The sequence below is a fragment of the Cavia porcellus genome, unplaced genomic scaffold (assembly GCF_034190915.1).
Source record: "Cavia porcellus strain 051 isolate PalLab524CR breed Dunkin Hartley unplaced genomic scaffold, mCavPor4.1 scaffold_20, whole genome shotgun sequence".
Classification (NCBI taxonomy): Eukaryota; Metazoa; Chordata; class Mammalia; order Rodentia; family Caviidae; genus Cavia; species Cavia porcellus.
In genome coordinates this window covers 46,370,400-46,609,520 of record NW_026947503.1, presented here as the reverse complement: position 1 = coordinate 46,609,520, position 239,121 = coordinate 46,370,400, and the positions used below count along the sequence as shown (strand labels likewise).

Genomic DNA, 239,121 nt, shown 5'->3' with positions numbered 1-239,121 from the left:
ACCTATCAGAATGACAGCAGACTTCTCAGCACAAACAATAAAGTCAAGAAGAGCATGGAGTGAAGTATTTCAGATCCTAAAAGAACATGATTTCCAACCTAGACAGATGTACCCTGTAAATCTGTCCTTCAAAACTGATGGAGAAGTAAGACACTTCCATGACAAAGAACAGCTGAAGAACTTCATGATCACCAAGCCAAGCCTGAAAAGAATATTGAAAGACAGTTTAGATACACTTAGGAAAAAACCACTAAGCAATTAAACAGAACAGAAAGATAAAGATGCAACAGCAGAAAGATGACATGTCGACAATAAACCAACATATAACAGTTATAATCATTAATGTAAATGGTCTCAATGCACCAATTAAAATAAACAGACTGGCAGAATGGATCAAGAAATGAAATCCAACTATAGGTTGTCTACAAGAAACCCATCTAACCCAAAAGGATACTCAGAGATTGAAAGTCAAAGGATCGGGCTGGGGATTTAGCTCAGAGGCATAAGCATCTGCCTTGCAAGCAGGCAGTCGTGAGATCAATCCCTGGTACCGATAAAAGTTAAAAAAAAGAAAAAAAAGTTAAAAAAAAAAAGAAAGTCAAAGGATGGAAAACAATATTTCATGCTACAGGAACCCCCCAAAAAAGCTATTCTGTTTGCAGGCAATGTGAACTTCAAACCAATAATGATCAGAAGAGATAAAGAAGGTCACTACATAACTGGCTAGGGGAAAACTTCAAGAGGAAGAGATAACAATCTTAAATATATATGCACCAAATTCCAGAGCACCTAGTTATATAAAGCAAGTATTAACAGAAATGAAAAACCAAATTAGCAGTAACACAATTATAACAGGAGACCTTAACACACCATTGACACCGAGGGACAGATCAACCAAACAGAAAATCAGCAAAGAAATAACAGAACTGAATCACACCTGTGAACAAATGGACTTGATAGACATATACAGAGTGTTCCATCCGACAACATCAGAATACACATTCTTCTCAGCAGTACATGGGTCATTCTCTAAAATAGACCATATATTACCTCACAGAACATATTTAAATAAATACAAAAGAGTTGAAATTATCCCATGCATGTTATCGGATCATAGTGCCATGAAATTAGAAATTAATGATAAAAGGTACTGCAAAAATCCCACAAACACATGGGAACTGAATAACACATTCTTGAGAAATCAGTGGGTCACAGGGGAAATTAAAGGAGAAATTAAACAATACCTACAAGCAAACGAAAATACAAATACAACTTACCAGAATCTATGGGATGCAATGAAAGCTGTCCTCAGAGGAAAATTTATTGCACTAAGTTCCCATATCCGGAAAACAGAATGAATACAAATAAACAACCTCAGGTCACACCTCAAACATCTAGAAAAAGAAGAGCAGGTCAAGCCAAAAGCCAAAAGAAGGGAGGAAATTATAAAAATCAAAGCAGAAATTAATGCAGTAGAAACTAAGAAAACAATCCAAAGAATCAATGAATCACAGAGTTGGTTCTTTGAAAGAATAAATAAAATTGATAAGCCCCTAGCCAACCTTATTTTTAAAAAGGGAAGAAAAAGCTCAAATTCATGCAATAAGGAATGAAAAAGGTGAAATTACTACAGACTCTGTAGAAATACAGAAGTTCGGCAACACCTATTTCGAAAACCTTTACTCTCATAGGTTTGATAACACAGAAGAAATAGACAGATTCCTAGAAACATATGAGATACCAAAGCTAGGTCAAGAAGATGTAAAACTGATGAATAACCCAATCTCTATTAATGAAATTGAAAACGTAATTAAGTCCTTACCTACAAAGAAGAGCCCAGGCCCAGTCAGATTCACTGCAGAATTCTACAAGAAGTACAAAGAAGACTTAATGCCGACCCTCCTCAAACTCTTCAATGAAATTGAAAGAGAAGCTATCCTTCCTAAGTCATTCCTGGAAGCAAATATTACTCTAGTAGCAAAACCAGAGACAGACCCAACTAAAAAAGAGAACTACAAACCCATCTCCCTAATAAACACAGATGCAAAAATCCTCAATAAAATATTGGCAAATAGGCAGCAAATCATCAAGAAGATTATACACCATGACCAAGTGCAATTCATCCCAGGCATGCAGGGATGGTTCAACATATGTAAATCAATAAATGTAATCCACCATATCAATAAAACCAAGAGTAAGAATCACACGATCATTTTTATAGATGTAGAAAAAGCTTTTAATAAGGTCCAACATTCATTTATGATAAGAACCTTACAGAAAATTGGAATAGATGGTCTTTACCTCAATATAATAAAGGCCATCTATGACAAACCAACAGCCAATATCATACTAAATGGCCAAAAATTGAAGGCCTTTACTTTAAAACCAGGCTCAAGCAAGGATGTCCCTTATAACTGCTCCTATTTAATATAGTACTGGAAATACTAGCCAGAGCAATTAGACAAGAGAGAGAAATAAAATGGGTAAATATAGGAAAAGAAGTTAAATTATCATTATTTGCAGATGACATGATACTCTACATAGAAAACCTCCACAACTCCATTGAAAGACTCTTAGATATAATAAATAAATTCAGCAATGTAGCTGGATACAAAATCAATACTCAAAAATCAATAGCATTCCTATACATTAACAACAAAATCACTGACAGAGAAATAAGAGAACTACGCCCTTCACACTAGCAACCAAAAAAATGAAATATTTAAGGATTACTATCACAGGGGCTGGCGATTTAGCTCAGCGGCATAAGCGCCTGCCTTGCAAGCAGGCAGTCATGAGTTCGATCCCCGGTACCGATAAAAAGGAAAAAGACAAAAAAAAAAAAAAAAAAAAAAGGAAGAATTGCTATCACAAAAGAAGACCTATACAGGGAAAATTATAATACGCTGAAAAAAGAAATCAAAGAGGACCTCAGAAAATGGAAAGACATTCCTTGCTCATGCATAGGAAGAATAAATATTGTGAAAATGCCCATTCTCCCAAAACTGTTATACAAATTCAATGCAATCCCAATAAAATACCATCAACATACCTCATAGATCTAGAGAAATCACTCCTAAAATTCATCTGGAGCAAGAAGAGACCTAGAATAGCAAATACAATTCTAAGCAGCAAAGGCAAGGCAGGAGGTATCACAATCCCTGAATTGAAGTTATACTATAAAGCAACTGTAGTAAAATCAACATGGTACTAGAATCAAAACAGACCTGAAGATCAATGTAATAGATTAGAAGATACAACCACAACTGCAAACACACTCAACCACCTTATCTTTGATAAAGGGGCCAAATATGTTCACTGGAAGAAGGACACTCTCTTTAATAAATGGCGCTGGGAAAACTGGCACTCCATATGCCGAAAACTAAAACTAGACTCATGCCTATCACCATGGACCAAATTAAAATCTAAATGGATCAAAGATCTGAATACTCAAACAAGAACATAAAATCTATTGGAAGACAAATGGGTAAAAACCTTGAAGACATTGGAGTAGGTAGAGAATTCATGACCAGGACTCAAATTGCACGGGAAATACTTCCCAGAATCAATAACTGGGATCACATCTTATTAAAAAGTTTCCTCATGTCAAAAAAAATCTCCAGCATAGTGAAAAGAAAACCCACAAACTGGGAAAATATCTTAGTGAACTGTCCCTCAGACAGAGGACTTCTGTCTAAAACATATAAAGAATTTTAAAAAATCAGACCCCCCAAATTCAAGATCCAATCCAAAAATGGGCATCTGAGATGAACACACAGTTCTCAGATGAAGACATACAAATGGCAAATAAATACATGAAAACATGTTCATCATCATTTTTCATTAGAGAAATGCAAATTAAAACCACATTGAGATTTCATCTCGCTCCAGAAAGAATGGCCAGGATCACGAAAACCAACAACAACAAATGCTGGGGAGGCTGTGGGGAAAAGGAACTCTCCTGCACTGTTGGTGGGCATGTAGACTGGTGCAACCATTGTGGAAGTCAGTTTGGAGATTACTCAAAAAGCTGGGCTTGGAAGTCCCATTTGTTCCAGCTATTCCACTTGTAGGCATATTCCCAGAAGAACCGAAAGCATCATACCACAGTGATAAATGTGCACCCATATTTATTGCAGCACAATTTGTAATAGCCAGATCTTAGAAGCAAGCTAAGTGTCCATCAACTGAGGAATGGATAAAAAAAGTTGTGGTATTTTTATAAAATGGAGTCCTACTCAGCTATAAAGAATGATCACATTAGATATTATAAATAAATGGGCCCAGCTTGAAACCATACTCATAAGTGAAATAAATCATACTTCCATGTATAAATACCGAATAGTTCCTCTAGTGTAAGAAATGATAGCAGCACATAAGAGTATGTGGTAATCATGATTTCCCATTATATTGCTTTGAAGCCTTATAATGTTTTCATTCATTAATTGGAATGGTTTTATTCTGGGTTTTTTGATTTTATTGTCTGTGGTGATATGAACAGCTATTTTGAAGAAAACAAGACATCATAATAGCTAGTGCTGATTTAATATCATCTTGTTTTGAAGTCCCATCAAACTTTTGTTCTTCTTTCTCCATTTGTCTTATCATGTTGTATCTTATTGGATTTTATTATATGTGATAGTACAAACAAAAACTTTTATAGACAAGGAGATAATACAGAAACCATTGTTCATTTTCTGTTAGTTGGTTCTAAATACCCAGTAATAGTTTCATTCTCTTGAATCGTTTTACATTGTCTTGATATGTTTGATGCTATAGTATATGAAGTTATACTCAAATATTTCAAGGAAAGAGACATTAAGGTAACTACTGTTATGTCAAGTTATCTTGTGGTAAAACACTATGTTGCTTAAATTTTTCTGTTCTGACCTGTGCTGTTGTGTTATTATGTCCTCTTTTATCTCAATCTCCTTTTTTATTTATTTATTTAATTGTTTTAATTAAGGGAAAAATAAATAAATAACTGTCAAGATATATTATAGTAACCATTTTGATTTCCTATTAACTTGATTTGAAGCCCTGTATTGCTCTCATCAATTTTGTTTTGACTGATTTTACTCTATTCTGTTATGCTTGATAGTACCAAGTTCGAGAGTAGAGGCAACAACTGTGAAGACAATAAGATTCACTATGATCCCATTCTGGTTTGACTATTATCTTTTTTTGAAGTCCTGTAATGTCTCCAATGTTTCGATTTTATTGGTTTTGTTTTGTACTGTTTTGTTCAATTTTACTATAACTGATGATATAGGCAATTCTTTTTAAGATAACAAGAGGCATTATGGTAATCATTGTTGATCACCTTGTATTCTATTTTTCATCATGTACTGTGTTCATCCTTTTGATTTGACTGACTCTATTTTGTTTTGTCATATTTGGTTTTATTCTCTTCCAAAAAGTAATGAGAACTGTGGGAGTAATAAAACCCAAAATGTGTAATTGTTATTGTAAAAAAGAGAGGAAAAGAAAGTGCTCTAAAGAATATAACTGCATGTATATTTAAGTGTATAAGATAGATAACCATATTACTGAGTGTTTGTTGGATCACTGAACAGAACTGTGTGAAGTCTCTATGTTTGAATGTCTACTTCGTATGCTTTAATTTTGTAACTTAAACAACTATTTCTAAGATGACAATGTATAATCTATTAACTAGTGATGTCTTACTGTATATTTTTTTGAAATTCTGTATTACTTGTACCTTTTTTTCTGTTTTTTTTCTTTTTCTCTTTAAATAAAATTTTAAAAAAATACACACCAGGCATGTTAGCATATGCCTGTAATCCCAGCACTGAGGAGGCTGAGGCAAAAGAATCACTGTGTGCTCAAGACCAACCTGGGTTACAAAGTGAGTTCAAGGCCATCTAAACTGTATAGTGAAATCTTGTCTCAAAAAAGACCAAAAAAAAAAAAAAAAAGAGTTACCATATCAACAATCTAAAGTTTCAGCTTAAAAAAGTAGAGAAAACAAAATCGACACAAACCAAAAACCAGAAGGAAGGAAATAATAAGGACAATAAGAGCTTTAGCCCGTTTTAAAGTTTGGGTTATTTGAAGTCTCTTGCTATTGAACTGTTTGAGTTCCTTATATATTTTGATTATTACTTCTTGTTGCTAAATATTTTTCCCATTCTTTAAACCACCTTTTTTTTTATTCTGTTGATTGTTTCCTTTGTTGTTGTGGGGCTTTTGATATTCATTTTTATTTTTCCTGAATGTATACAGAAGGTTTTTGAATCAGAAATAGAATTTTTTTGAGACAAGGTCTCACCTTGTAGTTTAGGCTGGTCTGGATTCACTATGGAAGCTCAGGATTGCCTTGAATCCACGGTGATCCTCCTGCCTCAGCCTCCAAAGACCTGGGATTACAGGTGTACTCCATCATACCCAATTTGGATTCCTCTTTAATCTCTCAGAAAAGCCAACAGCAAGAGAAATATTGGCAACATTGGTTCTCCACTCCCAGGATCTCCACCAAGTGCCACTGGGAACCAGATTTTAAAAACATCACTGTGTGCAAGTGGGGAATCACTGTGAGTTGCAGAGAAATACAAATTTCTTTTGTTCACAAAAAAGCGCCTCCTATCATTGGAGATCAGATGCAAGGATTCTTACCTTTCCTTTTGATATGAAAATAAATCTCTGGGGCTGGGGATTTAGCTCAGCGGCATATGCGCCTGCCTTCAAGCAGGCAGTCGTGAGTTCAATCCCTGGTACCAATAAAAATGAAAAAGACCAAAAAAAATTAAAAAAAAAAAAAGAAAAGAAAATAAATCTCTGAGGGAAAAGGAAAAGCCAGTGTATTCAGTTTTACAGCTCAGAAATGAGTGCAAGGCTTTGAGTGCCTTATTGCCCGAGTTGGGTCTCTTTGGAATGATCTCACTATCTGATTAGCTGTAAGTTATTTCTGTGCTTGCTGTAAGGTCAGGAAACAAACCATAAAATTTATTCAAACAGCTCTAAATAATTGTGCAAGAACACATTTGACTCTATAATCTCATAAGAACTTTACAATGATACCACGAACAGACTGATCAATCTTATACCACACATACACACATACACCCGCAAACCACAGATAACCAGACAATGTATGCTTCAATGTGATATAACAGGAAACTCATAGAGCCACATTTGAAATATTCTCATCAAGAATCAGCCTAGATCTGGGTCAAGCCTTTATATCTATCAATTTATTTAAAAAAACAAACACCCCCAAAAAAGAAAATAGAAGAATATGTTGCATAATGACACAAAGATGCACTTAGATAAATCCTGGAAGACTCTATAGGGTAAATGATATGGTCCCTACAACAAATAAATAGCAAAGAAAAAAGAGGGAGAGGAAATTTTTAAAAGAGCATCAAAAGATATTAACCAAAGGAGTATGCAGACTTAGTTTGGATTCTGATCAAACCTATGAACTAGAAAAAAAGAAAAAACCAGTTGAGGATGTGGCTCAGTGGTGGAATGCTTAGCTAGCATGTTCAGGACCCTAGGTTTGAATCTCAGCACCATACACATGCAAAGCTATTTATATACAATAGGGAAATTTGAACACTGACTAGATGGTGGAGGAATTACTGCTGAATTACTGCTAAGTTTTGAGATATGATAACAATAGTATGGCATCGCTTTTAAGATAGAGTTTTAATCTCTTAGCTATATACTTGTAAGTATTTACAGATGGAACTTATACGATAGTTGAGATTCGTTTTAAAATAACAGGAGGCAATCCAGAGAAAATGGGGGAAACAGTAGAAAAAAGGTTTTTCATGGGTTGATAATTATTCTCCCAACTTTTATATATGTTTGAAAATGCCTATAAAGATTTTGGTTTTAAAAAAGCAAAGTCCAAGAAGATAGGGATCTTATGCTTTTTTGCTGCCTGTGTTAGTTTTGCTAGAGCTGCCCTCGCAAAGTACCATAGACCAGTGGATTTAAACCATGGAAATCTATTTCCTCACAGTTCTGGAAATTAGAGTCTGAGATCATGGTGCCAGCAGGGCTGGTTCCCTTTAAAAGCTGTGAGTAAGAATCTGTTCCTGCTGTCTTCTTGGCTTGCAGATGGCTGTCATCTCCCTGTGTGTTCACATCATCTTTTTCCATCCAAATTTTCATTTTCTTGTAAGTCACCAGGCATAGTGGATTAAGGCCCACCCTGAAGACCTCATTTAATTTAATTACTCTGCAAACACCTCCAAACACAGTCACACCCTGCAGTCCTAGGAATTAGGACTCCAACACATGAATTATAGGGGGCACGGTTCAGTCCTTGACACCATCTCCAGCACACAGTACAGGGCTGGGTAACAGAGGGCCACAGTGACTGTTTATCAATTAAATGAACAGCAGTAAGAAAGCTGCAGTGGAGCAGCCAGACTGTACTGCCCAGGCCTTTCTCCGTCCTTTGTGGCTTTTCCTAGACACAGTGTAAAGCAGGGGCTCTGTAGGCCTGTGCGTAGCAGTGGGGAGTGGCTATCAGGACAGCAAAGCAGAGCCCGCCAGCAGAGGATAAGGCATTATGGGTACCACAATGTGACTGGTTCTTTCCTATGCCTTATGGCAATACGGTCTTAGTAAGAAGTAAGATGATCAGGCAAGACCAAGTGTACTGTCCCAGGCAGTCAAATGGGGCACCGAGGGTCCTGTGCTCTTGAGACTCGACTTTCTCCAACTGCTATGGCAACTTAGAGTACTTAGACCAGCCTGCCCGCAAAGGAGGGGACAGACAGGAGTCACGTCCTGTTCAACAGGCTGGAGTTCTGTTAAAACGCTTGAAAGCCAATAAAGTCTCTGTAAAATAGCTTTAAACATTAATAAATGAAATAAGAGCATATCTGTAATAAAGAATGCAAAATAAAATCCTTTTAGTCTCTAGTACTTTAACCACTTAATGTAGACTCATTTGATTTTCGCCGAGGACGTAAAAGAGTAAGAGAAAAAAAAACAGCTGAAAGTTAGTGAATGCTTGTGACCTATTTTAAAATTATATGTAATACATGAAAATTAGGCAATTATAATAGTATTAAAGCATTTTTAATAAATGCTATTTTATCAAGCTCTTTCTTTTCTTTTTATTTCTGGCTCCCAAATCTCATAAAAGCACTTTAACTTTTTCAAATAATTTTTACTAATTATAAAGATAATACCGAGTTACTGAAGGAAATTTTGAATAGAAAAAGTTCACAGAGAGATCCTCAGAGAGACCAACTGTGAACCTCCATGAATTTCCTTCCTACCATTCATTAAAGTATTCAAGGTGAGATTGTGGTAGTTTTTAACCACTGCATGATTTCATTTTTTCAAAAGTTTATTCTCAAATACATAACACACTCCAAAACAACACTTCATTTTAGCTAGAGATAGCAAAGTATGCTTTTTTTCTAGAAGCATAAATGAAGGAATTGCCTGAATGGCAGCAAAACTCAACACTTTCTCACCAACTCAGATCTGGCTGTTCTCTTTCATCAACTACTCCAGACAAAGCCTCCCCACTGGTGTCTGATGGTTACTCTCACCCCAGGGAAAGGAGTGCGGGGTTCCCTCTCGCCTTGCAGGTGTTTCACTCTCCTCAGATGAGGGGTCATGCAGAGATTGTGCAAATTTAGCTCTCCATCAGACTACCGAAAAGTTGTGAATTTGAAGTTAGTATGCCTCTATTTTTGTTTTTAAGGCTGTGAGACCTAGTCTCTGTGAATCTACGTTCCCAGACACTTCAAAGAGACTCTTGTCAGTAAACATGAACGAAGCATTGTGGTGGTGAGCCCAACCCCCAAAATATATGCAAAGAATATATATATATATATATATATATATATATATATATATATAATATATGCAAAGAAATTATATATATATATATTATATGCAAAGAATATATATATGCAAAGAATATGGGAAATGTACAATAAAGGGATTATTGAAATCAAGGAATATGGTAAAGTAAATGCTTGTGACATGAGTAAAAGTTGTGAATTTCTTCAATTTAAATGAGGAAATACAAGCTGAAAAAAGTCACGATAAAAATTGGGGCAATGGAGAGGTATTAAATGTATGGTTGTGCTATAGAAACATGGCAGGGTAACAAAGCAGTGTCTCCAAGTTCAGAGGCTGTTATTCACTTACCTTGCCCTGTTGCTGAGGCCTGCACATCACCTGCAGCACCACTGTATCCCTATCTTTGAGCCTATGTAGTTAAACACATAAATGGTGGTGCTCAGTGCAAACTGATAATGTGGGAGATTTTGCTCAAAAGATATTTGAAGTTTCAAAATAACCATAGCGGAGCACTAGCCTATATGTCTCACACAGAGAAAGCAGGCTCTTCCTATGCAGCTCTGCAAAAGAATAACGTACCTGTGTCATGTTTGAGTGCAATGATGACTTGATGTACGATGCATATATACAAACTAGTGGTCTTTCTAACTTGGGTGCCCCCAACTTCTAGTCTGAGGTTTTCAAGGTCATCAACAAGAGGCCCTTTGAAGTTCTCTCTTCTTGTTTACTGGAGAACCTGTCTGATGTCTTTCTCAGATTTCTTAAATCAGTTTTCTTCATATGTTTTCTAACTAACTGTTTAAAAAATGTTCTCATCTACTGTCACATTTATGTTCTTTGTCCACATAGGCAAAGCTATTCCTTGTTTCTTTACTATAGTTTAGTGGAGTTTTTAGGAGAAGATACACGATATGGTTTATGTTCGGATGCCAACCCCCACCACAAGCCTCATGCAATCATGGACATGGCCAAATCTAGTGTTTGTGGTTGGCTTGTTGTTTAGTGCTTGGATTGGTGGAATAAATGTCACACTCTCCCAGGAGTGGAGCCAGCATACAGTGTAAGGTGAGAAGAAGATGTGTCTTCTCTGTTTTGCCTGGTTTGTGCGTTGCTGCAGGGGCAACCATGAACCATTGCTCCTCAGCCATGTCATTATGCCTTGGAGCCAACTGAGTATGGACTAAAACCTCCAAACTGTAAGAAATAAACCATCCTTTCCCTAACTTTAGACATCAGATATTTTGTCTCAACAATGAGAGAAAAGATTAATGAAGACAATACAGATATGGAATTGACCTCTCATTTATGATCTTGAAGAAGTACCAATGAAGAGGCATCAAAAAAAGAAACAAGGACTGTGAGAGACCCAAGATAAGGTGAAGCCCATAGCAGGCCTTGGTTGAGCTCACTGAATATAGATCTGAATATAGGTCTTCCTACGGTGCAATTTTGGAACCAGAGTTCCAGGTTGCTGTATCACTCTACCTCTTATCAGCTGCAGGGCACAGAAGTGTTACTTATATACTTTATGCCTTCATTTTCTTACCTACATGACAAGGATACAGCAGTAGTACTTACCTACTTACCTCATAACATTTTTAAGCAATAAAATGAGTCAGTATCTGAGAACTCAAAAAATAAAGACAAGAAAAGAAAAAAAGGTTTATTCTTGCTATAGAGGCAAGAATGGTGATACTGATGGTTGGAGCAAATGTTGAAGTTTCTCTTGAAATGGGAATAGCTAATGGGCTTTGAAAACAAGGGAAGCTTGTGAATTGTGCTTCTTATTTTTCTTTTTGTAGATGCTGATGATCTGATTCCCAGGGTGATTGTCACAGTTTGGAGAAACCAGGCACTGCTTCCACCTTTGAACTATCTGTTGAGCTGCCTTTTCTCTCCTCCCTTCCACTTGGGCACCCAAGTCCATGCTGGCAGGTCTAAAGAGTCAGGTTTCACCCCCCTTCCTAGATGTTCAGTGCCTGAAAAAGGCTCTCAGTAATGGGCCGCCAATGGTGGTGGTGGTGACGGTACTGTGAAGGGTTACCTGTGAGTTTTTGACTACTCAGATAATATGCCGTTAAGCAAGAACATTTTGTCCATAGTAAATAGTCCATTCAGAGCAGGTTATAGCAAGCCTCAAGGATAACAGTTAACAAGTTCTTTGTCTACTCTTATCTCAGCACATACCTGTATATGGCTTTGATTTTCCAATGCTTGTGCAAACATAGGAAGCCACTAGAAATTCAGAGCCAGATTTAAACTCCCAGATATTCCACAGTTGTCTACTTTATTATGTTTATCTATTGTTCACAAGTCTAAATGTATGTGCCAGGAAGTTAGTGCTCGTTTGAAAAGGCAGCTGAGAGAATTATCTCCTTGGACTTTGAGCAACTATAATAAGCAAAATGTGAATAAAATCCAGGAGTGAAAACCAGAGCATAACAGAATGCCGTCTGCTCAGACCTTTGTTCTTAGTTCCACACAAGCCAGCTCTGAAATGAGCCCCGTTACTCAAGAGCCCTGGAAATAATCTCAAGCAGAGGCAGTCTACTCTTCTGCACCCAATGAACAAAGTCTCATAAGATGGTGCCCTCTGTGCCCCTTTATCAAAAGCCTATTCTTGTCTTAAAGGGGATACTCATGCTTCCAAATTCATATTTTCTTGTCAAAAGAGCAATTTTATCTTGTTGTGATACCATTTGAAAGGAAAGAAAATTCCTAGATCTCTTAGAAGAAATAATGTACTCCTCAGAAAGAAGAGAAACTAGGAAATGTAAGATTCTGAGGAAATGAGCAGGACCAAAACCTGAACCAAAATGTAGTAATAAAGAAAGAGAAAGAATCACTTTCCAATATAGTACTGGAAAATCACAACTGGATTAGAATCTATGAAACATTCTGGGAAAGAAACACAGGATAGATAGATGGATGATAGATAGATAGATAGATAGATAGATAGATAGATAGATAGATATGGATTGATAGATACAGGATTGATAGATAGGTAAAGGACCTGTGCCACCTTCTTAGATGTGATAGAGATGGATGAATCTTACATCAGACCACTTACAGATATTTACACATGCTGATTTACAAGAAGACAAGTGGCACTGCTTAAAAGAGATCAGAAAGAAATTTTAATATTTGTAAATTATTAGGCAGGGTACAGAATGCCTAAGAATATAAGAGATGGTTTTGTCAGTTGTCTATGAAGGGTTTAGTCCCACACTAACAATAAGTTCTTTCAACTTTCCAAACCCAAACCAAGTACCTCAATTCTATTCAATTCAATTCAGTTCAACACCTACCTAGAGTTAACATTAATGTCACATGTTATGGGCTTAGTCTCACAAGAATGCCCTTCATGTCAGTCATCAGTCCAAGGTTGTCACCTGTAGTTCTGACCAACTGTCTATAAATTAGGGTTTTTCATATCCCTTGTTCATGTTTGTTAATTTGTTCTCACAGCTCACAGAATTCAGGGAAACATGTTCTTACATTTTCTTATTCACATATCCTTATTAAAAAGGGTACTACAACAGATAAGAGGACACAGGACACGGTCAGACAGAGTGCTGAGCACAGGAGAATCTGTTCCTATTGATTTAAGTATATACCATTTTTCTTACACAAGGATCCATTCACCAGCCCAGAAGTTTCAAGATATTATTATTTAGGTCTTTTATAGAAGTCCTATTACAGGGGCACAATTGATTAAATAACTAGCCTTTGTTTGAACTCAGTTTCTAGCCCCTTTTTCATCCAAGAAGGTAAATAGGTAGAATTGAAATTTCCAACCCTTGAATCACACGATTGATTCCTCTAACAACTAGCACCTTTCCTGAAGCTTTCTAAGGCCTTCCAATCACCAGTCATCTTATTAATACACAAAAAGGCAGGAAATTCAGAGTAACATCATATTACACCAAAGGTGCTCCTGCCACTCAGAAATTTATAAACTTTAAATTTAGAAGCTCTTGGGCTGGTGATATATCTCAGTGGGAGAACACTTCCCTGAATTCTGTGAGCAAGGGCCAAGTTTAGTCTGCTCAATGCAAAATTAATGAATTTGGAAACTCTGTCTTAGGGATGATGAGTGGAGACCAAATACATATTTCTTATTATGCTGCAGAGTATTTTGGAGATAAATACAGGAGGAGGGTTTTTTTTTTTGTTACCAGAGGATAAGAAGATACATTAAACATGAGTGAATCATGAGCATAGACCCTTGAATGTGAAGTTCTAACTAGTAAAGTGTATCCCACAAAGATAGGGAAGACCAGACTGGTTCAGAGACTAGTTAAGTTACTCTTATTCTAAAAGATTCTTAAAAGTATACTAATTTTTTAATTAAGTAAATAGAGTATAAAGATGAAAATAAAATGGTTCAAATGTCCACCAGATAAACAACCTTAATATTAACTAACAAATAATTTATGAGAACAATTGAAACAGTACCTGAGAGGTTTTTATACAAAATGTGGAAGGGGAATGGTGTCCTAACGAAGAATAAGAGGGCAGAAGATTCTCAGTGAATCTTGTAAGGAGAGATGAGGAACAAAAGGCTCATGGCCTCAGTTTTCTTAATATCACAGGCATGGCCAATGAGATAAGTTCAGTTTTAATTAAGACTGGTAAGATAGGATTCCAAAACAGAATGAGGGGACTGGAGGTGTAGCTCATTTGAATTCTTTTCAAAGCATGTACAAAGGTTGTGTGTGATCCCCATTAGTGAAAAACAGCACCACTAATGTAGAATATGGCGCAGTTTCCTTAAGTCAAGGGAAACTTGTATCAGGTAGCTTAGTGAGAAAACATGCAGCGATCTTTATGAAGAGTGTGAATATTTATCAGGTACGCAGAGTGTGCCAGGAACTGTTTCAGGTGATAGAATTTGACATTTGCTCTCAAGTAATTCATCGGCTGATACTGGTGATTTAGGTCTGTATGATCACTGTTCACACCCCACCCCCAAACACAGAAGGCTTGCCAAAGCTAGCTCTGAGGAGACAGGGAGCCTCATGGTCCCTCAAATTGTCATCTCATTGTATTTAAATGTGTTAGGGTTTTTATAGTGAGCAGGAGGGGGAAAGGAATGCAATGACACAATACACAAAATTCTCATGCTGTTTCATTCCAAGGCCACCCTTGACTTCTTTCCAGCTCCTTCCCTAGAAATCAACCTTACCTGAGTTGAAAAGAGTGGTTATATTCTCAGTTTAAGGAAGTTTAGAGAGATTAACTTGTGCCTAAAAGAAAAAAATCACTTTTAAAGACCCATTTTGCCTGTCAGGTAAAAGTCTACAGTCTTAAATTGCTTTCAGAATTCAATCAGGTAAAATGGAAACACACCATTAAATATAATACATTTTCTAGTTAAAAAAAAAAAAGGCATAACTGAAAAAAAGCCTGTCATTCTCTGAAGGCTCTGCCATGCAGTCAGCTTTTTAAACACATGGAAGATGGAAAAGAGGGAGCAGAACAAAGGAAGACTTTGCAAGTTTAGACAGATGTATAAGACAGACATCAAGAAGAGCAATGTACAAATGCAGATGGGGCTTTTTTCCTCTAGTAACTATATTTACGGAACTATAGCACACATAGCTAAAAGCACATCAATCACAACTGTACTGCTCCTGTTCACAAAATGAACACACCCATGGAACCAGCATCCATCAAAACACAAAACACTGCCAGCAGCCTGAGAAACACCTTTATGATTCTTTCAATCATTAGGTGCCAAACCACTGCAACCCCATCTAGGCTAACCACTAACATGATTTTTAACACCATAGTTTAATTTTGCTAAAAGTAGTTTTGCTTACTTTTTTTTTCAGATTACTTTGTTAAGGTACAAATTCATAAATCAAGATAATAAATAGTCCCTTCACCCCTAAAAATCTCCTATGTTCCTCTGTAATCTATCCTTCCTTCTACCCCTTTCATGGATGTTTTATAATCTTCCAGTAATACATACTATATTAGTTTGCATTTTCTAGGACTTTATACAAATAGATCATATATTAAATACTGATTTTTAAAGTCTAGCTTGTTTCACTCTGTGTAATGATTCTGAAATTCATTTATGTTCTTTCAAGCATGAGTGGTTTGGTCCTTCTGTTGCTGAACAACACTGTAATGCATGGATATATCACAGTTTGTTTATCTATTTGCCTCTTGACACACTTAGGTTGTTTACAGATTTATGCTATCCCAATAAAGCTGCTATAGAAAGACCATGTGACCATGCCTTTGTATAAACATGAGCTTCATTTTTCTTGGGCAAGTTCCACTACGAGTGGAATGGTTGAATCATATGTATGTTTACCCTTATAACACACTGCCAAACTGTATTCCAAAGTGGAGTGCAATTTTATAAACTCAGCAGCAGTTTACAAGAATGTCACTTACTCCATACAATCACCAATATTTGATATTTGATTTGATTTAAAAATTTTAATCATTCTAATAGATGTGTACTGGTATCTTATTGCAGGTTTAATTAGCATTTACCTGGTTACTAGTGATGCTAGCCATTTGTTTATGCTTTTATTTGTCATTTTGGATATTCTTTTGTTAATTATCTGAGTTTTTTTAAAACGCCAGGATCATCAAGAGGGACTTATAAACAAATGTTCAGAGTCAAGAGAAGTGAGAATGGAAAACAGAGGCAATGTTGACAGATAATAAGGACGACAATGCACCTTGTGCTCTAACACCTATTCCACTTGTATCTTTGTTTTCCAGGAGAAATACAGTAAGGCTAAAATGAGACAGAGAAGTCCCACAGGAAGAAATAGCATCTGTAGGAGACAAATTGGAGAGTAAAAAACAGAGTTAGTGGTCTATGAATATCACTTCTTTCTTTAGAACCTATAAATTTTAGGCATAGTGCATAGGGCAACTATCCCTCTTTGCTGAGGAGTAAGAGAGTTCCCAGGTTGCAGGACCTTCAGTGCTACAGCCAGAAAAGACCTGCAGAAACCAGGATGACTTGGTTACTCAAGGTTGGTCCTTGACTGTACAAGGTGAAGAGATGATTATTCCCAGCCTCGATTTTAGCTAGATGTAGTCATGTGATTAAGTTTCAGCCAATGAAGTAAAAGTAAAAATTATGTATGAAATTTTAGGCTGTTCACGTTAAAGCATGTCTCCTCTTCATTCCTGTCTTCTCAGTGGTTCAAAAAGATAAGAAGAGCAGGTATGCCATTTTAGTTGGTGAGATGGAAGCTGCCTGATTTAAATAACACGGCAGCAAGCAAGAAGGATTTAGAGTCTGATATGGCTTGTGTCTAGATGTCCTCCCACAGCTTCATGCAGACTAAAACCTCTGCCAACTGTGAGCTAAATAAGCCTTTCTTCCTTGAATTTTCGGTGTTGGGTGTCTTGTCTCAGGTACCAGAAAGTATCTAACACAAGGTCCTCATGATTGATTATGCAGCTACCTACCCAGCTTGTATGTGTAAGAGAAATAAATTGTTCTGCATAAATCCCTGTATTTTAGGTTTCCTTTTACAGCTGCCTACTTAATATATAATAACACAACCAGTTAGGCTAAATGACTTCAACAGGTTTAAGTGGAAAGTTGTCTTTGTGGTTTAAATGGGAAAGAAGAAAGAAAACTTGTATTGGTTTGAGCATGGCAAGTGCTGAGCACTGTACTGCTAGGTTCTTTATGCAGGATATTTCACTTGTTCTTTTCAAAAAAATCATACCAGTAAAGTTTGTTGAAAAATAATAGGAAACAGGAATAATAGATAAAGAGTAAGTTTTTGATTTTCAAAAGAAAGAAGGCACAGTCCTTATATTCCTAACTTATGACTTTGGTGGAAATCTTAAATCACTTTTTAGAGTGAATTAATAAAGGCTGGTTGATGAGTAGTTAAAAAGGAAAGAGAGGGGCCATGGGTTTAGCTCAGCAGCATAGTACCTGCCTGGCAAGCACAAGGTTGTGAGTTTGATCCCTGGTACCAAAAAAAAATAAGGGGGGCAGGGAGGAGAGAAGCCAACTAGCCAGCCTTTCTGATAAGCCATGCAAGCCGTAGGGGGCCCAGGAAATGACAAGTCAGATAGCGCCTCCTGTGAGTCTACCAGCATGCCCTCCAACCCCACCTCAGTGTGAGCAACTGGCTAGTTCTGAGAACAGGCTGAGTTGATAGCAGCTAAGGTTCATAAAGCAATTGAATTCTTGTATTGTTTGGTTGATTTTGCAGGCCTGGGGCCTGTGATCTGAGCATCTATTGAGAGGATAACAGAATCTAATATAGCAAATATGGGGGATTTCTTTCTATCTTGTTTTTGAAATCCACTATTGCTCTCACTGTTTTGTTTTATTCTAATTAGTTTTTATTATGCTTCTTTTTTTTTGGTACCGGGGGTCGAACTCACAACCTCGCACTTGCCAAGTGAACACTTTTGCCGCTGAGTTAAATCCTCAGCTATGTTCCAATTGTTTAATGTTCTGTTTTGATTGGTTTTATTTTGCTTTGTTTTGTTTTGATTGTGCTATATCTGATGGAGTGGACAATTATTGTGAAGATAACAAGATATATTATGATGGCCATCATTTTCCTAGTATCCTGCTTCAAAGTTCTTGACCAATTTCACTGCTTTGTTTTGATTGTATTTATTCTGTTTTGTTTTGTTGGACTTTATTATCTTTAAAACACACACAAAAAAACTTTTTAAAAAAGGAGTAGAGATCGTTAAACTCTAAACGAATGCGTCAAAAACCAACCTTGTCAAACTTGTCTTTGTTTCACTCTGTTTGAGATGGTTGCTGTACTGGTAGGTCAGGAACAATGTAATTGCAGCAAAGATATTAACAAGAGATACAGACAACCGTGCAGACTTGTTCTAGATACAACTAGGTGGATTAATAATTAATTAAGCAGTCATACCCAAACGGTTCTGAGGAAATGCATTGATGTCTTTTTAGAGAACTGAGTATAGTGGCACACACCTGTAAACCCAGCACTCAGAAGGCTGAGATAGGAGGATCACTGATTTGAGGACAGCGTGGGCTACATAGTGAACTTAAGGCTAGTCTGAAGTACACAGGGAGACCCTGACTCAAAAGCCAACAAACAAACAAAACAAGAAATAATCGTCTTAAAAGAAAATTTCAAGAAATATGCCATGATCTTGCTAAATTTATTAGTGATTTAGATGAACAGATAGTGAAGTATTCATGAAGTCGACCAATGACATGGAACAAAGATAGTACACATTAACGAAGACAGACTCAGAACCAAAAAGGCTTGCAGATTTGAATGATAGACTAAATCTAGAGCATGTATTTATGCACTTAAAATTTAAAACAAAACAAAAACCCATCCAATTAGCATAGGAGAGGGGGAATTGGGTTGTAGCATGTGCAGGGCCTTGGGTTCAATCCCCGGTACTGAAAAACAAAAGAAAAAGAAAGAAAAGAAAAAAGTAGGATGGGGAAATGGAATTGTATTAGGAGAAGAACTGGGATGTTCTAAGTAAGAGTTTATGATGAGTCAACAGGACCAAGCTTGTGTAGTCTAGTTGAAGTGACAGGGTCTCTGTACGGGGGTACAGCTCTGCTAGCAACTCTAAACTGACATTTCTATTGCAGCAAGAACAGGATAGATTGAACCTGCTACCTTAAGTGGAGCAAATATTGAGGGTCTATCCTGTGACATCCTAACTCTATCTCTATGGCCATGGTCTCTCTCTGGCTTTCATACTTCCCTCCTCTTTCATCTGACTATCCATCTGCCTCAGGACTTCAGCTTAACACCCTGTTACTGTTTTTTGTGCTGACAGATTGGGTCTTCCTGCTTCCTTCTGCTTTGAGAACTCTTTTCTTCACTTGAACCAGTGGCATCCTAGATGCTGGATGAATACAAGAATGGAGATGCTTAATGCAGACAGTAGGAATGGTTATGCCCCAGTACCTCCTTATGCTATAGGCAGCTGAGTTAGTTAGAAAAGTTATAGGCAGTGAGACAGGGCTAGGTCCTTGAAGGAGCCAGTGCAAAAGCCCTGGTAACTTGCAACTGTGGGACAGACAGACAGCTCCTGAGGTGGGCCAGGCCTTAAGACAAAAGACCAAAACAATGCACCTATATTCTAAATAGTTCTTTGTCACCCTGAGGAATAGTTTTCTATCACCCTGAAGAAGTCAGGAGTCACCATCCCAACCCCCCTATTGGAAGAATTACTACTTTGTAAGAATGCCCACTTTCTATATGACTCACTTCCCCATTTGTCTCCGATTTAATCAATTTTACCTGAACACTTAATCTTATTGGTTAACCATAGCTCTGTCCCACTTTATCCCCACTCTGTGAGTTCCCTTTTTCCCCACCTTGAACCCATCTAAACCCATGATTTAACTCTATAAAAGTCCCTAGAAAAGACTTGGGTGCCTGATAACCCGCTCATGACCCCTCTACCCCTCAGACAGAAGCTTTCTTTCTCTCAGTCAATATAATATATTCTGCTTTTAACCTCCATTGTTCCTAAAATTCATTCTTCTATTTTAGAGAACACAAATTCATACCGGACATATAGTAGATGGGGAGTTTCATTCCCCTGTATCACTTATGAAGCAGTATCTTTTCTGATTATGAGGTACATAAAGATGCAAGTCCAAAATGACAACTTATTTTTAAGTTCTTTTCTCTTTATTGTATAAGTTGCTGTGTTTCTGAGGAATAACATATAATATAGCACTGTATGCTCTATGCATACGTCACATATCCTACATTCTTCATACTACTGCTATTCTACTAATTAGTCACTATCCAGAAAAAAAGATATTTAAAAATAATGAAACTTTTTTTTTTTGAGGCAATGTCTTGCTAATTGCCCACACTGGCCTTGAAATTATAATCCTCTTGCTAGTCTCCCAAGTAAACAGGCCTATAGGAATACACTGCCATGCTCAGCTTTTAAAAGCATACTTTTAAAAGCCAAAGTGTACTCCTACAAATTAAAAAATACAATAATATTTCAAAAACTAGTAGAAGATCAATTTTTTTACAAGAAGATCAACTTTTAGAAAAATTAAACAGTTTATTTAAACAGTTAATTTAAACAGATAATTTAACAGTAGATAATTTAACAGTAATTTAAACAGATTATTTAAACAGTTGGGTAAACCAACTAGACTTAATAGACATGTATAGAATATACTTAAATAATTCTCCCCCAGAAGACAACTAAAACTGTTAAATAAGAATTTGAAATATATGCATTTATAAGTGCATCACCGAGCTTACAAGGAAGAAGGACAACTGCCAGGGAGCAAATTAAAATCTGGACAAGAAAGACAGCCCTGAAGTTGGCTCTCACCTAGAGACCGATCATTTGCTCAACCCTGGTGACTCTGAGCTGTCAATGGATGCCCCTTCAGAGTATGACAAAGAGGCATTAAAATCTAAAGCCTGTCCAAAGTGCAGTATCTAAAAGGAGATGCCTACATAAAGTTGGGAATCCCAAGGAGAATAATGTCAATGTAATGGTAGGCTACAAATAAACTCAACTTTGAGAAAAAGATAGCAAAGAAACTTACCTGTCTTAAACTTTGGCATTGATTAGAGGGGGGAAAATGCCCTCATAAAGTGAAATCTTCAACATGATTACATACAGGTTTAGGTCTGAATCCAAACTACCAATGAAGTTTTAAAAACTCCAGTTTGAAAGCTTAAAGTGGCCTCAGGCAGTCACAAAAGCTAGCCTAAGCTTTTATGAAAGAATATGCCTTGAAGTCAGGGCACAAAGAATTTCCACAAAGTCCCGAAGAATAGAAGCTCTCTGTCAAGGGTCACTGAATACACATGAAAACAAGGTAACAGGAGTGAAACTTAGCAGGCAGTGGGCTCAGTCTACACAGACCTTAGTCACTGGAATTATCAATACTAAATATAAAGTAAGGTTGTTTAGTCTGTAAACAGAAATTAAAAAATAAGAAGCAAAATATAATTAGAGAAAAAAGTGCTAATTAAAAATAATCACATATAATTTTCAAGGATCAAAAGGAAGTTCTAAAAATGAAAAATATAATATTTCAAGAACCAAGTAAAAGATCACTTAAAAATGAATAACTTAATACTATAAACCAACTAGACCTGATAGGAATACATAGAGAATTTCACCCAGAAACAGCAAAATATATATTCTTTCATTCTTCTTAAGTATACACTGTATGTTCTTGTGTTAGACCATACGCTAAGACAGAAAACAAGTTAAAAATCAACTTTGAAATCATACAAAATACATTTTCGAATCATAATGAAATGAACTTAGAAATCAATATCAAAAGGAATTCACAATACTCACAAATACATGGAATTAAACAATATACTTCTAAATAACCAAAGGGTCAAAGAAAAATCATAAAGGAAATTAGAAAATACTGTGCTTTGAAATGAACAAAAATGGAATTGCAACATTCCAAAACTTACAGGATCCACAAGCAGTGTTAAGAGCTGAATATGGTGGTACACACTTACAGTCTTAGCTATGGGGAAGGCTGAGGTGGGAGAATCACAAGTTCAAGGACAGTTTGGCAATTTAATGGGACCTTGTCTCAAAATAAAACAAAATAAAGCAGGGGCGTGGCTGAGTTGTAGAGTGCTTGCCTGGCATAAGCAAGCCAGTGAGTTCAATCTCTACTAATCCCCTCAAGGCAATGCTACTTACCTACAAATGCTTGTAATTTAAACAAAAGAAAAAAATACCACATATTAGATGTGGTTTAAAATGTTAGGGCTGGGAGTTAATTCAGAACACTTGCCTGCATGCACAAGGCCCTGGGTTTGATCCCAGCATTATGTGGGGAAAAGGAGAGAGAGAGAAGAGAAAAAGAAAGAAAACTAAAATCTAGAATGACAAAAGGACATTATTACTAATCATTGAGGAAGAAAGATGAGGAGGAGGAAGAGGGGAAGAAGGAAGAAAAGGTAGAGGAGGATGGGGAGGAAGAAGAGAATAACCAAAAGACTGGGAGAAATTATAAAACATATAACTGGTTAAGGTTTTTGTATCCAGATGATATAAAACTCTCATCTTGTAATTGGGCAGTAAACAGGCTAATTTAAAAATGGGCAAAGGATTTCACTAAACATTACTCCAAGGAAATATATAAGTGGTACATCAGCACATAATAGTTAATATCATTAGTCATCAGAAAATTGCTACTCAAAACCACAATGAGATACTACCATCTCGCACCCACTGGGATGACTGTAATACAAATGATGGAAATAGTAAGTATTGGCAAGAACATAGGAAAATTGGAAACCTTACAAACTGTTAGTGGGAATGTCGAATCATCTAGCCACTTTGGAAAATAATTTGGCAGTCCCTCAAATGGTTAAATATAGAATTACCATATTACCCAACAACTCTCTCATGTATATAACCAAGAGAATTGAAAACATATGTTCACAAAAACTGGTACACAAATGTTCATAGCAGTGTAATTCATAACATCCAAAAAGTAGAAGCAACTCAAATGTCTACCAACTGATGAACTGTTAACAAAAGGTGATATGGGATGTGTACAGTAGAATATTATGAGCAATAGCATGGAATGAAATGTCAGTCCAACATGGATTAATCTTGAAAACATAATGCTGAATGGAAAAAAATAGATACAAAGGCTATATATTATAGGATTCCATCTACATGGAATGTCCAGTGTAAACAAATTTCTACAGACAGATTGGTAAATTTTCAGAGGTTAAGAAGAAAGAATACTGGGGAGTAACCAAGGATTCTGGACATTATTAGTGGTAATGGATGCACTTCTCTGAACATAGCAATAAAAGAGTACATTTGTTCACTTTTAAAGCGTTAACTTTTTGGTAGGTGAATAATATAATAAATTTGCTATAAAAGCAAAAATATATTAAAAATTCAATGGATAAATTAAAATACTGGAAATTATAAGTGAACTTAAATTAGCCAGCTTTTTTTTCCGAGGGGCAAAATATCTGATAGACACAACCTATAAGAGAAAAGGTTTATTTGGCTCACAATTCAGATACTTAAGCTTAGAGTCGGCTTGCTCCAAGGCACAAACGGTATAGTAGAAAGGCATCACTGAGGAAACCTGCTCAACCTATGGTGGCCAGGCAGCAGAAAATAATGGAAGATCAGAAAGGAAGGGATGAGGGGTCAGAGGTCAGGGGTCACCACTGTCATGCTCCCATGACTCACTCAGACATCTCAGAATGTGTTTTACTAATCTCCTAAAGCATCATTTGAGCTAATAAATTAATGATCAAGATCAATGTCATAGAACCAGAACAAAAATATGAAGGTTTGATGCATAGCACAACATAAAAACACAGAGAAAGGAAATATGTAAGTTCAAAGTCACTGAGGTTAGAGCAAGAACATGTAATGTATGTCAACCTAATCAGAGTTCCAGAAGGAAACAAAGGAGAAGTGGGATAGAGGCAATACCAGAACAGATAATGGTTAATTTGTGGAACTGATTAATGACATTAATTCTTAAATTCAGGAAGCAGAATGAAGATTTTAAAATGGAAAATTAAGCATTTGCCTAGACAAATCATAGCTAATCTACAGAATACCAAACACAAATCAAAGTTCTTAAAAGTAGTCATTTGAAATACTAGTCAATAATAAAAAAGAACAAACTATCAAATCCCCAACAAGTTCAATAGATCTCCAGAATATTTTGCTGAGTTGGAAAAAAAGTTAGTCTCAAAAGGTCATATACAATATTTTAGATCATACAGGCAGCTATCAACTAAATACCATAGACTGAGTAACTTAAATAATAGAAATATGTTTTTCCACGGTTCTGGATGCTTTAAATCCCAGATGAACATTAGACAATGGTGATTTCTAGTGAAAACACTTTTCAGGTTGCAGAAAGTTATCCCTTTTTCATTGCGTCCCTCCATGGCAGAGTGGTGGTGGTGGTGGTGGTGATGGTGCAGGCTGGAACAGATCATGCAAGACAACACATGGAGTGATAAGATAATTTGCCAAAGCAAGAATAAGAAAAAGAAAAGAGTTTACTCAGGTCAGAGTACACTGTCAAAAAGGACAGCAATCATTTCTGAAAAAAGATCACACATTAGGGTGAGAGATCTGGGTTACTAGAAGGATGTGAGGATGTGGACATAGGGCTCTGGGCAGCCAATGTAATTATCTCAAGAATGTTCTTTCCCAGATCTTCTGGCTCTTTGTAGATCTTCTTGAGAGTGTCTGCACTATGACTGAACTTACATGTTTCAGTTTTACAAAACTATGTCTCTGCAGAGGCCTAAGCTTTAGATAAGGATATTTATATGCATCAACATCCAGGGATGAGTCAAGGCTCACGGGGAGAAATGAATGGGTCTTACATTAAAGATTTGTCACTTTGTGGAGGTTCACTATACTCTCTTACAACTGCAATTCTAAGAATTTTAAACTTTTTGTTGCCAATGAGAAGGCAGAAGCCAAGGAGGGAGAAGACAGAGAAGAGGAAGCCAGAGAGAGACAGAGAGAGATAGGGACAGAGAGCAACAAAGAGAGATGGAAAGAGAGAGAGAGAGACAAAGACAGAGATAGAGACAGAGAGACAAAGAGAGAGAGAGAGGCTTCTTGATGGCTCTTCATTTATCTTTAATTATTACTTTAAGGTTTTAGTTCCAAATGCAGTCAAATTTGGGGTTAGGGCTTCAACCTACGAATCTTGGGGGATATAATTCAGTTCATAACATACAGTATGATTCTACTTATTTAATCTTCAAAATATAATATTACAGAGATGGAAAGAAATTAGTAGTTGCTAGGGGTTAGGGATGGTTGGGGTTTGAATGTGACTGTCAGGGGCATCATGAAAATCTTGGTGGTAATGGTATCTTTGATGTGATGGAATAGTTTTGAAACTAGAAGTGCTTACTGCAACCTATACATGTGATAAGTGGCATAGAACTATCTGTACATAATGTACCAACATTATTTTATTATTATTATTATTATTATTATTATTATTATTATTTGTTTTGACGAATAAACCCAGGGCCTTTGCTTCATTCTTAACCCTGTTTTTTTTCCTGTTTTGAGACAGGGTTTTCCTAAATTGTCCAGGCTGGGTTTGACTGTCTATGTGTGATACTATGCCTGTTATAGTTATGTAAGATATAATGAGAAAATCTGAGAGGAAGGGTCCAAAGGACCTTTTTGTACCATTTTTATAGTTTCCTGTGAACCTATAATTATTTCAAAATGAAAAGTTTTTCTAAAAGTATCCAGAAACAAAAATAACTAATAAATAAAGATGTGTTTGAAAGCTAATTTCTCAACAATGACAATAGAAGCCCAAAAAATTGGAATGGATTCTTCAATATGCTGAGACAGTTGTCAATCTAAGATTGTATTTTCACTGAGACTTTCAACAATCAAAGTCAAGGAGACAGGTGTGGTGGCTCCCACCTACACTTGGGAGGTTGAGGCAGGAAGTACACAGTGAGTTTAAGGCCAGCCTGAAGTGTATGATGAGACTCTGTCTCAGAAACAAAACAAAACAAAGCAAAACCCAGAGTCAAAGTGAAATAAACACACATCCTCAAAAATAGAAATAATTTAATACCAATAAATTCTCTCTAATGCTAATATTAAGGATTGTGTTTCCGGTAATGAGCTCAGTTGGACTGAGATACAAGAAGAGATGTTAACAAATAAATCAATAAAATTATCAGTAAATCTAAATAGTGTTAAACTTTCCAGAAGAAATATAAACAGTGATGGAGAAAAAAAAGAATGCGTATTTTAAAGATAAAAAATAAAAGAGGTCAAAACAGAAAAACCAGACAAATGGAAAACAGTAGTAGTAGAAATGAAACTATAAGTAGTAGAAATAAATTCAAATGCAGTTATCATAGGATAAATTCTGTTTCGAACAAAACTTTGTTGCAGTGTTTTTGTGTGTTTTGTTTTTTAATCTGGTTATATGCCACTTGCAGTTGACATATCTGAATATAAGGCACAGGGAGTTGAAGCTGAGAGAATATGGGGAAAATATTCCAAAATAGAAAAACACCTGCGTTGCAGTCATACAAAACAAACATTAAGGTAGAACTGAAGGATATGGACTTCCTGCCAATATAAGCAAGAAATCTCAAGGGAACAATAACAAACGCAGAACCAGTGACCTCACAGGATATTCCATCCTGGAGAAGTTCAAATGTGGGGATGTCAGGCAGGGCATTAAAACACCAGAGAAAGAGTAGGATTTAATGACCACACTGTTTCCCCCTGTGCTGAAAATTCTAATATTTCATCTCATTTTTCCATTGTCTTTCAAATTATTTCATTCGTTCATGGCTAGAAGCTTTTCTGACCAGGCAGGTACCAAACAAACAAACAAACTTGGAGTCAGTGTTGCAGGCAGCTGAGTTAGAAACATTATAGGCAGTCAGACAGGGCTAGGTCCTCCATGGAGCTAGTACAGATAACTTGCAACTTTGAGGGAGACAGACACCTCCTGCTGTGGGCCAGTCCTCAAGACAGAGGATCAAACAAATGCATCCACATGTAAAGACTGATATTCTAATTAGTTCCCTATCACTGGAGGAAGCCTAGAGTCACAGCTATAAGAATCCCCATTTGACCCCAATGTAATCAATTTTACCTGAACTACTAATCTTATTGGCTAAGTATAGTTATGTCCCACCTGATACCCATCTGCCTTGTGAGTTCCCAGTCTTCCCCTACCTTGAAACCCGTCCTGCCCCATGATTTTGCTCTATAAAAGTCTCTGAAAAAGACAGAGTCCTTAGCAACCCGCTCAGGACCCCTCTGTCTCTCTCAGACAGAAGCTATCTTTCTCTCAATAAATATATTCTACTCTTAACCTCCGTTGTTCCTAAAATTCATTCTTTGATTTTAAAGAACAGGAACTCGCAGGCATAGTAGATCAGGAGTTTTATCCCCCCACCCCCCGTGCTGGAAATTCTAATATTTTATCTCATTTTCCATTGTCTTTCAAATTATTTCGTTTGTTCATAGCTAGAAGCTTTTCTGACCAGCTAGGTATCAAACAAACAAAATCTGGAGTCAGGAAGGTGGAAGTGGCTGACAGTGGCTGGGAAAAGAGGCTGACTGAGATCCCAAGACACATGGGCCAAACACTCCCAAAAACTCCGGCAGATTTTTGATAGCACAGCCTAACCCTGAAGGCAATGTGAGGAGTGGGTGATACAAAAAGGTCAATCCACGCTGAGTTTTTGCCACTCTGTTCTTTCTTGATGACTTTCTTTTCCTACTTTCATTTAGCCCATACTCAATCTACGGAGACTGTTTCTTTTACTACCTTTAATAAAATTTTGCTACTGGCTGTGCCTGTCTTGATCCAATTGTGCTGTTTTGCTCAGAACAGAGAACCTAGAAACCACCTCCAGAAGGAGACTCCAGCACCCCCAAATCTGATTATGAACCCTTATCAAAAAGTCTAATGAGGGGCTAGGGATTTAGCTCAGCGGCATAAGCACCTGTCTTGCAAGCAGGCAGTCTTGAGTTTGATCCCTGGTACCAATAAAAACGAAAAAGACAAACAAACAAAAAAAAAGTCTAGTGTACCTGTGTGTATATTTAACAGTGTAATAATGCTCATGCTATTGTATGTCATGTGCATATGTGTACACATAAACACATTCATTGTTAGGGACTGATTTTTCTCTACTTTAACATTGTTCTTCCATGCATGGTTTCTCTTATACAAGAAATTCAAAATATAAATAATTTAAAGAACAAAATAAAAAATAAATGATAGGAAACAGGGAGGTAGACCTTTTGCAGATGGGTGAGCAATCTAGGGATGGAGGGGGGGATTGAAGAGCAGGGGAATATAAAGAACTAAAATACAATGTTACAATATATGCTTTAACTCTCCACTATGAATGTTAATTTTGTACCACAAACCTGTACTTATTTTAAATATCTAAAAAAAAAAAAAACTTCCACTCATTTTTCTGGGTGTAGAAGGCTCTCAAAGGGAGAAACTTACAAGATAATGTGTTTTATCTTGTCTAATTTAGTGAACAATAGTTAGTCATCTAAGTTACTAACAAATACTCAATGAAATATAAACAGTGCAAGGCCTTCAAGGTGGGGTGGATAGCAACCATTGCCACCACATTCACCACATTCTTTTCCAAAACAGAGCCTTAAAATTTTCACTGCTAGATTTTTCTCTGCTTTAACATTGTAGATCTAGATCTATCAAAAAAAAAAAAAAAATCTCAAAGACTTTCTTAGTCTCTGGAACTGAGAAGGGACAGTCAATTCCAAGATACTCTAAGGATGATCTCCTAAGGATGAGGTCCAAAGAGCTGTGTGTTTAACAAGCCTCTTCAGAGAATTCTGAATCTCATTGAGGATCGAGAAATGATGTTAATGGATCTTATACCTTTAGCACAAAAGAAGTACACTATTTTTCCATGCCTTAAAATATCAATTTCTCTAGAATATTCTTTGTTTTCTTTCTTTGACAAACAGAGATTATAAAGAGATGGTACTGTATTTGGAGGTAGGATTCTCAATTTATTCTTTTTTGGGGAAGGAAACCCTCTTGAATCTGTATTTCCCATCATACCTCATTTATTCTTATCAACTCTGAAAGACCGTATCCTTTTTCACTGTGAAGGTAGTAATCTGGTAATAATCTGACCACATCTGGAAGTGAGGCCACAAGGAAAAGACAAAAATGGTCATGGTGAGATGTAATTTCTGTGATCCTAAAGGAGACTACAGCAATAGTCTCGAGATGACAAACTAAGCCAGCAATAAGCTTACTGCAGATGGGATTGAGTCATAGGATAAATAAAAAGAAAGGAAATGAAAATAATTATTTTTAACTCCTATAGTTATTTACTAAGTGAATAGCCTGTAGTAATATAATTTGAGATATTTGTTTTAAAATTATTTTTAAATGACAGCAACAAAGAAACAACAGAGCAAAGAAATGGCTGACCTTGTTACCTCTTCACACACATTTTACTAGAGGGGTACAAACAGAGCCTCACCCTATACAATCTCATCAGATAAAATAAATTTCTGAACTCAATTTAGCCTATTACGAATTATTACATAAGAACTATTTAACAATTCTCTAGACTATAAATATTCTCCTGTTCAAACTGTTTGAAAAATAACTGTGTTCCTTTAGCATATTCCCCATATATCTTCAAAACTGCTGGCTGTGTAATAGGATATTGAAAGTGCTTGTCGGTTAAATAACTGCTTTTTTAAAAGGACTCATTGTGAACTCACATATCCTTATGAAATTTCGGTACACACTGTTAAAAAGATTTAACAGCCTCTGAGAGCAAAAACAACTCATTTGCACAGGGATCAGAATCATTGGCTTTTGGATTTTCCAGTTTAGGCCAGAACACAATGGAACAATGCCTTGAAAGTGCTAACAGAAAGTGGCTTGGGACACAGAGTTCTATGCCCAGTCAATTTATTAGTTACAAGTCAGGCTGAAAAGGCTCAACATTTAATCCCCTTTCTAGAAAAAAATCAATTGAGCTATGGTCTAGGAAAATGAAAATGGAAATAAAAGATGCAGATATAGAATCCAAGCCATAATAGTCACAACTCAAAATAGCAATAAAAAGATCCCCTAGGCTATTGGCTGGGCACAGGTATGAAGGCAATTGGTTTAAATTAAACAAGTTGTCGGACAGCTTGGAGATGAATGTATTCGATAAGAAACTGAATTCACTACAGCAAATGAGTATAATTTAAGAAGTTGTCCTGACTTTAGTGACAGGATAAAAGTGGTTGTTTTTTCTGCCAACAAGTAAAAAGCAGCTCTAAAAATAACCAAAAAGCTGTAAAGCAAATATCACTGCTTATATAAAACAAATTAGATTCCAACTAAAATATAAAGTATAGTGAATGGTAAACCATTTGATCTCAGTTTATTTTTGTTTCTGTCTTTTTGAGACAGGGTCTCGCTATGCAGTTCAGGCTGACCTTGAGCTTCCTTTGTAGCCCAGGCTGGTCTTGAACTCATCATAATCCTCCTTCCTCAGCCTTCTAGTACTGCGGTTACAGATGTGTGCCACCATGCTCTACATCATTTTAGTTTTGAGATACTTATTTTGTAGTTAAACATATTTTGGAAAAGGGTTCCATTACCTTCTCTACAAATCTAACTACATTTCTTTTCTATTCTTTTATTTGTTTGTTTTTGTTTTTTGGTGATAGTGGGGGTTGAACTCAGGGCCTCGGATCTGCAGGGCAAGCATTTTTCTACTATCATATGCACCCCCAGCCTTTTTTAAAAATTGTACTTTAAGATTAAAAAGACATAGAATAGAAAAACAAAAAGCAATACAGACAAACAAACAACAAGAAACCAAATACAACAACAGTATAGGTTTACAGAACAAGATGATAGGAATTTGACCGTGGTTGTATAAAATTGTACTTGAGAAACAGGATCTTGTGAAGTTGCCCAGGTTGGCCTCTAGATCACAACCTTCCTGCCTGAGCCTCAGCCTGCTGAGTAGCTGGGGTTATAAGCACACACTATCTTATCTACACTACATTTCCAGTGTCTGCAAAATATAATATGTACTATAATTATAGTGTTATAAGTTTTCTTTATTGGCCTTTAATTTTTTAAATTAATTTCTATAGGAGGGATAAATGATAAAAATTTAGTGCTAAAACACAAAGGGGATATTATAAACCTTCATGATGTAAGTATTGTAAGAGAGAAAGGGAAGAAGGTTTTTTTTTTTTTTTTTTTTGTCTTTTTGAGACAGGGTCTCTCTATGCAGTTCAGGCTAGCCTTGAGCTCACTTTGTAGCCCAGGCTGGTCTCGAACTTGCAATGATCCTCCTGACTCAGCCTCCCAAATTCTGGGATTACAGGCATGAGCCACCATGCCCAGCTCCTCATTCTTATTTTAAAAATTTATTTAATATTTAGTTTGGCTTTTTTGAGACAGGGCTTTGCTGTGCAGGTTAGGTTGTCCTGATCTCATTTTGTAGCCCAGGCAGGCCTTGAACTCACAGCAATCCTCCTGCCTCAGTCTCTGGAGTGCTGAGATTATAGGTGTATGCCACCATGCTCGGCTGTATCTTTATTTTTATTGGTAAAAACTTGAATGTACAGTTGAATATCAAGACAGAATTTATATTATTTAGAGTTATAATGTGAATGGAAGAACTATGATATCATGAGAAGAAGGGAAACAAGGGCAGTGTTAATCATCTCAATTCCTTATCTTTGATAAATTGGATTCAAAAGACACTTGTGCATGGTAGAGTGGCATCTTGGTTACTTTTATCTCATTGTTGGGACAAAATACCCAACATCCAAAATGAAGGAGGGAAGGGTTTATTTAGCTTCAGTTTCTGGAGGTTTCAGTCTATAATCAGTGGGCTCTGAGGGTGGCATGCCACTAGGGCAAGACTTCAAGGTAGCAGCCAGAGCAAAAGGACAAAGAGCAAGCCACGTTTCCTCCCTTATATTGTACATAGTGTACAGGGTGTAGCACTCAGAAAGTGTCTGTGCCCTTCTCTTGCACAGGATGAGGACAGTTAAAGGATCCTGGATTTCTGCTGTCTCTCAGTTAAACTTCTAAATTTTGCAAGTTGACACAATGTATCAACCATAACAAGTGGATTGTCTTTTTAAATAATTCTCAATTCTCTGCTCCTTTTCTCCAATATATTCTACACCTACATTCTTCATCATGTGATTTTTTTCCCCATGCTTCCCAATAAAAGTATCTATAGCCATTTTACTCTAGATTTGGTCACCTGAATTATTTTGAACAATGGAATGTATGTAGGGCGTAAATGTCAGTAGTGAACAGAGGCAGTAGTGTATGTATCTCTTAAGCTGTGGTCCTCTGGCATGGGAACAATGTACTTCAAATTACTGCCATTCCCTTAGCCCAAAATAAGACACACAGAACCATGCCTAGTTAAGTCCAGTATAGCTGCAGTTACTGACTCACAAGCTTGAAATAAATGTGAACCACGATTTGGCGATTGTTTGTACGACAACAAAAACTGGAAATTTAACTAAAGTTGATAAACCTGAAATTAGAACTATCTTATTTAGAACTGGGGGAAGGAGAGGTAGGAGCAGCAAACACAAATTGTTAAAGGTAATTACTTTGGGGGCAGTGTTGCGGGAGATGAGTTTCATTTCATATCTTCCTATCCTGTGTGTGTTTTTGTCTTATGTATGTAACATGTTTATGTTTAAAATATACAAAGTACACTGTATGCCACTCCAGAGGTAATGTGAGCCTTTGAAACACAAAACATTACTGCAAAACTCTGTGCAGACAGAGTGCAGTTTCATGAACTAGGTGTTTTAGGAAGACCAAGAGACAGGCTGTACGAGGTGGGTCGTACATTGAAAACAAGGTGGTCAGAGCAGTTTAGATAAAGGATGTGGCATGTGACTGTGCATTGGTACTGTCACGTAGCTTTTGCTACTATGTCCCTTGGGCCTAAATTTATAAGAAAAAAAGCCATTTTCTCATTCTTTTGTTAGCAATATTTGATCAGTATTACAGATTATTTACTTTCCTTGTAGAACTGTAAAGTTGTAACTTGGGAAATGAAGAGGCCAAGAAAATACATCTCATAAGCCCCTGAAGGCCACTCTTAATTGGAAAAGACATGTAGAAATCAATCTACCCTCATCCTGTATGTGAAATTTGACTTTTGTTTTGCACTTAGTCTTCCTAAATGTCATCTAATAATATCATGAATTCAAATTTAAAATTTTGGTCATTCTATCTTGAAGATCCTGCACCCCGTCCTCCCCCTACTTCTTCCTCTTCTCTGTCTCTTTGTGTCTGTCTCTGTCTCTGTCACTCTCTCTTTCTCTCTCTCTTTCTGTCTGCCTCTTTCTGCAGTGCTAACAATTAAACCCAGGTGTGTGCATGCTAAGCACGTGCTCTACCACTGAGTACAATAATACCTCTTCTTTGTTTTCTTTTGTGATGGGATCATGCTATCTTGCTCAGGCTTGAACTTCCAGGCTCAAGTGATCCTCTTGCCTCAGTCTCCTAAGTAGCTGGAATTTCAGGCAACTCCACTACACCTGGTTATAGTACCAACTCTGAATGCAGTATCTATCAACTCTTCCATTTCTCTTCATTTGAGCTTCATGCCATTTCGCTTCCTTTTCCCCGCAGAATTTTAATATTTAACTTTCTACATGTCAACATTCTTATTAATGGTTTGATCTGAGTTTGATCTAAGAGTTTGACTAAAACGTGTTGAACCCCATTGGAATCAATGAAGTAAGAGAAAGCAAATTTCAATTTACTTTAAATAGATTCCATCAAAAATAGTCATTTAATGTGGTCTTAAGTATTTATGTCAAAAGGTTTTTCTTTCAAAACAAAGTTTTAAGATGAATTCAAGATTCTTTTGAATGAGGAAAAAAAACAAAAACAGCAGAATATCATCTAAAGTAGTGAATTTACAAATAATGCAGCAAACTGCCAGGCATACTAAATGCAACATGAAAGTATGTTCCCTGAAAAAATGTGAAAACCATAAGCCTCCATGAAAAATTATAACAAGGATTTTACTCCATTTACTTTTAGCTATTTCATAAATACCACAAAAGACATCAGACAGTTTGCAATGAAAATCTCAGAAAATTTCTTTTTCCGTAAAGTAAATGTGTAAGTCTTTCCCGTTGGCTCCTTCTGCTGCTCCCCCTCCACTCCGCTGAAAAGAGAGCCGTTCCAGAGTTTTGGTTAAGTGGTCAGTTTCTAAACTGACTGGACTTGAAGCAGATGGCTCCTGCCTCGGGTTTTCCCGTCACTGGGTCCATGACTTTTCCAACTCTGAAAACGAACCCATACTTTCTCTGTGGAACCAGTAAAGCTTTGGGAAGCACAATAAACCCAAATGTACACAGTTGAAGGGCATTGTGAGGCAGGCGGTTTTCTTGGTTATTAAAGTGTGTGAAAAACCAGGAATCCAGAGCAAGCCCGGTCCCTCTCCCTTCAGCAATGTTTTTGCATTGTTATCCCAACCATCTTTCCCACATTCCATTTGGCATGAGTGTATGAACAGTGACTGACTTGGCTTTGGTAACCTCTGTCTAGCCTGTGGAACTCCTCTATTTGATTTCCTTTTACCAGTATCAAACTGGGAAGTGCTCAATGGTAGAGTGTGCTTAGTATGCACAGCCCTGACTTTAATTCCTAACACACCCACCTCTCCCCACCCCACCCAGCATACAAATTTACTGCCTCACAAGCCTTGTTTCCTTGTCCTTGATGCTTTTTTTGTACCCTTTAGGTTTTCCTTCTAAAGAAACCCTTGCTTTCCTTTAGGTTTCCTTAAACCTTCCTTCCTTGTTTTCCTTAAAAATTTTACAAAACAATTTATACTGACTTTTGAAAATTTCAGTTTATGTTCATTTTTGCTTATAGTTTTTTTCACCTTTGCTCACCATTGTATCCAGACCTTCCGTCCTGACCTTTTCCTTACAAACCCTGATCCATCTGCTACACCTCAGGCTTCTCTTCACTGAGGATTTCAACTTTCCCATTCCTCTCTGACTTCACATTTCAACCGAACCTCTGACCTGTAATTCCTAGCATTTTTCCCACTACAATAAACATTTTATAACACATGGAGGTCCAAGATATAATAGATCAGCAGTAACTCATCCCCTTTCTCTCTGACTCAAGAAAGCCAAATGAAATGCAAGAAGCTGGGAGTGACATTTTTATAGGGATAAAAATGCACTCTGCATTAATTTAGGTTTTAAAAATTTATTCTCAGCTTCTGTTGTTGTAGAATAGTAAATGGAGCATAGGAACATCTCATAGAACATCTCAAAGCCCTGAGCACAGTATATTACACAGAAGATCCAGAGAGTAGAGAAAGCATCACAATTGACTAAGGATTTTAGGATTGGAGGAATGACAGAGCAGTGAGCTCCCTGGGTTTTCTTTTTGCCTTGAATCTACCAGACTGAGCGCTAGAGAACAGGTAACCTAGGAACACCACAGGGTCAGACTTCTTAAAAATACTAAGAAAGCAAGGGGCTTGATAGAAGACTTTCAGACAGTATCTCCTCTATTCCAGCCAAACATCACAGGAAAGATGTGACCTTACTCTTTATGTCAGTTAACAAAGGCTAAATAAAATCCTGGATCCCCACCTTCCTCCCTACCATCTTCATGAGGCTTCCTTCATGATCCTTCTCTCCTGCTGCAATAGCGTCAGGAAGACCAGGTGGAGAGCTAGGACTTTCATCCCTGCCAGCTGACAGAATGGATGGCATAAAACAAACAAACAAACAACATGACCTATCATGCTGAGTAAAAAAAAAGCCAGTCTTAAAAGGTCATAGATCATATCACATGACTCTATTTATGTAACATTCCTGAAATGACAAAATTAATGTGATTACTGGCTGCCAAAGGTTAAGGAGATAAGTACCAGCTGGGAAAGGATGAGTGGGACTACACAGAGGTAGCATGCAGGAGATATTTGTGATGATGCGTCAAATTTTATATCTTGATTTTGGTAGTAGTAGTTACAGGAATTCGCACATGTGATAAAATGGCACAGAGCTATACACACACTGTTACGGATTAAGAACTGGTGGTCAATTTAATGCCAGCTGGATTACATCAGCATGGCACTGAGTGAAGATGCTCCACCTGAGGAAAGTTACCAAGATAAATAGGTGGAAAAGAAGGGAGGTGTTGAGAGCTGAGGCGTTAAGGAGGCATTGTGAGTTCTCCTATGAGTTGCTGTTTGAGCTGTTGGTTCTCCTGGAGAAGCTTTGGTCCTCATATCAAGCGTTGCTTCCTGGCTCTTGAGGGGAACACATGTGCTGCTTGGTCTCCAGGATGAACTCGTCACGCTGCTTCCTGACACGAACCTGACTATGCTTGTCGTCGGAGGAGCTCAGGGCTTCTGTGTTGCTGAGGACAGCTGTGGTGCCTTTCAGGCTAGCCCTGCTCTTTGTTGTGAGTGTGACTTCTCGGCTCCAGTGTAGAACCCTCATCCCACTAGCACAGCTCCTTTATCCTGCTGGCATAGACTTTCTGGCTTCCACCGCTGACCCTTGGGTCTTCCCGGCACGAATCTGTAAGAGACTGGCGTGAGTCCTTCTTGTGGGCTCTGGGCCTCCAGTTGGACTCATGGAAGGCATTGTACTGAGCTCTGGGTTTTCATCTGGATTCATGTGGGACATGTGCTGTGGGGTTTAAGCCCTTGACTAAATAATCTGTGTCTTTGGTGTTGTGGATAGATTTCCTGCATTTTCCTGTGTTAACTCCCAGTGATCATTATAAAAATATTATAAACTCCATGTCCTGAACCTAATTGTTCTCTGCATCCCCTGACTACAACACACACTGCACCAATATCTGCTTACTGGTTCTAACATTGCATTATAGTTATATAAGACATAGTCATTGGAGGAAACTGAGGAGAAAATACAAAGAACCTCTCTTTGCACTTTTTAAAACTTCCTATGAATGTATAATTATCTCAAAGCAAAAAGTTTAAAAAAATTGCCACTAATATTGATACCACTGATAGTCATTAGTGTTGTAATTCAAGTATTTCTGTGTTTTCTGGGCTACATACTGGGACTGACTTCTCCTGCCTCCTTACAAGTTAGATATGGCTCCATAATTTGATTTGGCATTAAAATGCAAGCATGGAGACACAGTGGTACCTCGGTTCATTAACTTAATTCTTTCCATGATTCTGGTCACAGAACTCATTCCAAGATTCTGGTTGCAACCAAATTTTGAGGAAGCCTAGCTGCCCTGTACAAGCTACTTCACTCTCTCCTCCTGTCTCTGTCATTAAGGAATGACATGAGGGTTACCTGTCCTGCCTCCCACAAATGCATGAAATGTTCTGCTTTGATCACCAGATCCAAGGCTGCCAGGCTCTTGACTGATTATCATCCTGCCTTTTTCTGCCCAGGACGGCACCTTCCTCACTGCTGACCTCCCCACGATCACCACCCAAAGGATGAGCAGGCTCCTGTCTTCACTCGGTTTCACCCTCTTGTTCCTGCATCTCAGAGCTGTGCAGCATCATTCAGAGTGATGGTGTGCTATGGGCAGGGGAGGTATGACAGGATAAGGTACACCCGTATTCCTCAAGTTGCAGCCACCAGGTAGACACGTCAGATCTTTCTTTGGCAAAGGCAAAAAAGTAAAAAAAAATCACTGAATGTTATACTTCATGCCATGTGACTCCTGCATGGGTTTGTCTTTGGTTGTTCCTTTTTCATCCATCACCCTCTTCCTTCTTCCCATCCTATGGGTGCTTCACCCACAGCTCTTGCAACCAGCTTTTATTTTTTTCTTCTCCTTTGTCCTCCTACCACAAGGATCAATTGCTCTTGGGCCTCTTACTCTATCTCAGGGAATCATCACATCTCCCCATGACGAAGACTCTTTCCTCACCGCCACTTCCTTGATTTCGTGCTGGTTAGGTACCATACACTAGGCCTTATTTACAAGTTGAAGACTCAGACAACAACCAATTTCAAGAGGGCCTTATAGAAGAAATGTACTGAGTTACTGATTCAAAGGGAGGAGCAGCTGCCTCTGGTATGCTTCACAGGGTGAGGGGAAGTGACAATGCAGGGCAGATGGATTAATTCACTGGGATACTTCAACTTCAGTGTGTTTTTTACCAAGAAATTTCTTCAATGGCAAGATAATAGAAATCATGAGAAATTCTTTAAAAATGCATTAAATCATGAAAGTTATCTGAATTATACTACTATCAAGCTCAAAGGTAGTGCTCCCTCTGATACACATATCTGCGTAACTTAAGAAAACCAGTGTGTTCTTGGTCATACAACAAAAGGGACATGAGAAAAACAGTGGGAAAGACTATGTCAGTGTCTTTACTTTGGATTCCTGGTCTGTGCCCTTTGTTGGCAAATCTCAACTCTGTTCATCCAGTTCCTTCCTCCTCTCAAACATGCTTACCTTTTTCTACCCCATTTCCTGTTCTTTTAGTGGGTAGAGGAAGGAAACGTTACTTGAATGGAGTGTGTAGATTGGTGCTGAAAGGTAAATGTACTAGGTTATACACCAGGTGTGAAAAGTGATTTTATTACATTGTACAATACAAGCAGCATAGAATTTTTCTTTTTGTTTTGAAGGTTTTGCCCTTTATTATTTTTTTAATGGCAATGGACTGAACAACAAGATTTTTAGAAAAGTACTCTTATCTTGTGCTACTTAACATTACACTGACATATTTTTTAAAAATTGTTTTATTAAAGGTAATTTTACATACCATAAAACTTGTTTCAAGCACTAATTCAGTTATTTTTTGCAAATCTGCAGGTATGCAACCATTACTACAACCTAATTTTAGAGTATTTTTATAATGCAAAAATACTTCTTGTGTCCTTTGCAGCCATGCTCCTTTCCTACCCCTAGCCAGGGGCAACCACCTTACACTATATGCATAGATTTGCCATCTCTAGACACTTTGTATCTTCGCATCTGGCTTCTTCCACTCAGCTTATTACTGTTTTTGAAGTTTCTTTTTCTTTGTTTCTTTCTTTTTTTTTTTTTTTTTTTTTTTGATATTAGGGATCGAACTTGCAACCTCCTGCTTGCCAGGCAGGAACTTAGGTCGCTGAGCCAGATCTGTTGCCCCCCCCCGCTTTTTTTTGGTACCAGGGATCGAAGTCACCCGACTGCTTTGCAAGCACGCACTTATGCCACTGAGCTAAATCCCCAGCCCTTTTTCGGAACCGGGAATTGAACTCATGACCTCGTGGTTGCCAGGCAGGCACTTATGCCACTGAGCTAAATCCCCAGCCCTCCAGCCCTGTTTTTGAAGTTTTTTTATGTTCTGTGTTCTCTAAGTACTTTGTTTTACTGTATGCACACATCATATTGTTTATTTACTCAGCATTTCTTGGTCATTTGGATTGACTATTTTTTGGTCATTTTTGACTATTACAAATAATGCTGTTATGAACATGTATAAATCGTATGAACTAAACATGTTTAGTTCTCTTGGCTACATACCTAGGAGTAAACATGTTAGGTCAAATGGAACTTTCATGAATAACGTTTTAAGAACCTGACAAACCGTTTTCCAAAGTAGCTGCACTATTTCATTTCCATAAGCCATGTATGAGGGTACTAATTTCTCCACCTCCTCACCAACACGACTTTTTTTAATTGCAGCTATTGTAGTGGGTGTGAAGAACTTTCCCACGGGGGCTTTAATTTGCATTTCCTTAAGTGACTAATGATGCTGAACATTAATTGTTGATTATTTACATATCTTCTTGCGTAAACCGTCTTTTTTGTTCTCTTTTTAATTGGATTATTAGGTCTTTTTATTGAGTTGTAAGAATACTTTATATACTCTGGATAGGGATCACTTTGTTACGTGATTTTGTAAATCTCTCTAGTTAGAGTTGAATCTTTTTTTCTCTAGGGTTTTTGTTTCTTTTTTTGGTATACAGTATTTTTAAGACATCTTTATTCCAAAACGAACTTTCCTTGTAAACATTAAGAGGCTAACAATCTTATTATATAAATACTGTACTTTTAAAACAAAGCCTTTTATTTTCAAATACACTGTTTGGAAGGTGTACAGGATCAATAAACAGGACAGTATAATTCCAGAGATAATCGTCAGTAAAATTTTTCACTTGCAACTTTTGGTTACGGGAACACCAACTATACAATTTTATCTCCCATTTATTTATCTGTGGTGCTGGGGATGGAACCCAGGGCCTTGTGCACGGTGGGAAAACGCTGCATCACTGAGCTACACTCTTGGCCTATACGCACAGTGTACATTTAGAGATTTACACAGGACCACTGAAATACAAATAGAACGGCCTCTTACCATCCTAACTCTTGGTTGGCAAGCAACCTCCGGGCGACTTAGTTTAGTAAAGACACGGCTGGTTAGCCTAGGGGGGAAGACACTGACCGAGGCCCGATTTCCACCCTTCGAGGCGCGGGGCGCGGGCACTGGACGCGCGCTGCCCGGCAGGGTGGCGACGCCGCCGCGGGCTCCTGACACTCGTTTCACTTCTCCGGTCCCTGAGGTGCGGCTGCGCTTTCCGGCCCAGCCCGGCTCCCGCAACCCGCAGGGCCCGAGGAGGAAGCGCTGCCGGCGCCGTCCGGGTCCACAGGTGGCTCTGCCCGAGCGAGGGGCGGCCTGGAGCGCGGGCCCGGCAGACCCGGGGCCTCCGCGGCGCGGTGAGGGCAGCTCCATTTTCTCTCGCCCCGCGCCGGGCTCGACGTGAAGCGGCCCGAGTGCTGCTTCGCCCCCTGGCAGCCTCTTTGTCCGTACACGGTCTGGGGAAGGGACTCGCTCGGCCCAGGCCGCACGGAGCCGCAGGCGGCCGGGAAGGCGCCGGAACCGCCCGCCCGAGGCCCGCAGGCGGCGCTCGGTGGGCTCGCCGCAGGGGAGGGGCCGAGGCAGGGCGAGCGCGCCCCCGCCCCCGCCCCCGCGCAGCCGCACGCGCCCCGCGCCGCCGAGCACGCCGCGCCGTGAGGACCCGCCGAGCGACGGCCTGCGGGCGGCCCGGCCCGGCCCGGCCCCGGCCCCGGCCCCGGCCCCGGCCCGCCGCGCTGAGGCCCCGAGCGCGTGGCAGCGGCGCGGCATGCGGGACGGCCCGGACTAGCGCGCCCAGCCGGGAGGCCCGGCGCAGAGGCGGGGGCGGGCGCGACGGAGGCGGGGCCCGCGCCGGGCCCGCCCGCCCGCCGGGGGAGCCGCCGGCAGTGGCCGAGGAGGCGGCGCGGCGGACGGCGGCCCGAGAGTAGCGCCCGCGCTGCGGCCCGCGGGACCGCGCCGCGACCGCCCGGGCCGGCCCGGAGGAGCGCCCGCCGCCGCCGCCGCCGCCGCGCGCGCAGCGAGGTGAGTGTCCGCCCGCGCCGCTGTCCGGGGCCGCGGCCGCTGGCGCTGGCGCGGGGCCGGCGCGGGAGGCGAGGCCCGGCTGCGGCCGCGTCCCGCGTCCCTTTGTGGCCGCGCTGCCGCGGGCCGGGGCGCGGGTCTGGGTCAGGGACTCCGGGGCCGAGGGACGCGCGGCATCTCCTGTTGGCAGCTGCGGCAAGCAGCGAGTTTCCGTCCTAGTTTGACATTGAGTTAGAACCGTTTTTCTTTCAGAAGACGGAAGTTTGTTTTATGGACAAAAATATAGCTAAATATGGCTTCTGGGTCCGGCCGTCCGGTACTTGGAGCTGCGGTACCAGGCTGACCCTCGCGGGCGGGCGGGCGCGACGGGGGAGGGGTGGACGCGCAGGCTGCTGGGGGCGGGGGCTCCTCGGCCCGCCGCCCGCAGCGAGGACCCGGCCCTGAATCCGCAGAGGTCTGTGCAAGGAAAGTAGCGGGCTCTGGGTAATGGGGCAGCCCTTCCTGTAAGAATGAATGAATGAGATGTCATTCACTCGCTCATAATCGATACAGTGCCCATTTAAAGATTTCCTGAGAATTGGAATGGTTTGCATTGTCATTGCCACTTTTACCTGGTCAACTTGGCTTGCCGACCCTCTCCTTCCCACCCCCAAAGTTGTGACCTTGACCTCGTTCTCAAAGCCACTGAGCTAACCAACTATTAGTCCAGTGGTTTTTACGCCATAGACCTAGACTGTGTCTACGTCCAGTGATAGCTACTGACCACATGTGGTTATTTAAATTAAAGTTAAATTTAAAACTATTAAATCACTAGCTACATTTCAAGTGTTCAGTAGCCAAGTGTGCCAGGTGGCTACAGTAGCGCAGCACTGGTCCATATCTTGTATCCCTTTGTTTATTTGTCACGCATTAATCAGATGCTGTCTGTCTAGGTTTTAAGTTTTGGGAGTGCTTTGGTAATTAAGAGAGTACAGTGACCTTGCCTTTGTGGCGCTTGTATTTTACGGTGATAGTTTGGGGTGTTTCTTTGTACTTCAGAGCTTTACTTTTTCTGGTATGGTTCTTGGACAAGCTTCACTCCTTGTCACCTGGGAGTCTGGAAGAGATGCAGAATCTCGGGCTGCAACGTACAAGACTGAATTAGGAGCTTCTTTCACTGGATTCTAGGTTGAGTGTACTTTGAAATCTGAGAAGCCTTTGTTCACAGTGCCAGTGATAACTGGTTTTAATGGGTGTTCTGATAGTTCGTTTGGTACTGTTTTTTTTTTTAAAGAGCAGACTGTAAAATGTAGAGCTCTCCTTATTTTTGCAAATACTTGTTAGGTGTCCAGCTTCCTCAACAGAGAGTTTACGCTTTATGAGAATTGGCATTGTGGCTTTCTGTTCTAGCTCATGTGTCCCTAGTGCCTGGTAAGCAGTAGGCACTCAATAAATGCTGAGAATATGAATGAGTGACTGGGATAATTAAAACTGGGTTCTTAATCCCAGTTACATGGCATCAGGTGAGATGATGGGCCGAGTGTCACGGTGAAGATGATCTGTTTGGAGCTTTTCGGCTGGAAACCCTAGCCACCGGATAGGCATTTTGCTCCCGGAATCCCCCCCCCCCCCCATCGCTCTCTTGCTGTCTCTGTCTCTTTACCTACTTAAAAGAAGAATAAGAAATGTGAATCTTAATCATATGTTAGTGCTTCATACAAGTTTTTTTAAAACTAAAATTCCAGACTTTATTTAGATTTCTCCAGTTTTTCTTTTTCTTTTCTTTTTTTTTTTTTTTTTTTTTGTCTTTTTCCTTTTTATCAGTACCGGGGATTGAACTCACGACTGTCTGCTTGCAAGGCCGGCGCTTATGCTGCTGAGCTAAATCCCCAGCCCTTCTCCAGTTTTTCTATTAATAGTCTTTTATTCCAGGATCCATTCGAAGGTACCACAAGGTATTTAGGCATCGTGTGTCTTTAGGCTTTGGTCTGTGACATTTTTTTCAGTCTTGTTTTTCATAATTTTGTTGGTCTGGAGTACTGTCCTGGTTTTTTTTTTTTTTTTTTTTTTTTTTTTCTTCTTCTTCTTTTATTGAGAGGGTTGCACTGCATAGCCTGCGCTGGTCTCTACTCCCGGCCCCAAGTGATCATTCTGCCAAAAGACTCTGTCCTCTCCCCCAAGTGCTGGGACGGACTTCAGGATTGTACTGTGAAGCCTAGCCATGTTCAGCAAGTTCAGGGAAAAGGCTCTCTCATACTCAGGAAAGTAAGGCCACAAAGGAGTAACTGCATTTCTGCTTTTGTTTATGTGACCCATACATCAGTTATTCTTGGGTAACAACATATAACATTAGCACTTTGTTTTTAGTAACAGATTTCTTGGATACTGTTTCTAATTGGTTGAGATTCAGAAGTGTTACAACATTGCAGTTGTGTACCACTGTTTTAAAATAAACTGGAGTTTTATTTTTGTAATGAGTTAAGATATGGGCTGATGTAGGAAAGAGGAGAGACCAGATGAAAGAGACAGTAGGTCAAAAAGGGACCAAGACAAAGGATGTGAAAGAGAATAGAGGAAGGAGTGAGCATAGAATAGAACTAGATGTGGATCTTACTGTTTGTTAAGTCAGTTCATACTTAATGAGTGATTATGCCAATGTATGGTTTTGAGATGATTCAGAGAGCAACCTAGATGCCTAATGTGTGTAATTCACACAAAGATTTGTTCCACTACTAGACTCTAATGTTTGCTGACTTGACAGGAAGCAGAATTCAAGTGGTAATGGTAGAGATGTGGAGAGGGCTGTAAATATAGATGAAACTTCCCTCACTAGCCTTTTGTTGTGGGGCCCTGGTTCCTAACAGGCCACATATGGGGCTTTGGGGACTCCCCCCACCCTTTACAAAAAAATGATGTTGGAGAGACTGGATAGTGGAAAGTAGTGGTGGGGATGTGGAATAGGTTTGGAAAAGAGCTGCTTTTTAAAAATGTTTTGTGAACTTGAGTTACATGTATAATCTGGTATAACTTAAGATACGAATCAACAAAGTGAGTTCAAGGCCAGCCTGAACTGTGTAGCAAGACCCAGTCTCAAAAAGACAGGAAAAAAAAAAAAAAATAAAGCATTTACATCATGCCCCTGTCCCCAATTCTGTTGCTTCCTTTTGGCAGGTAGCCAAACCTCACAAGTTTCAATCATAACCCCTGGTCTGCTTTTTGTCTAGAATTTTACATAGTTACATGATGTTTTTTAAAAGCTCAGCTGAATGTTTCTGAGATTTAGTCTTTTAGTAGCCCATTCGTTTTACTGGCTAAGTAGTATTCCTCTTTAACTTGTCCATCAGTTTTTTTAGTGAGCTGGTGCTTTTGATTGGCTGGATTGGTGAGGAAGCTTTTAAGGCATTTGAACTTATGTACTCTGGGTTTAGGGACTTCTTTAGTCACCCTGTATTTCTGTTATTGCACAACATATGCACAGACTCACACACTCACACATTCTTCTTTTCCAGAGGCACTGTGCTTATTTCTAGTGCAATGCCTTTATTTCTTCTCTTCCTAGGATCACCCTCCTTCCCACTTATGAAAGATCTACACAGTTGATGCTAGGACTGTTTACTACTATTTAGCTCCCTATTTCCTGGTCTTTGCGAGTTTTTTTTTTTTTTTTTTTTTTTTTTAATATTGATACCAGGGATCGAACTCACGACCACCTGCTTGCAAGGCAGGTGCTTATGCTGCTGAGCTAAATCTCCACCCCGGTCTTTGAGAGTTTTGATGAGTGGATGCTGAATTGTGTCTGCTGTTTTTGTGGATCAAACTGGTATGTTGTGGCTCCTCCTCTCCTCTTTTCTTCTTTCCTTTTTTCTTTTTGGTACTGAGGATCAAATTCACATCCTTGTACTCCTTTATACCTACATGCTAATCTCACTCTCTACCCCTGAGTACACCCCAAGCCCCACAGTTTTTCTTCTTGACATGGTAAAATATATTGATTTTTGAATAGTAAGTGATTTTTTGTATATATTCCTGAATTCTGTTTACTACTATTTTATTAAAAAGTTTTGCGTTTATATTCATGAGGGCATTTAACACTATAAATTTCCCTCTCAGCACTGCTTTAGCTATATCCCAAAAATGTAATATTTTGTATTTTTATTTTCATTCAATTTAGTGTATATTTTATTTCCCTTGAGACTTCCTATTTTACTTAAGGATTATTTTGAAATGTATTGTGTTAGAAGTATTTGGATATTTTCCTTTCATCTTTCAGTTTCTGGTTTCTAGTTTGATTCTATTATGGTTGGAGGACATACTCTGAATGATCTCAGCTATTTTAAATTTGTTGAAGCTGGGCATGGTGATGCACACTTGTCTTCCCAGCACTTAGCAGGCTGAGGCAGGAGGATTATTGCAAGTTCGAGACCAACTTGGGCTACAAAGTGAACTGAAGGCCCGTCTGAACTGCACAGCAATACCCTATCTTAAAATGACAATAAAAACAAACATAAATTTAAATGAATGTAAGTAAATTTGTTGAGATTTGGTTTTTGGCACAGAATACAATCGGTTTTGGTATGTGTGCTTTGGGCATTTAATGTTGGTAATTAAACACTTCTTGGAGGAGAAAAGGAGTAAAACTGCAGGTTGGCATCCTGGAAGTTACCTCCAAGGAAAGAGCTGGTGCAGTCAGTTTGTGAGTGTTAAGTCAAGAGGAAGAGTTTATAGAGAAAGGAATTAAGAACTATAGAAAGGGATATAATTAAATTTGTAAGTAGATGATATTATCCTTGAAAAGAACGAAGGGCTCTGAAAGAGAAGTAGAAAAGGAATGTGAAGTAACATCGAGGTGGAAGGAACTTGATCCCTGGGGTAGGGTTTCTCTGTTGGTTGAGAATGCCATTGAATTTTTTCATTCCCCCGCCCCTCAGTGTTGGGATTGAATTCAGGGCAGTTGTACGCCATCATGCTTGACCTTACTTCCTTTTAGATTCCTTTACTTTCCTTTTGTGATTGTTATTTCTGTTACATTAATTAGAATCGTATCAGGCTGTGTTACGATTTTAACTTCCACAGTGAAACATAAATTAGAAAACTCAAAAGGAGAAGAAAGCCTACTGTATTTACTCTAAGCCTATTATATTTACTCATAGTTGTACTTACTGTGGTGTTTTATTTGTACTGGGAATCAACCTCGGGACCTTGCACTTGCCAGGCAGGTGCTTGTGCTGCTGAGTTATGTCACTGACCCACTGTGTTCTTTCTTGATTTTTCAAGATTTCTTCCTTTATAATTTCCTGTTTTGACAACTTTCTTTAGCCATTATTTTAAGGTAGGTGTCCTGTGCAGTATTCTTTTAGTTTCCTTTGTACGAGAATGTCTTGATTTCCCCTTCAGTTTTCTTTGAGTCTAGGGTTCTATGCTGATAGTTCTTTGTCTCTCAGCCCTTGAAAATTATTGTACAACTTTTTTCTGCCCTCCATGCATTTAGATGCAATCTCTGTTATACAAATTATTTTTTCTCTATAGTTAAGATATCATTTTTCTGAGAGTTTTTATTCTCTTTTATCTTTTTAAAAATTTGTTTTCTGAAGTTTATTTTACCTCAGTATCAACTGCTTGGGGTTTATCCTGTTTGGGATTAATTTAGCTTCCTGAATTTGAGGGTTTATGACTTAGAGAATTTGGCAAGTTTTCACCATTATTTCCTTCTGTTTTTCAGCTGTCTGTTTTTCTTGTCTCTTTTCATGACTTTTGATGACTCGAACATTAGATCATTTATAGTTTCTCAGGTTCTGAAGTTTTGTCCAGTTCTTTTTAGTTTTTCTGTTGTTCAGATTAAGTACCCTATACTGTTCTATGTTCTGTTGCATGTTCTCTGACCCTTCCAGTATGCTGTTGTGTCTACCCACTAAACTTTACTGTATTTTGGTATATACAGTTGCATTTGGTTCTTCTTTGTATCTTCTACTTACTTGCCTAGGTTTTAAATTTATTTTTGAATATGCTTGTAAGTGTTGATTTTCTATCATGGAGCTTTAGAATTGTCAGATAATTCTAAAATTGCTGCCATCTGAGAGTTAACATCTACTAATGTCTTTTTAATTCAGTCTGAGCTCATCCTGGCTCTTGTTATGATAAATAATTTTTAAAAATCAAAACTTAGACATTTTGATATTATGCTGTGAGATTCTGAATGTTACTTAAGCCTCTTGTTTTGCAGCCCCCTTCCTTCCCCAACTCCAGCAGAACAGGGAGGTGGGACAGAACAGTGGGTGCTGCCTTATCGCTAGGAGGAATCAGAAGCACAGATTCCCCATTTGGGCTCCATTGACCCAGGAGATAGAGACCCAGGATATCCAGGGAGAGGTGTGGAAGCATACCTTGTTACTAGCTGATGGATAATAGCTTGGGCACCCTGCTTGGCCTACTGGAGCACTACTTTGGTGTGGAGAGGCTTGGCATCATGTTACAGATGGTGAGTATGTGATGCCTAGGCTGCCCACTTGACCTTTGTTGGTGGAAATTGGGATAGGACTGTAGTTTTTTCCTGTGGTGGTGTTTGGAGATAGAGTGGTTTCTTCTTTAAAAATGTTATTTTGCTAGCATGTTTCTTTGCCGGTCCTTTGACTAAAGAAAACAAGATCTTAAGGACCTTTTTGTTTGTGCCCAGTAGAGTTTACAGGTTGTTGGCTTCTCCAGATCTGGAATATGTGAGGCAAAAATAAATCCTGCGGAGTTCACCATTATGCTATTCTTTGGGTGGCCCTAGTGCTTGTGACCAGTCTTTATTCTTACAGTTTTCCCCTCAGTCTTACTTTTGTTTTATATGTAATGTCCAGGTTTTTTGTTGTATTTATTGGAAGTAATGAGAAAAAAATACATCCACTTCATTGTCTCAGAAATAAATACTCTTGGAGGGATAATTCTAACATTTCCATCTTTCATAGACTGATTTTTCCTAATATAGATAAAATATTTAAAAGCTATAACATCCATTTTTTTTTTGTCTTTTTCCTTTTTATCGGTACTGGGGATCGAACTCACGACTGCCTGCTTGCAAGGCAGGTGCTTATGCCGCTGAGCTAAATCCCCAGCCCCAACATCCATTTTTAAAAATTATTAGATTCAGTAGATATAAAATTTCTCTGTCAGATTGCTATTAAAGTTTCTAAATGTTTACTCCAAATTTCTCTATTTCACTTATCATGGAGTAGGAACTAGTTTTTTGTCTAGGACTACACTTTGACTAACACAGCCTAAAGGGAGGTTCTTTTTTGAAATTATAAATCCACAATTAGCCATCTAATTTAACATTTCTGCTGCTTTTCTTGTATCTTTATAGGGATATCTTCTGTGTGAAACCATTATTCTTTAAAAAAAAAGGAAGCTGTTTTGGTTTGTTCTTAATGCAGATGTAGGCACAATAATGAATATTCACTACGTTTTTGATTTTACGTGATCTGTTTCTTCTTTAATTTTTAGAATTCTTGTAAGTTCTTATAAAATAATTCTTGCAAGAACCTCACTACTTAGGGAGATTAAGGCAGGAGTAGTGCAAGGTCAAATCTTGCCTGGGCAGCTTAGTGAGACACCACCCCTTAGATTCCTTACCTGGTACCACCACCACCACCACACACAAAAAAAGGCCTTTCAAGGTATTGTGATTCATCTAATAGTAGAGAACACACGATTATTTTGGTTCTGTAGTGATATCTAGGCATAGCCTTCTGAGATGTTTTCTTTTGCTTGACAGTATTGGCTACAGTATAAACAAAACATTTGTAGTAAGTCATTAAGTGACTTGAAGACTGTTCATTAGATTTATTTACTTATTTTTGTTTGTCTGTTAAATTTTGAGACAGGATCTCACTATTAGCCCAGGCCATTCTCGAACTCGCAAGATCCTACTGTCTCAGCCTCCTGAGTGCTGGGATTATAGGAGTGCACTACTATGCCCTTGCTCATTAGATTTAGTTGTTTTACTTCTTGCTATATTTTTGTGACTTCAGAAATCATAACTATTTTTCCGTTTGAATAGTGAAGTAGTTTGCACGGATTTTAGAGTCCCATACTAAATTGTTAGATTATTCTTTGGAAATTACAGATTATGTTTGTAATTTATTGTTTGCTTCAGATTGACCCCTGTGGGAAAATTTCTGGTAATGGTGAAGTTCTCATTTTTCTGTTCTTAGGAATTAGTCATCAATAAAGTGTTTACTAATACCTGCTCCTCTGCATGGAAAGGGTAGTAAAATGCCAGGAGGACAGTATTCTCATAAGTAGTAAAGCCCAAGGTGGAAGTCCATATTCTGTTAATATTTGGAGTGCAGGATTAATTTTAATTAAGTGCCTTCATCCAAATGGAACACAGAGAGAAGTAATAGGACTGTTGTAGGGAGCACAACCCTGAGAGTTTTAAAGTTTTATCTAGACTAGCAACATAAGAGAATAGAAACAGCTTGCCACAGGGGATAGAAAATGGTAAGATGATGTGTGATCTGCAGCTTGGGAGGGGAATGAGAACATGGAAGAAGAAGATGGATAATTGTACACTGGAGATCTTTGAACAGGGCTGGAAATTCTTTGATGAGCAACCTTTGGGGCATTTCAGTGTATGAGATGTGTAGACATTCCTAGAGAGAAAGGTCCTTTTGTGGCAGAAGCTTTTGACTGGAAATACTTTTAACTTAGGAGAGGGCATACAGCTCTGACAGTTTATCAGCTGGTCCTTACCTGGTGGTGGACTTTTGCCTCAGAACAGAGGGTTAAAAGAGCATCAGGTCAGTAGCGATTTGATTCAGAAAGATTGGAATGTAGGCTTTTGATGACTGGCGATAGGGCTGTAAGACATAAGTAAAACAACATGATAGCATTTGCCACATGCCACACTTTATTTTAGATGCCCTTTAATTTAATATAAATTAAAATTAAAATAACTTCTGTAATTTGTTTTTAATAACAAGATTAAATGGCATGCATGGAACAATTAAGTGGTGAAACTAGGATCTGCACCTGTCCTCGTGTCTGCATTTAGAATGGCAGTCTAACTGTATAGCTCATGGTTTTGTTGGTTTGTTTGTTTGAGACAGGGTCTTGCTGTGTAGTTCAGATTGGCCATGGACTCACTGTGTAGCCCAGACTGGCCTCGAACTCACAGTGATCTGCCTGCCTTAACCTACTGAGTGCTGGGATTACAGGTGTGTGCCACCATGCCCAGCTGAGCTTATGCTTTTAACCACCAAACTAGACTGCCTTGCTAGGGTAGTTGGGCAAGATTCAGAGAGGCTTTGAATACCAAGCAGAATATAGATGTTTGAAAACCTTAGGGAGCTGTTGAAGGGTTTTGATGAGAGTATTTTATTGTTTGATGTTGTTATCAGAATTAAGCTTGGATGTACTTGGTTAGTACATTTTTATTTCAGAGGATTAGAGCTAAAAAAAATGATGCTAAGCCACTAATCCAGGTGACTGTAGGCAGGAACATACAGGTACATTTTTAGGGTGGAGTCAGGTGTTTTTGTTGTAGGCAAGGGAAAATAAAAGAATTCAATCACTTTCTGTCTGAGTGGATGTCAAACTAAAAACAATGGAAAATAACCAAATGAATTTGATAATAATGGGTGTGTCTTGTCTGGAGATTTTTTTTTTTTTTTTGGGACAAGGTCTCCCTGTGTAATTCAGGCTGGCCCTGAATTTACCATGTAGCCCACGTTGACCTTGAACTCACAGCAGTCCTTCTGCCCCAGCTTCCCAAGAGATTATAGGCATATGCCACCATGCCTGACTGGAGATTTGGGTACGTGTCATCAACATTGAGATAGCAAAAATACAGAGTGACAGAGAAGGCTATAGAAGGAATAAGTGGTGGAGGTTCTTAACGGTTTGGGACTTAGAAGACGGAAATGTTTAAATCCTCACTGAGCAAGTGTTTATTGGATATGTACTGTGTGCCAGGTACTGTGAATATAGAATGAAAGAAACAGTCACATTTTCTATCTCGTTGGACATAAACAATGTAATGAAGCAGGAACAGTTAGAGCAAGTAAGTAAGGGTCTTGGTTTCTTTTCTCTCATTGCTGAGACAAAATGTTGGACACTCAGAGTTAAAGGGTCAATAAGCCACTGGCTCCAAAGCAGGGTGGTACATGGCAGAGGGACAACAGTTCATGGTATGGAAGACAGCAAAAGCAAGCATTGTTCTGACCCTTTTATGTCAAGGCTACTGGGACTGGTGGACTGATTTAATAATCACACAGCCATAATCCCAGCATTGAGCCATGAATCAGTCACTCTTTTAGATTTAGCCACCTCTCAATAAGCACCCCCTGTGACCACATGAAGCTTTGGGTAGATCTAGACACAAGCCTTAACACTAAGTAATAGAGAAATGACATTTCAGCAGAGTTGCAGAAATCAAAAAGATTTTAGTAAGTGAGGGTGAGAAGATTCCCAGCAAAAAGAATGGTATGTGCGGAGGCCATGTAGCAGAACAAGGTTCATTCTGTCTCAAGAACTGAAAGGTCAGTGTGGTTGAAGAGCCTTTGGTATAAGGGGAAGAGGAGATGAGAAGAAAATGGAAAAGCCGTCTTGGCTGATGGCCTGGTTTTTAGTGCTGCTGGAAGGCTTGGTAGGAGAGAACATTGTTTGAGTATGTTCACTTGTGGTAGAGGATTTTGTTTTACCAGAGAAGGAAAAGCCTTGATTTTTCAGGTGAAATATCCTGATTTTTTAAATGTTGGTAATTCAGTTAATTCTGAAATTTCTGAAATTAATATTTCACAAACTTGTTTTGGGAGCTAGAAGGGGCAAAACACTTATTTCTGCAGTTTGGCATCCTGAAAGATAACTCTAAAGAAAGAGCTGGTGGAGTCAGTTCGTGAGTCTGAAGAAGAAAACAGGAATAATTTATAGAACAAGGAATCCAAAATTATAGAAAGGAATGTAATTAAATATACAAGTAAAGGATGTTATCCTTGGAAAGGAGGACTCAGAGAGAGAGGAAGCAAGGGGAAATGTAAAATGAAGTGAAAGGAACTTGTATTTTGTGATGTAGAATTGCTCTGTGGTTACAGCTGGGATTATATACTGTTGGAGAACCTGAGAGGTGTATGTGAGGGAAGGTTAGAAAGGGAATGCAGGGGAGGAGTTTTAGAGAATTGTAAGGGTTTCATCTAGTTAGTTGCCGTACGTTTATAGTGGACTCAGCCTCAGCCAGTGAGTGTGGTGTTAACCTTTTACTGGTGTGTTAACATCTTGGAAGTTAAGGCAGACAAAGTGAGTAACGGGACTTGCTCGGGGTTAGAGATTGTAGGCTGAAAAGAAGTGACTTGAGTGATATGTGAGAGGGTGTGTTTGTGTGTGTGTGAGTGAAAAAGTACATAATTATGATGGTTTATATGACTTCTAAGTTGTATGCAAGTACTTGAAACTAAAAGCTTGATCAGGTCATAGAACAGATAATCTGGGGGCAGTTTGGCAGGAGTGAGAGAATCTAAGTACCAAATAGTCAGGAGACTGGGGAGATATTTTATGTCCGGGCTCAGTTTTGGCCGAAGTGCTTTTTTATGTTGTTTTTTGACAGTCTTACTTTGTTGAACACATTGTGTAATCTTAGGCTGGCCTCAAAATTCAGTCTTTCCGCTTTAGCCTCCCAAGAGTTTAGATTACAGGTGTGCACCACTACTTCCAGCACTAAAGTCTATGTTTAAGGTATATATAGGGAGGTGGAGCCCTGAGACAAGATAGATGACCAGCATTGAGGCTGTAGAGGACTAGCCTTTAAAGGGAAGCTTGTAATAGGATTGAAAGTGGAGAAGACTGTGGCAGATCCATTGCTGAAATCAGCTCATTGGGGAAGGTTGGGGTAGCATTTAAATGATCACTCTCAATATAACGAAAACATTTTGGGGTGGGGCCTAAAGTAGCGATTTTGGCTAATCTTCAGTTCAAATTTAATTATTACAACATGTTGTTGCAATCAGATGGAAATATCCTATGTCATATTCATACATGACAAAATATCCTGTGTCATCCACTCATACATGATAAAAAAAATCATAACATAATACCTAAAAGGATTTGAACTGATCCATTCTGCTCAGGGTGTAGAGAATTGGGTTTCCTCTGGCATTCTTAAACCCACAGAGATGCTGACCTGTTTTGTTTCCTCATAAGACTCTGAGACTGGTGGGATATGGCAGTGACTAATTCAGCCATGTCTTCATCTGGGAGCCTGGAAATGCTTGAGTTGCTTCTCTTGGAGAGGCCATGGCTTCGAAAGACCTTCAGAATTTTCTTCTCAACAGAAGTAATGTGACCATAAATCTGTGCCAATAAGATGCCATCTATTTTCCATCCAAAATTAAACAACTAAAACAGTTGTGAGTTTAGGAAAGCTCCATTCTCCTCATCTGATGTCAATATATTTCTATATAAAAATACTGGTGGAAGAGTAGGACAGTAAGATATATTTTGCATTATTAAATAATGTGAGTTTTTAAAGAAAATAGAAATAGTAATATGCTTATATGGTAAAATATCCTGTCAGTGCCGAAAAGTATACAGCGAAAAGTAGTTGTTTCATTCTAGTCATTTATTCTCCACATTGTTTCTTCACAGTGGAGATCACAGATCTTTCTCTGTCTGATGAGAAGTGCCTGAAATATTTGTTGCATTAGAATTCTATGAAAAGATTTGATAATTTAATTAGAGGGGAAAGAAATCGAACTAATTAGGTATGACTTGCTGGAAGACACTTTTTTAAAGTTAAATTTGGAATGCATTTTGAAAATGAAGAAGCTGGGGTATGTATGTTTTGGGAAGGGAGAGTACTGACGAGAGAGCTTTGGGAGAACTCAGGACATTAGGTGTTAAGTATAGAGGTTAAAGTAGATTATGTCAGAAAAGAGACAAACATGAAGAAGCTTTTACACTCGGCTAGTAGGGGTTTATCTAAGCCCTAAACGGGAAAAAACTTTTCTTCAGAAACTTGAATGGGAGGACAAGGCAGTGAGTCTATTCAGACAAGAGAGTGGAAACAGGCAGATAAGCCCACACAGACTAGATCTGATGATGTACTGTAGAATAGTAAAAATAAAATTACTCCTGGAAAAAAATGTGCAAGACTTTAAATGTGAATCAAGTCAGCCAGGTTACTTTTATGCTCTTCCCTCATTTCTGAACATTCTCTGCCCTTGAATATTAATGAGTTTTAGAGTTTCATTATAAAATTGAACTATCTATTTGTTGAAGTGTGTTAGGGAAGAAGGATTTCTAAGGGGTGAGAAAAGTGGGGAGATTGGGGAGATGGTCACCTAGACTTGGTACTTTATAAAAAGTTTTCTACTTTGTATCCATGTGTAGAGATATACAGTATGATCACACACAATCATTTCAAAATATAAACTCATTTTCCTATAAAGTGTCTTCATGAGGTATGATTAAAAAATTCAGTGATATTGCTGCTGAGTGTCGTCTAACAGAAAGGTAGACTCGTAAAAACATTGCAGTGTGTTTTCATCTTCTTTTTTTACTGTATCTGGCTCTTCCCCACAGTCAAAATGAACATGAAAGGTAAATGTTTTTGAGTCTGGACATCAAGGCAGCCTTGAAAACACAAAGATTCTCATATAAGAGGATTTTCAGAACTGCTTCACGAAGTGGTAAGTGTATTTAAAGTTGAAGCAGGAGTACGTTAAGGGAAAGGCTAATGGCAGTGTATCTTTTACTATAATATATTCTTTTTTTTTTTTATTGCTACCGGGGATCAAACTCATGACCGCCTAATTGCAAGGCAGGTGCTTATGCCGCTGAGCTAAATCCCCAGCCCTATAATATATTCTTTAAACATTTTGAATATTCACCTTTTTAAAATCACATCTCAAAGCTCCATTGAACTTGATGTTGAGTGTTTTTTCGGTCACACAACTCTTTGAAAGAGACCTCATGAAAATACTTGGCCTTGAATCTTGCTAGGCAGTAGCTTTCAGAGTACTTGTACTCTCTCTCCCATGCAGCTCTTACCTTCTGACACTGCAGTTCTCCATCCCTCTGGGAAAGCCTTTCACACTTAGGTCTTAGAATAAACTTCCCATTCCTCATCACCTGTCAGCCTCAAGGAGCTCACAGTTTTGTGAAGAAGGCAGATGTGTAGATTAAGTAACCCTTCCTTATTCAAAATTCTTGGAACTAAAAGTATTATATATAGGTGATGTTTAATTTCACTAAATAAATAATATAGTGTGATTGGTACAATAATAAGGATCCTCGCTAAAGGAGTAAAGTTTGCTTATGAGAATGACAAAGGAGGAAAGCTGACTACATCTTTTACTTCTTTTCCTTCTTCAAGACACAGGAAATGTAGGTCCGTGCTGTGGCTGTAGATAATACTATCCTTTGAAGGGGCATTGTCAGTCCAAATACACACACTCTTTTTCATAAGATCTTTGCAGTAAACAGAATAAAGCCTTCCTAAAGCAAATTAGTAAACCTACCACAATAAAGAGAAGTGAGTATATGTACAATGCTTTATGACATACAAAAAAAGGTACAGGACATAGCTCACCACAGAGGCCCTGGGTTTTATCTATAGTACTCCCACAGAACAAAATAAAACACAAAACAACTCCCTAAAAGGCCAAAACAATAATAAATAAAAACCTATTAAAGGTTCAAGTTAGTGATAATGTATCAGTAATCCAAATGCAGGACCTAGCCCTATATGATTGCACATTTTGTAGGCCATGAAGCCTGCCCTTCAATGAAATCTTAAAGAGTTTACTTATGACAGGCCTTCATTGTTTAGAAGAGAATGTACACCATTTATATACAACTAGATGTTGATAAATTGTTACTGTACAGTGAGACTAAAACATTAACAGACATTTCCAAAGGTTTTAATTTTTTTTTACCAACTTTAAATTGTAAGGATTTTGAGATAACGTAATTTAAAATTGTTCTTTTTAGTGGTCATAAAAATAAACATGAGTAGTTGAAATAAATCCAGTTTTTATCCCAGTTTATTTCTGAATTATTTGTGTTTTAAAAGTTTTTGTTACAGAGGTGGACGTGTTAGTGCATTTGGCCCTCAGTTTAATCCCAGTATCAAAATAAATAAATGTTGTCCTGCTACACAATTTATTTGGTTTATTTAAATTTCCTTATTTTCCTTTAAATTGCAAGCTCTCATAGATCTCGAAAGACTCTTAGGGAGGAGGATGAAGAGAAGCAAAGAACCTTTATAACACGCAATGTATATAATGAGCTTTTCCAGTAAAAGTGTGGCGTTTCCAAATGAAGCATATAGCCTGTTGTCTGTAGGATGAATGAATGTTTGATACTGAAAACTTTCCTGTCACTACAATTAAAAAAAAAAAAACGCTAATTTGAATAATGATCATATAGTTTACGCAAAATTTAAGCTTAGGTAAAATTAATGACCATTGCTGATAAAAATAAATGGAAACAGCTTCTTAAACATGATTCATAGTTAAATCATTAAATTGTGAATGTTGACCTTTTTTAACAGTTACTGTGCTTAGGCAACTTTGTCTCATTAGCCTATTTGATTAGTGCTATTTTATAGGTTATTTAGTGCAAAATAGACTTATCAAATTAGGCCTCAATCTCAGATCAGTATACTGGACATTTAACTGAAAAGAGCTACTAGAAAATTACGTATATAAATAAGCAATTCATAGTATGTGAAAGTCAGCATGATATCATTAAGGGAATTTGTATTGTTTACAGCTATGGTATAATAGAACTTTTTCTAACATAACAAGAAATCTGTTCAGTTGATTAGAAACCATAAGAACTAGCATGTTTCTAAGTTGAGTTTGGCAATCATCTTTTACTGTTTTACCTATCTGGAATGCTAAATCCAGCTTTAGTTACTGGTTAATTTGTTGATTACTTTTCTCGTTGCTGGGATAAAATAACCAACACCCAAAATAAAGGAAGGGAAAGTTTATTAAGTCCGCAGTTAACGAGGTTTCAGTCTACAATCATCTGGCTCCAAGGCAGAGTGCCATGGCATAGGGGCAGACATTCATGGTGGCTGCAAACAACAAGAGCAGAAAAGGCAAAGGGAAAAGCATGCCTCTTTCCCTCCCTTATATTGTATGCTGGCTGCCCACCCCGGGTAGGTACAGCACTCATACCACCAGTCTCCGAGCTGGCCAACAAACTAATCACAAACACTAGACTTAGCTGCCTTAGAAAGTCCCACTCCTATAACTGCTTGAGACTTTGGAGGGGACATCCAAACACAAACCATAATAGTTGACTTTAATGTTCAGTTAGAAGACCAGTCCCTTAACCAGGTGCCTGGCCTTCCAGTAAATACTGGCCTGGGGGAACTAAAATCCTTGATGTGATTAAGGAATAATCTCTTCATGGTTAAGGTGGAAACAGAACAGAGGATATTCCTGTTGGTGTTATCATTTACAAAGTGACTTTGAAAATTAAAGTGTCCTACAGATTAAGTTTAGTTCAATAACCTGGTATACATGTGTAGAATATATGTATTGTAGAAGCCCAGTGTTAGATTCAGTGTGTGATAGATGAATGAGACATAATTCCTAACTGTAAAATGTTAAATACAGGAATAGTTACAATAGAATTTCTGCTTCTTGTGTCTTAAGGGAGAAAAAGAATAGCTACAATAGAATGAAAAATATGATTCAGTTGGCTTAGTCATTTGTCTGATAGTTACTAAGCACCTATTACTATAAATCATACATTGTGGTCAGCACTGCAAATTCAAGAATGCTTTCCAAGAACTTGATCAGATGGGTGTCCTTGGCATATAAAAATGCAACTGCATTAATAAGAGTACCACAAAGGGGGAGGTATTGAAGTGAGTCCTTAATACTGTGTCAACAGATACTGCTCTGGATCCTGGAGATACTGAACCTCTGCCTTCACAGAACTTTGATCAGAGTCTTAAAGTTTGGTAGATGAATAAGCAGAGGCCATTTCATAAGGCGAAATAACAGGTGTGGAGATAGAGTATAAGAGAAAGCATGGCATATTTGAGAAGCTAGTAGTGGTTGAGTGTGACTAGAGAGCAGGGCACTTGAAGGAGGTAGAGAGTAGAAGCTGGAATGTAGTTGAAGGCTATACTGAGTAGAGTCCCAAAGACTTTAGCCGAGAAGGCTTCTGCAGGACCTTGTGTCTAGCTCCTTGCTTTTCCCATCTTCTTAACCCGCAGTCTCAGAGAAGCCTTTCCTGACACCCAGTGTAAAATAACTACCCACTCCTTTGCTATGCCAGCATTTTTATTTATCCATGGAGTACTCCTTATTAGCTATTATTTATTATCTCTTTCCCACCAGTGACTACAGTTGCATGACAGTGGAGCTTTGTCCTATTTTGTTGCTGTATCCTCAGCACCTAGAACCTAGCCTAAAGGTGGCATTTGGTAAATGTGAAGTAAAACATGGATTTTTTTTTTTTTGTTTACTGTGGATTTTGAATTTTGTTCTATTGTTTGGTGGTTCTTAATCTTACTGTCTTCTGCTACACTTTAGACTTTAAAAATTATTGAAGTTCTAAAACAATGTTTTATGGGTGATATGTATTGATACTTACCATATGAAAGATAAAAACTGAAAAATAATCCTTTTTAAAAAGCACTATATTTTTTTTTTATGAAAAGCATTGTTTTCTCAAATAAAAACCAGTGAGAAATGTGTCTGTCTCATTTTTTCTACCAAGAATCAAACTCACAACCTTGCACTTAGCAGGCACGTGCTATGCCACTGAGCTATATCCCTGGCCCACAGTGTTTTGTATTTGTGTAAATCTCATTTGTGTTTGCTTTTTGTAGTTATAGTAGTTTGTGTGCAATATATTGATATTGTCATGTAACTTCTAGAACTCATCTCTTATAGGGGAATGACAGTAAAATGGCACTTGGAATAGTATAAAAGCAGTTTTGACTCTATAGGAAGAGTCTTAATAATCCCCATGATGGAGGGGGCAATCCCTAATTACATTTTAAGAGTTGCTGGTATAGGTGATAGTTTTCAAACTTTTTAGTAGCAAGGGTGTATGTTTAAATAATATCTTCTACTGGGCTCCAGTGCTTGCAGACAAGGTGGAGCTGTTCGGGTTAAAGAACATCTGTGTTGGAGCATAGAGAAGGAGGGAGAGGTTCTTTTTCCATTTTTGTCGGTACCAGGGATCGAACTCACAACTGCCTGCTTTCAAGGCAGGCGCTTATGCCACTGAGCTAAACCCCCAACCCCAAGGGAGAGGTTCTTAAATTTAGAGTCAGGCCTCTCTCTTGTTCTTCGGTGCTTATAAATTGGCCAAGGGATTAATACTTTGAGGGTGGGACTGCTATATGAGATGGAGAGGCAGTTGAACATCCTGTGGGGATTTTACGCCCTTGTACTGTACTTTAACGCACAGTATTTAATGTTTTATTATATCCTTACTACTAACATTTTAAGACTGAAATACAGGTTTTTCATCAAAGCTCTTTTTCCTTTAAGTACATGACCATTGATTTGCTTTCACTGCCAAAAAAAAGGTCTTATTGTAACCAAACTGGTTGTTTCTGGGTTTTACTTTTTCAATTTTTGTACAGGTCAGTAAGAAAATTTACAGTAATTCACAAATTTATGGAGATATTTAGTTAGTATTTTACTTAGATTTTTAAGAGACAGTTTGCTAGCCAGGCATGTAGTAATCCCAGCATTCGGGAGGCTGAGGTAGGATCCCTGTGAGTTCAAAACCAGCTTGTGCTACATAGTAAGCTCAGGGGCAGCCGGAGCAACATGGCAAGATCCACCCTCTCTTTAAAAAAGAGAGACAGGGAGAGAGACAGATAGATAGATATACTTTGCTGCTTGTGCACCTGAGATTATAAATTAAGGAAATGGAGGAAGTTAAACTTTGGGAATTGGGAACTCTGATTTCACTTGCCAGATGCAAGAATTGTTTTTATGGTCTGAAGAGTGGAAGATGATGGCATCGTAAAAGGGCAACACAAGAGCTTAAAGTTCTGTGTCATTACCAGCAGCTAACTTAGCACAATATGTTGCTATTTTAAAATGCCATATTTTTGTCTTTGACAAAATTCTTAACTTGGTTTATTTCTACACGTAACTGTTTCTAATATTTTTGTCTTGAAAAGAGGATCACAACAAGTTTGTTTTAGTTTTGTAGGCCCTGTCCTTGAGGAATTTTGTCTTGACAAACAACTTAAAGTGGTCTAATTATTAACAGTGTTTATTACGTGTATCATTAAAAAGATAATTTATCGAATATAATTATGTGTTTATAAAAAATGTGAGCTCTAGTTTTATTGTCTTCCTTTTAAGATAAATAAAAACAAAAATAATAATTACAAGATTGTTAAAGGAATCTTGTAAGTTTGAAGCTCAGCTTTTTAAGATCTGATGTAATATCTTCATACCAGAATCTTAAAGAGAGGAAAAACTATATTAGAGTTCATAGGACATATCTTCATAAAATAATGTCATAATGTAAATTCATTAGTGTTTTAAAAAAATTGTTCAGGATGTCTTTTGTTTTTATGGAATTTAAGTTAATTTTAATCTTATTTGGATACAAAGATCAAGAATAATCAAGATATTCCTTTAATAGTTACTTGTCCTACAAATTCTTAAGATTTAGTGTAGGGCCAGGAGTATAACTCAGTAGTAAAGCTCTTGCCCAGCATGTGCTTTGAGTCAGCAACACAGACATTCATATGCACATGTGTGTGCATGCACACACAGTCGTCATTATGAAACTCTTCACACTTCCTTAGGATGTACCACCAGTTAATTTTTATTAAGCTCTGGGTTTGATCCCTAACAATACACACATACAGTAAAACCATTTGCACTTTTCATCCAACCCCTGCACTATGGAATAGGTTTTCTGTTCTTTTTTCCTCATTTACCTACTGCACCTAATAGGGCAAGGATAGACAAACAGATAATGAAATGAAAATAAGCACAACACCCTACTAGATATACGTAGCAACTTTAAATATGAAGTTGATGTTAGAAATCAGATAGAGTGCTGTAGTCCTGTTTTGGTTTTGTTGTGTGTGTAGAGGGTTGGTTGATTGGTTGGTTGTTGAGATGAGTTCTCACTCTGTTGCTTAAGCTTAAACTCCTGAGTTCAAGTGACTGAACTGCTTCAGCCTCACGATTGCTGGATTATAGATTCATGTCATAATGCCCAGCTGGAATACTCTTTAAATGGTGTGAATTATTATTTAACAACATAAAAAAAATTGGTCTCATTCCTCACAACACATTAGACAAAGAGTGGAAAACTTGGAATGGACTGAAGGGCGAAAAGAAAAAAAAAAGTGGAAAACAATTCCAGATGGAATAAAGATTTAATTATGAATGGCAAAACTTAAACTTTCAGAATAAAATACTAGACTGTTTTCAACCCTAGTTTTTCTTAAATGACAAAAGCATAATTGTGAAAGGGAAAGGTTAATAAATTAGTCTGTACTAAATATTAAAATTAAAATACTTTTTTGTTTATACTTAAAAGTAAAATCTATGTAATCTCAAATATATGGAATGTATTTCTAACATATAAAAGATAAAGGATTTTAAAATTTCAATAATGTATACATATATACATGTCAGTATAAATACATAAACATGAAGATGATAGCCCTAAACATTTATTATCAAGGAAATTAAATTAAAAGCCACCTTGACAAAACTGTTAAACTTGGATAACAACAGAGATACCACCTTTTTTGCCATTGTGGCAGTTGTCAGCAAACTTTCTGTAAAGGGTCCCTACATTTTGTGCTTTGTAGGCCGTAACACAATTCCTTTCTTGTTACCTAGCAAAGGCAGTAATGAACCATACATAAACGAATGGGCATGGCTGTGTTCCCACAAACATTTATTTACAAAAATGGTAGTTTGCCAACTCTTGCTCAGTGATACCAAAATTAAAATGAAATATTAATAGCATTGTGGGTGAATCTTGAAAACATGTTGGATTTAAAGGTAGTAGGTGACAAATTGTATGATTTCATTTCTCTAAATTCCAGAGGTGGAAGATTTCAGTTTTTTTCTTCTCTAGTACAAATATAAACCAGTACTTTGAAATAGTCGTATGTAAAATATTTGTGATAAAAGTAACTAAACACAGTAATGAGAAAAAAAATAGAGATTTTCTCATTAAACTGAACTTATTCATTCTTACAGCTAATTCCTGTCCAAAATTTTCATAGACTCGAGTGTAGATGATATTGTAATCTAGCAGGGTGATGTAGCCTACCAGCAATTTTCCATTTTTCTAATTGTGCTTTCCTTGCCATCCCACTTCTGATGTTGAAGCAGTACACCATCTGTAAAGTTGTAGACAGTGTGTTTTTCTTGTCAGCTGTAGTTTCTTCAGACTCCTCTCAAATTACAAGAAAACTGTTGTTTTCAAAGCACACTCAGTGCTTTTTATGGTGAGATGTTTCCCGTCACAAGTGACAGCACAGTTTAATTTGTCTAGCCATTGTACTTGTTTCTGGCAGGTTAAGTCCCTGATTCCTTCATGTGTTCATCAAAGCTGACCATCAGGTGCAATTTCCATCCTGCTGTTAAGTGATGGCCATGTTCTGTGTGGGCAGCACATGCAGCAGAGTGAGTGTGGTATGGGGAGTGTGTGTGCCAGAGTCATTTTTCTTTTCTGTAAGGTGGTGAGCAGAATAGAACCACTTCACTGGGTAAAGTGGTGCCAATAAGCAGTTAATAAGCACTCAGGGTTTTTGTTGTTGTTGTTTTGAAACAGGGTCTCACTATGTAATGCAGGCACTGTGTAACCTAGGCTGGCCTCGAACTCACTCATGACGATTCTCCTGCCTCAGCTTCCCAAGAACTAGTTTTATAGGTGTGCACTTAGTATTATTGTTATGCTTTCTTTCTCTTCTTTTGACTTACATCCCTGTTTTTAAAAAAGACAAGCTTTGGAGTAGGGATGTAGCTTAGTGGTAGAGCCCTTGCCTGATGTGTGCAAGGGGCTAGGTTTGATCTCCAGGATTGCAGCCAGCCAGTCATTCAATAAAATTACAGCTTTTATTGCTTTGGAAACTGCACACATTGCATGTGCCTATGTTGCACATGACTCATATGTGGCTAGTACCAAGCCTGAAATATCCTCACCTTGGAGTCTTTGAGTTCAGTGTTATCTAACTTATTTTACTTAACACAGTTTGTAAGCTCCTCTGATCTTTCTGTGTTGCATTTAAATCACCAAACCCACTGTTGATTTTTGCAGTTGGGAGAAACAACCTCTAGTGTCACATAACTTTTTCTCTTTATCCTAAGCATTGACCTTTACACCTTTCTCAGAACTCTGCCCTTATTTGTGTTAGACACTTTTCAGAGCCTGTTCAGACTTTTCAGACCTTCTGGGTCTCTTTAATGTTTATATTCTGCCCACCTTAAAACTTGATTGTTCAGCTTCCTTACCTGCAAAATGAAGATAAAGCCAACCTGAAAAGGTTGTTTTTAGGATAAAATTCTCTAATGCAAAATTGGAATGTGCTCCTCTCCCCATACCCATATATGCTAATTAATTTATGCTGCGGTGAGACAGTGTCTTGGTATAAAAACAAAACTTTCTGAGTAGTTCCTTTCCCCATCCAGGAGCAGGCAATAAAATACATTAACGTAACACACATGGCACATTACAACCATTCAGACAGTTCTCATTCCTCATCTTTTATCTTACTGTTGTTCTGTACCCTTTTATTGTACTACCAAGAATACACGTTGACTAGCTCCTCTCTAGAGATAGTGACGTTGTCTAATTCATCTTTATTTTCCCATGATCTTGTAAAATGCTTGAGATATAATAAATAGTTAATAAATTTAAGTGAATGAATGTGTACATGCTCGGATTTTTGTTCCTAAAATTCCAATGTTTGCAATATTTGGCCTGTCAAAGTAGGATGTTAAATTCATTGGTAATTCTAATTAAGCTTTTAGCTGAGACACATTTAAAAAACATTTCTAGGCTGGGGATTTAGCTCAGTGGCATAAGTGCCTGCCTTGCAACCATGCAGTCGTGAGTTCGATCCCCGGTACTGATTAAAAAAAAAAAAAATTTAACTTTATATTTTAAAAAGTCTTAACATATGTAAAAGCAGAAATAGTAAAGTGAACTCCTTTAAACCTGTATACATCTGCTAGATTCAACAAAGATCGTGATTTTGCCGTGTATGTTTCACCTCTTATCCTCCCCTATGCCATGCCCACATATTTTAAATAGAAGAAATTGTGTCATTCTACCTGTAACATTTCTTAGAATAAATTTTTTTTTTAATGAGAGCTTTTTTTTTTTTTTTTCTCTTTCTTCTGATAGTGTTGGGGATTGAATCCAGGGGCTTAATGAGTACTAGAAAAGGTCTCTACCATTGAGCAGCATCCCCAAGTTCAGAATGAGGACATTTTTAGTAGGATAGTAATGCACTTATTATTCTTAATATAATATAATGGTAACTATTAGCATCATTAAATTTTCCTAGTAGTGTCTCATTTGTCTTATTAAGTTGATTTGCAGACTCAAAAGTCACATAAGGCTCACACATTTGATGTTAATGAAAAAATTCTTAGAAAAAAGTAAGTTTTTATTATCACCTTTTCCCTCTTCATTTTTGTAACTTTCCCTTAAGACTAGGATGCTTTATGAGTAAACCACAAACTTTGCTGTATCAGATGAAGGGTCTGTCTTTTTCAAGACTGCTATGCTGTTTTCTTTCTTTTTTTGAAAATCAAGCACTTAGTGTGTGCAGAGCAATGTTATAGGTAATAACATACCTGTATGTTAGCAAAATGCAAAACTGAAAGTTGCAATTCAGTGTAACTGTTCTCTTATCTTATGTAGTGAGATAGCATTGTATCCAATCCTCTGAAGAGTTTTAAAGCTGTAAAGTTATTTTATTCTCATTAAAAAGTATTGACTATGTTTAAATGTTTCTTTTTAAAAGTTTATATGTATTCTTCTTGACTTCGTGATTATAACAAAGAAGATTGAGTTTAGGCTGTACCATGGTACTGTATTTGTGTTTGGAAAACTGGTCATGAATGATTTAACTTAATTCTTAAATTCTCTAAAACTCAAGTGGAAGATTGTCACCTACAAAATATTTATCTGTTGGTCAATATTTTTATCCATAATAAAGACAAACATGCAAGTGCTTAGTGTTTTTAATAGAGAAGTGACAATGTAAGTATTTAGAGTTTAATAGAATACAGTTATGAGACTTAGATGGCATTTAAAAAATAATGTAGAAAATGTTTTGAGTTATTGATGTGAATGAAAGGATTATTTTTTTGGACATTTTCAACAGTTCAGTTTCTATGACATTATTAAATAAATAGCAGCTGAATTTCTGGCTTTTTGTTTTGATTTTTTGGTTCTAAGATGAGGAAGCACGTCTTATAATCTGTCTGCCAAAGAACAGAGAAAAAAAAAAATCTCAAGAAAAGGTACTTGAAATCCCTAGCATGAACATTAATGTGGAAGTGACTGAGACTACACGGAAGACCCATATGAGGGAATGTGGCAGAGAATAGCCGTTCACAGAAAAATCAGCAGGAGGCAACACAGACAACAGCTACAGTTATAGACTAAGAAAATTAAATGGCATTAGAGTGAAACCAAATTAAGAAAAGAACAATAACACAAAAATTGAAATACCAAATTGCTGACTAGTCAAGGAAAGACAATGAAAGGTGTGTGTATTTTGCAGCATATAGTACTTGTGATAAATTTAGGAAGTTGAATTGTTGACTAAATAGAATACATGTCAATAAACAAACCGTGCTTTTTGTTTTTTTCAATAGTAAATAAATATTGCAGACTGTTATCATGAGTCAAAATCTAAAATGTATGACTACCCCAACTTTTTGTTTTTATTTAAGCAAAATTGAAAACTTTGGAATTTTTTTTTATGTTAAAGATAGTAAAATCCAACAAAACAAAATAGAACAAAGCCAATCAAAACAAAGCAGCAAAATTGGTATAGAATGTCAAAGCAGGATACTAGGAAAAAAGCAATAGCTAACATAGTATTTACATCTTGTTATCTTCACAATAATTGTCCATTCCATCAGGTAAAGCAAAATCAAACCGAAAAAAAGCAGAATGAAACCAATCAAAACTGAATGTTAAATAAAGCAAAACAATGAGAACAATATTGGATTTCAAAGACAGGATAGAAGGAAGTCCCCCATATTTTCCGTATTGCATACTGTCATCTTCCCAAGAGATGCTCATACTGCTGACCCCAGGCCTGCATAATCAACCAAATGGTACTAGCATTTAGTTGCTTTATGAACCTTAGTTGCTATCAACTCAACCTGTCCTCTGAGCCCACTGGTTTCTTGAGGAGGTGGGGTGTGGCAAGGGTGTGTTTGATTCTCAGTCTGAGCACTGGTAGCTGGGGTGGGCGGTTAGAGGGTGGGGGGGTGGGGGGAAACTGTCTGACTTTTCTCTTCCTGGAACCTGCACAGCTTGCACAGATTATCAGAAAGGCTGGCTGGTTGGCATCTTGTTGGGTCCTCCCAGTCCCAGCATCAACTGTGTAGATCTTAAAAAGTCAATTTTAAGTTAATCCCAAGAAATTTTTAAATCCAAATATATTAAGAAGAGTTCAGAAAAACTTTATGTTTGTAATTAAAGACAACCAGATTTCATCTGAGAGTACTACTGTCTTTGATACTTTTTTCCCTCTCCTTGATGATCCACTTGCAGAGGAAGAAAAGTGTAGTACTGAACTCTGGGGAATGTGCAGAGAAGGAAAAAGAACGAAAGAGAATGACAGAAATTTTCACATTGCTTTTTTGGTCTTTGTCATCTGTAGCCCTAGTGCCAAAAGACTATGGGATTTTAGTTTTGTTATCCAAACAGGCAGTGGCAGTACTGGTTGGCGTAATATAATAATGGCTCTCAAAGAGTGTTTGGCAAGTTTTTCATGAATACTTTAGCCATTGTGGTCAGAGTATATGTGTGTTGCCTTTGCAGTTTAGCTTGACCTGTAGGCCAACAGTTTGTGGGTAACATTTAAGAATTTTCATTTACAATCTTTTTTTTTTTTTTTCTGTCTTTTTGAGACAGGGTCTCAATATGCAGTTCAGGGTGGCCTTGAGCTAACTTTGTAGCCCAGGCTGGTCTCCAATTTGCAAGGATCCTCCTGCCTCAGCCTCCCAAATGTTGGGATTACAGGCGTGCACCACCATGCCTGGTTTTTCTGCTTAAAATCTAAGTGAAAGTTTTTAAAATAAAGATTTAAAACTTCTGTAAAAAAACACAACAGAAAGTGCAAGCCATGAATCCACCTTTCCCAACCGTCTTAATCTTTTGCCCTTTTCATTCTGAGTTTTCTTTGTTATGTAGTATTAGATGTGGCTGCCTCTAAAAGATCCTTGTATTCCTCCTTCCTCACAGGAAGATGCTTTACCCAAGGTGAAATTTGTGTATGCTCTCCAGATATGGCATCCAGGTGGTAGACACGGACCTAGCTCCTTCCATCTTCCCTTAACCTGTGGCTTGCCTTCTTAAGGTTATCTCATGATTGTAAAGAAGGTTGGTGCAACTGCATTCATTGTGTTCACATTGCTCAGGGCTCAAGGAAGGGACAAAGGCAGAAGGACCTGTCTTCCAGTGAAGTCAGTCTCTTCCAGGGATTTCTGCTTTTTATCTCCTTGCCACCCTGCTCTGTCATCAGGAGATATCAGTCGCTAGCTTTAGCAAAATAGCAGTTTGATTCTAAGAAAGGATCAAAAATAGATGAGTGAACATGCAACAATCTGCCAAAATTTAGATCTTTTATATAAAAAATTGTAATCTATTTTAAACACTTCTCTCTATCCTTAAAATAAGCAATAATATGCATTTGGTATACAGCATTATTCTGTCTTTACAATATGTGCTTTTAGGGGCCGGGGTTTAAGCTCAGTGGCACCTGCCTGGCAAGCATAAGGTCATGAGTTTGATTCCCGGTGGGCCCCCCCCCCCAAAAAAAAAGTTTTTGCTCAAAAATAACATCTTAACAGGTTTTAAAAACTATGATATAAAAGGAACAGACCATACCTATCTTATAAATCACCTTTTTCCTCATTGAGCATTGTTTACTTATTGATATATACAGTTCTGCTTATTAATTTTAACTGCTTTGTAATTTCCTGTTACACAATTTATGTGTTTTCCTTTTTATATACATTAGGTTATATACATTGGGGGATGAGAGGAGACCATTATAAACAATGCTGCCATTGTGTCTTGTCTGCTAATATAAGAATTTCTTCAGAGCATAAACCTAGCAGTTAAGATTCCTGAGTGACAGGGTAATGCTTTCTTTATCTGTATTGTATATTGCCAGATCACTCCAAAGTAACTGTACCAAATTGCAATGGAACAACAGTTATGAGTGTTCTCTTTATTTTCTACTAATTCAGTACTGCGTTTTTACCAGTCTGATTGTATTTTCCTGAATATCACTGAGATTGAGCGTATTTTTTACGTTGATTGGTTGGTTCTAGTTCCTTGTCTGTAACTAAACCTGTCATATACCTGTTGGCTGTTTCCAGGTGTTTGAGTTCTTGTTTGTTTGTTTTGTTTTGTAGATATTTTAAAACACATTCTGATACTGTGGCTGGAAAACTCAGTCCTGATGCAGCAAGAAATCACCTCCTTATTTCCTTAGTCATCAGGTTTTTGTGCCCATGATGAATTAGTGCAATCCAGACACATAGGTGGCTGTGTGTTAAAATTCATTATAGAATTGATGTATTCAGGTGAGAAGGGAGACAGTACCACAAAGGCATCTGCCCTGCGTGCAAAATGCACACAGAATTTATTACTGGGGCGTAGAGAACTAGGATAATTATGAGGCTTATTGATAGTTTTTCTTAGCAGTTACTTGGGAATTGTATAATGTCTTCACGTCACTTCTAGATGGTCAGTGTTTTCTCAGAGGCTTCAATCATGTAAAGAACTTATGAAAGAAAACAAAAGGAAAATCATTTAATTTAAACCAGGGTTCAGTTCAAGGCAGGAACCTTTCCTGATACTGGCCTATAGGATATGGCATCCAGGAAGTGCTGTATGCCTTGTTATGGAGTTAGGGAGGTGGCCAGGTAATGTGCAGAGGTAATGTGCACAATGTGTACATTAAATATTGTGCTCTGTGCAATTGCTTTGGGCCTGAGACCTAACCTAACAAATGATTATAAATGTATTATACATTGAATTTTTTTTATTTACCTGGAAATGTGTGCTATTTTGTAATGTCTGTCTTTTTTTTTTTTTTTTATCAGTACCAGGGATCGAATTCATGACTGCCTGCTTGCAAGGCAGGTGCTTATGCCACTGAGCTAAATCCCCAGCCCAGTGTGTGCTATTTTGGATCTCTCCTTTGTTCCTCAGGCCCACTAATGTCTGATTACCGGCATCACAATACTAAACTTTTGCACATTGTTTGTTTTGTGGATGTTTTCTCCTAGTCTTTGGCCAGTCTTTTTAACTGTCCATGATACCTTTGATTGTATTGAAAATTAATTTTATGTAGTAGCTTGTATTGAACCTTTATTTTAAGCTATTTTTGTATTAGATTCTTCCATACCTAGTAAAATGAAGTTATGCTTATTTTTTATTTAAAGTTTTAGAGATTTATATCTTTAAAATTTTAATCCACCTGGAGCTGATTTCTTCCTGCCTAAGGTATGAGGTTGGAATTTTATTTTATTTTTACTTACGGATGAACATTTTTTGAATAGCCCATTTTTTTCTCATTGATTTGTAATAACCATCTCTGTCATATATTGTTTGCATATTAATATGAAGAAAATGTGCCTCCTACGGTAGTAAATATTTCACATATGCATGTGGTATCTCCTGATTATTTTTAGATCTTTCTAGGCAGTGTTTCAGTTATTGGTGAAAAAAATTCAATTGAATTTTGTATGTTGATCTTATATCCAGACCTTGCTAAAAAGTTCTTATGAGTTCTGAGTTTTCTTAGATTTTCTATCATTCTTTGCTTATGGTTTTCTTGTTTTGTTTTGAGACAGGTGTTGTGCTGTGCAGTTCACGCTGGCCTTGAACTCATTATTTAGCACAGGCTTGCCTAGAATTTGTGGTGATCTTCCGCCCTCAGGCTACTGAATGCTGGGATTACAGGCATGTCCCACCACACATGGCTTTTTTTTTTTTTTTTTTTTTTAGACAAGATCTCACTGTATAGCCTGAGCTGGCCTTGAACTCAAGCAGTCTTTTGTCTTTCTGCCTGTGACTCTTTAACTGCTGGCATATACCACCATGCCTGTCAGTTGTTGTTAATTTCTTGTTTAAATTCTTTTTTTTTTTTTTTTTTTTGGTCTTTTTTGAGACAGGATCTCACTATGCAGTTCAGGTTGGTACTGAGCTCACTTTGTAACCCAGGCTGGTCTTGAACCTGCAAGGATCCTCCTGCCTCTGCCTTCTGAGTGCCAGGATTACAGGCAAGCGCCACCATGCTCAGCTTCTTTTAAATTCTAAAAATGTTTATTTCGTTTTCTTGTTTTACTGTGTTGGATAGGACCTCTGGGTACTGCTGACAGGTGAAGGCATCTTTGTCTTTTTCCTGACTTACAGATAATACAGGACTTTGAGCACTTCACCAGTAAGCTTTTTTTTTTTTTTTCTCTTTACTATTAAGATTTGGAGCAAATAATCTTTTGTCAGATTGACAAAAGTTTCTTCCTATTTCTCGTTTGCTAGAAGTTTTTTGTTTTAAATATCATAGATGGATTGTGGGTTTTACTTTTCTATATAATATGTCTCTTGCAGGTCTACAGTTCCATTTCTTTCATCTCCATTCTTTGCTCTAATCTTACATATTTATATTAATAGGTTGTATAATACAAAGATACAACTTGTTTTAATCAGTCATATGCATATTAGGAAATTCAGAAGGAGATAGACTTATTTTTATTCATGTAGTAGCCATGTGTTACATTAATTCTTTCTTTTTTTAATTTAAGGTGAAAAAGAAAAACAGAAAAAGGGTACAAGTTATACAGAATTTCAGAAAAAATAAACAATAGGAAATCACTAGTTAATAGATTACATATTGTTATCTTAGAAATAGTTGTTCAAGTTACAAAATTAAAGCATATAAAGTGGACTTTCAAACAGTGAGACTGGAAACAGTTTTGTTTAATGATCCAACAAAACTCAATAATATGGTTATCTTATACACTTAAATATATATACAGTTATATTCTTTAGAGCACTTCCTTTTCCTTTTTTTGTACAATGACAATTACACATGACATTACTCCCACAGTTCTTATTATTTTTTTTTGAAGAGAGTAAAACCAAATGTGACATAACAGAACAGAGTCAGTCAAATCAAAAGGATGGACATAATAAATAATGTAAAAACAAAATACAAGGTGATCAACAATGGTTACCATACTGCGTCTTGCTATCTTAAAAAGAATTGCCTATATCATCAGTTATAATAAAATTGAACAAAACAGTAAAGAATAAAACCAAAACACTGGAGACATTACAGGACTTTAAAAGAAGATAATAGTCAACCGGAATGGGCGTCATAATGAATCTTACTGTCTTTACAGTTGTTGCCTATACTTTCAAACTTGGTAGTATCGAGCAAAGCAGAATAGAGGAAAATCAGTCAAAGCAAGATGGTGAGGGCTATACAGGGTTTCAAATCAAGTTAATAGGAAAGCAAAGTGGGTTACTATAATGTATCCTGCTTTTTAAAAATTTTTCCCTTAATTAAAAAGATAAAAAAATAAATAATTTTTAAAAAGGAGACTGAGATAAAAGAGGGCATAAAAACAAAACAGTGCAGGTCAAAGCATAACCGTTTAAGCAAAATAGTATTTCACCACAAGATATCCTGACATAAAAGTAGTTAGCGTAGTGTCTCTTTCCTTGAAATCTTTGAGTATAACTTGGTATACTGTAGCACCAAACATATCAAGACAATGTAAAACCATTCAAGGGAATGACAGTATTACAGGATATTTAGAACCAACTATCAGAAAATGAACAATGGTTTCTGTATAATCTCCTTGTCTATAAAAGTTTTGGCTTATATTATTGCATATAATAAAATACAATAAGATACAACCTGTTAAGACTGATGGAGACAGAAGAATAAAAGCTTGATGGGACTTCAAAGCAAGATGACACTAAATCAGCACTAGCTATTATGATGTCCTTTCTCCAAAAAAGCTTTTCCTACCATCCAATCTTCTCTGCCTCATTTCTGTTGAGCTCTTTTTCTGTCGTTTGTTGTCAGTTTGTCTTCTTCATTTCGCTTTCTGCTCCATTCATTGTGGCCTCTCTGCCACTGTTTCTGAAGTCTTGGTATTTTCCTTTTTTAGAGTATCTTGAAGTATTCTCTGTAGAGTTGAATTGGTGGTTGCAAATTCCCCTAGTTATTCTTTATCCTGGAAGCACCTTGTTTTTCCATCAATTTCTAGGGACAGTTGTGCAGGATATATCAATCTTGGCTGGAGCTTGTTATCTTTCAAAGCTTGAATTATTTCTCCCCACGCTCTTCATGATTTGATGGTTTGTGCCGAGAAGTCTGCTGTAATTCTGATGGGTGTTCCCTTGTAAGTGGTCTGTTTCTTGTCTCTGACGGCTTTTAGTATTCTGTTCTTATATTGGATTTCTAGAATTTTGATTATTATATGCCTGGGTGTAGCTTTGTTTGGATTGTAGGTGGCTGGGGTCCTGTATGCCTCATACATCTGAGTATCTTTACCTTTTGCGAAATTAGGGAAATTCTCCTGGATTATTTCTGTGAATAGCTTTTGTAGTCTGTTTGTTTGTGTCCCTACTTCTTCTTTTATGTTCTTAATTCTTAAGTTATAGATCCTCTTATCATCTTCTAGCCTTTGTATTATTGCTGTTTGTTTTCTTGTTATTTTTAAGAAGTTTTTCATTTCATGCTCCCATATTACAAATCTGCCCTCCAATTCAGATAATCTATCCTTAGTTTCTTTCAAGCTGTTATGCCAGCTTTCAATAGAGTTTTTAGTTTCCTGGTAATCTTTTTGAACCTGCTTCATGTATTCTATGTTTTCTCTATTTTCTCCATCAAACAATTCTCCCCTTTTTTTCTGTTCTTCATTCCACCATCTGTTTTTTCTTGGGCAGTGCTTAGCATTTCTTTAACTATTCTACTTATATCTTGCTTTATTTCTTAAATACTTCATTTTTAAACTTGTCTATGAGGCTCTGGAGATATCGCTTTATGTCTATTGGTGCTGTGTCTGATATTTCATGTTTTCTGTCTTCCTTTGCGTTTCCATTTCCTGGATCAGTGTTCTCAGGATTGGGGACTGAGGACCCTTTCTTGTTGCTTCCTCTTCCCATACTTTTTGTTCCTTCCATACAAGCGAATGTAGGAGGCCCAATTTTTTTCTCTTTTGTCAGTTACAGTTTGTTCAAATTGCGCTGGCTAGGTGTTCCCACCCACCACAGTGTACTAGGGAGACACAGACCTGGGCAGCCTATGCTGGGCCCGACCCTCCAGGTCATCCTACCGAAGGCTTCACTGCTAGGGTGCACCTCCAGGCGCTGGGACCTGGTTTGGGCTAGCCTACTGGGTCTTAGTCAGTGACGTCACGCAGGCCAGGCACTCCCCACCAATCCCACTTGAGAGGGGAATATTCGACTAATGTCACTGCAGGGCCCTGTTCTGGCAAGTCTGCCAGGTCTCAGTATGTCCTTTGCTGGAGCCTCCTACTCTATGAAAGGGTCCCCATCTGCTCACTCACCGCAAATCGTTGTAGGGCTCCCTGCTGGTCCCGCTCTCAACTCCATTCGCAGATTCCCGCTCTCAGAGCTTTCACGCGTCTCTCTCCCTGCCCTGCAGATTTGGACACAGCAGCAGCAACAGCAGCAGGAAGTTCTAATCGCGGCTCCCAGTGGCATGGGTTTTAGCTTCCATGCTGAGATTTTATCTGTTCCTGTTATAGCACCAGGATTGGATTTCCAGTTGGTTTCTCCTAGCTTAGTTCATTCCTGGGTCGGCAGGGTGTATTTCCCCTTGCTTAGGACTCCTCGTACTGCACCATTCCTGGATTTTAAGCGCGGTATTTCAGAGAGCCTCCATAGCTGCTGCTATCTATCTGCCATGTTCTTCTGGAAGTCTCACATTAATTCTTTCTTACCGATCTGAGTTTCCTCCAGGGTCATTTCTCTTTAACTTGAGGAACCATTAGCATTTTTTTTATAGTGCAAAGACTGTGAAAGATAGTTGTTTTGGTGTTTTTTTTTACCTGAACATAACTGTTCCACATAGAAAAGTCAGGGTTTATTATTATTTTTGTCCAGTGCATATTATGTCTTTTTTCCCCCTCTGTCACTTTTGAAGAGGTTTTTTTTTTTCTGTATCTTTGATTTTCAGGAGTGTGGATATGATGCTAGTAGTTGTGGTTGACATTGTACTGGTACATACCATAACCTTGGTGTGTGGCAGGCTATGCTAACAGATTTGTGTAAGTTATACCCTGTGACACTCACACAATGAAATTGTCTAATGATACATTTCTTAGGACATACCCTTCTCATTAAGTGATGTTGTATGACTGTAATGCCATGTCTGCTTTTTTATGTCATGCACCATGTTTGATTTTTTAGCTATTAAATTTATAGTGAAATTCTATTTCTATGCAATCTCCTATAAAATAGACTCCTTAATTTAGATCCTCTACTGTTTGCATCTTCATTTTTTCTTCACAGGATACATATCTATCTACATCAATGCAGAATGATGTATTAGAAAGTTTTTAACTATATGTAGTAGCAGAATACCTAGTGGATAACTGAGGGCTTTGTTGTCTCACATAACAAATTCATGCATAGTTTTTAGGGTTAATCTGATCTTGTGATATCATCTGGGCCTCATGTGCTTTCCATAGTTTCAACTTTGGTCATCCTCAGCATGTTGATGGCTTCTTTCATGACCTGAAGATGACTGCTATACTTTTCAGTACACTGTAGAAACACTTTGTATAAGCGAAAAGTATAATTCTCTGTTGGCACCTCTGTGAAAGAACATAATTTGCCACAAGTGCTTTCCAGTAGACTTCCTCTCAAGACCTGTTCGTGAGATTTGGCTTGCAGTAGCAAGAAGAATGGAATGACTGTGCTTGGTGTGGACCAATCAGGAATGGGTGGCTCAGTAGAGAATTATCAATAGAATTTAAGTTGGGATTTTAACACAGTGAAAAATGATGGGATGGGGAAAAAAGTATCTACCACAGGTGCTGTTTTTGGCTTTCACACCTGGAAAGTTAATGTCAGGAGAAGGAAAGATAATTTTATAGCATATCTCCTGATTTTGGTGTTGGTTATTAGTAGTATTTTATTTATTGACCTACTCATTCATATATTAGACATTAAACATTGTGTGCTACGTACTGTGCTCTGCATGGGGATAGTAGCTAAATAAGAAATGGTCTTTCACTCAGGTGATAGTGACCTACAGTAGAATAAAGTGAATGAGTTAAGAAGCTAAGATATAGTTACTCTGCGATAAATTGATTTTAGTAAATTGATTTTTCAACAGGAGAATGTGGGTCATGTGGATTGAGAACATGAATTCATTTGAAAAACCAGTTTGGGGTAAGTTGATAGTTGGGAGTGAATGATGTCAGGGTTTCATTTCTCTTTTCAAAATTTACGTTGGTTTGGCTTCATGCCTCATACACATAGAAGAAGGCCTTGTACTAAAAATTAAAATCTTTAATAATTTGAGAGGCATAACTATATAGTCTTAGTACTAATTAATACATTATTTCTCATGAAAGAGGTCAATTTGAAGACTAAATAAAGATGGGTTTAGAAATCCAAAGGTGATACTTATATAGTTTAACTTGGTTGAACTTGTCAGTGATGGTGTCATGTGTTCTGGAAATTATTCACAGTGCCAGTGGTGATGATATAGGGTCATAGTTTATCTTTGAGTCACTCTTGTAGTCCTTCAGATGGCTGTTTGAGTTTGCATTGTATCAGACTGTATCCCAAAGATTACTGATTGTTTCATCTAAGAAAGTACCTGTAGAAATACCATTTAATATTTACCATTTATATGAATGTTAATGAGTATGAATGTTAATGCATTCCTTTATTTAATTTATTGCAATTGAACTATGATGTAGGTATGTTTTTCTCACTTAAAGAAATAAAGAAACTCAGATTTTTGCAAATAGTTTTTCTAGATTCATACAACAGTTTTTGGAATTCAAATTTGAATTTCAGCATTTGACCTAATAAACACTTAAATTTTAATATACTGTGTTAGAGGTTCCTAAGACTATTCTCAGATTCAGTGATTAACTAGGAACGACCTACAGGCTTCAGCACATAGTAGTACTAACAGCGAAGATTTATTTCTGCAAAAGGATACAAAGAAGTATTAGTAAAGGGCAAAATGCATGGGCTGAAATCTGAAGGAAACTAAGCATCAGTTTCTAAGAGTCCTCTCCCTGTAGAGAAACACAGGATGTGCTTAATTCCTTCAGCAATTAATTGTGACAGCATGTGTGAAATGTTTTTTTACCAAGGAAACTCATTAGAGACTCAGTGCTCGGGATTTTTATTGGGGTTGGTTGTGTAGCTACTTCTATCTAGTACATACCAAAATTCCAATTCCCAGATGGAAAGCAGATGTTAGCGTATGCTGTATTGTTTATACAGTTTAAATGTAGTGAGCCATACTTGTAGTTAACAGACTTTATTTCTCTGAGGAAAAGTTTGTAGAGTCTTTAGGGATTTATATAATAATGACTTTTAGATTTTTTGTTTTGTCCACAATTGTTTGTATAATATACACACATATATTATGTTAAAGAACAGCACAGAGAAAAGAAAGTTTAAATCACTTAAGATAGGATATTACAAAATTTACATTTATTTCATAAAGACCTGTCTTACGATTGACATTTATGTATGTATGTATGTATGTATATTTTGTCTTTTTGAGACAGGATTTTACTACGCTATTCAGGCTAGTCTTGAACTTACTATATAGCTCAAGCTGGCCTTGAACTCACAGCAATCATCCTGCCTCAACCTCTGAGTGCTAGGATTACAGGTAGCCACTATATCTGGCTGTGATTGGCTTTTAAACACATGAGATTTTTTTTATTTCGAGACAGGGACTCTAAGCCCCAGTTAGGCAGTTGTCCTGCCTTAGCCTCACAGAGTGCTGGAATTACAGACTGAACCATCCACCTGGCTCTTTATTGCTGTTTGAAGTCTGCTTTATTTTATACAAATAAGACAAAGTGGATGGGGAAAATTTTCTATTTGAAAGTGGAAAGTTCTAAGTTTAAAAAGTTAACTACTTAACAGTTTACCTCAGCATCACTTGGGCAGCATGTTTGTTTGCATACTGACTATCCCAGGTGTTGCTTGTACAGTTGTTATTTCAAGAAGTCATTTCTGGTATTGAATAAATTTGATTAAATTGTCGTTTTTATGTTTCTTGGTATCTTATAAAAGTTAATAAAAATGTGCAATTTTTGGTCATCTTGTGTTTAAATATTGGAGACAAGTAAGTGAGTAAATAGGTTTCCCTACCTGTAGAACTTGACAGATCCCTTAGCACAACATTACTACAAACTGTGAGTCTCCTACAGTGAATGGAGCATACATAAAACATTTCCCTAACTTATTGAATCATGGAATTTCTTTGGTGAGAATTCTTTCAAGTATGGATCCTGCTTTAACATTCATTGTTCTTCAAGATAAAAAGATCAGTGAAAAAACTCTTGACTGAATGACAGTGGAAAGCCATTAAAAGTGGTAGGTAAAGGAAAGATAGAAGCAAAACAGCTTTGGAAAAAATTAAAACAAAATCTTGTATATCTTATGCTGTCTTACTGATAAAACCTATTTGGAAACTTCCCTGTCTGGATGTCCCTTTTCCTGCACATCTCTTAGAACAATGTGATTAGGTGATGAGGTGAATGGTCTTTTCCTTCATGCTGTGGCCATCTACATAGTACCTGATGAAGTATTAAAAACATCTTTAGTGAAGACTCAGTGTACAATATATGCAGAGAATTTGAAATGAGTTGTGATTCAAAAATATTGTACTGTTTTTAAAAGAAGCAATATAATAGACATAAAAATTATGCCTTTATTGTAATGATGTCCTTTCAAAAGTATTTTTGGAATTTTTAAAACTTCTCTTAAGTGTTACTCGTTTTCCCAGCATCAATTTCTTTTTTATAATATTTATGATTTTTTATTTTCTTAGAGTTGTTCCATCACAACCATTTGTTATGGCCTGTATTTAGATGTTCCCCTCAAAGCCTCATATGGTCATAGGTAGAATTTTTAGAGGTGACTGGATCAAGGGTATGGGATTAAGGGTGCCCCACCTGGGTGTAACCTGGGTGGATAACCTGAGTGGAATATAAGGGACAGAAAGAGGACTGCTGCTGTCACTTACTACTTTGCTGTTTTGGTGCCTTCTGCTTTGGCCTGCTTTGTCATGGACTGTTTCTCCTCTATGATATCCCTCTGCCATGCCACCTTGCCTTGGAATCAATTGACTGTGAATTAAAACCTCTACCAACAGTGAACTGAAATAAACCTTTTCTCCTTTAACAGTGGGTGTTGGGTATTTTGTCTCAGCAATAAGAGAAAGAACTAAGACACTCTTTAAAATTTTTTAACTACTAGACTCCTTTTGTGGTAGATGGGATATAATTTTAAGTAATAAAGTGGTCAGTCATAGTACCTGCATTCATTCTTTGCCTTATAATAACAAAATATGCCTTTCAATATCAAAATTGAAGGTCAAGCATGGTGGTGCACACTTGTAATCCCAGCACTCAGGAGGCTAACATAGGAGGGTTCCTATAAGTTCAAGGCTTGCCTGGGCTACAAAGAGAGTTCAAGTCCAGCCTGAACCGCATAGCAAAACCCTTTCTCAAAAAGACTCCTCCTGCACCCCCTAAAAAAGTACCAGGAGAAAAGCATGGGTGCCTATTATCTCCTCTGTTCAGTATTGTACTAGAAGACCCAGAAAGTTGACTGAATTTAAAATCAATAAAAAGCAAATGCATTTCTGTAAATTAACAACAGAATAGTATCATTTCAGGTGGAGAAAAGATTCTAAAATACATGTTTTATGACAAATATTTGTGTTACGTCTTTAAGAGAAAATAGTGATTAACTGAAACATTGAGTTCCAAATAAATGGAGAAATAGAACTTATGGATTTGAATATTCACTATTGTAAAAACAATTTTTTTCAATTATTTATAGGTTTGTTTCAATCTATTTAAATCACACCGCTTTTCTTTTTTGGTAGAGCTTGAAAAGTTGATTGTAATATTTTTTAAGAAAGACTGATGTGGTAAAAGTAGCCAAGGTACTCCTAAAAACATAGTGAAAGAAGAGAAGACTTCCTTTATTGTCTTTCAAGAATTAGTATAAAATAATCATTAGGATGATGGCAGTATTAAAGAGAGATAGGCATATCAAGGAAATTGAATGCCAGAAACCCAGAAACTTGGTTTATGACGGTATTGGTTTTGAGCACCTTTAGGGAGAAGTTGAATTTCTTTAAATAGTTCTAAAACAGTTGGTTACCCACATGGGTGATAGTGACATTGTCCTACTCAAACAGGAAAGGGAGAACTTTAAAAAAACTTTAAATAAAGCATTTTTAATGAGTTCTAGGCAAAGAAGAACTTAGACAACTGAAATCCTAAAACTTTTTTTTTAAAAAGGTAAGCTATAAACTGAGCTTATAGTTGCAGGACATAATGACACAAAAATGTGTAAAAGTTTTCACAACTAGTGGGAAAAAGACAATCCTACCCAATAGAATAGTGCACCAGACTAAAGCTGGCACATTAGAGAAGAGGAAATGGAGTGACCAGTAATGTTAGGGATGATGGGGAAGTACAAATCGCAACTACATTAGGATACCAACTGCATACTTACTGATTGCACTAAGTTGTTAAGGTTAAAAAACATCCCTCAAAGCTCTTGGGAGTTTGCTTCAGCCACTTGGGACAACCTGTTGAAAATACGCATACCCTTTGAATTAACCCCCCAAGTATGTATTCTAGATTAGAAATTGGTGTGTTAATTCATGAGTGAAGAATAGGGTTTTGAAAAATCCATTTTTAAATGGTTGAAAAAATAAAAATATCTTAATTGTTTGTAATGTGAAAATTCTGTAAAATTCAAATTTTAGTGACCATAAATTCTCAGAATATTGTTAGTCATGTATAGCTTTTTTCACAGTACTACATGAGGCTCAAATGGTTTTGCATGATGGTACGGCCCACAAGCCAAAAGTCTTTACTATCTTCCCTTTTCCAAAAGTATTTGCCAGTCACCGTGCCCTAAATAAATATTCTTACACATGTGCATCATGAAGCATGTTTAGGCATGGTTACAGTTTGTAATAGCAGAAATCTTGAGACAACCTAAATGTCTATTACAAGAAGAGATGCCATAATACAAGTGACAGAATACTGTTAAGTAGTGAAAATTAATTGACTACACGTAACATATGAGTAAACTTCAGAAATGCAGTATTGGGGGGAGCAAGTCTTAGAATTTCCCATGTATAGACAGTTCAGAAACAGATGTAACTAAAACATTCAGAACAAAAGAAGGTAGTAATTTCAGAGTAGGGGTTACCTTTGAAGAGCTGGGAAAGAGATTGGGGAGGGAACTTCAAAGATTATGTTCTTACCTGTGTGTTGTGTTGTGATTATTTATTTCTATGACAAGTTTTATATATACTGTATAGATTTTTATGTTGAGTAGAGAGAAGAGGAAATTCATCAGTGCACCAGAACCATGATGAGTAGAGGGTAAAGGAAATTTATCAGTGCACCAGAGCCTTCTTGATTTTGCTTATAGAATCCTAACCTCCATGCCCCTCCCTTAATCTCCTGAGCATTTTGGTTGTATCAGGAGGCCAGTTCAGACTCTTAAGTAAGCAAAGAGTATTGATTCTTTTTCTTTTTCTTTTTTTTTTTTTTTTTTGGTTCCGAGGATTGAGCTCATGACATCACGCTTGCCAGGCAGGTGCTCATGTCACTGAGCTAAACTGCCACCCCTTGATAGGATTCTTAAGTGATCACAAAGCTGTGAGTCAAGGACTTGATCATCATTATGGCCTTCTGCCTCTCATTTTGCATGCTTCTGCTTAGTCTCTATTCTTTGACTATAGGTGGGCCTTTGTGATTTAAGAGGCCAAGGAGTCAGGTCCTGTGGTTGGCCTAGGTAGGTCATTTGACTAACCTATGGCTGTGGGACTGGATTTGTTACAGAAGAAACCATAGAAGGAGGGAAAGGGAAGGGGACAAAGTCCTGTCATGAGCCAGGAAACTTCCTTGATTCATACATTTTTATGTCTTTTAAAAAAATATATGTGGCCCTTTTAAATACCTCCTTTGCAAATATTGAGTATATATGTAACCTTTTTAAATACCTCCTTTGTAGATATTAAGTGAGCAGTAAAATGTTATGTTGCCTAAGATGTGCTGCTCTATGTTTGTGGTGGGAAGAGGATTTAAAATGTCTGCCAAACATATTATTAAAAAAAAATTTTCAGTCAGGTGTGATAGTGCATGCCTGTAATACCATCACTTGGGAGGCTAAGTCAGGAGGATTGCTGTGAGTTCAAGGCCAGCCTGGGCCACATAGTTAGTTCAAGGCCAATCTGTATTACATAGCAGACCTTGTCTCAAGAAACAAAAACAAAAACAAAACACACACACACACACACACACACACACACACAAACCAGCATGACCATGGAGGTCTTGCATGCTGCCACTTAATAGTCATACCAACCCCCCCCCCCCCCGCATAATAAGGTTATTTAAGACATTATAGCATTTCAGTCAAAATAGATAATTACAGACTTGCTTTAAAACATGATAAATCTATTCTTGAAGACTGAAAGGAATAATAGAGTTTAACTGGGATGTGAGTTTATCCTTTTCTGTATTTGTCAGGTTCATTGTATTTGAGCATATCTTTGGAAAAATCATAAACTTTCAAGATATTGCAAGAAGTTAGTTCGATTTATTACCTCAGGAATTGGTATACTAATCAAGGTATCAGAGTTTGTCCTGAGTGAAAATATTTGAACCAATAAACTTCATAGCAAGCCATACCATCAGCACCCCGTATAATAAACTTGTTCCCCTAACCTTTAAACTTGGGGTAATACTTGAGGAAATACTAATAGCAATCATTTATTGATGCATTTCTGAATATTTATACAAACTATACTGTTTTTATATGAACTTTTTAGACAAACTGTACAAGTTGAGCAATTAATGTGAAATCAAAAATGCTCTGAAATGTGACACGAGTGCCAGTGTGACACCCAGAGAGTTTCAGATCTTGAAGCATTTCATACTTCAGATTAGGGATGCTACACCTGTAAAGCCCATGGAAATTATTGTACAATGTGAAAAATTCAGATCTGTTCTACAGTTCTGATCCACACATTTCAGATAAGAGATGCTGAACCTCTCCCATAATTTGCTTATTCATTCACCAAGTGAGGGATATTTGGATTGTTTCCAGATTTTGATGATTATGATTAAACTGCAATAAAGATTTGTGTACGGATCTTTGTGCTGACATGCCTTTCCTTTCTCCTGAGGGAGAGGAAAAGGCAGATTTGTCAGGCATATTTAGGTCTATTACACATTAACTAAAAAATTGTATTTTAGAAACTACGACATTTGAAGTCCATTGCATCAGTACTCAGATTCCTTGGCAGTAACCAGAAGAGGTAGCTTTTTATGTGAAGTAGCTCAACATATAAAATTATTAGTTTCTATGATGAGAACTATTGTTTCCAAATGAATTTCCAGATTTGGTGATGTCTGTCAGTCATTGTCTTATGATATAAAAGAATAAGGGGAGATAGGCGAGTTGAAGATAGAAACTAAAATGAACAAAGTGAAAAACAAGATTAGGTCTCAGGTCTTATGATATTGTCTCCCATGTCTCCTGGGTGATAATCACTGTAGAGTTTTTAGGATGGGTTTCAATGACAAATTGAGGCAAGAATTAGTCTCATAAACTGCTGCAGTACAGGTTACCAGGAGAACCTTTGGGTCTGGGATCTCTGGAGGTTGAACTAGGCTGGGATCATTGGTTGTTTAAACTCTTATGACAACTAGTAGTTTGGTTTTTGCCTTAAAATTTAATAAAGTATTTGAATAGAGAGTTAAGGCTAATGTATTTGATGGGTGTAAAACAAAAGTTCACTGTTAATGTGTCTAGTTACGGGGAATTGAGCACATTTCCATACATTTGTTGGCTATGTATGTATCCTTTCTGCAAAGTGCCTGTTTATATATATTTTTTTGATGATCCTGTATGTTTTTCTTTTTAAAAAAAATTTTTTTTATTGTTTTGAAGGTAGTAAAATACAAAACAAAGCCAGTTGAGACAGTGTAGTGAAATCGATACTGAACTTCACAGCAGGTTACCGGGATAACAGCAATAGGTATCACAGTATATCTCGTTATCATCACATTAGTTCTTTGAATCATGGGTAGCAAAATAAAATGAAGTACAGAACACTGTAGAACTTATCAAAACAGAATATTGAACAGAACAGTACCATTAATCAGACTAAAGCAAACCAGTAGTAAAAATATTTGCCTTCAGGAAGATGTTAAAAGGAAATCCCCCTTATTTGCTATATTGCATATGGTCAACCTCCCAAAAGATGGTCAGATCTCTGGTTCCCATTTGCTAAAGGGGGGCAAGGGAAGTGGGATGTTTGACTCTAAGCCTGTGCATGGGTAGGCTCACTATTGCTTAACAGGGAGGCAGGCTGATTACTTGGTTTCCCATGGTGTGGATCTCAGGAGACACTGGTGGTTCTCCCCCTGGAAGGGCCATAGCCCACCACACCACAGCCGCTTACCAGGGAAGTGAGCTGCTTGCTTGGTTTCCCAGCCTCCTAAATTCCAACATGGCACGGATCTCAGGAGACGCTGGTGGTTCTCCCCCTGGGGTTGCTGCAGCCTGCCACACCACAGCCACTTACCAGGGAGGTAAGCTGCTTGTTTGGTTTCCCAGTGTCCTAAGTTTCAACATGGCACGGATCTGAGGAGACAATGGTTCTCCCCCTGGAGCTGCTGCAGCCTGCCACAGCATAGCCACTTACCAGGGAGGCAGGCTGGTTGTGTTGCCTGTTTATATTCTTTGCCCATTTCCTTGGATATTGTTTTGTAAGAGTTATATGTATAATCATGAAATGTTATACTAATCAAATTAAGTCATATTTCTCAATGTTCATAATATTAAATTAACCATATAATTCATTTTCTAGGTTTTGATTTTTAAGTCATTTCTTCTCTTTTCTCTTTATAGGGTATGAACGTGATTTCTGATGAAGCTGGATTGGGATAATTTTCATGATTTTTATATATTTATATATATATATGTATTTTAAAATTTTTCATTTGACTTAAAGTGCCATGAGAAAATTTGCATATTGCAAGGTGGTCCTAGCCACCTCCTTGATTTGGGTACTCTTGGATATGTTCCTGCTGCTTTACTTCAGTGAATGCAACAAATGTGATGAGAAAAAGGAGAGAGGACTTCCTGCCGGGGATGGTGAGTGACATAATATAATTGTTTTGATAATTATATCACTAGTTTTATATTTGAATAATAAAAAATTTTAACTTTTAGATTAATTATAATCTAAATAAAGATTATGTGTATAGTGACTGCACTCTGTGTGTGTGTGTGTGTGTGTGTGTGTGTGTGTGTGTGTATGATCATATTTCCAACAATTCTGTAGTGGTTTTTTCTAACAGCTAGAATTATTAAAGTATCATTATCGAACATCTAAATTCAGTTTTTGTATTCAGTATTAAATGTAGTTAATTTTCTACAGCTCATATTGCCAAATGATATAGGGAATCTCATACATAGGTGTAACTATCAAAATTGTAAGATGCCATAATGCTGAGTGGAACATAAAATTTATGTTATCAGATATCAAAAAGATTTTTTCCTGCCATCTCATTCCAAAGAGGAAGAAGCTTTTATAGATAAATGTGATATGAAAAGTTCCTTTGGTTGATACTATAGATGGCCATTTAGTACTTCTAGGAAGAGCTTAAGGTCAGGCTGTAGAATAAGGCTGCAGTGAGATCACTGCAAAGCTGTGGAAAACAGAACACGAAGGACCTAGGTAGACAGTAGTGGTATATTGGGTGGAGGAGACTTGGAAAACTCAGTTTTAAACTCTGTGAATTGAAACCTACAAATAAATTCAGGCATTTATTAAATTTGATGAAGGAGATGAAGAACTATTAAACTAAAGAAAGAAGTCTCCAAGATAAGCAAGGAAGAGCTGATGAATTAGAGCATGGGTTACAGCATTTGAGGTGGCAAACACCACATCATGAATGCTACAGAATCCTTATGGCATTGTGAAGATTTTGGACTTAATCCTGTAGCCAGTGGCATTCCATTGAAGGATTTTAAACAAGGGAGTTAAGTCATGTGATCTGATCTGGATTTTCAGAAAAATGTATTAGTAGTCATCTGACTGTTGAACTGCAAGAAAATGAGACAGACAGCAAAGTCATGTGAACTAAGGTATTGGTGAAGGCTTGGAAGAGTGTGTATGGCCTACACTAAAATGATACTTTAATAATGCAATTTACATAATTTGGAGAGCACTGAATATTTGGGAATAAAAGAGAAAAAGATTTTGTAATGTGAACCTTTTAGAGATTTCAGTGGTATAAACAGCCTGCTGTGGCATATGTGGCATATGGTTCTTAAACCAGTGGTTTAAGGTGACCTTCAAGGGTTTCTGATTGATAAGAGGTGGGGCTCTTCGAAAAGGAGCAGTTTTCATGAGATTTTAGGTCAGGGAAGCTCAGAAGTGGTATTTATATAGATTTTGCTTAAGACAAAGATTAGAGTTTTCTGATAGATTTTGTAAAGGTTTTTCTTTCTTTCTTTCTTTCTTTCTTTTTTTTGGTACCAGGGATTGAGCTCACGACCTTGCACTTGCCAGACTGGCGCTTATGCTGAGCTAAATCCCTGGCAAGGTAAAGGGTTTTCTAGTGACCCTGGCAAGTGTCACTAGAGTGAGTGTGAATGTGGCAGGCAAGGAATTTGATATACCTGTGAAGTACTGCACATGTGTAACTTAGTTTTGGGAAGCTTTAGCATGAAGCAGAGATAATATACAAGATTTTAAAAAAAGGAATGGAACCAAAATTGCTGTTCTTTGTGTGTATATATAGGAGATGATTTAAAGAGGAAAAAAAGATACTTGAAAGACGAAATTTTCAGCAGATGAGACAGTATGATTTCAAAACACAAGTAAAGAATTTTCTTCAGGAAGATCTTAAGGTTAATATGGGTGTGAAAACCACTAGTGTCATAATCTTCAAAGAAAAGGAGTACATATTGCATAAAGTACAGAAGTACAGAGTAAAGGAGAAATAGCTTGAAAATAGCCATGTGGAGCTAGGAATAACATCATTGTCACTGGAGAAAAGGTGAATGAACAGTTCGCCCAGAAAAGTTTGCAAGGTTAATAGGCTTTGGGAGAGCTGAATTTGAGTGAAATCTGGAGTAGAAAAAGGTAATGAAGAGGTTTTTGACCTTAGAGTGTATGGTGTTCTGTGGGACTTACAGAGATGGAAGTCACCCATGGAAGAGTGAAGTAAGAGGAATGGGCCACAGCCAGAAGCTAAGTAGCTAAGAGGACATGGTCTTGAGGGGCAGTGTTTTTGATGGGTCTTTGGAGTAGCTAGTTTAAAGACTGTGTCTGTAGTATTACAAAGATGAAGGGAAAAGATGAGAATAAGTCAGGGAAAGAAGTTGGTTGATGTTAATAAGAAGAGTTTGAAAAACTTGCCTTAATTTGAAGTTTCAGTGCATTGGTTGTTGACAGATCCCAAGTGCAGTCAGAACCCTGATGTTTCTTATTAAGGTTCTGTTGATGACAAATGGCAGTGGTGTCTCTGAAGACATCTTTTACTGAAGGGTACAGGGAAGGGTGCTCAGTAGCATGTAGTGAAATTGGCATATACATCACATGTTCTAGAAGTCTCTAATAGAGCCTCCAGGACTTTCATTTTCCATGTTATATGAAAGCCAGAAAGCAAAAAAGTGGAGCAAATGAGACTCAGAGTAATTGTTTCAATACTGTAAGAATCTTATTTCTGAACATTCAACTCAGTGCTAATTTGGTAAAATCTACCAAAATCTCTTCTTAACATTATAATAAAGATCTCCTAGATTTAAGCAGAATTACTTAGTGTTATTTATGATTTTGCTGAAAGCCTCTTAGAAGATTTTTGGTATATTTAACAGTTTTTGGGGATTCTTAACTTTGTTACCTACTTACTTAAAGAAATAGAGGGTCAGTCCTTGATTTATTCCAGAGGGGCTTGTTTTGTTTTGCTGAATCATTCTCTTGTAGTTTTATACTTGCATTTTGAATTTCAGACTATCTAAAATAGTAGAGTTCTGTTGATGGAGAATTAGATTAGCAAGCCTATAGTCCAGCACTCTTGGAGGCTGAAACAGATTAGAAATTGCAGCCCTGCAGACCAGTGCAGCACTCAGGACAGGAAGTTGTAACTTTGTTATATCTTCTTCCATGAGACAAATATCAATTAGAAATTTTAATGGTTTATTAAAATATATTCAAAGGTATGTCATGTAGTTTGTATTTTACTTTCAGACTTCTATGAATTTATTTTTTCTTGTATGCAGCATACTGTTGGATCTTGTTTCTTGATCCATTTGGCCAGTCTTATTTTTTGATTGGTGATTTGAGACCATTTACATTGATGGTTGTAACTGATATGTATTAACTTACTCTTGTCATATTGTTTTCCTATCATTGGTTACCTCTTTTTCCCTTTTGTTTAATTGTTTTCTTTGCCTGGACTGTTCTTTCTATTGGGATTCTTGGAATTGTCTTTGTTTTCTTTTCTTTTCTTTCTTTTTTTTTTTTTTTTTTCTTAAGAATATCTTTCAGAGGGCCAGGGTTTAGCTCAGCGGTAAAAGTGCCTGCTTGGCAAACTTGAGGTCGTGAGTTCAATCCCCAGCACAAAAAAAAAAAAAAAAAAAAAAAATCCTTTGGAACATTTAGGAGTGCTAGTTTGGTGGTTATAAATTTCTTCAGTTGTTCTTGATATTTTCCATCAATTTTGAAAGCTAAAATTTTGGTGTGCATCAATCCAAGTGGGAGGTTGTTTTCTTTGAAGGCTTGAAATACTTCACTACAAGCTCTCCTTGATTTTAAGAGTTTATGTCAAGAAGTCTGTTGTGATTTTGATGGTCTTTCTTTTATAGGTGATTTGTTTCTTTTCTGTAACAGCATGTAACATTCAAATGGTTAAAAACTGAAACTTTTCACTCTAAAATCAGGAAGAAGACAAGTATGTCCACTACCACTAGTCCTGTTCAATATAGTTCTGGAAACATTAGCCAGAGCAATTATATAAGAGAAAGAAATAAAACAAACATGGATAGGAGAGGAAGAAGTTTTAGCATTTTTTTGTTGATTATACTCTATATTGCAGACCCTAGAATTAATAACTAAATTTGGCACATAGCAGGACATAAAATCAACACTCAAAAATCAGTAGCATTCCTGGACATGAATAACAAACTCACTGTGAGAGAAATTAGAGAAACAATACCTTTCACAATAGCATCAAGAAAAACAAAATACCTAGGAATAAATCAAATGACATGAAAGACCTATACATTGAAAACTACAAAAAAAGAAAAAAAAAGGAAAAGAAAAGAAAACTGTAGTACTTTGAGAAAAGGGAGATAGAAGAGGTTATCAGGAAATAGAAAGATAGCCCTCATTCTTGCATAGGCAGAACCAATATGGTTAAAATGGCCATACTTCCAAAACTGTTTTACAGAGTTAATGCAATTCCAGTCAAAATGCCAGGAGCATACCTCACAAAATTAGAGAAAACAATTCTAACATTCATATGGAATCAGAAGAGACATAAAATAGCAGAAGTAATTCTAGGCGATAAAGCCAAAGCAGGGGACATCACAATCCCTGACTTGAAATTATACTACAAAGCTACTGTGATAAAAATTGCATGGTTGGGGTGGGGGTGGGGGGAGAAACGCAAAGAGCAGTAGAACAAAACAGATGATGCACAGACAATTCCAAACACCTTCACTGAAGAGAAAATCTCATTAATAAATGGTTCTAGGAAAATTGGCTTTGCACATGGTGCACATTAAACCTAGACCTGTGTCTCTCATCGTGCACCGAACTACAATCAAATCAGTAGAATTCAACCTGCAATACTCAGGTGTCTCTTGCTGGCTTGACCATGGCTTCCTGACCTTAGACCTGTCCTGCCATTGTCTCTTACCCAGTCACTGTGGAGTTTCAACACTGAGAGCCCTGAGATGAAGCCAACCCATGGCTACTGCAAGCCCCAGGTTTAGTTGGCCCTTCCCTAAAATAACATCCAACTGAGCTCCCTCTCCAGAGACACAGAAGTTGCTTAGACTGAAGTCACTCACCAGCTGCCATCGTTCACTTCTCCAGCTGCCACTTCTCCATTCCACTGTAGTGTTTCTACCTGGAGGCCTCTGGAGTCTCCTGTTTTTACTGTCACTGGAGATTTGAGCCTTCTTTCTCATATCACAAACCCAGGAGCCACAAGAAAGTGCAGATTGCCTCCTCCTTTTTCTGCACAAGGTCTGACTGTCTCTTCACTTTGTCTGTGAATTCTCATTTTCCCTTCAGATCCTTTCTGGGTCCTGGGAATCCACTTCCCTCCTCCTCTTCTTCCCCAGGTTGCTATTTTTCCATTGTCTGGATTCTGAGGAGTAGATTTGTTGTTGCTTACCACTCTGTCATCTTCTTGGAAGTCACTGATTTGATTCTTAGAAATTATTTTACATGTGAAGTTTTATTAGGAATTTTTTTTCTGCTTATGAAATGACATCCAAGAGCTATTTCATTTGGTTTCAAATAAAAACCTAAACTCACTTGTTTTGTTGATTTTGATGCTGGATGTGGAAACAAAGGCCAAATGCTAGCTCAGCACATATTCTACTGTTGAGCCACATCACCACTCCCTAACCTCACTTTTAAAAATGTACATAAAAGACTGCAGATAAGGTATGTAGAAATAAAATAATACCTGCCTTTTGTTGATGGTTGCTTTCTAATACTATAAGTACATTAGTAGTTAAAGTATCATTACTCATAGGCATTTCATCCTGCCCTCTTTGCTAAGGGAAGTTATTTAGTAATCCATGTAGGGACATTATCATTTCTTTATTAGAATATCATAGTGGATCCTGTAAGTCATCTAGTAGTCATATAATTTTGATTAATGTTAACTTAAATGTGGCTCTGAAATCTCATGTCATACTAATACATTATATAAGTAGGCCCTATACTAAAGTTTAGATTATTGAACCAGATGATCAGATTTATATAACATTACAGCAGTAGGATTATATGTGTTGCATATTATAGCCTGATTCTTTAAGATGTCAAGGCCAACAGTGATGATACAAAATTTAAAGTTTTTGGTCATACAGTTTCTTATGCTGTAAATAATCAAATTTATACTTTGCAGCACTTACAGTAATACTTTCTTAAAACTTCTTTTATGTCTCCACATGGGAGTTTAAAATAAAGAAAAAGGGAATAGAAAATTACACTTCCATAATCTGGCTTTAAGAATTGTCCTTTGTGACATGTATCTCTTTCTCTTTGTCCCCAAACCCTCATTATTGTTTTTGTTATTGAAAAAGAAATTGGATTAGTTTTCTTTTCCAGTTACCCTAGATTTGTATTCCTTTTCATCTTGTTTTATCATGTCCCTGTGTCTCCTGTGAGTTGGTATTTGTATCCAAAGCCTTGTTTTTTTTTTTATCATCAGCAAAAACATGTTATAGGTGGTATGCATGTAACCTAGTACTCTTAAATTAAAAACTGAGCAGCATGTTTCCATTTTAACTTTCCTTTAAAGCATCATCTTATATTAAAACAGGGCTAAGATAACAGAAAGATATTTGTAATCATGGCCACTGGATATCTTCTACCTAATCTTTATGTCATTTGAATCATCCATAAAAGATCATTGTCACCTTTGCTCTTTTTTATTTATTCCTGAATGTTTCAATCCCAAAATCTGTTGATGTTCTTTAGTTTCAGTGACAAGTAAATAGAACCAATTCTTGTTTTATGATTTATTATTTTAAAGCTCTAAAAGCTTATCTGGAACATACTTCTATATTTGTATTATAGGTTTTATTACACTTGTTGAACAACTCATATTTAAAGAGCTTATTTCTTGGCAGACACAGAATTTTTTTTCAAACTGTGTTAGTTGAGTTTCATATAATCTCAAAAATTACTTCTTAATTTCTGAATGTCCCTCTTAAGAACAGGGGAAAATTATTATGCATCACTGATTTGGTTTGGTCTTTGATATAGGGTTATACTGTGTACTCCAAACTAGTCTTGAATTCACTGTATAGCTAAGGCTGGCCTCAAATTCATGGCAGTCTTCCTGCCTCACTTTCCTGAGTGCTGAGATTATGGGTGTGCATCACTAGTTCAGGGTGTTTTTTCCTAATGGTCTGTGACACAGATTTTTATATTCTGGAAAGAGCTCTTAAGAACACATTGAATAGTTGCACATCCTGCATTCCTGGTATTGGTAAGCTGTTTTTTACCACACCATCTCAAAAACCATCCTCCTGAACGGTCTTTCCAACTGGTGCTCTTCTTGGGCAGATGAAGGCTGACTGAAGAGGTGCTTTTTTTACTTCCTTGATGTCATTATTCTTAGAGAAATTTTGAAAATGCCTAAAAAACACTGACAGAGAATATAACTTTCAGGTTTAAACAAGTAATGTACAAAACACATTTTCATTACATTCTTGGCATCACCAAATTCTCTATCCATCTCTTAGATAACTTAGTATTTTCCAAGTGTAAATAAAGCTAAGAACTTATTTTTCTTGGATTACTTACTAAGACCTCTGCCCCGCATATCTCACACTTACTAACATCTTGAAAGTGTATAACAAGGAACAAGTTTGGGAAGTACTGATGTGGAACATTAGTCTGTTTTTATATGTGAAATATAACATCACAGAATAACATTACTTTTATTTAGAATTATCATTTGTAATGGTCTTCCTTCATAAACCTTGCTAAAGCATCTGCTATTATCAAGTCTAGGATTTGACTTCTTTTGAATGGCAGTTGATTTTTTTGACATATTAATCCAAAATATAGTTACAAACCTCCTGTAAAACATTATGTTAAACTCCATAGCAGCATGACTGAATCAAATTCCAACCAAAAAAGACACTGTAGGAAGAGTCTAATGTAGAAAGGTGTGTAACAAGTGTAGCAGTTATTATTCTAAACACAGGAATTGATTTGAGACATAAGAATCCTAGATGAAATGATGGGGTAGCTGAGAATAGCAGATGATTCCTGTGGAACGATTCAGGAAGACTGCAGGCAATACAAGCCATTTTAGTTGGGCTTAAAGACCAATTGGGGTTTCATATGGCCAAGATAGGAATGGAAAGGGCATGTTAAGGGAGACGATATTTGTGAACAAAGGCACAGAAGCAAAAGAATGTGAGGCATATTTGAAGAAAAGTGGTGAATGGCCATTGGGCTGAAGGATGAGGGGTTGAAGAGGAGTACCTAGCAGGTGATTGATTTGGCAAGTTAAGTTAAATTCTGTGTTACAGAGGTTGAACTTCATGAGACCATGAGAGTAACAGTAAAGGTTATACTTTAGGAAGATCAGTGTGGTAATATTTGAGATGGGAGTTCAAAACTGTACAGTAATTCAGATACACAGGACAAAGTGAGGAGGTTCTGAGTTGGAGTATCAGCATGGAAGTGGGGGACAGTGCAGCCACATGAGGTATTAACAGACTGGGAGAGGGGGCGGCCCAGAAGTGGCTCTTGTTGTTAAGGGCAACAGTGTGAATCAATTGCTTTGAAATTGTTAGGTAAGTTTTCTTCTTATTCTTAGTTTTAGAGCCAGTACAAAAGCCTCATGAAGGCCCTGGAGAAATGGGGAAACCAGTCGTCATTCCTAAAGAGGATCAAGAGAAAATGAAAGAAATGTTTAAAATCAACCAGTTCAATTTAATGGCAAGTGAGATGATTGCACTCAACAGAAGTTTACCAGATGTCAGGTTGGAAGGGTAAGTACCTTGTATGCTCCTGGTAGGACTTGAATGAAAAGTGTTTTCAGTGAATTCCCAGCGAACTGTAATTTAGTGTTGGGTGCGCCTTAAAGTGTATGATACATCACCAAATTACTGCTTACTGCATTTAAAACATAGTTAAATGCTGTTAAATAATATCTCAAGTTGGGCATAGTGGCACATGCATGTAACCCAGCACTGCGGAGGCTGAGGTAGGAAGACTATTGTGAGTTTGAGGCCAGTCTGCATAGTGAAAACCTGTCTCAGAAAACCCAATACAAAACAAATAAATAATGTCTTAAGATATTGCTGATTAAATAACTTGTTATTTCAGTCATTGGAATATAGTTGTTTATGTTAATGGATTAGTGAGACATTTTAAACTTCATTATTACCAAAATATTCATGTATTCAATATTTCAGAAAAAGATGTAAGTTATATGTAACTTTAAACAGTGAAATACACAGTTGTAAAGATACAGCTTTCTTTATGTGCACCCCTGTGTAACCATCATCCAAACCAAGAAAGAACATTTCTATCACTCCTGAAAATTGCCTTACTTAATACCTTTCCAGTCATTGCTCCCACTCTCAGAGACCACCATTGTTTTGACTTCTCTAAACTGTATCTTTTATTTAACTTGTTATAAATTGATCCATATAGAAAAAATACTTTTTAAAATGTCTTTGACATTTATAGTTTTGCATATGTCAGACTTTGAATTTTTTCCACTGCAATGTAGTAGACTTTTGTATGGATATACAGTAGCTTATTTATACATTGTTAGACATTTGGGTGGTTTTTACTTTTTAACTATCGTAAATAAAGCTGTTGTGGCATTCTTGTGTAAGTGTATTGGAGGATTTAAACCTCTCCTTTTTATTTGGTGTATGTTGGAAGAAGAGGGATTATATTACACATTTATATAGCTTTGGCCTGTGCTAACAAACAGTTTTTTCTGGTAGGGGGTAATTCACCTTGTGCTTGCCACTGTGCTGCTGTGCTGCTAAGCTATATCCCTGGTCCTACCAAACATTTTTCTAAAATGTTTTTATCTGTTTACAACCCTGTCACCAGTGTAAGAAGAAAATAGTATAAGGTGTCTGAATTAGAGAACACTAGGCCCAGTTAAAACAAGGAACCGTGCAGAAATCAAACAGATTAAGTGACTGTGTACATGCTATCTGCAGAGACTCCCAAGCCACCTATTTTGTAGGACTTTCATTAACCCTAGCAGATAGGCTTTCCTTCTCCAGATAAGAAATTAAAGAATTTTTCTGAGTAGTCTGACTAGTCCTAGAGAAAAACATCTCTACAGTGATACTGGTTCTCCAACTAATCACTCAGTGAAAATTCAAGCTGATGACTCGCAATTATATTCAGCTTTTGGTCTTCCGTTATTGTTATTAAAAAACAAGCAGATGACTAAGGAATACTATATATCATAGGGAGCCCTCAAATGTGAAAAGCAGAGTTCAAAAGAAAAACAAATTTTTCAACAAAGTAAAGAGTTTGTAAAAGTCTTAGATTATAATAAAGCATCTGTTGACTGCTTAAACAAATTTGCTAGATGAAAAGATATTATCCCTAAGTTTTTTACCTACTTCATATTCAGTGATTACTTAATATGAAACTTAAACATTATTGAAGAAAGTTATAGAGTCTTCAGGAATCTGCAGTTAAAATGATGTTACTACTAAAAATAATAAACCTTAAGCCAGGCATGGTGGCACAAGCCCTGTAATCCCAGTGCTCTAAGAAGATATGATTGGAAGTTCACAAGGTCAAGCCTAACCTAGGCAACTTAGTGACCTACTGTCGCAAAATACACAATAGAAAGGAGAAGGCTGTGTAGGCCCTGGCTTCTATCCTCAGCATCTCAGTCAATCAATCAGTCCGTCAATCAATAAACAAATCAACCAATCATCATTATACTTCTAGAAATCTTAGTACTTCAACTAATTATTTTTACTGGTAGAGTGTGGTTTTGTAATTTTAGCAATTCCCTTAAGGTATATTATTACTGTCAACATATTTTATTAAGCATTTTTCTTTTTATCTTTTCTATAGTTCTTAAAGATACTTTTATTAACTAGTAGCTTCTTTATGCATTATAAGTCACTTTTTGATAGTGAACAAATTTGTAATATTTAGACCACTTTAAATGTTGCAAGATATTGTTTTGTTTTGTTTTTCCCTCTAATACAGAAACGATAGATGTACGTGTATAGGCTTATACATGCCTAGAACTTCTCCTAAAGAGTTTACCAAGAATTGATTTTATTGATGATGATAGTATGACGGTAATAACAGCTACTTTGAAGAAGATGAGACATTATGTAGCCATTGCTAATTTCCTTTCATCTTGTTGTGAAGTCCAGTAATGCTTTTGTTCTTTGTTTAGAGTGATTTTAGTCTGTTTTGTATTATTTGATTTCCATATATGTTAAGGTATGGACAACTATTTTGAAGATAATAAGAGACATTATGGTAGTCTATGTTGATTTTCCTATTGTTTGGTTTTGAAGTCCTGTAATGCTTTCATGCTTTTGTTTTGAATGGTTTTATACTATTACTTTTGTATTGTTTGAATTCATTGTGTGTGAAGATAAGGACAACTATTTTGAAGAAAACAAGAGACATTATGGTGTACCCACTGTAGGTTTCCTATTGTCTTGCTTTGAAAGCCTGTGTTGATTTCATGTTTTTGTTCTGATCTACTTTGGTCTGTTTTGTTTTGTTTTATTCTCTTTAAAAAATAGTGCACATACATGTGAACAGTGAAAAAATGGTGCAAGACACATGCTTGCATATCACATTTCAGACTGATGACTTAGATCTGAGAAAGTACAGCTTTATGCAGGCCACAGATACACAGTCCTTCTGACCAGCCATTGGTTTCAGTGGGACTCTGCTAATACAGAATAGCCTTTTTATGTTTTCTTGCTTCATTTGAATATGGATATCCTTTTAAATTCTTTTTATTATAGAAAACTACAAATATGTATGAAGAGAAATGCAGGTAATAATATCTCATGTATTTACCTCATAACTTCATCCTGACAGTTTTTTTCACCTACATGCTCTTTGTCTCCTGCCAACCTCTGCCTCTGGGTATTCGTGCTTTTGTGTGTTGTCTTTTCACATTGTACTACAGTTGACCTGTTTGAACTGTAGAACATAATGTAAGTAGTGTATCACTTTGAAAATTAGTGCATCTGTTTTGGTCTTTCATGCCCACTTAACTCATTTGCACTGGGATGAGCCAGCCAGCATGGCAGGAACAGCCCAGCAGAAGAACCAGTTTGTTTTCTGACCTTCTGTGCACAATTAGATGTATAAGATTAGAAGCAAATTTGTTCAGCCATACCATTTACAAATATTTTAGTATATACTTTCAGAAGATGAAAACTCATAGAAAAGGGAAAGAAAAACAATGAAATTTGTTTTCATACCTATAAAAATTAACATGGATTTATTAATGTAATGAAATACCCAATTAGTATTCAGTATTCCTACTTCCATTGTATATTTTTCTTTCTTTCTTTTTTCAATATCAGGATAGAAATAAGGTCTAGATAAGACAGTTGGTATATTTGTCTATAAATTTCTTTTAAACTGTAAAATTGTTCTCTATCATTTTTCCTTCATAGTTATTTAAACAATGCAGGTTAAAGTGTCTACTGTTTTTCCTCAGGCTGCATTTTGCTGACTGGATTTCTTTGGTGACATTGAATGTGTTCCTGTTTCCTTTCTTTCCTGTAGACTTAGTTATGTCTAAGGCATGGACTAGTACCCTTTGAAGTCAAATAAATTCTGTGCTTATGGTAATAAGGTGAGAAGTCTGGCCCACAGTGTTGCATCTTCATTGGAGGAGTCTGTCACATGTCCTTTTTGTCTGTTTTCTCCTTATGTAACTCTTAATAGCCAGGCCTTAAGTACATTGAAGAAGAAACTAATTTCTCTTAATTAGTAATGCAAATACTGCATATCAAAATTTATGGGTTGCAGTTGGATCCATACTTAGTTGAAATTATATGGCTCAAAATGCATACAGTTTTTCAAAAATAGAAAACTAGTGAACCAGCAAAACATGGTGTCACATGCCTGTGTTCTCACCATTCTAGAAGGATGAGACCGAAAGATCGCAAGCGTAAGCAAACCTGCACAGTTTATCAACTTTATCAGACCCTGTCTCAAAATAAAATTAAGTCTGAGTATATGACTCAGTACAACAAGACCAGGGTTCAGTCCCCTGATGGGGGTGGGAGTGGCAGGGAGGAGATTCATTTTAAGAAATTAGAAAAAAAATTGAACTGAAAACAATAGAAGAAAAAGTAGACACTTAAAGACTGATAGCCAGGTGTGATGGCACATGCCTACAATCTCAGTACTCAGGAAGCTAAAGCAGGAAGATTGCCAGTTCCACACCAGCCTGAACTACGTAGCAAGTTTAAGGCTGCCCTAGACTGCCCTCAAAAAAGAAAGACATATATACATACCAACAATAACCAAAAAAAGATTTTGAAAACTTCATTAATAGAAAAGCAAGAAAGAAAAAAATTGATTGAAAAAATAATAAAACTGATTGAGACAAGCAGAGTAGTTGTCTATATAAGGAATGGAAAAGGTGATCAGTGTACCTCCAGATCTTAAGGGATCACATATTACAGAGAACAGAAAATAATAAAATAGAACCTAGAGTATAAACGTTCACAGAGCTAAAGTTCTGTCAATGAAAAAAGCTAAGCAAGAGCATATTCCTGAGAAATGTTTTCCTAAAGAGCAAATATCAGCCAGGCATGATGGCACGTGCCTCTTGTGCCAGCATTTGGGAGGCTGAGGCAGGAGGATTGCCACAAATTGCAGGCCAGGCTGGGCCACATAGTAAGATAATGATTAGCCTAAGCTGCACAGCGAGACCCTGTCTCTAAAAAAAGGGAGGGGGGAATCAGGAATGATAGCATATCACTGCATATCCTGTAGACATTTAAAGATTATAAATGGGTTATGTGAGGTACCTAAACTAATTGGTTTCATAGAAGCAGAGAAAACAGTATTGGTTTCTAGGGCTGGGGGCAGGGGAAAATGCAAAGTTGCTCATCAGCAAGCATGTAAATTCAGTTGTACAAGGTAATAAGTTCTCGTGATCTGCTGTACAACATTGTGCATAACGATGTACTTAAAAGTCTATTGAAAAGGCAGAGCTTGTGGGTTTTTTTTATCACGTTAAAGTAAAAATAAGAATTTAAGTGATATTGAAAGCAAAATTATCCCATTTTAAAATTTAGATAAAATTACCAGTTCCTAAAAAAATACAGCTGACATCAAAGGACAACATAAATTGAACCTTTCCTTGTAATGTGTGTGTGTGTGTGTGTGTGTGTGTGTGTGTGTGTGTGTGTGTGTATCAAGGTATTTCCTGTGTATTATAGATACAAACCTGAAGGCAAAGCAGTAGAACTGTAGAAGATCACAGAGGAGATTGTTTTTAAATTTGTGTAATTTATTTTTGTTTTTCCTTTTTTTTCTTTTCTTTGGGTGGGGGCATGGCATGGGGAGTGCTGTATCATTGAGCCCAGGGCCTTGTGCATGCTAGAAAAGTACTCCGCAACCAACTACACCTCAAGCCCCTGAAAGATTTCTTTCTTTTCTTCTTTTCAAGATTTTTGTGACAGGGTCTTGCTGTGCAGTTCAGACTGGCTTTGAACTTACTATGTCACCCAGTCTGGCATGGGTACTGGAATTCCAGGCATATGCTACCATGCCCAGAAAGATTTCTTAAAACAGAATGCAAAAAGCAATAATAATAATAATAATAGTAGAAAATGTTTGCTAAACCAGACTCCCTCTCCCTCATGTGTGTGATATATAATTTTTTTAACTGACCTAGGGGTTGAACACACTAGGCAAGCACTCTACCACTGAGCTAGACCCCAGCCCCCATTAAAATTTTTCTGTTCACTAAAAAAGAGACGTGTGAAAGGAAAGTACACTAAGTCAAATTACTTGACATTCATAACCAGCAAAGTACTCAGATCCCAAAGTACATGAACTCCTACATATCAGTATGAAAATCCAAAAATAAGTGAAAAATTATTGTGTCACAGAAGAGATTGATTATCCAAATGACCCAAAATATGACAAAGTACTCAAAATCATTAGTAATTAGAAAACCACAGGGCATATCACTTCATATGCTAATAAACCATTTGGTATAAATTGGCACAGCCATGTACAAAACATACAAATATCTACTAAAATGAGCATTTATATTCTTCATGGCCTGATATTTACACTTCTAGGTATAGCAAAAACTCACATTTTATGCAGCAAGAGACAAGGACAAAAATGTTTACAGCAGAACTGTTTGTATTGACTCCACATTGAACAGCATTTAAATGCCTGTCAACAGCAGAATGTGGTGTATTCCTATGATAGAATGTTTTATAGCAGAAAAAATGAACAAAAACTAAAGGCACACCATGGAGGAATTGCACCAGTGTTATAATCAAAACAATTGGAAGTTGATTAGGAACAGCAGTTAGTACTGCTGGAGCGTACTGAAAACCTATTTATGGTTCGTGGTTGTAAACTTAAAATGGGACCTTCAACATGATCATATGTTCTCCTTAGCCACATAACAGCAGCTCCAGGATACAAAACCAGCGCAAAGTTGGATTGGGCTAGAGTATAAAGTTTGACCTAATATTCTAAATTTATTTATTGCCTTTTAAAATTTTTCCCTGCTATACTAATTGATAGCTTCTGCTGATAAAGCTGTACATTCTAATTTTATTTCTTTTGCAGTGGCCCTAAGCATGCTGTACCTGTCTGTAAGTGTATGGATTTCTTTATCAGCATACTGAATGCACATAACAGACTTTTAATCTGAGCATGCATATTATTATTATTTAGTGCCGAGACATTCCTCAAACACTGCTGTTTCACCATTCTCTGCAATCTGTTCTTCTGGACCTATTTGTATGTATATATTGAACCTTTTTTTCCCTCTTTGTTCGTTTTTGCGTTGTCTCTAGATTAATTTTTTGTTAATATCTTAGTAGTACCGAAGTTCAGATCTGCCTGTGCCATTTACTGCCTTTGTATTAATTGACTTTGCCATACTTCAGAATCCTTACCTGTGACGTAAGGACAATAACAAGGGTAATTAAGAAGGACTTGTACTTTGAATACTTCCTGGATTTAGAGAGATATTTGAATACTAGGCTTTAGAGAGACCTCTGTTGAGAGAGAGAGGTGTAGCTCCCAGAGTGATTCACAGAAGAAACAAACTCCTAATGGGCTTTTCCTTCTTACTTTTTGTATTACTTACAACCAACCTTCCAAAGTACATGAGAAATAAAGATTAACATTAGATTATCTTCACACAAATTTAGGCAAACCTGATCAGCATATGCTTTGCAGACCATTTCTCCAAGGTGAAAGGACAGTGTGCAACAGCCCCTAGTGTGACTTTTTCACCACTTTTTTTTTGAATCCCCCAAAAGTCTTGTTTGTTTTAGGGCATGTACTCGGTTGGTGGAATAGCCAGCTTGTGTCCAGATCATCTTGTCCACCAGGAATGTTTACTACCTTGTAGGGTATTCAAGGGCATGTTTCCTGAAGAAAATTGGAGGAAAGAATGGCACTGTCTCACTGGTAACAATAATTAAGTAGAAGTAATAATCACTGAATACCTTTGTAATGTGTTATCTTAGAGCATGATGCTTAAGACAAATTTCAAATCATTGAAGGTGGCACATCCATACCATATAACTAGTTGTAGATATTTAAAAAGTGATGATACCATTTTAAGTGCTAATTATTTATCTGGTAATTTATCATATTTAAATAGTTGAGCAAAGTAATAGTAGTGTGCCCAGCTTATTGATAAGGAAACTCACTCGCAGATTAAATGAATTGTTTGAAGTTGTAAGTGACCCAAATGGAATTTGATCTTAGTTTCTATGAGAAAACATGTGCTCTTGATCACTATGCTTTGCCATCAATTTCATGATTAATCTTAGTTGATCTTAATCTGAATGAGATGAGAAATTTTGTAATATTACCTAATGCTACCTGGCAGTTAGCCAGATATCTTACAAAATACAAAACTGTTTTTGGTAAAAGCTAGCAAAGAACTAAATTTATTGGGTGACAAGAAATATGTAGAAATCATAACCGAGAGGAGACATGGAGAGAAGAGGATTGGATTACATGTGCATTTCACTTTGGAAACTTCTTAAATCTTTTCTGGGCTTTTTCATACTGTAATCTTTGACATAAATGGATGATTGATGAATAACACAAGTTTTGTCATAATTTGTGAAATCAGCTTGTAGTTTTCCCACTTAATTGCCATCTTGGACAAAGTACTTTATATATCTAATCCTCTGGATTCTTCATCTCTAAAACTGGGAGAGTAACACCTCTGACTTAGGGTGATTGTAAGTGAATAATGTATCTGAAACTCTGAATTCAGTTTCAGGAACCTAATTAAAAAATCAACTGAGAATATAGATCAGTGCCATCAGCACCTGCCTAGCAAGCACAAGGTCCTGAGTTCAATTTCCAGTACCAAAAAAAAAGTCAGCAGGATGTTTTCATGGACTGATGCCATGAGAGTTAGGATAAGTAGAGTTGGATTTTAACAATACTGTATCAGGAGGCTTCTGTCCTTCATTCTTGAGTTCTTAGGTGCTTGCCTTGGTAGATTCTGTGGTCTAGCCCTTCTTGCTGAGATGATTATCATCCTAAGTAAACGTTATTGAGTTACTGAATGTCTTGGTTACTTTTCTCTTGTTGCTGAGACAAAATATGCCCAAAATGAAGGAAGGAAAAGTTTATTTAGCTTATAGTTTTTGGAGGCTTCAGTTAGTACTCAGCTGTTTTCAAGGCAGGGTTGGCATGGCTAAGGGGCAACCGTTCACAGCAGCCACAAGCAATAAGTGTAAAAAGGTAAAAAGGGAAAAACACACTTCTTTTCCTCCCTTATATTGTATGCCTGCTACCTCCCCTGGGCAGGTGCAGTGCTCACACTGCCAATCACAGTGTTAGGCAGTGAACCAATCACAAATGCCAGACTCAGTTGCCTGTGAGAGGCCCCGCCACCCATGACCATGTCAGGCTTTGGGGGGACATTTAAACACAAACCATAGCACTGGGGTAGGCAATCAAGCTAACTCTGAGACCCTGTAGTGCATTTCCTGCATCAAGTTTATTCACAAATCACTTGTATAGAATACTTACTATGTAAACCATCTTTTACTTGATGTTTTACATTGGAACATAAATGAAACAAATTGTTTTCACTTACTGTTTAGAAACCAGGGGTTTTCTCCTGCTCCACTCCAGTGTATAACTTCACTACTGTTACCAGAATCAGCTCTGTGTGGTAGTGATGGTGAACACTGAACAAACTGCCCTTCTTCATGCATCCTTTGTGAGGATGTGCTCTGTAAGTTTGAAATTAGTGGCAAACACATAGAAAACCAGTCAAAAAGAAAACAACTGCCACTACTACCCAGGATCAAATAGGGAATGTTGTGCAGAAAAGTATTCATAAGATACAACCCAGCTATGAATAGCATTTTACATAGTCCTAATATATACATTAAATAATGATATAACCAAGGTTCTAACTACACCAATGACTGAGGGAATAGGAAGTATGTGTTGGGATAGGAGTAGATATGAACTAAATCATTGTCTTTTGTAATGGAAAGCCAACGAATGACATCCCAGACTAGAAATTTAAAATGTGGGAAGTGGAAGTACAGAGGTCTCAGAACTTCAGAGGTAATTGGCAAGAGAAACGTGAAAAATTAAAGCTGCTTTTATGGAAAGGGAGAAGTAAGGGAACAGATTTTTTTTTAAAGTGTCTGAGAGGTGTTCAATTCTTTAAGTATATACATATAGATACAACTTTGATTAAACTAAAAAATACTCAAAAGTTGCTTAGGTAATTCTGACCTTTACTCGCATCCTAACTGGTCATAGATTCATTGATCCCCTCTAGTGCCTCTTAAACTTGGTAAGGGAAAAAGGGAGAAAAGAGTTTTTCCCTACTTTCTTTGACTTTTAAGACACCATGTCCTCATTCCTTCTACCAAAAGAGCCCTCTTACGGGCTCTTTCTTTGCATACCCAAGGCACACTTCAGGTTTGGGGCTGTATTGGAGTGTTGGATGATTGGTGCCAGATGGGACAGAGTGGAAACTCACCACTGAGTCATGGAACTTTGAATTCTGGTCTCCTTCTTCTATGGACTTGTTACATTTACCTTTCAGAGTCCCCCCAGTTTGCTACTCCCTGAATATAATCCAGATTTAGAGTTCTACTCACCAGGAAGGGCAGAATGAAAAACTGGGTATCTTCCCTGGAACCAAAAAATTTGCCTACTTAAGGTGCACTATTCAACGATTTATAGTCAAGAGGGTTATTCAACTATCACCAATTTTGGAAATTTTTTATCATTCCAAAATCTGTTCTGTATATTGGTAGTCATTCTGCCCCGGCCCCTGCTTAGATCATAACTAATGTAATCTGTTTATATTTCCCTTTTTAAAACATTACATATAAATAAGTCATGTACCGTGTAGCCTTTTGGGTCTAGATTCTTTCCCTTGGTATAATATTTCTGAGATTTATGCATATTTTAAGATGCATCCTTTGTTCTTTTTCATTGCCTAGTGTTAATTCATTGTATGGTTATGCCACATTATGTTTCTCTAGTCACCAGTTGATATTTGGGTTGTTTCTACTTTCTGACACTTATATGACTAATATTGCTAAAAATTTATGTAGGTATAAGTTTTAGGTTTTCTTAAGGTAGATTCCTAGGAATGGAATTGGTATGTCTGATGATAACTGTATATTTGATTATTTAAGAAATAAGCAAACTTTTCAAAAGTAGCTGTACCATTTATGTTTATTCCCATCAGCAATATTATGAGAGTCTAGTTTCTCCACATCCTTGCAGTTCTTTTATCTTTTGTACTGTAGCCATTTTAATGATGTGAAGTGCTATTTCTTTGTGATTTTTAATTTGCATTTCTCTAACTACTACTGATGTAGAGGATCTTTTCATGTATTTAGTTGGCCTTTATCTATGAAGGAATGTCTCCAAATTGTTTGCTTATTTTTTATTAGATTTTCCTCCTAATAAATAATAAAAGTTTTTTTTTTATGTATTCCTGGTACAGATTCTTTACCAAATAAATTATTTACTCGTTTCTCCCACTTTAACTTTTTTTTTTAAATTGCATTTATAGTACCTTTGGAAACACAGAAAAGTATGATTTTAGGTCAAGTTAGTCAACTTTCTCATATGAGTTGTGGTTTTAGTGTCATATTATACTTGATAGTGAAAGACTGAAAGCTTTTTCTCCCAGGATCAGAAGCAGAGAATCTCTGATCTCACTACTTTTATTCAACATTGTACCAAAGGCAGCCTGACCTTCAGAAGTGCACATTTGGTGGAGAAAGAAAAAAAAAAAAAAAACTCCCAGAGACGTTCCCTCTTTCTGGTTCAAAAAATAACAAAAGATGGAAGGGAGGGGGCTATTCTTGTCCTGGCTCTTTGCCTTCTTTAATTTCATAGTTTTCAGGCTGCACAGCAAGGGGAGCAGTACCCAGCCAAGCAGCTAAAATTATGGGGTAGAGATGGGGGTTAATTTGTCTTTCTGATCAGAGGAACTTTGGTCCCTAGAGCATGGGTAGAATTACTATTGCTTTCTTTTTTCTGTTTGTTGCTACTTGGCTTAGAATACAAGACAGACTGTGACGTGTGCAGCAAAGCAAGGAAACTAAAGCCTTAGCTCTCCAGCTGTGGTAAGAGACTTTCCAGTTCTCCCCTAATTGATGTTTACATTAGTGCACTCTTCATTTAAATACCAACAGGGATTCAGAAATTCAGAAAGGGAAAGATGCTGACTAGCTAAAATTTTGAAAATAAAGAATAAAAGTAGAGAAAATACAGCACCCAATTTAAAGATTTACTGTAAAGAAAGCTACGTATTCAGAACAATGTGGTATTGACAAAGAGATATATAAATTAGTTCAACAGAATAGTTTATAAATAAATTCATAAGATGTTGCTGTTCGCTATTTTAATGCAGGTGCAAAACATTCGATAGACAAAGACTGTTTTTTTTAACAGATGGTGTTGGAATTATTAGCTACATGAAAAATGTGAATATTAACCTAAATTTTATGTTACATAAAAATTAAATTAAATCTAAATCTTAACTAAAAATTTGTAACTTTTAGGAGAAAATATTCTGGGCCTAGAGTTAAAAAAATATTTATATATGATACCAAGATTATGATTTCATAAAAGAAAAAGTGGGTAAAGTTGAACTTCATAGGATTTTTAAGCTCACTCTGCTAAAGACACTACAAAGAGAATGAAAAAAACAAGCTTCAGACTTAAAGAAAATATTTGCAAACCATGTATCAAACAAAATTTATATCTGGGGTATTAAAGAACTTTTAAACTTTAAACACAATCCAATAAAAAAATACAGTAAAAGTAAGGCAAATGATTTGATATTCTATCTAAAATTCTGTTTGGTCTGTAACAGGCATCGTAAAAATACCAATTAAAACTATAATGAGATACCGCTCCATACCTATTTAAAGGATAAAAAAAAAAAAATTAGTGAGAAGTGCTGACAAAGATGTAGAATAATTGGAGCTCTCGTATTTCTGGTGGGAAAGCAAAATGTTAATCTCTGGCAAAGTGGCAGGTTTTCTTAGTAAGATTATGTTTATCATGTAATCTAGTGGGCCCATTGTTGGGTATTTAAAGAAATGTAAAACATGTTCACACAAAAATCTCCACATGAATGGTTATAGCAATTTTGTTCATAATAGCCAAAATCTGGAAACACCAAGTAGGTGGATCGACAAAACAATAAAGTCATATTCAGCAATAAAAGTAATAAACAGACAGGTTCTTTTTTTTTTTGTCTTTTTCGTTTTTATCGGTACCAGGAATCGAACTCACGACTGCCTGCTTACAAGGCAGGCGCTTATGCTGCTGAGCTAAATCCCCACCCCCAACAGACAGGTTCTTGATACATACAGGTTCTTGAGTATTTCTCAGAGATGTTATACTGAGTGAAAGAACCCAATTTCAAAGCTTATATACCATATGCCTCCTTTCATGGGGCATTTTTTTTTTTTTTTTTTTTTTTTTTTTTTTTGTCTTTTTGAGATAGGGTCTCGCTGTGCAGTTCAGGCTGGCCTTGAGCTCACTTTGTAGCCCACGCTGATCTTGAACTCGAAACGATCTTCCTGCCTCAGCCTCCCGAGTGCTGGGATTACAGGCATGAGCCACCACGCCCGGCTTCATGTGGCATTTGAAAAAGACAAAACTGTAATAATGGAGAACAGATGTTTGCCACAGGACTATAAAATGATAGCAACAAGAGAATTCTCCAAGGAGATAGAGCTGTTTTATTTCCTGATGATAGTGGTGCCTCTGTGAACCTGTGTATGTGGTAAAACTCATAGAAATTACCTCCCCTCACCAAGTCATTTAATGAAAAATGACATAAAACCAAATGTTGATTTGGAGTCTAACGCACTACCAGAAAGAGTGTGAATTGTTACAACTTCTCTAAGGAATAATTTCATAGTATCTTCTAATGATGAGCTTATTCATCCCTATTTCTCAACGATGTAGAAGTGAATAGTCATCAAAAGACATGCACATGAGTGATGGTGACAGCATTATGCAGAATACCCCAGACTGGAAAATAATAACATCCCAGAAAGAAAGTCCCCTTCTGCAGGCTGGGATTCAGACATCGGGGTTCACTGGGTAGCAGAAAAGTTTCATGATTTCCCTAGACTTGACCTTGTATATAGTTCCTTCTAGAATGAGTACTGTTGGGCAGATCTAATCATCAGAAGTATACTTAGGTGTGCATTGGGGAAAGAAATCAGCTAGAACTGGCAAATAGGAACTATTATCCAGAGTCAGGCATCCAAGACTAGGAAGCCCACTGCTGTGTTGCCTGGGAGACTCTTTGAGAATCTGTCTGTTGTTAAACTGCTAAAACTCAGTAGGACTCTTTGGAGAAGGTCTGGTTACATACAACTCACTGGATGGTAGAGAAGTTTATCAAATGCTTCTGGGTTACCATACTCCACTGGCACGCACATCAGAAGAAGAAAAAACAAGCTGAAGCACAAGGAAGCCAGGAAGGAAAATTTCTTCCCTTTGCAGTGTCCCTCCAGTTCTCTTTATTGACAGAGTTTCAGTATGCAACGTACCAACTGCAAAAGAAAGCAGCTTGTAGGGCCTGGGTCCATTATCACAGAACAAGTAAGGAAAGATCTGTTTGAGAAGCAGTAAATAGACAGTGGGTCCACTGCAGAACAGTGATGAATATTTTTTTTTTTGTTTTTTGTTTGTTTTTTGAGACAAGGTCTTGCTATGTAGTTGAGGCTGGCCTTCAACTCATGTTAGTCCTCCTGTCTCAGCCTCCCAAATACTGGGATCACAGGCATGGGCCACCACATCTGACTAAACCATCTTTATAGCTAATACATTTTGTGTTTATGGATTTTTGTGGTTTTGAAATCTGTGTCTTAATTCATCCCATTGTAAATATCACTAAATATAACCCAAAGTGAACAAAAGTTTGGGGGCTCTTGGTTTCTAAATTTGTAAATAGGATTACAGGTCTAAAAGAACTGCTATTTTTAAACAGAATGAATTCACCTATAATGCTAAAAGTTTAGTAGAAGAAGGGAGACAAAGGAAACTACGCGAATGCTATTTCATGCATTTGTTTGGTGGAAATTCATTCAGCTATAAAATAAGATTTGTCGTGTTTTGTTATATGCATTTTATTTTAGTAAAAAACTAATCCTATACCCTGTTTTAATCTTATACATGTACATAACTTTTAAAAATTAGTGTAAATTTGCACCAACTAGTTTTCAGTTGCACTGACAGAGTGTGAAGAACTGAGTCGGGACAGGGTTGGAGACAGCTGCTTCCTGCTGTGGCCTTTCCTGAAGATGAGTAGAAAACTCATCTTCAGCACTGTGTCCTGTGAATTCCCTGCAACATGCTCACACAGACACACACACATGCACCCACATGCACATTCTGATAATCCATTTTTTCATTACATAAAAACCCAAGAGTTAGTACTTTAAAAAGAAAAGAGGTTGTTTTTTTTTTTTTTTTTTTTTTTTTTTTTTTTTTTTTTTTTTTTTTAAGCTCACAATTTTGGAGGCTAAAAGTCCACAAACAGCATGGTGAGGGCCACCATGACAGATGGCATCATAGCAGGAGCATGTGTGAGAGGGGTGATCTTATGGCGAGACAGGAAGCCAGAAAGATTTGGAGTCAGGCTTGCTGTTTCATGACAACTTTCTCAAGAGAACTAACCAGGGTCCTGCTAGGACCGTATCAGTTCCTTCTGAGAGCAGAACCCCAAGTAACAACGTACTAGGTCTCACCTCTTTTAAAAGCTTTGCTCCCTTCTGCCACCACTGAAGACTAAGCTTCTGAATACCAATGCCAGTCTGCAGTTTGGGCATTCAGGATGCATTCTCTCATAGAAACACTAAATATCTTGGCTTGGTTACTGAGATATCTGAAGTATGTTATTAATTTAATATATATATTTAATGCTAATAATTACAGAGTTTTTTGGTTTGTTTTGGGGTTTTTTGGATGGTACTAGGGATTAAACCTAAGGACCACTGAGCTCCATCTCTGGCTTTTTTATGTTTTGATTTTGAGACAGGATTTCAGTAAATTGCCTGGACTTCAACCTTGTGATCCTTCTGAATCAAACTCCCAGGTAGCTAGGATAACAGGCATGCATCACCTTCCAGTTGTAGCAGAGTTTTAATTAGAAACTATTTCAAAAATATTATTAGCAGGCAAAAGTGGTGGCACACACCTGTAATCCCAGCACTTAGGAGGCTGAGACAGGAAGGTTGCCACACATTTGAGGCCAGCCTAGACTACGTCGTGTGTTCAAAGCCAGCTACATAGCAAGACCATTTCAAAGTAAACAAACAGAAATATATGATTTGGAATTTTAAGCACACATTTTCTTTCTTACATCCTAGGGAGCTGCTTCTTTGGGCCTCCTCCCCTTTTAGCCCATTTTTGGAAGGAGGAACTATAGAGAGGGTGGAAGGCTGTGTGGGCTTTCTAGTGGATCTAGTGGATAGTGGAGAGTGAAGTAGCCATGAGGCTGCAGGTCTCCTGCGTCTGGTGGCTAGGTGGTGGGGATATGGGCAACAGGAGATGGAGACCATTCTGTGACGGGGAGGGGTGTCTTGGGAATGGTGAAGAGGATGGAAGGGTTCATCATCACGAACAGTGGTAGCTACTAGTTTCTTTTTCTCGGGGGAGGGAAGGAAATGGTGTATAGGGGACCTGTCGTGACCTTTCCTGTGTTTCTCCTTTAGGCCCCTTTACCATGTCATCTTTTTTCCCTTGCTGTTTTCCTTTTGTTCTGATTGCCAGTGAATAGCTCTGCAGTGAAGTGTTCGTAAGTAGGATTGTTATAGAAACTTCAGAGCAGGGTTTTGGTTGGTGTTTTGCTCATTTCCTCCCCCTTCTTCCCTTTGTCCATTTTGGGGAACACAAGGTTTGAGAGCGTGAAAGAACAGGGAAAAAAAAGAAAAAAGGCTCCTGCAGCTATTACAATTGTAGATACACCTAAAAGAGTTATAGGCACACTCTTTAGGGGACTTATTTTCTAAAATGTGCCTTTTGCTACCTGATGGCTTGCTGTTACTGTTTTCTAAGAGTTTGTAGTCTAATGTGTATTCTAGCCAGTAGTTTTGAAAGAAGAGACCATGTTACCTAACAAAGCACTGAAAGCGTACAATGTAGTGTATTTATTTTGTGTGAGTGTATTTCAGGTGTGTTTGGTCTTTCTGGTGATAGCGTTTAAGTATTGTTAGTAGTAAATGAGATGTATATTGATATTTAATTATACAGAGTTTGGTCAGCAGAGCCTAAACTTTTGAGTCTTCTTTAGTCAGGCTCTCCTGCTTCCACACTGTCACTGTCCTTAGCTTATCATCTGTGGCATGTGGCTCCAAGAATCTGCATTATAGAATGTTTAGGAAGATTAAGAGTGGTGTATAGGAACTACTCAGTAAATATGATTTCTCTTCATTCCTGAAAGTTGTTTGTTTTTGTTTAGATTAGTAACCTGTGTATACTCTTAATGGCTCAGATTTTTTTTTCTGGGATAATTGGATTCTTGATAGACATTCAGTTTGGAACTAATAGAGCCTTAGTTTATTCTCTTAAATCAACCAAAAACATCAGGAAGAGCTGCCTATTTTTAAGAATACATGAAAATGACATCTTTAAAATAATTTAAATTTAAATACACTACTTTTGGTACTATTTATTGAACATACCAAAATTTAAATAAATGACAAGGAAGTAAGACTCACCCCTAGAGCAAATAGTTCTTACTGTTCTGTCACCCCTGTTAGTCCATATTTCAGTGTGTGTCTTAATAGTCACTTCTTATAAAGGCATTTGCTTTGTCTCTAGGTGTAAAACAAAGGTGTATCCAGATAATCTTCCAACAACAAGTGTGGTGATTGTTTTCCACAATGAGGCTTGGAGCACACTTCTTCGAACTGTTCATAGTGTCATTAATCGCTCACCAAGACACATGATAGAAGAAATTGTTCTAGTAGATGATGCCAGTGAAAGAGGTAAATTTTAAATATTAACTCCAATAACATACTACACCTTTTGTCACTAACAGTTTAAAATATAGTTGTTGTAATTTTTAACCTAATATAATATTTTACATATTTTAGTTTATCCTAAAAATATTTGTGGCATTTGGACTCATTCACATGTGGAAAAGTATACCATTATGAAACTTAAGGTACTACTTCAATTAATATTTAATTTGTGTCTGATCTTAAACTTATTTTGGAAGGAAATAATGCTTTATAATATAAATGTTTATGTAGAACAGTTAAAACAAAAACCCATATAATTTTGCTAGGATTTCTTCTGTAGGAAACTGTACCCTTGAGTTAGTGGAAAAAGACTAGATGCTACTTTAGGCATGGTATATAACAGAAAGTACAGTTTTTGACAGAAAAATGAACTCTAAAATGAAAGAACCTTAGTATTCCATGTCTTCTAAACCTTCCCTGTTACCTCTCTTTGTGAGTTTCAAAAATGTTTCATAGGTGGGTACGTGAAAAGGACAGCTGTTATGTAGTGTGACTGTAACGTCACCATCTCTGCAATGACTTTTTCTCAAATATATTTACAAAAATCAGAATTTTCCACAAACTTTCATTCTCATAACCTGTTTTATGAAACATTCTTTTGGGAAAAGATATTAATCAAAGGTGCTTTGGGCTGGCTGTATTTATTCTGAATTATTCTTAGAGATTGCACACTATAGAGTACTAGTAAAAAGATTTAGTCCATCAGTAAAGATGCTTGTTAAACTCAGAAACCTAGCATTTCCCAGCTTTTTTTCTGTAGCACAACTATTTAGGAATCATTAGCATCATGTGTTCCTCTCCTATTCTTCTGTTCACTTCAGAAAAATTTGGAAAGAATTACAAAGAAACATCTTTTCTTCCTTCCTTGACCATCACTAAACTTTAGGATCCATCATTTCAACCTTTTATTAGCATTTTCAGCTTTTTTGTCTACCCTCTCATTTTATCTTCTACAATAGCCTAAGTATTATACCTCTTCTTCCTGCTACCACACTAAATATGTGCATTTAATAGTAAGATTAATCACATTGTGCATTATTTGGAGCAATTTATGTGTTGATAACAATATAAGTTTGTTATTTCACCATATTGTACAGATACAAATGAAGCAAAAGAGAGTTCTACTTTTTCAAGTGTATAACATAATTAAAGAAATAATTTATATAATTACATAAGACATAAAAATTATATGATACGTAGTATGTCTCCAGATACATCCATCTTCCTGCAGATGACAAAATTCTCTTCTTCACTATCAGATAATATGTGTTTCATCCATTTGTCTATGCAGAATACCCAGACTAGTTCAGTATCTTGGCTGTTGTGAATTATGCTGCAGTAAACATGGGTATGCAAGTATCCCTGTGGTATGCCCACTTTAGGTATATCCTTGGGATCTGTATCAAGGAGTAGTACAGCTGGATCAAATGGTAGTTGCATTTTTAGTTTTTTTTTTAGGAGCCTCCATTGATTTCCATTGTGGCTGTATCAACTTATATTCCCTCCAGCAGTACAAGAGTTCTCATTTCCCCATATGTCTGCTAGCATTTATTGTTTGTATTCTTGATGATAGCCATTCTGATTGAGGTCAGATGAAATCTCAGTGTAGTTTTGATTTTTCATTTCCCTAGTGGACACTTGTACTTCTTTTGAGAAGTGTCTATTCAATTCATTTGCTCAGTTTTAGGTATTAAATTGATTTTTTGGTGTTAAATTTTTGAGCCCTTTATGTATTCTAGACATTAACCCTCTATCAGTAGAATTGCTGGTCCAGGTATAGTGGCGCATGCCTGTAATCCCGGCCCATGAGAAGCTGAGGTAAAAGGATTGAGGCCAGCCTGGACTGCTTAGCGATTCCGTCTCAAAAACACCGCCCCTCCCAAAAAAACGAAAGAAGAAATGTGGCTGGCAAAGATTTTCTCTCATTCTGTGGGCTGTCTCTTCATGCTTTTGTTTCTCTTGCTCTGGAGAAACTTCATTTTGATATGTCCCATTTGTTGATTCTTGTATTATTTCCTGTGTGGTTGGGAGTCCTTCTCAGGATGTCTGTGCCCAAGCGTGTGGCTTCAGGTTGTCCTCTAATGTTTTCTTCTGTCACTTTCAAAGATACAAGTTTTATACATAGATGTTTGACTCATTTTGAATTGATTTTTGTGCAGGATGAAAGGTGTAAAATCTTATGGACTACTATCATACAGGGATATCCATAGGTAGAAACATTGACAAGAGATTTTTTTACTTGGTTTGCCTATGTGTTCATATTTACTAAATTTAATATTCCTTATGGGAAGATGGTTTTTTTGTTTGTTTTTGCTGTGTAAATAGTAACTTTTTATAGGATATGGCCTCACTAGACATGTACATATAGTTAGGAGTGACAAAGAAAGTTACACAAAATAGCTGCCCTCCTTTTCCTGAGCAGACTTACTTAATCTCCACCTTATGTAAATCTGTGAAAGAAAAGTGGTGGGAGCAGATACCTACTGTGTTGTTCTACCCAAGGTGCTTAGTCGCTGGATAGACTCCCCTGAGTGCTACCCCAGAGTGCATGACCAGGGGACCGAATCAATTTCTGTCTCTCTGTCTCTGTCTCTCTCTCTGTCTCTCTCCCTCGCTGTCTCCCTCCCCCCCCCCCTTTCTTGCTTAGAGATCCTCAAGAACCCAGGTCCCCATTTCTTAGATCTGGGAATCACTCTGTTGTTTAAAATTGTAGTTTAAACTGCAGACTTGCTACCCAGATTAAGAATTATTTAACATAAGTTTCCTTGGCACCATTATTTAAATGGGAATTGTTGGGCTGAGGAACCAGAGCAAGTGATTTACATTTATGTAGCTCTGTAAGTCTGCCTTTTTATATTCATGAGATACATACAGGTCACCATCATTTCTCACCTGGACTGCTAAAATAAACCAACCAGTCTCTCTCCCTACTCATAGTTTCACATCTTCCCATCTGTCCAGCACAGTACATAGAGAGTTACTTGCAAACATGATGATGTAACCTCTCTGATTAAAGCTTGCATGATTTGATTCCATCTAGCATCTCTAGTCACATCTCAATCCATTCCCTACCACCCCATTCCCACATTTCTGTCTTTTGTCCATTGTTTACTTTGAATTTAATGAAAATGTCCTCTTTTCTACCTCAGGACCATCCCCTGTGTACATGGTGTTCTTGTTCCTAGAACACTGTCCTCTAGGAAATCTTTCTCTACCATCTGCAGTGTAGTTAACATCTCATCAGGCTCAGAGTTCATCTCAAATGTTACTGACTTAGGGAGGGATTCCTTCACCTCCATAGATCCTGCCCTCTTCACACATCGTGGTATACTCTGCTTTGCCACAGTGTTCATTGGGTTTCAGTTATTGACCTGTTTTTTTTTTTTTTTTCTTGTACTGGGGATCAAACTTACAACCTAGTGCTTGCCAGGCAGGCGCTTATGCCACTGAGCTAAATCTCCAGCCCTATTGACCTGTTTAATGTCTTGTCTTCAATTACTAGACTAAACCCCTCCATCAGGACAATTAGCTATTATCTCTCTCTTCAATGCTCACAGTGCCTGTTACATAGTAAACCGTGTGGAATTTATTGAATGCATGCATAAATGAATGATCTAACACCATTTAATCTTGACATTTACTAATTCTCTATGTATGTTTCCTAGTTAGAGTGCACAGTGTGAATAATCTCATGGTCTCAGGATACTTGATTTTATAATTAACATGAGTAACTATTAAAGATGTATGAAGTAGATTTTGCAAGTTTCTGTTTTATTGATGAACAAAATGAGTGTTACCATGAACTATAAACCCAGGGCTTGATTTCTTAACCAGTATGTATCTTACTTCTGATGGCCTCTGTTGAAACTTTATTATTATAAAGTCTGTATCAAAGTCAGGGGCTGAATTAGTCAATAGTTCAGTCTGAAGTTATATGACTGTAGCCTCAGAAGGGTATCTTAAGATATAGCACTTGTATACTAATTCTAATCTGACATGACTGTGTTTTTCTTGTTTTACACAGAAGGAAGGTAAATTAGAACCAGGTTTACTAGATCCTACATTTCATGCACTTCCTACTACATGTTAGCGCTCTAGCTAATATTTTTTTAGATGTTTGAACAGTGAGATTTTTCCTGACATTCTCACCGTCTGACAACTTCATGCTTCCTGATGGATCCTTAGGGGTCCATATGTAGGACAGTAATTGTAAAGATATTCTTACAAATAAGATTCACGTTTGTTTTTAAGTGAAATAATACTTTCTCACTATAATCTCTTCTCTTGGCTTTGTTTTTGTAGAATGAGGTTGGGTAGTTCATGTGTTCTAATTGTGTTTAAGGATTAAACCCAACCATCAGCCTACCTACCCAACCATCAGCCCCTTAATCTGTATCAACTGAAAGGAAGACACATTTCTTAGCCTTACTCATGAAATCCACAAAGGTGCAAGGAAGTTTGTAAAGTAACAAATTTTTGGAATTATCATATCACAGAATCCTGCATTTTAATATATTAAAAAAATTTATTGGGAGAAACATTGCTTAGTATATATCAACTTTGATATAAAGTACTAGAATATATCCCTACCACTGAGATTTAGTCAGTTTCCAGAAATAAATAAATAAATAAATACACACACATATCACATCAGATATTTCTATAGTCCTGAATTGTTGTCTCTAGAGTTCTCTTTAAGGATTTTCTTGCTGTGAATAAAAAGGTGGGGTTTGAAGTCATGTAGACCTAAGACTGAATTTTGAGTTACCTTGAGCAAATTCATGTAACATTCTTGCCTTAAATTTTCATTTCTAAAGTATGCATAATATCACTTAACTTTACAAGGTGGTTGTGAGAAGTAAATAAATCTGTAACTAGCATTGTGCTAAAAAAAATCGTGACAGAATGTTAGCTACTGCAAAATGGTGCTTTTCTCTAACATTGGCACTGCTCACACCTTTTTTTCTTTTTCTTTTTTCCTGTGGGTGCACCCACCTTTTTACTCAAAATCGGCTTAGGTCTTTCTGACCTTAAGGCTTAGTTCATAAGATGATGATGTTTGTTTTGTTTGTTGTTTAATCTATTCTCTATAGCCCAAATACTTAGAAATGTATTAGTAGAAGAAGAAATTATTAGTAGTCTAGTGTGATGGTACATACAGACCTTACTATCTTTACAGGTTTCACATTCCTGATTATTTCATTATTGACCCATTCTGATCTTACCAAACAGGCAAGAATTATTTCACTCTTGTTTGACCTCCCACCCCAGCATACAGGAAGTACGTTGGATGCCTACTTTTAGTATTTTAGGAGTCCTTTAATACACACAGCCTGACTTCTGTGAATCAGTGAAGACCTATTGGACAGTTAGTCATAGGAATTTCAGTAGTTCCATCTCAGGTATTTTTTTCCTTAGGGAGATTATTCTTGTGCCTATTGTGTGGGGAATAACTAGAACGATATTTGGGCATATCACCATCAGTAGCTTCTCTGCCATAAATTCTACAGAATAACCTGATCCAAAAGATCTTTTCTCTCTACTTTTGAGTAAATTGCACATTTTCTACTGCTTTTTTAAAGTCAGTTGTGAACTTTGACACCGGGACATCCTTGCCGTATGGGCGTAACCTTACCTGATCTCTTCAGGATAGTTCTCCTTTTCCCTTCTTCCTACCCCCATTTTTAACTACCTTCCCTTCTTCAAACGTTTTTTTTCACTGAATCTGTGTCTGTTGCAGATCTCTCTTCTAGCTTCTCTGCTTAACTTGACCTCATTTCTTCCTGATTCCTGATGAAAGAACTGGGTAGTCAAAGACTGATGATCAGCAGATACTTTGTTTTTGCGTCTGAAGAAATCTTAAAATTTTCAAAACTATAACACCTGTGGTGTATTTTGTTCCTTCTCTCTGTGGAGGTCTGGATTTAATGTTCTTGAACTACTTTTTACTGTTGCTAATCCTTAAACACAATTAGAAAAAGAAGCATCAGACCTGCCAGAGAGTTTTGAGAAGTATGATGACATCCTGTTCTGGGGATGGCTGAGCCAAAGATGCTCTCCTAGTTCCACATGTAATAAAATAGAGGCAGCTCTAGTCCATGCTGTCAAAAAAACAAAAAGACGTCACTGACAAAATGCATTTGTGTGGCACTGGAAATATTTGATAAATATGTAGTAAAGAAATGATTACGTATCTGCTAAGTGTGGTGGCACATGGCTATAATCTCAGCCCTTGGGAGGCTGAGGCAGGAGGATTGCTGTGAGTTTGAGGCCAGTTAGCAAGTTCATGGCCTCTCTGCAATACAAGTGAGACCTTGTCTCAAAAAAAAAAAAAAAATGCACATCAAAATTGCTTACATTTGGGTAATACCTATTCATTCTTGTTTTCATGTTGTTTTGTTTTGTTAATTTTTCAGATTTTTTGAAAAGACCTCTAGAGAGTTATGTGAAAAAACTAAAAGTGCCAGTTCATGTAATTCGAATGGAACAGCGTTCTGGATTGATCAGAGCGAGATTGAAAGGAGCTGCTGTTTCCAAAGGCCAAGTGATCACCTTCTTAGATGCCCATTGCGAGTGTACAGTGGGATGGCTAGAGCCTCTCTTAGCCAGGATCAAACATGACAGGTAATTTTTTGGAGTTTGTAAGTTTATTCTCAATAGACTTGTCCTAATTTTATGGTGACTTGTAAAATTTGGTGTTTTAAAAGGAAAGTACAAACAATAATTTCCTTTTAAGTTGCCTATAAAACGCCCTCAAAAGTAAAAGAAGACCCCATGCGAAGGTCTTGCAGGACAGTTTGCAAATGGTCTTGTTAATAAAGATGGGCTGGGAAGCATACTGTTAGGATATATACTATACACACTCTTCGCCAAACAGGAACAGAACAGATGGGCAATGAACTCAAGGCAGGATAAAACCTTTACTTGTCGTTGATCTCTAATGCTAACACTGAGGCAGGCAGATTATCTCTTCATCATCTTCATTGGAGCTGTAGGCTTCAACTTAGAGCAAACCAAGAATTAGAAGGGACAGATGATAAGTATGCCCTCAAATAGTTAACTGTGTATAGTGAAGTACTATGATCTTAGGTAATACAGGAAGAGCATTGATACAGTGCATGCCTGCATACTCTTTCATGTTACACATTTTCCAAAGAACCATCTGTTGCCTGGCTCTTAGTTCTTATGTTTCAGGGGAGACACTTAGGTCACCTATATGTTGAATTTCTGCTTATCATTGCAGTTTAAGTTATCAGCTGTTTGTGTCAATATTAAGTTTAAATTTTAGTTTATCCTGGATTGATTGTAGGACAAACTTTTACTACCCAAGTGATAAATGGAGAGAATTAAGGCCACTGTGTGTGTTCTACTTGTTAGCAAATGCTGAACAGCATCTCTTCCCCTTTTGAAAATGAATAAGCAAAACCAGCATTGAACTAGAGGGAGGATCTGGCAGCTTTAGGAAAGAGAACTTTGCTCAGAAGAAACTTTTCTGTAAATAATAGATGACTTATTTTAGGAAATAGTTGTTTGCACAAAGATAATACATTAGAATCCTTTAGAAACAGGAGCCTGAATCAGTAGTGATTGATGTGAGAGGATGACAGCATAAATGGGAATTGACTAAAATAACAGAGTGACTTCCACTGTGGGCTTTGTGGTATATTAGACATCCCAAATAACTTGTTTCAACTGAGAAAGCTAAAATGCTTCATTGAGTTGTAACAAAAGTTAGAAATTTGCCGGCCTCAAAATGAGAGCAAATGAGCAGTACAGATGCTGAAGTCAACTTTCATCTACAGGAATTATACTGAACTCTGGGAACACTAAGCTTTTGCCTTGACAGGTGAACAAGATGAGAGGATAGAGGATAAAGTCAAGGTCCTGCCTAATACAGGAATATTTGTCGATGTCGCTCCCGGCCGGCAGGAAGGACACACGACAAAGTCTGGCAGTGCACAACCTTTTCTTTTATTTTTCTTCTCCGTACAGCCTGCCCTGGGATCGCTCCCAGCCGAAGCCTCCTTTGGTCTGCTCCCCGCGGCTCCTTCTGGGCTTCTACTTCCGGGCTTCTCCTTCCCCCCCAGGGGTGGCACCAGTATATATACAGATACAGTGTCCAATCATGTTAAAGTGAGCAAGGCAAGCTGATTGGCTAACATCATCAGTTGCCAGGCAGACTATATTGTTGAGCGGGTTGCTTACGCGGTAAGCAGGAAACTAACGTGCTCGATGGGAGGGGTAATCTACCTCAGGCTTTACTCTTTACTACAGGCCTCACGTCCGCCAAGTGAGGCGACCGGGCTCGGGGCTGCGGCTCCCAACATCTCCCCCTTTTTTATTTTTATTTTTTTATAAATGTGCGCATCGTAGCCCTTCCTGGACTGGGTGCAGAGGCTTATGCCCTATGCGTAGGCCCACCGTAGGTCCTTGGCTTAGACCCTGGTCGGCCGTCCCATGGTCTGCCAAGGCCCTGAGGCCCTCGTCCTTTTTCTAGGGCCAGGCACAAACTGGACGGAACCTGGATGCACACAAGCTTGCACTCATTTCCTCTCCGTAAAGAAATCCCCTCGGAGAGAAATTTAGACCTGGGCAGCATCTAACAGTCCAGCGGCTTACGTGCAGGATGGGGTAGGGCCTGGCTTAGGTTGAGTCGCACCGGGGGAGTACGCTCTTACCCGTCATTGACTCTCCTACCCAGCTATGTCATAATTTTTTAGAGGAGGAGTGTGGGAAGCTCACCACCCCTAGACTCGGTCGTAGGCTAGGCGAGCGAGCCATGCATATGCCTGAGGATCTTCTTGTCCATTTCGGGCTACCGCTATTTTTATTCATCTTGTTGGTTGGTCTGTGATGGATCTCCGGTAGGGCAGGTCTGATCTTCAGTCGAGGGCTTTGTCGCCCGTGTCAGTCTCTCCGGTACCCACAGTGGTTCTCGTCCCGATTCCTGTGGGAAAACACAAACCGCGCCTCGGTTCCAGCTGACCACTGGATCCGGGCCCATCCATTGTCCTGTCAGGACATCTTTCCACTTCACCCACCCTTTATGGTTGGGGGAAGGGTTGCAGTGCTCCACGGCTGGGGAGCAATTATCATTATTTAAATTTAAAAAATTGTGTGTGAATAGTGCCATGGATAATCGTGCCTTTGGGGCCAGGCCTTGGCCTACTCCCCCTTTTTGTTTTTGTAAAATTTCTTTGAGGCTTCTATGAGCCCTCTCAATGATTCCTTGACCTTGGGGATTGTATGGGATACCATGTTTTAATTGAACCTCCATCATTTTGCAGAACTCATTGAAGGCTTTGCCTATATAGGCTGGTCCATTATCAGTTTTTAATATTTTTGGTTTGCCCCATGTGGCCCAAGCCGCCAGGCAATGATTGATCACATTAGACACTTTTTCACCTGTTTCTGCTGTTGCAAATATGACGTGAGAACAGGTGTCTGTGGAAACATGAACATATTTAAGAGTCCCAAACTCCTGTATATGTGTGATGTCCATCTGCCAAACATCACCAGGGATCAAACCTCGAGGGTTTACTCCCATCGGTATGGCAGGTTTGTATGTGGCACAGGAGTCACATAGTCGCACGATATCTCGTGCATCTGCTCTGGAAACATGGAAATAGTTTGCTAGTGTCCTGGCATTGACATGAAACTTATCATGGAAGGCACGGGCTCGCTCGATTGGTGTTAGTAAGGTAAAAATCCATAACGGGCGAGTGGCAGTATCAGCAGCCGCATTCCCCTGTGCCATAGGCCCTGGCAGGGATGTATGTGCTCTTATGTGGGTGGTGAAGACCTTATGGTGTCTGTTCTGAAGCAATGTCTGGATAGACAGGAACAGCCCAGCCACTGTGGAAGTGGATCTAATTAAACCGGCAGTCTCAAGCACTTGCATAGCATTGACCACATACCTAGAATCGGAGACAATATTAATGGCTTCTGAGAACCGTTCAAGAATCATTTTAACAATCTGCAGTTCCACCACCTGAGGCTGATCAGGTTCAAATTGTATGGTAACCGGGGGCTTGCCTAGGATCACATAGGCGCCTATCCCCGTCTTGGAGCCATCTGTGTATATTGTAGTTGCTGGGACTAATGGCTCAGAGGCAGTAACCTTTGGAAAAATTATAGGGTGCTGAGTGAGGGGGGCCAGTAGGGAATCAAGGTAAATCTGACACATAGTGGGACTGTTGGCCATACCTTGGGGCAGCGTTATCCACTCGTATCTGAGATCAGGGCTTTCTTGGTTAATGGTGGGTAAAGTAAAGGCGAACCTATGAGTGTCCTCTGGATGCAGGGGGATTGAGAAGAAACAGTCTCTAAGATCTATAACATAAACTGGCCAGGACTGAGGGATGGCTGAGAGAGCTGGCAGCCCCCTCTGGACCGCCCCCAGGGACTGCATCTGCGCGTTGACCGCCCTTAGATCATGGAGCAGCCTCCACTTGCCAGACTTTTTCTTAATTATAAAAATGGGGGTGTTCCATGGGGAGGTTGACGGCTTAATGTGTCCTAATCTAAGTTGTGTACTGACTATTTCTGACAAGGCTAATAGCTTCTCCTCAGGCAGGGGCCACTGAGGTACCCAAACCGGATCATTTGACCTCCAGGTGATTTTGATCGAAGTGGGTAGGAGAGCTTCTTCAGCGGCCCCTAAGAAAAACCCAGCCCTTGCCTACCTTTTTTGTTCTCTACTGGTATTGGGGATGTCCGACCCTGTAGGGCATTGCCCAAGCCTTTGCCGGGGGTATATCCCTGGTTCCTGAGTATATCCTTAGCCTGGGGGGAGCAGTTTGACGTAAGCGTGACATCCATCTGAGTGAGGATGTCCCTTCCCCATAGAGACACTGGCAACTGCAACACAAATGGTTGGAAATGGCCCTGATGACCCTCCTCATCGCACCAGAACAGGGTTGAAGCACTAACCTGAGGAGCTGACACCATCCCCAGGCCCTGCAGCGTGTTATCTGCAGTGTTGGTGGGCCAGTTGGAGGGCCAATCCTTTTTAGAGATAATGGAACGGTCAGCTCCTGTGTCTAGGAGCCCTGTTATACTCTTGCCGTTGACCTTAAGTGAGAGCATGGGCCTTTTATCAAGTATTATATGGAGTCCCTCGAAGACTTCCCCTGAGGAACCGAAACCTTGACTTTCTCTAATTTTTTGCTTTGAGGGAAATCTCCTGTGGAGACTGGGGAGCAGCAAGAGCTGCGCTATCTTGTCTCCTTTATTGATTACCATAGTACCCACAAGAGATTGAACCATAATTTTAATGTGTCCTGTGTAGTCTGAGTCTATGACCCCCGGGACTACTATGAGACCCCGAAGGGCCGTGGAGGATCTCCCGATCACCAGACCCACGGAATTTTCGGGTAACGGTCCCTTAAAGGTGGTTTCAACCACTTGAACACCCATATCAGGCACTAATATAAGTCTGGAGGCGACACTGAGGTCCACACCTGCTGACCCAGGGGTGGCCCTTGTTGAAGGCTGCCATCCTGAGCTGTCCTGTCTCTGGGGCGGGGGCCCGCCTGTGAAGGGGGCCCCCTCTGGCCGTTTTTTGGCCCTCTAACATCTCGTCCACAAATACGGTTGCCCTGAGCATCAAAGACCGACCTACACTCCTCAGCTTTGTGTGATCCCCTTTTGCATCGCCCACAAACATATGGTTCTTCATTCCTAGGGCGAGGCCTAGCATCTGCATTGTTTGGGCAATGACGTTTAATGTGTCCTGGCTCCCCGCAGGCAAAACACCCTTTAGCCTTACATTCCCCTTCTAACCCGCGAGGTCCCCTCTGCTGTACAGCCGCGGCCAGGAGAGCAGCCACTCCCGAGTTGGAGAGCGGCCCCCCTATCTCTCTGCATATCCTAATCCAGGCGTTGAGGTCCTTGTTCTTATGAGGAGCCATCGCTGCCTTGCACTCCTTTGTACATTGCTCAAAAATCAGCTGCCTTACCAGCGGTCGAGCCACTCCCGGATCAGAAAATATCTTATCGGCAGCATCTTGCATTCGGGCCACAAAGTCAACAAATGGCTCTGTGGTACCCTGAATTATTTTTGAAAGACACAAGGAGGCTGTTCCGGCACCACTTACCTGCTTCCAGGCGCGGAGCCCTATGGCGTTGATTTGTTCATAGACAGCGCCGGGGAACTGAGTCTGATCATCAGCGTGCCGACCTTCTCCCATAAGCATTTCCTTGTTCCACCCCCGGTTTCCCCGATTGGCGTTTCTCTCAGCCTGCTCTGCAGAGAACTCTGCGTACCAGGCTCGCCAATCCAGGTAACTACCCGAGGGCAGACACGCCTTTGCCAGCTGAATCCAGTCCGCGGGGGTGAGGGGCCCAGAAGACAGGTTCTCCAGCATGGCAATGGTGTAAGGCGCAGTCGGCCCAAAGGTTGTAACTGCATTTTTAAGTTCTCTAATCTGCTTTATCTCAAAAGGCTCCCATGCATTACGTCCCTGGCCCATAGCTACTTGTACAGGAAATATCCCGTAGGGGCCACTATCTATCCCAGGTGGTGGATGTACCTCATGAGACAAACGTCCCCCCTGCCAAAGCCGCCTGTAAAAATACCGACCCGCCGGCGGCGGAGCATAAGACGGCGGCCGTGATTGGGCGGAAAATGGGGGCCCGTGCATCACTTCCTGTTCTGGCGAAGAGGAAGGGAGCTCCCGGGCGGCTGCCTCGTGGCGAGGGATCGCTTCCGGGAACAGCCCCCAAGGTGGGGCGGAAGGCTTCGCCTCCCTCTCGCGCCGGGGAGCGCTCAGGAGCTCCCTACTCCTCCGCAGACCAAGTTGAGCGGAGCGCAATTCACGGCGCAACGCTGGGAAAGAACCCTGCGACTCCTTATCGAGCGACTTAGGCTCCTGACAGCTGGTCTCTTTGGCCTCCTTGCCATTCAACTTTCCCTCGTCCTCGGAGTCAGACGACTCCGAGGCTAGAGCCCCGTCCTTCTCCTTAGCATCTTTGTTCCCCTTGACGGGCCCCTCTCGGGAGCTCCCTGACTGGGCCTGCTCAAATACCCTGCGTACTTTTGTAAGCTCTTGAGAGCTTTCTCCACAACCACCCTCGCTCTTAGTGTTGCTACCTAGCATGTTTCCCATCTTTTAATATGTTACTCACCGCGTGAGGCCCAAGGAATCCGCCACTTACGCGTGAGCCTGAGGGGAGTCTAAAAGCCCTGTAGGTGCGCGCCACCCAGAGCCCAGGCTTATCCCCAACTCACCTGTCTCGCAGCTCTGTACTGGAGCGTTGTCCGCTGTCACGTCTCGGGGGTGATCAGTCCCCGTGCGGGCCACCAAATGTCGATGTCGCTCCCGGCCGGCAGGAAGGACACACGACAAAGTCTGGCAGTGGACAACCTTTTCTTTTATTTTTCTTCTCCGTACAGCCTGCCCTGGGATCGCTCCCAGCCGAAGCCTCCTTTGGTCCGCTCCCCGCGGCTCCTTCTGGGCTTCTACTTCCGGGCTTCTCCTTCCCCCCCAGGGGTGGCACCAGTATATATACAGATACAGTGTCCAATCATGTTAAAGTGAGCAAGGCAAGCTGATTGGCTAACATCATCAGTTGCCAGGCAGACTATATTGTTGAGCGGGTTGCTTACGCGGTAAGCAGGAAACTAACGTGCTCGATGGGAGGGGTAATCTACCTCAGGCTTTACTCTTTACTACAGGCCTCACGTCCGCCAAGTGAGGCGACCGGGCTCGGGGCTGCGGCTCCCAACAAATATTGATAATACCTGTAAAGTCTATGTCTTAGTATAAGCGTGAAAAGTAGATCTGACCATATCAAAGAAAACTTGTCTGCCTCAACTTTGGGGTGGGATAGAAGGAGGAAAATAACTCCCATAAGGACTTGTAAGCAGAATATAGAAAAAAATGGGAAACAACCAAACTTTGAATCAATCATAAAAAATCAGAAAACAACTCTATAACCAAAACCCATTAACGAATGCTAGTACAAAAATCTTACAGCATCAGCAAACTGAATTCAGCAGTGTGTGCGTGACATGTATATAAAATATATGTATAAATGTGTAAAACTTGTCGTGGTTAATAAGTTTAATCTAACATTACAAAACCCATTCAGGAACCAGGCACACCTATAATCCCAACTACTCGGCAGACTGAAGCAAGAGTATTGCAAGTTGGTGAGGCCAGCTTAGTTAACAACCCTGTCTCAGTTTTTAAAAAAAAAATTTTTTGAAGGGGACTGGGAATATAGCTTAGTAATAGAGTGCTTGCCTAGCATGTGTCAAGGCCCTGGATTCCATCCTTAAACACAAAATAGCAGCAAAAATAAATGAATAAATATTAATTTATGTAGTACACCCTATTAGCATACTTTTAAAACTGTGATTATAAGTACATGGTTACTTCTATAGATACAGAAAAATACGTTCACTAAAATTTAATATCCATTTATTATTAGAAAATACTTGGTAAATGTTGTAGAATGGAAATTTACTGATCAGAGGGAGAAGAGCTTGAGGATAAGAACACCTCAGCAAGCAAACACTGTATAAGTGGGAAAGTGTTGAGCATCCTTAAAAAGATACTGAACGAGATACTCCTCAGAAACAAAGTTCAGAATCAATACTGTTAGTATCATTAGAAATCTTTGCTGTGTAGTGATACAGTGAGGGAATGGAAGAATATTATTGTAAAAAAAAAATGTCAGTTGCAGAAGATAATGCTTGCCTTTGAAAAAAAGTAATTATACACAAAATAATAAAAATTTAGCAGTGTTGCCAAATATGAGATCACTATAGAAAAACTGTCTTGTCCATACCAACAAAGGATAGTTTCAGTGTATAGTGTAAAAGGATACTGTTTATAACAGCAATAGAAAACATAGACTGTAGGTACTTAGGAATATATTTATCAAGAGATGGACAAAATATAAAACTACATAGATTTTTTTTTTCTTGAGACAGTTTGTTTGCCTATGTAATCTAGGTTAGCCTTGAACTTTCTGTGTATTCGAGGGTAGCCTCAGCTTTACAAGCTCCTGCCTTAGCTCTGGAATGCTGGGATTGCATGCATGTGCCACCAAACCCAGCTTTTGAAATACAAAACTATTGAAATGCATTGAATGTTAATCCAGATGGAAAGGAGACTGATGCCTTGGTATAAGATGTAACAGGAAATTTTTTCACCATTGTTTTTAACATGATAAAATATATTTTTTCTTTTAAGAATACAGCATTTAACTTAAATAAATGTTTACAGTAAGCAAGGGCATTTTAAAAAGATTTTAAATTTTGCATTTATGACGTTAGGAGAACAGTGGTATGTCCCATCATTGATGTGATCAGCGATGATACTTTTGAGTATATGGCAGGCTCTGATATGACATATGGTGGATTCAATTGGAAACTCAATTTTCGCTGGTATCCTGTTCCCCAAAGAGAAATGGACAGAAGAAAAGGTGATCGAACTCTTCCTGTCAGGTAATTAGTTTACACTATCCATAATGTACTATTGGCAAAGCATTATGACACTTTGGAAACCATGAGTGTATTTTGAGAAACATGAAACAGTTGTGTACCTTTTATGTAATTAAGAACCATATTGCAAATATATCAGTATTTTATTTTATTTTAAAGTGGAAAAAATACAAGGGAAAAAAAACCCAAAAAGACATACAAACAGCAACTACAAGAACAACAAAAACCCTAAAACAGTAACAATGTATGCTTTCAAAACAAAGTGAAAGGAATTTAACAATGTTATAATATTGCATATTGTTATCTTCAAAAGACTTGCTTAGATGACCAGATATAGACATGCAAATTGATCTAATCATGTAAGTATATATCAGTATTTTAAAGAGGAATTTTTCTTCTAGCCATTTAATAAAATCAGAATTTTTCATTCTACAAATGTGTACATAAGAAATGACAGCACACATACATTCTTCTGTCACTACCCAAAAATTTTCCTAATGTGTAAGTCCAATCTGTGTTTCAGTAAAGATAATATGTAGCTTAAATGTGAAGCAAACTGTGGCTTAAACCATTTATGCCAAAGATTGCATGCAGTTTTTTGAATTTTTTGCATGAAATTCATATATGTTACCTAGAAATATTCAAGGAACAAGAATTTCAAGAGGAAAGTTTTCATCATGTTCTATTGTTATGTCCCATTCCAAAAATGGAACAGTAGGCATAAAAGCATTGTGTCAGTATGTGAAAGTATTACTGAAAACTGGGTCTCTGAGCTAAACTGTGACATTTGTATTCAAATGGTATGGTTAGAAAAACTTTTCAAATGTATAAATAACTAGAAATAGCATAAAATTAAAAAAATTTTCTTATTTTGTAGATTTTTCTTTTGTTCCACACTTCATCATATAACAGGAGATCATATGTAATAAGGAGATAATGGTCTTTTTCTTTTTATCGGTACCGGGGATCGAACTCACGACCATGCACTTGCAAGGCAGGCACTTATGCCACTGAGCTAAATCCCCAGCCCCTGAGATACTGGTCTTCATGTTGTCAGGACATGAAATTGAAACCTTCTATACTGTCCTAGGATTTTTATCCCAATTGCATTCACCTGCTTCTTCTATAGATATTAACAATTCCTCCATTCCTTCAGAACTAGGCTGTCTCTTTCTCCTATCTGAGCTGCTCATGTCTATTTTTCCATAAATCCAAGCCTACTTCTGACAAAGTTGCAAAGATTTTTCACTGTTCTTTTCCCAAGCCAGCTTGAGTGCTTAACGGTGCAGTGAACTTACCCTCTTTGTAGCCGTTCAATCTAAATCAAAGGATTTTAAATATTTTGAAGGTGATAGACTTCTGAAAATCTGATAAAAGCTATGGGTCTTCTCTAATGGGGTAGAATCCTCTTACAGAAGGATGTAGAAGGTCAAGAATGCCCTGTACTAAACAGTAATTCTGGATGTTAGCTTGCTTCCTTTGACTCCTCCAATATTAACCCTTTTTCGTTCTTTCTTTTTCTCTTCTAAAATCAAAGTAAGTCCAAACCTTTTTTCAGGAAACTATTTACAATAGAAAGGTCAGAACTGCTGTTGTAAGCAGGGCATTGACATTCCAGCATTACAGAAGTGACTAGTTTTTTTTTTTTAAGGCAAGATCTCACTCTGTAGTGCAGGCTGGTCCTAAACTCACTTAGATAACCCAAAATGAACTTGAACCCATAGCGATCCTGCCTCAGCCTCCCAAGTACTGGGATACAGGAGTGCAGCACTACACTTGGCCAGTTCATTTTAAAATAACAATCTTTATAATATCCTCCAAACCAAGAGACATAACCATCATGCCTGACTTTAACATCAAACTAAAACTTAGTTTTTCCTAGGTAAAGTGTTTGTTTTTTGCATACTCTTTATCTGTCATAGAACTCAAATGATTAACTGATAGTCATTTATTTAAATCCTCATGTATGCCAGTCATGGTGACACACACTTGTAATCCTAGTACTCTGAGAGGCAAATAGGATCATTGTGAGTTCAAGGCCAGCCTGGGCTACATAGTGAACTCAAAGCCAAGGTAAAATACATAGCAAGACCCTGTCTCAAAAACAACAAAACAAAAAAACCATAAATAAATAAGTCTTCATTATAATTTATCTGCCTGATCTCCTTTGTCCTTTCCCAACTCACCCCTTTGCGTATCTGTGCCATGTTTGAATGAATTGGGCTCCTTTCAGGATAGTGATCTTTATGGGAGTATTTTGATTTTATTCTGTACTTAGTCTCCTCCTTTCCTTGAAAAAAGTATAAGAAAAGGACCTCATTGTTTTTATTCTGTTCACTGTCATATGTTTGCAGTATTTTCCAGCCTTTGGAACCTGGCAGGTTAACACTAACCTGAATCTAGTTGGTTATCTAGTTAGTTCATATAATTAACTGCCTTTGTAAGTAGAAACTATGGAGTGGATACACAGCCAGATGGAGAAGATTATAAAGAATAACTTCAATTGTAGAAATTTGAAGTGGAAGATCAGTCAGGACTTGAGGACTGAGGACTAAGGAAGATGCTAAAGACAAGAAATAATATCTTTAGGACTTTGACAGAGGGAGATGACCCGGCAAAATCTGTGGCAGGGACAATGAATCTACCAATCAGCATGCCCAGGGTGCAGGTCAGATCTGGCCTAGAAAGCTCTGGGGCCTGAAGAGTATAAGAATAAACATCATTCTGTATTTAAAATGGTAATAAAACGATAGTACTTTTAAAAACAAAAATGGGTTGTAAATTTTAAATCATTAAAATTAATAGTATTGTATTATTATTATTGTATTTCAGAACACCTACAATGGCAGGAGGCCTTTTTTCAATAGACAGAGATTACTTTCAGGAAATTGGAACATATGATGCTGGAATGGATATTTGGGGAGGAGAAAATCTAGAAATTTCTTTTAGGGTAAGTCTTAATCTCAAACATAAATATGCTTTAATTATTCATGTTGTCTCTAAATAAAAAAATGAAAATTTAATTTAATGTGAGTTTAATACTACTACAGAGCCCTTGGCCCATAAGAAGTTTGGCAGTGCTGTTAAAGATCCATTATAAACTCTTTAAGCAAACAATTCAGTTATCTTAATAGTTTAGTTAAAAAAATGTATACAAGATTCCCTACTTAGTTTTTAATTTCTGTTATTTTCAGTGAAGTAATTCAAGCTCTCAAAAATAAAATCTAATATGTAGTTTGTATATGTTATTCTGGAAATTAACTGCCAAAAGCATAATTTCACATCCCCTAATACATTTTTGTTTGATTTGAAAATTGTTTAATATAAAATCATGTCATTTTTTCAGCTTTATAATTGTTCATTTTTAAAAAGTCAAAGCAATTCTGAAACGGCTTTAAATTAATTCAGCTCACTTGACCTTACACAAACACCTTTTCATTTCATGTTCACTAAAACCAACTTTTTTTTCCCCCTTTTTGTGGCACTGGAGATTGAACACAGGGCCTTCACACAGAACTATACCACCATCCCTTTTTGACTCAAAGTCTTGCTAAAATAGCCTAGTGTGGGCTCAAACTTGTGATCCTCCTGCTTCAGCCTTCCAGAGTGATATGATCACAAGCAGGCATCACCACTATGCCTTGCTTTAAAAATCAACATATTTAGATGGCACTGTAGATTCTTTGCTAGTCAACTTCTGATGCATAGCTTTTATGGTATAAACCACACTGAAATGTATCATCATCTGAGTTAGTAAACTCATTCCCAGTGAATCCTCAAGCTATGAGATTTTTAGTTTTAAGGGGAAGAATATATTTTGAAAGGAGGAGAAGGATTATATTAGATTAAGGATGCAAAGCCATCCTTAGTACATCTTTCTTATGCTCCTTTTCAGTATTCTAATAAATACGACAAAGCTGTCTTACTGAAAAAATCATGATGGATCTGGTTTAGACTTCTAGATTCTGTTTACTGTACAAGCTGTGACACAGGTTAGAAGACGGGATAGAAAAGTATCTGATTGAATATTCCTTGGTTATATTTTTTTAAAGCCGTGAACCACGTTATGAAATACTTCATACATACACACACACTGAAATTGAACATTTCATGAGATAGATGTTCTCATTAAGAACTGGTCACAATTCAACAATTTGAATTTATGATCCTCTTGTGAGTTATAGCTTACATTTAGAAAAATGCCGCTCTGTATTTTATTTGTTCTATATTTAGCCTTCAGCCTATCTTTTCTGTATTTTAATCTACTTTGGTTTTTTATCAAAAGCAAAAATTAGAGCAAAATTTGTTACTGAGGAAATATTCACTCTGTAATCAAATAGTGGGAGCCCCACTGTATGCCTTGGATTCTATGAAATTCTCACTATGAAACTTAGTAGAAATCAACATTTAAACTGTCAATAGCTAATGTAATCTTCTTTGTTGTTGTTTTGCGATTTGGTATTGTGAAGGTACTTTGGAAGTTTTTGTGAATACAGATTTTTTTCATTCAAGTTTAAATAAAAGCCTGTTCTATTCAATTGAAAAGAAAATGCCATAAGAAGATGTACTTTTCCTGGATATCAAACGATGTCGTGTGTAGCCTTCTCTGCTGTTGTTTTCAGATCTGGCAGTGTGGAGGAACTTTGGAAATAGTTACATGCTCACATGTTGGACATGTGTTTCGGAAAGCAACACCTTACACGTTTCCTGGAGGCACAGGGCAGATCATCAATAAAAATAACAGACGACTTGCAGAAGTGTGGATGGATGAATTCAAGAATTTCTTCTATATAATTTCACCAGGTTAGTTTATTTTGCCTTAGAAATACAAGGCTGTACTTTGTTGACCTTGAATCTAATGTATTCTGAGAAGAGGCAAGAAGGTTAGAAGCAAAGCTTGATCAGAAGTGAACACTTGTCTCAGAAGGTCATTGTAAGAAAGCATAGTATAGAAAGTGCCTGGCAGAATGCCCACTGTGTCCTGAGCAGTACTACTAAATAATCCAGTTCCGTGTTACTAGCCCAAGTGTTACCCATGTTTTTTGTTCTTTAAACCTAACCTCAGTATTTGGCATTTCTGTAAGATTTCATGTTAATTTTCAGATGTTTTCCTGGCTTTTGTGACTTTCTGGATTCTTGACTTTTTCATCCAACATAGAATAACCACTGTTTAGCAGTGGATCATGAGCATTCTCCATAAGCAGGCTATAGATGCCATCATCAAGGCTTTCATCGTGTCATAAGGCCAACACAGAGGCTGCCTCAAGGGACTTTTCTGTGTTCTTCAGAATTTGTAGGAACTGTTGTGTCATCAGTTATATATCTGCTTGACATTGTGACTGTCTTGTCCTCATATTTCAGTTACTACAAAACTACCTAGTGGCAGCGTACTCAATTGAGTTGTGTGAGAGAAACATGATTGGAAATAATTGTTCTGTTTAATATTTAAACAAAATAATCTTGATTTGTGTGTGTGTATATTGCCTTAACATATATTTGCATGTAATAGTATTAATATATATTTTATTCTCACATAAATTTTACTTCGAAATACTGAATGACATTTTAATGTCTTTTCTTTGTTTTATGCCATGGAGGTGGATTCATAGTATACCACCAAAATGTGGTACAGTATATACAATGTATAGTGATGTATATAAATGAACATATAAATCAATGTGTATTACCTAATAGAATACAAATAATTGAGGGTTAATTATTTCTTTCAACAGGTGTTACAAAGGTAGATTATGGAGATATATCATCAAGAATTGGTCTGAGACACAAGCTACAATGCAAACCTTTCTCTTGGTACCTAGAGAATATTTACCCTGATTCTCAAATTCCACGTCATTATTTCTCATTGGGAGAGGTAAAAACATACATATTTTGTTTTTATTATGCTTTTACTGCCTCATTAAAAAGAGGGTAAAATTTCCAGTCTCCACTGTAGTTGCCTAAAAGTACCTTCATATTAAAATTACATAATCTTACCAACTTTGGGGAAGTTGTGGTTAGTTTACACAGTCTGCTTCATAATTTGAAATCTTCTGAAATTTTTTTATCATTCTATAGTTAATTAAAATAACAGTGCTGTATCTCTGACTTTTTAGACTCTTATTTGAGAAGTAGGACTCTTGTTACCATATAGTGGTGCCTTCAGCAAGCTTGTTAGTTTAACAAACTAACTCGTTTACTTGAGATCTTATACTTGTAAAGATATTATCTTAGTGTTAGTCCAAATGAAAGCTTGAAAAATGTCAAAGTCATGATAAATTGTAAAGAACTGGCAAGGAAATTTGAAAGATCATTCATAATAAATTGTATTGGGCTCAGGTTTAATTTTCTTTGGGAGTTTTAAATCTCTGGGCAAGAAAGTTGGAAAGAATTGTGATGCCTTTAATTTTTTCTCTTAGAATTCAGCACTTTCTTTGGAAACCTGAAGTAATCTGTTTATTAATGCTTATAATTAGTCACTACAAATTTGTTGTGTTACTAGTCTTTTTATCCTGATGGGCCTGTTGGTACTGTAGGATCTGGTATTAGAGGGACTTACATTCTTACTTTTTGGTGTAACTACCAGGATGGTCACTAGGAGCTATTTTGTGTGTGTGTGTGTGCTATCTTCCTAGAATATTAATAACCATCTATTTTGTTTCTTAGACTGACCTCTATTCTATGTACAGGAATCCAAAAAGATTCTTCTCATGACTCAGAGTCTGATTTTCTTTTTTTTTTTTTTAATCTGAAACGTTTATTTGCTAGGTCAACTTTTCCCCAAAGCCTGAGTTTATCCTTATCTTGAAAGAAGACACAGCTGTCTTCAGTGCATGCCCTTATTAAATCTCTGTTGCTCCCTCCATTACCAAGAAACAAGAGCCATTTTCCTTTAATTCACATTTATTCTTTTCTGTTGACTTCTTAGTTGTCATTCTCAAATTTTTGTTTTATGTTTGGCCTAGAAATTTCACTGTGTGTCCTTAAGTTATTATAGGTAAGTACAATTAAGTTTTTAGTCCTTTAAGTTAGTGCTTTCACTGTTTTGTAATTTAACTGATTTTTTTATCTACCTCAAGTTTTAGAGCAAAATTGTTAGATGCTATATACATTATGAAGCTGTACTTTTCCTTCTCCTCTTCATTATAGTAGAATACTTCATGCTATTGGATGATAAAGCTTTGAAGTATCATCTTCTAACTCCCTCAAATCCTTCTTTATATTAGTTCCAGGCAGTGATTTTCAGTGTGACCCTATAGTGGATTTTGCATCAGTTTTGCTGCTTAGAACCACTGTTTTTAATAGTCTAGATAGTCTGTCCAAACATATTGCTTACAATAAAATAATTCTGTCTTTACTATGTCGTACTGTAAAATGTATTTCTTACTGTCTGTTTTGATTCTTAAAAAAAGTTGGAAAGTCAGTGTCTTTTAAAGGATAGATGGCAAGTCTCATCTGAATCTCTAAATAGCTTTATCTTTTATGTTTGTAGAATTTATAAGCTGTTTTTTCTTTGTTAACCGCTTTTTTCATTGTCCACTTTTCCAGTAGATACACAGCTTCTTCTGTGTTTCATGCTTTCTTTCTCAAAATAAGATTTCTGATTTGTCATAATACCATCATTAATTTCTCTCCACCCCTTTACAGACTCTTTTGTTTGCTATTTGACTTATTTTTTCTGAGTCAATCTTAGCAGTTAGAAGACTTGTACATAAGCCCTTTTGTAAAAAAAAAAAATATATATATATATATATATCCATTCTTGTTTTGATTACATAACCACTTGACTTACAGAATGGCTCTAGAGTGGAAAAGGGAAGACTTCTTTAGAACTACAAGCATCTGATCATTGCTATCAGAGATTACCACATGACACCATGCAGGCTGAGTCCAACTTGCTGCCCATTTTTGTAAACAAACTTTTATTGAAACATGGCCATACCCATATTTACTTACTGCCTTTACTAGTTTTGAACATATGGCCCTCAAGCCTAAAATATTTATTATATGACCTTTAAGGTATTCCCCCTGCCAAATTTGCTAACTCTTGGGATATACAAACAGGAACAATCACTGGACCTACCTTATCCTCACCTGTTGTTTCTGTTTCTCTTTGATCACTTGGAGCCTTTATGAGACATTTTCTTCAGTTAATAGAATTAAACTTCTTTCTTACCCCTTAAATATAAGTAATACTGTTTTCTTCCACAAAGTTCAGTTTGTATTGCTATCCCTAGAGATATGTGTATATTGTATAATTTTGCCATTTTCCTGCTATTCTTTTACTATAGCAATGTGTTTCCTTACCAGGCTGAACCATCTGCAATTCATTGCAAGTCTTTATGAGCTTTTGATTATAAATTTGGCTTTAAAGAAAAAAATAATGAAGCTAAGTGGATGGAGGTTCTTTCTTGTGATAGGACGTAATTTCCTTTTGTAAGTCAAGCCCCTAGTGGTGATCTGTGTGGACAGAGCTAGCATCCAGTCTTCCTGTCCCTTCCCACTCTGGACAGTCATCACTTGTTTAGCTCTTTCATTCATTCCTAAAATATTTGAATGCTTAGCTATATGATAGGTGTTGTTTCAGTGCTAAGAATACAACAATGAGTAAAGTGACAACCCTGCTCTTTTAAATCTAGGGTCTGTGGGGGAACAAATTACGGAAAATGTCATGGGTGGAAAGAGCAGAAGGGATAGAGGATGACTAAGTGAGCATGGGTTACAGTGCTGTTTTATATATGGTAATTAGCCTCTCATAAGGTAAATTTTGAGCAGAGATCCAAAGGAAGTGAAAAAGTGATATAAATTTCTGAGGAAGGAGTATTCTGGTACAGGGAGAAGCAGGGAGAAACAGATTCCTAAAATTTATAAAAGTGTACTTGGCATGTACCAGAAACAGGAGGGAAGTTAGTTGCCCTGAATAGAGTGAACAACTAGGAGGAGAAAACATCAGTGATACGACAGTCAAATCATGTGTGGCTTGTAGGCCATAATGAGGTCTTTGGATTTTATTCTGAGAAAGATAGAAAACCATAGAGAGAGGTGGACAAACGTATTTGAAAAGAATGAGATTGTTTGCTGTATGGGCGCAAGAGCAAAACTGCTCTTTTGATGAAAAGAATATAATAATCAAGGATTATCTCAAGATTTTAGATTTTAGCCTAAGATGTTAGTACTGTGGAGTTGCCATTACTGAAATGGAAACGCCTATAGGAAGAGCAGATTCTGAAGGGATTTAGCCGAACAGTTTGGGACATCTTAAATTTGTGATCCAAGGGAAGATGGTGAGTAGATAGTGACATTTAAAAATCTATAGTTTGGGGAAGGTGTTGCCAGTTGAGATTTTAATTTAAAGATTGTTAGCATATAGATGGTTTTTAAAGCCACAAAGCTGCGTGAGGTTACTGTGGAAGGAACACATACAGGACCAAGCCCTAGGGAATTCTGCCATTTAAAAATCATGGGAATGAGAAGAAGTCCATCAAAAAGTGGAAAAGAAGGAGACAATGAAATAGAAGAATAACCAAGAAAATATCCCAAAGACTGAATAAAGGATTTGTTTGAAGAAAGAAGTACTAATAAACAAGACAAGTAACATAAATATGGGAACTGGTCATTGTGTTTAGCTGTGGGTATGTTTTAAACAGCCTCTGCTTCACAGAGTCTCAAGATGAGTTTCTGTAGAGATTGTTGAGCACCCTGATGGCTTTGAGGGAGAGTGGGAGAAATACGGATCATGAATGTGTGTCAGTCTTGCAAGGAATTTTGTTTAGGAAAACCAAGAGCTGGATGGTGACTGAAGGAGAACATGAGATAATGAAGGTTTTTAAAATTTGCTTATTTTTTATTAAGATTAAAAATGCTGATGTGAGTAATCTAAAGAAAGTCTATAGATACAAAGAAGAGCCCAGCTTCACACCCATTAGCATGGCTTCTATCAAGAAAAGAATAGCAAGTTTTGACAAGGATGTGGAAAAATTGGAACACTTGTGCACTACTGGTGGAAGTGTAAAATGGAATAACTGCTCTGAAAGACAGTATGCAAATACCTCTAAAAGTTAAAAATACAGGGGTAGAGATAGCTCAGTGGTAGAACTCTTGCCTAGCATGCACAAAGCCCTGAATTTGATGCCCAGCACAGAAAACAGAAAGAAATGCATAAAAACAAATTTAAAACACAACTACCATATGATGAAATAAACCCATCTCTAGGTATACTATACCCCTAAAGCAGTTGAAGGCAATGTCTGAACAAAATATTTGCAAATTTATGTTCATAGCAACACTATTCACAGTAACAGAGATGGAACCAACCCGCGTGTCCATAAATGGCTAAATGGAATGTGATACATACATAAAATGAAATATTATTCACCCTTTAAGTAAGAAGGAAATCCTCACATGTACTACAACATGAATGGATCGTGAAGATACTATGCTTAAGTGAAGTAAGCTGGTGTTTTTTATGTAAAAAGTATAATTCCACTTATGTATGGTACCTAGAATACCCAAATTCGTAGAAACAAAATAGAACGCAAACCACTACAGGCTGAGGGAAGATAGCAGAGAAATTTTGCTTAATGGTTACAAATGTTTCACATTTGCCACATGCAAAAGTTGTGGGGTCTGTTTCACAACCATGTGATACTGAGCTGCTTATTTGAATATGGTAATATGGTAAGTTTGTGTTTTGTTTTGTTGCGTTTCGTTTTGGTTTTTGACCAGAGAAAGAAAAGGCCACACTAGGAGTCATGTATTTAAGTTGGAGATGAAATCCAGTGCACAAATAGAGACTACTGATTGGGGATATGGGAAGAGAACAGTTCATCCCTTGGAGTAGGTTGAAGAACTGATAGAAAGGATGTAGATTTGGAAGTGAAACCTAGAGTTTGTGATCAAAATGTGAGGAAGTTCTCTTCTAATAACTTGGCTTCTTCAGTCACAATGCAGGGTTATCTGCTGTAAGAGAGGAGAGTTTTGGTGGTGCGGTTTTAGGGAAAGAAGAAAAAAAACATGTCAAAATGTAACATAGGATATGAGAAAGCAAACAGAAGGGAGCTGGATGATGGTGCATTAGTGAAACCACTTGGCCGGTTTGTTTTCTCCAGTGCATGGACAGCTGTAGTTTCGTTATATTTGTCCTTAGGAGTTACTGAAGCTACTGCACTGTTGACTTGTGCTCCCTGCCTCTGATCTTTCTTGTGACTTAAGGAATTCATCCTCAGATAAGTGAGGAGTTTGTTGTTTCTTGAGCTGCTGCTGATTCTCACTAATGTCATTAATGAGTGTTTCCTCTGCTGCACTCCCATTCGTCCATAAAGGCCCACGGTGACTTATTTGCCATGGAAAGATTGATAGCAGCCACCCCTACAACTCACTTCTAGAGGAAGAAGTGAGAGATTGTTTCTTTCCTTTGAACTGACTCAGTTTTGAATGCTATCCATTGTTAGCTGCATCATACTATAGGCATATTACAGAGTTGTTTGTCTGACAAATTGATAGTTAAGTCCATATTTGGCTTAACTTCCTCTTGCCAGTTAGCTTCCTAGGTCAGTCACAGATTTTACCAGCTGTGACCGGCTTGTCATTGCCTCAATAACAGCCTTGTGGACCCATCATTTAGGTTATTCAAGATCAACTTCTGGGCCAGGGTTATCAAGCACCCATTACTGTTGCTGGAGATGTTATGCTTATGATTATAGCATCATCTCTGTGAGCTTTTCTTTGGCAGTGACTGGAATTTGACCTCTCAGAGATCTTTTGTCACACTGCTAGGGCCCAGGCAATCCTGAAATCATTGAATTTTAGAACAGAAAGGCAATTTAGAAAATATATGATGAGAATAATAGTGATTAGAGTATCTGACTTCAACTAAATCTGATGTACATAGCTCCTATAGGACTTGAAACCAAATAAATGTGTCTCTGTGATATCTAATAGTTGTTAATCCAGTAGTTGACTATTCTAAACAAACCACAAAAAAGCAGTCAACCCAGACTTTTACCAGTTTAGCCAGTCATATGGGCTGACCAGTTGATTCTCCAGGAAGACCTAATAATCCTAACATTTACTAAGCATATATTGTACTTTATGTTATAAAGCACCAATCTGAATGTTTTACCAGTACTAATTCATTTTATCCTCACCTCAACACTATGTGTAGGTGCTGTTGTCCTCCTTTCACAGGAAAATATGAGGCACAAACAAAAGATGTAAGTAACATGGATAAGACCACAACAACAAAATGGAAGAGATAGGAATTGGCACAGGCAGTGTGACTTGAGACTACATTGTTAATCACTAACACTGTATTCATTTTCATACTTGATTGGTGTTCCCCTTATGGCTCAGAATGACTAATTGAGTCCAGATTCTAAACATGTTTTAACAACTCTTATGTTGTCCACCCTACTAGAAGTACCAGAAATCTGGAGGAAAATGTACCAGAAACTGAGAAACCAAAACACTAATGTCTTGCCTGATTTCCCAAGAATGAGTACATTCATAGTTCTTTTCAGCTCTTAAAATAAAAAATAACAGTATACCTAACTTGGTACGTCAGAAGTGGGATTGCAGAGTTGCTGGCTCTGTGGATGAAGAAAGGACCAGTAGTTATATTTCCCACTATGCATCAGTCCCTGGTAGGAGCTATGTATTATTTCACTTAGAGATCCTCCTCTGTGTGTCAGCATCTAGATCCGTGCCTATGTATCCGTGCCTATGTATCTTACTTGTTTTGTTAAATTCAATTAAAATTTAATAAAATTTAAAACAGGTCCTCAGTTACACTAGCCACATTGAAAGTGCTCAGTGGACACATATGACTAGTGGTTACCATATCAAACAGCACAAATACAGACATTTCCATCCTTATAGAAGGTTCTGTGGGATGATACTAGAGACATAAATACAGATAAGCACCAGCAGATGTCATGTCAGTTTTTATCATGCACTGCAGCTGTCCTGTCATTTCTGCAAATTTCTTCCTGCCCAGGTCCTAAGTTGAGAAGTCCATATTTGGCTTATTGAAATTGGTATTTCCAAAAATCATAACTAGTATGTGTCCTCTGTAGTTTTCCTTACTCCTAAATAATTTATTCTCCTAAAACAATTATTATAAGATGTACTATATCAAATTTCCAAGGCATTCTGCTAGTAGTTAACTCTGTGCTAGGTAAAGGAGAGCACTCAGACTATAATGATACTTAGGAATATCTAATATCTGCTTCAACCAAGAAAAGCTCTCTTTTTTTTCACATATCAAAGCAGCCTTTTAGTTTTAGATTCTAATAATTTAGAACCTCAGTTGCCATTAGATATTCCAGTGACTATTAAATATGTTACCAAACATGTTGACATCTTCTTTCAAGTCATCAAGATGTGAATAGACAGAAGAACAAACTCTTAAGGGGTTCAACATGTTATGACTATGGAGAGGTTAACTATATACTGTATGTACACCAAAAAATAGGGTAAAACCTCCGAAGACCAGGAAAATTCAGAAAGAAGCTAACTCATCTGTTCCTACATGAAACTTCAAAATACCCCATAACACTTTTTTTTAGAAGTCCAAAACAGAAGACTTTGCCTAAAACATCCTCACATTAGCTAGCCTTACATGTTTCATATATTTTCACTTCCTTCTTTGTGATATTACGTCTGTGTTTTATAACATTCTGTATTTTCCAAACAATGTTTTGTTATTTTAAAGGGAATAAAACAGAACAATAAACAAAACATTGATAGGACAATAGGAAACACACTGTCATCACCAGTTTGCACATTGTCATCCTTCAGATAATTGCTCAGACTACCAGCCCAGGTTGCAGAGTTGATCAAACAACCCATATGAGGTTGCTTCTCTACTTCAGTTACTCTCATCTCAGCCTGTGTCATGTCTGGTTGCTTAAGGCGGGGGGGGGGGGGGGACTTGCTAGTTCTCCCTGGCTGGCAGAGCTGCCTTGACACATGGCAGGTTGCATGGCTTCCTTACTAGCTTCCACTGGCTGGCAGGGCCACCACCACTACATGGGAGCTGTATGGCTTCCTAGCTGGTTCTCCCTAGACAATGGCCACCATTGATGCATGGAAGGGGGCTGCACGACTTCCTTACTGGTTCTCTCTGGCCAGCAGGGTCACCACTGGCATATTTAGAGTGGCTGCATGACTCCCCAGCTAATAAGGCTGCCGCCGGCATATGGGGGCGGGGGGTCACTCAACTTCTTTGCTGCTTCTCCCCAGCTGGCAGAGCCTTCACCAGCACACTGGGAGTGGGGGCCACATGGCTTTCTTGGTGCTTCTTTCCAGCCGGCAGGGTGTCGGCTGGCACATGGGGTAGGGGCTGCATGGCTTCCTTGCTGCTGTCACCTGGCCAACAGAGCTACCGCCCCTGTTTTTCTTAGGTTTTGCTATATTCCTGAAGGATCTCTCTGCATGGGTTTCAAGTCTCAGTTCAGATCCTTCCTGGGTCCTTGGGGGACCTATCTCCCTTCTCCTTACCATGCTCATGTTGCTTTTTTCCAGGATCTGGACATAAGTCTTTCTCTTTTTTCTCCACTCCACCATCTTCCCTACTTTCATTCCACCCATTATTCTAGTCTCAATGTCTTGATTGAGTTTTCCTATCATTCCTGAAGTTGAAGTAGTTTCAAAGTCTGCCTCTTTTCTTCTACTTTTATTTGTTGTCTGTTCTGCTACAAAATAAAGTTACCCCTCGGCACCCACCACCTCATGGTAGGCGGGCAGGGGAGGGTCAAAGCTGTCCCCAAAGCTACTGCCACACAAGCCAAACAATGTTGTTTTAAAATAATGCTTTAAAATGTCAGGTGTTAAATAATCGACCATGGTACCTATTTCCATCTTAATGCAGATACTGAAATAAGTGTGTGTTGCCATCATTACTTCTTGCCACACCTCACTGGAAAGGTGGTAATTATTTACATAGTCTTAGAGCTATATGGAATTACAATTTTGAACATCTAATTCATAGGCCTAGAAAATTTGTTTGCTCCTAATTTTTCCCTTTTCCAAAGGCTCTTCAAATTTAACTCTCATCAGAACTATTAGGTGATCTTCTTTCTCCCAGAATCCCAAAAAACAAAATTATTGGTAAAATTTAAGTACTGGCTTCCAGACCTCCACCCTCATGGGTCATATGCATACTTCTGGGAAACACCTCTCCCAATCAGCTCTGAGCTATAACACTGTAGTGTCCCTACCTGGCTAGAGCTGAGTCTGACAATATGAGGGAGCAGATTTACAAACTGGCCAAGAAGGACTTGATTCTCTCACAAATTGTTGTGATTCTGAGAGGTGCTCATGGCATTGAACAAGTATATTTTGTGACGGGTTATAAAATCTTAATCCTTAAGTCTAAAAGAGTTGTTCCTGATCTCCCTGAGGATCTCTACCACTTAAATAAGAAAGCATTTACTTTTCAAAAGCATCTTGAGAGGAACAGAAAGGATAAGGATGCCAAGTTACATCTGGTCCTCATCCAGAGCTGAATTCACAGACTGGCTTAATATTACAAGACCAAGCAGGTCGTGCCCCACTCCTCAATTGAAAATTTGAGTATGTTAGTTACTTTTGTTGCTGAGACAAAATATCCAATGCCCAAATTAAAGAGGGAAAGGTTTATTTAGCTCGCAGTTTGTGGAAGTTTCAGTCTATAGTCAGCTGGCTCCAAGATAGGGTAGTGTGGCACAGGGGTGGTATTTCAAGGCAATAGAAGACAGAAAAAGCAACAAGAGCAAAAAGGGGGACAATGAGCCTCTTTTCCTCCCTTAAATTGTACGTAGGCTACCCACCCTAGGGCATGTGCAGCACTTACACCATCTCAGTGACCTCCTCTTGCTTGGGCTCAGGATGTTTACAAAATGAAGACCCTGGTCCCCTGCTGAGTCATTTAAACTTCTAAACTGCTCAAGTTGATGTGATGAATCAACCATTACAACATCCTAGAGCATAAATAACCATCAGAGAGCGGGTCCTCTGTACCTTGTTATGTAGAACTGCTAATTACTTAGTTAAGCTTCTAAACTTCTCAAGTTGACAAAATGATTCAACCATAACAATGAGTCATCCACAGCCTCTGCCTGGTAGCGTAAATTTGTCTGTGTACTTAAGCAGTAAAATCAATATTTAATTAAAAACAGACAAAAAAAATTTAAGTCCTAGTTTTCTTGATTTTTAATATCACTTGTAGGAACACATGTGGACTGCGTCACAATGGAGTGAAGGAAAATGATATTTCCCCGAAGTTACATCTTCTAGCCAACCAATTTGCCAGGGAACCTACCAGGAGAGCAGCCATCTTCTTTGGCTGTAAAGATCCTATGTATTTTCTGAGGAAATAAGCTTATCTGCCCTCTAGTATAAATGGCACTCCAAGACAAAAACATTATAGCTGTCCTCTTCTGCAAGTTTAATCTGCAGAGCATTTCTCTGTTTTTCTTGCACTTTGGAAATGTGCCACTGACCCCATTAGACATTAAAGCTGGGTCTTTAACACAAACACACACACACACACACACACACACACACACCACTGCCACATTTTGCTGTAAAGGGTTAATTCACTCTTAACAGCAGATAAGAAGCAGTAAATGTCTAGTCTTTGGAAAGATATCACTTTCAACATCTAATGGTCAGGAGGGTGACCCCAGTGATTAGAGTCCAGCTCTCATGTCAACTCAGAATTAGGAATGTTGTAAGGATAACATAGGCTATGTATATGAATTCCATATAGAACAGAAGTGTCTTTATTTGCTGTGATTTATTAGCTACATCACTTATGGAAACAAAATAGCCAAAGTTATTTAGTTATAAGATACTTCCAAAGTGATATAAAGCCCTATTATATTTTAGAAGAATTCTGTGAGATTTTTATGCTTTTTTGGTTTGGTTTGGTTATTTGTTTACAGTTTGATTTGGTGTCTTTTGTGGTACTGAGGATCAACCCCGAGACTTTGGCACTGAGTTGTACCTGAACCCTTTTACTGATTTTTGAGATCACATCAGTCACTCATTCTCCTGGGATAGGCTATAGTTTGTAATCCTCCTATCTTAGCCTCCCAGAGTGCTGGCTTTACAGGTTTTGGCTGAGAATTGCATTTTTTAAAATTCATTTTGAGTTTGGTAAAAGGCAGTTATATAACCAAAAAGCCATTTCATTCAGCAAAATGCGAAGCTGGGGCTAACACCACTTCTGGTTTTGTCATTCTTACAGCATGTATCCCCTTTTTTCAGCAACCTTTATACCTATGCTATATTAAGAAAAACTTAAGGAAAACAAAGAATTGGTGTGTTTGCCATTTTTATCAAATCTATGAACTATGTGTGTGAATATGTGAGACAAAGACATGTCTCATCATAACTTGAAGTCAGTTCTTTTTCAAGTTCATTGTCACAAGTATTAATTGACCACCCACTGAGGCATAGTTCACTGTATGCAGATTCACTGTATGCAGATTTGTAGTTAGCTGTAAAATCTTTTATTTAAACTAGTTATAAGACAGCTCCTGAATTAAAGTAATAGATTAAAAAGATGATGTGAATTATGTGATAAAAAATTCTGGACAGTAATATATATTGGATCTAGAAGAGAAAAAGACTGAAATTTCCGACTTGAGTAATTGGACATGTGCAATTAGGAATCAGTTGATGTATCAGTGGAACGGGAAGTTTTTTGAGGAATAGGATAGTAGTAAGCCCTATTTTTTGTTGGGGCACTCTAAAGTGTTAGGATGGGGGAGTATCAATATTAAAATGTTGACAGCCTGGTTCTGAATGAAATGAGTCTGAGGTCTCCGTAAAAGAGCAGAGGGAGTGACTAGGGAAAAGATGGCAGTGACTGCGGAGTGCTGCTGTTTCTGAACCCCCGTCTGCTGCACTCTGAAGCAGGGACCTAGACATACTGTCTCATGTGGCCTCCACGTAGTGCTTCTATCTTAGCCCTCCACTCCATTACTGATCTAAAAGGCAGTGAGCCACTTGGATTTAACTGGGCCTCTTATTCAAGAACCTTAGTTTCTTCTTCCAGGCTGCTTGGGAACAAGACAGCAGGTTTTTACACTCACTCCCTTGGATCTTTGTAAGAAACGTGTATCTGGACTTATTAAAATATTGGAATAGCATGTAGATAAAACAAATGGCTCATTGGTAGTTTTAATTTCACCTGTTTTTCACGCATGTCACACATGATATGACTACAGTAGTCTGTCTACAGTATCTCCCTCTGGCTTATTTGCTAATGATGTCATCCCAGGGAGTAGGTTTAGGGCTTCCAGATGTCTGTTTTTAAACTACAGTAGTTGAGAAAAGACAATATCAAAAGGAATTGCTTAAAATACCCCTTTTTAACTCTAAAGAATGATTTAAGCTCCTTTTATGTAATTGACACATACTGAATAAGAGAGTTAAGTTTGTACCACACCAAATCTGGGTTTTCACATAAGCTGAGTTCCAAACTCTTTGGCTAGAAAATGCCCACCTTAAGTCTCATGAGAAGTCATGAGTAGCTGTCATAAGTAACACCCTTAACTTTGTCAATAGTATCGTTGAGGAGTTAAACTAAATGTAAATTCTCAGAGAAGTGGAAGAATGAAAGAGAAACTTCCCTGTTTAAACACAGAAATTACAGAGATAGTTTATAAGACATTTCTAGGCCAAAGAGTTTACATAGCTAGACAATGATCTTTACCCCTAATCCATAGCCTTTACCTAAAGAATTTGAGATGATTTCAAAGTAGTACAAAGAAAGCTTAGATTGATTTTTAGTGTTGTGTGTATCTATGTGTCTATATAGTTAACTTCTCTACTGTTATTTTCATTGTCTCACAGATACGAAATGTGGAAACAAATCAGTGTCTAGATAACATGGCTAGAAAAGAGAATGAAAAAGTTGGAATTTTTAATTGTCACGGTATGGGAGGTAATCAGGTGAGTATCTTAGATTTTTAAAGGATATTTTTTAAATGTCTTCTTTGCTTTTTTTTTGTCTGATGACACCATTTAGAAATATTTTTCAGTTTAAAGAGAAAATAATAAAGACGATTAGATGAAGGAAGTCTTAAATATAATTTTGTTTTGTTTTGTTCCTGACAAGGTCTCACTTTGAATTCAGGCTGGTCTTGGACTCACTGTGTAACCCAGGCTGGCATTGAACTCACGAGATTCTCCTGTCTCAGCTCCCAAATGTTGGAATTACAGGCATGCGTGACCATAGCCAGCTAATCTAATGATATTTTTAAATAAAACATTTGTGAAAGGCCCGTTGTGAGAATTGTATTGACAGTACTGAACACAAGATGCATTTTGCCCTTTTTTAGTCAAATAGATGACAACCTTTGACAACAGTATACAAGTATATATACAGAAAATAAGGCCATTTTTACCTTTCTCTGTGTAAACTTGATGGTAAACTTACTTTAACTACTTACCAGTCCAGTTACTTAAGTAAACGATGACCAAAACTTGAATTTTTCATTAATTTTTATAATATAAAAATGACAATTCTATCTAATTTATTCAGTACAAGAATCAACTGGTTGAAATGACACCTGCCTGAGTGATGCTCAGCATAAGTGGTTAATAAAGTACAAGTCATGTGTCTTGAAATACTTTGGGTTATTTTTTTTTCCTTGCCAAGTTATTAGGCGTCTTTAGATTTTTACTTGTAATTTTTACTTACAAGTAACTTAATTGTGTACATTTTTGTTTTCTAGGTTTTCTCTTATACTGCCAACAAAGAAATTAGAACAGATGATCTTTGCTTGGATGTTTCCAAACTTAATGGCCCAGTTACCATGCTCAAATGCCACCACCTAAAAGGCAACCAACTCTGGGAGTATGACCCAGTGGTAAGTTACTCAGCTGCCTAGAGAAATTAAAAAAAAAAAAAAAATCAGGGTGTGTCACTGGGTATTTTTATATTTTTTGTGACTAGTATGATTAATATGAGTTAAAAAGAATATACTTGATGTGGCTTTTAGAAATGGCTCGACTGTTCTGTTGCAGCATGTAATTGCTGTTGTGGGTGTGACTGCCCCATGCATTGAAGGATGTACAGTGTCTCTGACTGTGACAGCAAGTGCCAGTGGCATAGCCATTATGACAGCCAAAAAACTTAAAATATGAGAAAACCTGCCATTTTTAAGTTCATTAAAAAATAACATATTAAGCAGGCAACAAAGAAAAACCTCTTTATAATATAGCATCTTAATAGAGAGTTATTTCTCTTATGTAAGTCCTCAAGGTAAATAGTTTCTGGCGTGGATTGCACAGCGTAGTGATACAAAGGAGAAGGTACTGATAATCTGATTTTCCATGTGACCACAAAATGCCTGCTATAGCTTTCACTGTCACATAGTAACTCAAGATAAAGAAAAGGGAAGGGACTGTTTTCCCACCACATAGGTTGCTGTTTTTCAGGAAAGCCAAAGCTTCTGGAATCCTCCTAGTAAGCTGTGCTTAGTTTCCACAGGCCAGAAATATGTCTCATAGTGATCCCCAGTAGGATTGAAGACTGAGAAAATGAACTTTTGATTTTCTAGTCGTTATAGTGTGAGGTGGGGTGGCCAAGAAACAAAGACTGGGAATGAGGGAATGACTGTTGACTAGCCAGCCTACAACAGACTACCTCAATAGATATTCCCAAAGTAAGTGTTTGATTAGCAGTGTAAGAAGTTGCAGGTGATTTGGGGTATGTAGAAAGAACCAGTTATGAACACAGTTTTAAAACTTATAGACCACTGTGCAAAGTTTTCTCCCCAGAGAAATTTTAAATTTTATTATTTTAAATTTTATTATCACACAAGGTTGTTTTCTCCCAGAATCAGACTCAAAGATGAGGAATTCAGATTTACTGAAAAAAATTTTTTAAGTAATTCCTGTGAGAAAATTGGGCAGAAGGACATCAAGCTGCAATACTGGTCCTGCAGTTTGAGCCAACTGCATGGGAAGCTCTTAAGGGCAGTGGCCCATCAGAATGGCCCTCCCATCCTCCATTGAAAGATAACAGATATTCATGTCAGTAATCTATAATGTAAACTGAAAGTCATGAAATCATAACTTCCAAAGGAACCCTGGAAATGAAATCTAGAATGTTTTTTAAATTAGTAGAAATACACATCTAGTTTGAGACCCAGTTATATCTAAGTCCTGGGGGCAGGAGGTAGACAAATTGTGTTTTCTAGGGTTGCAGGTAGAGTGTATACAGTAATTAATTACAATTTTTATCTTCTCCTTCAAAGATGATTTTTAGATATTTGTCCCTTGTTCTGTCCACTTGCTTTTATTCAAGCTTTGTGTAGACTAGTCCATGTTAGCTGGATCCTCTGCTGAGTCCAGTGGTGACAATCCACAGTGTCATGAACCAGAGAACTGTGCTCTGCTGTCCACTGCCAGAACTTTGTCTGAAACAAGATTCTTCTCTAGGGTTCATTTCTCCTGAATTACAGGAATTCTTCTGTCTTGATATTGAACAGTTAATTACTCAGCACAAAGCAATAACCTAGTTTGTTACAAGTTTATTTTAATGACTCTAAGTAAGTGCAATACATATTTTTAGAAACTGAAATGAGGAAGATGCTGTCCAGTCAGATTCTTTTTGTTGTGCTTGGTTTTTTTTTTTTTTTTTTCTGTGTATGGTAATATTAACCATAACCTGAGAGAAAGCTTGGCAGGGAGTTCTAGAATGTTTGGGAGATACTTGTTCTTCATGGTTTCTGTCTCTGAGACTGGAGGCTTTGACCAGCAGTGTGCATACAGAGCTTTGGCTCTTATGCTGCTAGATTGTGTTTGTGGCTGCCTAGGAGATTGCTAAAATGTTGTGTCTTCCAATAAATAAATAGCATTTCTTCAGCACCTAGTTTGAGCTACACAGCACTTTATATATATCCGCTTCCTAACAAAAGCCCAAATGAAGTATTGTTATCCCTTTTTTAGAGATCAAGAAACTGAGTCTCAGAGAAGTTAAGTCTTTGCTCAGAGGCATCGTTGATATGTGACTGATCTGAAATTCATTCCAGGGCTGTCTAATTGCAAAGTCCATCCTTTCATTACACATCATGTACATGAAAAAAATGTGAAAATACAACCATACTGACTCTTCCAGGTTCTGCTGTTTGGCATTTGTAAAGATCAAAATAGATAATACTGATTCTAGTCAATCTGGACAGAGACTTTGCAAATGAATACTGTGCACATTTCGATCACAACAAAAGACTGATAAATGACTAGAAGCCTGAACAGTTGTGTACAGTCACTAGGGATTTTTTTGTTGTTGTTGTGTTTTTGTTTTTTGTTTGTTAGTTTTTTTGGGATAGGATCTTGCTACATAATTAAAGCTGGCCTCAAACTCATAGCAGTTCTCCTGCCTTAGCCTCCCAAGTGCTTTTATAATAGGTAATGTGCCAACATGCCCAGCTGGTTTTATTATAACCACCTAAGTACAAAAGAGGCCTTAATGAATAGAGATGTTCCAAGTAAAAGAATTACATTAAAACAGAGTTATGAGTAAAAGAACCAGATAAGGGACTGGGGATCATAGTTCAGTGAGTTTAATCCCCAGCACTGTAATCAGCCAATCATAAACATAAATTTTAAAAGATAATCAGATAAGCCAGATTCAGAACAGCCTGAAGTACATGGTGGGACTCTGTCTCACATAAAGAATCAGATAAATGTGTCTTTAACAGTCCGTGTTTTCTTAACATGACCAGAGCACATTGACTAGTTAGTGTGAACTAACTTTTTCCCCTTCTCTTTCTAGCACTAGGGATTGAATCCAGGGCCTTTGCAGTAAGGTACATCCTCAGCCCTTTTGATTATTTTCTGTTTTGAAAATAGATAAGTTATCTTGCAGTCCTTCTGCTTCAGTCTCAGAGTACTAGGATTGTAGTCACCCTTAACCTTGTTTATAGGGGGTCTCATCCAAAACTAGAAAAATTTTGCTATTTTCAGATAGTCTGAAGTACAAAATACGGCCATCTGAATCATTTTATAACTTTTTTCTGTTAACTTTTCATTTGTTCTACCCTAAAAATCAATGTGTCGTCAGATCTAGACTGTCAATGAGTAGGTGGAAAGACATATAGTAGTATTTAACAGTCATTTATTAATAACCTACTTTGTAAGCGGAGTTCTGCATACTTTAACTTCATTATCTCTGTACAAAATCTGCTCAAAATATGTAATGTGATCTTTATTTTAAAATTAGAAAGCCAACTGGTTGTGGTAGTTCATGCCTTTAATCTTAGTAGTTTGGGAGGCTGAGGCAGCGAAATGGCAAGTTGGAGCCTAGACTGACTTAGACCTTGGCTCAAAATGAAAAATAAAAAAAGGGGCTTGGGGTTGTAGCTCAATGCAAAAGCCAAGGGTTTTATCTCCAGTACTTGGGAGGAGGAGAAGAGAAAGCCCAGGTTATTCAGGCTGCAAACCTAGTCTGCGCCAAGTTCCTGTGCTCTTCCTCGCGTACTACCACCACCCTTAACCACAAGAATGGCTCTCTGGATTTGACTGATTTGAGATTGATTGCACCAGATCTTGCATCCCAACAATTTTACAATTCCAAATCTGCCAGAACAACCTGAATTTCTGAGGGCTTCAGGTTTGTAATCACAGTATTAATATGAACAGCTGTATCAGAGGACAATGAAAGAATTTTAAAATACCTTTTTGGGAATAGGTTAGCAGTCCTAAATTAAGCATTGCTAATCTGGGTCTTTTTTCTTTCTTTCTTCCTTGTTTTATTCCACAGGGGAACTAAAGCATTTAAAAAAACATAGCTAGTCAGTATTACAGAGCTTATGCCAGAGTTAAAGCTTAGAATTTAGGTCATCTTTCTGCAAATCCAGTGGGTCCCACTGTACCTCACTACTGTTCTTCCCTATATACCTCTTAATGCTAGCATTAAATGTATGCCTATCTTTTCTCCATTATTCAAATAATGTATATTCCCTTCCCCCAAATAATCTTATCTGCAGCGGTATTAATAATTATCCAAAAAATGATGGTTGAGATTGTTTTCCCCTTCTACTTTCATGTTAAGATTTTTTTTTTTTTTTTGTCACTTTCAGAAATTAACCCTGCAGCATGTGAACAGTAATCAGTGCCTGGATAAAGCCACAGAAGAGGATAGCCAGGTGCCCAGCATTAGAGACTGCAATGGAAGCCGGTCCCAACAGTGGCTTCTTCGGAACGTCACCCTTCCAGAAATATTCTGAGACCAAATTTAAAAAAAAAAAGAGAGAGAGAGAGAAAGAAACAAAAAAGGATTGACTGGGCTACCTCAGCATACATTTCTGCCACATTCTTAAGTAGCAAAAAAGGAAAAGTGCTTTCCTCTGCAGGATGTAGGTTTATCAGCCATTAAAACTCAGACTCCTCTAGCTTTTCACTAGCTGTGAACCAGCTTCCTGTCCAAGGACGTGAGACTGCACACTGATGTTTACAAGATTGAGTCTTTCATCAAGCATCATGGGAAAGAATATTCAGACAACAAAACTCAATCACGAAATGTGCTTTCTGGAGAACTGTACCTTTTATGGTCTGCCTGCACATCAGTAATTTCTGCTGACTGTGCTATCATAATGAAGATATTTCCAAGATTTTTTTCCTGATTAGAACTGGTAGCCAGTATATTAACTATTGATACACAAATAGATGAAAAAGAACTGGAACCAGATTCACAATCATGAAAACAACATTTTTACAACAATTTTAAAAAAAACTATATTAAACAGGGTTAAAAAAATTACAACAGAACTATGAGAAGTACAATTTGTTATAGTATAGTATCAAATTTCTATATAGATTTTATACCTCAGTGGGGAAAAATAACTGATTCCAATAACATTCATTTTGTTTTCATCTGTGATAGTCATGGATGCTTTTATTTTTCTTGGGGTGCTGAAAATGAGCTGGAAAGTAAGCTCTTTGAACATAGATTTAATTTCTGCATTTTTATTTGGTTTGTGGGCTGTTGGAATTGTTGATTTTTAATTGCCTTCTAAAATGGAGAATTAACATGATGGTGTCTGGTCTCAACTGTACAAGTTAAGATATTTCAGTTGTTCTTGGGTCAGTTGGCTTCTAGTGTCTTTCTCTGTCTCTCTGTCTCTGTCTGTCTGTCTGTCTCTCTCTCTCTCTCTCTCTCTCTCTCTCTCTCTCTCTCTCTCTCTCTGTGTCACACACACACACACCCCTCACAGATTTTTTGCCACATTAACTTCTTAATTCAACAGATTATGCTTAATACCCAAGATTCATACTACTGTGTTACAAATTTGTTTTCCTAGCAATAAATTTTCAATTCTTTATGATTCCACATAACAAAAGGCTTACAGAGCATTTTATTACTTAGGTATTTCGAGATAATACATACGATGGTTTTTTGGAAAACCTTTCTACTCCATACTCAGATGTACTTCATTGTCAAGTGCATACTTAGATTAGATTCTTGAATTGTGATGTTGATCTGCTGCTTTTTTTTTCAAATAAAATTTGACTGAAAATGTTCAATTGACATTTTTTTTACTGAGTTAGCCAAAGAAGTGCAGCCATTTTTCCTTATGACTTGTCCTGCATTTCTTTCCTAAATTGCATTTAGGTCAAATTGATTTTACTTTTGTCTGACTTTTAATATTGGGTATCCATTAAAAGTTGATGTCAGTTAAAGGGAATTTTTTATCTCATAGAAGGAAAATCTTGTGACATTTTCCCCGATATGTAAAGCAATCCATTGGCAAAAGTGCATATATTTTTCCTATTTGTAAGATTATATTTAATGGTAGTCATTTCTTTGATTATCAAAGACTGTCACTGCAGGCAGTGCCATTGTGCCTGAGAATGTTTCTGAAAGTCGTATCACTCATGATACTTGCCAACTTGGGTGAACACAAAGTTTCTCATGTCCTTTTGTTAAAAAGTTAACCCACATTGAGCCCATGTGAATGTTGCAGGGTGAGGCCATAACACAGAATGTATAAACTGTCCCCCGGAAGTTTGAAGTGATGCAGGTGCTGGATGAAATTTTTTTTTCCTACTCCATAGCTGTGTTCAGTAGGCCTAATGCTTGAATAAATCAAATGTCTAATCAATAAATTATTTTCGTGCTCAGAATTTCAGATTTTTGTACTCAGCATAGTTTGGTTTTATTCTTTACTGTAAGAAAGCTTAATAGTGATTTAAGGTTTTGTTTTGTTTTGTTTTGTTTTAAGGGGTGGTTTAATTCATGGGTACTTTCAGAACCTGATAGATAATCCCATTGCCTTTATTTTTCTAATTAAACTATTCCTAAATATTTTGAAAATATTCCTGAATAGTTGTGCCTTACATTAGTTTTATTTGAAGTTTAAAGGATCCCTTTTCATCATGGCTCTCTGTAGATAAGGTGGATGCTAATTTCTTGTAAAATCAAATCTGTGACGGAAAAAAGCAAGGGATAGACCCCTAGGATTATCTGACCATCAAAGAATTCATAAGTGTGACCATTAAAGATAATTTGAACCTCACAAATCTGTTCACTCCATTTCAGTCTCAGTCCATTTTAATATTGTCTCTCTTTCCTAATTAGAATTCTCCATACAACTTTGTTCATGATTCTGCAAATAGAGGATATTCATAGGCCATGTCTTCATTTCCCATTCTCCATTTAGCTGAGAACAGGTTTCTGTTTAGAAAGATTTGGTACTCTCGGGAAGTATACTAAGAGGAAATTTAGCTCATAGTTAACGTGCTTAAAAGGAGAAATTGCTGGGTGCCCGCCCCCCATAATCCCAGCAGTCAGAGGCTAAGGCTGGAGGATTGTTGCAAATTCAAGACCCTCCTGGGCTACAAAGAAAGCTCTAGACCAGCCTGAACTGAAGGGCATTTAGGCAATATAGTGCATCTGGATTGATAAATAAAATTGTGCAAAATTAAGAAATCCATTGGAAAGCTAATACAGTTCAAGACCTCACTGACTTGCCTCTTTATTTTTTTTAAGAGCAAATATATTTATTGAGACAAAGCTTCAAAGACCCTGCCTTTTCTAGGGATTTTATAGGAAAAAATGGAAACTCACAAGGTGTTCATGAGGTGGGACAGAACTATGGTCAATCAATAATATTACAAGTATAATTGCTTAGGTAAGATTGATCAAATCAGGATCAAATAGGGAAGTGAGTCATATAGCAAGTGGGCATGAATAGAGAACCGGGCCTACAAGGGTTGGGTTACTGGCTTCTCAGGATGATAGAGATCTTTTTAGAAAATCCCTGTTTTTATCCTTAGGAAGTATGTGGGTGCAATGGCCCACAGCCAGAGGTGTCTGCCTCCCCCACAGTTGTAAGGTATGTGATCTTCTGCACTGGCTGACCTGCTTCTTTAGACCAGACCCCCCACTTCCTAACAAGCAGTCAGCTGTGAAAACCTCACAATCTAATCACCTTACAAACCCTGTCTCTGAGCACAATAAGCTTTGGGGCTGGGGGGTGAGGGGCTTTCTAAATACAAACTATAACACCTTCCCATGTGTTTTCTTCAAACTACTCCCAGGGGGAAGCCTAAAGGATAACTCCCATGCACCTCAAAACAGGCATATTCCTCCTGAAGGTCCTTTTTCCCTCACCACCTACTGATTGAACTCCTTTTTCCCAATAACTTCTCATAGGCACCCCTAACCTTTCTGGATCCTGTGAGCAATAAATTTCTTCTGCTTGATTTAGTTTCTCTTCGCATCTCACTTGACATACATCACCAGAACCTAACTTTCCCCTCAGGGCTTATGGTTACTGTCAATAAAAGATCTCAAATTAGAAACTGATGGAAATGATAATCAAATTAATTACATTTTGATGCAATCCCTATCAGAACTCCAATTACCTTTTTTGTAATTGACAAGCTTACTCTAAAATATCTATGGAGGCCAGCTGTACACTCCTGCAACCCCAGCACATAAATTGGAAAATGCAGCATAGTAAACATGGTGGTTTTCCCCAAATTCATGTACATGCATTCATATTTAAAGCAGCATCTATAAGAATCTTAGAGGCAAGATTTTTTGATAATAAACATGGTTATCCTGCAATTTATATGGGAAAGAATCTCAACAAGAATAGCTAAAGTTCAGGCATGGTGGCACATGCCTGTCATCTCTGCACTTGAAGGCTGAGGCAGTAGGATCACTGCAAGTGTGATTCTTTTATTATGTTTCTCATTTCTTCTCTTACCTGAGATAGTATTTCTGTTCTAATTTCTTTTATAGCCTCATGAAGTTGTTTCTTTAATTCAGTTGTTATTCATAAACTTCAGATGTGTGACTCCTGATCTCTTCCGTGTTTACATCTCCTGTACCAGTACTGCTTGGGTTGAAGGCTAGAGACTGCCTTTTGCTTTTTCCTTTTGTCCTATTCCTGGTTTCTTCCAGACAAGTGGGTAGTTGGGTCCCAGCACTTCCTTTGTTGGCTACAATTTCTCTGAAGAGAGACTGTTTGATTTTTCTAGCCAGTGCTGGCTTGGGATATCTGATGGTGACCATGGGATGTGCTGATACAGGGCTTTCTGCTGCTCTTCCCAGCCTGCTTTTGCTCACCGGTGGCTGGTGGAGTGCAATTGGGGTCGGTGGGGCAGGCTACCGCCTCCCTTCTGGGCTGGTTAACAACAGGGAGCCCCCACCAGAGAGAGTACACTCAGGAGGTGGAGTTGGTTGGGGATAGATTTAGGGAACCTCAGGGGATGGCCTTTGGAATGTGCACAGGGGCGGCACTCAGTCTAAGCAATTTCCACCAGTCTGCTCTGAGCTAAGAGTGGCTGAAGGAAACTGGCTGCAGTCCTGGTTCCAGGCTTATCCTACCTGACTCCAAAATGGCTCTCAGCCAATTACCCTCTCCCATGGGAGGACTGAGTCCTCTGTGCTCACCAGCCAGTGCAGTTTTCCAGTCTGCTGCTCCCCTCCGCCATTGAGTCTCTTTGCAGAGGCCTTTGAGCTTGCCAGCCACCACTGTCACTGTAACCCTGCATCCCCAGGTTTCAGCAGCTCTTCTTGCATGGTGGGTCTGGCTCTGGGTGAAGGCCCTGCCAGCTACCACCTTCTCCTTGGTGTAAATTTTCCTTTTTTAAATTTCTCTGTGGGCTTAAGTTCTCACTTTAGGTTATTTCTGAGTTAAGGGGACTCACTTCCCTCCTCCTTGTTTTCCCCACAATGCTATATTCCAGCATCTGGATTGTTTCTCTCAGAAAGGCTAATTTGTCTGCTGCTTACTGTTCCACCATCTTCCCGGAAGTCAGAACCCAGGACCTTGCACAAGCCAGGCAAGTAAGTGCTCAATCGCTAAACTACATCCCAGCTATTTGAGTTACTTTCCTCATTGCTAAAACAAAATACCCAACACCTACAACTAAAGGAGAGATTTACATTGGCTTCTGTTTTAGAAGAATCAGCACTTGCATGGTTGGCCAGCACCAAGGCAGGATGGAATGGTGAAGAAGAGCTGCTCAGGGCCTGGAGGACAGGAAGCAGAGTGAAGGGAGGAATTGGCACAGGAGATAAATCTATCCCAGCCACATACCGTGTGACCGGCCTCTTCCACCAGATCCTACCTCCTAATAGCAAGTCGGAGGCCCTGGTCGTCCAATCACCTTCCAAAAACCCCAGCATTGAGCACATGAGACCCTTGGGGGACATCTAGATATAAACCATAACAACAGCCCTTTGGAATAATTCAGTGAAGTATACCCAAGACATCTATGTGTACAAGTTTAAAACACAAGAGAAATGAAAGGAGATATCCAAAACCGAGAGAGAAGCCACATTTATCAATTGGAAGACTTAATGTATCCAGCTCGAAAGCATGTAAACACTTCACTCAAGGGCCTTAAAAACAAGAAAATGTAGAGACCGGTGTGGTGGCTCATGCCTGTAATCCCAGCACTCGGGAGGCTGAGGTGGGAGGATCGTTGTGAGTTCAATACCAGCCTGGGCTACAAAGTGAGCTCAAGGCCAGCTTGAACTGCATAGTGAGACCCCATCTCAAAAAAAAAAAAAAAAAAAAAAAAAAAACCAAGAAAATGTGCACCCCAGCCAGCAGAGGTTCAGAGGGAGACTGGACTCCAGATCCATCTCTTCTCCCTGAAGCCACATCTGAAGCCAGGGCTGAAATGGCTGCAGCAGCTTCAGACATCACATCTGGGCACAGTGACTTTGAGAGGGAAAAAGGACATTTCATAAAGGCATGAAATTATTTTCTAGAACCTCCCAAAACTCTCACCCCAACTCCCTGCCTGGCTGAGGACACCTGTCCATTACTAGCAGCAGTCACTGATGGGGGATGGAAAAATGCATGGAAAGGTTTATTTTTATATAATTATTTGTTTATTGTCTTTTTGAGACAGGGTCTCACTATGCAGTTCAGGCTGGCCTTGAGCTTACTTTGTAGCCCAGGCTGATACCAAACTTGCAGTGATCCTCCTGCCTGTTTTCTGGATGCCAGGATTATAGATGTGTGCCACCATGCCTGGTTCATGGAGATGTTTAGATTAACTGTATAGAGTGAAACGGGGATTGGGAAAGCCACCTCAATGACCACCCCAATGCCCTCTTTACCAAGACCTGCACTACTAATAACTCCATCTACCCTTCCGGGAAGAACCTGCCACTACTTGCTCAGCTGCTGAAGGGACTCTAACAGGGGTGACCCTCTCTTCTCTCTGCTAGAAGCTCAGAGCTTTATTTCTCATCCTCCTCCAGCCACTGTCTAGGACCCTCATTCAGAGCTGTGTGTGTTGACTTTAACCTCCCTTTCTCTTATTTTTTCCACCTTTATGTCCGCTTCTGTCTTGGCAGTCCACGTAAACTCTTAATGCTCATAAACAGGAATGTGCTTCTTTCAGCAAGAGTCACCGTGAAGGGAAGAGCCCTTGCTCATTAGCAGGCACTGGGCTGGCTCCGAGGTTAGGGGCTGCAGGGCAGCTGCCGGGCAGACAACCCAAACAATTGCTGCAGCTGTGATTGGAATGGCTGTGCATCTGAGCTAACGGGTTCACAGGGAATGACTCAAACTAAAGGGTGTGGCAAGGGGAACAGTGGGACGTTGATTTCCCCAGAGGCCTGCATGTCCAGCATTTCCCAGGGGATTTGGTCTGGGGACAGGGAGGGGTAGTTTCAGGAACCCACTCAGGCAACTAACAGTATGGGGTTGGTTATGGAGATTTCCCCTGAAAGATTTTGCTAGTTCCTATCACTTCCCAATTCCACACTTCACCCCATCCCCCATTTGGGAGCTGCTCCCCTAACTCTTTGGCCCGGTTCCACAATGCTCAGGCACTTTCCTTGTCTCATTTGGACATTTAATCTGGAGTTGGATCAAAGCCCTGTCCTGCTCTCTCCTCCTTCCCTTGTGTTTTAGTGGGCACAGGGCACCAGGGAATTTCCCCATCAGCTTCACCCTGGATCGTGTGGAGCAGGAACCTAGGGGGTGGACTTTTTTGCCACCTATTTTCTTTATTAAAACTTTTTAAACTTTAAAGGAGAGGCTGGCACCCATCAGAAGGACTGGCACCCCCACTCTCCTGCCTGGATGGGGAGCTGAGCATGGCAAAGGCTGGCCTGCATACCCAGCTAGGTCCTCTGCCCCCTGACTAAAGAAGAACTTTCCCCTTTTCATCCTCAATTTTGGGCCTTTTTTCAGGTTTCATCATCGTGCTGTACTTCCTGTGGGGGCTGGGAGGAGAAAGGGGTCACAGTTTCTGAACGGCCACTCTAGGGGACCAGAGTGAGAGGAGCCAATCCAGTCTGGTGGAAAGAGCAGGATTTAAAGTCAAGTAGCCATAGGCCCAGTGGATGGTTACTTGTTGCAAAAGCATCTGTTCAACATACTTGTCCAAAGGTATTCTTCTGCTTTAACTTTACTTCAAACCCACAGCTAAAATTATATTTAACTGTAAAACCCTAGAGACTTGCTATTTTAAATCAAGAACAAAACAAGGATGCCTGTGATCACCATTACTACTTAACTGCTCAGGAAGTTCCCGACAACACATTAGGACATGAAACAGAAAGGAGAGACAAAAAATACCATCAAGAACACAGTTTGTTTTCCTTGTTTACAGATGATTGGCACATACTTGTATTTGTTCTTTGCTCACCAAATGCACACTATCTCACACCAGGGCATTCCCACTCCCTGGCCTCACAGAGCAGACACCATAGAGGTCGGGGAATGGACAGAGCAATGCAACCATGCCCTATGCCATGATAAAATCTAAAGCAGCTGACAGAGTGACTAAAGGGAAGAGCCATTCTACAGCAGGTGGGCAGCCCCCTGAAAAAGGAATATTTAACCAGAGCCCAGATGGCACAAAAGAGCATCCAAGGGTCGACTGCACAGTGTCCCAAATTGGGGAACAGTGAGGGCAAGGTCAGAAAACTGGAAGACTAACATGGGGGGCAAAGTGAGGGGCAGAAGAGTCCAAAGCAGAGTTGAGAAGTGGGCAGGTGACGGAGTGCATGGGCTTTACAGGCTGTAGAGAGGACTTGCATTGTAATTTGAACATGATGGAAAAGATGCATTTGAGCCTGGGAGTAGGACGAGCTGGCTGAAATCTAAAGTCATTCTAGTTGCTGTTTAGAGAATCTTCTCCTAGGATGAATGGTGGCAGCAAGCATCCAGTGAAAAGAATGTTTTAAGGGTCCAGTGAGTGAGAGAGCTTGGGACTGAGTGGCAGCAGGGAGCTGAGGATTTTGAAGACAAAACCAGCAGATATAGGGCTGTCAGTGTGCCTCACTGGTAGAGAGCATGCCTACTGTGTGCAAGGCCCTGGGCTTAATCCCCACTGATGAAAACGAATCAAAACAATACTTGTGGGTGGACTGACTGAGTATGGAATGTGAGACAAAGTAGGAGTCAAATTCACCTGGCCAGATTCTAGCCTGGAACTGAGGGAAAAACAAAACATTTTGAGTAATCAGCACATAAATGGATGATTTTGTCCCAGGGCAGATTATACACAGCACAGCACCTGTATCTGACTTAAGCAATAAATTTTGGAGAATCAGATGACACCTAGATGAGATTTGGGGCCTAATGCTTACTAGATAAGACGTCAGGGGACTTTGTGATGGGGACATTGCATATGAGATGCAAGTGATCTTTGAGAATCAGAGGTGAACTGCAGTCACCAGAGAATCCACGTCCTCATCTCTGGAACCTGTGACTATGTGGGCAAAGGGAATGAAGAGAGCAGAACAGAAGAGGCTGCTAACAGTCGACTTGTGATGGGAATAATATTCTGGATTGTCTGAGTGGCCTCAGTATAATCTTGTGTTCTTAAATGTGAAACAGGGAAGCACTAGGGTCAGTAGCAGAGACACATAATGTAACAGACTCAGCTGGAGATTGCTGGTGACAGGAGGCCACCAGCCCAGGAACACAAGCAGTCCCTGATACTGGGAAAGGCAAGAAAACAGATTATCCTCTAAAACTTCCAGAAAGGAACACTCACGTCTTGGTTTTAGCCTAGTGAAACTGTCATCCAATTCTGGCACCCAAACTAGGGGATTTTTATTTCCCTCTCACAATAGTGGAACTGATAACAAAATGGAGCACCAACTGAGCAGTAAGGAGACCGTTACCCTCGGCCCAGAATGGGCCAAACAGCAGAGGAGACTCTCACATCAACTTCTTAACCCATTAGGGCTATAGATATGAGGAGAAGAGGCAGGCTAGTGACAGGAATAGTCATAAATCTGGGACTGCATGAAGCTCTTCTGAGAACTTGGGTGCTACCTCTTTTTCCCTCCTTTTATGATTCTTTCCAGCTGTCAACTGTCATGATGCTGGAGTGTGTCATTTAGCATGCAGATGGGGCAATAATGAAGTAAGAAATTTTCTGGCAAACACCTGAATCCTGTCTTCTAAGATAAATAAGATTAGGGTGGGGTAGTAATTCACCTAGGTCAAGAAGGCAGTATGAGATTGGGGCAGCGGAGCACAATCCATTTAGGACTTCTGACTTCCAGAATTACAAGCTAATAGGCTTTTAAGCTACTAGTTTGTGGTAATTTGTTACAGCAGCAATATGAAGCATATACAGGGAGAGGTTACACTGACTTTCAAATATCGAACAGCTTTTATGCCCTTGGAATAAATTCCATTAAGACCTGGTATATAATTCTTTTCTGGGATGATGAGTTATATTTGCCAATGTTTTGTTAAAGATTTTTACATTTATGTTTATAAGGAATATTTTTGCTTCTGTGTTCATGAGAAGTGGTTTACTCTCCTATGCTATTACCATGTGGTTTGGTAGCAGGTTAATGCTGGTTTTGCAAAATGGTTTGAGAAATACTCCTTACTGTTCTATTTTCAGGAAAATATTTTATGGAGTTAGTTTAGAATTCTTCAAGTATTTGATTGAGTTCTCCAGTTAAACCACCTGGACCTGAAAATTGCCTTTACAGTATTTTAAACTATAGGTTAAATCTCACTAGGCAGTTATGGGGCAATTTAAATAGTCTATTTCATACTGGGAAATTTGGTGGACTGAACTTTTTTAGGAGCTGGCCTACTTCCGCAAGCTGTGGAATTTTTATGTAGGGAGTTGTATGTAGTATTCTGTTCTAATCCTTTTGATGTCTACAGAGCGTAGTGTTCTCCTGATTCACTCTCGATATTGACAAATTACCTTTTCTGTTTTCTTTGTCAGTTTGCTAGAAGTTTGTTTATTAATCTTTTCAGAAAATCCATTTTGGTTCACTGATATTTATATTGTTTTTGTGTTTTCAATTCCACTAATTTTTTATTGATTGTGTATTTCATGTTAGTACATGTTTGCAATCAATACACAATGATTACATTCATTGTGGGGGATTTGTACCTATGTATTACACATCTTAATTCATTTTCCTCTCCTCCCCCTCTCATTCCTCTCTACTGTTTTTACTTTTATTATTTCTTTTTTTTTTTTTTTTGTCTTTTTCATTTTTATCGGTACCGGGGATCGAACTCATGACCGCCTGCTTGCAAAGCAGGTGCTTACACCGCTGAGCTAAACCCCCAGCCCCTACTTTTATTATTTCTTTTCTTCGTTGCTTTGGGTTTATTTTAGCCTAGTTTTTCAAGATGAGAGTTAACATTATTGATTTAAGATGTTCCTACTTTCTTACACAAACATTTAGTGCTAAAAATTTCCTTCTTAGCCTAGCCTTACGTCTCCCCCACATTTTGGTGTGTTATATTTTCACTGCCACTTAATTCAGTATTATTTTGTTTTAATTTCCCCTGATAGTCTTTCTTTGGCTCATGAATTACTTAGAAGTGTGGGGTTTTTTCAATTTTTTTCTGTTACTGATTTCTAATTTGAACCCATTATGGTGAGAGAACTTGATCTGTATGATTTTAAACCTTGTAGTTTGTTGAGCTTGTTTTTATGATCCTGGATATGATCTATCTTGGCAAATGTTCTCTGAACACTTGAAAAGCGGGCATATTGAATGAAGTACTGTATAAATGTTGGTAGAGTCTATGAGTTGATGATAAATTCTTTTATAGCCTTACTAATTTTCTGCCTAATTGTTCTATGACTTATGTAGAGAGGAATGTTGAAGGCTCCAAATATATTTGTTTTTATTTCTACTTTCCGTTCTATTGGTTTTTGCTTCATATATCTGGCAGTGCTGTTGTTTGGTGTATTCACGTACAAGATTGCTCAATTAGGTGTGATCAAAAAGCATGGTGAATATTTAAGTTTAAAACTCCATTCCAGTGAAAAACACATAGCCACTAGCCTCGCTTAGCACAGCCCTCCTCGCTTTGAACACACTACCCCATTGTTATTACCACTTCCTGATGTCGTTTACACTGGCGGTAGTTTCTGCCAAATAATATTACGGTGTGTTCTCAGCTAATGTATTCACTGAATCTGATACCTGGCAACTTAATCCTCGAAACTGAAATGGCCATGAAATGTGGATATTTTGCATCAATTCAGGACATAGAGGCAGCCACGACAGCACAACTGAAGACACAAACATGAACTTTCATAACTGCTTCAGAGATTAACAAATGGGATAGCTGTGTTTGAAGCAAGAGATAATAATCTGAGATGGACTCGTGGCAATGAGTCTTTTACTGTAGTACATTTTACCCTCTCTGGCAGCTTTCTTTTTTCTGTAGTCTGTCTCATCATATAGGCAAACACTGAGTTCACTTACTGTTTGTACAACTTCTCCCATCCATTTACTCTCAATCTACATATATTGTCATGTTAGAGGTAGATTTCTTGTACGATAATTTTGAAGATTCAACCTGCCAGTTCCTGTCTTACAGCTGATATGTTTAGACAGTTTAGGTTAATGTAATTATTAATATATTAGGTCTTCCACTTAGTTTTGTTTTCTGTTATTTCCTCTGCTTCAGTGTCTAGGTTCTTTTTCTCTTGACTTCTTGTGGATTTTAAACTTCCACTTTTATGTACCTTCTAGAGTTTTCATTTTCTTATGGTATTTTTAATTATATCTTCATACAGTGTTTTAAGCAGTTGCTCAAAATATTACAATATATGTATTTGAAGTCACAGTTTACTGATGCTGAAAGTTGTCAGCTCAAGTGTGTGCTCGATTTTTAACATTTATCCTCTTCATCTGTGTTGTGAATGTACACACAAGATGTTTGGACCAGAAGCAGATCTCTTGCTATTTATATGACAGAAAATAATAATCATGTGCTTTCCTGATTATGAAAATGTGATGAGTGCTAGGTCAGCTGTCCTGCACATACAAAGTCTGAAGGTAAGGAGCCCAGAAAACTCTATCTCGGGCCATTTATACACAGGAGACGGGGTGCAGGGGTGAACGCTTCTGTCCTTCTGAAGAACTCTTTTTAGAAATACCTTACTCTAATGCTTTGGTGTGAATAAACATCTCCAGATTTTCAATGGACAAATGTCTCTGGGTCCTAGGTTTCATGCCTTTGGAAATTTCAGCACCTGGGCTAATAATAGGCTTTAACCAAGGTGCTGCTGGCTGTGGGAGAGACCTGCTCGGGCTTATTGGATGGCAGCAACCAAGTCTACCATTAAGGAGACAGAAGACGGTGGATATAATCTTAATGGAAGTGACAAGTAGTGTGTTCCACCAGGGAGTAAAAATAAACATCCACTGTCTTTACTGAATACACATTCTGAGCCTGGCATCTGAGGTTTTTACAGAAATATTGAGTAGCTGGGGAAAGTTTATTTTCCCACAAAACTCTGCCTCCCTGTAAGTCTCTTTACTCTTCTCCCATTTATGACTGTTTCACTATTTCCTCTGAGAACCACATCAGAAAACAGCAATTTTTGCTTCAAATCTCAAGCAACTTAGAAAACTCTAGAAAAAGAAAAAAAAATCTATCATAGTTACAGCTTTATTCTTTCTGGTGTTCCGAAATTCCTCCTTTTTATTTAAAAACTTTATTCGAACTCACACATCATGCAACTTACCCATTTACAGGATTCAGTTCAATGGCTTTTAGCTTATTCACAGTTGGTCAACTGTGTCCACAATCCATTTTAGAACATTTTCACCATCACCAAAAGCAGCCCCTTTCCTTTAGCTGTCACCTCCTACTCCTTTTGTTCTTCTCAGTCTTAAGAAATTATTAATCTCATTTTTTCTTTGTAGATTTGCCTATTCTGGACATTTCCTATAAACCAAAATGTCACAGTGTGTAGTGTCCCACGCTGGGCTTCTTCACATAGCATAAGACCCTCAAGGTTCAGCCCTGTCCCTTCATGTGGACATGGCGCATTTGATTCACCCATTCATCAGCTCGTGGGCATTTGGGTTGTTTTCACTCTTTGGCTATTGTGAACAATGTTTCTGTGAACATTCATAGGCAAATCTGTGTGAACATACTCTCACTTTTCTTGAGCTATGCTTTGGCATACGGTTGCTGAGTCACAGGACTATTTTTAGGAACTGCCAAACTGGCTTTTGAAGCAGTGACACTGTTTTAGTTCCCACGATCATTGCGTGAAGAGTTCTAACCTCCCCACATCCTTGGCCATGCTTGTAGTTAGCACTCTTGTTCTAAAACAACCACGCTTGTGAATGAGGAATGGCATCTGGTCTGGTTTTGGCTTGCATTTCCCTGATGGCTAATGATGTTGGACTTCTCCTCTGCTTATTGACCATTTGTATACATTAGAGAAACGTCTATTCGGTTCCTTTGCCCATTAGGAAAAAATATGATTACACTGTAAGAATTCTTTATATATTAAAGATAAAAGACCCGTACTGTGTATGTTTTTAAAATGTTTTCCCATTACATAGGCTGATACCTTCACTTTCTTGATGGTGTATCCCCTTTAAGTATAAATATTTTAGATTTGATGAAATACAGATTTGTGTGGGTTTTTTGTTTATTTTACTGTGCTTTAGCAGCTGTATTTAAGAAACCATTGCCAACATTCAAAGTTATGAAGAGTGACTCCTGTATTTTCTCCTACAAATTGAATAGAGTTAACTTTTTTTCACTTTTTTTTTAGACAGGGTCCTTCTATGGAGTCCAAGCTGGCCTTGAACTTACAATGTAATGCAGGCTAGCCTGGAACTTGTGGTGATCCTCTTGCCTCAGCCTCCTGAGTTCTGGAATTATAGGTATGTGCCAACATCCTGGCAATATAGCTCTTAAATTAAGGTCTTTGGTCTTTTTTGAGTTAAATTTACATGAGAAATAAGGTAAGGGGTCAGGATTCTTTATGATTTTCTTTCTGTTCCACGAACTTCTTTTATCCATTTTGTAGACAGGTCTGTGGGTGGCACATTCTCCTAGTTTTCCTTCATAGGAGATGTCTTGATTTACCCTGCATTCCAAAAGCTTATTTCAGTGGATACAGAATTCTGGGTTGACAGCTCTACAGCTCTTTTTTTTTTTTTTTTTTTTTGGCATTTGAAAAATGTCGTGCCACTTCCTCTGTCCTCTGTGTTTTCTGATAAGAAATTTGCTGCCATTTGAATAGCTTATTTTTTCTTCATAAGCAAGGTGTCATTTTTTTTCTATAATAACAAGATTTCTTTCTATTTTTTTTAGTGTCCAGAATTTTGATTTTGAGGAGACTTGATGTAGCTTTCTTTGGCTTACCTGGTTTGAGATTTGCTCAGCTTCTTGAGTCTATAGGATTGGATCTTTACCCAAATTTAAAATATTTTCAGCTGCTTTTTTTCCTTTGGATACTTTCAGCCCCTGAAGTTCTCATCTTTTTTTGCAAATCCAGTAGCACAAATGTTGACTCTTGTTAAAGCCCCACATGTCCCTGAGGATCTGTTCTTTCTCTCCCCTCCTACCCTTTCTCTTTCTGTTATTATATTTTTTTTTTCTAATGGTCTGTTTTCTAGTTAGTAAATTGTTTTTCTCCTCATTCCTATATATTCTTCTGTTGTACCCTTCCAGTAAGTATTTCAGTTATTATAAGTTTTTTAGCTTAAATATTTCCATATATATTTATATATATATATAAACAACTTGTTTCAAGTGTGTTCATAATGGCTCATTATCATATTTTTATATGACCACTCTAAAATTCTTGCCAAATAATTCTAAAGCACAGGTTTTATCAAGGTTGATGTCTGTTGATTTTATTTTCTCATTCAAGTTAAGATTTTCTTTGTATTTAGTTTTTCAAATGCTTTTCCTCTTAAATATTTGGGGTATTCTGCTAGGAGACCTTGAGTCTTGCTAGCTATGGTGGCTAATGCCTATAATCTCAACACCTGCAAGGCTGAGGGAGGAGGATTGTGTGTTTGAGGGCAGCCTGGGCTGTAGATGACCGCCTGGACAGCTGTCCTTGAATTAGAGCAATTACCTCCACTTTGGCTAAACCTGGCCCTATCTCCGGGTACTGATATGTACAAAGCTGGCTAAGCGATTTCCTTTCCCCTTCAACTGCTCTAAGCAATGTAAACAGGGCCAGCTGAGGTACTGATGCATAATCCTTGAAGCCAGGTGACAGTCACTGTTTCCTCAGGCCAGTGTCTCCTTAAACATGGTTGAGCCCCGCATGATGACGGAGCCTCCACCTCAGGGCTATCATCTGGGTTCAAGCCTTGGGATGAGAGGCTATGACTTCCCAGGGCTGAAAAAGTGAGCTGTAGATTGGACCACATACTAAGTTCAAGGCCAGTCTGGACTACTAAGCAAGACCCTGTTTCAAACAAACAAATACACAAACAAACAAACAAAAAAGAGATGGGGAAAAAGAGAGGAGAGACTCTGAACCTTAATTAAACTTTGTGTTTTGTTCTCTGACACTGTGCTAGTGGGGATGGAAATTTCCTGCTCAGCCTACACTAATACTCTGGAGGGAGAGAATGCTTTGTTCACCTGGGGTCTGTCCCTGACACCACCCTGATCAGCGGCAGGGCCTCTTGCTCAACTGAGGCCCAGGTGGAAATCTCAACTCTACACGTGACCTTTTTTGACACAGGTGGGATAGGGTTATAGTTTTATTTTCAGTTCTATTTAGCTGGAGTAAGTTTTGTGTGTTTTTTTTTAATCTTTTTGTTTGTTTGTAAAGATTTTCTACCTTGCTAGGCCACCTTCTTCTGGTCTTTCAGCTAAAGAGTACTGACTTTCTTGGTTTTTTGTTGGGCTAGACTTATTTGTTTGTTTGTCGTTGTACGTACCCTGGTGTCTCTAGGTTGCAGCTTCCTCCAGCATCTGGTCCAAGTACATTAGGCAAAAATAAAATACCCCAGAGAATTCACCACTGTGTTAATCTTCAGTCTTGAATCCTTCATTGGTGTCTCTTGTTCTCTCACCTCCTTTCCATCAGTGTCCTCTTATTTTGTTTGCTATCTAATGTCCAAGGCTTTTGGTTGTCACTTAACAGGACAAACTGAGAGCAATATATTTGTTCCATCTTGTCTTGAACAGTGTCTCCCTTCCATTTAACCTTTTTTGGACATTTTCTTTCACCTGAGGTTGGGACATATCTTAGAATCACTGTCGCAGGTAACAGAGTCTTTTTTATGAACTCTATGGTGCTTGGCTTACAAAGGTCTTTCTCCAATACCATTTCTATTGGGTTTTCTGCAGCTGGAACAGGTTACCAAAAACATGGTGGCTTAAGATAGTACAAAGATATTATCTTGCACTACTGTAGTCTAGAATTCCAATGCAGGCTAACAGAAAGTGTCAGCAGGGCAGTGTGCCTTTTTGTAGGTTTCAGGGGGAGAATTGTGCCTTGGCCTTTCCAGCCTCTAAAAGTTGCCCATGATCCTTATCTATTTCTCTGTCTGCAAAGCCAGTAAGAACAGGCGATGTACTCACTTTTCATCCCTGAAACCTCCTATTCTACTTCCTTCTTCCACTTGAAGGACCATTGAGGTGGTTTTAATGGAGTCAGATGGATAAAGAGGCAGGCAAGGGGCATACCTGTGCCATGATACACCAGTGACTTAGATTTCAGGTCTCACCCACTCTCACCTTCTCTGCCCAGCCCCCTGGAAGGCAGAGAAAGGCTGTGTCTCATGCAAGGATCCCATGTTAGTAGAGCTAGTACACTGGGAGGCCCCTGACTCATAGCATCTGTGAATTGTGCAGAGACCTCAGTAGGTAAGAAGGGTCAGCATAGAGGTCTCTCAGCATCTGCATGAGATCATAGTACCCTGTTGGGAGCTGTTACAGTTTAAGAACTGGTGTTCAACTTAATGCCAGCTGGATTACATCAGCATGGCATTGAGTGAAGATGCTCCACCTGAGGAAAGTTGCCAGGATAAATAGGTGGAGAAGAAGGGAGGTGTTGAGAGTTGAGGCATTAAGGAGGCATTGTGAGTTCTCCTACGAGTTGCTGTCTGAGCTGTTGGTTCTGGTGAAGCCTTGGTCCTCACATCGACCATTACATCCTGGCTCCAGAGGGGAAGACATGTGCTGCTTGGTCTCCAGGATGAACTCATCATGCTGCTTCCTGGCACGTATCCGACTGTGCTTGTCGTCGGAGGAGCTCGGGGCTTCCGTGTCGCTGAGGACAGCTGTGGTGCCTTTCAGGATAGCCCTGCTCTTTGTTGTGAGTGTGACTTTTCGGCTCCAGCGTAGAACCTTCGTCCCACTAGCACAGCTCCTTCATCCTACTACATAGACTTTCTGGCTTCCACTGTTGACCCTTGGGTCTTCCCGGCACGCGTCCGTAAAAGAGACTGGCATGAGTCCTTCTTGTGGGCTCTGGATCTCCAGTTGGACTCATGGGAGGCATTGTCCTGAGCTCTGGGTTTTTATCTGGACTCATGTGGGACATTGCCGTGGGGTTTAGGCTCTTGACTAAATCTATGTCTTTGGTGTTGCGGATAGATTTCCTGTGTTAACTTCTGGTGACCATTATAAAAATATTATAAACTCTATGTCCTAATCTTAGTTGTTCTCTGTGTACAACCCCTGACTACAACAGGAGCCACTGAAGCTGGAAATGGACCATGCATGCAAGGCTGGAGCACGACCATCCCAAGAACAAAGATTGCCCAGGGCAAGCTACGTGCAGAGGCTACATCAGCCCAGAGAATACCTACCTCCAAGACAATCTAAACAGTGGGTTTCTAGGACAACAGGATGTCATATGACATTAGGTTGCTAAAAGGTATAAATAAATGCCCCTGCAGTGAGAGGCCAATTCCTTTCCTCCCATCAGGAGAGTAAGGGCTCCACCTGACCCCAGCTTTGTGTCTTTATTTTCTCAGCCTCTTGCAATCCTTCACCCTAAGAACCTCAAGAGCCACATGGGTTGTGGCAGTACCCACCTTAGTTAGCTTTTCATCACTACAGTAAATGCCTGAGATAAGTAAAAAGGAAGAATTGGCTTTGGTTCACAGTTTAGAAATGTCAGTCCATGGCCTGGTGGTCCCATGGCTCTGAGCCAGTGCTGAGGCAGCACATCATGGTAGAAATGTGTGGTGGGGAAAAATCATTTACCTTATGGCCAGGAAATGAAAGAGAATGGAGGGGACGGGGACCCCAATATGTCCTTCAAGGCCACACCCTCCAATGACCTTCCACTAGGCTCCACCTCTTAAAGCTTCCACTGTCTCCCATAGTGTCACCCTAGTGACAAAGCCTTTGACATCTGGGCCTTGGGAACATTTGAGAGCCAAATATAACCATATCTACCCTTTGAAACCATATAGAGTGAGGTTAAGGGATTCTAGGCCCCAAGTCCAGGTCCAGGTGGCATAAACAAGCTAAGAAATGTCCTGGAGAGTGCTCAGCCTAGCTCTCCTGGGAACCTAGGAGGGTGCAGGGCATAAGATGCCTCTGAGAAGCCGGCGTGCTCTGCTGTATGATGGTCTGAGATCTTTCCATGTGCTTCTGATGTTAGTGACAATCTGTGGAGCAAATCTAAAGAGCCCAAGTTCCCTGAGCTTTCATAAGGATTTCCTCACGCTGAGCACAGAGACAGAGAAAAGAGGGCAGCTACTGAGAGGGACTTGGCTGAGGCCCCACGGCGCACACAGGGTAGCAGAACCTGGATCCCAGCTTCTGGGTACGTACGCCACCTTTTGCTAAATGTAAGAATTGACAGACGTGAGGGTAGAACGGAGTCCTGAAAAGATTCTGGCTCCAGTGGCTGAGCTTTGTGGTGCATCCTCTCCCACCACAGATGCACAGGAAGTCTAGCAGGGTGAGGTCAGGAGGGTCCTTGCTAGGTTTCAGGCCTGATGGCTAGAAAAGTAAACAGAAAGGACAGTGGAGGGCAGATGACAGGAGGCAGACCAGTTATGGGTATGACCATCCATAGCCTCTAAACCCCAGGCCCAGCTCAAGGCTGGGATGAAGATAGGTCCCGGGCCTTTGGGGCCTCACCTACCTCTACAATGGAGATGAGAACTCAGGCCTGGCACTTGTCTCAATTTGCTGTGGCACCTTTATCAATCCCCCACCAACTCAGTTCCTCTAGGTGGACATACAAGATTCTGACCGTACCTCTTCGTCCTGATGAGCTAAGTGTTTTAGTTAACTCTGACACAGGAAATTTGTGGCTTCCTTATTCACAAACTTCACTCAACAAACATTTACCAAACACCTACTGTGTATCAGTAGCTAGTGTGGGCTGGGCTTGTTATGTTTGCTTATACAGATGACACTCAGGGAAGAGATTCGTGCAGCAGGTGAGAGTGTGATTTCCTCAGAGACTGGCATGTGCAGAGGTAAATGCAGCAAGCCACTGCTCATCTGACGTGTTTTAAAAAGCCAGCCTGGCCTGGGGTCACCACCTCCCCTGGGGGACATGGCAGCTTGGCAGGCATCAGGTGGCTGGGAGCAGCTTGGCCTTGCCACCCAGTCCCTGTAGTCAGCTGTATGTGGCCAGAGCTAGGTAATCTGCAGATTCCAACTGCCAAAGACAAGCTGGCCACAAATAACAGAATCTACAGGCCAATAAGACTCACTGGACCCCAACAGAAATACAGGCAACAAAACAGCGTGAAGCCTACTGTCTAAATGCCAGCTGGCAGCTAAACATGGGGACCCTGAGCCAAAGCACAGTCTACAGCTCAGCAGGGCTAGGAGTTTCCCTGACAGCGGACCCAAGAGAACTATATGGTCAGGAAGCCTCAAAAAGACCCCGGCCTTCTGGCAACCATGGAGGTCCATTTATCTCCACCTAAGCCAGGTCATTGCTAGTGGCTTAGCTTCAGGACGCCCTGTCCTCCAGAACCTGGGCTGGGAAAAGAGGGGGATAATAGTGAGGGCTGGGGGCAGAATCAGGATTCTACAGTGCCACATTCCTGCCTGGCCTAAAGTCCCAGGTCCTGGAGCGACGTGAGGACCATTCTGTGGTGTGTTGTAACCTGTCAAGCAAGGGCATCCAGGGAAGGTGGCCAAGGTGCTTCTCTGATTTACCCACCCTTACTGCAAGCTGTGTCCACTTCACAAGTCCCAGCATTAAAGAACACAAGGTGTAGATGCATGGGTTGAAGCACACAACCTGGCCAACGTTCACCCTGAGCATTGTTAAAAGCATTGTCTTGGTAGGGGAGAGAAAAATGGGTTGCCTGACCCCTTGGGGTCCTGTGGCTGGGCTACAAATCAAATAGAACTAAAAGAGATTATCAGGAGAAAAATTGTTTTATTGCCTGTGCAGGCATGGGAATCCCACAGAAGCATGAGATTCAAAATCGGGGCCAGATGATTAAGGCTTATATATAGCATCCTGGGCTATAGGAATGAACTGGAGCTTAGGGGATTCGAGAGGGTGTCAGAGGGAGACAAGTGGGAAACAGAGGTAGAAGGGTATAGAGAATAAAGCTGCCTTGTTATGCGGCTACAAGTCTCTCGGGTGATGAAATTCTCAGCCCTCCTCTGACACAGATTCTTTACCAATATAGCTCTCTCATAGATGTAAATGTTCTTCGAGAAAGAGCAGCTTTTCAGACCTATTCCTATGTCTGCAGTTTCTCAGAATAACATGCTCAAAATATGCCACAGAAGTGCATTTTGGAGGAGCATATTCTTGTCTCCTAGAGTCCTATTCTGTGGTGGTATGTCCTGGGCCCTGACAGCTCTGCTTCTGTCCCCCACACATGGGCTCCTCCATGGTGCCCCTCACAGCGGTGTCTACATAGGGGCCTGGGAAATACCGTGAATTCCAGGGAAGTTGATCCCAGAAGAACCCCCCCACCCACCCAACCGAGCCTTGGCCCTTAGACTGTAGAGTCCTCGAGGTATAAGGCTTGAAAGACGTCCCATTTTCAGGGCTCCACCCAGATCTGATGTATCAGAAATGTAGGAGATGCTGAAGTTAAACAAATTTTGCAACAGAAAAGTAAAATTATTACTGTCATGCAGATATAAAATGGACTTTCTTTTATAGTAAACACACACACCAATCAGATGACTGCTTATGATCCTCATAGTGATAGTACAGTGTACATCGGTACTGCATGTGGTCATACATGCTACACTTTTATATGCCTGGCAGTGCAGTAGATCTGTTTGCTCCAGCATCATCATGCATATGTGATTAATGTGTTATGCTACCACTTATGATATCTATGATGTCACTAGATGATGGGACTTTTTCAACTCCGTTTTACTCCTGTCGGGCCCCCATGATTATGCTTTCCTTTGTTGATCAAACCTGGTTATGTGGTGTATGACTATAGTCTGGGAGAGCCTGCTTTGATTGTAATTCAGTGCCTGGCATTATTAGATGCTCAATAAATAGTCACTGAACTAATACATTGCCAAATAAATAAAATAAGTAACAAATATTAAGTGGTATTGATAATGATGAAGGTTGAGTTGCATTTGGTGATTTGAAAGTGGCTGATATTCTGTGCTTTTTTTTTTTTTTTACTATATTTGATATGGGAATAACTTAGATGTTCACAACTCCAGTACTTACTGGAAAATGATGAGTTTTGAGACTTATTTCGATAGTTAGAAACACAAGACAAAGCTAAGTATAAAGGTTAGACATTATGTCTTAGCTTTTTACCTCATCATAATCAGTGCCTTAGACTGGGTCTTTGATAAACCAGAGAAGTTTATTGCTCATTGGCCTCGAGGCTGGGAAGCCCAACATTAAGTTTCTGACATATAAATGGACATCACTGAAGATTTTTTTAACCCTGTGGATGCTTCAACTAGTTAACAGGAAAATCCAAAGAATAGCTATGTTTATACTTCAGGAATACTGAAATAAATTTGCAGCTGAATCTAAAGCTATCCTTTCCACATGAGGGCAGGGTGGCTCCTTTACCAGAGAGCATATATTTACATTTGAATTGCTATCAGTCATTTACGATGTACCGAGTGATAAAACAGTACAGATCAGGCAATCGCACAGGCTGTTGGCTGCTAGGCGAGTATTTAGAGGATAATCACCTGGTTTGGGAAAAGGGGAAAGTCATTGTTCCTTTAAATAACTGTTAAAGTTCCCTCAAAGTCATTTTTCATTTGTTTTATTTTTGGTCTTCCAGAGAAACTTACAAGGAATCAGACAAAAGCACTGAGGCAGTTGGACTCGACTTTTCAGAGCCCCTGAGCAAACTTTTATCTGTTATAATACTGAATTCTCCACCCACAGGTGTTCCTGTCTACTTTTTTTTAAAAAACGTGCAGCACTCAAATGGAACAAGTTGGAAACATACCACCTGCACCTTTTGATGACCTTTCCTCTGTGACTATGTAGAGGTTCCTCTTGCTTTATTTTTTGGGGGAGACTCTGCTTTGAGAATTATCTCAACTGTGCTCCTCACTTGATGTAAGAAGACTCTCTCTGTGCTTTTTTTTTTCTTTCACTGCTGGAGTTTGAACCCTAAACTATATCCCCAGCCCATTTTTTCCCTTTTTCTTTTTATTTTTCTTTCATTTTGTTTTTTGAGATGGATTCTCACGAAGTCACTGTGTTGCCCAGACCAGGCTCAAGCTTTGGTTCCTCCTACCTCAGCCTCCCAGAATGCTGATTATAGTATCCCTTCTCTTGTTTCCTGGTTGTGGGATAAGCCTGATGCATTTGGTTATAGTTTATTATTAACTTGCAGAACCATAGCCTGGTGACCTAGGGCCCCACCCTCAGGAAGGTCTACAACTCTTTGCTAACCGTGGGAACCCCAGCCTTTTCACCCTTCCTGATGAGGGAGAGAACTTCGAGGAGCCCAGACAAAGATTTTAGATTCCCATAGTGAAGATCACCGTGGCTTCGTAGTCATACACCTTTGAGGCCCTCAGAATCCACCAGGAATAAGCAATTTACTTTTAGTAGCATCAGAAATAATTTGTTCCTAAGAGGAATTAATTTACCGGGAAATAAGAGTCTTTAATTACCACCAGATACTTCTGATCTTTAGAGCAAAAAATCAACTGAAACAACCAGAATTTTCTCTAAAACCTCAAATGTGGGGAATTTTAATGAATCACCACCTACTTTTAGTAACAGAAACCAAGGGGTCAGACCGCTGAGGTATCCAGCTGTTATTCAAGATGCTGTCAACTCAACAGGACTCCAGTGAGCAGGGCTCAGGCATTGTATTGGTCAGACACAAAACTGAACAACTACAATTTAAAGGACAGAGGCTTATTCTGGCCCGAGGTTTCAGAGGGTTCCGTCCACTGTCAGCTGGCTCCAAGGCAGAAACATCAGGGCAGAAGGGAAGGGAAGGGCAAAGTGGCTTAGTTCACGGTAGCTGGGAAACAGAGTAGAGGAACAGTGTCTGAGAAGAAGGGGCAGGAAGCCGATGTGGTCCCCAAGGTCACACTCCATGACCCAGCCAGGCAGACCCGGAGCGTGCTGTGCTGGTCTGCTAGGTATCTCTAGGTCTGGTTGAAAGTCGCAATGAACTCTCATAACATGACATGATCTGGGAGCTTAGGAGTGGTAAAGCTAAGGGAGAGTCCTGGGGACCTTCTCAGGGCCCCAAACCCCAGTTCTGCAGTGTGCTACTGTGTTCATTTCACCTCCGCCATCTCCCAAGCCCAGTTCTGACTCCCTGAACTGCACGGAATGGAATGGGAAGAAGCTGGCGCTGAGTTCCAGGTGTGGTAACTCTGAGAGTCAGAACAGAACAGGTGCACCTGAGCCAGCCTCATTCGTCAAATACTCTTCAGCCCCAAAGTGGTGAGAGCTTGGATCCAACACCCTGCTGAAGAACACTGGCACACAGTGGTCCCCCAGGAAATGTATTCAGACAGTCATGCTATTCACCAAGCCTCTTCTTATGGAGATTGGCTCCCCTAGGCCCTCTTTCATCCTGGGAGGGAGGTTTAGCATTGGCTTAGCAGCTGATCCAGGTAGCAAATATCTACGGAAGGGATGAACCCTACCCCTAACCTGCAGTTTTGATCACTGAACCTCTGAAAAACTGACCATGAGCAAAACAGTGTCATGCATTTATTGTCTATCATTGTGCATGGTTGAAAAGAGGCATCACGTGAAGAAAAAGTGAATAGCAGAAAACCCAGTGTAACCCTGTGTGTTCCTCATAAGAGTAATGGGCTGGGGGCTGGGGATTTAGCTCAGCGGCATAAGCACCTGCCTTGCAAGCAGGCGGTTGTGAGTTCGAACCCCGGTACCGGTAAAAATGAAAAAGACAAAAAAAAAAAAAAGAGTAATGGGCTGGTGAACATATAAGCAGTCTAGGGAGAGTAATTATGGAAACAGGGACAGGCCAGACAAAAATAAGTGACAGCCTGTCACCACCGGATATAAGATCAGAGTCCCTTCCTAATTTGATAGGTTATTGGTCCCTGGGGAGGTTTTCATGACACCGGGTTGTATGTGGAGGATCCCTTTCAAACAAAGGGAGACTCAGGGAAAGCCCCTCAAACGCACCTGCTTCCCTGTGGTTTGAGGTAATCGCATGCTAATGTGGCACATTTAGACATATTTCCTTCACCACCACCTGGGGAGGGTGTGCTGGGGCCGGGGTGGGGTTGGGAGGGAGCAGGGGGACCCAAGTGTGGAAGACGCGACGGCTAGAGCAGGGGCTGGAGGGGCACAGACAGGGTCAAGAGAAATGGTGGGCAGTGCAAGGGCACAACCCTGCAGGCTTTGGCACATGTTGAACACCTACTGCATAAAGGGATAAGGTGGGATAAAAGGCCATGCACCAGTTTCCTAGCTTGGATTCTGTGGACTCTCAAATGGTATTTTGTGGAAGCTGGAAACCCCAGTGAAATAGGTCTAGAAACTGGCTGAGGCAATTTTCTTCATTGTTTCTGTCTTTCCACCAGACCTTGCTGTAGCCCAGGCTGGAAGCGGAGGCCAAACTTCTGTGGGTAGAGCGCCCTCTGGGGGACATACCGTGGAAGCAATGCAGCCAACTGGTCGGGCCGACACTCTTCTTTCAAGACAGGGGCTGCACCTGGAGGTTAAAAGGTTTGTCTGGGTCTCACTGAACTATAGTTAAGACTTTGATCCTGAGAAAGACAGAGAGGCTTGCTTCCTGCTTACCCTGCCTGCAAGTGTCTTTGGAGATGCAAAGACCTCACCAGGGAACCTCCCACTAGGCTGTCTCCTCCAGAGCAGCCTGTAGTGGGGAGCCAGGATCCCAGCAGATGGGCTCTAGGTGGGTGAGGCAGCAGCAGGAGGCTGCTCAGGATGTAGCAGGTGGTTTTCAGACCACAGTTTTACCGTGGGTCTCTTTCTTCTCAGGTCACAGCAAGTTCAAGCTCAGCTGTCCAAGACTAAGCGTGACGGAAGAACTGTCTGCACTGCCTGAGCTGCCTGCAGGATCTGAGCTCCTAATCCAGACCCCTGTCTGAGGCAGTCTCTGGTGGGCAGGGGTCCCTGGAGCTCATCAGGGCTTTCCCAAGTCAGTGACTCACTCCATGGGGAGTCTAGTGCCCTCTGACCCAGGGCTTAGGCGCTAAAAGTGTTGGAAAGAGCGAGGTAAAGCTGTGGTCTGGGCCTGAGAGGTGATAGCAGCTTTCCTCCCACCAGCCCCGATGGTCTCTTGGTTATGGGGAGCACCAGGCAGCCAGGCTGTCTGCAGCCTGTGGAAGGTTAGCTACTGTCAGGAGGCCCTATGTTAACTTTTGCTCATCCATGATGCTTAATGTGCAGATGGCGTCTTCTTACACTCCGGAGACCAGCCTTGCCCCTTGGGTCCCAGGTGCAAGGTAGTTCAGACCTTCTTGGGATATTTTAATAGTCCCAGAAAGGTTTTCTGGCACAGTGGAAGCACTGTGCCTTTGTGTATGAGGGCACCACTTGAGTCAATGGTTTTGCTTTAGGGCAATGATTAGGGATGTTTTTCTTAAGGGGTTGCTACCACTTTTCATGGAAATCTGAAATCCTTCTGAGGCTCTTGAATGCACCATTTCCTGTTCAGCCTTCAAATAGGCATGTCAGGGCTAAAAGACATTGATGGGTCAGTCATTCAGTTCAGTAACAACCTGGTAACAGAAGGTGGCGCTGATATACTAAGAAATAGTCTGAGCAGCTGAGCAGCCATTAAATCTTTAAAATCGATTTTTTGTTATCCTTCATGATTCTGTACAGTCTCTGCTGGACAACCAGAGATGAATAGGGAGGAAAAAGAGGAGGGGGAAATGATGGAAGAAGGAAATGTGAAACAGAGAGATGAAGAACAGAAATAGAAATACCTGGATAAGAATAAGTTATTCTCTTCTTGAGTTCTTTAAAATATGTATGTATGATGATTAAAAGCAAACTATGACATCATTTAAAAGGGTTTCCAAGTATGTAGAGGTAATGAATAAGGCAATTGCAACAAAAGTGGGGAGAGAAAGGAGAACTACAGGGCAATAAGATTTCCATATTCAGCTTGAAATGGTAAAATATTGTAAGTAGACTGTGGAAACTAAAATATACCTCTGAACATTGAAAAGTTATATGTAAACAGGGTGTCTTGGCACATGCCTGTAATTCCAGCACTTGGACAGCTGACGCAGGAGAATCACTGCAAGCTCAAGGCCAGCCTGAACTACATAGTGAGACACTGTCTCAGAAAATACATAAATAGAGCAGCCAACAGGAGCCTAGGCCGCCCCTCATCCTCACCCAGATGACCTTGACAGCTGATAGAAACCTCTGCCACCCATGTCCTGCACCTGAGATCAACCTCAGCAGCTCATGGAGTGCTGGCCGATCCTCCACCACACCCAGACAACCTCAGCAGCCCACAGAAGCATCAGCAATCCCTTCCACAACCTGCAGTATCTCAGTGGGTTGGTGGAAGCCTCCATGTCCCCTACCCCTCACCTGGAGGACTTGAGCAGGCCAGGGAGAGCATGGGGAGTACACCTCAGTGGGTCAGCAGAAGCCTCAGTGAACTCTGCCCCCTGGAGAACCTTGGCAGGCTGGCAAAAGTGTGGCTGAATTCTTCCATACAGAGAATCCCAGGTGTGCTGGTGAGAGTGCGGGCAAGGTCTCCCTCACCCACAGGAACCCAGCTGGACCTGTAAGATCCCCAGTGACACAGTGGTGTCCCAACCGGGGGCACATCATGGACAGGTGGGTCTGGCAGCTTGGAACAATCTGAAGCTTCAGTAACAATATGAGCGAAGGGTTGGCTCACATCGATACTCCTAGGCTAGTCAGTGTAGGAAGAATATAGGACTCACCTAACTGACCCTGAAAAAAGAATTCAGGTGACCAGTCCCTCTCGTATACTGTAGGACCTAGCAACTGGGTGAACATCGGCCACACATTAGGACCCTAAGATACACACACAATAGATAGTTGAGACTAGTGAGATTGAAAAGACCTTAATGTTAACCAAGAGGTGAAAATGACAAGATGAAAAAGCAAAATGCAATCTTAAACCCCCAGTCCAGCTTGGGGACATAGCTTAGTGGTGTAACTGCCTACCTGGCAAGTGCAAGATAGTGAGTTCGATTCCCAGTTCTCCCTCCACCAAAAACCTCCAGCCCATCTGGAACAAGGACAGGAGACATCAAAATAAAGAATACTGGAAGTCACACACCTGAAATTTCTGAAAAGATAGCAAGCGAAATAATAAAAAAAAAATCTGTGAGACTATAGAGTAAATCAGATGAGAAATAAACTTGCAGGTTAACAAAGAAATGACGCTAGAGGAGACATAGGTTAAAAAAAAGTACAGAAGCATGGGAAAATGATGGGAACCTTGAATGAGCAGTATAGGAAAGAAATAAAGATGACGTGAAGAAAAACAATGTAAGACTGATAGGTGTCAATGAAAACACAGGAGTCAGTGCAAATGACATAAAACATATTTTCAGAAATAATACCAGAAAATTTCCCATATGAATATGCAAGATAAATAGGACTATATTATCAACCTCCATTTCCCATATGCAAGATAGATAGAACTAATGCCATCAACCTCTGTTAGTTCAACAAAAAGAACAGTTTGTGCTGTCATTATTTGACTGATTATTTTTGTGCTTAGATCTTGTAACCTGAACAACTACTTCTAAGATAACAATATGCAATATATTAATTAGTGTTAATTTCCTACTGTTTCTGTTTTTGAAATTCTGTACCATTTCTAGCCTTTTTTTGTTTTGCCTTTTAAAAATAAAAATAAATAAATAAAAAGCTACACATAAAGAGATAATGTCAAAAACATATTAGGTAACTTAAACTGGAATAGTTTTTAATAGTATTTAAATGTAAGAAAGAAAAAATGATATGAAAAATAGCGGGAACAATAAAAAAGAATAATAAATTGGAAAATTAAATCCAAACATGCCAATAATTACCTTAAATGTAAATGATGTGTATGCTTCAGTTTACACTGAGGTTAGCAGAATGGACTTTATAAAAGTGATCCAAGTACATACTATCTTTAAGAAACTCTTCAAATATTATGATATAGGTAGGTTAAAAAGAAAAGGTAAAGCAAAACCTTATACCCAAACAAAGCTATTATGTTAATATCAAAATAGATTTTAGAATAAAGAGGGACAGTACATATTGATAGAAATGTCTGTTGAAACTAAGGAAGTGTAATAATTGTGAAGATATAAGCCCTCAAGAACAGAGCTTCAAAATATAAGAAATAAAAATGATCAGAACAGGAAAGTAGACACACTGACTATTATAATTGAACTCTACAGCATTCCTTTCTATATAATATATAGAAACAACAGCACAAAATTAACAAAGATAAAAGAATGAAATAGCAGTACTTTAATTGATTGGTATTTATAAAACCTGATACACAACAGCAAAGACTATATACTCTTTCCAAACGCACATGGAACATTTACCAGGGTGGGACATATCATGAAATCATAAATCAAGTGTTGTGTTTATAATTTTTATTTTAAGGAGACTAAAATTAAGCAAAATAAAACAATAAAGCCAACCAAAACAAAACAGTGTAAGTGATACAGGACTTCAAACCAAGATAATAGGAAATCAAGAATGGTTACCCTAATACCTCTTGTTATCTTCAAAATAACTGCAGATACCTTCAGACATAGTAAAAATCAAACAAAACAGAAAATAATAAAATGAATAAAAACAAAACAATGAATGCAATAAAGGACTTCAAAATAAGATTAATAGTAAATCCAGAATAGTTACCAGAATGTATCTTGTTATCTTTGAAATAACTGCCCATACCATTGGATATAATAAAAATCAAACACAACAAAGCAAAATAACACCCAACCAAACAAAACAATGAAAATGATATAGGACTTCAAAACAAGATAATAGGGAATTAACAATGGCTACTGTCTTCAGAAGGAGATCCCCCACATAGGCTACATTGTGTATTGTTATCCTCTAAACAGATGACCAGACTGCCAGTTCTAGGTCTGCAACGCCAGTGAAACACTAAACTCTACAAGCATTAAGTTGTATTATACCCTAATAGCTTCTCAGTAATATGGTTATCTATCTTATACACTTAAATATATATGCAGTTATATTCTTTAGAGCACTTCCTTTTCCTTTCTTTTGTACAATGACAATTACACATTTTGGGTTTTATTTACTCCTACAGTTCTTATTGCTTTTTTTGAAGAGAATAAAACCAAATGTGACAAAACAAAATAGTCAGTCAAAACAAAAGGATGGACTTAGTACATGATGTAAAAACAAAATATTAGGTGATCAACAATGGTTACCATAATGCTTCTTGCTATCTTCAAAAGAATTGCCAATATCATCAGGTATAATAAAATTGAACAAAACAGTACAGAACAAAACAAATAAAAATCAAACATTGGAGACATTACAGGACTTCAAAAGAAGATAATAGTCAAATCAGAATGAGTATCAAGGTGACAAAGTAGTTGCCTATACCCTCAGACTTGATACTATGAAACAAAACAGAATAGAGTAAAATCTGTCAAAACAAGACAGTGAAAGCAATACAAGGCTTCAAATCAAGTTAATAGGAAATAAAAAATGGTTACCATAATACATCCTGCTATCTTTGAAATAGCTGTCCATGCCATCAAATCTAATACAAGTAGACAAACTGGAACAAAATAAAGCCAAACTAAACAGAACGATGAAAACAATTTAGATTTCAAGTCATGATAAAAGATTAACACTGGCCACTGCCTTCCCTTTTTAGACAATTGCTCCCCTTTCACTTTCACAGGGTGCATTGTGCATTTTGCATCTCACTAACTCCTTTAGCTTTTAGAGTATAGGGAGGCAGCCCCACTATTCACCTAAGTGATTCTGAACCTTTTTACCCCTGAGCATGATCTCAAGGTGTATCCATTTTCCTACAAGAGCCTCAAGGTGTTATTTCTTTATAGCTGAGTAATTTTCCATTGTATGGAAATGTTATGGCTTTCTAGCCAATCTGCAGCTAATGGGCAAGCTACCCCCACTTTTACTTGGTTCCCTGTCACACAGAGCATTGTTTTCTTGTTTTTGACTTTCAGTCTATATACCCTCTTTTGGGTTAATTGTATTTCTTGTATAGAGCATATTGAAACACCCTATCTCCTGATCCACTCTGCTTGCGTTTCTTTTTATTGGTGAATCGAGGCCATCCATATTAGTGATTATAGCCAACCTTCTCTGTCATGTTATTTTTCTGCCATTGGTTGTCTGCTTTTCTCCTTCATTCCACTGTCTGCCCCATTCAGTGAGCTGCCTCTGCCACTGTTCCTGAAACCATGGTCTTTCTCTCTAGAATGTCTGTCAGTATTTTTCATGGGGTTGGTTTGCTGAAACTCCTCCGGCTCCTCTTTGTTATGGAAGCATCTTGTTTCTCCTTTAATTTTGAGAGATACTTTTGCAGGATACATCAATCTGGGTTGGAGGGTATTTTCTTTCAGGACTTGGAATACTTCACTCCAAGCTCTTCTTGATTTGATGGTTTGTATAGAGAACTCTGCCGTGATTCTGATGGGTTTTCCTTTATGGGTGATCTGTTTCTTTTCTCTGACAGCTTTTAATATTCTGTTCTTGTGCTGAATTTCTGGGATCTTGATTATTATATGTCTGGATGTAGTTCTATTTTGATTATAGCTGGCTGAGTTCTGTATGCCTCATATCTGAATATCATTTCCTTTTCTTTTTTTACTATTTTTTTATTTAAAGAAAGACAAAACAAAATGGAAAATGGATAGAAATAGTACATACTTTCAAAGAAAAAAAAAACAGAAATAAATCACTTGATGTTTACATATTGTCCTCTTAAAAATAATTGTTCAAGATACAAAAGTGGAACATATAAATGGGAATTCAAACAGTGAGACTGCAAATACTTCTGTTCAGCTATCTAATAAAAACTTAGTAATATGGCTATCAATCCTATACACTTAAACATGTAAACACATATGCATTTATCCATATCTTCATCTATGTTGAGATTAAATAAACTAAAGCAGACTAAAATTGCTCTGAACAAAGATTAATAGTATTGCTGGATTTCACATCATGACACTCTGGAATCAGCACTGGGTACTGTAGTGTCTTTTTTTCTTTCAAAACGTTTGTTCATTTCATCATATGTCATAAGATCAGTTCTTGTAAACTGTTTATAGGTTTTACAAAAGCCTGAGTCTTAACATGTATTTCTATCCTTTCTATATTAGAGAGAGAAACAGAACAAAGAAGGACAGAACAAAACATATTCCTATAGACACCTAAAACTAAAAAAACACATAAAACTGCTGTACAAGGAGTTCTACCATGGTTACTATGTTGTCTCTTGTTATCATCAATAGAATTGGCTATATCATCAGATAAAGTATAATTGAACGTATCAGTACATAACAGTATTAATAGAAATACAATTTTGTAGATAGTGTAGAACTACAAAAACAGGTAGTAATCAAGTCAGAATGGGTATTGTAGAGAATCATTGTCATTTTCAGTATAGTTGTCTATACTCTCTGACTTGATACTATCAACCTAACAGTTTTGAATAAAATCTGTTAATAACAAGCAGCAATCAAACAAATCAAATTTAACTAAGATCAGTCATGATATAACAGTATAAGTTTAACAGGGATTCAGATTAAGTTAATAGGAAATTAAAGATGATTACATGCTATATGCTAATATTTTTGGGATAGCTGTGCCCTCAGAGCTAGTGCTTGCATACAAACTAGAATGGAGTAAGTTCTATCTAAGCAGAGTGGTGTGAGTAATATGGGTTTTAATTCCTGATACACTATTAGCAATATCTTCTGCAGTCTTTTTTAAGACTATTCCTCCCCTTTCACTCCCCCAAGGTGTACTGAGTATTTTTGGGTCTCCCCAATACCCTCAGTTTTATATTGGGGGGGGCAACCTGCTATTTAACTGTTTCTGAACTTTCTCACTCCTGGACTTGATCTTTAGTTGTATTTCTTCACTTATTAAAGCCTGTCTTTCCAACTTATCCATAAATACTAGTTCATTTGCCCCTATTACCCTATGGTTCCCTATCAAATAGAGTTCTGTTTTCTCATATTTGATTTTGGTTCATATACCCTTCTTCAGGTTAATTACATTTCCTATAAAGAGCATCTCAGTGGAGCCAACTACTTGATCCACTCTGCCTGCGATTCTCTTTTTTTCCTTAATTTAGTGTATCTAGGCTATCTATATTAGAAATTATATCCAACCTTCTCTGCCTCATTTCTATTGTGCTCTTTTTCCATCGTTAGTTGTCTGTCTTCTTCATTTTGCTTTCTGCTCCATTCATTGTGGCCTCTCTGCCATTTTTTCTGGAATCCTGGTACTTTTCTCTCTCTTTAGAATGTCCTATAGTATTCTCTGTAGGGTTGGATTGGTGGCTGCAAATTCCCCCAGTTCCTCTTTATCTTGGAAGCATCTTGTTTCTGCATTAATTTCCAGGGACATTCTTTCAGGGTACATCAATCCGGGCTGGAGGTTATTTTCTTTCAGGACTTGGAATACTTCACTCCACTCTCTTCTCAATTTGATGGTTTGTGCCGAGAAGTCTGCCATAATTCAGATGGGCTTTCCCTTGTAAGTAATCTGTTTCTTGTCTCTGACAGCTTTTAATATTCTGTTCTTATATTGGATTTCTGGGATCTTGATTATTATATGCCTGGGTGTGGTTCTGTTTTGGTTGTAGGTGGCTGGAGTCCTGTATGCCTCATACATCTGAATATCTTTTCCTTTTCCTATGTATGGGAAGTTTTCCTTAATTTTTTCTATGAATAGCCCTTGTGGTTCCTTTGTTTGCACCCCTGCTTCTTCATTCACATTCTTTATTCTTAAGTTGTTATCTTCTAGCCTTCGTATTGCTACTGCTTGTTTCCTTGTTATTTTTAAGAAATTTTTCCTTTCATGATCTCACACTGCAAACTTGTCCTCCAGTTTGGATAATCTATCCTTAGTTTCTTTCAAGCAGTTTTGCCAGCTGTTAGTGGAGTTTTTAATTTCCTGGTAATCTCTTTGAATCTGCCTCATGTATTCTATGTTTTCTCTATTTTCTTCATCAAACAATTCTCCCCTTTTTTGTGTTCTTCTCTTCTTCCATCTGTTTTTTCTTGAGATGTGCTTAGCATTTCTTTAATTATTATATTTATATCTTGCTTTACTTGGTTAAATACTTCACTTTTGAACTTGTCTAGGAGGTCCCAAAGATACCACTTTTTGTCTACTGGTGCCGTGTCTGATACTGCATGTTTGCTGTCCCCATTCTCCTTTGTATTTACCTTTCCTGGATCAATGTTCTCAGGATTGGGAAATGGGGACCCTTTCTTGTTGCTTCCTCTTCTCATATTTTTTTGTTCCTTCCATTCAGGTGTATGTAGGAGGCCCAGCTTTTTTCTTTGTTGGTTACAGTTTGTCTGAAGCACTGAATAGGTGCTCCCACCCACTGCAGTATACTCTGGAGATACAGACTGGGGCAGCCTATGCTGGGGCCATCCCTCCTAGTTAGTCGACCTGCTGAAGGCTTCACTGCATTAGGGTGCACTGCCAGGTGTAGGGACTTGGTTTTGGCTAGCCTATTTGGTCTCAGTCTGGGACGTGACCTAGGTCAAGTGCTCCCTACCAATCCCATTGAGAAGGGAGCAGCTGACTAAAGTCACTGTAGCCCCTTGTTCTGGCCAGTCTGCCCGGTCCCAAAATGTCATCTGTTGGAGCCTCTTTGTCTATGGAAGAGTTTTTATTCCTTCACATCACTCACCACAGGTTGATGCAGGGTTCCCCACCAGCTCTGTTCTCAGTTTGGTTCACCAATTCCCATCCTTAGTGCAAATGCATCTCGAATGAGTTGAAACTGGTGGGCTTTTGGGTAGCTTGGTAAGTTTCTGATGCGCAGGTTCAAGTGCAGCAGAGGCAGTGAGTTCAAGCAGGGAGTTCAAGTGGCAGTACCAAGACTGTAACTGTTCCAAAAGTAACACCAGGACTGTATTTTTAATTGGTTTCTCTCAGTTTAGTTTGTTCCTGGGTCGAGAGGGTCTATCTCTCTCTGTTTGGGACTCCCCATGCTGTATTATGTTTGGAATCTAAGTTGACTATTTCAGGGAGCCTCTGTAGCCTGCTGTTATCTATCTGCCATCTTTTTTGAGTCTCCCATTTCCTTTTCCTATGCTTGGAAGTTCTCTTTAATTATTTCTGTAAATAGTCTTTGCATTTCATTTGTGTTTGTCCCTGCTTCTTACTCATGTTTTTTATTCTTAAGTTATAGATTCTCTTGTCATCTTCTAGCCTTTGTATTGTTACTTCCTGGTTCCTTGTTATTTTTAAGAGATCTTTCCCATGATCACAAGCTGCAAACCTGTCTTCAAGGTTTGATAGTCTAGCTTTAATTTCTTTCAAGCAGTTTTGCCAACTTTCAATGGAGTTTTTAATTTCCTTATAATCTCTTTGAATCTGTTTCACGTGTTCTAAATTTTTAAAATATTCTTCATTAAGGTTTCCCTCCTTTTTCTGTGCTTCCCCATTCTTCCATCTGTGTCTTCTTTAGAGGTACTTAGCAATTCTTTTGTTATGTTTCTCATATCTTCTTTTACCTGTAATAGTATTTCTGTTCTAAGTTCTTTATAGGTTCACAGAGTTCTTTGTTTCAGTTGCTGCTGCTTCAAAAACTGCAAGTGCGCAAACTCCTGACCTCTTCTGTGTTTACAGCTCCTGGACCAGTACTGCTTGAGTTGGATGCCAGAGACTGACTTTTGCTTCTTCTTCTTGTCATGTTCCTGGTTTCTTCTGAACAAGTGGGTAGTGGGGTCTCCGGCACTTCCTGTATTGGTTATAATTTCTCTGAAGCTTGTTGGCTAGGTATTTCTGCTGTTTGCTGCTTTCCCCAGTCTGCTGGTGGCTCCTGGAGTGTAAGCAGGGGTGAGGCAGGCTGCCCTTTCCTTCTGAGCTGGTTAACCACAGGGAGTCTTCACATTAGTGTGCGCCAGGCATTTGGGGTTGGTTAAGGATAGCTATAGGAAAAGCTTGGCAGTGGCTATTGGACCTTGCAGAGAAGCAGGACTCAGTCCAAGCAATTTTCACCAGTCTGCTCTGAGCTAGGAGTGGCTGAACAAAGCCAACTGCAGTTCTTTCTCCAGGCTTATCCTGCTCAACTACAAAATGGCACCCAACCAATCTCCCACTCCCATGGGAGAACTGAATCCCACACACTCAACACCAGCCAGTGCAATTCTCTGGTTTGCTGCTCCCCTCCACCACTGTGTCTCCCTGTCAAGACCTTCAGGCTTGCTAGCCTCCAGGCTTCACTGTGCCCATGCATCTCCAGGTTCCAGTAGCACCTCTGGCATGGTGATTCTGGCTCCAGTGAAAGTGCCCCCAGCTACCACCTTCTGCTATTTAAGTTTTTCTTTTTCCTCTTTTTTTTATTCTTTCAGTGGGCTTCAATTCTCACTTTAGTTTTTTCCTGGGTTGAGGAGACCCACTTTTTTCCTTCTTGTCTTCTCCAGAATGCTATATTCCAGCATCTGGGTTGTTTCTCTCAGAGAAGCTATTTACTCTGCTGCTTACTGTTCTGCCATCTTCCCAGACTCCTAAATTTAAAAGGATTGAAATTATACAAAGTATATGTTCTGACCATAATGGAATTACACTAGAAATCAATACTAGAAGGATACTAGAAAAACCTACAAGCAATAGAAAAGTTAGCAACACACTTAGAAAAAGGAAATTAGAAAATATGTTGAAATGAAAGAAAACATAGAATAAAAATTTGTGACACATAAATAAAATGAGAAAGGAATTTACTAGATTAAATGCTTATATTGTAATCAAGAAACGTCTCAAAACAGCCATCCACCATACAAGGGGGGGGGTAAGGGAGACAAAATCAACTCAAAAGAAGGTGTTAATAAAAAGCTGTTATTAATGAAACTGAAAATAGAAAAATGATTTTTAGACAATCAGTGGAAGCAAAGAATGACTCCTTGAAAGATCAATGTAGATCAATGAAAAGATCAATGAAATATCAGTGAAAAATATCAATGAAATGTCTGACTGAAATTTTAAAAAATATTAAATCAGAAATAAAAAAGGAAGATAACTGTGAGCTCTAGAGAACATTAATAATAAAATCTCTATGCAAGTAAATTTGAGTCAAATCCTCAAAAGCTACTCTCAAAAACAGTTAAATGAAATAGAAATAACTTAAATAGTCCAATAACAATTTTTTGCAAGATAAAATTGTGGTTCAAAAACCACCAAACCCAGTTGATTTCATTTTTCCTCATAGAACATCTTTGCTGATATATCATTTACATACTTACCGTTCATTAGTTTCTGATATATTTCAAGTTGTGTAGCTATCAGTACAACTAATATCAGAATATTTTCCTAACTCCAAAACGAAATCCTAAAGCCATTAGCAGTTATTTCCCATTTCTCTCAAAACACACTTAATCTATTTTCTTTTTCTATGGATTTCTCTATTCTCATTTCATATATATGGAGTCTTATTATATATGGCCTTTTTTACTACTTTTACTTCTTACAATATTTCCAAGACTCATCCACGTTGTCACATGTATCAATACATATTTCTTTTCTTTCTATGGATATGTCACATTTTAAAACATGAATTAACATTCAAAGTCATAGCTAGGACTCAAATGCTTTAAAATTTGTTGAATTTGATACGAAATTTATTCTAGTGGAAATTTTTTAAATTAGTAGTTGTTTGTTTGGTATTCCTTGTCCTTGCTAGAATTTGGTGTTGATTGCCTTATTACTTGCTACCCATTCCAACCAAAATACTTTATTTCATATTTGTGATTGTTGTTACTGGTCTTGTCTCCCAGAGCCAATTAACAATGAGTACTAAGGTACTTCTGTATTTATAATATTGTAATGAAATATTATTAGGAGGTTGTTTGGGCAATAGTCTATGATTCCAGAAAATAGAAACTGTAAGGATAGAAGACAAATGGAGTTGGTGGTGGAGGAGACCATCAGGAGAAGTGTGAGAGGACAGTGGCATGGTGGACAGTTCTGTGATAGCAATGCCTTTCAACAAGTGCATGCATTGCATTTGGCCACTCATCAGTTGATGGGTATTTAGCTTGTCTCCAGTTTTAGTTATTATTAATAATATAGCATCAAACATTTGTGTGCCAAGTGTCTTAGTTACTTTTTACTCATCGCTGAGACAAAATACCTGATGACCAAAGTTGGGAAAGGAAAGGTTTATTTCTTACAGTGTTTGGAGGTTTCAGTCCACACTCAGTTGGCTCCAAGGCAGGGTGGCATGGCTGGGCTGCAGTTCATAGCGGCTGCAAACAGCAAGGCAGAACCAGCAAAAGAGCGAGACACACCTTCTTCTTACCATTACATCACATCTGGGCTCCACCCCATGTGGGTGTAGTACTGACACCATCAATCCAAGCACTAGACAATGAACCAATCACAAATGCACAATGCAAGCACATGAGGCCTGGAGCCACAGATATAAACCATGACAGCAAGTTTTTAAACCGATGTGGTTTTTTCATTTTTCATGGACATATACCTTTAAGTAAAACTGCTGGGTCATATTGTAACTCTAAGTTTACCTTTCTGAGTGACTGCAGATTTTTCCAAAGCAGCTCTGCCATTTATTTTCTTACCAACAGTGTGCAAGGTCTCCAATCCCTTCACATCTTTATAGCACTTGTTAAAATCTTTTTCTTAATCTAGCCATCCTAGTGAGCGTGAAATAGCGCCTCATTGTGATAATGATTGCATTTTTCCCCTGAGGACTAATACTGTTAAGCCTCTTTACATCTGCATATTAGTCATTTTTGTATCTTCCTTAGAGAAATGCCTGCTGAGATCCTTTGGCTTTAAAAACATTGAGTTGTACTTTTTACTGAGTTGTCAGTGTTTTTATGTATTCTAAGATGTAAATCCCTTATCAGATATGTAATCTGCAAATTTTGTATTGTGTTCTGCAAGTTGTCTCCATTTTCTTGGTTATCTTTAGAAGCACAGAAGTTTTAATTCCAGTGAAGTCAATTTTATTTTTTCTTTTGTTGCTATGACTTTGGTGTCATATGTAAGACTATTTTAACCTAAGGGAATGATGATTTACCTCTGTGCTTGCTCCCTAAGAGTTTTATAGTTTTAGCTTTAACATTTAGGCCAATTTAAGTTTATTTTTATGTATTATGTGAAGAAACTATTTTGCATGTGAATATCCAATTGTCCCAATAGCAAAGACTTCTTTCCTCACAACTGAATTATCTTTTCACCCTTGAAGATCAACTGACTATAAATATGAAAGCTCATTTCTAGACAGTCAATTTTATTAGTCTGTATGTTTATCCTTAAGCCAATGTTATATTTTCTTGATACTGTAACTTTATATTAAATTTGAAAAGGGGAAATGTAAGCCTCCCGATTTTGTTTTTCTTTTTTCAGGATGACTTTGGCTATTCTGGGTCTCTCGCATTTCCATTTGAATTTTTTATATCAGCCTGTCAATTTAAAAAAAAAGTCACTTGGACTTCATAGGGATTTTGCTCGTAATTTTGCTAGCGATTTTGCTTAACCGTGAACTTGAGTTGTGTTCATTAAATCAAGTCTTCTTTCATTTCTATCAACAATGTTCTGTGATTTTTCAGTGTTGAGCTCTTCATTTCTTTAGCCAAATTTATTCCTGTTTTATTTTTGATGCTATGTTGGAGGCTCAGAAAACAATCCCTCAAAGTATGGTACTTTGGAATGCTGAGTATTTTCACCTAAAAAAAACTGGGAGGAATTAGAATCCCAGAACCAAGTTCTCTCTGATGTACCCCTGCCCTTCTGTCTTTTATCCCTCTAGAGTACAGAGAAGGACTCTCTCTGAAGTCCCTTAGCCACCTGAACATGGATCTTCCTAAAAGGAACACAATTGTTATGAGTTTCTCCTCCAAGAATTTTATCAATAAGGAAACCTTAACTGGATCACAGGAAAAGAAAATGAAGGTAGATACCACAACCAGAAGGACTGGGCTCTCATTTGTTGTTTTGAAGGTCCATTCAGGTTTTCCAAAATTGTTTCCTCCCTAAATTGCCTACATCCCTTCTCCACTTCCCCTATGAGGAGAATATATAATCTTCTCAGTCTCCATGGGTTTGGGTGGTATTCACTTTTTTTGCACATGATCCCCTGATGCATATTATAAATTTGTATACATTTTTTCCTTTTGATCTGTCCACTGTTAATTTATCTATAGACACAACTATTGAACAGTCAAAGAATAAGGAGAAGGTTTTCCCTTCTCTGTGTATTATAACTGGACATGTTTTCTCAGTTTTATTCTTGGGTTGTTGGTTGCAAACATACTGAAGCACAACTGGTTTTTGTCTGTTGATTTTATATTCTACAACTTTGCTGAGACCATTTATAAGTTTTAATGGTTTCTAGTGCATTCCTGAAGATTTCTTATCTGAAGAATAATGTCATCTGCAAACAGAAATAATTTAAAGAAGACTCACATAAGACAGCGTGTGTGTTTTACACATGAAGTTGCTCAGTCGATGACGGCTTGTCTCGTACATCCTTGTGATGCCATCGCCTCTGCTCTGCAGCGCCAGCTCTTCATCTCCCTCCCAAGGCTTAGCTGGGCTGCCAAGACATGAGTTGCATAGTTCCTTCTGCCTAAGCCATTTTCCTCTCAGCCCTGAGCAGCTGTCTCAGCACCATCACTGGACCCTGGCTCCAGCCTGTCCTCCAGGCAGGAAGCAATCTCAGGCCTGAAATGCAGCCACCCCACATCGTGTTCCCTAACACAGAAAAAGGAGAGTAGAAGCAGGGATTTTTACAATCTGCCTCCATTCCTTTCTGGGACAGACCTCTACTGTACATTCTGGAGGACAGGAGTTTCTTTAAGGAGAGGAAAACCCGAGTACAAAACCTACCTAGCGTTACTGGGTAGATCCTTCTCAAAGTGGCTCACCAAATAAACGTGACCAGGTTGCGGGTTGCACCCTCTCCTTCTAGAGTTGGATCCCAGGTTCTTTTCTTCTTGAAGAACTGAACTAAACAAACAAAAAGCAGTGGCAAAATTTATTTGAAAACATAAAAGTGCAGAGTGAGAGAGGAACTGGTCCTACAGAGCAAGCTCAGGCCAAGGAAAAGAGGAAAAGGCAAGATAGACGTACACCCTGCAGGAAGCAGGGCTTGTTGTCATGAGGAAAGTCAGGACAGCAAGCTCTTTTTGGCATCCATGTCCTTTTATATTGTCCAAACTCTTGGCAAGCCTTGCAAGAGCTTCCACATATGGGTCCTGAGAGGCGGTGCTGCAAGCCTGCACTTCAAGCTGATGTCAGGTCCAGGTCATCCTACTGAAAGCCTGCTGGAGTTTGTGGAGAGGAGTTCGTGGGCAGGGCTTTAGGAACTGTTCTTTGTGGTTAACAGGTCACACCTCCTTCCACAGCCAGCTCTGCCACACCCTGATCTCCTATGTCCTTAGCACAACAGCCCCCAAACTAAATTTTGACTCTAAATAAAAGTAGAAAGAGCTACAAACATGCTAATTATAAATTTAAAATATTTTAATCCAGGCAGTCTATGCATATACTTATTACATATGTGTCGTGTTAGCTCTCTCTTACTATAATAAATATCTGACAGTCAATTTATAAAGAAAAAAATCCTTTTGGCCCACAGTTTGGGAGGTTTCGGGCAATGGGTCGATTGGTTCTTGGCTTTTGGTTGTGTGTGAGGCGTCCAGCAGGTAGGGAATGCCTGAGCAAGCTGATCACCTCAGTGCTGGAAACAAAGAGGAAGAAAGGGTCTGAGTTCCCACTTTCCCCCAAGGAAAAGTCCCCAGTGACCTGAAACCTCTCACTAAATCGCAACGCATGCTGGAGACCAAGCCTTTAACACACAGGCCTTGGGGACATCCCAGATCCAAATGGTAACACGTGGGCAGCAGTTTCTAAGGACTCAACACACTATTGTTGCTTGTGGCATGGACTGGCCCCTCCTCTCAGTATGGGACTGAGCTGTTCTGGTGGTTTTGCCATTTCCTGATAGGGACCATCTTGAACCAGGTGCTTCTTAGATTGCTGTGGGTTCGGGTGCTTTGAAGGGCACAGCCTTCTCTGAGTTCCACACTCAGGCCTGGGCGTATCCCCTGGCCATGCCAAAAATGGGCCCAGGCCTTGGAGAGATCAAAGGTCCTGCTGCCTCCTGGGTAAGTTTGGGCTCCTTTGGGGCACTGTAACCAGGATGGTGAAATATGAATGTGGAGAACCCTCCAGGCAGAAGAACCCCTCAGGCCAATAGCTGCCTCGTGAATACCAAGCCCAAGCTGGTCCCAGGAGGCACATGTGACAATTCTGTTTATCAGCACACACCTGGTATCACTTAGCACAACACAGAAGTCCTATGGGGCTTCTTCATGAAAAATCCTAAGAATTTTTATTAACCGTACAGTTCTTCCAGTTCCCCAACAACCCTACAGGTAGGTATTCTGTTGACCTCCAAGTAGGACAGTGTCAAGAAGGAAAAACTGCTTCCTCTTACCCTTTGAGGCTTTTTGGAGGGTTTACTATTGGTTCATTTTCTGTTGTTATAAAAAAATGTCAAATCTTACTGATTTTTTTTTTTTTTTTTGTACTGGGAATTGAACTCAGGACCTCGTGTTTAGCAGGTAGGTGCTGTGCCAAGGAACTGTATCCCCACCCGAGTCTGACTGATTTATAAAGGGGAAAAAAACCCAGTGTATTTAGCTCTCAGGTCTTGAGGTCCAAAATCAAGGCACTGGCATTTGTCTGGTTTCTCGTGAGGGCCTCACGGAAGATGGCATCATGTGGCAGGAGCTCATGGGAGAGTGATGAGCAGGTGCGAGCAGAAGAGATGAAACACCAGGGGCAAATGTGTCATTCAACCCAGTGTCATGGCAACTGATCCAGTCCTGAGAGAAGCAACCCACTTGCAAGAGACCTAATCCAGCCCCTTCAGAGATGCATTAACCCCTTCCTGAGAGTGGGGCCTCCTTAACCCAATTATCTCTTCAGGGCTCTACAGCCTCTCAAAGCAGTCACATAGGGAATCAAGTTTCAGTGTGAATTTGAGTGGAAGCAAACCATATCCAAACTGTAGGACCTATGAATTAAATTGATTTAAGAGAAATTAATAATTTTAACTACATATAAACATGGAATTTCATAAGAATATAAGCCTCAAAAAAAGAAGGGTTCAGATGATGAGGGCTTATCTAATGTGGTGGACTGACCCTGATGGTCACCTTGTAACACCTAGCTCAACCAAATTATTGCAGTGCTGGGTGTGGAGGGCCCACCTGAGGATCGTTGCTAGCAACATAAAAAGGAGAACTGGAGAGGAAGGGGGTGATGTTGGTGCTGTTGGTTCTCCTGGAGGAGCTTGTTGTGCTGGCTTCCCTGTTATAAGCTCAGCTGTTATTGTCAGATGAGCTCAGGACCTCGCTGTCACTGAGAAAGACTGTGATTCACTATGGGCCTTACGTTGAGCATTGCTTCCTGGCTCTGGAGGGGAAGATCATGGTGTGCTGTTCAGGCCCCTGCAGAAGCTTGTCACGCTGGTTTCCTGATATGGACTCAGCTGTTTTCATCATTGGAGGAGGTAGGAAACTCATGTCACTGAGGACATCTGTGGTTCTTTTCAGGGGAGCTCTGGTCCTTACTTTGAGCATTGCTTCCTGGCTCCAGTGCAAATGCCTCAGCCTGCAGATACAGATCCTTCATCCCACTGGCACAGACTTTCTAGTTTCCACCACTGACCTTTGGACCTTCCCAGTGCAGACTGGCTAAACAGACTTGCATGAATATTGTCATGGGCTCTAGGGTTCCAGTTGGACTCATGGGGGCACTGTCATGGGTTCTAGGTCTTCAGCTGGACTCATGCAAAATTTGCCAGCTGGATTCTATGGGTCTTTAGTGTGTGGACAGATTTCCTGCACTCTTTCATATTTGATTCTTTGGGTAACTATTATAAAATAATCCTATAAATTATATGTTCTGTATTAAATTGTTTTCCTTGTAAACCTTGACTACAACATATAACATTTTGAGCTACAGAGAAAAGAATAGAAAAAAACCAGTGACTGAAGCTTCCAGAGGGTGATGCAAGTAAATTACGGCAGTGTAAGGGTTGGAAATGTGTGATGAATAAATACGGACTCCCTTATTGTGCAGATAAAGGCCTCTTGAGGGGCTAAAATTTATCCTTCAGTAGCTCTCTTCCTGGCACAGTCTCCTTTATAACAATAATTTCTTTTGCCAAAGGGAGATTTTGTATTTTATTTTAGGAAGTCAAAGGGGAGGAGTGGGGAGCTTTTCCTGAATTGACTGATTTTTAGGACCTCAGCCCCACCCTCTCACTCAGGCTTGTGCCCGTCTCTCCTGGGAGCGCTCTAGGGCCTGCAGCTCTACAGGTCCTCTCATCCTAAGGACATTCCGTGGTTCCTGCCCTGGACAGAGGCTTCTCTCACTAACTTCTCAGTCTCTGGCCACCACCCAAACAGCTATATCTTCACCCTGTGTCTTGCTATGTCTTCCTTTTTGAGGGGCTGAGACAGGCTGCCCACTACATCCATCACCAACGACCCCTCTGGCTCCTAGGGCCCTGCCCCTGTACCCCATAGGTCAGTCACTTCTTAGAACAGGGCTTTTGATAGCCCTATTGTTCATTTTTGTTTGTTTAAAAACAAACAAACAAGACAGAACAAAGCAAAACCCAGCGCATTTCCCACACTGACATGGCCTTAGTGAAGCATCCTTGTGTCAAAAAAGAATTACGGAAATGGCCCAGATGCTAAATATGTGAGGCCTTCCAACCTCACTGTGCCCCTCAAACCCTGCTCACCCCACTGGGTCTTGCTACTGCTCTGGCCTCCTCCTCACTCCCTTTCTGAAGCCTGCTCCTGCTTCAGGGCCCATTTGAGGCCCTTGCTGCCTCTAACTCTTTGTGCCCTTAGGAAGGACGGTTACAGCTACACATGCAATGAATATTTGAAGGGTTGTGTGGAGAGAAGCACCGAGTTGTCCAGGCTGCCATACCCCAGGGGAAGTGCAAGCCCATGAAGCGGGACTTACATGAAAGTGTCGTGGCTTTTATCCTTGCCTTCATCCAATGCACAAAAGGGCTGAGAGCTGGGATGGGGTTACCTTTCACTGGTGCACAGTGAGGGGCTGCAGTAGGACACTTGAAGAGATAGGTTCATGTCCTCTGCAGTTTTGGGGGCACCACAGAGACTGTGATGCCCATCTGGAAAGCAAGAGGACAGCCAGGCTACCACCTTCCAGCCCTGGGGGAGCAGTACTAGATGAGACATTTGCCCTTAGAGTGTCAGAGATGGAACCAAAAAGAATCTAGAAGGTCAGGGAGGGCACGTTAGAAGAAGCATGGTGCCCACTGTAGGCACCATGACACAGCATAGCCTCAGAGCTCCAGCAGCCTGATGAAAAGAAGCACAGAAGGCCTTATGAGCAATGGTGGTAGCCTGAAGAAGGCACTTGGGCCTGGGCAGTCTCCCTCCACAATCACTGTCCTTCCTGCCTGCCCTCCTGTGCCACCCTCCTCCAGTTCTAATGTCTGACAGGCACTCCAGCGCTGGTTCTGTCTGTCTGTGTCCGTTTGCTTCTCTAGGTTATTGCCCCAAAGCTGTGACAGCTTCAGGCTCCTCCCCAGCCTGGATTCCTCTTTTCCATCCTGACTGGAATACTGGGGTGTCTGATCATTCTCTTAACTCCGAAACACTCAGCTCTGAACTTGGGATTACTCCCTCAAAGCCTGCTCTTCTGTTCACCTCATCCTCCCAGGCAGAAGACAGGGAGCAGTCTTTAAGTAGAGCATGCCTGGTTGACACCCTCTCCTGTGGTCGCTTGTACCCAACCATTTCTCATCACCGCCAACCCACCCCACTCTTGAGCAGCAGCATCACCTCTCCTCGAGGTGGCTGGCACCTTTTTATCCTCTACTCCGAGTGACGTATTTTCTATACAACATTCGGGGTGATTGTCTTGAAAAAGTAGATCAGAGTGTATCCTTCCATGACTTAAACCTTCCAATTACTTCCCACAACATCCAGAATTAAAGAGCAGCTCTTTACCTGGCTTAGAAAGCCCTGTGTCTCTCATTCCTTTCCACACTCCAGGCTTCTTGTATGCTCCCCCAAACCCTACACCACCCTTTGCCCAGGTGTTCTGCCATGCTGTCTGATCTGGGGACACCTCATGTACACACTAGTCTTCCATCTGAAATGCTCTTCCTTCAAGGGACAACCTCTCTGTCCTGCTCTCCATCTGTCCATCTGCCCTACCCTGTAACACTGGCTTGTAATACTTGACTTTCTTCATGGCCCTTGGTACCTTGCGGAGTCCTTCTCCTCCATACATCCATTTTCCAGAGCAAAGAGTGAGAACTGTCCTCGGTGCTGGAGATGCAGCAGAAGCCTCTTGAGCCACTGCCAGCTCCAGGAAACAGCACCATGTCCCTTGTGTATCCCACAGGACTGGCTCAGAGAAGGAATGCTACAAATATTTGTTTAAAAAAAATTTGTTGTTTCACTGATAGAGGTGTGTAGGGAATAGGTTTGAACTGATTAAAACTATCTCACCTGTAAAGTTTCATAGAAATGGAATATTTGCAAATCAAATAAGCCAATTAGAATATACCAGAAGGCATTTTTGGACCCCACAGTGAATCTTATTTAGAGCAAAGAATCCTTTTGTAATGGAAATGATCCATTGCTTCCTCTAGCTCTTTGTTGTTCTTGCTCAGGTGCTTTTTCCTTGGGTTCATGAAACCTCCAAAATTACATACAAAAATAATGTATACTTACATTTTTGTATACTTTTTTGAGGCATTCATATCTCCCTTAGATTCATATCTCCCTTAGAGGTCTGTTACTCCTGGAAGATCAGGAGGCATGGCTCTGGCCTGTGCCTCTTTTTTTCAGCACTGTTTTGATAGGGCCGTTTGCTGATAAGTCAAGCACACTCCTAATTGCCTATTTTTAGAAAACAGCCCTTGATTAGCCCCAGACTCCACCTTGCCATCATTAAGCGAATCACTGTGTCCAGGCATTCAATGAAACCCTCAGATACAAAACCTAAAAGTACTTTCTAAGGCTAAGATGGGAAAAAATATTTTTCTCACTGTACTTCAAAGAGGCTGAAAGCAACAAGTCTTAGAAAAATATGCAAAGCTAGATGTGTTGTTCAAAAGCAGGAGAGCCCTATCCAAGAAAAAAGAACTCTCAGCTTCAAGCTGCAGCTGGGTCTCACAGTGAACTTGACTCAGCCTAAGATGAAGGGTTTCTTCCCCCAACATTAATATTGCAGAGGGGTTTTTAGAAGTCACAAGCTCTTAGGCAGCATCCCTCAGGGAAGGGCTGAGTTCCAGCTCCTTATATCTAAGAGTGAGATCTTATTTACCTCCCTCATCCATTCTGCCAACAACTCTGGTGCCCCAGCTGGTGCCATCTTCCACTTCTGTCTCTTCACATAAGTCAAAGACTGGGTCCAGCCATAACCTTGCACCTGCCTACAGCCAGGGGAAACCCTACCCCCTTGCCTAGCCCAAGTCCCCTCTCCAGAGAGTACTCCAAAGGGCAGTGACCACTGTAGGAGACTTCAAGTTGTACTCCCTGGAGAAAGGGAGCTCCGTGCCTCTCTTTCAACTCTGAAATAAAGAGATATGCATATTTGGTTATCTTGAACCAGATATTCCCTTAATTGGCTAACAGAATGTGATCTAGTCTGGGCTGAGAATCCCCCCTCCCACCCCTAATGAATCTGGAATGAGGGCTTGAGCAAGAGCCTTGTGAGATTCCAAGGCTAAGACAGGAAATGACATCTCAACTGAGGCCTTGGGACTCAGTAAGAATTCCTGGCAGTAAAGGTACCAGCCTTGCACACATCAAACTATCTGTTATGTTGCTAATTGGAAAGCCTCTGTGCCTGGTACAGCTAATGCCTGCAAAGTTTCTCTTTGTTAACACTCTGCCATGACCCCCGTGCACCTCTCTGATTGATGCCAATAAAAGCCATGAGCATTTGAACACAGGACCTTTGTTCCACAGAGAATATCGTTTATCCCAGAGCTCCTCAACAGCAGAATATTCTCTTCATCTGTCTTTTGCATCCATGTGCCATATGGCCGGGGGGGTTGGACTGCTACCCTCTGCGGGGGTTTCAGTAGGCTATCGCTTCTTCGGAATGCCTATTGCCCTTGTGTGTCCTCATTGGATTTATTTCATGTTTCTAATTTTTCTGTGGTCCCCTGTGGCTGCCCCATCCTTCTATCTACCCCACAGAAAAAGGAGAGAGGAAGAAGACCAGCTCGAATTCTATACTGGGTCAAGTTAAGCCACTTCCCTTACACCAAGGGCCATATCTGGCCCTAGAGCCCTTGCCCACTAGAACTCCCTAACCAAGCCGCCCAGATGATGGTTCCTTGGGTACAGAAGCAGTTTCACCTACAGAAGCACTGTGATTCCTGAACAGTGCAGGAAGAGAAAAAGCAGGAAGAAGAGAAGAGAGCAACTTACAAAGGTGGTTGGGACTGTCCTCTACCTCCTTTTTTATTTTTTTGTCTTTTTATGGTACCGGAATCAAACTCAGGACCTTGTACTTGTCACACAGGTGCTTGTGTCACTGAGGTATATCCCTAGCCCTTACCTCTCTTTCTAAAGGGTATTTTAAAGGTTTATGACACTTTCAGAGTATCTAAAGGTTTCTTTCCCTGTCTGAACATTTTGAGGTTGGACTGCCTTGAAGTCTTTCCAGTTTGGGGGTTTAACACAGGTCTAAAGAAACCAATGCATTTTTGCATTGCCTTCAAGACTAAAGATTATATTCTTCAGGAGCATTTTGGCTTCCATTTTGTTTCACTCATTTTCTATTATTGATAATTTCAAACATGCAGAAGAAGAGCTAATCGAAGGACAAGCCACTAAGTACCCTCAAGCCAGTTTTAATTCTGCTTGTGTCTATCTTGATTCCTCTTTAACACCCACCGCAAAGGACTATTTTGAAGAAAATTCCAGAGGTCACAGCATTTCATCTATAAATATCCCCATATGAATCTCTGCAAGGTGATAAATCTTTTGTGTAACTGTAGTTCCCCAGTTATTAATATTGGGGCTGATCTCCACTGACCTGTGCCACACGAAGAAAGAAGACTCATGACAAAAGGAGAGAGCTGACGTCCACTCTGTTTGTTAAAGGGATACTCTGTCTTAAATCCATCAAGAGAGCTATCACATCCAAAAAGTTTGGCAATTCCCTCATATTATCAAATGTATGGTCAACATTCTGCTTGCCCTGTTTCATAAATAGCTTTATGTTTATGGTTTGTACAAATCAGGATGCAGATAAGATCTACACCTTCTGCTCATTAATGTTCACAGATCTTTTTCCATGTATATAACCCTTCCAGCTCTTGTTCCCCCCCTTATAATTTGTTGCTTGGAGAATATGCTTTACCTTTATACATTTTCTTCATTTCTTCCTCCTCTGAGATTCTTGCTTTTTCTTGCTTGCTCCTGACTTTCTTCAGACATCTGTGGACGTTGGCCATATACTCAGTGAGAGAAAAGCAGTATTTGGGAGACTCTGTTTGCTGGTGGGCTCAGGGCTGGTGGGCTTTCCTGCAGCAGGTCAGGTAGGGAGGACAAAAGGGAGTGGTGAGGGCAGGTGGGAGAGAGCACAGAACAAGTCCTGGTGTGGGGGAGGTTGCAGCCAGGGAGCAGAAAGGACTGAAGGCCTTTCCTGTGAGCTTGTGAGCTGAGGTGGTTTTCCCAGTGGGTTTCTTCATTTCTTGGCAAAGGGTCTACGTCTTGCTCCAAGCCAAGTGGAGGGAGGATTCAAGGATCTGGCTGTTATGCTGTCGCTGATTGAATTCTCTTGTTTTGGAGAATATATCCCTTCCCTGCGAGGGCCAACTGTCCTCCAGCGTCATCCCCCTCCCTCAGGAGACTTAGTCACCTATATCAGCTCCGGGCTCTCCAAGAACCTTCTTAGACCATTTTATGCTGTTACAACAGAATGTCTGATGCTGGGTAATTTATAAGGAAAATAAATTTATTTTACCCTGGACTGGAGGCTGTGAAGTCCCATATTATAGTGCCGGCATTGGTGCATATAGTGCCTTCTTGCTATAAAATGGCAGAGGAAGGGAGGGTGGCTTAGCTGTGCTAGCTGCTGCTCCACTGACCACCACTGATTCAACTGGTCTTACTGGTTAGGGTGCCGCATTCCTCCCTCCCCATGAGTTTGCTTCCCAAAGCTACACACTTGGAGGAAGAGAAAGACCTCCCCCAACAGAAGAGGACTTTCTTTGCTCAAGGATCTCCAAGTAGCTGTGATCCCCTGCTAGAACCTCTGAAGGGGAGTAATATGGCCAACAGTACCACGTGGAAGAAGAATGAGGAACATCTCTTCCTCTTCTTATAAAACCACTGATCCCACCATGGCCTCCACCTTCATGACCTTTTTGAACCATGGCTACCTCCCAATGGCCTAACTTCCAAATACTATCAACAAATAAACTTGGGGATGCAGCTTCCAACACATGGACTTTGGGGAGACACATTCCAGCCATAGCAAACCCTCTCTTACTTGGTTGCCCAAACTATCATGCCCCTTGGTGAATACCTGTGGCAGAGGCGTGTGTGTGGGAGGGGGTGTCCTGGCTGGCTGACTGTTATAGTCAGGGTTTACAAGGGAAACTGTTTAATACAGAACACATAATTTATAGAACTATTTTATAATATTCACCCAAAAGAGACAAATGCAAAAAGAGTACAGGAAATCTGTCCACACACTAGATACCCAAAGAATCCAGCTAAGCGTCTGGATCCCATGGCAATGTCCTGCATGAGTCCAGCTGAACGCCTAGAGTTCATGACAATGTCTCATACAAGTCTGTTTCATGGATCCACACTGGGAAGGCCCAAAGGTCAGCAGTGGAAGCTAGAAAGTCTATGCTAGTGGGATGAAGGATCTGTGTCAGAAGGCTGAGGAATCTGCACTGGAGTCCAGAAGCAACACTCAAAGTAAGAACCACCAAAGAGAACCACAGCCATCCTCAGAGACTGTGCGGTCCTGAGATCCTTCAAAGATGGGAATCGCTGAGCTCACATCAGGAAAGTCAGCAAGACAGCCTCCTCCAGAATAGCCAGCAGCACCACCTCTTCCCCTGCAGTTCTGTTTTTTATGCTGCTGGCAACAATCCTCAGGTGGGCCCTCCACTCCCAGCACCACACTGATGCAGTTCAGCTGGGTGTTGCAAATTGCAAGTTGCCCAAGCTGTCAATCCACCACAGTGACTGTTGATGTTCATTGGTCAAAGCCCACGAGGAGCAAATCTGTAGTCCAAAACACCTGGACTCGTGGGCTTGCTGTAGTGAAGGAGACCAGGTAACGGAGACCCATGGCATCTCCCAAAGAGGGTCAGGAAAGACCGCTCAGTGGGTTGGCAATAGGAAGTGAAGACCCATTGTATGATGATAACTTCCTGGATGGTATGCAGGAATTGGGAGGATGAAGAGGTAAATGATGTGGTATGGGGAAAACCACAGTCACTTAAATTAGCCAGACATGAGGGTGTGTTAATTGTTCGGATTTGGGTGATGTACTTGATTGTGCCGGTGCTCAGGCATGGTGATAGACTTGAGTCATTTTGATCTCCATCTTTCTCAGTACCTGAATGGCATTTGATATACATGTTCTGTAAAATTGTTTTTTTTCAATAGGAGACTATGGAGCCCCAGCGGTGCGTCCCCTGTCAGGTCCTGGCTCCCGAGGGCTGGACACTGCTCTCACAGGTCCTCCTCACACCTGAGCTTCTGGTCCCCCTGGTCTCGGTGTGGAGCCTCCTGCACTGTAGCTCAGGTAGCTGGCCAGTCAGGTCTCCCCGCCAGCACCCTCGGCTGTGTCAGCCAGTCAGCGCTCAGGCCTGGTTTCCTTTCCTTTCTGCTATTGTTCCTAGTCTCTACCTTTTGGGGCTTCTGTGTCTGGCTTTCTCCCTTCCTCCTTCCCACCCCTTAACTGCCAGTTTAGAGGACTTTGGGGAGGAAGCAGAAATAGGTGGCTGGGTCCTTGCAGCATGTTTTACTGGAAGTCCTATCTGGCTTTCAGCTCTGCTGACATCTCACAAAATTGCTCCGCAGTGAAGTCCTTGTCTTTTGTAAGGGGGTGTCTGGTACCCCTTAATAAAATGGGGAAAATCTATACATGTCACAGGCTGATACAACATACAGAAAGTTACAGTTAAGGAAAACTTTCTTTTTTCTTTTTGGTAATAGGGGTGCTCTACCACTAAGCTGTAGCCCCAGTCCTTTTTATTTTGAAACACAGCTTCCCAAATTGCCCAAACTGGGCTTGAACTTTCGATATTCCTGTCTCAGCTTCCCTCCATGCTAGGATTAGAGACGTACACCACCACGCCTGGCAAAACTGTGTTTTTCTGAGTGCTGCATCTACTTCACCGTCTGGCTCTGCACTGTAGCTGGAGCATGCTGACAGAGTCTCATGGACCCACCTGTTTTCCTAAGTGGATTTCCCATGCCTGGGTGACTTGTTCCTTTGATGTCTGGAGCAGTAAGGGTATTTGCTGCTTGCAAACTGTCCAGGTAGAAAATGAACACTTTAATAAGAGGGGTACTTTTCATCTGTGAGGTTCAGTATTTTTAATTAGCGTGCTGGGCAGCTACTTGTCTCCTTTGAGGTATAAATTATTAATGGCCACAGAGCAGAAAAGTCCATTGAATGTAGTGGCATGTCTGTCTCAGCAGCTCAGCTTCGCTCAGTAGTACTCTGTGGAGAAATAATGGCAATAATACAAAAGAATCATCATTAGGATGCCATCCCGGGGAGCCAGGGCCGCTCCACTCCGCTAATAACCACACGTCCCGGGAACGCATGAAGCGGGCAGCATCACCGCGGTGCCCTGGGGAAGGAAGAGGGCCCTGCGGCCGGATGTCTGGTTCCACGTCTGCGCACCGCAGGGTTTAATGGGGCCCTTGGCGGAACGGTCGCGAGGAGCAGGGACAGCAGGTGCGGGAGCAGCATGTACTGTCAGTGACAGTGTCCATCTATGTCACCTTTTCCGAAGTCTCATTCCGGTTCGCACCACTCTGTTCTTTGAGGCGTTGCATTTGCATGCAGGCTGGGATTTGTTCGTGGATTGAACATGACCTCTGAAGGAGGAGAGCATGCACTGAGGCCGTGTTAGCTTTCACCGCTGTGACAAAATAATCAACAAAATCACTGTTACTTTGCCTCATGGTGTCTGTCTGGGGTCAGCTGGCTCTGTGGCTTTTGGGCCTGTGGCAAGGCAGAAGGCTGTGGTGGAGCAAAGCTGCTGGCCTCCTGGCAGAGGGATCAGAGACAAGAGGAAGGGTCTCTCCAGAGTCAAAACCGGGCCCCTACACACACCTCCTCCAACCAAGCACCTCCTCTGAAGGTTCCACCCCTTCCCACAGCGCCATCTGCTGAGGATCAAGCCCTTAACACAGGGGTCTTTGGCCACATCACAGAGCAAATCCTGGGAAAGAAACCACGGCGCATGACTGTAATCCCAGCACTCGGGAGGCTGAGGCAGGAAGATCATTGCGAGTTCGAGAGCAGCTTGGGCCACAAAGTGGCTCAACGCCAGGCTGAATTGCATAACAAGGCCCTATCTCAAAAAGAACCAAGCCCCAAAAGAAAAGCCTCGACTGGCTGGGGATATAGAGCTCAGTGGCACAGCGCCAGCCTGACAAGGGAAGGTACTGAGTTTGATTCCCGATACCCTCCCCCAAAAAAGACCAAAATCACCATTGGCGTTTGTAGTAGGTCAAGGCTAACCCTATAATACAACGCCTGATTGGGGTTTACAGGATAACCCCTTGTCACAGATGGGGCAGCTTCTGCTTCTCAACAGCTCAGTTTTAGCTGCTAAGATGTCAGAGGGGCAGCTGATGAGAGACCCTTTAGGGAGCCGTGATGGAGAGGGGTGAAGTCTCCGTTCGGAGGTCTCAGTCAGCTCAGGGCATCCTCCTCCAGGAAGCCTTCCTCAACCGTCCTGCTGCCCTCTGGGTCAGCTCCAGGGTCTGCTGTGTGTCTGCTGCCCTCGATCACAAGAACAAGCTAGAAACTCCAATCCCTTTGGATACATTCTTCCCAAACTCACCACAGCCCCACCTGGCCCTCCCTCATCACTGCTCTCGGATACAAAGCATGAAATCAGCAGCTGGTTGGGGTCTAGCTTTTGATACAGATGGAGGCAACAAGCCCTTCCCACACCTCCCTCCAGTAAGGGCAGCTCAGGCTGAAGGCTGGAGCAGCTAAGCTGCTGACTGGGCAGGCAGGGAGTGCCTCATTTTAAACCCACAGCCAGGCCCATGTGTGGCCAAGGTGCAGAGAACAGGAAGCACTCAGAAGAAAAGCTCTTGGGCCCTGCACAGTCATCTCTTCCCTCTCTGAGTTGGGTTCTTCACTTGGGTCCCCACTGTCCACTTCCCAGTATGTGTTAAGCTCTCCATGCCTTGGTTAAGCCTTTTCTGAGATAAGATCACTCAAAACTTATCTAACTGGGTTGTTTAGAAAACTATAAAGATTAATGTCCACGAAGAGCCCAGAACAGTGCCTGGTTAAACCACCTGGCCAACATTTACTGAGCACCTGCTATGTGCAAACTAATGCCAAATTTTCTTTTTCTTTTTTGGTACTAGGATTGAACTCACAACCTCACACTTGCCAGGCCAGCGCTTGCACCACTAGGCTAAATCCCTGACCCAAATCCCAAGTTTTCTACATGTGTTAATTTTCCTGAACCTCAACTCGTTCAATACTTTCATCAGCATCATTACATCACTTTACAGATATGGAAACTAAGGTACAGACTGTCCATGTATCATACCCAAGATCACACAGTAAGAAGTAGCAAAGCCAGAGATTGAATCTGGTGCCAAAATCCCTCTCCTGACTGGCTGTGTTGCTTCTGTAAAATGCTCTTTTTATCAATATGAAAGCAGCTATTGCAGGTGGAAGACTCTTCTCAAAAGAGATTTTTGAGTGCCTCAGCACCTGTGGTTCTGTCTGTTTGGAAAAAGGGTTCCTGCAGATGTAATCAAGATAAAGTGAGGTCAGACCAGATTACAGGGAAAGTAATCCAAAGACGATAAGAGAACTTTGGGCGCAGACACACAGAACTGCATGTGATGATGAGGCAGAGATTAGAGTGCATCTATCAGCCAGCAAACGCGGGGATTTCCAGCAGCTTCAGAAGCTAGGGAGATGCACGGCTGCCCTGGTGTTGAAGCAGGTACAAGGAGAGGAGAGGAGAAAGGAGAGCGAAAATAGCCCTGCCAATGCCTTGATTTTAGACTCTAGCCTACAGAAGTGTGACAGAATAAATTTCTCTTGTTTTAAGTCAGCAAATTCATAGTTCTTTGCTTCAGTAGGCCTAGGAACCTAATATAGTACCTAAGTATAACCAGATGTGTATTTCTGTAGAAACCAGTTCTTTGGGGAGTATAAATGTCTCCCTGTAATGTGGTATATGGGTACCTGAGTAGACTTACGTGCAATGCCTGGCCAGAGCTCAAGTGGTGGGTAATATATTCATAATCACTGAAGATAAAGCCTGTCTGAATAGGAACCTTTGAGGAATGAGATTCTTTATGGGCTGGTGGAATTCAGGTCGGAGCTCAAACACATCTGGATCAGATTTGTCAGCCTGATGGACAAAGATGAACAGAGTGACGCTTAGTTATGCAGTGTTCCTGTCTCAATCTCAGTGTTGATCACTCAGGACCACCACAGATAAGCACTGTGCATGATGCTGTCAGAGTGAGGGTGGAAGACAGTGAGGGTAAAGCACTGGACAGAGACTTGCCTGATGCATTTACCTTGGAGGAGGGTGCCAATGAGGGCAAGTTCCAGGGAGGCCGTGGTCCTATCTGGGCAGTGTGGCAGGCAGTTATATTGCTTGATGTGTGGTTCTGCTTTGTATTTGCTAAGGACTTGGCAGTGCTGTCCATGTGGATGACAGTGATGTGGACTGTCAGGGACTTCATCTGTTTTTCTGATCCACTAGAGACTCCCTAACGATTATACAGCAGCAATCAGCCTATCAGGAATGGCCTTGCATACTTACAGAGAGATGGGCAAATGGCACCAGACAGAGAGCAAGAGGGGCCAACATCCCATAGACTCCCACAGTATGGATCTCTCTTCCCCTGGCCGAGTACCTGGAGGGGAATTTCATTTATTGGATTTTTTTGAACTAAAGTTCTCTGGCTGATAGATGCATTCTAAGCTTGGTCCGAAGTCTCACCTTTGTGGGCAGACGCAGTGGTGCATTCCTGTAATCCCAAAATTTGAAAGGCTGAGGCAGGAGGATTGCTATGAGTTTGAGGCCAGTTTAGGCTATATAGTGAGTTCAAGACCAGCCTGGGCCATACAGAGAGATCCTGTCTCAAAAACAATAAAGAAAAGAAAGTCTCAGCTCTGCCAAGACCTGTGATTCCAATCCCCAGAGTGACCTTCAGAAGTCACCAGCCACCTCTCTCCAATGCAGTCCTGATTAAGCATTTACTTATGAGGGTCTTTCTAGAAAACCTGTCATATTTATATTTCTTATTCTTTCAACAACTCTATGAAAACAGTCTGCCCAAAGTTACCTGCTGGGATTCAGACTCTAGGCCTCCAGTGAGCTGAGCTGTTTGTCTGGGACCAGCCCCACAATCTCTGTCTCTCTCCATTACTGCACAGGAACTGTCAATAAGACACTTTGAAAAAGAAGTGGGAAGATGACTATGTAAATGGACGGTGGCCAGAACACACTGGACCATGGAATTCTGACCTGCTGTCTCCATAGTAACCAGTCTGGAAAGAAAGCCACACCCTCTGTAGCAGTCAGCCTGCATGGGACAGCACAGGAAAGGGAATCCGTTTCCTAATTGTCATGCCAAATCTTACAAACCAATCATACAAAATTGTCAAACCAATCATGCAAAATCTGGCCACCTCTAGCCAGCCAGTGTCCAACTTCCTCCACCAACAGATTCCATTCAGAGCATCGCTGAAAGCTTTCCTCTTCCCCACTGGCCCCTGAGTCTCTGCCAGCACAACTGAGGGTAGTGTGGATGAGTTCCCTGTTACGTCTCTAAAAGCACAGCCTCTGCCTGTTCTCACTTGCAATTTCGTGATTGATTTCCACGTGTGTCTAAATCTGTTAAGAATATTTCACATATCCAAGTGTTCAGATAGCAGGAGATGAAACTTACCAAATGAATAGTTTCTATATGGTAATACCATGCACAGCCTGGGGTGAGGGAAGCAAACTCAGTAAATGAAAATTCCATCTTCTACTAAAATAGATTCTTTCCTTTTAAGAAGAATTGATTAAATCCTGTCTGCACCGCTATCTTTGATATATTGCTTGCCTCACCACCCCACGACCCTATAGGATCTCTCACAGCCGGCAGGAGAAACGGTGCAGGTCAGAGTGGGGGTGGGTGGCTCATTTTTGTCACTTTGGTTCAACAAAAAGTGAGAACAGGTTGGCGATGGGAAACAGTAGGCCTCATGGCATGTTCCCTACAGAGAGCGGAGGGATGCAGTGTATACATCAGGAGAATCGCCTAAGTCCGAAGGGACAGTTCAAGTAGGTGAAGCCACAACTCATTGAGAGCTCAGTTGTCCTGCTCTCGCAGAAATTGACTGAGCAGTTGTAATCTAGAAATCTCCCCACAAACATAAGACTGCATCTGAAGTGAGGAGGTGGGGTCTGGTTCTCATTGCCGGTCTGCACTGTTATAAAAAGAATGGAGGGAGCTAAATACCACGTTAGCAGAGGTGATTCCTAATGAAGGTTAATAGATGGCTTCTGTTTTGTCTTAATTTTGTTGTGGTTTTGCTTTTCTTTCTGTACTGGGGACTGAACCCAGGGCTTTTGCACTAAACTATATCCCCAGCCCCTCCTTTTCTTTTTTATTTTGAGGTAGCACCTCACTAAATTGCTAGGCAACGTAGGCTGGGTTTGAATTTGCAATGCTCCTGCTTTAGTCTCCTACAGGTATGCACCACCACATCTGGTTTCTGTGTTCTTTTTTTCTGTATTTTCTATGTCTTCTGCAAGAAACACCTATCACCTCTGAGACTAAAAAATTATCTTTAGGAATATGAACTTTGGGAAAGGAGGAGAGATGGTATATCTTTTAAGACATCTTGAAGTGATGGCATAAAAGTCACCACAGAAAAGATTGCTATTGAAAGACAAACTGTAGACTTGTAAAATTTTACTGTAAGAAACTATTTTTTTTTTTTGTCTTTTTCATTTTTATCGGTACCGGGGATCAAACTCACAACCGCCTGCTTGCAAGGCAGGTACTTATGCCACTGAGCTAAATCCCCAGTCCCCTGTAAGAAACTATTTTGCAACATAGAAGATGTGTTGAAACTTGGGATAGTAAGAATTTGTCAGCATCTCCAGGAATAGAAAATTGTAGTAAGCATGCTTTTTTTGTTTTGTTTTTGAGACAGGGTCTTACTATGCAGTTCAGGCTGGCCTTGAACTCACTATGTAGCCTAAAACTTGTGGCAATCCTCCTGGCACAGCCTCCTGAGTGCTGGGATTACAGGCGTGCATCATCACCCCCAACAGCACACTTTCTGACTCAGGGCCTTGCATGGGCCATTCCCTCTGTCCCAACACCCTTCCCTCAGACTTCTGCCTGCCTTTCTCACTTCTTCAGGTCTCAGCTCCGTAGAAAAGCAGCCCCGGCCACACCCAGTGAACCCAAGCAGCTGGCAGGGGCCTGAATTCAGTCCTGGGCCCTGAGCATGCACGGGTTGAAACCCAGCACACCGGGAAGACTTGGAATGTCTATCCCAGGTAGTAAGACTACGCCCCACATCTCAAATCACAGGAGGACACATGGGAGTCCCCAAGGGCCTAACTGGCCTATGCCCAGCAAACTCCAAGCAGCTAGCAGTTGCCTGCTGTCTGCCCCAGGAGCCAAAAGTGGGCCAGGTGATTCCCAGCATACAGGGAAGCTTTGAAACATCACTCAAAACCCAGAAACATAGGAAAATGACAAAACGAAAGAGCAAAATGCAATCTCAAACTTCCAGCCCAACCCAAGCAAGCATAGGAGATATGGACACAGAAGAAAATATAAGCCATACACCTGAAATTCCTGAAATGATAACAGCTGAAGTAAAGAAACAACTCTGGGAAGCTATAAAAGAACTCAAGTCAGAAACAGTCTCCCAGGTAAAAGAAGAAATGATAAATGTGATGAAAGAAATGCTGAACACATCTGAAGAAGTCATAGTTAAAAAATTAGAGGAACAATGCAAAAAGTTGGAAACCCTGAATAAACAGTATAAGAAACAAACAGAATGCATGAAGCAGATTCAAGAGATATACAGGAAATCAAAAATTCCATTGAAAGTTGTCAAAACCACCTCAATGAAAGTGAAGATAGAATTTCAGACCTCAAAAACAAGATTGCAGCTAGTGAACAGGAAAGGAAAGATCTTTTTACAATAACAATTCAACAACTGCAAGCATGATGCAAAAAAAAAAAAAAAAAAAAAAAAACCAACATAAGATTGATAGGGATAAATGAAAAAGAAGGGGACAACACAAATGATATCAAGAGGCTATTTATAGGAGTAATAGCTGAAAATTTCCCAAACATGAGAATGGAAACTAACATACAGATCAGTGAAGCATATAGAACTCCAAATAACCATAATGAAAATAAAACAACACCCAGACATATAATAATCAACATCCCAGAAATCTAACATAAGAACAGAATATTAAAAGCTGCTAGAGAGAAGAGACAGATCACCTATAAAGGAAAGCCTATCAGAATCACAGCAGACTTCTCAACACAATGAAGTCAAGAAGAGTATGGAGTAAAGTATTTCAGATCCTAAAGGAAAACAACTTCCAACCTAGACTGATGTACCCTGAAATACTGTCCTTCAAAATGGATGGAAAAATAAGATACTTCTACAACAAAGAACAGCCACAGAACTTCATGACCACCAAACCAATCCTGCAAAGAATACTGAAAGACATTCTAGACAGACATAGGAAAAAACCACTAAGCAAGGCAAGCAATTAAACAGAAAATGGAAATGTAAAGAATCAACAGCAGAAAGATAACATGTCAAAAGTAAACCAAAGTGGGCTGGGGATTTAGCTCAGCAGCATAAGCGCCTGCCATGCAAGCAGGCAGTCATGAGTTCGATCCCCGGTACCAATAAAAAAGGAAAAGATTAAAAAAAAAAAAAAAAGTAAACCAAAGCACCTGCCTTGCAAGCAGGCAGTCATGAGTTCAATCCCCAGTACCAATAAAAGTTAAAAAAAGTAACCAATATATATTAGTTATAACCATTAATGTAAATGGCTTCAATTCACCAATTAAAAGAACAGACTGGCAGAATGGATCAAGAAACAACATCCAATCATATGCTATATACAGGAAACCCACCTAACTCAAAAGGAAGCTCATAGACTGAAAGTCAAAGGATGAAAAACAATACTACATGCAACAGGCCCCCCCCCAAAAAAAAGCAGGGGTAGCTATTCTGTTTGCAGACAATGTGAACTTCAAACCAAGAATGATCTGAAAAAACAAAGAAGGCCACTACATACTAGTTAGGGGAAAACTTTAAGAGGAAGAGATACCAATCTTAAGTATATATGCACCAAATTTGGGAGCACACAGCTATACAAAACAAATATTAACAGAAATGAAAATCAAATAAGCAATAACACAATTATAACAGGAGACCTTAATACACCATTGACACAAAGGGACAGATCAACTAGACAGAAAATCAGTAAAGAAATAACAGAACCGAATCACACCTGTGAACAAATGGACTTAGTAGATGTATACAGAGTGTTCCACCCAACAACATGAGAATATACATTTTTCTCAGCAGCACATGGGATGTTCTCCAAACTAGACCATATAAGAGCCCACAAAACATATTTACGTAAATGCAAAAGAGTTGAAATTATCCCATGCATGTTATCAGATCATAGCACCATGAGACTGCAAAAACCCCACAAACACATGGAAATTGAATAATACACTCCTGAGCATCAGTGGGTCACAGAGGAAATTAAAGAAGAAACTAAACAATATCTACAGGCAAACCAAAATACAGATACATCTTACCTGAACCTATGGGACTCAATGAAAGCAGTCCTCGGAGGAATATTTATTGTGGTGAACTCCCACATCAGGAAAACAGAACAAACACAAATAAACAATCTGATGCTACACCTCAGACATTTAGGAAAAAAAGAGCAAGTCAAGCTTCAAGGCAAAAGAAGAGGTGAAATTATAAAGGTCAGAGCAGAAATCAATGTAATAGAGACTAAGAAAACAATACAAAGAATCAATGAATCAAAAAGTTGGTTCTTTGAAAGAATAAATAAAATTAACAGGCCTCTAGCCAACCTTATTTTTAAAAAGGGAAAAAAAGTCAAATTCATGCAATAAGAAATGAAAAGAGTGAAATCATTACAGACCCTGTGGAAATACAGAAGATCATCAACACCTATTTCAAAACCTCTACTCTCATAGGCTTGATAACACAGAAGAAATGGACAGATTCCTAGAAACATATGAATTACCAAAGCTGGGTCAAGAAGATGTAAAATTTCTGCATAACCCAATTTCAATTAATAAAACCAAAAATGTAATTAGATCCCTACCAACAAAGAAAAGCCCAGGTCCAGATGAATTCACTGTGGAATTCTACAAGAAATTCAAAGAAGATTTAATGCTGACACTCCTCAAACTCTTGAATGAAACTGAAAGGGAAACAATTCTCCCTAACTCGTTCCTGGTAGCAAAAATTAATCTAAATACCAAAACCTGAGAAAGACCCAATCAAAAGAGAGAACTACAGGCCAATCTCCCTCATGAACACAGATGCAAAAATTCTCAATAAAATTTTGGCTAACAGAAAGCAGCAAATCATTAAGATTATACATGGGGCTGGAAATTTAGCTCAGCGGCATAAGCGCCTGCCTTGCAAGCAGGCAGTCATGAGTTTGATCCCCGGTACCGGTAAAAAGGAAAAAGACAAAAAAAAAAAAAAAAAAAAAAAAAAAAGAAGAAGAAGATTATACACCATGACCAAATGGGATCCACCCCAGGAATGCAGGGATGGTTCAACATATGCAAATCAATAAATGTAATCCACCATATCAATAGAGCCAAAAATAAGAACCACATGATCATTTCTATAGATGCAAAAAAGCTTTTGATAAGGTCCAACACTTATTCATGATAACAACCTTACAGGAAATTGGAATAGATGGTCTTACCTCAATATGATAAAAGCCATCTATGACAAACCAATACCCAGCATCATATCAAATGGCCAAAAACTGAAAGCCTTTACCCTAAAATCAGGAACAAGACAAGGATGTCCATTATCACCACTCCTATTCAATATAGTGCTGGAAATACTAGCCAGAGCAATTAGACAAGAGAGAAATAAAAGGGGTAAAGATAGGAAAAGAAGAAGTTAAATTATCATTATTTGCAGATGACATGGTACTCAACATAGAAGACCCCCAAAACTCCATTGAAAGACTCCTAGATATAATAAATAAATTCAGCAATGTAGCTGGATACAAAATAAACACCCAAAAATCAATAGCAATCCTATACACTAACAACAAAACCACTGAAAGAGAAATAAGAGAAGCCACACCCTTTACAATAGCATCCAACAAAATGAAATACTTAGGAATCAATCTAACAAAAGAAGGAAAAGATCTATTCAGGGAAAATTATAATACTCTGAAAAACGAAATCAAAGAGGACCTCAGAAAATGGAAAGACATCCCTTGCTCATGGATAGGAAGAACAAACATTGTGAAAATGGCCATTCTCCCAAAATTGTTATACAGATTCAATACAATCGCAATCAAAATGCCACTAGCATACCTTACAGAGCTAGAGAAATCACTCCTAAAATTCATCTGGAACCAGGAGAGACCTAGAATAGCAAAGGCAATTCTAAGCAACAAAGGCAAGGCAGGAGGCATCACAATCCCTGACTTGAACTTATACTACAAAGCTACTGTAATAAAATCAACATGGTACTGGAATAAAAACAGACCTGAAGATCAATGGAATAGATTAGAAGATACAAGAACAACTACAGACACATTCAGCCACCTTATCTTTGATAAAGGGCCAAAGATGTCCACTGGAAGAAAGATAGTCTTCAATAAATGGTGCTGGAAAAATTGGTTCTCCATATGCTGAAAACTAAAACTAGACCCATGTCTATCACCATGTAATTAAACTAAAGTCTAAATGGATCAAAGATCTGAATATTAAAACAGAAACTCTAAATTTGTTGGAAGACTAAGAAGAAATCTTGAAGACATAGGGGTAGAGAATTCATGAACAAAAATCAAACCACATGAGAAATAATTTACAGAATCAATAACTGAGATCACTTCCTATTAAAGAGTTTTTGCATGTCAAAAGAAATTTCCAGCATAGGGAAAAGAAAACCTACAAACTGGGAAAAAGTCTTAGTGAACTGTCCCTCAGACAGAGGACTTCTGTCCAGAGCATATAAAGAATTTTTTAAAAAAATCAGATACCCAAAATTCAAAGACCCAATCCAAAAATGGGCATCGGAGTTAAATACACAGTTCTCAGATGAAGAACTACAAATGGCAAATAAATACCTGAAAAAATGTTCAGCATCACTGGTCATCAAAGACATGCAAATTAAAACCACAATGAGGCTCCATCTCACTCCAGGTTAAAGAAAACTACCAACAACAAATGCTGGAGAGGCTGTAGGGAAAAAGGAACTCTTCTGCACTGTTGGTGGGAGTATAGACTAGTGCAACCACTGTGGGGGTCAATTTGGAGATTCCTCAAAAAGCTAGGATTAGACCCAGCTATTCCACTTCTGGGCATATTCCTGGAAGAACTGAAAGCATCATACCACAGTGATACATGTGCATCCATGTTTATAGCAGCACAATTTGTAATAGCCAGATCTTGGAAACAACCTAAGTGTCCATCAACTGAGGAATGGATAAAAAAGTTGTGGTATTTTTATACAATGGCGTATACTACTGTGCTATAAAGAATGATCACATTGAGATATTTATAAGTAAATGGATGCAACTTGAGACCATACTCATAAGTGAAATAAATCAAACATACATGTGAAAATACCATATAGTCTTCCTAGTGTAAGAAATGGCAAGAGTACATAAGATACAAAAAGCTCAAATAATTACAGTGAAAGGATAAGGATCTGCTTAAAGGGGAAAAATAATATCTCAGGGAAAATGAGGAAAAGGAAAAAGGAAGGGAAAAGAAAAAATATCTAAAATTATATAAGCACACTTAGGATAGCTAAGATGATTGCGCTACAAATTCTGTAAGTTCTTGGAACAAAATAGTTAACATTCATAGGATTAGAACAATTGTGCATATTATTGTACAGTGATCTAAGGAACTCTTGAAAATCATTATATAAAGTAACAACCCTAGTTATGCCCATACTACCTTGTTTTGAAAGCCTATATTAGTGTTCTGGGCTCTTTGCTATTGTTGTTTATATGTCTTTTCATTTTGTGTTTTTCTAGGAATTTGTTTTGTTTTGTCTTGCTTTGTTTTGTTTTTCTCTCTAATACAGAAAGGATAGATATACATGTAGAGACCCATGCATGCGTGGAACTTCTAAAAACTTTATGAGAATTGATTATATAATGCACGATGAAATGAACAGCTACTTTGAAGAAGAACAGACACTAAGGCACCCAGTGCTGATTCCATAGTGTCACGATGTGAAATCCAGCAATACTATTATTCTTTGTTCAGAGTGATTTTAATCTATTTTTTTTTTTTTTTATTTCAACATACATGAAGGTATGGACAGCTATTTTGAAGGAATGAGAGACATTATGGCAGCCATTATTGACTTCCCTATTGTCTGGTCTTAAAGACCTAAAAAGCCTTCATCATCCTGTTCTGATCAGTTTTATACTATTTTGTTTTGTATGAATTCATTGTATATGAAGATATGGACAACTATTTGGAAGAAAACAAGAGACAATACGATAGTGAAGATCTCTGGTTGTCTTGCTTTGAAATCTGTGTCTTTTACATTGTTATCTTATGATCTGTTTTATTCTGTTTAATGTTATCCTGTTTAAAAAAAATTTAAAAAAAAAAAAGCAGCCTCACACTTGAATCTACATGTTTCCTGTGTGTTGTCTTCCTCTCACCAGAAAAGTAGCTCCCTGGCACCAGGACGGAGATCTCTTTTGTCTCTTGCTATGCTCCTGAGGTTGGAAAGAGCAGTGGTAAGTTCTCATTAAGTACTTGTGGAAGGACCAAATGAATGCAGTCAGGTGAGCTTCAGCAGTGGAATGCACGTTATTCCTGACATTGGACCAGAGACCAACTCCCTCTCCTCACGAGCTCCCTGAGGAAGCCGTGTGCACTGGACTCTGAGCAGAGCAATAGCCTTGGTCATTATGCTCCTGAGGAGCTCTTTTAGCCCATGACAAAAGAGTTTAAAGAAGTCAGCTGCAGAACACTGAATGTGGCTCCTAAATGTCAACTCCTACTAAAAGGAGCCAGAGTTCCTTAGAGAAATGGTTGATTTTGTGTCTGTGACTGAAAGTGTAAAAGAAGAGTTTGTGATTCTTTGTCCTGCTCAAAAACAAGGAGCTCTTAAAGACGACTAAGGCGATCACACACACACACACACACACACACACACACACACACCCCAAGCGCCAACTCAAAGCAACTTCCAGTGCCAAAAATGGGGCCTTTGGAATAACGACAGCAGTGTCTTGAAACACATGAAATCTATCAAAATCTGTGAGTTCATATTGATACCCCCTCCCCAAAATGCAAAACTAAACAAAATTAATTGGTTACCTTGGGAGATTACTGAGACTCAAATTTATTATTTTGCAAATTGATAAAGGGAGGAGAAAGAATCAAGCATTTTTCCTGCTTTCCTTTACAGACTGTATTTCATGATAACTAATTTAGGAGAGAATGTTTCTCTCTATAGAAAACCATCCAAGCTAATAAATGCAGAAGCAATGAGATAATTAGAAAGTCACCATTCGCAAATTCCAGCGAGATAATGGAGGGAAGTAGCAGTGAATAGTGTCTGCTCACTATTAAGTAAAAGTCAAGGGAAAGATGTTAAGACAGAGGGAACAGAGTGGGCAGCTGAACCGCTATGGGCAGCGGGACAACCGCTTAGTGTGTCTCCAGCTGATGCAAAGGAAACACACAGTACCACCAGGATGTACTCGTGTTCACACATGCACAAACACACACACACACACACACACACACACACACACACACACACGGGTCTGCACACACCTGAATCTAACAGTGTCTGGCCAACTCCAGACAGACAGGAGCTGCCAGGAATAGAATAACAGTCCTACAAGTAATTGGCCAAATTCAGAAATGTGAAAAGTTCTATAGGACAAATGAGTCACTTTTTCCAACAACTACACTTTTTTTTTAAAAAAAACAAAGGTATAATTTGCAAACCATTTTTAGTGAGATAGGATAAATCTATTCTAAATTTTTAATGTATAAAGATAGGTAAAACTCAAAGAAATCTATTTTTCTACTGAGATCAAAATAAGTTTTCTTATTCCCATCTAAACATAATTCTTAGCATTGAAGGAAACCTGAAGTCATGTATTTTGTCAAATGTTTTCCCCTCAAAAATTAAGCCTTGCTTTGCAAATTCTCATGTTACACATACATATTTACATTTTTTTGTCAAAGATTAATGACAAGCTTATGTGGTTAATAGATCTGTAATGGGACCATGATACTACTGCTAATATGAAAATAAAAAATCACTCATCTGTACAAAGTGGTCCTGCATGTACAATATTAATTGGGATCAAGAATCTGCATACACAGATGCATGTCGGTAGTTCAAAATTAAGCTTTCTTTCCTTCTTCCTTCTTTCTTTTTTTCTTTTTAAGACAAGGTCTTCCTATATAGTTCAGGCTGGCCTTGAACTCACTATATAGCCCAGGGTGACCTCAAACTCATTCAGTCCTCCTGCCTCAGCCTCCCTGGTACTTCAGCCATGCATCACCCCACCCAGCTAAGCTTACCTTTAAAAACTCACTCAATTGTACTCTTCAAGCCAGAGGTTACAAAATGGTGATGTAGGATAAAGATACTGTGTACGAAAGTTCCAAAAGCAAGCATTATCTTCAACTGTCAAACACTACAACTGAAATAAAAATTAAATATGACTATATCTTTATGTAGCTATGCGACTTTTTGTTTGTGACCTGCATAGTTTTACTGAGGTAACAATCTCTTCTCTCTTGTCCGTCACCTACTATAAACCAAAGGCAACAAACAAAAACAAAACAGCTGCTTTCTTGACTGCTCTCTTTGGCAAGGTTTCCAAATCTTGAGAGCAGAGGAGCCTGCTGAGGTGAGGAGGATGATATTGTTTGTTTACTACTGGATATGATGTATGAAAACCAATCAAGAGGATGAATTAAAAAAGAAAATAATGAAGCCTGAGTGGTACTCTATCCTCAAGAGAAACACAAAATAAAGTAAGGAGGTCATGACTCCACTGGCCCTTCTTCTATGTTATCTCTCAATTAGTGCGTTGCGAGATCAAAATTTCCACTTCTGAAGAGGCAATTGCTTAGGAGGAGCAGCTAGAGGCGTGATAAGTAGTAAAGAAGAGCAAAGAAGCTTTCGCTGTCATTGAGTTTTCTATTTGTTGATTTTTGAGCTTAATTTCATTGCCCATGTTCAGAGCCATGTTCTTTAGATTTCCCAGGATATCGCCCACTGAGTCAGGTTCTCTTCATCTCATCTTCTCCGGTGTCATTAGTTACACATTTAAGGTGTCTGCCCCCAGCAGCTCCCCCGCTGGCTGCTGAGGCTGGCCGCTTGTGACTTGGACTACTTGCTTCCAGCCCACATTGCTAGGTGAGCCAGTCACCTCCACCATCTCCTGCGTTGTTGGACGGGCTTGTCACTGTTACATGGACAGACACAAAGACACAGCACCTGCCGAGTTCTGTTCAAGTCTTCTCTATCTCCCTCATGTCTTTATCTAGTCCTTGCCTTCTTCTATGCAGTTTAGTTGATCCCCTTGTTCACCCAGCACAGCAGTGGGCTTGATTCCTGCATCCCCAGACTCTGGCTAAACCCAGCATGTCCTTGTACTCTCCAGAGACTTATGGGTAAACTGGTGAGCCCTCAGCTGACTGTCTTCAGGTGACAGATTATCCATGATGAGTCAAAATTCAGGCACAGTGATGGAATGTGGATATTGGGGAGTTTCCAGTTGCTTCTCACCACATGGTTTTCAAAAAATAAAAGAGAAAGCGAGACCAAAGAAAGAGAAAACATTTCCTGTTTAATGACCAAGTCCCATTCCCCCACTAGGTCATTAAGGAAACTAGGCTGAGGAACTGTGTACAGTTGGTACATTAGAATATTGAGAACAAAGAAATAGCCAAAGGGGACTCCCACTTGATGGCTTTCTTTTTATTTGCATAACTTCTACATGAAACATTATCGTGTGTATCATTGCATAAAACTACAGAACTTTTCTGGGCAGTACAATCAGCAAAAACCATAGTACTGTAATGCAGAAGAAACCACCATCAGGCTGCACTGCTATTTCTGCTCCTCAGACATTAAGTCAAATGTGGGTCGTAAGTCCAAAGGGCTGGTGGTTAGGTCAAGCAGTCGTTACACAGGTCGTCATTAAATGAGGACTATCTGTAAAAGCAAAGGAAGGAAATATTGGCTCAAAGGAGACTTGAGATAGATCAGCCAAATGTGAGGCACATTGCTTATTGGCATCTTGGCTTGAATGAAACAGCAACCAAAATATGTATCTGAGATAATAAAAACTGAATAACAGCCAAGTATTAGCTACTACTATGTATTCTTATCCTGTCGCATGTGGCTAGAGTTCTTAAGTTATTACTTTTAAAGCTACAGATTGAAGCCTTTGCAGGTGGAATTATATCACATCTAAGATTTGCTTTAAAATAATCAAGCAAAAGATATAAGTGGGAGTAAAGCTGAGAGGAGGGCCCTGAAACGTGCAGCTCTGCGGAGGCGGATTCCACCCCTGTGGCTCTACACCCCCGGAGCTTCTCTTCCAGCTGAGAGGAAGGTTTGATTTCTTTTTTATAAATTTCCATTTTGTCACAGACCCATTCTTTTATTAAATATAATAAAAGTGAATTATTAAAAAGTTAAATGATATGAAACTGGACATGTAAAACATAAGTCCAAATTTTCATTGAATTCAAGACATAAAATTGTATTTCAATACATATCAGAATAAACATGCCAGCTGGGCGTGGTAGTGCACACCTGTAATCCTGGCCCTTGGGAAGCTGAGGCAGGAGGATTGATGCAAATTCAAGGGCGGTCTAGACTATAAATAGAGGGTTCAAGGTCAGCTGAACTGCATAGCAAAACCCTGTCTCAAAAAGAGGAAAGAAAAGAAAGAGTAAACATGTCACACGGAAATGCATAAGAATTTTTAAACCACGTTTTTAACTTTTTGCTAGCCCCCGATCATAATTGTATCAGGAAATTATGAAGATAGAAATTAAATCAAGTTTGAACAAAAAACACATGTTTGTCAATATATAGAGTCTGACAAATGAGCGGGTCCCTGCTTGTCATTTTATCTGATCTGCTTTGGCTGGAGGACCCTGCTACTCATAGGAATGATGTGCATAAACATGTCTGTTACTCCTAGCAGAGAAATCGGCCTCGCAGAGACATGCTGATGAGGACAGGAGAAGGGATTTTAAAGGAAGTACGGCAAGCTCAGAATATTCACTTTTCACTTTTATCAAAGATAAGTTTTAAAAAGCCAAAGAAAACAAAAAAAAATGAGACAAATAATGCTTTTATTTCAAAATTCACTTTCAATTCCTGGTCAGCAGCCAGTTCTACAATATATCTTATAAAGTTCAATTTAAATTGTCTTTTTGTGAAAGACATGGATTCCAGAGCCATAGATTGCTTGGGTGGGTATTATCTTTTAATGGAAAATAAAACCCAAATTCACAGAGGTACAGATGTACAGTAATAGACCATCATCTGTATTACTGTTTTTGACACATGTCATAAAAATCTGTAGAAATTTGAACTTTTTGGTTTGCCTCAACCTTTTCTTATATTCCTTCCTTATATGGAAGTTTTGAGATCATTAAAAATTCCTAAGATAACAGACAAATCATCAAGTCTGAATGTCCATTTTTCATCTTAAAAACTGATTCTTTATTCGGGAAAGACATGAATTCATCCTACATTCTATTTCTGACATATTTTTCCCAACAACCATATACCTCCACGTGAAGAGAATATGTGTGCTCTATTTCTACATTATCATATAAAAGATAATAACCTTTAATGCATTTGCTCTAATGTAATTCAACTATTCTTAATTTATCACTGAATGTATAATTAGTTCCCTTGATCCTCCTCCTGCCTTGGTAGCAAGACTTTCTCAATGAAGGAAGCAGAGCACTGATTTATGTCCCAAATTCCTTAATCCGAGTGACTTTCTGTCATTGCAGCTGCAGTATCAGAACAAAACTTAAACACCAAACCACCTTCGTTGACAATATATTTTTTAATAGTTTTATACGTTCAGAGCTAGTTGTTAATCAGCAATGAAGTCATAAAGAACTACTCATATGGTCATCGTGTTCAAATTGCACACACACTAGAATTACCATATTAGCAAATCAGTGCTTTTTTTGCATTATAATGGAATTTTTTTCCAGGATTTATTCGCTGTCTGGGTTACTTTGCTCTATCACTAGGTCATCAAGCTATGTTATTGAAACGTAGAGGTGAAATAGCAGAGGGGTAAAAATAAATGATTGGACATAAACTCCCTAATTTAACTAATAATTTGCTAAATTTTAAAACAAGCAAAATTTAATAAAAATTTAAAATAGAATATGGAAATAAATACTTACATTTCTCAGATTTTTATATATTTTTGGATTTCAGCCAACAAACTACCCAGAACTACATATGTTGGAACACCTGTCTAGTATATAGATTATACCACATTCAATCTCAGTTTGACAAAACCACACTGCTGGATACAGTCATGCCTTTGATTGTCATTAAACTGCTGTGAAAGTTTAGGAGTGTTTTTTTTCTCAGTTCTGTATGTATTTCCTCATGGATCAGAAACACAAGTTGTGAATAACATGGGTCCACAGGCTACAATTTGAGTAGCACTGTATTACACTATGTTTTCTAATTTTGTGTGTACCTTATCTCTCTGTTACTGGATCATACTACACAACAAATGACCATAAATGCAGCAGCTTAAAACAATGCATAGTTATCATTGCCCAGTTCTCGTGGGTTAGGAATCCAGGCCTGCTTTACTGGGTCCTCTGCTCAGGGTTCACAGGCTAGTGTGAAAGTACAAGGAGGAACTGTGGGAGTTTATGGCCACCAACCCAACCCTACAAAGAATGCTGAAGGACATTCCAGAGAGAGAGGAAGGGATACCAGGATTCCAGCAACAGTGGCAGAGAGGCCTCAATGAATGGGGCACACAGTGGAATGAGGGAGTAAGGTGGACAAATTATAGCAGTAAAGTGGAGTAGCAGACATGAAGCAGAGACGGTAAGCTATCATCTTTAATATAGATAGCCTTGATACACTAAAATTAAAAAAAAACAGACAGAGTAGATTAGGAGGCAGGCTCCATCGAGGTGCTCTGAATGAGAAATACACTCAATCCGATGGAGGGTTAATAAACTGAAAGTCAAAGATGAGAAAGCAAAGCTATATGTGACACGAAACCAGAGAGAAATAGGGACAACTCATCCAGAGCCGCAGATAGATTGGAAAGCTATGACACTTTGGGGCAGTGTAGAACTACACAGCTGGAAGGAAGGAAAACCCTATGACTTTAGTGAGTAAAGGAGTACAGCTCAAGATCAAGCTCAGCAAAACTCAGATAGACAATAGGCTGGCCCCCTAATCTAAAAACTAAAAGGGCTAGTGAGATCCAAAACATACAAAGCATCCTGAGAAGGGGAAAGGTGAAAACAGCCTAAAAAGGAAGGCGCAGAGGTCATTGTTAATAATGTATCAGGATTTAAAAGTCACAGTAGTCTTATCGCTCTGTTTAGTTTGATTTTATTTTGTTCCAGTCTGTCCATTCATATCAAATTTGAGGGCACAGACATCTAACCCAAAAATAGCAGGTTATACCATGGTAACTATCCTTAATTTCCTATTAACTTAAATTGAAACCCTGTATTACTTACATTGTCTTACTATGACTGATCTTATTTGAATCTGATTTGTTAGACCACGGTTTTGCCTTGGTTGATTTTATTCGAATTTGGTATGCTTGATAGTATCAAGTCTAAAAGTAGAGGCAACTACTCTGAAGATGACAAGATGTAAAAGATATCCATACCGGTTTTGATTATTAACCACTCTCAAATCCTACAATGTTTTCAAAGTTGTGTTTTTATAAAAATAGCTATGTAATACTATGCTTAACTATATTAAGCCTGATGATGTGGGCAAGTCTATTGAAAATAACAAGAGGAAGCATAGTAACTACAGTAGATCACCTAATATTGTGGTCTTACGTATCTTTTTCATTGCATGTTTTTCTAGAAATCTGTTTTATTGTCTTGTTATGATTGTTTTTCCTTATAATGCAGAAAGGATAAATATACATGTAGAAAACACATGGGAAGAATTTTTAAAACTATTTATGGGGACAGATTATATAATGCAAGATATAATGAACAGATACTCTGAAGAAGAAGACACACTAAGAAACCCAATGCTAATTCTGTAACATTATGATACAAAATCTAGCAATACTATTATTATTCACTGTTCAGAGTGATATTAGTCTAGTCTCTTAAGTACAATTTCAGCATACCATAAAGATAAGGACAGCTACTATGAAGAGAATGAGAGACATTACGGTAGTCATTATTGACTTCCCCAATATCAGATCTTGAAGACCTAAAAAGCCTTTATCATCCTGTAATGATTTGATTAGTTCTATAATATGTAGTATGTATTCAATATGTGCAAAGATGGGGACAACTATTTGGTTTTCTTTCTTTCTTTCTTTCTTTTTTTTTTTTTTTTTTGGTGCCAGGGATTGAACTCATGACCTCATGTTTGCCAAGCAGGCACTTACGCCACCAAGCTAAACCCCCAGTCCGGGACAACTATTTGGAAGAAAACTAAAGACAATAAGATAGACAGTGAAGATCTCCAGTAGACTTGCTTTGAAATCTGTATTTCTTTAAATTGTTTCTTTATGAACTGTTTTGTTCTGTTTTTATACGTTTAATCTTTCCCTCTTTAATATAAAAAACAAGTGTGTAGGACTGATAACCATATTACTAAGTTTTTGTTGGATCATCGAGCAGAACTGTTGGCAGTGTCACTATTTGAATGTCACTTTGATGCTTTAATTTTGTAACCTGAATAATTATTTCTAAGATGACAATATATAACTTATCAACTAGTGATTTCTTACTGTTTATTTTTCTGTAATTCTGTATTATTTCTAACCTTTTTTTCTCCATTTTTTTGTTTCTTTCTCTTTAAATAATAAAAAATAAAAATTAAAAAGACTGAGGCTGCAGAGACAGTCTCATCCTGTACCAGGTACCAAAGGAATAGAAAAGCACACTGTGTTGAGATCAGACCAGCAGGGTAGGGAGGCCCAGCCTTCTCAGCCCAGGGCAAACCTTTTGGGGGTAAAAGGAACACCCAAAAAGGAGGAAAGAGGAAGTACCCTGCCTTTCCTGCCTTGGAAGAGCTGCCTTCCTTGAAACACTGCCTTCTGAATCCATGCACAAAAGAAGCATGTGACAAATGCTACACTTTTATTTTTTTGGTTAAAACCTATGCCTTCTGCATTTTTCGTGGCTAAGATTCTCTGAGGTGTCTTTGAATTTGAGGAACACATTTAGGCAGCAGCCCAGGAGTGTGTATGTGATTTATTGCCTTATATCCTGCTTTTTCCTAAAAAAGAAAAGTCACAGAAGGGATTGGAAGAGAGAGTTAAGCTTTCTTGGACTCCAGAAGTGACCTCTGGAGAAAACATTTCTATTCTAGTGGGCCAACCATGGACATTTACATAAAATACTCTCCGAGTAGAGAAAGACACTTCACCAAACTTCCAAACTCACTGTAAAAAACCTCCATTGTGTACATCTGGCACCTCACTTGACAAATTTCTAATTTCTTGTTTGATCTGAGAATTGCACAGACCATAAGGAGACTAGAAGTAAATTTGCCCCATTATAATGAATCACTTGATCCTTGGGTTTCCCAAACCTGGGTCAGTGCAAGTAGGTAAACGTCAGGGAACTCAGAGCAGTTTCCAAGTCTTAAACTCTGGGAAGCAAGTCCCTCAAAGAAATCCTAAGGACCATGGCAAAGTGCACCCCCACACAGACACTTTTAGGCTGCGCCCTCAGTATAGCTATCTTTGACATTCTTAAAAGTTTCAAATAAAAAACAGAAGTCAAAGCATGAAAAACAGGGTGATGAGAAAAGCCCAGGGAGGCCTCTCCACAATTAACAGAAATCCCTGCTTTTTCCAAACTCAGCACCCAGAGCCTTTAGTTGAGGAACACGTATGCTAAATGTTTTACTTGCTGAAACACTTAGGAATTAAGGACAGAACTGCCCCCATAGCATGAGGAGTGGGAGGAAAGGAAGAAGTTTTAAGGAGCAAAATTTCCAGCAGTTACTGAATACATATGGTTCCTTTATATTGATACCTTAAGCAGCTGAGGCCCACACCTTGTGACCTGACCACCCCTGATGTGAGTCCCTAGATGTCACCACTATGACACAGAAATTCACTTATATTTTATGACTAAAGAAGCCTTAGAAAATAGATAAAGATGGATGTGGTGTGTCATCTAATACTGATTATCAGTTATGAAGACATTTACTAAGTCAATCACTTAAAAAAGCAAAAAACTGGAAATTGGACACCATGTTCTAGAGGCCCATGTGGCTCTGCCATAGCTGCTGTTGCCCTAGGACCCAGCATGTGGGAGATCCACAGGGAGAATGCTGGAAACCCTAGAACATAAAGATGAACTCTGTAATCCCTGTTTAAAAAAAAGTCTACACTAGCCTCCAGGAGAGTGAAATATCACAGGGGAAGAAATCAAGGTGCTCCAGTTTACAGCTAACTCACCTTTCAACCACAAGGTCCTAGGGGTTGCCAGGAAGAACAACCAACAACCCAGAAGCCCAGAAATGCCCCTGGGTCCAATCCTATTAAATTAGACATGATGAAGGGGTGGATAAATACCAAAACCCAACAAAGTCAAGATCAAAGCACTGGAAAGCAGACAATAATTAAAGAGATCTCAATAATAGCAACCAAGTGTTTTTACTCTAATTGATCCTCGGCCTTCAATACGTGCACACACACACACACACACACACACACACACACAGAAATAGAAACACGAGAAAATAAGGTGATAAAATGCCTCCACAAGCTCCCAATTTCCTCCAAAGCCAGTCCAAGGGGGTATTGATGATAGGAAATTTTTTAAAAAAGCAAATAGCTGAATTATGCAAAATGATGAAAGAAAAATAAACCAAAAAAATAGCTCAGTAAGGTTCTTGATGTACTTAAAGATGACATAACTAAGTAGACAACAGACTTAATAAACAAAATGACTAGTGAGCTTAAAGACAATACAAATAAGCTAGTGAAGGTGACCGAAATGATTCAGTTTGAGAAAGAATTGAAGTCCATGAAAACATATTGTGATGGATTTATAACTGGTAGTGTAACTTGTAATGCCAGCTGAACTAAATCAGTATAGTACTGGATATGGATGGCCCACCACAGGATTGTTGCCAACAATTGTTGCACGTAGAACTGCATAGGAGGAGCAGCAGTTGTTGGTGCTTTTGGGGCTGTTGGTTCTCCTGGAGGAGCTTGTCATACTGGCTTCCTTGATATGAACGTGGATGTTACTATCAGAGGAGCTTAGCACCTTGTTGCTGAAAATGTCTGTGGTTCACTTTGGGGGAGCTCTAGTTCTTACTTTGAGCATTGCTTCCTGGCATTACATCACTTCTTACATGCTTTTCAATCTCCAGGAGAAGCTTGTCATACTGGCTTCCTGATATGAACTTGGCTGTTCTCATTGTTAGAGGAGCTCAGGATCTTGTTATTGATGAGGATCGCCTGCATCTCACTGGCACAGACTTTCTAGCTTTTGCCACTGATATTGAGGCCTTTTTAATGCAAATCTGTGAAGCAGAGTTGCATGTGTTATGGTCATGGGCTCTAGGTCTTCAGTTGGACTTATGGGAGGCATTGTTATAGGCTCTAGGTCTTCAGCTGGATTCATGCAAGACATTGCTGTGGGATCCAGGCCCTTGGCTGGATTCTCTAGGTCTTTGGTGTGTGGGCAGATTTCCTGTACTTTCTTTGTATCATAAATAATACTAAGAATCATGTGTTCTGTATGTAATTGTTTTTTTGTAATCCTTTACTACAATAAAAATTAGTATCAGAAGTGGATCATTGCTGTGATATTGCCTGGCCATATGGCTTAAAAACCTTGGGAATTAACTTGAAAAGGTTTTGAGAGATTGGCCAAAGAGGCAGCTCCTATATACTGTAAACTATGTTGGAGACTATAATCAGAGCCTGGAAAATCTGAATATTGATGGAAATGCTGCCAGTTAAAATGAAATCTGCCATTAGAGACTATGGCTTAAGGAAATGTGTATGATTATCAAATTGACCAGGGGTAGATTGGTAACTGGTGGTCAACTTGAGGCATCCAGCTGAACTGAATCAGCATGGTGTTAAATGTGCCCACCTGAGAACTGTTGCTAAGACAAAAAGGAGAACTGAAGAGGAAGAAGTAGTGTTGTTTTTTGGTGCTGTGAGTTCTCCTGCTGCCATTGGCAGTCCTGGAGGAGCTTATCAAGCTTCTTTCCTGATATGAATTTGGCTGTTCTCCTCATCAGAGAATCTCAGGATCTTGTTATTGCTGAGAATGTCTGTGGTTCACTTTGGGGGAACTCTGGTTTTTAGTTTGAGCATCACTTCCTGGCTCCTGAGGGGAAGATGGTGTGCTGCTCACTCTCCAGGAGAAGCTTGTCACACTGGTTTCCTGATAAAAACTCAACTGTTCTCATCATTGGGGAAGCTCAGGGCCTCATTATTGCTGGGGATGAGTATGGTGCTTTTGGGGGAGTTCTGGTTCTTACCTTGAGTGTTGCTTCCTGGCTCCAGGGTAGAACCCTCAACCTGCTGGTACAGATTGTTCATCCCCCTGGCACAACCTTTCTAGCTTCCATCTCTGACCTGGGAGGCTTCCCAGCACAGATCCGTGAAACAGACTTGCATGAGTCATGTCATTTTCATGGGCTTTATACCACCAGTTGGACTCATGGGAGGCATTGTCATGGCTCTAGGTCTTCAGCTGAACTCATTCAGAATATTGCCATGGGATCCAGGCCGTTGGCTGGATTCTCTAGGTCTTAAGTGTGTGGACAAACTTCCTGCACTTTCTCTGCATTTGACTTCTTGGGTGACCATTATAAGTAACACTATAAATCATGTGTCCTATATTGTCTTGTTCTCCTTGCAAACACTAACTATACAACAGGTACCAAGTGGAAATCCAGAGATTAAAAAAAAAATCTATTGAAAGTATTACCAGTGAGAGGACAGGGTGTCACAACTAGCAGGTAGGGCTGCTGCAGAAAACCATACACTCTGATACTTTAAAAACAATGAGGGATCATAGGAAATGGATCCAAGAGCTGCTGGATGATACAAAGAAGATTAACCTAAGATTAACTGGAGTTAGAGAAAAACCAGAAGGCATTAAGAATGGCATAAAGCTTTGTAAGTATGGGGAAAGAATTTAACACACAGGTAAGCGTGGCATATAAAACACCAAATAGCCACAATCAGAGAACTTCCACATGACATATACCAGAAGTCTAACACAACAACAGAATCTTAAAAGCTGAAGTCTAATACAAGGAATCTTAAAAGCAGTAGTCTAAAACAAAGATATACTCTTAAAAGCAAAAAAAAAAAAAAAATCACATATAAAGGTAAACCCATTAGAATTACAACAGACTTCCCAACACAAGCCAGGAAAGCTTGGAGTGAATGTTTCAGTCCCTAAAAGAAAGCAGCTCTTCACCCAGACTAAAATATGTTGAAAAACTGTCTTTCAAAATTGAAGGAGGAATAAGATCTTTCCTTGACAAAAACAAGCAGACAAAAAACCTTAAGAAATTCATAGCCACTGAGCCAGCACTCTAAAAATTTCCAAGGATATCCTAGAAATAGACAATAAAATCAACAACAGCAAAATGTCTAATGGAACAAATACATCCGGCAGAGTGAACAGTTAAATAAAGGGGAAAATAAAGGTATCAGTAACAGAAAAATAATGAAGGAATAAATCAATACCTTTTAGTAATAATCCTCACTGTATATGGTTTCAGTTCCCCATTAAAAGACACAGATTGGCTGATTGGTTCAAAAATAAAACCCAATACTATGCTGTATATAAAAGACATATTTAATAAAAAAAAATTCATGGACTGAAAATCAAAGAATAGAAAACAGTATTCCATACAATTAGAGTCCAAAGCCAAGCAGGAATAGCTGTCCTATTTTCAGGTAAAGTAGACTTCCAGACACAAAAATACCTCCAAACTATCCCTAGCACTAATAAATAAGTTCATCGAGGTAGCAGGTTATACAATCAAGACACAGAAATCAGTGTCAGTCAGGTGTGGTGGTGCGTGCCTGTAATAGCAGCACTCTAGAGGCTGAGGCAGGAATATCATCGTAAATTAGAGGCCAGCCTGGGCTACATAGTGAAACTGTCTCAATCCCCTCCCCAAATCAATGGCTCTCCTTTACACCAACAATGAATCCACTAAGAAAGAAATTATGAAAACCATACCATTAAGAAAAGTTGTATACATAGGAGTAACCTCACACAGAAAGTGAAAGTCCAAATGAAAACTATACTACTCTACAAGAGTCTGTCTAAAAGGACATAAGATGATGGAAAGGAATCTCCTTCTCCTGGATAGGCAGATCCAATATTATCAAAATGGCGTTAGTACCCTATCAAAGTTTATGATTCCAGGAAAAATACCAGTATCATTCATCACAGAACTAGAAAAATCCCTAAGAGTTATATAGAACCAGAAGAGCTCCAAAATATCAAAAGCAATCCTGAGCAATAAGCAAAGCAGGAGGCATCATGATACTAGATATGAAGTTATATTACAAAGCCACAGTGATAAAAACAAGTTAGTGCCAGCATAAAAACAGACAGGCAGATCAACAGAACAACGAGCTGGCCTCAGACTCAAGTCATCTTCTTGCTTCAGCCTCCCAAGTGCTTGAATTACAGGCGTTTTCCACCACGCCTGACTTCTGATCTACTTTTAAGACTGATATTGCTAAGTTGGAGTGAGTCCAGAACCCAATAGCTAGAACATAGAGATGTCTGGGAAATGTATGGTACAAACAATAATTGTATTTCTAGAAAGGAGAGAGCAGAGCAAGGACTAATGACTGAGGACACTACAGGGATCAGGGGTAAACAAACCTCTGCAACATAAAGAAGTCACTCCCATCAACCAGCCCCTAACACAGGAAGAGCTCTTGTGAGAGGCTGCTTGAGCTCAGTGCTTGGACAGGGGATTCCGGGCCTGAGTTGGGAATTAAGTTTAAGAGTTTCTAAATCTGAGTCCATGAAAACTACTTCCTGTGGCATTTGGGGCAGAGAAAGAATGATGTAGCCAAATATTTTAAACCCAGATTTACTTTTTAACTAGTCCATTAAAAAAAAGTGCACTTTTTTTTCTTTATTTACTCTACAGACAGTGTACTTCAGAGACATGCCCTGTATCACATGTTTAATTATATTGTATCATTACTAGGTCTCCAGAGTCAAATAGAAGCAATCTCGTGGGATATATGCTTTTAGCATAATTATGTTCTGAAATAACCTATATCCATATGTAGACTGAAAGGGATTAAAATGAATATGCTTTTATTTTTCTCAAAGTTCAAGGTTATCTGTTACTGCAGTTCATAACTAACTTTATTATAGGGATGTAACTGGCATTTGAATGGAAAAAAATTGCTCCATCAGGTATGAGTGTGGGCTTCAGTTAAAGGTCAGATTTTACTTAAGTTTTCATTTTTTTCTAAGACATGATTTTTTGCAAATTTAGCAGATCTGAAATAGTGCGGGGACAGTGCTAACCTGTATAATTTCAAATATATGAACTAATAAAAATCACCTTCTGAAGCCAAAAAATGATGTGCATTTGTAATTTTACAACTGGGTGAGTGCTGTTTTAATTAATGTGGCAAACTTGTGAATTTAGTCAATTTAATTATAGAGGAAATGCTTGCACTTTGTTTATTGCCTATTTGGTGTGATTAAAATTTACCGGAGGAAAAAACATCTTCCACGAGCAGTATTTTAGCATTTTTCTAAATGCTTCAATGACATTTGGTGCCCAGAAATGAAGTATATATTAAATATAATTGATGCTGAATTGTATTTCTTTATCATAAGATGAGCTAGATTTGGTCAGAAGCAGCCTGTTGTAAATCAGCAATCGTTACAATTCTCTAGGAAGAAACAAATTATAGAAAGATAGTTTATTAACATGAATTCCTTCTTTTTTCAGTCATTTGCCACAATTTTATTTTATGGCCTCATTACTTTCTAATGCTTTCTCTATCGTAAATGTGTCAATAATTTCTCTTAGTATTTCGTAGTAATTCATCAAAAAACTTTTTTTAAAATTTTTTTTTTGTCTTTTTCTTTTTTTATCGGTACCAGGGATCAAACTCACGACCACACACTTGCAAGGCAAGGCGCTTATGTCGCTGAGCTAAATCCAAAACTTCTACAATGCTCTAACCTTGTGTTGCCAGAGATCTGGTTGGAAATGAGGATGCCCACTCTACATACCAGTATTGGGGTCGAACTCAAATTCATTTTTTAAAAGAAGTTTATTGAGAATGTTCTCCATGGAGGACACTGCCCTAGGCTGGCCATCCTGGGTGAATGATATAGACCAGGCTTCTGCTTTCAGGAACCCACAGTCAGATGGAGGAGGAAACCACACTGTTACAGCTCGGGGTAGCATGGGCAGGGGAGAGGGCAGACACCAACCAGTTAACCAAGAAAAAGCCCAGAATGCCCCTATCTTTTTAGAGGCCTCTTGATTTAGGGTCTACACTGTTATAAAATACATACTTATAACCTCCAAAATAGTGTCTCTTTATATTCCAGTGAGTTGACCAATGATTGGCAGTTCTTGGGTTGTCTCCATGCGGGGCTGGATTACAAAGGAGAAGAAGGTTGACTTGCTTGCTAATCATGCCATATAATGAAGCCACCATCGATACCCAAAAAAATCACAGTCAGAGAGCTTCTGGATAACGCAGTGTGTGGAAGCTGCTGGAGGGCAGTGGACCAGAGAGGACATGGAAGCTCCACACTTCTCACAAGCCTCATCCTCTGCATTGCTTCATCTGTGTCCTTTGTAATATCTTTTATAATAAACCAATAAAAAACAGGGAATTCTGTGATCCACGGTAGCCAATTAATAGAGCCTAAGGAGGAGGCTGTGGGTCAGAAGCATAGGTAAAACAAAGCTGAGTTTTCAACTGGCATCCGAAGCGGGAAGCTGAGCCTCAGTCTTGGGCTCCAATCCTATCTCCAGGTAGATAGTCAGCCTGTAACTGAATCAGACTCCTGTCTTTTCCCAGAGGAACTGCCAGAGGACGCAAGGCAGATAAGTGACTCTGAGTGCAGAAGAATCAGATGGCTGAATTCAGTTCAAACTTGCAGCACATGTCCAAGACCACTAGGAACATACTTGTAGTCAAAGTTTGACTGGGGGTGGGGGGGGGTAGCATCACCTAGGGAGCAGCGTCTCAGAGAGGTAGACCCAGACTCCAGAAAGAGGCATTAAATAGGCTCTGTCTGCTGCCAGGAGCCTGTCCACCTTGGAAGTTGTAGAATGTTCTCACCTCAGTATGCTTTTAGGCATTGCTGTAGTTTGGATTTGAGGTGTTAAGAGGTGAGGTCCATTGGCTGGCTTTGGATCACTGGGAGCGTGTCCTCAGTCTCTTTATCTCCCCCTTTTATAACTGGCTGTGAGAGGAACAGGCTTCCTCTACCATGTGCTTCCACCGTGATGTGCTGCCTCATCACACACCCAACCCAGCAGATTCAATCGTGGACTAAATATTCCAAACCTCGGCAAACCTTACCTCTGCATAGGCTAAAATGTTGAGGTATTTTGTTACAGTGATGGAAAGCTGACTAACACATGTGTAATCACAAAATAGTACTATCTCTGACTTGTTGTACACTGGTCAAAGCATGGCTATAATGGTTTGAATATGCAAAATGCCCTAAAACTCAGGTGTTGAAGGTTTGGTCTCTGCAGCAATAGGCAGAGCTGAGGCTTTTGGAAGATTGCTAGATCGTGAAGGCTCTAATTCCATCAGTAGATGGATCCATTGCTAAATCAATACTTTGATGAATTATTGATAGGTGATGGAAACTTAGGAAGTAGGACCTAGTTGAAGAGAGTGGATCATGGTGGAGTGTGTCCTTGAGGAGTATATCTTGTCCCCATCTCCTCCCTCCCCTTCCTGTTCATTGTAAAATAAGATGCCTTCGTCCAATACATTCTCACCATGATGTTATGGCTCAGAATGGAGCAGAAGCAATGGAGCCCAGTGGCCATGGACTGAAACTGTAAGCCAGAATAAACCTGTTTTCATTTAAGTTATTTTTCTCGGGTATTTTTTCACAACCACAGAAAGCTGACTAAAGTGACTTTTGTGTGAGTACTGTTTCTATGTGTAGAAATTGTTTGTATTCACTCAGAAACATTAGTGCTAGTAGCTATTGGAGCACTTTCTACTTTCTTCCATAGACTCATAAACAAATGTCTTAAGCCTCTTAGTTTTGGGCTCCTTTTTAATTCAGCAATAAACAGCCTATAGGAGCAACCTGCATGTAACACTGTGAAGATTTCCTGCTTCCTTCAGCGTTGACGTGTGGAGAGGACTCCAACCCCATGAAAGACAAAGGGCAGGACAGACCCTGAATGTCCAAAGTGCTGCACACCTGCAGCAGACAGGTCCTCTTTGACAACCTCTTTGAATCTGGCTCTGGCTTCCTCAGGTTCTCCTCCTTTCCCTGGACCTTCCTATCTAGGCTCCTCTCATGGCTGAGGTCCCTGGAATCACTAACACGTCTAAGGGACACAGGCAGCGATCATCTGTTCCTGAACAATGTATTCTTTTCATAGAGCCTTCTGTGGGTTTGACCATTCAAAGCCCACTGAAGGCTTTGGGAGAACAATGTCTCTTCCATTGCTCTAGATACAGAAGGTACTAGTCACCTCACCTCTTGGATGGCCAGTAAGAGTGAACTCTTCTGCTTTGCAGCCAGGTGTTTTAGCTTTAGTCACTGTTGGCCAGGCCCTGTCCCAACCTTCTGCAGACAGGTCATGCTTCTTGCAGTTACCTCTTCTCTATCCGAAACTTTCAGGGAAGAAAAAAGCCAGGAAATCTTACTTTCTTTTTATGAATACACTATAATCTCTTACCTACTGAAAGTTTAAAATGGACTCAAAGGCAACCAACTTCTGGGAGGTGTTCTCTTGTTCAGTCACATGACTGTTTCTTCAGTCACTCTCAGAGCCAAAGCTCATCAGTATCAGAATCTGACAAACTCAGGAACAGAAAGGCCAGGTGGCTAAAAAGCAAACATTCATACTGGCTTCATGAAAAGGAAGAAAGTAAATCTCAAGAGAAACACTGGAACATTTTCCTCGTCAGTAATTCCTTGAAAAAAAATGAGAAGCACTTATGTATCAGTCAGTGTTTACAAAAAGAAACAGCTATAATGCAAGATATACAAATGTATAAGAAATTATAAAACTGCCTCACAATGGCCACCCACAGAGTCTGCTGAGGAAGAGTGCAGGGGTGTCTGCACCCTGGAGACTGAAGGATTGGGGGTTTGAAGGTCTACAGCTCACTGCAGGGTCCCTCATGAGTCCGTATCAGACTCAGTGGTCTACGATGGAAGGCTGAAGAGTCTGCACTGGAAGCCAGATGACATGCAAGGTGAAGGTGAAGACTGGAGCCCCTCCACTCCGAAGAAACAGAAGCAGATCTGTCCTTCTTCATTTCCCCTTTGTACCATCCAAGGGACAAGCCACCACAGGGGGTCTTCTACACCCCAGGGTGTGGAACTCCTGAGCCAATTTAGTTGAGATCTTATTCAAGTTGACCCAGTCAACCATCACAACTTGCTTTCTTTGAGGATGCTGAATTACATTTATGTGAGAAAAGCATCGTTACTAATCACAGGGGACTTGTGAATTTCAATGAACTCTTCCTTCCTTCTTGCTCTATCAAATTAGCAGAGAGCCACAAATTTGGCTAATTACAGAATCAGATGCAATTCCACTACAACAAAATGGATCATCCAGTCCTACCTATAGAATTCATCTGAAAATGCCACCATTAAGATCAAAATAAAATCTGTATTTTGAAGCTACAATCACTCAGCAAAATGTTTCTGTCCTTGATAAAAAGCCCATCAACCAGATTCTTGCCTTTGTCCTTCTTTATTTGCCTTGAAAATGTTTCATATGTCAATTTCCTTCTTTGTAGAATGTGTTTATGCCCATCTCACTGGGGTGCTGTGAGGAACAAATGATAAAATGCAGAATGCTTTAAAAGTCTAAAATAATAAGCATTTTTCTGTGAAACTTTATAAGTTGATTTAACTTTTTACTTAAAATCCTGCCATAATTCTATGATGGGAGGATAAATGGCAGAACTTAAAATACATCCTTCCCACAAGTTATAAAAATATCTTATGAGGTCCTTGAAGATCAGAGCCACTTCTAATTCACCCACATATCCACTATGACAATGTATTTTTGAATGGTTACAAGATAGAATATTGAGCACTCAGGAGGCTGAGGCAAGAGGATCACCACAAGTTCAAGGCCAACCTGGGCTACATAGTGAGTTCAAGTCCAGCCTGAACAGCATAGTGAGACTTTGTCTCATCCATCCATGGATGGATGGATGCAGAACCCAGATAAGTACCAATCTGGGCACTGAGGTGTCAAAATATTGAAATACTTCAGCATTGGTTGGAGAATGTGGGTCTTGCTGTTCCAGTCACCTTGAACTCTTATCCTCCCACAAAGCCTTCAGTCCTTCCAGCAGTCCAGCAGCTAAAGGGTTGCTGTCTAGCATAGCATACAGTGCTGGCAACAATCTAAGTGGTTCTGCCTATGTCCTACTCAACTGAGATTTACATGAATGGAGAACCATTTCAACAGAAGACTCATTTTAAGCTGTTAGCCATAGGACAAGTTCTCAATCAATCCTGGGAGTGAGATTTAAATTTGTTGTCTATATTTTTGTTATGATCTAGATCTAAAAGTTCCCCCTGAAAGTCTCATATTCAGAGATGGAGCCTGATGGGAAGGGGTGGATCGCTGGGGGTGTAACCTAGAAGGGTATAATCTCCTCTTCTGCTCCAGCCTTCTTTCTTGGCTTCCTGGCAGCTCAGGTCAAGCACTTTTTCCCTTTTTCCTCGATTGTCTCATTTCTGCTGTCCATAGACTGAAATCATGAGCCCAAATAAACCTCCCCTATAAGTTGTAGATGTCAGGTATTCCTTCCCAGCAACTGGGCAAGTGACTAATATTATTTCCTACCTTAGAAGATGTAACTTCTTCAAATGATACATTGTGACCAGGCATGATGGCACATAGCTATAATCCCAAGTACTGAGGCGGCTAAGGCAAGAGTATTCCAAGTTCAAGGCCAGACTAGGCAATTAGCAAGATGCTATCTGAAAATAAAACATTTTAACAGCGAAGGGGGTACTGAGGATGTAGATCAGTGGTAGAGTGCTTGCCAAGTAAGCCCAAGGTCCTCAATTCCATCTGCAGTACTGCAAACTTTTTTTCGTTTAAAAAAGGCTACCTTGTAATCTGAGATCCCATAAGGCTTTAATTTTTTTGTTATTGAGTTTCTTTTCTTTAGTGCATTCTAAATTTTCTAAATAATAATTTATCTCATAACTACATTCATAAGTAATAGGATAACTACTTTCATAAGTATTTATTATAATAAGTCACTTTTTAATAGTGTGTGTTTTAGGGACTTCTCTGGCAGATAGTGTTTTCTCTGGATATTATAACTATTGTGTGTTAACAGCCAGGCATGTTGACTTATGTCTGTAATCGCAACTTGGAGGCTGAAGCAGGAGAATTGTTGCAAGTTTGAGACCAGCCTGGGCTACAAAGTGAGCTCAAGGCCAGCCTTGAGCCAGCAAAAGCCTGCCTCAAAAAGACAAAGACGAAAAAAGAAAAGAAAAATATTAGCGAATGCATCTAGAAAGTCCTTGTGACCTAGAAGCCCAGAAGAACTTGTGACTTGTGTCAGCCACCCCAGGCAGAGTTCATTTCCTGTCATGTTGGGAGACAGAAAGGTTGGTCTTGTGCAGACCCTGCTCCGCCCCCTTTGCTGGTGCCTCATTACAAGACCGTCAGCAAACCTTGGGTCCCTGCTCACCTACTGCTGGCTGCCGCCTGGAATTCTGGAACCTCTGCCTTCCACAGCTTGGGAAGAGATGGAGCCCCTGACCTGATCCACTTGTCCTCAGTTCCCTGGAGCCCTCTCGGGCAGTGACGTTCCTCCCAACACACACACGCACATGCACATACCAATGGCACAGATTTTTCAGAAACAAAACAGTTTAGCAATAGTAAAGGAAAGATGTGCTTACATTCAGCAACCATGTGCTGTTAATACATTGTGCTGTAATAAAGTTGTTTTTGCATTTCATTGATTGAAGTGTTAGGAGCTGAGACATTGGAATGGTTATGAATCCAGACAGGCCTGGGCTAGAAGTCCAGGGCTGCAGCTTCCTGTCATGGCCACTGACACGTTCTCTAACCTTCAGTTTCCCCATTTTCCGTGGCCTTTGTCATTATGGCACTGGGTACTAGCTGAGGCCTTTGTTCATTCTCCCCTGTCCAGATCATGCCCAGAGTACCCCCTTACCAAGCAGCTGTGCGCTTTGGTTAACAAGCTCTGGGTCAGGACCTTAAATCTTAGTTTCTTCCCTTGGGCCAGACTGGAGTTCTTAGGAAGGTGACCCCTCACCCTTTCACTCCTCAAGACTTGTAAATAGAAAAGCTACCCATGAGGATTTACATTTTTCAGGGACAGGAAACTGAAAGGGGACTCTTGCAGCCTGAGTTTCATCTTTTTTATGCTGCATGTCACTGTTACCTAAAAGCAAAGGCATAATCTGCTATTTGGAAAAGTTCTATGAAAGGAACAAAATTTTTCCTATAAAAAACAGTAGTTAGCATCCCAAATGTGTACTGTAGGAAAGACTGTTACACAGCCAGGGCCAGGCGATGAATTGTATCCATTGCTTCTTTTGAGAAAAGAAAAACAGT

General features: G+C 39.1%; 1 protein-coding gene and 1 pseudogene across 3 annotated transcripts; one reads left to right on the top strand and one right to left on the bottom strand.

Moving 5' to 3' along the window:
• The first annotated feature begins 41,562 nt into the window (after positions 1-41,562).
• Galnt1 (polypeptide N-acetylgalactosaminyltransferase 1) lies at positions 41,563-153,296 on the top strand. 3 transcript variants are annotated; one of them, XM_063231767.1, is made up of 12 exons: positions 41,563-41,702; positions 85,095-85,340; positions 93,776-93,950; positions 111,514-111,680; positions 118,133-118,340; positions 127,003-127,173; positions 130,003-130,120; positions 131,793-131,973; positions 132,903-133,042; positions 146,011-146,109; positions 146,895-147,029; positions 151,248-153,296. In XM_063231767.1, the coding sequence occupies exons 2-12, from the start codon at positions 85,202-85,204 to the stop codon at positions 151,392-151,394; spliced, it is 1,680 nt and encodes a 559-aa protein (XP_063087837.1). In that variant the 5' UTR covers positions 41,563-41,702; positions 85,095-85,201; the 3' UTR covers positions 151,395-153,296. The 3 variants fall into 3 exon arrangements, with proteins under 3 accessions (XP_063087837.1, XP_013012632.1, XP_063087838.1); XM_013157178.2 differs by lacking the exon at positions 41,563-41,702 and adding an exon at positions 76,273-76,328; XM_063231768.1 differs by lacking the exons at positions 41,563-41,702; positions 127,003-127,173 and adding an exon at positions 76,273-76,328.
• Positions 153,297-219,178: 65,882 nt separating this feature from the next.
• LOC111758054 (synaptosomal-associated protein 23-like) lies at positions 219,179-219,775 on the bottom strand (annotated as a pseudogene).
• Between the last annotated feature and the right edge of the window lie 19,346 nt (positions 219,776-239,121).

Bases quoted from the DNA above. Each gene is read 5' to 3' on its own strand.
- Galnt1 (XM_063231767.1), top strand. From the start codon at position 85,202: ATGAGAAAATTTGCATATTGCAAGGTGGTCCTAGCCACCTCCTTGATT. The intron at 93,951-111,513 runs GTAAGTACCTTG...CTTTGTCTCTAG, and splicing joins CCAGATGTCAGGTTGGAAGG to GTGTAAAACAAAGGTGTATC. The intron at 133,043-146,010 runs GTAAAAACATAC...ATTGTCTCACAG, and splicing joins ATTATTTCTCATTGGGAGAG to ATACGAAATGTGGAAACAAA.